The following is a 288,358-nucleotide window of genomic DNA, read 5'->3' as shown; positions in this document are numbered from 1 at the left end:
AATCACGTATACCAAATTTTACTCTTAATTTGTTATCTATTAATTTCACTGCTCAAAACTCAACAGCAGATAAAGGAATAACTCTATGCAGCACATTAATGTAGTTTCCTTTGGTGACTAGGTTTCATAATACTTCCACTCTGTTGTTACTTTTTTTGTCATCCCTAGCAAACCCTGCCAAGGCAGTAGCTCAGCAGAGGGTGGACAGGGGCAGCCCCTTTCCTTGGGCAGGCAGCATCTCCTTGCAGCACCCTTCCTCAGCTCTGCCCCACCAGAGCAGCTGTTGGCAGAAGTTGCAGAGGGGTAGACCCACTTGCCGTCTAAGAGGATGAGAGAGGCAAAAGAAGGCTGCAATGGCTGCATAGCCCCTAGGCTACAGCCTAAAAATACCAATAAAAGCCGGGTGCACCAGCTCCTGGTGCCACTGTTGAGGTTAAAGTCAGGAAGATTTCATGTGATGTTGGCATTTCCTCACTGGTTTATCCAGAGGGTGTGGAAATTAGACATGGGGAGGTTCCCCTTTGCTGAGATGCTGTAATTAAAATATAGTAATAAAGGCCTAACTACTGCGTGACTGATGGCCAGTGGACAGGTTGCTGCCTCGCAGCAAGGACTGGAGCAGCTGCGGGAACAGGGTGAGCTCGTACCCATTGCCCAGTGAACTCACCAGCAGCGGGAGTGAAGGGGCAGCCGAGGTGCTCTGGCAGCACCGTTTGGCTCCTACTCCTGCTGTTTCTGTGGCAGTTATAATAGCTTTTTTTCCATGTTGCTAATAGCCCAGTGATGTTTCTTGTGGTAAAAAGACATCTCTATTTCATGCCAGCCCTCTATGAATTTTTACGGCAGCTATTTTAGAACTCATTTCAATGAGTTTCCTCAGATTTCCTCATTCTGAGATGCTATGTGTTCCTGCAATAAGGATGCCACTCATAGCTGTGAGGCATTTTTCCTAAGTTATTTATTCATTATTCTGTGTGATGAATGTGGGAGGTGTTATGAATCCATGGTAGGAGATCTGGAGGTAGACTCATTTGCTTTTAGTCCTATGTGATTAAAAGGAAACTCTGCTTGCATAGGCAATGAAGGTATTGAATTTCTCTTATCACCTAGACAGTGAAAAACTTCATTTATTTCATTTCCTCCATCCAAGAGGCAAGGACTGCCAGCACAGGCACACAGTGTGATCTTTTCAGAAGATAGACAGTTGCTAGACTAGATCTGTTCTCATCACTTCTCATTGCAAAACGAATGGCCAGGAAGTATGCATTTAAGGGCTAAAATCAAATATTTAGGAGATAAAATCTGCACAGAGTGTAAAAATGAAAGATTTAATCTAAGCCTTACTTTAAAGACCTGCATTTGTTTTCCTGTCTACATCTACTGCCCAAATCCAAATTAAATGTTAGAAGGCATTATGTTTGGGTATAGGCAATGTAGAGTTCAAAATCACCCGGTTTGGGAATGTTCTCACTCAGGGTTTTGTTTCTGCCTGTAACAGTAGTTATATGACCAGGTGAGATGGTCAGAGGTTTAATTCAGCTTTAAAAGGGGACAAGTGTATACCCTTTTGGTTTCTTTATAGTCCTACAGTTTCACCTTTCCCTTAGTACCAAAGACCCCAAATCAAAAAACCACAAACACCAGCCACTTGAAAAAACAGCCAGCCCTTACTGAAGGCCAGCATGCAGGTGGCATTCAGGAACTGCAGGGGGACAGACATATTGTAATAATGGTGCTGATATTCCTCAGCAAGGAGATGTTGGTACCTGCAGCCAGTACCGAGAGTTTTGTCTGGATGTGGAATAGAGAATTAAAAAGACCGTGATGGTCGAGCACCACCAGGACCTGTGCAGTAGCTTAAAGCCATGGAGATGGGAGGAGCAGTTGGATGGACATGACCCAAAGAGCCAAGAGATGGTAGCCCTCTTAGGCAGAAAACAGTCCTTTTCCAGATGGCTGATGCATTCATGGTGATCCAATATCAGTTGCAGTGGCCCCAGAGACACTGGAGGTGTTACACACCAGTGTCCCGGGGCAGAAGACCATGTGGATGTACTGCTGGAAGCATGGCTAGAAAATGCCCAGAGTGCCTCCACTGCTTGCTCACCCCTGCTGTGCCCAGGCTTGAGCTCTCTCTCTGCTCAGCACACCTTTCTGCCCAAACCTCACAGCCCCACCGCCACCTGCCCTGGGCAGAAAAGTTCTCCCAGGGCCAAGGATTCAGCAGTAGTAGGTTTTGCCTAAAGGTTTCCTTTGCTTCACTTGTGTGGTTTCACTTCTGATTGTGTTCATAATGATCTCTTTAATGAATTAGAATCATAGAATAGAATCATAGAATCATTAGGGCTGGAAGGGACCTTTAAAGGTCATCTAGTCCAACCCCCCTGCAAGAAGCAGGGATATCTTCAACTAGAATTGTTGCACTTCATTTCTTAAAATATTACTTGCGCAGCTATTTCACTGAGTATCTTAGTGCTGAGGAAAGGGCTGGTAGGGGGAGATCCAGGAGTATACCATGTCCTTTATTCAGTTGTTCCCTGGAGGCTAGGGAGCCTCCAAGCTGGACATCCCAAGCTGCACAGTAAGATCTACTTTTAATGGCCTGATGCACAAAATGTCAATGTTAGCTGCTGGTGTTAGGGGGTCTCCTCTGCTCCCAAGCTGTGGACAGGCCAAGGAACCATCAGACACAAAGCACTGCAGACCAAAACTGAGGCTCAGGCAAACACTAGTTACACCAACAGTAATGCACCATGTTGTCAGCATTTTGGTTTTGGGCTAGCCTCCTGGCTTTTTCTGAGGGCAAGGAAGCAATCCCATCTCCTACCCTCAGTTTTTGCCCAGAGCCCATCCTGGTGCTTGCAGACACTGTGCAGAGCGCAGCTGTCAAGCAAATTTTTCGAATGAAAGCCTTCAACAAGGTCCCGGTGACATTCCTCAGGAAAGTTCAGCAGTGGTCACAGCTGCGACAGCCACTGTGTGAAGCCTCACAACCCATGGCAGTGAGGAGCAGGAGAGGCTGCTGAAGGTTGGGGAAGGATGATGGCTCCATCAATCTCAGCTCCTTCCACAGTAACTTGTGGAAAGCCACAGCATCACACCCTCGACTGCGGCATCCACAGCCACCAGGTAGGAAACAGCCTCGTGGTCAACAGCAGATTGAAGGTGGGTAGAGAAACAGCTCTTCCCATTATGGCTCTCATTATGGTGGGAAGGGAGGAGGGAGAGCACAGACAGTTGGGATATGTGTGTCTTTAATCACCCCAGAGTAACTGGGAAATGAAACCTGGGGACCAGCCCTATTAAAAGCAGTAAATGTTCACAATATGTGAGAAATAAAAATGTATTGCTATAGCTTTCTGAGCACATATTTACTGGTACAAATTCCTTCCCTGTTCAAATAGTGGGAGTTAGTTTTTCACTTTGGTGGCAGGAATTGGGCTCCAAAGACAAATTTTCAATTGCTGTACTTTAAAAGGATACCAATGAGAAAGCCCAACAAACAATAACAAAAAAAAAGAAACTCCAAAATGCCCATGGTGGGCAAAACCATCTCAGTGAAGTTAAGCAGCTTCTGGTAGAGGTAGAAATGACCATCAGGTATAATTTCCACTCAATCTGAAAATTGTGGTCATGTGTGGAGTTGGTAGGGTGCATTTCATCAGCAAGCACTCAGCAGCCACATAAGTCTCATGAACATTTGAGAATTGAGAACACTTGAGCACAGACCAGGAAAAAACAAAGTCATCAGGCAAATTCATGACAGCAAATGGAAGGGAAAGATTTCTTGCTAAAGCTACTTGGCAAAACGTCCTTTCAGCACAGAGCCTGACCGTGGTCGAGTACCGTCTCTGGTAGCGCAATTGTCAGGAGGTCCCTGTCTGACAACAAGTCCTCTGCTTCATGGAAAACACTTTACTCCTCCTGACAGTAAGTGGGTCTTTAAAGGGCAGGGAAAATGTTGGAAGATGACACAATAAAATAATTACAAATTATTGCAGCAAGTGCTCAGTCACCTTATGCAAATCCAAGGGTGTGTTCTACACTGTGTGCCCTCTTGTCATGAAATAAACCCTCAGCTCTTTTCCTTGTCAGTGGATTTTTGGCAGCCAAGTGGATTTTTGGTCACTAAAAGCTGACCATCGTATTAATGGAATAACTTGAAAGGAGAAGGGTTTGGTATTTGTGTTCATTTTTCAGCAACACAAAAGCAGCCCAGCCAGGCGGTGAAGACACCGCTCAGTGCTGGCTGGGATGGGCTCCCAGTCTGTGATGATGCGTGGGGCAAAGCAGCCGCATCTCCCCAGCGGGAGATGGTGTTTCTGCCCCCATCGCCACCTCTGCGGCTCTGTGAGGAGGTGAGAACCTGGGAGCTCCCCTTCCAGCTCCCACCACGCTCCGCAGGGCACCTACCTCCCTCATCGGCACTGGGCTGGGAGCGGCTGGTGGCTGCCCCGCAACACTGACTGGGGACAGCAGTTAAGGACAGAGGTACAGAGGAAAAGTCTAGAAATGTAGAAAATCAAAATAGAGCTGAAAGAGACCTGCAGAAGTTCATTTTCTTGCCCCAAGGGAAGACCGCTCTAGACAGATATTGGCTAAATTGTTCCCTAAGACGTTGGGTGATTTGGATCTGAGCCTTTCCCAGCAGCCTGTCCCACTGCTCCACCCTTAAAAGTTGCCTAAAGTCTAACTCATCTCTGTCCTGCTGCAGTTTAAGACCAAATGTCAATGCAACATTTACCTTTCAGCAAATATGTTGAATTCATGTACATTTTAAAGGACATATATTGATTAGGGATTTTTTCCTTGCTTTTCTTGAGCAAGATATTTAGGAAGCCTTTGTCTGCAATAACATCAAGCCTGTCCCCTGAATTCCTTGTTGACAGTCACTTGTCAAAGGGTTGACACAAGAGCAAAGGTTGATTGAGGAAACAAAAATATTCACATGTCAAAAAGAGTTATGGTTTTGAGTCTAACATCCCCTTTCTGAAGTGAAATTAATGCTATGGTTTCATATCATACCCACAACTTTACAATAGAAATGAGCAGAAACAGCTGGGCTTGTGCCGAGGGGTGGATGCAATGAGTTGGCCAGCCAGGCTCTCTGCAGGGTGGCTGGCTCTGGGCCCTCAGTCGGGTGGGCAGCAGGATGATTTCTGTGGGTGAGCAGACCCCTTGCTGAAACCAAGGCATGGCTGCTCCTGGGTCCCCCAGCCTGGCACTGCTCGGCGTCCCTCAAGAACCCCTCCTTGTCCCCAGCGCCTCTCCATGCCCTGCCAGGCGTTCCTCCTGCATTGTCGCACTCTGACCTCACAGGTGGGTTTGCATGAAAAGACTGAACCACACCCAATACTTGTTGCTGCCAGGAGGGGAGGTTTCCGATGCTTAAGAGCTGCAGCAGCCTTTGTGCTTGGCACTGGTTCAGCTCTGCTTGTTGCTGGCCACCCGTGCTAGCGAGCATCTGATATTGCACTGTACACGAGGTATAAGAGGGATACAAGCTGCTAGGAGGTACTGGGCGAGGCGGAGAGCAGCTGAGTCTGGGTGAAGCAGTTTTGAGTTGGTCTTGGTGGGAAACTCTTTTTGTACGTGACAAAGAGGGGCAAAACATGTGTTATGTGTGGCAGGGAATGGATGGGTTGATTCAGCTGAGCAGTATCACACATCATCTGCTGCTGGTAGTTTTCTAAATAGCATCACACATCATCTGTCACTGGTAGTTTCCACAAGCAAAGGAAATTACGTAAGGAAAGACTTATTAAAACCAGTAATAAAGAAAATAAAAGGCAGAGAGGTTCATATCTAAGTCAGCGTACATTTGGGAATGCCCAGTGCCCAGCTGCAAGCGCTAGAGCACTCCAGCTAATAGTTGCAAAGAGATGGTGCTATGTGGTATCGCTTTCATTGATTGCTGCTTAGAAATGTCTCACTGAGAAAATCAAGGAAAGTCATAAAATAGCAGCAAGTCATTTATTTGCATGACTGTCCCAGCAGGAGAATGCTGTTTTGCATGAGGTCTGAAATCCCAGAGAAGACAGGGTGTAAACAAGGGAAGATTGCAAAGTATGGTCCAGCAACCCCAGCAGCCCCCAGGGAAGAAAAACTCATCTAAGTGAATGTTTTGATTTCTCAGCATCACAGGGAGGTTTTGACGCACACAGAGTCTTTCTGCATGTTATCAAGATCGTGGCTGAAGTAAAACATTTGTTAAAACTTTTAAAAAGCCATTCTTGGATGGCAGTAAGAGGCAGGACTTCAAATGACTCTGTGGATGTTTCTACTGGTGCTTGCCTCATGAGCAGTTTTTGTGGGAGATGTGGATAGCTGTTCCTCACTAGCATGTGGTACAGTGGAGCTACAGATGTCCTACTGTGTGTATTTTATTTAGCCTCTCGTTCCATGTCTGGCTGAGTATGCAGTGCTAACCTTGCCATAGCCAAGTGTTGTCAGCTCTCTGGAGTGTCAACCTCAAATGTTTCCAAGGTTGATAAATGAAGCCCTCTGATTTTTTTGTGTGCTCTTGTCTGGAACCTTAGCACCTCACATTCCTGTCTGCTCCATGGGATGGTGAGAGGTGCCAAAACTCTTCTCCTAAAGCCATTTTTCTGTAGGTTTCTTGGTTATAGTCTCTGCCTCCATCTACCTCAACACATCTACGCAAGTCCACTTTGTGCATGATACATCATTTTGGTGTGTGAAGTGTTTCATTGACCCAAGATACGCTATGGATTTTTCTAAACAGTCATACTAGAAGGTATGTTTCCTATTAAGTATGTCAATCCCTGAATTTAACATAGGCTGTGAAAATAAGTTTGAGTGTGTGAGTGCAAATGAATCCCTGGGTTATACACTTGAGTCTCACCAGGACGCCAGTGCCACACAATGCTCTGTGCTGCTGCAGGAGCAGTGGGCTGGGAAAGCCCAGATGTCAGAGAAGTCAGAACAGCAGGCAGGTCAGGAAACATGTTTAAAAAATAAATTCTAAAATATGAAATCATCCAAAAGTACACAAAGCTCTTTCCCGTTAAGGAAGAACAGCCCCAGGATCAGCACAAAGATTTGGGGTGTTACATAGAATCATAGAATCACATGGTTGGATGGGACCTATAAGATCATCTAGTCCAACCGTCTTCCCACTACCATTGCTGCCACAGCTACTAAACCATATCCTGTAGCTTCTCATCAAGCCGCCTCTTGAACACTGCCAGGGACGGAGACTCCACCACCTCCCTGGGCAGGCCGTTCCAGTGCCTTAACACTCTTTGAGAGAAAAAGTTTTTCCTCAAGTCCAATCTAAACCTCCTCTGGTACAACTTGTGGCCATTTCCTCGGGTCCTGCTTGTTGCCTGGGAGAAGAGGCCAAACCCCTGTTCATCACAACCTGCCTTCAGGAAGCTATAGAGTGCAATGAGGTCTCCCCTGAGCCTCCTCTTCTTCAGACTAAACAATCCCAACTCTCTCAGCCGCTCCTCATAAGACTTGTGCTCCAGACCCCTCACCAGCTTTGTTGCCCTTCTCTGGACACGTTCCAGGGCTTCAATGTCTTTCTTGTAGTGAGGGGCCCAAAACTGAACACAATACTCAAGGTGCGGCCTCACCAGTGCCGAATACAGGGGGATGATTACCTCCCTGCTCCTGCTGGCCACACGATTTCTAATGCAGGCCAGGATGCCGTTGGCCCTCTTGGCCACCTGGGCACACTGTCGGCTCATGTTCAGCTGAGCATCAACCAACACCCCCAGGTCCCTTTCCTCTTCACAGTCCTCCAGCCACTCAGCTCCGAGCCTATAGCACTGCATGGGGTTATTGTGGCCAAAGTGCAGGACCCGACACTTGGCCTTGTTGAACCTCATGCCATTCAGCTCAGCCCAGTGATCCAGCCTATCTAGATCCCTCTGAAGGGCCTCCCTACCCTCAGGCAGATCAACACCGCCACCCAACTTGGTGTCATCTGCAAACTTACTGAGGGTACACTCAATCCCCTCGTCTAGGTCATCAATAAAGATATTGAACAAGATGGGCCCAAGTACCGACCCCTGGGGGACACCACTTGTAACAGGCTGCCAGCTGGACTTGACTCCATTAACCACCACCCGCTGGGCACGGGCCCCTAGCCAATTCTTTATCCAAAGAAGGGTATACCTACCCAGTCCACAGGCAGCCAGTTTCCCTAGGAGAATACTGTGAGAGACCGTGTCAAAGGCCTTGCTGAAGTCCAGGTAGACCACATCAACAGCCTTTCCTTCATCCACCAGTCTGGTCACCCAGTCGTAAAAGGAAATGAGGTTGGTCAAGCACGACCTGCCTTTCGTGAACCCGTGCTGGCTGGGCCTGATCCCCTGGATGCCACTCATATGCCGAGTGATCTCACCCAAGATGATTTGCTCCATAACTTTCCCAGATACTGAGATCAGGCTGACAGGCCTGTAGTTCCCCGGATCCTCCTTACGGCCCTTCTTGTAGATGGGAGTCACATCGGCAAGCCTCCAGTCCTCCAGGACCTCCCCAGATAACCAGGACCGCTGGTAGATGGCCGAGAGCAGCTCGGCAATCACCCCCACCAACTCCCTTAGCACCCTAGGATGGAGCCCGTCCGGTCCCATGGACTTGTGGCAGTCCAGATGGAGAAGGAGCTCTCTAACTGTCTCCACCTGTACCACAGGGGCTGTACTCGGCCTGGCATCCCAGACTTCCAGATTAGGGCATAAAGTGCCCTGAGGATAACTGATCTGCCTATTAAAGGCAGAAGTAAAGAAGGCATTGAGGACCTCAGCCTTCTCCTTATCCTCAGTGATCACATTCCCCGCTGCATCAAGTAAAGGGTGTAAACGCTCCTTATTTCTTCTCTTACCACTGATATATTTGTAAAAGGATTTCTTGTTCTCTTTTACTGCAGTGGCCAATCTGAGTTCACGCTGAGCTTTTGCCTTCCTAACTTCCTCCCTGCATACCTTAGAAACTTCTTTGTAATCTCCCCAGGTAGCCTGTCCCTTCTTCCAGAGGACATAGACTCTCTTTTTCTTCCGGAGCCTCAACAATAGTTCCCGGTTCATCCACACCGGTCTTCTTCCCCTACGGCTCGCCTTACAGCATTCAGGAACAGCCTGTTCTTGTGCCTTTAAGATCTCCATCTTGAGGAGCGTCCAGGCTTCCTGGCCCCCTTTACCCTTAAGGAGCGACTCCCAAGGGACCCTCGCAACAAGCGTCCTGAACAAGTCAAAGTCCGCCCTCTTGAAGTTCAGGATAGCCGTTCTGCTAGTGATCCTTCTGACATCTCCAAGAATAGAGAATTCTACAATTTCATGGTCGCTCTGCCCAAGACAGTGCCCAACCTTCACATCTCCCACCAGACCTTCTCTGTTAGTAAAGAGTAGGTCAATCAGAGCACCACCCCGGTAGGCTCTCGTACCAGCTGCATAAGGAAACTATCTTCCACACCCTCTAGGAACCTTTTGGACTGTTTCCTGTGCGCTGTATGATATTCCCAGCATATATCAGGGAAGTTGAAGTCTCCCACATGCTGTTCTCCGGCTCTGAATTAACCCGTGCACGAGGAGCAAAGGCAGCGCAGCCTCCCACAAGGCAGAAGGCACCAAGGGGAGCCATCTTTAGCAGTGCAGCTGACGACTGACCAGCAAGTTTGCCAGCAAGTTTGTGTGAAGGGAGCTCAAGCCATCAACGCCCTTACTATGCATGGCAGGCATTTCAACAACTGCCGAAAAGCAGCTGCTGAGGGAATGCCCTCAGGACTTCTACAGAAATAACACCTCTACAGAAAGCTTTTAGGAATCGGGGAGGGACATTTATTACCTATTTGTGTTACTGTATCATCTAGGGAGGCCAGTCACAACTCAAAATTTCTTCATTTTTATACCCCTGCTGTCATGGCTCTATTGGCAGAACTTTGCAGCTTTTAGACTGGAAAATTCTAGCAATCTTTAGTAAGATTTATATTCCAAACTAGCTGAAGTTAGAGGGGTCACCTAGATGCGTAACACATGGTCTGTTAAAGCTAGATGAGACAAATTCCAGCAGTTCAAACTGAAGCTAGAAAGTCTGTACCTCTCCTCATACTGGCACAACCTGGGTAACTCTCTGCTCCCTCTTCATTACATGTGGGACGTCTGAACTGTGTTCACAGAGCCTGAGTGTAATTGTATGTAATTTTTGACTGTGATAAAGAATCTTTAACGATAAGATACACTAAGGAAACGCAACGGAGATTAAGATCAAAATAACTTGAAATTGGAACACTTGAAAACTTGGCAGAGAATTTGCTTGGGAAGTTTACATGGCAGGGAGGAGTGTAATCCCACAAATGCTGCGGATTACTTTTCCAAAATTACAGCAGGGATATGCAATAACAACTCCATAATATTTTGATTAGGAAGGAAGCAAATAACATACTGCAGGATGCTGCTGCCATAGCACACCCCTTGGCAGCACCCTCTTTAAAGTAAAAGAAAAAAAAAAAAAAGAGGAAAAAGAAAAGGAGGGGAAGAAAAGAAATCTCTCCATTGCCTAAAGATACATAGGAGTAGAATTCAATGCTTGGAGAAGGCATTTGCAAGCCGTCCTTCCCTTACCACCATTTTCCTCCCTGAACCCATCAAACAACAATCTGTGTTTACAGAAACCCAGCTGTAGCCAAGTAGAAAAAATTCTCTTTAAGTCCGTCGCAGCCAGTGACAGTTTCTTTGAGATCTAACTAGTCTAGCGGGCTTTCCTGCCTCACTTTTATGTAAATTCTCTACTTTGTTCTTCATTCCTGGTCAATCCCATTAATTTAGCACATACCTTTCACTGGTTCTAGGCTCTCAGACAGTGATATGCAGTGGCCTCTTAAAGTTCAGAGAGGACAACTTTAAGAAGGACATGAACCAGTTGGAGAGGGTCCAGAGGAGGGCCACAAAGATAATCAGAGAACTGGAGCACCTCTCCTATGAGGTCAGGCTGAGAGAGTTGGGGCTGTTCAGCCTGGAGAAGAGAAGGCTCCGGGGAGACCTGATAGCGGTCTTCCAGTACCTGAAAGGGACCTACACGAAAGATGGGGAAAAACCTCTTCAGTAGGGCCTGTTGTGACACGACAAGGGGTAATTGTTTCAAAATTGAGGGAGGTAGATTCAGATTAGTTATAAGGAAAAAGTTTTTTTTTTTTTTATGATGAGGGTGGTAGAACACTGGAACACATTGCCCAGAGATGTGGTGGATGCCCCGTCCCTGGAAACACTCAAGCCAGGTTGGGCAGGGCTGTGAGCAACCTGATCTGGTTGGAGATGTCCCTGCTCCTTGCAGGGGGGTTGGACTAGACGACCTTTGAAGGTTCCTTCCAACCCTAATGACTCTATTATTCTATGATTCTGTGAACTTCATTTTAATGATCCACTTCTGACAGCTTTGGGGTTGAGGACATTTGAGACTGAGGTTTAAGCTGCAGCCGTAGCAGGAACTGTTCTTGCTTTGTGGGCTAGCTTGTTCTTGAAACCATGTTGCTGGGTGTTAAGTAGCACTATTAGTTCCTCTCTCATGAGTGCCTACCACATCACCCAATATAGGGAAGTGTCCCAAAGGCCTTGTGTCTGCCCAGGGCACAGAAGGAAAGTGATGTGCTATTCTTTCCAACACTGCAATATCATGACTTTCTGCATTTGAGTTCTGCTTTCATTCATGCTTTCATGTTGTAACATACCCTAAACCTAAAAAACAAAGGTAGGCCCACAAAATATTTCCGAGACTATAGGGAAGTAAAATTCATAACTATACTAATGTTAAAAAATGATAAGTGCAACAGATTAATTGATTTCATGCCACACAGTAATTCGCCCATGTCTTATCCCAGCTAATACCTTAATGGGATAGCTACCTTTTCTCTTTTATTGTCTGTATGACAGAGGCTAATGACTTCATCACACTTTTTTGGTCTAACATTCCCCATTAATCCACAGTTACAAGCCACTCTCTTCTCTTGAGATATCTAAATGGTTAGCATTGTTAGGATAAACTCTGCAGTTTTGTGAAGCTATTAATTAGCTCCCGGTACACCTGCCTTGGTGTTTAAGTCTGCTACTTCCAACCTGAAGAAGAGCTTCTGTGTCCAAAAGCATGTCTTTGCATTTTCAGTTATATCTGTAGGTTGAAAAAGAGGTCTCCTTTGGTCTTGACTCACTGCAACTATTAATTTGTTACTTTCTCTCACTAATGTCAGAGGTTTTTGGACCTGTTGACTAGCATCATTGCTAGCTCTGAACAGTTTTAATGTGGAAACCAGTGAGCGAATGTGTGTCCTTGCCTCCTGTGAGGAGTCTTATTTCAGACAGAACAACTTCCTCACAGTGAGAGAACAGACTTAAATGATGCTGAAATTCAGATGAACTGGGTTACATTCCTGACCTCTCCATTATACAGTTTATATAATTAGACATAATGACAAAGTTAGTACTTTATATCTGGCATCTGGTCCTCCCACAGACTCCAGTAATGTACTGCAGCTTCATAGCTTTTCCAAGTTCTCCTCCCTAAGTACTCCTATTGCTAAATGTTAAATGTCAGCACCTAGCAAGTAAAACCACTCACCTATAAATTATATTCCAGCAGGATGCCTTCCAATCCAAACCAAACCTTTGATCTTGTTCTTGACATCTTAAAACAGTCTTTTAGCAATAACTAATCTACTTGCAGTAGGTCTCTAGAAAATACATATGTTACCAGTTATACTATCTTTAAAAACCACCCTCCAAAGAGAAAGAAGCTCCAAAGTTAATTTTACCAATCCTGAGTCTCTCCTGACTATTGTTGCAATGCCAATGAAGTTGCAGAGGGAATGAAAAGGAAGGACAATATTTTCCAGAATCACAAAAGTTGTTACAAACATTAGTTTAGACACATAAAAAGACACAGTGAAGCACAGTGGAAACCTATCACAAACATCTCAGAAAGTGCTGTGAAATCAGAATTTCACTTGCTTTCTTGTGTGGTCCTGTGTGCCTGTGCATAATGGACAGGCTAAAAAAAAAAAACAAACCAATCCCAAACACAAACAAAAAAGAACAAAGCCTGTTTGCACCCATAGTGCAACTTTGGTGGAACCTGGCCACCTCAGTCCACAGGCAGCATTGAGACTCAGATTAGCCAAAGCTTCTCAAAGGTCATAGGCATCAAAATTTTCACCAGTAAGCACACACCCCTGAAGTATCTGTACCAACTCCTAGAGAGGCTACTGAATATCTCAACACCTCTCATACCTGAGACCATTTTCAGTGCAGCAGCCCAGTGTCCCCAGGCAGCAGGAAGAGGCTCTGTCACAGGACAAAGCCATTTATGTGGCCATGTGTGGTCCCATCCACCCTGCTGTTGACACCAGCACTCATCTAATCCCACCATGAGCCCTTTAATGGAGCTCAGCTGGGAAAACCTAACCTACAAAATAATTTCCTGGAGCAGCTGGGTCCCCTGGGTGTGTTCGTGGTACTCCTAACACACGCACCAGCATGTGGTTTGGCATCGCACAAGCAGCTGTGTCACTTTATTATTCAACATTTAGGATTGCCAGGGATGCTGGCCACACCTAAATCCTCTTGTAGCTTTTGGCTTTAATTAGTAACATGTTAAAAATACTTTCAGTGCTTCCAGATGATAGCTATAGGTGCCTGCAGACAATGCCTGTAAAGGGAAATGAAGCTGGGTGCTAACAAGCGTCACTGGTACTCAGCATCACTCCAACAAGCTAAAGCATTAATTTCTCTCAATATTTCTATTTATAGCATCTCTGGATGTTTAAGAAAGGCACAACAGTGGTAAGTTAATAACAAAAAAAAGACAGGAAAAGGAGGTATTTGGACCATTTAAAAACTGAGTGAAATTATTGTGACTAATTAGCATGAAACCAGGAACTGAAGGTCATGAGACCAAAGTTAGCTTTCTCCAGATCATGCCAAATCTTGACCGCAGTCATAAAGAGACACAAATCGGACAAAGGTAGAGGACTACTAGTGTGAATAACCCTCCGGCTGCATACCTCGGTGCACTCACTTTCCACCTTTGCAGAAAGCTCTTCCCTGTGCAGGATCCGGCCAGTGCTAACAGGAGACCAGTGGCCCTTCCCCGGTACCCAGTGCTGTTCACTGCTCCAAGCCGTCTGCTTCGCTTCCCTCGCACTTTTTCTCCTTTTCTGCCTTCTGAAAATGGGTATTGCCTGGACATGAGCAGTCCCTGGGCAGCAGGGAGCTGCCTGGCCGCCTGCATGGGTACGGGGCTAGCACAGAGCACCTGCGCTGCGGCTACCGGCAGTAGCCGTGCTTCTGCTTCGGCAGGGAGCTGTTATCTAACAAAAATCAGAGTTCTTGGAAAAACATCTCACAGAAGATGAGAAATGCCTTCCTTACAGGCTGCTGCATTATCTGAATAAAAATGTATTCATTTATCTTATCTTGCATTTTAATATTATGAGCTGCAGCATCTCAGTGTGGCTTTTGGCTTCAGTTGATAATTGTGCTAATTTTTCCATCTAAATTAAGCCACATAACGCTTAGGAGCAAAAACCAGTCACATTATGATGTGTATTACAGAAATGTTGAATAAACACTATAAGGAAATCCTTTTGTGATGATGGTTAGCTGCCTTTCTTGTAGCAAGAAAATATGAAGACATTGGGAATATGGCAGGACTTTTTTCTCTGTAGAATCAAGAAACTTGGGCGGAGGGAGCTGGAGTTGGTCCACCCAGGCAGAGTAGGTCAGAGGCTCATTGTTGGTAAGGCGTCTGAGGACTTGTCCTGTTGTTTTCCCCAAACCTGTTTCTCTAGACCTCATGTAACCGGCTCGAGAAGAGCATCACAGATACAAACTCATCCCTTTGAATTAGCGGGCAGGAGGATGTGCCATCTGTGAGGAGGTCGGCATGTGTTTTGAGCCAAACAGGGATGAGCCTGTCATAAAAGTGCCCTCCGTAGGAGCCAAACTTTGGTGATCTCTCTTAGAGACCTATGGCTGAAAGGAGAGTCTATGTAAGTTTTGAGTGAGGAATTGTTTCCTTTTAATTTCTTATTTTGTGTGGCTGCACAGCAGATACACCCAACGTAGCACAGAGCCCTTGGCAATAACAGACTGTGGACAGGACTAGCAGGGCCTGACTTTGTCTGAGCGAGGATCTGGTTCTCCCGTTGGTGGGCTCCATACACAGGCTCCCTCAAAGGGGATGACTCTGATAGTTACGAAGGAGGTCACAGCAAGCTTAACCTTTGGCAGACAGAGCAGGATGTTTTAGTCCTTAGTCCTTTTATGGTCTCATCTAAACCAGGATGGGGGAATTACACTGCTCTTCCTCAGCTTTACAGGGTGGTTTGTTTGTTTTGGGTTGTTTCATTTTTAAGGACATAAATGACCAACAAATTGTACCTAGTTCTGCATAATTTGGGGGCAACTGACCATCAGATTTATCATGCTGAAAGCCTCTGCCTCCAGAGTACCTCCTTCTTTTCAGGAGATCTAGAAGAAAACTTTCCCTTGGGAGATTTTAGGACTTTGTGCTGCATCTTTGATGAGCTGATTGCAAGTCCATTGGTGGTCCTCACTCCCAGCACCTGTGAGAGGAGGCTTGGGTCCTGTACAGGGGGTTGAAGGGCTGCAGGATAGGCAGGACAGGCTGCAGGCATTTGCCCCGCACCCCTTCCGGGGGAAAACAAACAGTCACAGTTTCTGGTGGGACCCACGGGGTCTGGAAGGAAAAGAAGGCAGGTTTATCTCATGGAGCAGAGGGCATGGACCAACCCAAATCTCTAATTAAGTGTTTAGTGTATCAAAAATGTGCCATCAAAGAGCCGTGACCTCTGGACTTGCTCTATACTGTGTTAGTAATGCAAGTGGATTTAGCAGCACATATAGATTTATCAGGCATGCAATTTATTTGCATTTATTGAGCTTTATCCTGCCTCCAATAGGATTTTTGCAATACCAACCTGAATATTTCTGTTCAGACGTACTTTATGTCTATATAACTGAACAATCCACATGAAGTAATGGAGAAAAAAAAATCGCCCCTTATTTTTGGCACTTTCTTTCTATGGAGAGGTTGATTAGAGGAGACTGGCATAATCAACTCAGCATCTCTACTCCGGACACATTGGAAGCTTACCATACAAATGAAATCAAAAGTTGGACACACATTTTTGCCTTCCAGCAATGAATGCCCCCCAAACACCATCTGCCAGCACCACAAGAGGGTTTTAAGCTTCTCCTTTTCAACAACAGGAAGAAAAAAACCTACAAAAGAAGGAAAACCTGAGCAAAAGCCTTCCATGGATTTGCATGCTGCGGGATGGGCTATTTTACAGAGTAGAGAGCAATTTCAGGAGAGGGGCTCTTTGGGTTTGTGCAGAAGGGCAGCTCTCCCCTTCTTCTCCTGTGGGGGGTAGAGCACCCTGCCAGAGCACCCAGTCCCACGGGCACAGCCCCTGGAGCACCCTGCCTGCCCCGCCGCACACACAGCTCCTGCAGCCGGCACGTCCACCTCACGCACCTTACTGTCCTACATACACACTGAGCCCGTGCTGGAAGAAAACTTAAGCTTAGAAGAAACATGAAATCTGTTGTTGCTACTGTTAGGGGTTTTTTTTTAAAGTAAATTACATTTAATGAACATACCTGAGACATAAAGTACCTTGTTTTCACTTCCATTAGCAATTACGGTTGCTAATTTAAGCAATACCAAAATAATTGTCATAGTACAAAAGTAAAGCACATAGTTCTCTGTGCCAGAAAAATAAGATTATGACCTCCAGTCATAGTTCCAGAAGATACAGTGCATTACTAATACTTTTATAGGGCTTAATTCAACGGGCGTATGAGAGAGAAGGACTGTGTAGCTTGTGATGTATGGTGCAGGACACCATGTCACATAAAGATGCAGAGAGAGATCACAACAGCCCCTTCTCTTAGAATTGCAACACAATTAGCCAAAGAATCGGCTTCAAGTGATCTCACATGCCTCACTCTCTTTTGTTTTCAAATTTTTGTATGTCAAAATACAATCTGTAACTCCCTTGGTATGGATTTGCTTTGCCTAGTACCTTCATACGGACACATCTTTGACCATTTACTCAGGGAAGTGTTCATCGGACGAGACTGATTTCCTGCAACCAACTAAATAGTCTTTTTAAAAAAAATAAATAAAAGAAAGGCACATGCTTCACAAAAGCTAATTCATGCAACACGACTCTGAATATATAGTCTAGCAATTCTCAAGTGCTGGAAGTGGCACAAAAGACCCTTGAAAACACTTCTAATTGATTAATTCAGCAGCGTAGCACTGTGGAAATGATTGATTTTAGTCTACCAGACCTCCCTCTGACCTTTCAGAGACTCTATTGATCGGTACTTGAATGGACAAATTTGAATACAAATGGCAATATGACAATAGCACCCGAATTCTTTAAAGCATGGTTTTCCCATCTTTTTTTCATGTATCAGATTGACTGCAACAGGCTAAAGATGCCCCAAAGACCAAAACATTTTTTTTAAAAATGTATCTTTCAATTAGTGACAACATTAATGCCAGTCGTAATGACTGATCTCAAATGACTGATCTGATTGATAAATAATAGGTGACTGTGTTCTCCTAAGACAATGATGAGGCGTAACAAAAATGGTGATAAGAACTATTAGAAAGGGTAGATAAAACCACAATAGTAGATTTTTTCGAGGTCATCAAGTTAGTTTCCTGTTTTAGCTGGATTTGATACAGCCTTTGCAAACCAAAGCAAGGGCATGTACATTTACTTAAGCTTAAGCTTCCCTTACTTTGCCAATGAACGTAAAAAAATATTAGTGACATGGGCCAATATTTCTGCTGCTCAGCTGGAATTTAGGGGGCAGGTGACTGAAGACACTTCAGCTGGACTGAAAACATACAATTATGAAATACCAAAAGGAGAAATGAGAAGGACTATTTGTAGGTCCTTGATTGGCCAGGCTTGGCTCAGACAAGCTCCCACTGTAGCTCCGAGAAACCTTCAGAAGCCATGCAGATCTGCTGCAAAGAAAGGTGGTTTTACTGCCCTTCCTTCAGCAGTATAATGCTTAAACATGGCTCGTGATTTTAGAAATAACCATTTCATCATGCTTCCAGAGTATTCTTCTGAAATATTGACATGTTGATGGCAGAGGAGGCAGGCAGAGGCTGTGAAGGAGCCCCTCACTCCATAGGATGAGGATCACCACTGTCTCCTGCCCTGAAGAAAACCTCTTCTTGATGAACTTCTGGCTTTTTGGAAGTTCCTTGGCTTCCAAGGGCCCCTGTCCTAAGCCAGGGCTGTGGGGTGACATGGATTTCACACATGGACGTCTGTGTGGGTAGTTGAGCAGTTGAGGGTCAGCAGGGTAACCAGGACACAACCCAACCCCTGGTTTGAGAGAGAGGACAGCCTTTCTCCTTCTTGATATCCCCGATACCACGTCAAATACATGGTTTACTTGCGCTTGGTGGGACCTGCCTAGATTACTGAGTGCTGCAAGAAGGTGAAGCATGCAAACTGGTGCTCATCAAAGGTATTTACGTTCCTTCTGCTGGTATTTGCAAAGGGACTTTGGTACTTCGGCATCTTTTGAGGGTCCAAACCTGCTAATGTGGTTTCTCTTCACAGATTCCAGTGCTGGCTGGCTTTGATCAGCTCAGCTGTATTGTCAGACCCAATATGTGCCATCAGGCCCTGCAACTGTGGAAAATTTCATGGAACAAGTTACAAGTGTTTCTTCAGATATCGTGGCTGGGACTTATTCAGGCTGACTGGGACTCATTTTTATGTGCATTTGCTTGTCTCAAAATTTACCAACTTGTTCTCTGCAATCTCAGCTCTTATTTATATATGTATTCAAAATCTCTTACCCTTGTGACTGTAACGTAAACTGTGAAAATTATTCAGAGTGCAACCAAGCAACATCTGCCCAAGCTATGAGCTGCTTAAGGAGGTGTCAGTAGAGACGTTCCCGGTGAGCACCAAGCGGTCCTCTCTCCCCTGCCCCACAGCCTGCAGAAATGCATAGCGAAGAAGAGGAGAGGATCACCTAGTATGCACCTAAAAACATTTCCTAGCAAATGACCTAGGCAGATGGTATTTCACTTTGGAGGGAGGACTGGCATCTTCTGGAGAAGTCCATCCTTCCCCTCCACCAGCCGGCCCATCAGTCATGAGGGAAGGGCAGCATGTAGGGCTGCTTTGGACTGGAAATGAAGCTTCTCCAGCAGAGACTCTTCCCTGCACATCTGTTCAGGGGGGTTGACACAGCTGGCACAACACCGTGATGCTCTTCTCTTTATCCTCTACCCCTGACAGCTCATATGTGTCATATGTTTTCGGCTATGTGTCAGAGAGAGCTCAGGCTTGCTGGACTGGGCCAATTAGCTCTGCATCTCACATGCACAGAAATGACATTTTTGTGTGATGCCTCTTTAGGTCCTTCCTGCTAGGGCCATGGCAACACACCTCTCATTATTCAGCATCTCTGCCTTCCTGGAGTTGCAATAATTTCTTTTTTTTTTTTTTTTTTTTCTATTGCAAGTGCATAGGAAGCACCATGAAAGTATGCGCCTGAGTCAAGCTCCCAGGTTAGTCCCTGTTAGCAGTCAGACACGTTCATTAAATTGTACACAGGGCAATCGGAAATGGCTGAACCAAGCTTATTACCACAAGCAGAGTGTTAATGAGCAACAATTAGTTCACTCAGGAGCTGTGGGCTTACCTCATGTGCTTAAAAAAGATTAAGTTTCTAATATAATGCCAATTTTCATTCCAGAGATACCATCAGCTAATGCTCATCTCTGCATCAAGATGTTGCAGCTTCTCAATTCCTCCTGAAAAATTTGTTGAAATACTTCAATGTTTGTAAAGAGCATCTGGGTGTATTAAAAAGACCCCATATGTATGTGTAGGTAAAATAACAATTCCTTAAGTTTTAGACCATACTGGATTCACCCAGCATGCTTGCAGTAGGAAAGGAAATAGAAGCAATTACAGTCAAAGTGAATTGCTCTGTGTTCCTTCTCGGAAGTTTTTTTTTCCGCTTCAAGGTGATTTGACATTTTTGGGTTAAACTTTAGGAACTCAGTGTGGGAGCCTGGCTTTGTACTGCCGCTCCAAACAAGAAATGATTCAATTATGAATCAGCCCACCCCTTCCCCAAAACGAAACCCTCTCAGATCCTGAACTCCCTTCAGCACAGGTTTTAAATAGAAAGGATAAGTAGGGTAAAGCTGGTTGTGGGAGCTACTTTATCTTCCATATTTTCCCTCAGATGATTCCTCTGACCTGGCCAGGCTCTCAGGTGCCTGGCTGAGTTTTCCACAGCTGGGAGATGCCAATCTCCCCACGCTCTGTGGACAATCAGGAGTGGGAAATAGAGACACTTCTGCATTGCAGAGCTCTCCTCCATAACTGTGGGTCTCTCCACTACTGTGCCAAGATTTGGTGAATGCAATAGACGTTGTTTTAATATAAGGGTTCAAGTTTTGTCTCAGATTTTATATTAAAGGAACGGGCCTAGTTTCACTGAAGCATGGTTGTGTGAAAGCATTATAAGGCTGTTCATCTCACACAAAAGTATGTAACAGATACTCCTGGTAAGCAGTTTTACAAACTTAGTGACAAACTTTTTGCTATTATTTTACTGCACACTGTTTCCTTAATACTTGGAACTTGTTCATCTTTTTTTTCAGTTTTGTCTTAGTGGCCTAAAATCTGGATGTTAAAAACAAAATTGAAAATTTGAGCTTAATTTCTTTTTTGTTTTCGAATATGCTAGTTTGCATCCAGAGAATTTACCCAGCAATTTCACTTCTGTATCAAAGCAAGTGGTGTAGCATTTTAAAAAGTGGAGAGTTTTGCTTGTCACATATATGAAAGCACTTCTTGGTGGATATGTTAGAGAACAACTGATAAGAAAATTAGAAGCGAAGAGCTCACTTCAAAAAAATTTGGCAATTCTAAGTAAAACAAAAAGTATTTTTCAATTTTAATAGTGCAATGGTAACATTTCACTGGAGGTCTGTATTCCTCCTAGAATTTGCGTGATGCATACTGATATTCCCTACAGCTGTCCATCACTTACTTAGAAAGTAGTTGCTTTCCATTATTGAACACAGACGCTTTACAAATACTTCCGTAATTCGGTTTCTCCTCAAGAGAAACAACTGGCTCTTGCTGAGCTGCTAGAGCTCAGCCATGGGCGACTACAGCCCACGCTGGCTTTTGAAGGTGGCTTGCAAAGAGGACTTCAGGATCTGGTGGCTTTGATGGAAAGCTGCCACCAGCACTCGGAAGCCTTGACAAATGCAACTTTTGCCTATGGCACAGGATCATAATCTGCAAGGGATTAAAAACAATTTAATCATAAACACCGTGCTATAGCATCTACCCCAATGACATATTTATCTCACTTGAGTTTAAGTCTTCATCTGCCAAGACCTAAGTTTGATTCTTTCAAAATATAAGTTACATGCTTTTATCTGGACTTCTCAAACCAGACGCTCTGGGTAGCGACCACTCTGTGCCTGGTGACTGTACTAATGATTTTAAGGCTCTGACGTGTCTTTTGCAGTGATTTAGTCCTGGTGTCCTGCACTCTGAGCAGACACAATCTGTTGTTCCTTTTCATCACTTTCTCTTTGCTTTCCAGCTTAGTTTCCCAACATGTTACTCTTTACTCAGATCAAAAGGATTAACAGAGCTAAAAAGCTTAAGTAAAGCAGCCATTATATTTGGCACAGGTTTGCTAGTGGCTAGGCTCTGGACACTGTAACCACTCTGTTTAAATGACCAGCTTTGGACCAGCTCATTATTTGTTTCAGCTGACTGCTAAACCCTCATCTATTTTGAAAAAAAAAAGTTAGGGTTGAAACCCTCTTTAGAAGATCACTACGAGGGGGGATTATCTTGACTAATTTTATCCATCTAAAAGTTTTGGGACTAGCCTAAGCCCTTACTGTTATCAGGGAGGAGAGCAGAGGAACTGAGGATCATCAGAGGGGTCATTCAGCAGGAGGCAGTGATAAAGCAATACAAAATATATCGATTGCTCCATTCCCTTCATCTTCAGAGCAGGATCTGAGGGTGTTATGCTCAGACCTGGAAGCTGTGCTGTGTGCTCTGCTTGGGAGAAGATGCTATGGGGTAGTTCCTGTCTCCCCCATGTAGCACACCTCCCCAAAGTACGGTCTAGGTGGGATTTAAGTGAGATTGGCCCTAGGCCCACTCTGGGATTTGATTCCTTTGGATTAAATGTAAGCAGTTACCAAAGCTATTTAGCGCAAGGCATTAGGTAATGTAGCGTGCTCTGAAGATGTGGGGCTTGTGTATTTTCCAGCTGCTCAGCAGAACGGTGAAGTCTTCGCTTTATGAACATAGCAGTTTTAATGCAAAAACAAAAAAAAGGGAAACATCTGGCTGTTGGACAGAGTGATTTCCTTACACTGCCACTAGTCCTTGGCAAGTACTGTTTTATGACCAAACAAAACTTGTTTTAAGTCCCACAAGGGGTGGGAAAAGCTTAGTGGCTGAACACTTTACTTTCATTCAGCAGTTGTCTCCTAAGCTCAAGGCATCTTTGACAAGGCTTCACAGGACATCTGTAAGCTTGAGTTGTGTAAAGTGAGGAGAAGTTGTGCCGTCACAAGAGCTATTGCATCAGCATGGTACTTTTTAACTGATGCTGAGAGTGAGACTTGGTCTTCATGAAAGTTATCAGACTTGCTGATAATTCAGCTGAGAGTTGCTAAAGTTTTGCTGTATCCAAAAGGATGAAATGGGGGCCGGTGGGGGGTTAAGTACTAAGTTGATAACTATCATAGAATCATAGAATGGTTAGGATTGGAAGGGACCTTCAAAGGTCATCTAGTCCAGCCCCCCTGCAAGGAGCAGGGACATCTCCGACTAGATGAGGTTGCTCAGAGCCTCATCCAACCTGGCCTTGAATGTTTCCAGGGAGGGGGCATCTACCACCAAGCAGAGTATAACTCTCCAAAGGAAGGAGAAAAATACAACAAACAAAATATCTACTGCTACTGGTTTAAGTTACAAAAGTTTTTGTCTGTCTTGCTCAGGCAATTGCAATTATCACCCACTTCCTAGGAATTCTTAATATTGGCACCTGTGAATTATTGTACGTTACACAAATGTATTTATTACATTTTCATCACCAGCTGCCCTGCCAGGGGTCTGCTGCAGCCTCACCATTAAGCTGTCAGGTTCCCTGGTTGTAATGAGCAACAACAAAGCAGTTCCAGCTTCTCAGAAATGCATGGAAAAATGAATGGTTGGAGGGGGTGATATTAAGAAAAAAAAAAACAAACCATGCAAATGTTCATGAGGTTGTTTTCAAAGACTTATTGATGTGAAATTCTCAGTATTTTAATAGGTATTCAAAATGTACCTAGAAACCCACTATGATTTTCCAGTCACGGAAGGATCAAGTCTAAGCATTGCACGGGTACAGCACTAACAAAGGCTCAGTGGGAAGAGGTTTTGCACAGCAATGGGTGAACATTAGTCATACTTGCATATTCTCCTTTCCACATGTTAAAGGTCTGAGAAGACAAAGAGCTGTGCCTTGGACGGGTTTGAAATCTGTCAATCTCCATCAGTCCTGAAGGACCCCTCCGAGTGGAAAGGCTTTTTGCCCACGCAAATATCACAGCACTGCACAGGGTGTCATGCCTCCAGGTACGTTACGGTATGTTTTCCAGAGAACATTTCTCTGATGTAAGAGGCAAAATATAGCTCCTGTATCCAATATTGCATGAAGTCTACTCCTCTGCAGGAAAGCAATCTCCTCCTCCCTTCCCAAAACAAAACCACAATTTAAAACTACATTATTACGAAGAATGAGTAGGACAAACAGCGCACTCTTTTTTTATCGCTATTTAGGGGTAGTTTAAAGCCAGGCTCATCTATTAGCTTATAGAAGATTAGTTCCATTTACAAATATGAACAATATTTCTGTACTGCTTTCCCTAACATCAGTGACATATATAATTATTTTTTTTTCCCTATGAACCAATTACACGTTCTGTGAAATAAGGTAGGTTTTGATATTTTGTGAGGGTATACAGTTCATGTACAAATTGTGCTTTTGCTATTTTACTTTTCCAGGATGTTTTTGCTCCTGGTTTCTTGCTTTACTCTGATTTTTGGTAGCAACTGATTTTTTTTTTTTTTTCACTTGGAAACAAATCAAAATACATAGCAGACATTTTCCAGTCTAAATTGTACAGCCAGTTTGGAGCAGAAATAATAGAGGGCTGTGCACTACATTATTCTAGTAGGCCTTGCTGGTGAGGAGGAAAAGTACCTAATTATGAATACTTAATGAGATTTGATCAAAGTTCGCCAGTTCGCCATCAATTCCTTGCCCTAAAGGTTACAGGTTGTGAAAGCTACATTATCACCAGAAGGAAACCTTTTTAGGCCCACCCTTGCTGGGCAAATGCTACAGCCAGACCCCTGATACTTGGCAATGCCCCACGTTTGGTTTGTGGTGGTGACAGGCAGTGCTGCAAAGGGCTGGACCCAGACTTGGACTCAGACCCAGACCTAGAACCAGACCCAGCATGCTGCTGCAGGTGGCTGGTGCTCATGGGATGAGTATGTGGATGGGCGCTCCATGTCTTGCCTCCCAGCTCCAGCTGGGATTATAGAATCATAGAATATTTAGGGTTGGAAGGGACCTTTAAAGGTCATCTAGTCCAGCACCCCTACAAGAAGCAGGGGCATCTCCAACTTGATCAGGTTGCTCAGAGCCTCATTCAACCTGGCCTTGAACGTTTTCAGAGACGGGGCATCAGCCACCTCTCTGGGCAACCTGTTCCAGTGTTCCACCACCCTCAGTGTAAAAACTTTTTCTAATCTGAATCTCCCTCCCTCTATTTTAAAACCATTACCCCTTGTCCTATTGCAACAGGCCCTGCTGAAGTGTTTCTCCCCATCTTTCCTGTAGGCCCCCTTTAGGTACTGGAAGAATGTACTAAAGTACCCTTTAGGTACCTTAGGTATGGCTGTAAACAAGTTGCTTAGCGTTTCTGTTTCCTCTCCAAGGAACGCTTCCCCACCTCTTTCCTTTCACCAAATGCTCACAGTGATACATGAAGTGGTACGGATGGGTCCAAGCCAGCAGAACAGCTGCAGAGACCTCCCGACACCAGGGACCTTGCAACCTCTGAGCACCAGGCTGGCATGGCAGGCCGGCAAAAGCCATCCAAAGCACTCCTCAGCCACACAGCCAGCAGAATTTCCCAACTTGCCATCCTGCATGAGAGACGTGCAATCCTTTTTGTCTGCATGAAGTCTTACTTTTTTTTTTGTGTGTGCAAACTCCACCTGTTAAATGTCAGGAAAACCCAGAGAAACCTCCTCTCCACAGATCTCCAGGGCTTTAACATGTGTTGGTGGCTAGAGGCCAAGTACATTTTGGGGAGCAGCAGCAAACAGCTGCTTTTCAGACTCTTCTCAATGCAGTTTTGAGACTTGCTCCATGCAATTATACTACTAGTATGATTCAAACTCAGCTTCCAACGCCAGTGTGAGCAGGACCTTTTAGCCTGCTATGCTAAGGAAACATTGTACATGTTACGATGCTCTGATCAGTCTTTCCATTAGTATTTTTGAACCCACTGGCCAGCTTCAATCAAACATAGCAGCCAGGCAGCAGTCTTGAAGACCTCAAATTCCTACAAGGTTCACGAACCATATGTGTCTGGGCCAAGGGAAATAAAAGAAAAAAGCAGGTCAACCTGCATGATACCCCAGAGAGCTCAGGGGGAGGAATGCCCTACTCCAGGAAAGCTTCGCAGCCATTTTCATCTGTGTGGACATGGGAGCACCCAGCAGGAAAGCAAATTTCATTAGTTCCAGTATCAGGCTGAAGCAGTATTGTGAACTTACACTCTCTGTCCAATGTCTCCCACAGTACTGGAACGAGCCCTTGCTGCAGGGTGGAAACGGAGAGTCAATTTTGCAAATGTCAAAAGCCTCTCAGAGGGCTTCTCTGGCATGAGCTGCAGTTGCTTTCCCTTGGCGGGAGGGACAGCCACATCCAGTGAGATAGCACAGAGGGCATTGCTCTCTGTTTGAAAATGTGCCTTTGTTCAAAGCAGCATTTTTGCCACAAGAACACATGCCTGCAGTAAGCTTCCTTCGGGGACCCGGCTGTAAAATGGGGCCACAAGGGCAGGCACAGAAGGACTGCAAAGTCCCCTGGCTGTTGCTTTGAATGACTGCTTTAACAACAAGGTACAGTGACAGCCTGTGCTCACAGGGACTTCGGAAAACAGCCAGCAGTAGCTTCCTTACTAGATTTTTTTTTTCTTTAATTCTAAACTGCACATTTCCAAACAGAAGAGTAGCACGACTCCTGCAATAGCAGCAGTTTTCCTGTAGCGCCTCAGCAGAAGGCAGCTGAGGAGGACAAGCTGAGTCTGGCCAGGAGGAACTTGCAAAGAGCAGACCCTCAGGACTGGCCTCAGCACCAGCCACACCAGGTCACAGAAACCTGTGCTCTTTCACTGATGCAGGCTAAAGCAATCTAATTAAAGATGCCATAAGTCATTTCTAGTAACAAAGCCAACAAACACTTTTCTAAGTGATTAGTATTTTTCAGACTAATTAACAAAAACATTTAAATCTTTATCCCTCTTTATCTTTCTGTTCAGTGCAGCCATGTTTCCCTAAGCCAGAGGCAAGACAAAAAGAGGGCTCTGAGAGATGTGCAAAGATAGCACCATTGTCAACCAAGCAAATCTCCTTCAATTATTCAGAGTGTCTGCTGTTCTCGAATTTCCCATTCTTACAGCTTGAGCTAAGTGCTGCTGCAGGCATTTGGCAGTAGTTCTTATTAACTCAGAGGATAACCCAAGTAAGGGGGCTGTATTCGTATGATAATTAATGTTTAAAGTGAATGTTGTGGTAAGACGTTTCCATATACATTCCCAGACTATCTGCCAAATACATATTTGTGAAAAGTAGGGAACTTCAAATGGAAAAGGTAAATCTATTCCTAAGCAGATGTGAAACAGAACTGTTTCTTTTTTTCTACTTCACTATCAATGAAAAAATTGATCATTTTGTGAGCTGTAGCATACCAAAATACTCACAAAGCTGCAAGCATTGAAAACCAGTGAGCAACTGAGCACAGCCAACCAACAACTAGGAAAATCAGTCTTTCTGACCTCTGTCAGTAATATTTTCAATCTGAAAGGCAAACTGGAGTTGAATTAATGACAAAATGATATTTAAGAAGGTAACTGTGAGAGCTTCATGTCTATGCTGCAACGTTATGAGTCAGAAAAACTCAGACCTTGGTATCTCCATGGATAAACTAGGATAGTGAAATGATGTGAGCTCAGGGCAGAGGTGCTGACAGATGACATGCTCATTTTATCATATTTATCCTTTTACAGTCTGCTCCAAATGGCATTCTCATTCAGTGATCCCCTTTACAATATATCACTTGCCTGATAGGGGAGAGGGTGCTTCAGTGTGCCAGCCAACCCAGCCCATCCTCCTGAGCCACTGCGCTGCATCTCCTCCGGAGTGATTAGACGCTATAGTTGCCTGAACCAAAGAAATCCCTTCTGTTTCCCCAGTTTGTCATGGATGCATTACCCTTGCAGAACCACTGGCAGCATTCCTCTCCAAGGTGCCAGCTGAAAGGCAGCCTGAATAAATCAGCCAGAAGTGGCTGGATCTCCTTACAGCGGCACCCACTGCAGTATATAAGGTCTGTCATGGAAGCTGAGCAAACTACCTCCAGTAGAGCCCTGGACCCAGGGATGTGGGTGCATACTGGGGGGTCGCAGGGCCCTGTTCCGTGCTGGCCCTATTCGTGTGGCAGGATGGGTGCGAGTTGGCAAGGGCATGGGGACTAGGAAAGGGGGCACGGAGGGATCGGACGCAACACTTACGGCAGAACCGGCGTCGTCTGACCCCACGTCGCCAGAGCCGCGTCCGCAGCCAGTGCAGGCACGGGGACAGGTCCATGGTTTGAGGGGCTGCTGGTCCTCGGGGCCACCCCAGACGCCCCGCTCTCCGCCGGGCAAGCCTGCGGCAGCCCCAGGACAAACCCCAGGCCGCTGGAAGTGCACAGCGGGTGGCTGCTGAGGCCCTGCCGTCCATCGCCATGCCATGTTTTATGCATGAAGGTGACGGCACGTAATTTCATCCTGATTCTCTGTGCGCAGCGTGTACATGAGCTCCTGCGACATGGAGGAGCCGTGGCATCAGTCCCTGGGGAGAGTGATCTCCAGCGGAAGCAAGGAGCGAGCAGTGCTCCTGAGGTGGAAGAACGTGCCTGTTGGAGAAACAGGGCCTTTTTCAGCCTCTGCAGTGTCGGCTGAAGTTCATCCATCTGCAGGTCTACAGGTGTTGCGCTCCGTGTGGACCCCAGAGTGGGAAGAGATCCAAGGATATTAGGATGCCCTACAGAAACCCATGTGGACTCTGATCACAAAACCATGGCCTGTGTTTGAAACCCCAACCCCGCAGCCGCACACCCCTGGCCATGTGAGGAAACAGGGGCCCTGAGAGCGTATGAGCGCAATACAGCTTTAGCATGTCTGCATCAGTACTGCACTGGTAGGGGTGGTCAGCATGTCTTACTTATATTCTGATTTCATTTTTGGTATTACAGTAATCCCCAGAGTGCTACTCATAACCCTGTCACTGCTGTGCGAGGCACTTGTCCTGCAACATGACAAAACGGCCTCTCCACCAGTGAGCTGACAATTTAGGCACCTCTCCTCATATCTATAAGCTTTGCCTCAGCAAATACATTTGTGTTTTTTACCTTAAATGTTCCCTAGATCTCAAGAAAGAGGTTACTATACACACCTCCCCCAGCACACCCTTGACCAATCAAGAACAAAGTTTAGAAGTGGGTCCGGAGTGCATGAGCCATGTTGCACCCCCATAGGCAGTGCCCTCCCTGGCAGGGCCCCTGGAGCCCTTCCCTACCACCGTCCCTGCCGTGAGATCACCGAAGGTTGGGCAGGAGGGTGGCAAGCCCTGCCACACGTAACATGTGTAACGGGAGAGCGGTGGCCTGCGGAGTTTCAGGTTTCGTTGGCATTTGAATCCCATAGTGGGGTCATCCAAAGGGCCGTCATTGTCGATGTTTTTGGTCTGATGTAACAAGGTAAATCTTATGCTTTCATTGTAATGATAGATAAAATCCAGCATATGCATTGAAGCCACATTTTAAAGTTCATTGGATTAATCTTGGTCTGGGCTAAAAGCAGTATTTTGAATCCCTATTGGAAATATGAAAACCTTGGTGATATTTGCCCCTGAAGTTTGTGTTAAAGCCTGTGTGTATCTCATCCATGCTGGGAATTCACATAGGATTCAGTATGACAACGCTAAACAGTCTGGAAATTTAAAACCAAAACCACAAATCACTGTCTAGGGAAGATACAAAATTCCACAGACCCCCATTACATTTTGCCAGACGTCAGTCATGTCAGATTGTTTGTCTGGAGCTGATAAAAAATGAAAGCAATGGGTGGTGCAGAAACACTTCTAAAAAACATGAAGAATTTGCTTTCAGTCTTGAGTCATTATGCAATAATTTCATTTTGAGACCAGTCAGAGTGACTTAGCCACATACTGTGGTGGAAAACACTCCTGGCATAACAGGGAGCAGCTAACCCATGTTATTTTTTTCCACCAACACGCCTCTGGTACGTGAATGGGCACCATTACCTATTTCTATTTCTAACAAGAAGGACTCATCAGATGATGCTTTGGGTCTGCTGAAACCATTGCTATACCAGGGATTCCTGGGTCACTACGTCCAGTCTCCAGCTGCCTTTAATTTCCAGCCTTTAATAAATTACATCTCAGAATTAGGCTTCCTGCCCTCTTGCCCATTCTTGACTTGAAGAATAATACTGGTTGACGGAACTTTATCTGGTGGAGAGTCACTTTTTTATTAGAATTCAGCACAGGTATGATGTCAGTGTCACCAGTTACTTGCAGTGACTCTGATGCACGTAATTTACAGCAATAAATAAGATATAACAGCAGGTATGTGGGGGCTGGAAATAGAAATTAGATCTGAAATGAGAAAGGTATGATGGCTTTGGTGTATTTTATGCTTAAATAGTGCTTATAGTTGTCTTTTTAGAATTGTACAGACAGATAAATAAGAATAATGTAAGAGACTAGCTATGTAGCATTCGATTTTGCTTGTTTAAGGACAGTACATTACTATGACAAGTATATTTGTGCTGATGATAGCTTGTTTTCTTCACTATTTGATGTTTGTCTTCCTCCTTTTTTGTTCTTTTTTTAAACACAAACATATCTAAGCTTAGAATAAGGTATTTGTAGATACATTTTTACCTTTGGGTAGGCAGAAGTCATTATTTTTATACTGGATTTCTTCCAATTAATTATTATTCTCTTCATAACATTCTGGGTGATTTGCATGCAGTCATCTGACACCAAAGCGCAGAGGAGACATTCAGAAAAGCTTAATCATGCACGTCATTTTCTACCCCCCACCTTCAGTTTTCCTCCAGCTCATTTTCTGTAAATGAATGATGACATGTCAGAGTCACACGGCAGGGCACCCAGTACATGTGTCTTTCTGCATTTTACTTTAAAATCTTGGTGGAGAGGAAGAGACATGCAGTCGCACAGTAGAAACAGGAAACACTGAGCCAGTTCACACCCAGTCATATTGCTCCTGTAACTCCAATCAGTAAGAAAAACCTTGGCAACAGCCAACGAAGGCAACAGCCTTTAGTCATCGCAGAGTTTCCAAGGTTAAATATAACTGCTCAATCCGATGCTCATCATTGACCTCCCAGCGCAACATGGTTTTTTAGCAGCTGCTGCTGTTTCTCTAGGAAGACAGAGACCCCCTGCAGATAGCGATGGCCACAAACTGGTGCCTGAAGCCCTGACATGTCGCTCTGCTAATTTTTTCCCTAACACACTGCTGATAAACAAACACAGTTAATGAACCTTTTCCATCAGCAGAGAGGATCTGTTGTGGGGCTATGTTCCCCACGTTTCTTAAAGGCTTCAAGATGCTCTGATAGCAACATAAGCAGTAATTTTTCAAGTTAGCAAACCACAAGCCTGCTAAATGTCAGAGCATTGTACTTTGGCATGTCAGATGCCTATTTTGAGGTAGAGAGGAATTCAGTCTTATTTAATGCTTGACGGCAGTCAATAAGGTGTAGTGATGTTAGTCGATGTCAAGAGTACACAGTGCACTCAGTGAAAGAGTAACTAGCGTTTCAAGGAGAACTTCCACTTAAGCCACTTATTCCGCGTGCTTCGGTGCAATGATTCAGTAAGTTAAATCACTGGGTAACATAGTTTATAAATACTGTAGGGGGGAAAAGAAGTCAGCACTGATGTCTCAGGATGCAACCCCGGTTGCTCAGCTCTCACACTGCAGTGCAGTCCTGTGCTGTTCTTGTGCCACCTACTGACCAGTCCCCCCTAACGCCTAATTCATCGCTTCCCTAAACGGAACATTTTCCAGTTTATTTTTAAATGCAAATATTTGATGTTGGCTTTTGCCCAAGGAATTAATAGCTAGTGAATACAGTCACTCTTCGTGCCTTGATAATAAACTCTAATTTAGAGCTGACCCACCCTATCCTGCACTAGCTGGCTCAGAACAAAATGGGATGGGATGGGATGGGATGGGATGGGATGGGATGGGATGGGATGGGATGGGATGGGATGGGATGGGATGGGATGGGATGGTCTGTGTTATCCAGCATGTCAGATTCAACGGTGCTTTCTGTCTTTAAATACATAATTCCCTGGTGAAATGATTGTGATTGCACAGATGTTCAAAAGCAGAAACTACCTCCAGAGTTTGCTTTCTGTCCATAGGTTCTTTCCATGACATGGCTGAGCTACGGCAAGAGGTTAACGTGGCGTTCCCATACCAGAGAGAGACACATATTGAAACACAGGCTGCAGGTCATCACGCACCAGGTGTGCTAATGGAGAAGTGCTTTTCTTTTGGCTTTCCAGCCCCCTGAAATGAGGAACTACCCTGCACACCTAAGAAAATACTTTTAAATTTGTTATCAAAAGTCAAGGCAATCCCTGAATAGATATGTCTCCCACCTGGGACATTCCTGAAGTGCTTACAAAGTGGAAAACACGTACCCTATTTCAGCTGTAAAGCTATCTGTTCGCACCTACCTTGGGTAGATAAACCCCAGGTCAGCAGGCTGCCAGCTGGTGAAATTATGTCTTTAACAATTGTGAGTAGGCTCAATATTGCTGTTGCTGTGCAAGTGTTTCTGATAGTCATTGTCTTCCTCGCTCCACCTGTGGCAGTTAACCTTCTGAAGGGTTTGGGCTAAGAAGAGTTATTCCAGCCCTCATTGGGAACTGACTGAAACCCCTAAAGAGTAGCACATTGATGGGACAAGCCTGGTATCGGGAGGGGTCTTAAATGACTGTGGCATCAATAAAGGACTTCTCCAGAATAATAGCATCAGTGGGCCATCCAGGCTGCTATCAGAGCAGGTAGTCCTTCCAGAGCTTCTCATAAGGAAAAGGGTGATCAGAATGGCCCCCTTTTCTACATGTGATCTTAAATGATCACTTTGCTCTGGGGTCAAAGCAATCTTGGCCAGGGCAGGGCATGACACTGGAGAAGCTGCTTCCAGCTGCAGCTTCTACCTCCCACTCGTGCTCTCCTCCAGCTGCACATCTCAGCAGGGCCACGACCTCACTATGTATTTTTAAAAATATGTGGAAAATAAGCTTACAACTTCCTTCATTGCTAAATGGGCTGCCTCTTGCAAGTCTTTATTCAGCAGAAAGGTAAAAATGGGAATATGAGATGAAAGACTTCTTCACCTCAATTTAAAGCATGGTGGAAATTTCATATACTCTTTAAAAGGGATGAGAAAGGGATCATGCATAAATTTTGTGTTTGGGGACACAGTATTTTCTTTTTAATTATTTAAAGTTCAGTATGTGATCTTAATTAATTTTTTTCCTTGCATTTTACTTGTTGGCCTGTGGGCAATTTCTTCTAAAATTAATTGGATTAATCATTCCAGAAATCTCAACTGGATAATCACATGTTTACTAAATATTTTTAGAAACAATTTCAGAGATTTGCAAGCATTTGGATTATGCTACCAACAAACTTGGCACACCATTGTACTGGAAGAAAGTTTCTCAAGTAACTATGATACCTTTGTTGTTCTAGGCTCAACTATCCCCCAGGTACCCCCTCTCCAGACAGGGGCTGCCGCAAAGCATCAAATATTTAGGATTTAGAAATAAACCAACATTTCCCACTTGTATACATAGATTTGAGTCAGAAACACTGCAGGAAGCTCACCTCTGACAAAAATGCTTTCAGAGCAGATTGCTGACCCAGAATAACAGCAGGAGAGATAAGAGTCATAGCTGTTGAAATATTTATCTTAGCATTTTCCCATCAAACATTGAAAATACAGCTGTACCACTTATGGGTCAATGAATAAATATTGTACTCAAGGCACAATTCCACTGTTCCCTTAATCTTTTCCTAAACTTCCCTGTTTTCACTTGTAGACAGCTACCTGGTGCAGTAAAGCCTACTACTCATCAAGCCAGGCTTTCAGGCTGTTTCACAGGTGTGAGAGCAAACCAACTACTAAACCCTTTCAGATGGATGAACTCAGGATGGAGGGGATTGTACTCCTGTAAAGCAGGATGCCTAAAATGGGAACTACTGTAACAGTGGAGCTCATATAGAAGCTCCCAGCATGACTGTACAGTTGTCTTCCTCCTTGAAAAGACACACCCAAGGAAAACACCAAAAAGCACACAGCAGATTTGTACCTGGAAGAACATTTTGAACACTTTATTATAACAATATTGTAGCTATGTTTTACCTAGATAAGAGTAGGTTTCACTATAAAAGGCTCTTAATCAAGTATGCTTTTTAAGTTAAATCCATTCCCAAATTCACCGAGCTGCTTTCTGTCTTTCCTTTGAAGCCTGATCCCCTACTTATTTAACATATCAATTCCTTTTAATCATATTTCTATTAACTTCTTCTCATATTTTCTGGTTTTAGCTCTACTCAATATTCTCCTAAATATTTTCTCTCTTCTTATTCTTTTAAAATATGTGTTGATTGTTAATACATTGCTGTTTTCCATAGCCCTGACTGCATTTTTATTATTCTGCATATTTCTCTTTGAAGTCACTTTTTGAAAATTGTGACTCCAGCACCAAACACAGCACCTCAGGAGCTTCACAATGACTATAGGGGCCAGAACTTTATGTCCTTCTTTCGTACAGTCATGCTTTTGCAAGTATCATGGTATATAGTGCCATATCATGAAGGAAGCTCACACCTGGTTTGTTTTTCAGTCTTCACAAATGACTTTCTGTAAGTAAATTTATTTCTTAGGATTCTGATTTCATATTTATATAAAAGTAATTATTACTATGCTTCAATAATTTTTAATAATATCCCACAGAATAAGGAACAGTTAGATATCTCATAACTGTAACATACCTGGTTACCTTAAACCAGCGAAATAGGTAGCCCTTACACTACTAATAAGATTTAAAAAGATGAGTTATTATTTACCTTCCACTACTACTTAAGATAAATTATTTCTTTTAATAATCCTATCAGAAGGTGGCTCACCTCTTGGAATGCACTTAAACAAAGAATCCACAGCTATTGCAGCTAATATTATACAGATTCCCAGTGCACTCATTTGCCTTCATGATTTCTGACTTTGTAAAGCTGATAGAGACCCTACTGGCATGACTCAAAGCCAAAGAAAAGTGTTGGTCTGTATTCTATTGTGTTCTCAAAATGAAGTTGCATAAGAGATCTGGTAGGAGAGAAGTAGGTTCAAATTACTCTATAGTCTGACACAATTTCCCTTCGACTTGCTCATGACTCAGCTGCTTTTACTCACTGACTGCCTTAGAAAAGCATATCTGATGAAACGTTTCTGGGCATTGCTTCTCTGCCCCCCAGAAACCAAATGACTGTAGAAAAAGAACCTTTGAGGCTTATTGCAGGGACTATTGAGAATCAAAGACTTTTAACTCAGTGCACTGCTGTGAATGTGCATCAGTGGTCATTGAGAAAATACAAAAAATCATTAAGTCTGCAAAGTCATGCTTCAAAAATAGTTTGCCTTAGTCCCACAGAGGCATTCATTTTCTCCTGATTCTGAAACTTCCAGGCTTCAAAAGTTGAAACCTGAAAATGACATCCTAAATATTTGTAATAAAACTGCAAAAGGAGGCATCCTGTGTCTCCAGTAGAGCATTTACATCACAATGTAAACAAACAGTGAGTTAGGCCTGAGCTTCTCTTCAAAGTGAGGACCCTGATCACTGCTTTATTGAAAGCTTTCGGGTCTGAGGCTTGGTTTGACATGTCACACAGCTTGCTGGGATAACTAGAACTTGGAGAATGATAGAAAAACAGACCTGCAAACAGAGTTGTTAGTCCTACTGACCTGAAACGTCATGAAGATGATAAGAGGGCTGGAGCACCTTTCCCATGAGGACAAGCTGAGAGAGTTGGGGCTGTTCAGCCTGGAGAAGAGGAGGCTCTGGGGAGACCTGATAGCAGTCTTCCAGTACCTCAAGGGGGCCTACAGGAAAGATGGGGAGAGGCTGTTCAGTGAGGCCTGTTGTGATAGGACGAGGAGTAATGGTTTTAAAACAGAGGGAGGTAAATTTAGATTGGATATTAGGAAAAAGCTTTTTACACTGAGGGTGGTAGAACACTGGAACAGGTTGCCCAGAAAGGTGGTGGAGGCCCCGTCCCTGGAAGCGTTCAAGGCCAGGCTGGATGAGGCTCTGAGCAACCTGATCTAGTCGGGGATGTCCCTGCTTCTTGCAGGGGGGTTGAACAAGATGGCCTTTGAAGGTCCCTTCCAACCCAAACCATTCTGTGATTCTATGATTCTATGAAACATGGTTGGTGTATACTGGGAGGACACATGGTGCCCAGGGATGCTCCTGCACAAGCTAAATGTTCGTGCAAAGCAAATTCTCCCAAACTGGTAAGTTCAGAACAGGCATTGCTCCTCACTCTAAGGGAGAGGTCTGGATGAGTCTGTCAGCTCTCAAGTTCATAAAGGTTCACACACAAGTGATCGTACCACCCATACAGCAGCAGAGCTGGGAATCAGTAATATTCTGACTTCCACACGTTGTACAGATTAAAGCATCTTTGACATTGCCATCATGGGCAAATGGTCATTTGCATCGCTGTAATGGCTGCCCATGAAAAAGTCTGTAAATGTTTTTCCAGCGCATCTTCCAGAGATGACTGTTATAATTTGGGAGAAGTTGTGCACTCTGCATAAGCAAAACAGATTGACCTTGAGTCAGGTAACACTTTCATTGCCAGCCTCCGAATGAGGCCAGTGAACTTTCCAAGAGCAGGAAGATGCTTTGCACTTTCTTTTTCATTATCTTTCGTTCTTAGGAAAAGCTTTCAGTCAAAATCGGAAGCTAGACATACCCTTTCTGACAACTCTGCTCAAAATTCACCTTTCCCATGCTGATGTACAAATCATTATTATCGGACATCATCTAAACTCAGTGGATGAGCAGGAATGTCTGGGATATTTTTGCCCCTTTCACTATATTGCCTTGTCTTCCCAGCTCACGTCCTTGTCTTTAATCTGCTTTGCCTAGCTGACACTTCTTGTCCACTACATAGACAGTGAGCATATGAGGCGATGTCTGTCTACCCTTTGAGTATTTTGTTAGTACAAACTCCAGCACACTGTGTTCCTAGGATTTAGTGTAATTTAAATAATAAAAATAAAACTCCACATAGGAGGAAAAGCTGGGTTGGAGTGAGGGGTGTTTCAAGCCTATTACACTTCCACTTCCTTGAGCTAAAAAGGTTTTCAGAATCCTGATTTTTACTAATAGGACAATTAAGAAACCAGAGATTTTCAGAGAATCTCAAAGTTTATATGTAAGTTTTATGGTGGAAGCAGAAAAACACCCTGAAGTAGCCAAAACTCATCCTGTCACCAGATTATGGTGGACCTCTCACACATTTCTTCTGCTCCCTAGGCTTGGGCCTGTCCTGAAACAGGCTGGTGAGGGGCTGGGGACCCATGGGTAACAGTCAGCAATTTCCACTACTCGTTCTCACCCAGGTGTTGCAAATGCTTCCAGTGAAGAAAAATTATTCCTCAGATTCCAGCAAAGGACTGGGAATGAAGTCTCCCAGTGAGATGATCCTTGAGCCATCCTCTCCCTAAAGGATGATCTGGCCAGAGCAAAAAAGCCCTATCTGGCTGCTAGAGGAGCAGAGCGTCCAAAGGTATTTTCTCTCCTGGGAAGATGGGAAGTTTAATCATTCTTTACCACATAAAAACACTAGGGAAAGAGCACAAATCCATACTTATGCTGATGTTTCTCTGACTCTTTAAAGAGGTGGTTAAAGAAAGAGAGATGGTTAAAGAAAACTTTACCCTATAGGGAATGGTGAGATGAGTCAAAATATAAGGGGATTATTTTTTCTTTAGCACTTTCTGGCCACAAGGTGTCAATCCTTACTCACAAGAAGAACTAATGGCTGCTCTATGATTCTCAAGCAGAGCTGTAGCAAAGTTTACGGCTCTTCCAGAATCAATGGCTGTTAGGGAAATAGAAAATGAAAAGCCAGTAAATGCAAAGGACAAGAGTAAACCTCAACTGCAAAGTCTTCTCCTTTCATCTTGTAAGGAGAGCACACACAAGCTTTGTAGTATTAGATATGCAGCTGCACCTGCACAGCTAATGGATTAAATAAAAACTCAATTCCATTATTATTTTTCTGCAATATTACAGTTTTGAGGAGATTGGTTTAAAAGTTGTACTCTACTCAACATGTTTCTATTTACCAAAGATGTGAAAAAGATCAGCAAAAAAAAAGGGAAAGCTCTAGAGACACATCCAGAAACACTTAACACTTCTGAATAACAAGTGACAGAAGGAAAAAAAAGTGAGAAAAAAGAAAAGGGAAAGCTAGGCTTTCAAAAAGCTTGGCACCACTTAAATAGTCAGATTAATAGTCAGATTAATAGTCAGATTTTTCAACAGTGCTTTAATAATGAAACACCTTTTTTTTTTTTTTTTGCCAACTGATGCTGTAAAAACATAATTTTTCTGTTCAGAGATCCTAACAGAGCACTAATAGTCCAGCTGACATATAGCAAAGACATTTTTCCCTTTTACCACAGCTAATGGACATTGAATTCCCTCTGGGTGCCCCGGGTGAACTCTGTTTGCTCCGAGTGGCAGCTCTGCATTCAGGTACTCACCCCGAGTGCTAGCAGGAGAGAATAGCACTGATTTGCCAAAGAAGAAAAATACAAATTACACAGCACATGTAATTTAGTGGTATTCTGATCTTTCTCTTTCAGTGCTGCTGTATTTTTTTCCCTGTGGGCAAGACTGTGTGTGAATATGCATGAACTTATGTTCCATGGTGTCATATTAAGGGGAGAGGGAGGCATTTAGGTCTCCTGTTAGGGTTTTTTTCCAGGTTTGGAAAAAACTGGAATGGGGAGAAAACTCTTTCTGTCTAGTTCACAGCAAAATAGTCTCCATCACACTCTGAAAATTGACTAAAGACAGTGTGTTTTTACCCTGGTAGGTATCTCCTGACCTTAGTCAGTTAGTCCTCAGCACTTCTCACACCTCTTAGCATTCCTCTGCAGCACACACAGCCACCAGCTCTGCGAGCTTCATTGCAGCAGGTTCCCCCACGTGACTGTACCGGAGCCACCAGATCCATCAAGCTGTCACTGATAGCGTCAGCTATCGGCCACACGGTCACACAGACGCAGTCGGAGTCTGGAGCTTGACAGCAGGACCCTCGATTACTAGCAATGATGCCTAAGATGGAAGAAAGCCAGCTCGACTGCTGGAGACGTGACTGAGTTGGCAGCCCAAGAAAACACTTTCTCTTTCAAACCAAGCCTATTTCATGTGGAAATCATCGTTAGACAGTAAACATTGCAAGCTCTGTGAAGGGTCTCTGGGGAGAGCAGAGACTTAGTAAAAACTAGGTGGGTCTTCCAAGGAAATGAGAAGCAAATGATTATTTAATGCCCTTGGAAAAAAAACAAGGAGGATCCTAAGTCTGGTGAAGCAGGGAGTTGCTTCAGGAAGGATTGCTTTGTGTAGGTGTTATAGGGAACTCAAAAGACTTCAATGAGCAGCTTTTACCCCCTCCCATTTCCTTCTGCTCCTGTCTGACCACAGCATCCATGCTTGGAGGGGTGAGCATCTCCCGCTGCCCTGCAGCTCAGCAGCTTTGGTACATATTGCACTCCATGCTCTGATGCATGCTGCATTAAATATATTGGCATGTATTGCCTCTCCCTGAGCTAACTGGGGCACATTGTGTGCCAGGGCTGGTCCCTTTTCTGCATGTGATGAGGAGGTCTGGCACTTTTTCCCCAACACAGAGGCAAAGGCTGAACATCCTTGTTTTGGAAGTACAGCATCACAGGGGCCTAATTCCTTTGCTGAGAAAGGAAATGACTCAATGGGGTGTGTGCAACTGGGAAGAGTGAGGAGGAGTGAAGTCTTTGTGTTTGCAGCAGTTTCCCTGCACTTTTTGTTGAATCATGGCTAAATAAATAAATCAAACAATCCAGGATAGCTATGGGACAAAACCTGAAAAACACCCTTAGACGCAAGTGAAGCATAAATAAGCTCTGCCAAAGGTCTAATTGTATCTGTGTTCACCCTGAGATGCTGACAACACATATTTTGCTGCTTATTAAAGAACATTAATTTCAGATGCCATCTGATGTAAAATTGAATATAGATACACTTACTCCCAGGGCAGCAGAAATAAACTAAAGGTTCATGGAGCTTGTAGCTTGCTGGGAAACACGCCTACAAGACTGTTCTTGGGAAGGGCTGCACATCAGCCAGCCTGGTTTGTGTCAGGCTGTTCCTGCTCAGCCGACAGATAAGGTGCCCATACCCTTCCCCAGGAGCCCCCCAATTCTCCCTGGGGTGGGATGAAGCCATGATGGCAATTGTGGATGCTCTGTTCATAGTTGGGGTAGAGGCAACCTGGATCTCCTCTACATTTTCAAAATACTGTTAGTTTTTTTTTTCTGATGTCCACCTCTCGCTCAGATGAACAGATTTATCTTCTCCAAACCCTGTCCTTTAGGTGTCCTGCTATCGCTGCTGCAGAGCCCAGGAGTCCTGCTGGTTTCTTCTTCAGGACACTGACTGTGCTGAGGTGAATGCTGAATTAGCTCTTCAAATCCTATTTTCACCCAAAACGACAGTTTACTACCTCTACTTCCTCCCAGCCCTATCTGCAAACATTGCATTGCAGTATGTGTACTGCACTGTATACTTCACTGTTTAGAATATTTTTAATGAGACTGTTTCCAGCTCTCATTCTCCATATTTTGGTTTTGAGTTATTGCAAGTTTTACCCTTTATGTTTAAATGTCGTGCAGTTGAAAGAGAGGTAGGAAAAACCCAGGACCATCTGTCTGCTTGCAGCACAAGGAGCGGTGCTGCCAGCTTCATGCTGCCACGAATTGAGCTGGTCATTCCGGCTCTGCTCCAGTGCCTGGGGACCTCGGTGGGGCCACTGCAGCTCTCTACAGACCCCTCCATCTGCTGCCAGGCATATTTAAGGTCATGTTTGTAATCTGCCTGTACCCCCATCAGAAACATAACTGTGGTCACCAAACAATTTAATGCGAGTTGTCTGACAAAGATTTTATGCTTCTGTTATGCTGAATGTGAATAAGCGTGGGTAACACTGACCGAGGTTTCCTGGCGATAAAGGAACTCACTCATCCTGATTTTGGCTAGGATGGAGCTAATTTTTTTCCTAGTATCTGCTGTGATTTGGATATAGTATGGGATTTGGTATGTGAAGTGCGTTGATAGTACACTGATGTTAGTACTTGTTGCTAAGAGATCAAGGATTTTTCCAGCTTTTCTGGTTTCACTAATGTGCGGATGCAAGAAATTGGGAGAGGTATAGCTAGTACAGTTGGCCCAAACTAGCCAAAGGAAGTATTCCATACCATAAATGTCATGCTCTGTATATAAGGGGGGTTGGTCAGTAGGCAGCTCCCTCGGGAAATTGCTGTTTCGGGATCACTGCTCAGGATCATTCTGAGATTGCTCTTGGTTCCATTCTGTGATCGCTTCTTGGAACGGGCTGTATCAGTCATTGGGTCATTGGGTGGTGAGAAATTGTGCATCGTTCATTTTTAATATACTATTATTATTATTATTAGCATTATTATTATTAATATATATTATCATTGCTATTATCTCTTCCTTTGCTGTGCTAGTAAACTGTCTTTATTTCAGCCCATGAGTTTTCCTTTCTTTCCAGTTCTCTTCCCAATCCCACTGCAGAAGGGGAGGGTGAGTGAGTGGCTGTGTGGTGCTTGGTTGCCAACTGGGGTTAAACCATGACACTTGTCTACCCAGATAAGCTCATCTGTACAGAAAACTGAAAAAAGACATGCCATATATACTGAAACAGTGGAGGTACATATTTTTTCCTATTGAGGTACATAATATGTTATAATTGTTTTCTAGCCATGTGATGGTGAACCAAGTCACTGTGAATATCTTGTGGGAGTTACAGAGGTGACCCTTACTATTTGCATCAAGTTAGGTAGGTCTTATCTCTGTTAGGATTTTACGTAGATTTGGCTGGTAACATGTAAAACCAGATCTTTTTGTACTTCAAAAAAGCCTAGAACAATATTCAACTATCACTTTTTAAAAGCCAGTAAAACAATGCCAGGAGCCTCTGTGTGGACACTGAAACAAAGAGGCTTTCTCAAGAGTAGGGGGAAAAAAAAAAAAAAAAAGGCAAGTAATCAACCAGGCAAGGCCAGTGGTAGACCACAGTCCTCTCTAGGAAAGATGAAAGACTCTTGGCTGACTGTGTCACTTGGTATCTCACAGCAAACCCTCTTTTCCCCCGAATGCCAACTGAGGCAACGGCCCAGGTATTTGACATCAGAGCGATGGAATTTTCCAAAGTACAAAATTTAATGGGTTGTTACAAAACAAAAATTGGTTTTGACCTCTTGCTGAAGAATGGGGAGCTAATGCCTTCTATCAGCAGAGAGCTGTTAACGCACTGAAAAAATGACGCTGATTTCTTGATGGCGGTGCAAATGAATTAGAATGAGGGAAGGAAAATTGTCATCTTGTACTGAGCACCTCATAATTTTGCTGTCAGTTGAAGAGCTAAGATTACTGCCAGCAGCAGATAATACACAGTGAAAGGAACCAAAAGCATCAAGTTGCAGGGAAAAAAAAAAAAAAAAGACTAGCAGTGTGTGCAGTGAGGCAGGGAAGGAAGAAAGGGTAATAAAAACCTGCTCTGAACAGTAAATTAACCACTTAGGGGCAGACTGAAGAATGCTAAATGCTACTGGATCCTATCTGTTGAACTGAAGATGAAAAAATTAAATACGAACTCATCCCTGACACAGCTTTGTTTTACTGCAGATAATCATAACAAACTGATGTATTTGTGCTTTGAGAAATTGTGTTACAGAAAATGACAGCCAAGGCTGATGACTGGGGAAAATGCTTAAAAAAAAAATCTCTAATCAAATTCATGAGTAGATTTTGAGTCCACTGGGGGAGTAACCACTTCATAATTGTTTCCAGAGATCATTTGAACACTTGAACTTGATGAGAACTGGTGCTCATATGCTAAGAGCAAACTTTAGGCTGATTGTGAAATATGCTGTTCTAGTTTATTATGTAAATAATCAAGAGAAGGAACAGAAACAATACCATTTGACCTATACCACTGACTGAAAAGTGCAGCTTGCAAATTGTGAATGTTATGGTCAGTCATAGAGTTCCCTATTTGCTATCTTTATGTCCCTGCCTAAATAATGCGGTCTTGTTTCTGCTCTCCTAGCTGGGAGGTATCTGCCACTGAGATCAAAATGTAGCTGGAGGTTAGAAATTGGAAATAGTTATTAATAAAATCGTGCTTTGCAGATTGAGGATTAGTTTCTGAGTAAGTATGTGGGCAATTCTTTTCTAGTACCAAATACACTCGGCAAGTATGTAGTCTTTTCAACGGTGACTTGAGATTAGAGAAATGGAAGAGTGGTCTAAAGCATTCACAATGAGTTAAAAGATCAGCTGTGATTATTCTGGAGCATCTGCCCTTTATGAGTATGATTTCAACATCATTATATTCTAATTTGTTTTCCACTTGGATCTTCTCACCTAGTTTACAGTACAGCCCTGCAAAAAGTTGTTATGGCCCGGTGTTGTGGGTTAACCCGGGCGGGCAGCTCAGCCTCACACAGCTGCTCCCTCACTCCCCCACTGAGACAGAATAGGAGGGGCAAAAGTGAGAAAATTCATGGGTTGAGATAAATACGGTTTAATAAGTAAAAAAAAGGAAATGAAAAAAAAAAAAACAAAACCAAGAAAAACAAGTGATACAAAAAATTACAATTGCTCTCCACCAGTCGTCCAATGCCCAGGCAGTCCCCAAATAACAGCAGCCCTGGAAAACTCCCCCCCAGCTTTTATTGCTGAGCACAACATCGGATGGGATAGGATGGGATGTCCCTTTCGTGAATTTGGGCCAGCTTTCTTGGCTGTGTCCCCTCCCAGCCTCTTGTCCACCCCCAATCCACTCACTGGCAGGGCAGCGTGAGAAGCAGAGAAGTCCTTGATGCTGTGTAAGCCCTGCTCAGCAATACCTAACGCAGCCCTGCGTTGTTATCAACACTGTTTTCATCAAAACTCCAAAACATAGCACCATACGGGCTGCTACGAAGAAAATTAACTCTCTCTGAGCCCAAACCAGTACATCTGATCAAGTGACTATGAAATGTGGTAATAGGGTGAGCAGAAACACCTTAGGCTGGTTTTGCTGATGGCGTACCATGGAACTGCAAGGCAGGCTTGCCTTCTGTGACCTCGTCATATTTGTCACTTATCTCTGGAATTTGACAAGTGTTTTTCCTTCTACTACTCTCAAAGTGCTCCTTTGGCACTGCTGGCTTGAGGTCAGTGCCTCTGCAGCAAAAGGTCCAGTCATTTCATCGTACTGGAGAAGTCCTCTGAGCACCCTTCATCCTGAAGCCAGAGGCAACCATGGATTTTGCAAGCCTGAGTGCAAAAAAGTGAATCCCCCAAAACAGCACTGAATCAAGCCTGGCAGTACTCCACTCTGTGAAAAAGACCAACGCTTTGTTGGTTCTGAATACAATTCAGACAGAGCTCTGTAAATGGTTTACCAACATAAATAGATGCAGGTTCTCAGACTGTACTATGCAGGCTCCTCCACAGGAAAAAGCTTGTGCAGAGGGAGCGAAAGTACTATACAAAATATTACTGCCACAGCCCAGGGTTCAGATCTCCTGCGTGAAAGGAGGAGACTCCTGCATGTTCTAGCCACATCCCAGTCTTTTCCTAAAGGTGGCTGAAATCCAAAAATTCTGTAGCTCAGTGTAGCTAGAAAGCTTTTTGGCATTTAAAATTCACCTGTAATTGCTGCCAGTCTTCTCTTTAGTCACTGTATATTCAACTTTTTCTGGTCCCAAGGCAGGATAGCACAAGGTAACTTTTCCTTCACACTTCTCACCCCCTTTTCCCTGTGTCTTGGGCAATCATGTTGTGAGCTGGAGGGTTACGTGTCTCACCATTTAGGCTTAGCACGCTCTCTTAAAGGCTCTTGTTGACACACCACATGGTCACTGACCTCTCCAGAATGTGCTGCTTCTGAGAAAGCTTTCTGAGACTTAAAGAATATTTTTTTTTTTTGTAGCAGAGGTTGCCAGGTTGAATGAAAGGCATTGGTGTTTATGGAAGGGCTGTCATAGTTTCTACGGGGGAAGAAGTAAGAATAGTAAAAGCTGAGAGAGAAGCTCAAACTTTCAAAAAGGAGAGAGAGAATAATGTTCAATTGAAATTTAGGTCAGAAGTACTCCAGATTTATTTTTGTATGGGTTCATTTCATCCGCTTCACTGCTACAAAGAAAATCTATCCTCTTCTTCAGTTATCTCAGACAGTACAAATGTCTATGGAGCATGTTTCACCACCTCGATTCCAGGGGATAGTTAATCTCACAGGGCTGACGGAAACCCAGTCAAGGCATGTTGTCTGATTAAGAGTCAACGGTAAGAAAAAGAGGCTTGCTCAGACATCTGACATGAAGAAAATCTCTAGCAGAGGAGAACTGGGATTTCACAGACCTAAAAATGGTGTAGCTTGACTTAGTGGCAGGTGAGTCAAGGAGCTGCAACACTCACATTCCTGTTTTAAATTTACATTTCCATTCAGTATCTTGCCAAGTGTATTCCAAGTGTCACTAGTAATGCCTGGTACAGAACAGAGAAAACCAGGATGCCAGTTTAGGCTGTGTGTTTAGGAATTGTCCGCTTTTGCTCTCTAGCTCCACATCTGAAGTCATAAAAATTATAACAGTTTCTAACTAAATGTGATGGGATATGCAAAGTATTATGCTTTCACGTGAGAGCTAAGTAGCAGAAGCAGATGAGCTCTTAAGCAACAATGCTCCTGGTTTTATGCAAATATGCCTGCTAAAAATGAATAAGGGAAGAGGAATATGGAAATAGATGATAGAATAATACAGTAGAGTAACCAGAACTATTTTGAATAGATTTCTCCTATTAAGATTTGCATGAGGCATCAGCTGCTCTTTGTAATTCTCTTAACACTACCATCAAAGTATACCTTATCAAAATACATATCTTTGCTGCTGCATTTATATTCACCCTACTTAAAACCGAGACAAAATACGGGTTGGTTTTTTTTTGTGTGCAGGGTACTGAAATAATCGTAAGAGCATACAGCAACCCAGAGTAAAGGGTTTGAAAAGACTCAGTCACAGATAACAACAGGAGACTACTTCAAGTGTGCTATTTCCTTTGCCAAACTAGTGACTGATGGAAGACACGCTTCCCTAAAAATCACTGATAGGGATTTTTCCCTATCAGTTTTGTCTCAGCAATATAAGACATATATATTATTGTGCAATTAGCTAGCCACTCGTTTTCTGCTCTTTTTCTAATTGATGTTTCATGTCAAAACATCCCTAAGTCCTGGAACATCTACAGGTTTCTGAACAGATCTGATCAATGTGAGGGGCTCAAATATCGTATTTAATGGTACCACCACACATAGACAAAGAACACAAAGATATATACTGGATGAAAATTATAACAAACAAACAAAAAACTAGGGAGAGCCTAAAATTGTAAGTGCTATAAATTATTTTTAAGCTGAGTGGAAATAAAGCTGTCATGGATGAGTAGACTTCATTAACTTCTAAGCTCAGGCGTAAACTGGAAATATGTGTCTTAATTGTCCTTTGCATCATTGCATAGAGTGGCAGGTTAGCTGCCTCTTGGTCTTTAAAATATCCCTCATAATTGAAAAGTAACACTTCCTTGAACCATCCCGCTCCTGGAAACCTCTGACTGGCTGGTCTTGTGGAATATGAGACAGTATGGCTCCATTCCGTCTGCATTCAACCAGGGCGGTAAATGATCTACGGGGTTGCAAAGGCATAACTGGGGGAGAAGTCACTCTTTTGAATTTGTTCTTAGAAATGCAACTAGTAAGACTGGGTCATTTATATCTAGACCTGCTTTCTGTCCCATCTTTCATGAGATGTTCTGAGCTTCTGCTGCAAGGCAGCTTTGCAAATCATTTGATCATCTGGTTCCTCCCACCACCATGCTGCTCTGCAGCAGGATGACTCCACGGTGTGACTGGAATATCAGTTTGATACCTGCTGTTAGCAACCAAAATAATTCCACTGGCTTCAGCAGGAGTAGAATCGTGCAACTGATCACATCATAACATTGATGATATCATATTACTGTTTCTCAGAAAAAAAAAGACAGATTCTTCAGTGCTAAAGCCATAATCCAAGTGGCAGAGAAGTTGGCAGGGAGGACATGCAGCAGTTGAGACTATGAATACCCAACCTTATGACAGTGTGCATGGCTTGGCACCAACTCATATCGACACCTGCCTTATCTGCAGGAGAAGACAAGATTCAGGCTGAGAAGCAGGACAAGGGCAACAGACAGGCTGGAAAACAGGAATATGTTATACTTATCTATGTCAATACAGCGCGTGAGGTGCTATGATAATATAGAGGTGGAGTCAGAAGTTCCTCAAAAGTTACTTCATGCAATTAATGGTTAATCTGATGCATAAAGGCTGCCATTCTGAGGACATTTCCTCCCCTATCCCTTTCTGTGTCAAATGTCGCCCTGATCAATGTCTTCTGAAGCTCCTAGTTCCCCTCTACTGTGTTCCTGTCGGCTAAATATAAGCTGTGGATTCTGCAACACTGCCTGCAGCCGTCTAACTCACACATGATCCAACCCACTACTCTCATCAGCATTTCTGTCACATCAGAAACTACAACAACTTGAGCAGTCTTTAGAGAAAAAATAGCTCCAACAAAACCACACAGATCCCATTCTCGTGGCAGGCAGATCGGTTAGCCTTTGAATGACTTTTTAAATGACTTCATAGATCTTCTGCTCTGGCAGAAGACAATGTAGCCTCTTTCCATCCTCCACGTGCCTACTGCACGTGCGATACCCAATTCTGCACTACTACTGGAGCGTGATCCTAGCTAGGGCACTCAAATTGTGATCATGCAGGTAATGTGAGGTTAGGAGGGCCTGCTAGCATAGCAAGGACTGCTCAGGAGCAGCTCAGGGCATGGGCTGCACTGGAGAGTTACAGGAATGCCACTGAGATCAGGCAGGAAACCCGGCTGAGTCTGCCCTAGTTGTCCCAGTTTAACCTGAGTGCCTCTGTTCTCCTCAGTTGTGGTGACGTGCCTCTATTGGTGAGCCAAGAGGGATAACAGACTATTAATATTCAATTACTGAAATGACAAAAATCCCCTTTCTGACCCCCTTCACTGATTCAAGTTACAACGTGGTATCACAATTTCTGACACATGGAAAGTGGCAAATAACCGCAAGCGGGTATGGGGTAGGGGGCTGAACTTCTTCAAGTGTCCTTGCTGCTGGGGAAGATGCCTGTGACAGCTGCGTCCCTGCTGAACTGACTAGCAGAGAGAAAGGGTCAACAGGAAAGGACAAAATTCACACCTCCTTGCAAAGCCAGTATGGTGCGGCTTTGCCTGCGAACTGCAGAGAAGAGTCTCCATTCGGGAGAGTCTGGGAGTCGATTGTTTGGGAACGCTGAGAAAGTGGTCCAGTCCTCTCTGTGGGGGAAGGTGGACCCTTGGGATTGGAAACATCCTTCTTTTCACAGGCCAGGCTGATGTTGTGATAGCACCAATACGTAGGCATTACTGTAGCTGGAGGAGCAGGAAGCAGCAGCCTGCCTGGGCAGTCACGTTCTGCCTCCTGTCCAGGGAACAAGGAGTGGGAAACAATAGATTTTGTGGATTGAACCTGGCCTTGGGGCCACAAATCCATGTGAGTTTAGTCTGTACCTTCCCTACCTTGAACCAGGTCCAGCCTTCTAGGTGTCACACCAGGAATCATACAGTGCCCTTGGCAGTGATACTTCATTAGCCTGGAGTGCTGGTGATTAAAAAAACAAAACCAACCAAAAAAAGCCCTGCCTGCTACCATCATTCATTCTTTTTTTTTTTTCCTTTACACATCCTGGGCTCACTGTGCTGGCCAGCCCATGTGGTAGGAAGCTGAGAGGGAGGAGGTGCCAGCAGTATCCCAGCAGAATGCTGCAGGCAGGCAGGCCTGGGAGGAACACATCATTTTTGCAGCTGATGCATGCTGAGAGGCCTGCGGTTGTCTGGCAGCAGCCAAGGATGAAAGGTCCATGCTTCAACTACACTGTCAGAAACCAACGAGGAAGTGGTTTAATGCAGCTTGGGAAACTGTCATGCTTCATATATAAATGGCCATACATCCAAAAATGTACATTTTTTGCAGAGCAGGTGAATAGTGATGGAAGAGCAGATATCTTTCTGGAAGCTGTAGCTGAACACAGGGGATTAGACTCAATAGGGAAGTAACCACATGAAATTACACGGCCTCTCTTATGCAGACGTAATGATCTGATTTTTCCCTTCTGGGTATTAGAAAAGATGTGAACTTCTCAATTTTTTCTTCGTTTCCTGCCAAAAGAGGCCCATGTTCCTCCATGGAAGTAAGCTTGCGTGTATACAGCAAGCAAGAAAATGCAGTTTTCTACTGAGTGAGGAAAGACTGCTAGGAAGGAAAGGAAGAGGTCAGCAGGTATTCTGCATACCTCAGAAAAGGATGCAAATACAGTGAGGAAACGAGAGCAGAGGACCGTCAACGGAAAAGGAATACAGTGCATTTTTTATATATATATATAAAAAATATACACACACATTCATAGCCTGATAAGATTTGATTGACATCGCTATATATTAAAAGCGCACAGCTTCTTTACGATATTCTTTTAGCAATATATTCATTTTTTGTTTATTTTCTTTAAAGGATGTCCTTATTTGTTACATGTAAACAGCAAACTGGAAAGAGAGCAAATTGAAGCCATTTCTGTAGTAATCCTGCCTGTATCAGTAAAATCATATCTGAAATTATTTACAGAGCTGGTTGGTGGCGTGGAGAATCATAATAAAATTGTTTGACAATTCACACCAATTTCAAACTGCTAGTCATGTTTCTTCTGAAGACCAGGCTATGCAGCAGTCACAGAGTGCAGCAGTATGGTATTGCACCAGCAAAATAACTCTTCTTGGATTTACGCCGTTGCTCTCACTGAATGCATTTCAGGTTTCTTAATCAGACATAAATGACTCGTATCTCCCAGATCTGTCACTCACTTGTAGAGTGCCTGAAACATGAGGTTTATGCAGTAATCCACCCCTTCAGCATGGAGGGTGACCAATCACAGTCCTGCTGCAGTGAAAATGATCCTTTCGTTGACACTAGGCATCGCTACCAGAAGCAAGCTGAAGGATTTCCAGAGCTGCTGAGCCTCTTCTTTCGCTCTCATCCAATAAGCAGCTTTTTGTCCTCATTTTTATAGGCGCAGTTAGGCAGCTCACATGCTGCGTTTCCATAACGCGGCTCTTACGCACGACAAAAATTAACAGCAGTAAAGTGCAACAAAGTGAAACGCTGATGTTTTGCGGGTGTTTCTTTGGTTCTGGGGAAGGAGGCATGTTCAGTTGGTTACCTTCAGCGTAGCACAACCTCAGGGACTTGCCTTTCCTCGTGTAGTGAGTTTGCTAGGCGAGGCCGTTATCTCCCAACAGGTGCTGAAGCTGCCGCCGTCCCTATGGAGATAAGGTGGGGGAGTGAGGGAGAGGCAGATGAGTTCTGGATCAAAGGTTGTCCACTTCCACGGCCTGAAGCGACCCAGCCTGGGCGATCCCTTGCTCGGGCGGCAAGGACCGGCTTTGACGACAGCAACCACGCACCCCCCACACCACCCACCTCTTTGAACGACATGGACCCAGAGGAGAATTTCCGCCGTGCAAAGCCCGAAGGTGCCCCCGCGGGAGGCAGAGTGCCCGCGTAGGACGGCCGGTGCCGCGGCCAGGGCCTGCGGCGGCGGCGGAGGCCGGGCCGAACCGGTTGAACCGCGCCACCGGCGGCCGCCGGCAGATGGCCCCCGCCACCGCCGCCCTCCCGGGCCCGCCGCAGCGCCGGGGGCTGCTCGGGCGGAGGAGGGGCCGGCCTCGCCGGGCTGGGTTTCCCAGCCGGCTGCCTTCCTCCTCCTCCTCCTCCTCCCTCGCGATGGCTCGCTGAGGGCGATGCTCCCGGCTGCCGCCGCCACCGCCTCCTCTGCCGCCGGGTGCTCGGTGGGCGCCGGCGGGCGGCTCCCGGCGGCTCTCGCGAGGTGAGGAGGCCGGGCCGGGGCGAGGGCGCCAGCCCTCCCAGGGCGGGGGCAGCGGCTGCCACCGCCTCCTCCGCCTCCGCCCGCGCCTCAGCAGCCGGTGCCGGGCTGGGAGGGGAGCCGGGCAGCGCGGAGCGGAGGGGCCGGCCGTGTGAGCGGGGAAGGAGGGAGCCGGGGGCGTCATGTAGCGCGGAGGGAGCGGGCTCCGCCGGGCGGGAGAAGCCCCTTCTCTCCCTCCCTCTTTCCTTCCCTCCGTCCGCGCTCACCGCACACCCGCACCGCAGGGAGGGACGCCGCGTCGCTGAAGCAGCCCCGCCGTCGGGCACCCCCGGGCGCCGGGCAACGCCGCCGCCGCCGCCGCCATGGCCGAGGAGAGCTCCGAGGTCCCCAAGGAGTTGATCGGTAAGAGACGGGGGGTGGTCTTGCGGGAAGGGGTTGCGGGGGGAGGGAGGAGGGGGGTAAGTTCGGAGGTCGCCGTGCGCGACCCTGCGCTGCCGCCCTGCCGGTAGGGGGGATGTGGGGAGAGCCGGCGGGGCCGCGGGAAAGGGGGGATGTGGAGCCATGGAGAGCTCCGCGGGGTCTGGCTGGGGGAGCTCCCGGTGGCTCTGAGGGGGGCAACGGGGCTCAGAGGAGGCGGCGGAGGTTCCGCCGCCGGCGCTTGGCTCCGCTGCTGCGTGCGGGGAATGGGCAGGCGGGGACCGTGGGCCTGCGGCGGGGAGCGGGGAGGCGGCCGCAGGCAGGGGCCGTTACCGTGTAACCAGCCCCGCGGCGGGCGGTGAGAGGCGGCCCGGTGTGCCCGCCCTCCGGAGGGGTCTGCCGGGGGGGCTGCGGGGGCTGGCAGAGGCGGGGTGAGGCTACCCCGGGCCACCGGTGCCTCCCGGGCCGGGACAGCCTCAGCGCCGGCCGGCCGGGGCCGGTCCTCCCCGAGCCGTGGCTCTGGCTCTGGTCTTTTTTTTTTTTTTTTTTTTTAATTTTTATTTTTCCCCTGGGCTTTCTGTAGTTGAAGACTCATTTTCCTGTGTATGTGCTAGAGAGCGAGGGTATTTGTCATTAAAGTTTTATGGCCACTTGCACAGAAACCCCCGTGTTGCATGGTGCCCGGTTAGGACATCGGGGGTGACGACGAGGTCCCTGAAAATGCTGTCAGCGCTGTTGGGGAGCTTTCAGTAAATGGATGATTAACGCGGTCTTGTCGGTAACCCGTGTCACTTGGAGGTAACAGGTTGGATGCTCTAGGCCTGGTCCTCAGCCACCTTGCTCAGGCCAAACTTCCTGTGGTTTTAGTTGCTGTTCTGCCTGTTGAAGAGAAATCTAAGGCTTTGCCCAACATTAGACTAATTTCAAGTGTTGCCTTAATGACAGACGGAAACAGGCAACAAGGTGCGTATTGTGTTGGATGCAGTCCTCACGAACCTCTCCTAGTTCGCTTACACTGTTGCATTTCCTTCAGTTTCATCAGTCAGCGCTATGAGTGGCAAATGGTTTTAACATTTATAAAATACTGGTAAAAATCTGGATGGAAAGTTGCAGCTGTTGCAGATTTTTTTTCTGTATAGACAAAATAGCTCTATTTTGCAGTCCTTTTAATGTGCAAACCCTGGAGTTTGCTTTAGATGATAGCTTACTGCTGAGAAGTGGTGAGCTGGAAAGTGTGCTAGGAGTAGCTATGGTCAAAACTATGAACTTTTTTTTAAACGGCCAGGCATGTTTGAGGTGCTAATACATGTTACGACTCACTGTGGATCTGCCTTGTACTCCAGGATGTCGTGGGTGGGGGAAGAGCAAAGCTGAGCATCTTCAGACATCCCATCCTCTGGTGGCTTTGCACAGTTTTAAAAATTACCCCCTAGTCCTGGCACCCTGCATCCACTGAACTTACTTTGTCAAGAGCTCCTCCGGGATGTATGGATCTGTTCCCCTAGACCTTTTCGATAGACTTTTTGTAGTAATGCTGTATTTTGAGGACAGGATGAAAGGATGTGCCTTAATACTTAGTGATGGCAGTGTGGCGATAAAACCAGGGGTAGGAGTGTTTAAGCTGCAGTTTTTGTTCTGTTACTCACTTCTTGTGCGACCTTTGTCGGGTCTCGTAGGTCACAGTCTTCAAAAAACTCTCCCATACTGTTGGCTTACCTGGTTCTGCTCCTCTGAGATGTGGGTGTCTGAAGTCTCCAGCATTAGAAATGGACGAGCACTTCAAAATAGGAGCCTTAACGTTATGTTTCCATCTCTGAGTCTGAAAAACTGCTTGGCAAGTCCACTTGCCACCCGATGTGTAAGGAAGTCTCCCTAGTCACATGGTGAATACCTGTGAAATGTGTATCTTAACTCTTTGAAGAAGCATTTCTAGCCCTTTCTGGCAGATAGAGCCTTGGAGGGAGCTGACATCCTGATGCTCTGTGGAGGAGTCTCAGGTGCCAGGTCCTTTCTCTCCCTGTTAAGTAAGAGTGCTGGAGCTGAGGGCTTGCAGTCGCTGCCACCGCTGCTGCTGTGTGGGACCTGTGGGACAGCGAAGAGAAGCAGGTCACCCCGTGCTAGCGCCTCAGGAGGAAGGCCCTTGCTAGACCCAGGCACTTGGAACTGTTTTTTTTGGGAGAGGAGAAACCAAAAGGCAGAGAGGTTAGAGGTGGAGTAAAGTAGCAGAGACAACAGTAATACTGTTCCTTCTGTAAGAAGGCAGGACTTTATGAAAAACACTGGGTAGTCAGTTTGCTTATGAGTTCCCAGGCAGGGACAGAAAGACCAGAATTAGGCATTACCTGTGGGAGAGCAAGCCTAGGGAAAACAGTTCTCGTTGGGAGGACGGGGCTGGACTTTCCCCCGAGCTTTGCTTACCTGGCTGCTCAGGGAGCTTGCAGCCTGGCTCCTGACCAAGTGGTTTCCCCGGGAGCCGGCCGCACTGGCTGCCTGCCACGGGGCTGCTGCGACTTGGGGCAGGCTTCTTGCCGGGCAAGCCGCTGTGACCGAGGAGCTTTTGTTTCCCCACAGGAAAATTAAAATTCCTGGGGAAAACATGCCGATTCTGCAGAAAGAGCTCTTTTCTGGTGGAGAGGCGCTCTGATCAGGCGCGTTTTGGACTTGCATACCCTCCTTCCCTGCAGGCAGAATGCTGTGGTCTGGGCTAAATGTCCAGGCTTAAAAAATGGTGTGTTGTTTGCGCTTACACGTTCTGACTATGGGACGAAAATTGTGCAGGAAAGTGCTATACAGAGCACTGTAATTAAAAGCCTTAGGAAGAGCCCATTATTTTCAATTTTAGCCTTTAAACTTCAGCATGCACGAGGGCAAAGTGTGTGTGTCTGGGCAGGGTGGAGGCTTGCCTTTTACAGATGCCAGTTGTAGTGCTGGAAATAGGTTAATGTGTTTAAAAGATTTCTTTCTCTTTCCTTTTCTGAGGGGGCTGGGGAGTGAAACTTACAGAAGGTGCCAAATTGGCTCTTCTAGATGAACTTCTTCGTTTATCTCCCAATTACATCAGCGTCAGGAGTTGTATGAGATTTCTGACACGGTTCCCTCTATATATGTTCCCTTCAGGCCAGGGTGCAAACGTTTAAGGGAAAGGCTGGTTCATTTGGTACTTTGCAGAGACTGTGTATACATGCGTATGCATCTATATATTAATCATTATGGCAATTAATGTAACTTTGGTGTTGACACCATGAGGTGGCTGCATTGTCGTTGGGACTTGAAGCAAGACCAGTATTGCCTTCCGTAGCATCCGCTGCATAGCTGTCAGGTGGTAGTATCTGTTAGTATCTGCTCGGTTTGCTTTGCAACTTAAATAGGCAAACACTTGCTTTTCTATTATCTGACCCATTTAGCCTCTCTGATATTAACAACAACAGGCTAAAATTTTTGCAATGCAAGAAGCTAATTTGCTTTAGCCAGCTTTTCAGGTGCAAATAAAAGCAAGTTGTTTGTTCTATTTTCCCAGAGCAGAGCTGTGCAGTGCTGGGGCTTGTCTTGGGAATGCTTTTGATCTGTAAGTAGTGCTGGAAAGAAATATCAAATTATGTTTAGAGTCCTGGCATATGAAATCGATAATCCTATCATAGCAGATGTAAATTGTTGTATAGATGACAAACTTAAAAAAGTTATACTTGTGTTAGATTGTGTTTAGTGTTGATGCGAGTGCTTGAGGCTTCTACGCGTGCAAGCTGTTGAACAACGTAGCTCGGAGTCTTCCTGAAAACTTGAGTGGTGGCTGTTTCCGTCTCATGTTAACACCGAAGGTATTTAATGAAGGTATTTTCTTTTATTTCAGAAAGTGTCAGGGATGTTATCGGGAGGAAAATAAAAATTTCGGTCAAGAAGAAAGTAAAGCTGGAAACCAAGGGAGATAAAGTGGATAACAGAATATTGGTAAGTACAATAGAATAACTGTGATTACATATGTGAAGGAAAAGCTATTATCTTTTCAGAAGACATTAGTTCTCCTCTGGAAGGATTCTCTGAGCTTTGTGTGTGCCGTAAGATACACATATCACTTACTTTCCTACTTTCTTGCTAGCCTGCACAGCAACTTGATGTGCAGGTGTGCGCATGTACACACATGTTTATCACTGAGTTATTCTTCAGAGTTCAGGGTATTGTGTTGTGGACTAATGCTAAAGCAAGCTATTATTAGAACCTATTCTAAAATAATTTGCTGGCTTTGCTGGTTAGGTTTCCCATTTACATCTACAGAAATTTTGAGTGGACAAGAAATGCAAAATGAAGCATGTAAAATTACTTACCTTGTGAGAATCTTCTGAAGCTGTTAAGCAGTGAAGAGTAACAGTAAAACTACTGTGCTTTATGAACTGAAATGACTATTTGTACTTTTTAGCATTCTCTGTTAAGTCATACATCTGCATTTTAAAAGAAACGCTTGCTATGTTGGATCCTCCATTGTCATTTCTAAAACTGTAGTGGAGGAAAGTGTCAAATTAATCTCACTTAAGTATGCTTTCCTGTTTTCTCAAGAACAGTTTTGCTGGCCTCTCTTGATAAGAGGAAAGCTGTGGTAATGAGCTGGTATGCTTGCATGCTATCTTGAAAACTTGGATATGCAAAATGCGATGGAACTTTATTTCTTCCTTTGATGCCTCTCTATCATAACTAGAGTAACAAACACAAATAAGTGCAGTGCTGCTATAATATTTTGCAAGATATTTGATATTTGGTGCTTTGTGTCGATAAAAATGCTATTGCATATTTGAAAGTTTCATTGCCAAAAGCTGTTGTTACAGATTTTAGGTACATTCCACATGCAGATACTCTATTTTATCTTTAAAAACTGCAACTTATTAATCAGTTCTGACTTATCTTCATAAAGTACATGTTGCTTATCCTTGGGCAGTAAGACTGTAGGTAATGGTCTATTTTTCAGCAAGAGCGGCCACTTAAGGAATTTGAAATATTTTCTGCATAATATCTACCTATGTTATATGTAGCTCCTGGGTTTACAGTTTTTGTTTACTCAGCTGGAAATAGATTGAGTATGTGAATGTTGATTGATTGTCTCTATTTATTTGAAAGCCATGTTTATAGGGAAGGCTGACAGTTTTCACTGAAGCAGTAACACTTGATTGACTTTTTGACTTATACAGAATCATTACTGTTATAAGTGGTGAAATACATTGTGGAAATACTGAAATACTGTTCCAGTCTGATGGGACCAAAAGAATGTCAAGCTTTGAATTGTCAGTGAAGTTTCTGAGGGATGTACTACTCAGCATAAAATGTCTAAATGTGATGACTCAGATGTTTTTTCTCACTTTAATCTCCTAAACTCTCAAGTGGGGGACTTAAACCTTTTATGACTGAAGAGGTACTGAAAGGGAGGGAACCTGTTTAAGGAGTTCAGAAGTTAGTGAGCTCTTCTTTTGTGCGTGCGTGTCGCCTTCAGTGGACAGGATAGGTCTTTCAGGGGGATGAATTGCTGGAGCGGGTACTGTCTGGTAGGACCATTTGTTCTTTGATGCAAAAATGCAGAGGATTTGTACTGAAAAAAAAAAAAAGAGAATGTTTTCATGGTTAGAGAAATTGACTGTTGACTCCTGGGGTTGGTTTTTGTGTTGTCTTCTGCCATGGAAGAAAACTGCCCTGTGTGAAGCTGTACAAATCACTAACGGCTTTTCTTTTTTTTTTTTTTTCTTTTTTTTTTACAGTGTTTCTTTAAGTGCATGTGTGTATCTTTATGGGGTTTTTTTTTTTTTGCAGAAGTGCTGAGTGTTGTCTGCTGTGGCTGAGGCTAGTGGAGACCGTGGTTCCTTTTGAGGATGCAGAGTTTGCTGAAATGCAGGGTGTTCTGAAGAAAAAAAAAAAGACACCAGCGACACCTTAAGTTGGGTCCCTCAAATTAGTGGGGATCTTTTGACTTTACTTTGTCTACACAGGCTCACTTCTTACCTGTGAAGTAGAGGAAGTATACTCTCCCCTCCTCAAAAGAGCGATGCTGAAAATAAATAACCTTGTTTCAGAAATAGCAGGTGCTTAATACTAAATGCCACAGGAAAGCCACCAACAGAATTAAGAGTTTTTGTACTCCAAGCTGGGACTTAACAGTATTCAGTAAATAATGCAAATCGCTGCATTTTGGCTGGGGTGGGTAAAACTGAACAGTGAATTGCTATGCGTTGAATGCTGACTGAAGTGCTGGCCACAAAAGCAATTTGGTAATTAAAGACTATATCCTTAAGTGCATGCACCAGAGGGCTCAAATGTGATTGCATGAGCAACCTTCATGCCAGCCCTCCTCAACTCCTGAGAGCTTACTTTTGAAATTTTAATCTTCTTTTGAGCACGGTCTCTCGAGTGCACGTGTGGCAATGAAGTGTTTTGAGATTTGGGTTTAAATTTTATTAGTAGTTGAGTGTTTACAAGCAAATTAGGTAGCATGCATGAGTCCAGCACTTAATAAGGAGAAAATACCAGTTCCTCTCAGCCTAGCTGACCCCAGAGTCGTGGTGGAATGTGCCCAAGGTTTTAGAGGAGGTTGATCACAGAGGTTGGCACTGAGCCCTGGCACCCAAATCGGTGCTTTAATTAAATGATCTCTCATCCTTCCTTCCTAGGAAAATCCAGCAAAATCAGTACCCCTTTGAGAAAGGGAGATTATTTAAAAATGGGTGCTCTTTGCAGGTAACTATAAAAACACTTAACCTCTGGCCCTGTTGTTCACAGTGTATTCAAGGTGCAGGGTACTAGGACATGGATATAACCATCTACTTAAGTCACTCTGCTCTAGGAAATTCCTCTGATAATTAAGATGGAAATTGGAATCTGAGACTAAAGAGAAAAGGTGGGGGGGCAGGGAGGAGGGGAAAAAAAAAAGTTTGAAGTAAGGCCCTGATGTTAAAGTGGTGAAATTTGTGGGTAAATCCATGCTTGCCGTGAGCTGCTTTAGGACCTCAGCTCTGGGTGCCAGAGTTTGGAAATTATGACTGCATTTTAATGTGACAGATTTTTTATTTTTTTTTTGTCTGCACAGCTAGCTTGCTGCCTCAGTAATCTCAATTTGCAGTTATTTAGTTTTTCAATTAGTCATAATGGTGCAAACCAGTAAATGTGGTGAGGTGCTCAGCTGCCTCTGGTCTGCTGGTACTAGGTCTCAGGTATGCAGGCAGCAGACTGGTGTCCAACTTTGAAAAACCAATAACCAGCTTGAATGGGCAGAGGATCAGTCCTTGAGCAATTAGGGCTAAACCCCAGCCTTATCCAAGTCTTCTTCCTACTCTAGCACGGCTCAGGCTGGTGCCAAGTGCCGGAGCTCAGGAGCAGTATGGGGAGCACCACTCACGGCTGCTTCCAGCTTTCTGGGTCATACACGTGCAGCATCTCAGACCTGGCCTTGGGTGCAGGCAGCCAAACTCCAGCAGAGCCCTTGGGCAGGCCACCCTGGCTGGCTCCAGGTGGCCCTCAGCCAGAGGCAGAGTGCTTCCGCTGTGTCTGGCTTCAGTGTGGTTCTCACAACAGTAGTCTTACTGGGTTAAAATAGATAAGGATGTCACTGTTGTAATCTGGTCAAGGACTGCTTTGGTTTTGTGGGATTGCTTTGTTTAAACCTGACTTCTTATGAGGACAAGGCTTCAGGAATCATGTTGAGCAGCTGCTGGGTTCCTCCTCACACTAACAACTTCTGACCTTGGCTGGTTTCAGCTTAAGCTGATGGGTGTGTAGAGGTCTCGGTTGTAACGATAATAGTGTCGGATTTGGGGGTGAGGGGGAAGCAGTCAGAGGAAGAAGAGTAACTATACACCCCCTTCCTCCCCTGATGGCCCCACGTTTTGGCACCATAAGGGATCAGACAGAATGCCCTGTCCCTGAGAGGGATTTCAGTGTTTTGTCTTGTTTTTAACCCAAAGGCCATGGTGACTGTCAGATTATCACCTACAGACAAACCCTAGTAGGAAAGTGGGCTCTTAGTTTCAGTGTTTGTGGTACTGCTTTTCTTCCCCCACCCCCCCTCCCCCCAATATCCAGGGTATCTTTATAGTGTTTTGCTGAAAATTTCCAATTGCAGTTTCTTCCCATCAGATGTACTGTAATTAGTAGCAATCATTGAGAAGTTGAAATTGTAGGATAAAGGCAGTATGTTAAATATATCTGACCAATCATTATGAAATACCAGCATTTTCAGGAGTGGTTCATGACAGGCCAGAATTCCGGAATTCCCCTTACTTTTGTTTCTCTACTATGAGAATACTCCTAGTCTAGTTGCCTTTGAGATTAGTTTTCCTTTACAAAATAATACTAGTTTAGACACTAAAGATGAGGAAATACTGGCATCTCATACTTGGTGCAAATGACTATACTCTCTATATGACTGGTCTGGGTTCTTTTTGCTTTGTTGTTGGGGGCTTGGTTTGTATGGTTTGTTGGGTTTTTTTGGGTTTGTTTTTTTTTTTTTGGTTGGTTTTTTTTTTTTTTTTTTCAAATGTTTTTGTAACCTTAAGGTTATAGAGTAGTGTGATGTGATGTAGTGACTACAAGCACTTTATTAGGAAAACCCACTGAGGATTTTCTGTTATGCTGCTACCCCAGGTCGTTTATGTTCTCTTTGTTAAAATATCACAGTCCTACTTCTGGAACTGGGACAGTTGCTTCAGCAGGTGGCTCTCCTTAAAATGTACTGTATGCCCAACATGGATTTACTGGAAGTAATTTGTATATCTGTGTCACTTTCTTTGGGACATATGTTTCCATGGGCTTCTAAAACACAATGTTTAGTTGACTCCTGTCAAATAGGTTTATATTTGTTCTGTGCACATGGTCTGAGATTTCATGTTCTGCTTCTGAAGACTTACTTACAAATTGTACTTAAAAAAAAAATAAATCTGCCTGTGTTTACTTTTAAAGGAGCAATGATGGCCATGTTGTGCGCTGCCCATGTGGCTGCTCAGTAGCGCTTGAACAACCTGGCTGACTGTACCAAAGAAGCTGAGAACAGGATGTATGAGCCTGTTCAGCTATAAGGATGATAGTCTCTGGGCAGAGGCAGTAATATTTTACACTACCAAAACTATTTTGGGATTAAAAGCTCTGGCACTTGTTTTCCATTGCTGATCTTTTGTCTTGATCCATCCATGATATTCTATTCAAATAGAGATGAATTTCCGTATCTATCTAGGTACAAATGTCTTGCCTTAAAAAAATATGCACTTGTATTAAATCACTAAAAGCATGAAGCTCACAGGGTTACCTAAGGTTAGTTCTACATAAAATGTGTGCAATCTTGCACATTGTATCATGACAGCTGGTGTGTGATAATAATGTTAAATATGGACATTCTTTTAAAATAATGGTGTTTCCTCTTCTCTGCCCAGAACATTGAGTGCTATGACATATCTCTTAAGTGTGTGTTTATGAAGATGAGAGGAAGTAGGTGTTGGTACATTCCTCGTGTCAGGAAATCCAAATGAAGTGAGGTAGAGTAATCAAAAATACTTGTATGTGAAAATGTATTTTAATACATTTACAAGGTGCCTCTTAGAAAATAGTTGAACTGTGGCCAATATGATTGCTACAGACAACTGTAATAATAAGAGTACTGCTGGAAAGAGCATTTATTAATCCAGTCATGGAGTTGTCTATAGTCCCAAAATAGGAACTGTTTAAAAAAAATCACTCATTTATATGCGAGATTTACTGAAATCTACATTTATGTTATATACTAATCTATAATGCTACTTTTTAACAGGTGGGAGGATATACAGATTTAACGCTCTGATGCTGTGATGGTGCATGCAAATGTTGAAATCCTCATTGTTGAGATGTTTCCACTTTGTCCTGGTTTCCATGTTAAACCACAACACACTTCTAGGAGGGGGAACTGGCCATCAGTGGAATTAACCAACCTGAGAGGAATACTTCCCTTTTTTCTTGGATTGGTGAGATTGGGAATTGCTTTCCTTTCCTCAGTTTCTAATTCCTACTTCCAATCTTCCTCTTCCCCTTCATTATTTCTACCCTCTCCTGAACTCAAAGCATCCACTGCAGACAGAACCTCATGTTGTGTGTGTCAATATGGATTTAAACACTCTTTAGCAAAATAATAATATGAATAAACTCTGAGGCTCCTTTCCCTCATGTTTGTCTGCATTAAGGGTAAGATCTAATCTACTTGCTTAATTAAATTGGCCATTGACCAAACTGAAACAGTTCTCTCTCCCGCTATGCAGGCAAAATGTAGATTTTTTTCTACAGTCCTGGCACTTTTGAATCATAGAATCATAGAATATTTAGGGTTGGAAGGGACCTTCAAAGGTCATCTAGTCCAACCCCCCTGCAAGGAGCAGGGACATCCCTGACTAGATCAGGTTGCTCAGAGCCTCATCCAGCCTGACCTTGAACGTTTCCAGGGATGGGGCATCCACCACCTCTCTGGGCAACCTGTTCCAGTGTTCTACAACCCTCGTTGTAAAATTTTTTTTCCTAATATCCAATCTAAATGTACCCCCCTCTATTTTAAAACCATTACCCCTTGTCCTATTGCAACAGGCCCTACTGAACAGCCTCTCCCCATCTTTCCTGTAGGCCCCCTTGAGGTACTGGAAGACCGCTATCAGGTCTCCCCGGAGCCTCCTCTTCTCCCGGCTGAACAGCCCCAACTCTCTCAGCCTGTCCTCATAAGAGAGGTGCTCCTCTTGTGTCCTTTTGAGTGCAGCTCTGCTCAGTGTTGCATGTTTTCTTTGACACTTGGTTGAAGCATAGAAGGTTTCTTACACATTGAGAGTATAGGGTATTCTTTGCATGCTTTGGGAGGATGGTATTACCATTACATCAGAGGAGCAACTTCTTGAGTTTTGGGCAACTGGTACTCATAAGGAAAGTTAAGAAAAGGTAACTCATCTTCTGGTGCCCTGAAAATACCTGCCTTTGTTCTGTCTCATGTACTTTGCATGTGCACACCCACCTGCGGGCGTATATATTCTTATCTGTGTTCTGGAAGGAGGAAATGTAAACATTATCTCACAGCTGTTCACAGCTCTAACAGCTATCAGGAACAAAGAAATGGCGAGAAGCAGGAATCCACTATGGCTCTGAATTGTTCATGGGTTCTTTCCTTCAATTTTTCATAATCTAATTTAAAACCAGGGTTTTTTTTTAAGCTGTCACACTCTTTCTGCTTCTGTTGCTGAATATATAATGTACCTAAGTGGTTTGATAATGTATTTTTGTTTCTAGAAGGCCTGACTCCCTGGCACCATTATTTGTGAAATGGAGCCTTTTTAAGCAAGGATTTGCACTGAACTCTGTGCGTAGAAGTGGCAGATGACTGAATATTACATATAATTTCCCAAAAGCTGGAAATAAAAAATAGAAAATGAGCATTAGGGTCAACTTCTTGTCTCAGTCACTCTTCTCCACTGATGGCTTTTGTTTCCAGGAAATAGAAGGCTTGGAAGGGACCAGAATGTGTGTTATTTTTTATATCAATATAAATGCAAAAATCTCGTTCATGTTTGGTTTTTTCTTTTCTTCTCTCTTGGCTTCTTCTGTCTGCCTGAAGATACTAATTCTAAGAAAAGATTTCTCATGCAGGGAATGTGGTTCACTTTACTGTAAGTTGTATGGAGGACGCAGTAAGCTTGAGAAAGGCCGTGAGGGTTGCTCATTGAAAAGTTAGTACGGAGTGCTGTGACAAATGCTTCTTGCTGCTCAGAGCCCCCTCTCTTCAGCCATTGTTGTGGTGGAAAAGCTGGTGAATGTCACTGACTTGCCTGATTATTAACATACTTTGGATCACCTACGATTCTGCTTCACTTTTTTTTTTTCTCATGGCGGTAATTTAATTCTGTGTAACGTAATTACAGGCCCAGAATTTAAAATTATTCTTTAAATATGACTACTGCTGACTGTGCTTCGTGTTGCTACCAGGGTCCCCAAGCTGATTTCTGCCCATGTTCTTTTCTAATCTCTCCCTGTTTCTGGAACACTCACTCTGTGGCAACTCGCAAGTGATATCTTTTTGTTAATGATAGCTTCCCTAATTTGAACATTTAGGATGACAAACTATTATGATGAAAATTTAATTATAAGAGCCAGAGTCTGATAACCCAACACTCCTGAAACAGACCTAACCAAATTAATTGGCCTGCTGGGTGAGGGAAGAGCTACCGCGTCTTGGGGAGTTAGGGTTGCAGAATAAGGTCCAAACAGCTGTGGGATGCGATTTTAACATTAGCAAACAGAAAGAAGTTTCTGCTGGTTGGTACAAAGTTTGCAGAAGTCTCATCGCTGGTGGTGAGCATGGAAGAGGTGATTGCCTGGCCCCATAGCGACCAGGGCAGCAGCTTCTGGGAGAGTGATGGCTAGGTGAGGTTTTATGCTTCCCTCCGCAGCTGAACAGTGTTTGCTCATTGTTATATTACTCTTCAGGGGGCTTTGCAAATGAATCCTGACAGGACTTGCCCCTCTGAACAAATAAATCTTAAAAGGGTCCACGTGTCCTGTGTGGCTAATGCAAAGGTGCCTGCAGGATAGAAACCGTGAGCAAGTGAGGAGTAGCTCAGGCAGGTTATGTTTCTGGATTTTCTTTGCAAAATGACCTTTATAACAAACAAACAAAATAATTGTGGGCTGGGCTCGTGGCTTCTGGATGTTGTGCAGCTTATTCCCTTGGGTGACAAGTGGTGTTTGTATCCCTGCGTATAGTAGAAGGCCTGGGTGACAGCAGGATGGTCTTCAGAAAGTGTGTATGTGAGGGATGGGAAAACAGAAGGGGAAAGACTGCGGCTATTTTCCCCTTAGGATTTCTGTCCTGTATTGCTTTTTCAAGTGGTGTTTGTTTCTGTGCCTTTTAGATAGGTCGATAACTAGATTTAATTTTTTCCTCTTTTTGCAGTTAAAGTGGCGGTGGGCAGCGTGCTGCCTGTGAGGTGGGCAGTGGTGTGCTTGGGATGTCTGGAAGCACTCTAATAGCCAGAATTTAGGAGGCTGAGATTACTCAGAGCAAGCCGTTTCCATTTTGTGCTCCTGAGTGTTTGAAAGACGCTTGCCGGAGGCATGTCTTTATGGAATAAGCACTTCAGGTACATGTCTCTTTCTCTGAGCACATCCTCAATTCTCCGATTGAACAGCAATCCTCTCCTTGTAGGAACTTTATCAAACCACTGCTTTTGTAGAGCTTTCTGAAATTTTTCTGAGGATTTGAGCTAAGTTATAGGTACCTACTGGGAGGAAAACAAAAAGGTGAGGTAGCTGCTGCAGAGCAGTTTCTCCTCAGATCTGATTAGGGGAAGTGAACGGCTGTTGACCCAGCTCTGAATTGGGAGACCAGGGCGCTGCTGTGTTTGTTCAGGGTCGACCTCTGAATGAAAAGGCTTCTCCCTCTCTGCCTTGAAGGCCATTAGCAAGACTGAAACTATTCGAACAAAACTGTTGATAAAGGGGAAGCCTTTCAGAGGCTTATCTCTTAACAAACACTTGAGCTTGGTGCTTAAGAATGATACGGTGGTGCATGTCAGCTTCTACTCCAATGCAGAGCTCAGGGAGCTTTAGGTGAGGAGTGTGAAGGTAGGCCAATACAGATGTTTGGATTTTCTAGTGCAGCCAGCTTTAGCTGACGATCTTCCCTTCCAGTGTTAGAATGTTGCCAGTAAATACTTTAAGAAAAGCTAGCTTTGTTAGGTACTGAGGCATCGATGAGTGATAATTTCTGCCATTTTGGTACGTTTATTTGTATTCCAAATCTAAAATATGTATTTTATATTGTTAAAATGTTAAAGAAGTGTAACATGAAAAATGTATTTTAAATGTAACAAACGGTTTTCTTGACTGTGTCACTGTTTACATCTGCAGTCTGCAAGGGTCGGAAAAGCACAGTGTTTGGCCTTTGGGCTTTCTGTTCTCTTGCCTCAAGAAGGTGCTGAAATGCCTGCGTTTTTTTTGCGAAGCGTATTGGTGTATACTGTGTACACTTAATACAGTAGGAGTATCGTTATGCTTCCTTTCCTGCCTTTCCATTTCCCTCTTGGCTGTCCTTCCATCTTCTCTGCTTCAGCAGGGCTGAAAAAAAGGAAGAAGTAGAAACAAACAAGAACTCTAGCATAACATGGCAATTTAAGTGCAATTAGCTGATGGGGATAGTGCCAGAGCAGTCTAAAAGATTGTAAAGTAACTTTAAAAGGGTTTAGTCTGTGAATACAATGCTGTGTTACTCAATTTTTATAGTTTTCTCTTTCCTTTGAGAAGACATCTAAGATGTATATGTGAGGAGGGTGCTGAGGGGAGCCTCCTGCTACTCAGGAGGAAGCCAGGCATCAGGATTTGCTGTGAGCTATTGTACTCTAATTGTTTTCCATCTCTGTTTTGTTTTCTTCTGTTACTTCTCCTTTTTTATTTTCTTCTTTTTTTTTTTTTTTCCATCTCAAGGCACGAGTTTTGCCTTCTTTTCTTTACCAGCTCTCTTCCCCATCCCACTGGAGGGTGGGGGGAGTGAGCGAGAGGCTGCATAGCTTGGTCCTGAGCGGAGCTAAACTACGACGTACCGTTTACTTGCTTAGGTACGCCATGTAGGCAAACTTCATGAGAAGCTGAATGCTGACTATCTTAGGCTTCTATGTAGGTATGTTAACTAAAGCTTGGGAAAGCTGGTTATCTGGAGAAGAGTGTGTGTTCAGTCTTGAGCAAAATGCCAAGGAAAGTCCTCAGGAGTGGCCTAATACAGCAGGCATCTATGTTTTGTTTCTGTTGTAAACTGTTGCTGATTTTTTTCGTGCACTGAATACTATTAAAAATGGTAAGATGTGCAGGTCTCAACTCTTAAAAGTTGCATATTCAAGTTAGAAAGATTTTAGGTGGTTACAGGATTAATGTTGACACTGGAAACACATTGCCTTTTTGCCTTCTCATTGTTAAACTATGATCTTTGTCAGCTGGCAAATATTTATTAAACATAGTAAATGTTTATTGTAAGCCTTGGAAATATATTTTCTTGTTAAATATTTTGAAAAAAAATAGCAAAAATTAAAAACCTAAAGATCAGTTAGTTTCATGTGATATTTCCAGTGTAATGCTACCCTTGTAAAATATTTCCTGTAACGCTATTAGATGGATCTGCTGTTGTTTATATGTGCGTGAAATTCTGTGAAATTAAAATCCTGCAGGTTTTTGTATGGTATTAATTTATCACAATGTAGCCTTAATGCAATTTTAGTAGGTCTTTGTTCAGCCTGAGTGGTTAAGTCTGCCCAAAGTAGATTATTATTCTATTTTTTCCATTCTTTCTAAGTTTTATTTTTCTATTTTTATCCTCCATTGTTTATTTTAGAATATTCCTTATGTTGTTTTTCTTTTCTTGGTCGGTCTGTTTACTTTCAACATAAAGAAAATATTGTAGATAATTGTTAGAAATCAACACTGCCTTCAGATTGTATATATAATTGAAGGAAACACTGGCAAGTCAGCTTCTCAGCCTCTCCTTTCACCATTGTAACTGTTCCAGTCTTCCAGGGCTCCCTGGGATGTGATTGGTATGGTGCTGATGGTGCCTCTTCCTTTGCCAGGGGCAGCATTAAGCTTGCGTGGAAAGGGGTAGTGAATTTGCTTGGCACAGAGCACTCGGGACCTCCTTTCCTCTGCCTTCCCAGGTGCTGCCTGCTGCTAATGCTCTCTGGCTCTGGGTAGAGGCAGTGCAGTGTCAGGGTAGCTTAGATCGCAATGGGAGGAGGGATGCTGTCATGCCTGTACCTCAAGATGTGCTGCAAAGGAAGCTTTGCTGTGGAGTAACCTGTCCGTGCATTGCAAGTTCACAGTGTGGAGCTGGAAGGGACTGATCTGTGCTGGTGGAGGAGGAGATTCCTGCTGTAATGCTAGACCTCTCTCTTACAGATGCACGAATCTGCGTGGCGCTGCTTGGCTTCAGGACATGATGGGAGGAAGGGATTCACTAGCTGTTCTGCTTCTTTCAGTGCACTGAAGAACGAGAGTAAGGGAGTTGTATCAGAGGGACCGCTTGCTCTTGCCAGCCTTTTCTCCATACAAATTCTAGGGGAGGCCAGCCTCAAAAATGTTTTCCCAAGTCATCTTCACCTGTTAATTTTTTAGTTTTGATAACTTCTTCTTTTGCACAAGCTGATGTGTTTTAGGGGATATACAGCCTGATGGAACTGGCAAAAAGAAGAGGAATAACTTTCTCCACCTGCTGTGTCACCGTTTCTGGAGTGGTAATAGCAGCTTTTCCTGGAACGTAAAGAGGAAGAGCTGGCAGAGATGCGAGACTCTCAGTCAGAAGCCTGGCAGGAATTAAGCAAGCTGCCTTAGTTCTTGTGTTTTTGTGTTCTCTTGGAGTGTATTTTCTGTGGACTGGGCAATAGGACTGGTTATAAATTCTGCCCCAGTCTCACTGGGCTTTAGTTCTCGGTGAAAGATGTTATTTTCCTACATTTATTTATTTACACCGAAAGAAAACTTGCTGTAGTATCACAAATTGCATAGGTTTTGTTTCTGTAGAAATACCTTTGTGGTAAATTTAGCAAATTGAGAGAGGATTGCAGAAATGTTTTAAAATACATGAGGGAGTTGCTGCAGTGCATGGCTATTGCTCTCCTCTCCTTCAAAGCTGTGTTTCAAGCTGTGCGTTAGCCTTGAGGTCTGGTTCTCTGAATTAAAATTTAATATAATATGCTGAGAAAATTCTTAAATGTGTAGGATCCAGATGCATCTTTGGGAAGCTGTCTTAAGTTGTTTGATACAGTGTGGTTCTTACCACCTAGTATCTTGAAGGACACTGAGTAAGTTGGGTAATTGACTTCACGTTCATGGACATAGACGACTCTCCCTTGGGGAGCAGAGAGGTTTTCATAATTGACCTTTGGATAATCTGATGGCGTTGTCTGAGAGAACTAACAAAAAAAATATGTGGTCAGGTGGAATTTGTCTTGCCACGTCATTTAAACTTGGGTGGTGGAAATACATTAAACACCAATCTGTTACATTTTTAGGCTTTCAGAATAACCCATCTGTTCAGTTATGTTGAACTGTATCTACTTAAGATGTGACCAAAACCTGATTTTGGTTTCTTAGCTGTAATCTCTCGTGGTCTAAGAGCACTCCCGGGTGGCTTTTGGAGCCCACGCTTGCAGGGTGAGGGGTGGACTGGATTGCCTTATTCAGAGTTTCTTGCAGAGCCTGAGGATTAGCGGATCTGTTGGTGCGGGGTGGAGACAGGCCAGTTGGACTTGGCATTTGGTTAATGCTTAGGGCATTGTAGATGCATTGACATGAGGAAATTTAGTATCTAGGTTACAGTAGCCTCTGGCAGTAGCGTTAAGCTGCTACTGTAAGAAAAATACTCCCCTGAAATGGAAAAATCTGTCCTGAGCTGATTTTAGCATTACACGGAGGTAGAAATTCCTAGCGGTTTGCAGTTATTGCCGTACCACTCTCTGTGTGGTAAGGTTGCTTTCAAGCATCTGTAATGGGGATATTGATGTTTTTCCTCTCCTGTAGGCAGAGTTCATGCGTGAAATTAACGTTGAGCCTTTAAGTGTGTTTAATAATCACCCCTACCATGCATGTATGCCAATGCATATAAAGTTGCACATCCTGATGCGTTAGATAGGTCTGTGACTTAAAAAGCCGGTTTGTTTCATATTGCCTAATATACTACACATAGATAGTATGCATTTCAAATATTATTATGTTATACTCTTTATTTTAAGGTCAGTATAGTAACTGAAACAAGAGGCAATAAAATCAAATCTTCTGAGCCCAGCAGGCTGCCTCTTGCATCAAGATAATATTCAGTTGCTAAATGTGTTTTCCACAGACAGCGAGTGTGTCTGCAGATTCTGTGATGCCCATTTGTTTCAGCCTGAGCACACTCCTCTGTCGACACTTGCTGTGAAATATCATAGCCTGGTTCACCTTCTGTGCTGCTGAGTTCTCGTAGCTTTATCTGCTTCGTTTATTCATTATTAAACACATGCTTTCTGCTTGACAAGTGCTATAAAATCCCTTTCACTGTGGCTGAACCCAAGAACCTCCAGTGAGAGTCTAGAAGGGTTATTAATTTTTTTTAATGCAAATACTATGCATTTCTACTTTCCACTGAAGTGCTCTTCAGACCAGAGTACTTAACAGGCTGGTAGATTCTCTCTGTCCTGTTCTTTAAGCTGTGGAGTTATGTAAAAATGAAGTGGTAGATTTTTCCAGATTTCTACTGCAAATAGAAACAAAAATATCTCAAATGTTTGGAAATGTTCCTAGAGGTCTGATAATATATTAGGTCTACATACAAGTGAATGTTCATATTATGTAGTATGTGTGTTATTGTATGTACTTGAGTATTAATGCAGCTAGTATGCAGACCCCATTAAGAACACATACACACAGAGCATAAAACTGAAGGGCATGCTTTTCTGACATGAGTTACAGAGATTCAAGATTTCAGAAGTTTTAATTTTAAAGTGACTCAGTTTAGATAACCAGAGTTAAAGACTATTTATTTAAGTTTTCTGATCATTTGAGAACAACAAACAAGTCAAGGCTTTGGGTTTCCTTCCTAAGCTTTATCTTGTGTAAGCATTAGCTTGTCTTTCAATTTTTATTAAGCATGTTCTGACTTGTTCTCATTAGATAATATTTTACTTATACTTTCTTAGGTGAACATTCTGGTATTTGGGAGCTATAAACATACCTCATACTAATCCAGGACACCAGCTTTTTGTCTAAAGGGAGAAGAATAGAGTTAACCACTAGATCTTGATTTGTTAAAAAGGTATCTTTCCAAATACCAGCTTTTTGATTCTGATTCTTCTTAGAAAATATAGTCCTGGTAGATTTTAGCTCAGTTGTCACCTGTGTGTATTTGTTTGTTTGTTCTGAAAAGAACCAATTTGGGACTGTAAGGTTCTTTCTTTTTGTGGTGGTGTGTTTTTGTGTGGTGGTTTGGTGTGGTGGTTTGTTTTTGTGGAGGTTTTTTTCTTTTTTTTTTTTTTTTTTTTTTTCTTTCCCCCCTCCCTTGTAAGATTCACCCTCTGGGTCAAGACAGAGAGCCTCAGGACTTCTCATGCAGTTGGATGTAAAACCAACACTGACCTGGGACAGCAGTTTTGGTTTCAAGATAGCTAATAGTGGAAGAGCTACCTGTTCTCCTAGAAAAGAACAAAGAAGAGGATGGGAGGCTGTCTGAAGAATATTTCAAAGAAAGGCCAGGGAAAGGGAGATCATGGCCAGAGGAATTACTTGGACTACTGAGGGAATCTCCCTCTTGCTCTCCGTACTTGACAGACCACAGCTGTGTACCTTGTCTTCCTGCACACAGCAGAAGGCCTGGAAGGAAAGGTGTAATTTTTTTTCTCAGAGTAGCAATTAACTAGTGTTTCTCTAATTGGGCGAACAGGAGCTGAAAAGAAAGCAATGGAGCTCCAAAGGCTTTGGGAAACTTGATCAGTCTACATGCTGTGTGTTTTTATGGCCATTATTAGTAAAGAAGTCCAAGGAGTTGAGCCTTCTCATGCCTCAAACTTTTTGGTTTTATCCAGTCTCAACTGTGGTAATCTTAGCTGTTCTATAGCTTCCCTCTTACCTAGAAAAGAGGCAGTTGTGTACCTGTCCCAAGCCCTGTAGCTGTTAAAATAGCTGTAGAGTAGGCCATGAGCAAGTGATATGCAAGTCTCAAAATTCTGTAAACCAAGCTGGGCACCAGAAACCAGTTTCTTCTGACTGATAGGCTCTGATTCCCTCACCCAGTGTTGAAATGATGGGATAAGTCCTCTGGGTCGTTATATGTCCTCAGAGGAGAGATGCTGGATTCCAGGATGAGTGTGCAGCTGAGGACCCTGACCCTTGGTCACCATGTAGTCGTACTGGTTTAGCACCAAATGTACCACTGCCTCTTTCTACTAAGGAATGCTGTTTCCGTGCTATAAGTGCGATTATCAGGTGCAGGCTCTTCCTTTTCAGTAACACAGGATCTGCTGAAATGTTTCATTTCCAAGGCATAGTATCAAACTTTCCTTTTTGTTTTAGTGCTGCGAAACACATGGAAGTTGTGGGAGTGCTAATTGGAACCAAGTCTGTCATCTGCAAGTAATAAATAATTGGATAAATTTGTATCCTTACCTCCTCTGTCTGGTTATGTGTTTACAAAAATGCTGTGGTATTTCTTTTATAGGTGGATTTGACACTGCTTGCTTGGAAATCTCAGACAGATGGGCAGAGCCCACTGTTGCTTGAGTCTGGCTTATTGGATATTTGTTTGAATGTTGTTTCTGCACCCAAGCTCGTGGATGCTGGAAGCATTTCTGATGTGAATGTTAATGTTTGTCACCTGTGAAGACTCATGGGGTGAAGCCCCACTATTGTTTCTGTGGGTGCTTTTTCAGTAAACTTTCTCAAACGCTTGTAGAAGGAGTGAGTGCTCATGTGTGAGAACGCAAGCCTACGACTGTTGGTGCTTGCTGAGAACGGTGTGTGGTTGTTGGCTTAGCCTTGCTCTCTAAAACCAGTGCTTTACTGCGGTTTTTACTGCTTTTCTTCTGCTCTTCCTGCCTTTTGTTGGTTTTGGGGAATGATTGTGAGCAAATCTAAACTTGAAAATAAACCTTGTTTTTTTTTTTTTTTAATGTTCTGGTGTCTGACCACATAAGGTTACATCAGAGAACACAGTGATGGTGTTAATTCTGAATTGGGCTGCATTTTAGCTGTTGTGTTTATGGGTGAAGAGTTAGAAAGTTGAGACCTGTCACACGAGCATTTATAATGGCAGTTTCTAGTGACAGAAAGCTAGAAGGAAGCTCTGTTACCTCAGGTCATATTGACAGTCGTGTCTGCTGTCGCTCTTGTTACTTTGGATTTAATGGTAATAAAAATCCCTGAACGTAAGCTCTGAGTAGTATATTGATAAAGGAGTGAATGATAAGTATGATTATTTAACAGCATTAAATACTTAGGTGCAGGTCTGTAAAAATCTCTAGCCAGCAGCATCCAATAATCAAGTGGGGTTGTCAATTTACTGTAGCCATCACATAAATCATCTTACACCCATTTATGCTGAGTGTGTACCTTGGGTCTTCCCCAGATCCCCAAACCAAGACAAACCAAATCAATGAGGTTTTTTTTTCTCCACCAGATTCAAAAGTTCATTATTTGCATGGAGTGAGTGGGCTGGTTTAATGACATACGGATAAGATCTTGAATCTTGGAGTAATAAATGATATTGGGAGCTTTCAACAGCTGTCTATTTTCATAAGAAGGCAGACTCTTTTGAAAAGGCTCCACTTTGCAGCTGGGAAAACACATATCGAGCAAAAATGCGTTTTGAGTTTGGCTTGATAAACCAACTCTTTCTTTCTTTCTTTTTTTTTTTTCTTCTTTAATATTTTTCTTCCAATATCATCTCTGATTGTGTAAGTGGTTGCAATGTAGTTTTGGTGCTTCCCAGTTTGTGCTTTCCCAGTGAATTCCGTGCAATAACTTCTCCTGGGCAAGTGCTGTCTTTACAGGGCAACTTGGTGTCCTTGAACTGCATCATGAGCTGTGATACCCTTGGAAGTTTGAGGCCGGCATATCAACTGACTTGGACAAATAAATAACAATCTATAGTTAAAAAAATTCTCTGCTCCACTGATGTAGGCTATTCCTCTATTTTCAAAGTGCTAATATTTTTTTATGAGATCTGTAAAATTTGTTTGCACATTACAGAAAACTAAGTCTATTGCAATATATTTATTATGAAAGGGAAAACCAACCAGAAGGTAATTATCTCAATGTCCCTGACCCTAGGGAATATCACCTGTAACTGAGATGTAAAGCTCTTTCCTGAAATGAAGCTCCATGCAGGCAGATTTATTGTTAGTAAGTAGGGAAAAAAACATATTGTGAGGCAACACAAGCATTTAATAGATTTTAATAAATACACAGTATGCAAGGACAAGAAGATACATTTATGGTATTACAGGTCTGCTAATTTTTCAAATGACCTTGAAATGATGCAAGTGCAGCCGTTCTTTTCAACTTAATGGGAAAGGATTATGCTTAGGAAAAACGTGGGTCTGGTTGGGGCTGGGTCAGGTCCTTGCAAGTAAAAATCTTGAAGACGGAGACTGGTGACATTAGCATCTGGTTTGATGGAGTTGGAAAGATCTATGGATTTGAGGCAGACTTTAGGAAGGTGTGTTAAGATTTGGGAACCATCCCTGAGTATTTATCTAGTTCTGACTGATTATACTGGGAAAGGGATATCTATGCCAAGAAACTAGCTTAAGAGCAGTACTGCTGCTTTTAAAGAAGAGCTATTGCTCTTTTATAGTTAAGTAGTGGATATGAGCTCCTTAGAATGCTGGTGAAACTGGAAGTTTTCTAACTTCTGAGGCCCAGTTTAGTTTTAGGATTGATTCCTGAAATGCAAGAGGTCTAGGGTAGAGACTACCAACTTGATTTGTGTAATTCATTAGAAAGAAAGGACAATATTTACATGGCTAGGATGGCCTTTGCCATGGGGTGAGAATGGAGAAGGGCCATGTTGAGTGGTCTTCAGGTGTTTAATTTCTTTGCAATTCTCATTTGTCTGTATGTGTACTGAATAAACTGACTGACCTATCTTCATGATCTTGTAAGAAAAGATTGCTTAGTTTAAGACTTGTCGAATGCTGGACAGGATTAAAGTTTGACTCAGTCTGGAAACTCTTCCCTTATGTAGAGAAATATGTAGTATAATCCTTTCGTCAGAAGTTAACTAGTTTCCATTTAAAATGTCATTGGTGTTTAAAAATGTATTTGGAAAGTTGTTTGCTACTAACTTTGAGAAGTCATATGCTGTCAGAATTTTTCTGTTGAGCTTACGTGAGTGATTAAACCAAATTCCCTGGGCTCTGTGACAGTTTTATCTTTTCAGTGAAGAAGCTGCTTCACTCGGTTTGTTTTCCTCTGTAGAGAACTCCATTGATCCCTTGAAAACTTAATGCAACAGTTGTTATATTTCTTTCTATGGAGAACTAGTCCCTTTCTGCTTTTCATTTTCTAAATGCTCTGTCACTTCAAACAAGGTATTGTACTCAGGTTTGTAAGTCACAGGATGCTTTTTCAAAGGAAAGGTGCTTATGGAGTTGGTGACGATGTGGATAGTTGTATGACTGTGAAGGAGTGACCTAATGTTAAAGCCATGCTTAGCTTTTGTGGCTTTTCTCTTACCCATGTTTTGTTTTTTTTTTAAATAAAAATTGCCAATGTCTTTGTAATCCCCCTGCCTCTATTGAGAGAGGGAGAAAGCAGCCTATGGATGTTTTGAAAGACACAAAAACCCACCACAAAAAGCTTCGTGTTTCATTGGAGGCTGGAGAAGAGCAAGCGAAAAGGCTTTCCAGTTAGAAAGCAACTGTCCGTTACTGCGGCCCTCTGTTCTCCTGAGTGGGCTGCTGAGATCAGGAGAGTGACAGTGAGCGAGCCGAGTAGACTCGGGCTGCTGCAGTGTAGGCAGAGTGTAGACACAAGCCAGGTATTGTATCAGAGCATGGTGGAATAGCTCTTGCAAGCTGTAGCTAGCGGGCTTCATGATACTGAGAAGGAAAAAGCAGATGGAAACGTTCAAATGCATTTTCTCCCTCCCCTTCCCTGCTCTTGGATCTTTTATTTCAGTAGGTAATGGAAATCTGTGCTCCGAGTTTTGAATGAATGGCTTACACTGCACTAGTGTTAAGTACTTAATGAGCCTCATTTCTCAAAGATCTTGCAGTCTGCCTCAGTTAACCCAGCTGCTTTTTTTAGGAGTACTTGTTTTGGCAGGGGCTTTTCTATGTGTATGAAGAACTCACAAATAAACTGTTGTGCAATTTGCAATTAAAAATGAGGTTGTAGCGAATGGGAGGTTTTAAAACTAGGAGATCGGAGGCTACAGAGCCAAGTAAAATAGTTGCTCAGCGTCACTTTGTAGACCCCTGTCTCAACAAGACCTGCATGTCTGCATTGCCTACCTGCACGTCTGCGTTGCCTACTGAAGAGAATGGAAAGGTGAGTCCACGTTGAGGGGGTTCTCCTGTGCTTGTCTAGATCAAGTCCTGGCAAAGGGATGCGGAAGTAACCTGGGAGGGCCAGGAATTGAATTATTGATTGGTTTTTTTTGGGGGGTTTGTTTGGTGTTTTTGTTTGTTTGTTTTGTTTTTTTTAAGTTGGTTGTTTTTCTCCTCCCTCTCCAAGGAATAATTGCAGTGTCGCAGAATTCTGCAGAGAATGTACAATGATAGCGGTCAGAATTATTGTGGTTAAAATGAGTGAAGCTAGCAACTCAGGAAGCATGTGTTTGAAAGGATACAAATATACAAATCTAGAGCTCATCCACAGCTGTGGAGTTGTTTCAATTCACAGACATCAGCAGTTAGCTTTAAGAGTAGCTTATAAAATCACAGAATACTTTGGGTTGGAAGGGACCTTTAAAAGGCACCTAGTCCAACCCCCATGAGAGGCCATCTAGTCCAACCCTTATGCTAACCATGGATTTCTGTACTGATTAGGTTAGCTTTGAACAGGAGTAGTTCTGTCTGATGTACATTTTATTTGAGATGGAAAGGGAGGAGGGCTGTTGCCTGGGTAATTGTGTCACATCAGCAGTTCCAGTGACAGCTTGGTGTTGGTTAAAATTCCAATTATAAATGAAGTTTTAAAAATGAACCTGTGTTTTTCTTCTTCCTTTTGTAGAGGGGTCTTGAACAGCTGTCTCCTGGGTATGCTGCTTTAAAAATATTTTACCTTTTAGGAGTATCCGGAATATCAAAGCAGGCATAACTACACCAGCTAAAAATGTCAGCTGTGGGTTACACAAACAATTGCCTGAATTGCTGGAGTTCAGATGTCTGGCATATTTGCTACAGCTGGTGTTTGCCTGTGTTCATGCTCTTCCTCTGTGGGAAGTCCTGGGTAACCTACCTGTTCTTGGGCGGCAGTCAGCTTTCCACAAGTACTGCCATGCTGCTGAAATGTGCTGCTCAGTAAGGAGCGTGTGCTGCATTCAGGTTCTTGTGATTGTAAAACTTGTAAAAATTTTTTACAGTGAGGGTGGTGAAATACTGGAACAGGTTGCCCAGAGAGGTGGTGGATGCCCCATCCCTGGAAACATTCAAGGCTGGCTTGGACGGGGCTCTGAGCAACCTGATCTGGTTGGAGATGTCCCTGCCCCTTGCAAGGGGGTTGTTGGACTAGATGACCTTTAAAGGTCCCTTCCAACCCAAACCATTCTATTATTCTATGATGGTGTTTTAACCTTACATCTCCCTCGTACTTAAGAGACCACAGCTCAGTTCTTTGCTACTCATCTGAGCAAGATAGAACCTGCTGCACGTTTAGCTGGCTAAAAGCAAAGGGTTTGTTATTTGAGCTAGTTAAGTCATCAGAGAACAACTCTGAAATGAGTGGGCTGTATCACCCTCTGTGAGTAGAGGGGGACCAAAAGGGGCACCTAGACCTCAGCTTAGGCTAAATGCCTGTCTTTTAGATGGCTCAAGTTAAACAAAATGATTTTTCACCTTGTCTCTCTGCACTTTTCCATTTCACAAGCATGAAAGCGGAGTGGCTCGGTGCTGCAGTCGTGGAATAACCATCCTTTTGCCTGACTGATGTATCCATACGGGCATACCCGTCTTTACTGTGACGGGTTTCCACAAATGTGTGGTACTGGGTCGTGCTGTTGGTCTCTCCGTTTGTCTTGCTGTGGCATGCCATAATTGTGGCTTCTGGTCTTCTGCTGAAGCCTGTAATGGTATATGGGGAGGCCTTCTGTGGGCTGTGGTGATAAGTGTAGCAGATGTTTTGTGTAGTCTGCTAGACACCCTTTCAACCTCCTTGTGCTCTTTAAAATGTGTCCAGCACTGCTTTCCTCTATCTGTTGCTTAGAGGCAAACAGGACTGGGACATGTTGGTCATACAGAAGTTAAACACATTCAGAAGTGTGGTGTAGTACTAGAGTGCTATTGTACAGATGGTGTCTTGGATAAAACTAATGATGTGTCACATACTGGCTGCGAGGAAAAGATGGTGTTGGGAAGTATGTTCAGAAATGTTATAGAGCAACCCGGAAATGTGGATTTGATAAAGAACAGTTTGCTTGGGTTGCAGCTACGGAGGCTTTCTTTCACCGTCTCATTAGAGACCTTTCACGTGATCCTGCCCTGGTATATGTGGGAAATGCAGTGAGTGCTTTGGCAGTCCCCTTCCTGCAGCCAGGGTTGGTGCCTCTTCTGCAGCCCAGGCTTGGTTGGTGTCCCACCAGGTGCTGGAGGAGGGAGCTGTGCCTTTCCCTTTGAGACAGGCGCCTCTCATTAGGTCTCTCCAAATGTCTTTGCTCTAACCATGGTACCAGAAATTTTCCCTTTGTTTCTGAGAAAAATATTTTTCCGAAGAGCCGAAGATCAGGATTACTTTTAAATAAAACCAAATTATTTAGGAGAGCTGAGGCAAATGCTCTTAAATCAAAGATGAACAGAATAAAGTCTTGTCTAATCTATCACCAAAACCCAGTTTAACTAGGTAGCAACATTCTTGACAGCACAATCTCGCAGGAGCAGTGAAGTAGATTCAGGGAATAACATAAGCTTCTCTTCCTCTCCTCAAGCAGTAGTTTCTTATTAACATGGTTGGTAACAGGCCTCTCAAAATGCAGCCTGTGAGCTGGTGACTTGCTTCACTCTGATTTAATATTATCTTGGCAGTTTTGGAAAGTCCAGCTGTGAGTCTACTTTATTATATTAACTGTGGGATCATATTTTGTATTCAGAGAATATTGCTTAAACACAATATCCTGGGAAGGGTAATAATGCATTGTAAACATGATGTAGCCACGGAATGCCTTATTTTATGGAGCTTCTAGCCTTTCTCCCTTCCCCCAAGCACTCTTAATTATTTTTCTAGGCTCTCCATGCAGTTACTCTCTGTAAACATGTGGATTTATTTCTGTCTTCCCACCCTCCTTTCCTCCTGCTGTTGCAGCGTAAGACCTGGTCTTAAATGTTGAAAGCTTTGAGGGGCGATGTCTCTATTCAAGCAGGACAGTGGACTTCTAAAAGTATTTGTAGGTGCTTCTTCATAATTAAATATGAAGTGATATGTGGTTATATGTTTAGTGCTGTAAAAAAAGAGAGATGTTTAATGACTAACTGTTAAAAAATCCTAACCTCCTCTTGCAGAAACTCAAAATGTCTGGAATCCAGAGATGTTTTTCCTTGTATGCAACACTTCTAGCTAACGTTTAATGAATTAAAAAAAAAAAAAAAAAAAAAAAAAGAGGCCTTGAGCTTTGCTGTTTTCTGAGGTGGCTGGCAGATGTGCCTGTAACAACCAGAATGTCACAGTCTTCTGGTGAACAGGCAACTGTGGTCATTCCTCAGATGATCAGTGAGTCCAGGTGACCTGAGTGACTGTGTGCCTCTGCTAAGCCAAGTGAGCCAGGCTGTTCTGAATATGCATGGCGCCAGGATGCTTAGGGTGATAGGGAGGAAATGGAGAGACTGTGGTGTTTAGGATTCTGCGTGCTGGGTGTGAGAGGCACCTGAACCTACGAGATGCTTCTCTCCATGGATGGATGTGATCTGCAAGGGTGCCACATACCTGGGTGGTTTATATAGGTGTCTGTTCCTATGGAAGTACTAGTAAGCAGCCCGTAAAAGTTTTCTTGTTTCTATGCCCTGGTCACAGAAAAAATTATCACTGTATTGAATGGCTGATAAGACCTTTTTTTTTTTTGTTTGCTTTTTCTTTACACCCCAATGAGAGACATCTTTTTGTCAGCAATTTTACTTGTCTTAAATATGACATCTCAGCAAATGGTGTTCCAATATTTCATCTCTTTTTCCAGAGGATTTGGGTTAGAGTCAGCAGGTGTCAAAAAAAAGCCCTAAATCCTACAAAACCCCCCGAGTCCTCTAACCCTTACAGAAAGAAGAATACGCAGCAGTTTGTGTGAAGGATTCTTTGCTGCTTCTGCCTGGCCTCTGCCCTAGGAGGACTGCAGTCCAACTGAAATGCTGTTGCTTGTTTGCCTTCCTTTCTTTTGGAGAATGACTTCCCGTGAGTGGGTTTGTAATGGCCTGTATACTCTCTCTCTCGAAGCTGCCTATGGTGATTTGGTCTTTAGATGCCATTCTTACTGTAAGGAAAAAAAAAAATTTCTGCTTTCTCAGCATTTCCTATCTGTCTAGCGTTGTTTTGAACAGATACAAGCTGCAAGTGGTGCTTGATGTAGTTTAGTAGAAATTTTAGCCAGTTCCAAGCTGAAATAATGGCAAACTTTTTTTGTCTTCCAAGTATGAAGTGTAAACACAGCTGAGATAACGAACTCTGTAGGAGCGAGCCCTGAGGTATGTCCGTTCAGCGTGACTGCACGTGTACCTGCCTCTCTGTGGGTATGTCAGGTACCGCGATTTCTAATCCAGTGTTTGTGCTCCTGTTACATGTTAACATAGTTCTAACAAGACAGATGTTGAATAAATGTGTGGGCATGGCAGGGTGAGAGGCAGTGGCTTTTATTTTAACCTCTTTGATTCTTTGAATGACGTAGAAGGTAAAAATGAAATTAGCAAGTTTTCTGTCCTTGAGTCCTCCTGCCTTGCTCCTGTCCTCTGCCCCTGCTCTGCAGTGATGCTCTCTGAAGGGGCTCACTGGAGCTTCATGGGGTGCACTGCAGCCCAGGACAGAGTCCCTGGGGGAAGAGCTACCAGGTGGGTCACAACACATAAGCAGAACTGGAGTGAGATTAACTAAGCCTGTCTTGTGCTGTCACACACCAGGACTGCAAATTACTATGGGGACAAGAGGCCACCCTGGCAGGTGTGTGGGAAACAAAAGTGTTGCTCAGTGTAGCAAACTGGGATGACAACAGGGAGGTTGCTAAAAATTCCACCAGAAACATTGAGTGTCCAGCAGCTCTGTTACAGCCAGGTCTGACATCGCCTAAGCAAGCTAGGATTTACTGGTACAGGAGTGGAATTGAAAGCAAGGACTGAGGCTGTTGCACAATGTGAATTTTTAAAAAAAAAAAGAGTATACAGTGCTAGTAGGTCCCATGTCTGTTCTAGTGTGTGATGCTGTATAGCCTCACTAAAATTAGTGGCCACCTCCTATTGGTTTCTGTGATGGAAAATTTCATCTTTCAAAGTTGTACACAAAGGTACTCTTTTTAAACCTGAGTTAGAAACATAGTATGTGTAATCTCCCATTTTGTTTTAAATCTGGAATATCTCAAAGGAAGAAAACTGTCTGGAATAGAGTGTATCTGTGTCCTCACAAAGTGAAGAATAATAGACAAATCGTTTAATGCCCCATCTTCTGTTAATTTGTTGATATTGACCCCACAGGAAGACCTTAAAGTGTTTTCTTTTTGTCACCTTACCTGTCTGAGTGCTGGTTAAATCCTACTTTATTGATGTATTACTTTCAAGAGATAGATATATTAGATTTACTGTATACCATAGTGGAGCAAACAAAGAAGATTGCTTTATTTTCTGGAGAAGTATTTCCTGTAGAAAACAAAGGGCTACTAACTAAGCAGTGATATTAACTAGGTGTGGCAACATGTGTGGATAGGACTTTGGTAGCAATTCCACACACTTCTTACTGCTTTAATTATTTTTGAATATAAGGGTAGAATTCTCAGGCTTGAGAAGTAAAGGACATTCTGGACTTAACTTGTTTAGATCTTTTGAAAATACATCTTGTTTTATGGTTGCATTTATAAGCCTCTGAATACTTTTGAAAACCTGCTCGGAAGCTGGTAACTACTGGAAAATCAGAGAAGGAATTCCATTAACTTGTATTCTTTTTGAGGATCAACAAAGTGAAAGGTTTTGGGGGAAAGAGCCTCTTCTGAATTGTTGTTACTATGGAGTATTGTAGGGAAGTGTCATGAGAGGATGTTTGTAGTGATGATTTTGTAGCCAATACAGTGGAATCAATTCTTGCAAACCAATACTTTTTATTACCTGTTACTTGTTTATTGTTTCTTTGACTTCTGAGATATTTTGGAAATCTTGTACGTATTTCTGAAAATATTAATGTGATTGTGATAATAAAAAGAAAAATGAATGCATTTGTGATAGAAAACTAGAGCAGGAGGGGGAAATAAAGTCACTCAGCTTTGGTCTGGTGAGGCTCCCTCTGTTATCAGTGTATAGATAAAGGGGCTTCTCCAGACAGGGACTGGGAGAAGCCAGATTAAGCTCTTCTTCTAAACCTCTTTGTGGAGACTGCTGTGTGTTACTATTGATTACAATTTACCTCTGAATTCAGATATTTAGTTCCCTGGCTGCACCTAAGCAATATGAATATGCTCTGCTGCCATGAACCTGAAGAACATCATTTGGAAGGGGTAAGGTGGTTTGGGAGGGAATAAAAAAAAAAAAAAAAAAACGCATGCTACTCTGCCACTACACAAGTTCAGAATTTCAGTATACAGTAAGAGTGAGGAACAGGTGTAAAAAAAATTTTCTTATGATGTCAAGTGCAGGGGCTTTAAACTTTCCTTGGAATGTTTTGCCTTGACAGTTCATTAGTTTTATTGCTCCAGTTTTGGCAGGAACCCAGACACGGGAATATTATATCTGCGTGGATAATGAAGACTCTGTTTGTAACTGTTAGAATAAGAAGCTATCAGTATAATTTAAGTGGGCTATATTGGTAAGTGTGGTCCTCCCTCTCTGAAACTGCTAGGTGGATCTGTGTTAACCTGCCTATCAAGTCCTTCTAGAAGTATCTTTTGCATATCACCTTGTGTTGCTTCCAGAAGGTATCTATTCTTCTACATTTGTGCTACAGTATAGAGCCTTCATAGAAAATGTTGTGAGGGGCCATATGGGTGTGAGGATTTGCTTTTGGCACTCATTGCACTTGATTGATGAAATGGTCATTTGTCAGTATATTGCTGGATGACCACATCAGAGAGGAATGCCACCTCAAGTGTTGGGGAAGGATGTTCACTAACCAGCAGTCGCAGAAGTGTGGGAGTTTCAAAATTGAAGAGAAATATGTTAGTCCAATGTCCTCTCTTCATGCTTATCATATTAAGAATTGAGGTACTAGTCCCCAAACACTATTGAGTATATGCAATATCTTCCCAGCATATTAAATATTATTTATTCCTCCTCCTTCTTTCTTCATCTTTTTAATGTTTTAACAATTGAAAAATGGTAAATTGCATTGACTGCCTCAGTGGCTTTATAATGAAAAAATTAATAGCTAGATAGGCCCTTGTTTAGTATCCATAGTATGATGCTTTCTAGGAAATGAGATTAAGCTGTTAAAGCATCCAAAGAGGCACTATTTTATTTTTAAATTTTTTTTCCCTAGAACTTGTGCTTACATTTAATTATATATTTTTGTCCTTACCACTAAGCATGTCATGCATCTCTGGCCTCAAACTATATAATGTGAAAGATTAGTTATTATTTCATGGCTGATGAAATCGGCAGAGACAGATTCTGTCTGCTTGTAGAAAACTGGTGATACTCCCTGCCCTGTGTAAGCCGAGGAGACTGACCTAATGAGGATGCATCAAACAGTATAATGATGAGGTACTATGTATCCCAAAAACCTGAAGTTTGCAGCTGGACTGGGTGACTCATGGAAGGCGCTGTGGGGTTCCTCTCCTTTCCCAGGCTTTGCCCAGGAAGTCATCACACTGAGTTACTACAGTGGACATGGTGGAGAAATGTTACCTTGTTTTACAACTGAGATATTTGTTTTTCTTCAGGCGTGGTAGCTGTCATTTACATCTGATAAAGAATTGAAGGCTTTACAGTTTTTTGAGGGTGATGCTTCTAGTTACTCTTTCTTTCCACGTTTAATTACTTATAGGTAGGTCTTGAAACAGTGCATGCTTCTAGAGTAGAAAGCTTAAAGATGGGGAAAAAAACCATAATAAAAGGGAACTCAACAACAAAAAAAATTTGCTTTTAGAAGGCCGAACAGGTTCTCTGTGATGGCTGGGGGAGAGCAGTGGGTTACTACCTGGTAGGCATGGTTGAAAATAGGAAGAGTGATTGCTGTTATCCAAAAGGACAGGTTGTGTGCAGACGCTCAGGAATCCTCTCATTTGGTGTCAGGGAGGGACAGCAGCGTGCTAGGAAGGGGACCAGGTATGCTATGTATAGAAACAGGCCAGACAATTTTGCAGGAGAGCACCTTGTGCAGTCTCTGCCCACAGCTGTTTTATCTGCACAGGAAGAAGAAACACAGTGCCTGTTTAATTTTTTTTTACCATTGAGATGTATAGTTATCCAATTGGAGAAAGGTTGGATGATGCTCTTTGAAAGGAGTATGATGAGTTGCTACTGGTTCCTAAGGCTTTGCCTTTTCTAATTCATCTGAATATCTATTTAACCAGCTAGCTTCCTGGCAGACCGTCAGTTCTGTATCTCTTGCTTTTAATAGTGCATTTCTCAGTTTACTGCAGCAAAATAATAAAGATTTTTAAGGCTTTGTTTACCACAGGTTTGCAAAAAAAAAAAAAGGTGCTACAAGGGCAATTTCTTATCCTGATGATTAGTTGTAAGACTAAGCTATCGTGTCCGGGAATTGTGTGGGTTTTCACTAGGTTTCAAGGCCAAAGCTGACGCTGAACGCTGGAGGCTTGCGCATGACTACCATCCCACAAAATGGGAGTGTTTCATGTGACTCTTCTCTTACAAGATATTATGCCTTGCATTTTGTAGGGTTACTGCCTTGTACTGGGGAGTGTATGTGCTGTTTTTGCGCTATATCACTGCCTTAAAACTTCTGGATAAAGATGTTAAAAAGTTTGCATGGGCTGTGTTTAGTACCTGGGAGTTTGGGTCCCAGAGACCAGCCAGGGTCAGACATCTTATAGTTACATGTATGCAAACATATAAGAGTAACGGGGGAGGGGGGAAATCTCGCAAATCATATCTGCTCTTGTTTTGTTCCATCTCTCCTGGCAGCTGGATGCAGAAACGCTGCCCACACCGCTGTGGTGGGTGATCGACTAGGAAGTGACGCATGCCAATGATTAACTCTGGGCAGCCAGAACAGGATGTTCGGATCACGATGGAACATGAACTTTCGCACTTTATTTTTGTTTTTTTTTCGTCTGCTATTGTTTTAGAACTGACCTGTTGCTTTCTTAGCTGGTGTCATTTTTCTAGAAGAATGTGAGTTCTGTGATTGTAACTCCACAGCGAAGAAACAAGTAATAATTTAAAAATGATGAGGAATCAAAACTTATTTGTTAAGATGAGGAATTTTGCTCCAGCAAGGGGGCGAAATGTGTTAGTAAGGTGGACAGTAATGATGTATTCACTGTCAGGTAGCTGAATTGAAAACAAGTCTCTGTTTATGCTTTGTTTTCATATTGCTGGATTAGCTCCTATTTTCTGCCTTTCACTCATTAGCATGTTGATGATGTCATAATCTGTCTGGATTTGTGGAAAGCTTTTGACACTAATCCTGCACAACATCCTTGTCTCTGAATTGGAGAGACATGGATTTGACAATTTGACGGATGGACCACTTGGTGGATAAGGAATTGGCTGGATGGTCGCGCTCACAGGGTTGTGGTCATTGACTTGATCTCCAAGTGGAGACTGATGACGAGTGGCGTTCCTCAGTAGTCAGTATTGGGACCAGTGCTGTTCAACATCTTTGGCGATGTGATCAGTGGGATAGAGTGCACCTGCAACAAGTTTGCCAATGATACCAAGCTGTGGTGTGCGGTTGACATGCTGGAGGGGAGGGATGCCATCCAGAGGGACCTTGGCAGCCTGGAGAGGTGGGCCTGTGCCAACCTCATGAAGTTCAACCAGGCCAAGTGCAAGGTCCTGCACATGGGTTGTGGCAATCCTAGGCACACATACAGGCTGGACAGAGAATGGATTGAGAGCAGCCCTGAGAAGTACTTGAGTGTGCTAGTGGACGAGAAGCTCAACATGAGCCAACAGTGCGCACTTGCAGCCCAGAAGGCCAACCGCATCCTGGGCTGCATCAAGAGAAGCGTGGCCAGCAGGTGGAGGGAGGTGATTCTTCCCCTCTACTCTGCCCTGGTGAGACCCCACCTGGAGTACTGTGTCCAGTTCTGGAGCCCCCAGCATAAGAGGGACATAACATTAGCATCCAGAGGAGGACTACGAAGTTGATCAGAGGGCTGGAGCACCTCTTCTGTGAAGACAGACTGAGAGTTGATTTTCACAGAAAAATTAATTTTTACTTCATTTTGTCAATAACAGCACCATTTTTTTAATGTAATATAAATACAGCAAGACTAAAGTGATAACATTGCTCTTGTTCAGAGATGCTGTAGTCAATGGACAATAAATTTGTAAAGTGAAAGTTATGTGTTTACAAACTTCATAGTTTCAAATGTAATTTGTGATTTAATGGCATTTTCTCTTCTTAGCCTTGCATGGTAGGCGAGTTCCCTGCCCTGTTTTGCAGGGGAATTTTGCCCATGCAGTGATACGGCTGCTGCTACTTCATTATTAAATCAGTCAATGCAATGTATTGTTGGGAGGTAAACAAAGATTTGAAGGTTGAATGACTTGCTGAGGAACGTGCTGGCAGGGGAGAACTCGGGCATCAAGGCCTGGTTGGCAGTAGAAGATGAGACTGGAAGACATCAGTTGTGCCTTGGGACAGGATAAACTGTTGTGAGATAAGGAAGGATGACTGTCTGTCCCAGAGGTGGGACTTGTGGCACAGACTTAAGAGACTTATCTGGAGTTACAAAGGGGGAAGTCCGAGACAGTTCTGTATTTTGAACTAATGTCTTAATCCCTGGTATCTGGGACTCCTGACCTGGATCCATAAAATAAGCTGTATTTTACACTACGGTTTGTTTTGTTTGGTAAGATATTTCCCCTCTGTTTCCTCTGGCAGAGTGTTATTTACTGGCAAGTGTTGCAGGTACATAAACCGGTATCATAACTGCTTGTCGTCACTGGCTGTTGTTGCGGGAAGAGTGGTACTGGTCAGAGGAAAGGAGGTCTATATGTAGTAGCAACCAGTGTCTGAAGGCCCTCTTGGTTCTGTGGATCCAACACGGCTTGCAAGAGCAAGGGGCTCTCGGGTGTTGACAGCCAGCGTTACCTCTGTCAGCGTTGCAAGCTGGGTGTTAACGAAGAGAGTCCACTCTACACCACTGTGCCTGTGCTGAGGAGAAGGCTCAGCCAGCGTCTGATGCCAGGGCCTGGGTTGCTGCTCCCTGACTGCCTCAAGTGACAGTGCTGGCTTCGCTGTGCCTGGGCTGGGCTACTGCCTGTGGCCAGCAGCAGCCACCTTCCTGCGGGCCTCCTGCCTCCTCCTGCCCTGCGTTCTCCAGCACTCTGTGCTCAGCCAAGCTCACCTCATAACCTTGCAGAAACTCTTCAGGGAAACGCTTCCTAAGGACAGCACTTTCTCATTATTAACATAATCAGCTTGTAGTTATTCAGCCGAGAGGCTGGATTGTAATAAACACTTAAAGACTTCAGCAGAAATGCTGTCGACTAGCACAAGCAATAGGAAGAGCTGATTGCTTATGGGCAATAACTATCTATGGCATAAATTATTTACAGCGTGCTTAAATTGTCAAAGCTCTTGAAAGAGAACGGGAAGTTAGTTGTGTCCTACAGCAGGGCTGGCTGGCTCAGCCTTGCAGAGAGAGGTAGAGATGAACACAGGAAACACAATTCTTTTGAACAAAGCGGGTGCGGGTACTCACTCCTGATACACATGGAGTTTCTGCTGTCGTGCACGGGCTGTTCGTGGCCATCCTGACTTCACAGGTTGATTGGCAGTTTTTGCTGGAGTGGCAGTGTTCGCTTCCCATCCTTAACTCTGATGGGGAGCTGCTGTGAAAAGTGCTTTGCTTTCAGAGGATTAAAAAGCAGAAACTTTCACGTTTTTGTCCCAAATGTGTGCACACATGACTGCGTGGACTAGTAAAATACATGGAGCTCAGCAGAACTATATGTGCATGTGGTGTTTGTGTGTACATGCTATATGTAAAATAAAGCCTGCACTTAAATGTTGTCTAGGATTTGGTCCCGAAGTAGTTAATCGGTTTGTAAAGCACTGGGTAAATGCACAAAGCATTGTGGTTTTGCAAAACACCCGATGTGACTGCATTGTGAGACAGGGTAATAACGAGGTCATTCATTGAAAGTCAAGGTGTTTAGCATCCTGCCGGGGTGCTTTGTAACTAATTGGGGTAGGGAGGGTTGGAACACTGTGAGATTGTTTGAGAAGTTACAACGTTTGAGAGTTTAAAATTTTTACAGAAGAGAAATTACTTTTATGGATATGCTTCAAATGATTCTGAGGTATTTGGGGAAAATACAGTGGGTTTTGGTTTGGAGTTTTTTTTTTTTTATTCAGCAAGATACAGCTATATAGCAATGTTGTACACAAATGTTTTCAAGTTGTTTTTTAGATGCTGGTATACTGTACTTCAGTGTTTCAAAAGCATAACTAAGCATTTATGTCACATTTTCTGACACAACTAGTACTGTACTGGTAACTGCAACATCCCATTAACTGTTTAGCTAACCTAGAGTATTTCCTCCAGAGGAAAGGATTGCATACGTAAATATTTTCCTTAACTGTGCAAAACACAGAGGCATCTATAAAGAAAACAAATGCCATGAATACATCGCCAGAAATTGGAAGTGCATGCTAGTTACTTTAAGGTTAAGGCAGCCGAGTGCTGTCCAGGAATAGGACTCATGAGAATTTTACAAAGCACCTCGTGTTTAAAGTGCTTCAGCCTTCACAGGGTGCTGCTGCTTCTCTCTGGAGGATCTGGAAATCTGGCACCTTTTCCCTCCTTTTTGAGAACATAACACCTTCTGGATTAAAGAATGAGACGCACTTCTTGGAGGCCCGTTCAGTAAAGGGTTTTAAGGTCTGATGCGTAGCACAGAAGGCTGTATACTGTAGGAGCAGGGGCAGTGAGTGTCAAGGGGTCCAGGGTTTGGTGGATTATGTGACTGGTACTATTGCTCACTGAAACTTTAATCTCCTGTTTTGAAGCTGGAATAAAGCAATGGAGCAAAAAGCTTACACTAATGACTTATTTTTAATTATCTTTTTTGGACATTGAGAGGGTGCTGTGCAAAATTATATGCAGCACTACAGTTGGATGTTTTTGAACAGAAGAATACATACACCAAGGTTAAATAAAGCTTGCTATTGAAACAAGACAGTTGTGATATTACAATCTTGGGGAAGAATTTGTGCTGTGATGACAGAAGAGGTTTTTTTTTTGGTTCTTGCATTAATCTTTGACTTGTGTGACAAAACCAAACAGACTTCTTAAAATAATGTCAGAAGCATTACAGCTTTTGCAGCAGTAATGCCTCAGACAAGGCAAAATGAGGTGAAGTATTGCTACAGAAGGCTAGGAGGTGAGAGAGCATCCGAAAAGTCAGGAAGTGTGGTTATAGGATGCAACAGCTGCATGTGCTTAACATAAACTAAGACATAGGTCGAAGTAGTCTTCCGAGTTCCGTTCTTAAAGTAATGAGCCTGATGCCTCAATCTGGCTTCCTCTTTATCCACTGACAGTCTAAAGATTGGTCTGAAGAAACGAGCACAGCTCAGGCTAGTTCCAGGAGCCTGGGCCAACACGGACAAAAGAGAGAATAATTGAGCCCACGCACTCCAGCTGATGTGGAAAAACTGGCTCAGGAGTTTCTACTGAGCTTACTGTTTGAGCTTGCGACTTGTGTGCATGGTGGTGCTGATTCAGCGAAATCAGGCGGCTGCCTGTGAGGGTTAACTCAACTGCAGGAGTGCGTTGGGGCCGACTGTGAGGGGCAGGGTGCTGCCACTGGCTTTTGCTCTCCCTCTGGATCAGAGGCGACTGGGCAGCAAGGACCGCGCCTCACTGTGGGGAAAGTCTGGCCTCTGAGGTGGCAATTAGGTGTTTTACTGGCTTCAGCAAAGTCTTTGAATACTTCTCTGAACAAACCCAAGATAAGCGTTCTTGTAATAAAATGAGCTCAAATTCACTTAGGTACCTCCTCCGCTCGTGTTTTCTGAAAGTGTAAAATAAACCTTATAAAGATGCACAGTGTGATAAAACCCAAACCCTCATTGCTCAGTATCTCTCCAGCAAATTCTCTGGTGTCCGTAATATTCGATGGTGTATGCTGGAGGCTGGGCACAGCAGATAAATGAGCTTTTGGTGGTTTGCTGTGAATGTTCCTCATCATGAGGTTTTACTAGTCACAGTTAAGGCCATTCACCATCTGCTTTTTATTTTCTTTAACAGTTCATTCACAAATCTGACATTGAATTACTAGTTTTGAGAGCCAGCATACTCTAGATTGTGCATAATACATCCAGTGATACTTAGCATTAAAAAGGCAAGCTTAAATATTTCAGTGAAGTATTTCTAAGCTATGTGGGAAAGACAGTGATGTAACTCATCATTTAAAAATCATTTAAAATAATCTTGTGCTTGGAGTTATGTGCTCTACATACCTTTTCATAGGTATTGCTACATTATTAGCCATTACTAGAAAGTCTTTTAAATATCTCAGTAATATGTTTTTCATAATAGAAAACTTTTCTCAAAGAGTTTCAATGAATAAGTGCCTTACAGAGGGCACAGAATGAGATTAGCAAACTTTACAGAGCATTAGTGTAGAGTAGAAGATTTAAAGTTTTAAATGCAGTGAAGAATTAGTTTCTATAAACCACAAAGAATTTCTTGGAATTCAAATTAAATTTCACATTAATTTAATAAAATTCAAATAAAATAGATGTCAACAATAAAAAAAGGAAGACCATGATCAGATGATTTGTCAGATACAAAACAAAATGTTATTCCAAGTTCATCAGCTATTCAATGACTTTGAAAATTGTCTTTTAAGATGTTGATTGATATATTATTAGGTCAACAAGTAAAGCTGCATTAAATACTGGGGTTTTTTTGATTGTGGGTTTTTTGGGAGGTTTGTTTGGTTTTTGGTTTTGGTTTCTTCCCCTGAAACAAACTGAATATGTACTATTTGCTAAAAAAATAAAGTGATTTTTTTGAGTCTATCCAAGGCTTTTCTTGACAGGGAAGTTTTCTAGGAAGTATCAGGCTTGTGCAGTAATTGAGGTCCATCTGTCTTAGATAATTTCTGTGCTTTGGCTCCAAAATAGCATTCATTCCTGCTCTGTGGCTGCCCTGGAGTACTTTCTTCCTTTTGTAGTTGACTATACTGATATTATTTTCTCCTGCCCTTTGGGACTAAAGTATAAACCTTTCTGTTCATTTCCATTGTATGGGAAGTTCCTGATAACGTTATTGCATCCTTTTTGCTTCACTACAAAGAAAGACTATTTTGCAAATGGGCAAGTCACTTTTCCTCTACAGCAAAGAACAAGGCCCCTCTTACACCAGGCAGGTTAGTCACACTACCATCCAGCCTTCCTTGGCAAACAGCATCTATTGTGATCATTATAATGTTTACTAATTAAATTAATCTAGCTTAAATTAATTATCATCAGTAATTAATAAAAGAAAAAAAATTAGAATTATTCAGGATGGTCTCCCATATTCTCTGTTCTTTTTAAAATATAGCCTTTACGATGTAGCTATGCTGACCGTGTTTAATCCGCAATAGAGGTTTCTACGCGAAGTTGTCGGAGCCGCACAGCTTGTAGGTGTCAGCGTGCGGCAGATCCCAGACTTGCGCTGCCCTCCAGCATTGCTGCCTTCCGCCTGAAGCTGATGTGTCAGCAGTGGTACGCGTGGTTTCTGAATTAATTAAGTGCTCTGCTACTGGGCTTGTGGGGTTAGTTGAATTCATGAATTAATAATTTTGTGATTTCTGCAGAGGTGATATGTCGGTTGTCCAGCATTTTTTTTTTTTAATTTTTATTTCTTACAATATTAAATTACTGAATGGATGGTAATTAAAGCACTGTTGTTGGGTAAGTATTGTATAATCACTTTTTTTTGGTGAATTTTTTTTAATTAAATTTTTCCTTCTGGTTCTTTTCCCTTTCTATGGTAGTATTTATTTTAGAGAGGTTTTCGGTGGCTGTTTTGATGAAGATTTGATTTATGTGGTTTAATTCAGTTGGAAAAACTTCAGTGCTAAGGAAAAGCTCTTTTTTTTTTTTTTTTTTTTTTTCCTCCCATCTCTCTTCCTGTTGTTCCTTTTTATGCTCTTGACACTAGCAGCCAGTGTCTGCTTTTTGAAAGCAGCAAGAACAGTGAAACAAGTAGGACTTAGGGCATTTTCAGCCTGGCAGGAGGAAGATGGGGGGTGGCAGGGAGGGACGGGCTGTTGGGACAGCACATTTCCTGTTGCTGTGGCTTTGAGGATATTGCACTGGGGAGGGTGGACATGGGCATGGACATTCTACTCTAGGACCCCGTTTTCATGTTGTTTTCAGAATGGAGAAATAGATACAGGCATAGGATAACAAAGACTAAGTCACTACTGCACATCTACTAGTGCAGGGTCAGGGAAATCCCAGACACAAATACAGGCTGGGAGGAGAATGGATTCAGAGCAGCCCTGAGGAGAAGAACTTGGGTATGCTAGCAGATGAGAAGCTCAACATGAGCCAACAATGCACGCTTGCAGCCCAGAATGCCAACCACATTCTGGGCTGCATCAAAAGGAGCATGGCCAGCAGGTTGAGGGAGGTGGTTCTTCCGCTCTACTCCACTCTGGTGAGACCCCACCTGGAGTACTGTGTCCATCTCTGGAGCCCCCAACATAAGAAGGAGCTGGACCCGTTGGAAAGGGTCTAAAGGAGGGCCACGAAGATGATAAGAGGGCTGGAGCACCTCTCCTATGAGGACAGGCTGAGAGAGTTGGGGCTGTTCAGCCTGGAAAAGAGAAGGCTCTGGGGACACCTTATAGTGGTTTTCCAGTCCCCTTTAGGGACCTACAGGAAAGACAGGGAGAAGCTCTTTAGCAGGGACTGTTCCAATAGGACGAGGGGTAATGATTTTAGAATAGAAGGAGATAGATTCAGAGTAGATGTTAGGAAAAAAATTTTTTACAATTAGGGTGGTGGAACAGGTTGCCCGGAAAGGTGGTGGATGCCCCATCCATGGAAACATCCAAGGCCAGGTTGGATGGGGCTCTGAGCAACCTGATCTGGTTGAAGATGTCCCTGCTCCTTGCAGGGGGGCTGGACTAGATGGCCTTTGAAGGTCCCTTCCAACCCAAACTATTCTGTGACTTTGTGGTTCCATGATCTGAAGACCTGTTTGGTGTAGGTATGTGCTTGCCTGGAATACATAGTACAAAGCTAAAGAAAGAGGGAGCAACTGCAAAGGGCTGTGATGTACAATTATTACAGTTCATTTTGGAAAGTGTACATCTCTTGCGTATTCCTGTACAACCGTCTTAGACTCTAAAAGTGAGTTTACTGTTACACATGCCATATTGTTTAGATCTTTCATTTTCACAACCAAGTGACAAAAGTGCTGCAAGCAACATACCAAATAGGCTTTCAGTTAAGTTCATATCACTGTAAATTTCTTCCATACTTCCAGTTCCTAGCAGATTGCCTGCTGTAAGAATAAGAAGAAATATCTTGCATTCTAATTGCTCAGAGGAAAATCAGCCCTTTTAAGTGCATCTTGGCAGCAGCTTCATTTGCTGGGGATGGCTGTACCTCCTGTAAGGCTGCATATTGAATCTCAGAGTAAATGATGATTGATCTTTGTTTGTTCAAGTTTCGATAGTGTCTCTTTTTACTGCCACTCAGCTGACCTGGGGTGAACTGCCTGACTTTGTATGGATGTATTTTGCAGAGGGATCGTAGTCTGCACTTCTAGATTGAGCCTTTATAACAGACGTCTTACAGGGAGGAGTAAAAACAGGAGGAAGACCTGGAGGATGCAGTGAAATTGAGGATGATCAAGAAGGAAGTTTCTTCTTAAAGAAGAAGGTGGCAGGTAGCAAGAAATGCATAGTTGTCCTGGCTGGGCAGGACTAGGATGGAAATCACCTTGCTTGTCTTCCTGTATTAGAGTTTTGTACATTGAGTGGCAAGCTGGTGGAACCTACGAAGTAACCATGGTGGCAGGTTAAAAATAATCAGGAAATACATTACTAGATACATTGAAATGGTAGTTTATTTAAACAGAAATCATTAATGACATCAGCAATTCTTAAACTTGTTTTGCTGCTTTTGAAGTGCCTTTTTTGAGGCACGAGTCCTCCTTTTTCAGGCTCTGCGTTCAAAGTGTAAGTCTGAAACATTGCATTTCTGCCAAGGGTTGTGGTCTTTTCTTGGGAATGGTGTCATTGGATTGAAGGGTTTTTTTCCGTTGACTTATGGCACGTTTTTCCATATGGCCTAGGTTATCTTTCCTGTTTTTTAAGCAAGCAATAATGTTGAAGCATGACTTAGGGAAGCTGAAAACCAGATGAACTGGCTGAATAGAAAGTTGGACTGGACCTTTTATACAAGGACCCTTATTTCTTTGGTTTTCATGCCTGGTGCCTGTTATTATCAGCAATGGTTAAATGGCCTTTAGTTGACCTGCTTCATTTCTTTGAAGGTTGTTTTTGACTGTTTTCTGTACTGATACAAGAGGAAGTTCCTGAACAAGTTTACATGATTTACATTGTGCTACGTGTCCCTTTTTGTTTCTTTTCCCTAAAGGTCTGACTAAAAGTATGTGACCTCATGGAGTGCAAATAACTTGCAGACCTTGTAAATCAGTGGCAAGTTAAATGTATGCTAATATTTCTTAAATAGATGTGGATATTTCTTTTAGAACTAGACATAGGAAGCTTGAGTGTCTATTGAAGTACATGACTTTTATGCCAGACAGTTGCTTATATAATACAGGATAAAAATTTTATAAGTTATCTGGGTACCATTTCATCAAAGTAGGTTAGCACATGCCGAAATCCAGCTTTTCAAGTAGTACCCGTACTTCAGCATAGTGTTAGGTAGGTGTTCAAGTGACTTCTCAGTCAAGAGCTAAAGAATTTATTTTTTTTTTTCTTAATTTGAAAAGAATCTCTGTGACTGGAGACTTACTTGTGCTGTGTGAATTGTTTGAGATTTATTCTTGATGTCTTATTACCCCACACAAATATTACTTTTTTTTTTTCTGTGCAGTTATTATCCGAACAATTGCCAGTCTTACGTCTTAGTTAATAATCAGTATTTTGGCATTGGGCAAATTGTTCCTGGGCAGCTGGAGAAAAACCATTTGTTCTCGGAAGTGATTGAAGTCATCAGGACTTGTCTGTTTAATTACTTTCGGATGGAGAGGAAAAGTGTGTTGGGTGATCCTGCTGAATTGCTTGACACTAGGAAACATCAAGTACTGCCTGAAGTCTGCTGAAGCCTGTTTCCATCTCCTCTGGGCTTTTCATGGTGATGAAAACCAGTATATAAACAGAGGTTCTGTTTCTCGTTCTGTATCGGAGGATATCAGTGGTGTGAATTTACACAAAGCTGCTTTGTCTCAGTGAAACTGTTTCTGAGGCACAATGTAAACCCAGAGAAAAGAGAGGGAACTTCTAAAGAGATGAACTCCAGAGGACTTTGTCAGTTAGCACTATAGTCTGTCAGAGGTCAGACAGCTCTGGGTGACTTTTGGCAAGCCTAGAAAAGAAACTCTGAAGAAGGAAAGATCTGTTCCAGCCTGGGGTATACTGATGGATGTTTTGTAGTAAAATGATTTCTTTTGGAGTAGATCCACAGGGGCACTGAAGCTGTTCACAAACTTACAGCACCTACAGCGTTCATCCTTATTGCCTTTGTTGGATGTCTGCAACGTTAGACCTGATAGAGCTGTGTTGCACCCTGATTGCCTGTGTGTCACGTAGCTGCTTTGATAGCATGAAGCTTTTCTTGCTTGCTGCACATGCGTCGCCATTGGCTTTGCACCTTTTTTTCCCTGACGTGTTAATATCCTGTTACATAAACAAGCTGTATGAAGACAGAAAGCTGTTCTTTGCTGTCAAACCTTGATGGGAGTTACTGTCTTATGGAGATGTGCACAGCAGGAATGACAGCTTGCCGGAGAAGTGCTGCAGGGCAGGAAAGGTAAGGGTAGCTCCTAATGGCTTTATCCTAGCTGTGACACATGCTGTGCAGCACTGAATCTTGCATCCTTCAGTAGAGCAATTGTTCATGAGGTATGTGGCCGTGTTCACCCAAATATAGTCAACCAAGGATAAAAGCTGTTAACAGCTGTTTAATTATCCACCTCACCTTCAAAACCAGTTGCCTTTAACTCCCAGCAAATTGGTTAAGATCTCTTGCGTAGACATCTGTCCCGTGTGTGTCTTCTCTGGTGGCCAAGCCTTTTGAAGTGTTAAATTGAATTCTGACAAGAAAAGTCATAGATCTTTCTGTTTGAAAATATGTGAGGTATTGGGTATGATTTTAGTATTGTCCAGTTTCTTCTCTGTGCTGCTAGTTTTTCAGCAAACAGAAGACCTGCAATTGTATTTTGAGTATTTCAGTTTGAAGTATCTGTACATGAAAGTACTCTTCCTATATGACAGGAGGGGATCTTGTCTTATCACCTGCTTGTTCAAACTTCTAATTGAAACAATCAGTGTGATAAAATGTGAAGCAACTGACAGTTACAAAAAGAATGCAAAACAGTAAGGAAACAAGATCTGTATCAAGAACTTTCTGAGATAAAACTTTGGATGTTAATTTTGTCTTTGGGGAAAGTTTCTTTTAAGGACTTTATTAAAAAACCTTTTTTTTTTTTTTTTTTTTTTTTTTTTAAGAAATTTAAATGGTATATGCTTGCAGGAAGCCATGCTGTCACACCTCAAATGTATTGCAAAGTGATCTAATCAGGTGAAGGGTTTAGCGATGTTAAAGTTTGTAGGAGCGTGGAGAAAAACCATCAGAGGATAAAATGAGTAATATTTACCATAAGTAATAATTTTCATTTTGCTTCATCAAACAAAGCACTAATTAGATATAATCTAAAAAAGTCATTATTCTCTTTTTGTCATGGTAGCTTTTTGTTTCTTTTAACACCAACTAAGTACTTGAGTTGATTACAATAAAGGAAGAGCAGCTACGGTAATGCTCATCATATCTTAGGACTTATAAACACAGTAGTACTCATGTGACAGAAATCTTACATTTAATCAGTCTGCTTCCTGAAGATTTATTTCACGTAGCCATTTGTAATATGTTTGCCCACTGAAGTATGACAACTTGGAATATACAGTTCCAAAATAAAATTATCACCCTCCACCCCCAATCTTGTTCTGGTTATTCTGTACCTGTTTACTGATTCACAGTTATAGAATTTAATAGGAAAGAAATTATTTCAAACACCTGTCTTGCGAAATCTCAGTGAATGGAGAGGAGAGAGAAGTGGGCTCACCATAAATTGTGTAAAATTAATGACATCTGTAGCCTGTGGATTTAAAGTTTGTAGGTTCAAGACATTCTGATAATGTGAGAGAGATGGAAAAGATAATGTACAAAACAAAAAGGTGAAAAAGCAATTGTTTTGTATTAAAAAACATGAGTAGCGAATACTCTTAACTTTATTCCTAGTTCTTACTGCAGGAAAACTTTACTGATATGGCCAGAGAAAACCGGTGACTGTGTCATCCTAAATAGAAGCAATTTTTCTCTACTGTCTTGTCTTTCTAGAAAGCAAGCAATATTCTTAAAGTTGTCGAGTCATTGCTTTAGTAGAGAAAAGGGAAGATTCAGTGAGACATCCGGTTTTAAAATACGTTAGAAGATGGATGTTTTGAAAAGGGAGAAAAGGATGGGTTCACAGTTTTGAACTTTCTGTAATCCTTTGATTGGGGGTTACTTTGATGTTTGAAGTTGGCAATAGTGTCTCCAGGATGAGCAGACTGGTTTTAAAGAAATTAACTTATGTGACAAGTGCTAATATTGGAGATTGATTCTGTGTTGGATTTATGCATTTGTTGACGTAGTAATTCTGTAAAGTCTTAAACAGAAACACTAACCAACTAAAAGGCTTTTCATCTTTGTTTAAACTCCCGGAGACTTTGAAGTGGCTTTCTCAGTGAGTGGTTACACAGTATGCAAAGGGAAAAGCAGTGTGCTAAGAAAGGAGATATATTTAACGCTAACAGAAGAGTCAAATTAATAAAAAGCAAACTCAAACTACACAGCATTATTAAATTGTCCAAACATAGTCCTGACAGCCCACAACCACAGCCTGGTTTAAAATTCCTTAAGTTCAAAAGATGTTTATGACGAGTATGTTGATGTACAGCAAGCTCAACAGCTCTTCTGTAGCGAGTGATAGATGCTAAAGCCAAGGCCACAGGACTTTATTTGAGATAGAGCTGAATTAACCAAAAAAATATTCCCTCCCTCTTCTGCAGCATAGGACTGCACAGATCCTGTCCTCTTACGTTTTTCAAACTGTGCTATTTTAATTTCTGCATGCATGCTGATATTCAGCTGGTTACAAGTGTCTAATTATTGTGATTATATGCATGCCGACTTCATCACTTTTTTTTTTTTCTAATGGAGCTGGCAGTGCAAGAAGAGCTTGGCTTTTTATCTACTGTATAATTTGCTTGTTTTTGTGCTTAGTGTAACAGCTTGCTGAATGAGTGCCAGAGTGAGACGTAGATCAACAACAAGGGGAGGGCAAGCACACAGGCATGTGTGTCCTGAGCGGTCATTGCATGTATCCAAGAAGACTTATCAAACAGGCGTTGGAAAGCCAAAAAAATGAGACGAAATTCAGGAGTAACTTCTGCTGCTTGTGCAGCCACACTTATTGACACCTGAGTCTTCGTTTTTTCCCCCTGGGAGGTAATTTCTCTGTGGGTGAGTGACATCTGCTACTTGAAGAGGCCCCTGCAGTGGCCAGGTGGCTCAGCTGTGGGTGTTTGGTCACGGGTACTGTGGTTCCCGCCACGGCTCCTCGCGATGTGCAGGAGCTCGTGGTGGGGACATCCATTACTAGAGCTCACGTCACGCCTCAGCAGCCCTCACTGCTTCCAGGGCCTGCAGTTAGGCAGCAGCCCCCACACCTCCACAGCCTCACTGCCCATCGCTGCCTGTACACCTGATGTGAGTTTTGAATTTACTTCCTTGGGTAGCTGCACGTGGTTTAAGGTTTACATGCAGTAATTTACTGGAGGCCATCGCCATGTTCATTTTAACAGCTTGCTTTTCCCACAGATATCGGATGACAGGTAAGCACCAGATGCCAAAGGCTGTGATTTTGGTTCCTAGCCCCACAGACAACTTGTGACTTGTCGGCGTTGATAGATGAGGCCATAGTAGAAGCAACTCGAGTGTTAATCCCAGCCAGTGCCTCAAGTAGGTGTGAAGGCTCTCCATGGCCATGCTTCCTGCTGCCGCCCGTGCTCCTGCTTCAGGGAGCCTCCATGATGCTTCCCCACTGATGGGACTCTTCATCCATCTTCCCCTGCTTCACATAGGCCAAGGCTGCGGGCTGATGCAGTGAGATCTGGGTTATTTCAAGACTGGGCCAAGCTGTTTCCAGGCTGAATTGTGACGGGGAAGAATCCTGTGTGGATCAACTTGCTCCTTGAGAGGCCAGCTTAGTCACCTGGCCTGGGATGTGTGGCAGGTCAGGAGGCAACTTCTATGACCTGTGCTAAATGCTTTTGTACACTGCTTGGGTGGATCAGTACTGGACCACACTCTAAAACAGCCTGCCAAGGGCTGTTACAGTCAAGTGACAGTAGAGCATGTTACGAAAATGGCACATTTCGCTTGTTCTTTTGGCATGTCCCTTGGCAGAGTAGATGGAGCTGTGCTAGGAGCTTTCTTTCTCTCACCAAGGTAAAATTAAGATTTCAAACCTGTGCAGCAGGACCTCCTGAATTCTGCTTTTCCACTTGACCTTTTTGTGGATTTTGAGTTGAAAAGTTTGTGATGTTTGTGGTTGTTCTTAAAGCAGTGGCTTGGTTTTATTTGCGATCTGATTTTGTAGCTTTTAGAGTGAACTTTAATAGCAGATCCAAGTTATTCTTTGCAGGCCTGAGGTCTGTGCTCAGGTGGTTTTGGAGAATAAAATGAGCTCGATATCACTCTGGTATTAACATCAGGATGTGGAACTTACAAAAAACCATTGGATGTTACGAGACTTAACAGTAAAATGGTGAAAGGTGGGTTAACATCCCTTCGCAATTCTACCTGAAGTGAGGTCATGGAAGTTTTCAGTTAACTCTAACAGGTCACAGAATTGCAGTAGGAACTGCTGGCTTGTGATAATATTGTGGTTTATTCATACTTTGTTCTTTTAGAAATTCTAGCACTGCAACAGGAAATTAATGTTTTCTTATCTGAAATTGGAAAAAAACCCAATACTTTGGGAAGTATTCTTAAAATGAGTATTCTGAAATACTCTTTTGGAGAGGAGGTCATTGAAAAGTTAAATTTCAATAATTTTTTTGCTTAATTAATAGTTTAAGGTATTAGAGCTAAGGCACATATCTACTCTTGTGGATAAAGAGATAGAGGGCAAAACAAATGACATAGAAATGTCATTATGATTTCAGTTTAAAATGCCTATATGCCTCTAAGTGTTTCACATGAAACTCATGACAGTGTTTTTGTGTGGGTTTTTGTTTTGTTTTGTTTGTTTTGTGTTTTTTTTCTTTTTTTTTTTTTTCCTTTCTTGGTAAAGTGTTCATTTGAAGTATTGTTAAACATCAGTATCTTTCTCCCTCTCTCTCTCCCTCTCTCTCCCTCTCTCTCCCTCTCTCTCCCTCTCTCTCCCTCTCTCTCCCTCTCCCCCCCCCCCCCTCTCTCCTGTCCCCCCTCCTTTTTTTTTTGTGTTTTCATCTGCCATATGCTGCATGTCTTCTTGCAAGATCACTGGGGAAGGATTTATACCTAAATATACTTTTTCTCAGTTTTAGCACGATGTGGCTCTGATCGTGGTTGGGACTTGAATGTTTTTCAGGACAAAAATGTTAAGGCATATGATGCCATTGTGAAATGGACCCTTTATGAATATGGGAGGTGCTTTAAGCCTTCAGCAGAATCGACATTTCTCCAAAATGTCCTGATATTTCAGTTGAATAAGATAACAACCAAAACCAGGGAATATTAAGTAATATGGATATAAAACAAGTGTTTCTACTTTGTAATCAGATTTCACACATATTGTATATTCTCATGTTCTGCTATGAGTTGTACATCCCCTGAATAAGGATTTCAAGGTAGACAGATACATGTTTGGACTTCATTTAAAAGTCTAAAATAGGGAAAACAAAATTTTAAGAAATATAATAAACACTTCCAAGCTATATTTAAAACTTTTTTTTTTCTATACCAATAAAAGCAGTTCCTCCCATTATGTATGGTCTCTAAGTCTCTCTCCCATGTGTTAACACTGGCATGTCGAAGGAGCTGTGTCTGCAGGAAGCATCTGGTTTAATGGAGACTGCCCCTGTGTGTTTGTGATGTGCTGTGTTTTGGTTTCGAGTAGGACCTGTGGCCGCTGTGGGGGTCCCTGAAAGCAGGTGAGCAGGAACCATAAACTGAGGCAGCAGTCAAAATTGCTGCATGGAATTGGAGCAGAGCCTGCATGCTGCCTGGTATTTCCTGCGTAAATAAGAGTAAGCAGGACATTTGACTGAACTCTGTTCTGTCCTGGTCTGAAAACCTCACGATTTTTCAATATGATCTGTTCTGCTGTTATTTTTAATTATAATGAGGTCTAGAAATCCCCAAGCAATTATCCACAGTGTTCATTGTAATGGGTAGAAATTCTTGGGCAAACCTAGACCACACTGGCTTGGCTACTAGAAGCTGGATAGTACAGAAAGGAGGAGGTGATAGCAGCAAATAGCGGCTTCATAATACCATGGCTGGGCTGCTTCCTGAGCTAGTTCGGGTTTTGTTTGTATGCTGCGGTTCATGCCATCTAGATGTAACTACGTATTGCCCAAGGCGCTGTCCCTTTCAAAAGCTTTAATAGAGGCAAAGTAATGAAAGATTATGAGGAGGAGATACTCTGAAGTAAGAGGACTTACATGGGTTTACTGGCAAGGTCCTGAACATACTGAGGTATCATATGTCTCCATCAGGGTCCTGACTATAGCTTGTTCCCTAATCATTCGCATTCAGTATATTAAGGATGTGGAGGTAAATAAAGCGATGAGGGATGTGGAACGTAGTTTGGGGAATGACAAGCAAGTTTCCTTTGCCCTCTTGTTTTTTGGGGTGTGCTGCAAATTACAGACTGTGGAAAGGAGAGCTCTCTCTGTGAGATCCCAAATGCAGCCAAAAGTGGTTTAAAGCCTAGACTACAGTTATTACAGCAGGATGGAGGGAATTGCAGTATATACCTAGCCTTACAACTAATTTTGTAATATTTCTGTGCATGCAGAAGCACTTATATCTGGCAGTTGTGTGCTGCCTGAGAATGCACAGTAACCTTTCTTTAGTGGGACTAATAAGAAATAGAAATACACTTGCACTTACTAAATGAGCATGATTTTCCCCTTCTTAATCATTTTTCTTTTTTACTTACTCTATTACTGAATGTGAACTATTTTGGATTTGTAGGTGTTCATTTCATGATGTTTCCTGACTTTTTTTTTCCTGCAGCAGAGGAATCTAGAAGTGTAGTGCCTTTTTGTTTTAAATATTAGTAATGAATGAATAAATAAAAAAAAAAATAGCATTTTTTTTTTAAAGTACACATTATTTCAGTGTAGAATTCTGGGCTTAGTATTTATATAAAGTAAACAATAACTTCCAACTTGGGAATGTTATTGTTCACATTACTGCAACTTACTGGAAGAAATAAAATCATATTTACTCATTTTAAGGATATTTTGATTAATCTTTCTAAGTTGAGCAACTGTTGTGGGGTTTCTTGTTGTTGTTGCTTATCTTCTATTACTGCTCACATCTCAACTTGGCAGCTGATTCTGTGTCCCTTACATACCATGCTGTTCTGGATCCGTTGCTTGTGGGTGGGTGGTTTTTGCTAGCCATTTTTTCACAGCTCGTATTAAATCTTTTTTTTCAATCATTACATCTGTCTTGCTCCATCTTCCCAATGAAATGCATTAGTGGGAACACTCTTGTGTAACTGAGTTAGTATGTAGAAGTTTGCTTTTTGTATGTACCTGACATCAATTCTGTAGATTTAGGAGGTGGTTTGTGAGTACTAAATGCTCTGCTGGACCTACCTGCATCAAGCTGAGGCTAGCTACACCTACAACCCTGCAGAGCCTCAGGTGTATAGAAGGATTGCACAAGAATTTAAAAGCCTTCATTCCACTGGACTTCCTCTGGCTAGTTGTACAGAGGACAGCCAGATAGTAATAGGAAAGGACGGTCTGTAGAGCATAATAACCGTAGGCAAGTAAGTAGAATTTAAGTCTCTGAGTCTGGGTTTTGTCTTGCAAGAAAATTCAGGCCTTATAATGTCATTATTAAAATCAGCTCTTACTAATTCTTATTAAACCTTACCTTTTCTCAGTGAAGTCTGCGGTTGTTGCATTTCAGCTGTGTAACATATTAACTGGACCATTGCTACATACCCTTTTTGCTCCACCACTTTGAGGTGTGCCGGATGTTGCTGTCCTGAACCCATTCCCAGAACTTGTTCCTGCAGATTCTCGGTGCCTTGGAGACTGGCTCAGAGCAAGGAGGCATAATATGGTTTAAAACAAACAAAGCAACTCTCCTTCCCCTCCCAAAAAGTGGAGCTCATCTGGTATTGTCACAGTGTGCAACTGCAATCCTGAAGTCTTCTGGCAAGCTTTACTGTATGACTGCCTGTTTGAATAAGATCTTGTGGAAGAGGAAAGAGGACCCTGTATCAAAATCTGGTAAAATATTAATGAATGTAAGAAACCCTTGCAAGAGAGAACTGGTTCATTGAGTCCAGTTCCTGCTGTTACAGGCACACCGCATCATATAACAGTTCTTATATATTAACCAACCTCTGCCTTTAGCGTTCTTGCTTCTGCTGCACCCATCTGATGTCTTGCTTTCCTGGTGGTGAGGAACCTTGCAATTTCTGACAGAGGCGTTGTCACAAGTTTAGCCATGCTTGGTTTTTGTGCCACTTAAAGTCATTGTAAATTTAAGTAGTTTTTGTCTCTTTCAAGATTTACTGAATCAATAAGAGGGATGCTCACAGTCCTCTTGGAATGAAATACGCTGAGCTCTTTCTGTTATCCTGTCACAGGAGTAGTTGTCTCTCACCTCGACCATTTATTGGCGATGCCTTTAGACTTAATGCTGAGGATTTTTGTCTCAATGTCCTAGGTGAAATGTGGACTTGTAAAGTAGTCTGGTCTTCCTACAACATTGATTTTGTCCCTTGTAGCAAGTTTCCTACCCACCTTAAAGTTCTTAATTCCCACCTCCAGTGTCATAAGCAACACCGGTGCATGCTGTAGGGTACGCAGCTGTGTTAAAGCTAACATAATTCCTTCATCTAGAAAATGAGCTGCTGTGTTGAGAAAGAATGTCTTGTTGTTCTGATGTGTTTTTCTTTTTGGTGCTGGCAAACTGATGTTGTGTTTTATTCTGTTTTCCTTTAGCCTCTATCTTTAATTATGCCTCCTTTTACAGTGTGTTCCAGTGCCATATGTTTCTACTGAGGTGATTTTTATGAGCAGTAGTTGCCTGGATAACTTGGATAACTTGTTTTTGTTTGCCACTTCCTCTGCCTGTTTGGCAGAGTTACTGCCAAGTTACTGTGTTTGTTGAATGTTTTCAGATCATGTACCACCCTATACTTAACAGTTTTATTGAAGTCCTTGCACCTAGCCCTGCAATTTGATTTGCCAGTTCTTTAGGAATCCACAGACGGCTATTATTGAGGTTTTTCTGGTTTCTAGTGGATTAAGCTCTTTGAGTTCCGCTGCTGTTTTCATGCTCTCTGCCTCATAGGCATTTTGAAGTTTCCCAGGTTGTAAGATAAGAAATTAAATTCCATTTGGAGACAGTTGAAAGTCGCCTGTAGGGCATATTGGTGTCGGATGCTCTGCACAAGTGTTGTGGGATGTCTAAGTGAAATTTTCATTTCATTGTTTAAAAGTAAGGATAGTCATGCCATGGAAAAGTCTAAAATCGTGTCTTGATTTCTTTTTTTCGCCCCAATGTAGTGTTTCTCCTGCTCTTCCTCTACACCGCTCTGTGTGCCTGTTCATGCTGAGCGGGAGCGGCAGTAATTCCTCTTCCCAGTGCTTGCCCCATCATTCAGTGATGTACTGTCTGACAGGCAGCCCTTCCAGGCACCTTGTCCTTTTGCCCAGGAGGAGGGCTGTGCTTCTGCTCTTGTTGCGCTGAACTCTGTCAATTAAAAAAGGAAGCAATTTCTCTGCTACCTCTCAGGATTTTACAAGGATAAAAGAGGCAGAAACACATGGATGGTTAGTTAAATGTGGTATTTCCCAACTGAGGATAGACCCCAAAAGATGCTTTCTGAATGTGCGTAGTAAAGCTTGGAGTGTGTTAGATGTGAATGATGGAAAGAGCCAGACTGACTCACTTTGGTAAGTTTAAGTGGTTTGTGCAGTTTCCAGTTCATGGTGTGTTAAAGTCGATTCAGATTCATAAACAGCATTTCCCCAGCTAGTGAAGTGAGTGAACCCAGCTTAACTTTGCTTTCACTAGTGAACTGTAGAGCAGACAAGAACAGGTAGGAAGGTAAAGCCACCACAAAAGTATATTTGAGGAAGGGTTGTGATTTGGTGTGGTGGTTCTTTCATTGCCAACTTCTCTTAAAATAAAAACATTTGAAAAAAATGGAAGCTCAGCAGATGGCCACATAATCTGTTGTTGAGAGTGTAAAGAGGGAGGCTGAGGGGACTTCTGGAAGAACTTTGACACACCCTGACCTGCTCTTGCCTTCGCCTCCATCTGCTGTACCCAGACCCTAGAGAGCAGATAGAAACCCCATTAAATTCAGGTGGCTGTTCACAGAAGGAGGCTGGAGGGCTTTTGAGCAAGTATGCTTTTTGAAGCTCATGAAGCACCAACTCTTTAGTAATGTTTTTTTCCCTCTTCCTTTTCCCTCTTGAATTCCTCTGGGGGCTAGGACTGAATCTAAAAAACTTCACAATTTTAGAACTCGAGATTTTCAAGTGTGGTGTTTTAAAATGAGCAAAAGTGAGGAGGCAAGGGCTGTTGTTCTGAACAGGAGAATTTAGGGAGCGGGGATAATGCTATTGCCTAAACAACTGCCTGCCCAAGACCATTCTGTTTGGATTGCTGTTGAAGAGGCTTTTTTGGCTCTTAATGTTTTTTGTCATTGCCAAGCCAACTTCTTGTAGCCTTTCACAGAGCAGAAAAGGAAAGCCTTGCTCACATTTTGAGGAGTATTTGAAACCCACCGTTGCCTCAAGCTTTAGCTTCCTGTGCTGTGTGGTAGAGTGTCTGATAATGAAAGATGAAAGCCTTCTATTTTTGTCTTGTGAATGTAGCTCATGTTTCATGGGCCAGATTGGTTGATTTTTTTGTGTTCCTTTTCTGTGCTGCCTTTATGTTGGGGAAGGAAGGAATAGCGACTTCACTGAGATGCTAAATTTAGAGTGATTAGAAAAAGTGAGGATGTATCTGGGTGTGTATCCAGCTTTTCAGACTCAAGACACTGGAAGAGGTTGATATGTGACCAAGCATGTCAAGTTGAAAGGACAGTGCCTGGGCACCAGAAACCCCCTTGCCCTTCACCACAGTGAATATCACAAGTGGCAAATCCGTGCACCCTGTAGCACATACAGGCAATCTTTCTCTCTCTGTCATTTGAAGTATATACTACAGAGTTAGCTGTCAGTGGTGTGTTCTGATCCAGCTTAACGTACACATTTAAAAAAACTATGATTGTTTCTGGGTATGATTTTTCATTATCTGTTTGTAGTACAGTAAAGAGCTTGATATAATAATTTTCTGCCTTAGGTATATTGAGGAAACTTGCTTATCTGAACTGTAGTTATCCAGCTGCTTTTACTGTATGAGTATAAAGCACAATACTGTTTGTATTTTCTTTCTCTAACCTAGCTGTAGAATTAAGATTTTTTTTCATTATAGTTGTGCATATTGGGTCGTTTTCCCATCTCACTTCGCTCTCAGATGTTTATACTTCCGTATTCTTTTTTAGGATGATGGATACCTTCATTAAAAACGTGTCTGCACAAGTATTGCAGAATGAAATACCATGTCTATTCACAGTATGTTCCTGCTGTAGGAATTCTTCTGCGGAGACAGAAGCCTGCATACTTGTGCATATGAGGTGCTCCAGAGCACATGCAACCCATGTTCCACAGGAGGCTGTAGTCCAGGATGCAGTTCTATCTGCAAACCCCAGCCAAGAAGTTCTGTAGCTCAGCCTTTCTCTTTCTCCCTCACCGGCTCACTGCTGTCCCTTTCCAACCTGCCAGTGTAACTCCTCAGCAAGTGTGATCCACGGGGAGAAAATAACTGCCTATGCTGTTCTGGCAGAACTCGGGTTAGGTGAATGCTACTGGATTTCACCTCCTTCACTGACACACCTGGATGGCACTGCACATTGAGGACAGCGAAGATCTGCAAAATAATGCCCCGTTCATTGTGAACTGGCTAGCATTGTTAGCATATTTACAAAAGGTCCTACTTTTTGTGATGGCATTATCTAAACTATACAGTCTTGTGGAGTCAGGTGTCAAGTGTTTTTGGGTTTTTTGGCTTTTTTTTTTTTTTTTTTTTTTTTTTTTAAAATCTCCTTTATGGTCCTGATAGGAGGCAGCAGTTTCCAGGTAGATCTGCTGGGTTGCAGGTGTGTGTGAGAGAAGTTCAGCTTGCCTATGCTTTCGCACAGTGTTAGTAGCTCCTTGTTAGGCTCTGCATATGAGGTCCAGAAAGAAGCATTCAGCGGCTTCGGCAGCCTTTTCTGTTGAGAGATGTGTTCTTCTGTGGAAAAAAATGTCTCTCACATGAAAGCACCTGGGGAAGGCTTTATTCAGCTTCCGAGGTGTACCTTATTTTGTAGGAATTAAGAGCTGCACTAGGGCACACACAGTCGTCAGAGGATTCCTCGCTTTGGGTAAGTGAGAAGATCCGAGGTGATTTTTTTTACTTTTTGTATGACCGGCTCTCAGCCTATGAAAATGAGAATAGAGTATGTGTGACGAATAGTGATGCTTTGTGCGAGAGCTATCTTTATGTTTGTCCTGCAGTATGAGCTCAGTGCTCGTTTTTACCTGGTGATGAAAATATAAAGATTTTTACATTTTGCTATTTTATACTTATAAGATAGCATAAAGGGCATCTGACAGAGTATCCTTTTAATCCTGCTTGTTATAATTCAAGGTACTGTATTCAGAAGATGTACAAAAGTACGTTTTAATCTAAATCAAAATGACAGAAAGGAGTGTATGTTGGAGAGTTGCATTTGGAGTGTACTTGAAATGAGTTACTGCTTTGTTCTCTGAGTGCTTTGAGACAGAACAGGCTGATGCTGTTATATGAGACCTTTGTATGCTGGTTCCCTGCCTCTCCCCAGTGCTTTAGGAAGCTCATGTACCCTGATATGATACACGCTTGAGCTGACATCTTGGTAAGCAAAAGAGGTTGCATTGAAGTCATTGATGGGAGCCAGAGAGGGAGCATCAGGAGTGCACCATGGCTTGCATGGAGGACACAAATAAGGAGGCTGTATGTCCTGCTCTGCCATGGCTGCGTTCTTGAGTAACTGTGTGTGCATGAGTGTGCACACATGCATGTTCATGAGTAATTGTCTCCGTGAAAGGAATTGCAGAAAGCTGACTAGATGTCTGACTAAGCAGTTACTGAATCTGGTTAAGCTATTGTAGGTGGATCATTCACAAAAATAATTGTTTTCACAGAGTCGGTTATGACTACCCTGCTTGTTTAGCATGGTAGAGGGACTTGTTTTGCAGTACATTGCAGGCTGATTTTGTTCAGCTTCGTACCTGCAGCAGTTACTTTTGCATATGTGCAATTTTTTTTAGCATTGCTAGAACTAGATATTTTTCCTCTTAAATGAAATATATCCACAATTAAAAAAAAAATCCTCAGTGACCCAGGTTCCTGGTGGCTATGGGATCGCTGGAGGATAGCCAGTGGGGCTTGCTGACTGAAAATAAGAGTTCGAAAGTGGCAGCCTGGAAGTCTAGAAATGGGAAATACTGGTACTTGGCTACATGCAGCCAGAACCACTTTGTGAGCAGAGTCTGAGTAACATGAAACAGCTGGTGACATGTCTCTATTTGAGAGATGGTTTTGTTTTGCATTCCACAGCCACGCTCCATGAGTTACAGAGCAAACTTCAATTAATATTTGCATTTTCTTTGGTAGGTGACTGGGTTTGCATGGCAAGCTTTTGGTAGCGGGGGTCGCTTCTGTGAGAAGCTGCTAGAAGTTTCCCCTGTGTCCGACAGAGCCAATGCCAGCAGGCTCCAAGAGGGACCCACCGCTGGCCAAGGCTGAGCCCGTCAGCAATGGTGGTAGCACCTCTGTGATAACATATTGAAGAAGGAGGAGGGAAAAAAAAAACTCTTCACAATTGCAGCTAAAGAGAAGAGTGGAGTGTATCTGAGAGAGTATATGTGTGGTGTCTGCAGACACCAAGGTGAGTGAAGAAGGAGGGGGAGGAGCTGCTGCAGATGCCAAAGCAGAGATTCCCCTGCAGCCTGTGGTGCAGCCAATGGGGCAGCCCATGGTGAGACAGGCTGTCCCCCTGCAGCCCATGGAGGCCGACAGAGGAGCAGAGATCCACCTGCAACCCGTGGAGGACCCCACGCTGGGGCAGGTGGATACCCAAAGGAGGCTGTGACCCTGTGGGAAGCCCATGCTGGAGCAGGCTCCTGGCAGGACCTGTGGAGAAAGGAGCCTATGCTGGAGGCAGGTTTGTTGGTGGGACTTGTGACCCTGCAGAGGATCCATGCTGGAGCAGTCTGTTCCTGAAGGATTGCACCTCGTGGAGAGGGACCCGCTCCGAAGCAGTTCATGAAGAACGGCAGCCCACAGGAAGGACTCGCACCGGAGCAGTTTCTGGAGGACTGTCCCCTGTGGGAGGGATCCCATGCTGGGGCAGGGGAAGGGTGTGAGGAGGCCTCCACTGAGGAGACTGGAGCGACAGAGACAGCGTGTGATGAACTGACTGCAACCCCCATTTCCCATCCCCCTGCGCTGCTGGTGGGGAAGGAGGTAGAGGAATTTGGGAGTAAAGTTAAGCCTGTGGTGAGCGAAAGGTGTTTTAATATTTAGTTTTTATTTCTCATTATCCTACTCTGATTTGGTTGATAATAAATTAAACTAATTTCCCCAAGTCGAGTCTGTTCTACCTGTGACGATAATCGGTGAGTGATCTCTCCCTGTCTCTCCCTGTCCTTATCTCGACCCACGAACCTTTCGTTGTATTTTCTCTCCCCTGTCCAGCTGAGGAGGGGGAGTGATAGAGAGCGGCTTTGGTGGGCACCTGGCGTCCAGCCAGGGTGACCCCACTAGAGTGGCCTTTTAAAAATGTTGCTCAGGATAATTTGTGCTCTTCCGTTTTTCCTTTCTTCCTTCCCTCTTGCAGTATGGGGTGCAGTTATTTCTCTGCAGTCTTCCTGTTTTCTGTCGGCTTTCTTCCTGTTCTCCTGCTTGCTGCTTGGGGCCGTGGGGAAGGGAATTCAGCCTCTCCGCCTGTATGCTGTGTTGGTAACTTCATCGTCTTTCAGAGCAGAGCAAGGAAGGGAAATACTGGTATCCATAATAGTATGTGTAAACTCAGAAGTCAGCAAGGTCCCATGCTGCATCAGTGCGACATTTCCAGTGTTAAAAGGGATTTCCTGGAGGCGAGAAGAGTCCTGTTGGAGTTGGGTTCAGAAGCAAAAAGGGCTGTGTAAAATCACAGGCAAGTTCTTCGCAGTCAATACCTGTTTGTTAATGGTTCCACCCTTATGCCAAGTTAGATTTGTGGAGAGAGAAATGACTATAGGACTCAACCGGGAATTACTTTAGGTGGAAATACCCACAATCATTAATGAATTTCAGCATAGTATGTCTCTATTAAAGAAAACATCTTCCTTTTTTTTTTTTTTCGTAAGAGGCAATAAAAATGAGCAGCAGTACTTCAAATATTGAATAAAGAGTCTAAACAGAGGCAAACCCCATGTCCAGCAGTAAATTACTACTTGAGGGTTTTTTTTTTGTTTTGTTTCATTTGTTTGTTTTAGTAACGCCCCTGATGGTCTTTGGTATTGCAAATCTCCATTGGTGTTTAAAAGTTTTCCCATAAAACTGAGAGAGAAATTATGACAGTTCAGCAAAAATGAGGGCATGAAAAAAATTGAAATGTGTATTTAATGTAAGACCGTTGGAAGCACATCCAGATGGAGAGATGGTGCTGCCTGGGATACTGGTACTACCTTTGTAGGAAAGATGTTTCGTTCCTGCCCTATTGAGGAGTGACGCTTTCTAAAAGTCTTCAAGCTTTTGAGATAAGTTTTTTTTGCATTCCGTAATGCACAGTGGCAAAAAAACTGAAACATTCTGATGGTAACTTTTTATACTTCATAGAGGCGCTTTATTTAATATCCTTGCTTAGCAAATGTAATTGTTGCTGATGGAAAATGGAAAGTTAATACTTACATGACCCAAGGCAAACAACTTTGAAACAAGCCTGTTCCTGAAGTATTCAGTTTTAGCAGATACCTCATTTCAGACAAAACTTCAAATATCCGTGACTCATGGCCACCAACTACAACAACCTTTTGTTGTTCATAAGGGTACAAAACAATTTCTTTTATGTTTTGAGCACTGAGTCATGGCTAAAAAGCATGTCAGTAGTGCTCTAAAGGTAAATTGGATACGGTGATTCTGTGAGCAACATCTGGAGTTCATGCACCATTAGTTATTTGTGGGGATGGACTTTGGTTTGCCAATGGTTGGAGCCATTGTGGATTTAGTAATAGTAAATGACCAAGTGGTTCATGAAGTTTATTCTGCTGCTGTCTTTTACCTCCTCTGGAGTCACTGGTGACAAAGAACGATGAATATCCAGTGTGGTGCTGGCTAGGAACAGATAAAGGCTGTTGATCGTTATGATTTAATTAAAGATGAGGCATGGGGTTGTGCAATGAGCTGATAAGACCTGGCCTGATTCAGCACGCTCTCCCATTGCGTGTGTACCAGGATTTGCAAAACATGCAGACTGCTGTTGCTTCCCCTTGAGTCCTCAGCCGGGTCAACAACGCTCTCACGTATGGTCTTATGGGGTGTCCAGCCTCTCCATCAGACTGATGCCACCAGTTAGTGTCTCTGGTTTCTCAGTTCTTGTGAGTTAGTGGTTTCTCACTTTTTGTCGCATTTAAAGTAAAACGGAAGTGCCTTCACTGCGAGCTACTCTAAGAACAGCTCAGCTTTATGAAATTTCAGATGTTTTTAAAAATAAAAAGACCGATTTCCCCGGCAGTAAGGAAGAGGATGGTTGTGTTTACTCTAGTGTGGTAGCTGTGGTTGTGAGAGGGGAGCGTTGTTCTCACCTCCTCTCCCAGGCGGAACAATTCTGCCTGTGCGTAGTTGGCAGCAGCAGTCATTGATTTGAGCCACCTTGCCCGTCTGCAGGTCTGAAGTTGTTTCTTCCTGTGTCGGAGTGAGTTTTATGCTCTGGGATAGGTATTCTGGCTGCACACGTGTGGCTGCCTCTCTGTGCTACTCTCCGGAACGGAGGTGAGTGGGGCATTTCACCTTCCCAAGCCTCCACACATGGGATTTCTCTGGTTTTGGTAACATCCAGATGGAAAGGTGTGGGGATTTGCACAGCTTGTTCCAAGTCAGGGGTGAAAGGGTGTAGCTGATAACTGGCATGTTTTTGTATCTTCTCCCTCAGTGACAGCTCTTCTTTGCTCAGGGCAGCAGGCATCAAACAAGCAAAAGGATGGAAATTACCCGGCCTCTGGAGTGCAGGTATTTCACTGTTCATGGGGAAGCTGGGCAAATGACTTAAGCTCCCCCGGTGTCCTCTTCCTCAGAGGCATAGATTTGATATTGTGAAGGGTGTGGGCTGCAGCTGACTTCCCCAGTGACTCTGCTTGTCTGCTGACAGTGTTGTAGATGGAAGATAAATTGCTCATCATTGCAGTGTGACAGCTGCCTAGAGAGCAGACTAGGATTAATTCCTGAAGTTCTTAACTATTTCATTTACCTCTGTGGATGTTCACTGCTGAACTTCTAACTCCTTTACAGCAATGAATAGTAATATAATTATCTGTCTTGTTCATTTCATGTACATTTAGCATCCTGGATAACACAGCTAGTATATTGTTATTTATCTCTCTCAGGAAAAAATCTAGATTGTTAAAATAAGCTGGTAATGCAGTCTTACTGTATTGGGTAGAGGCTATTGCCTTGCAGAATGGCTTATCTCATTAACCAGCCATGAAAACCTTGCCGTTTTCCATCTTTGCTCTTCATCAGGTATATTACCATTCATATTATGTATCTACAGTGTGTTCAGGGCAATAGTGGCAAGGGTATTTGGGTGTTTCTGGTGTATTGACACAAGGCTGCTCTCTGATGATTGCAGACTCAGGAGTTGGGTCTTTTAGTGCATGTGTTGATGAACAGCTGCTTTGTAATTAAGTAAGAAAATGCCCTATTCATTCGGCAGGGAGGTTTGCTTACCTTGTGTTGTGCCATTCAGTTACCTATTGAGGTGTCACCCTGTGACTGTGCTGTAATAACAACAGGGTGTTGGAAAAGCCGATAGCAAAACAATCGCCTGAAATAAGATACTTTCTGGAGGTGTCTCAAGGGTGGTTAATAGACAATTCGCAAGCTTTTGGCTGTTGAAACTCTACTCTGAGCTCCAGCCAGGTTACGAAACATGTTTTGTCTGGCAGTGGTATGTATCAGTGAGCCAAAGGGTTATGAACAGTTAAAAAAATCCTTTCTGACAGAGTTCCAGGCCCTTGTTTCGGAAAAGCTGTTGAGAGAGTAGGAAGGAGGTAGAGTTTCTTCCGAGTCTCCAGCACGGGAGTTTGGTAGTCACTTAGGTAAGTGGGGTTCGTGGTATGTATGTGTTGTTTCAAACCCATATTCCTCTAATGCTTTCTTTTGCTGGTAGGATTCGATATTGGTCTTTGTAATCTAGATGGAGATGTCCCTGCTCCTTCCAGGTGGGTTCGACTAGATGGCCTTTAAAGGTCCCTTCCAACCCAAACTATTCTATGATTCTAAGACTTCTTAGCCACTTGATTCAGTATGCCCACAACCCTGCCAAGGGACGAGACTTGGGTACAGGGCCTGGGGAGCTGCAAGCTCCACAGACTGGGACCAGGTCTGAGCAGGAGCAGGTGTTGCAAATATTATGATAAAAGTTAAAAACTTGATTATGAAATAAAGCGAGCCAGGTCTGATCAACAGTAAATTGTAGAATATAGGAGTGTTAAGAATCAATTGTAGTCATGGGGATCTTAAAGCTGTTACAACATCTGGTTTGTTAGAAGTCAGCCTAGCATGTTTAGGGTAATTAAGAAGAGTGGCAGAATAATGGTGAGTCCCAAACACCGCCCTGTAGAAAATAGGCCCTGAGCCGTCACTTTGGGGCCAGAAAAATCAAGGACAACGCGACCTTGTTCTCAAGACCATATGTGGAGATTTTAAGGAGGGGTACGACCAGCGAATTCAAGGAGGGGGCGCTCTGACGATCCCCAAGACCACCAGAAGACCCTTGACTCAAAAGACCGAGCATGCGCAAGTAGACGGGAGAATATTATAATAACTTCTAGGAAAGTTAATGTTTATGTATAATATTTATCGGAAATCTAGTGAGTATGTATAACAGGTGTGTACTTAACCTGCACTGTTGGATCGAACACGTGCGCACACTATGTGGAGCGATCCCCTGTATGCCCAGCGCTGCAATAAAGGAGTGCCTGCTTCTTAACTTCTCGTTGCTGTTAAGGGGTTTTATTCCAGATTTTGGTAACACAGGCAAGGACCCATCAGTAAGTTTGGGAGCTCGGAGGGGTGTGCTGGCGAGGGCTGAAGTGCAACCCAAATGTGCAGACTCCAAACAGTGACACCCTTGGCCACCTTTGCTATTTTTATTAAAATGGTAAGTGATGCTTTGAATGTATGAAAAAGAGACTCTGGAGAATGTTGTGTATCCAAGTGTCTAGTTTTAGGTTCTAATTTATGAGAGTATTTTTCTGAAGAGAAGAGTCAGTCGTTTTTTTTTTGGTATCTTTGGTTTATTTGGGACCTTGAGAGGGAAAATTATTTTATAAAATGAAATCTTTTAAATTTGTACAGTTCTGGGACAGATACTGTATGTTGCTGTGTTGCTCTCATTGGAAAGCAAACATTAGCACATACACATACAGCAGTGTTAAATGCTATGGTTAACCTAAGACACTCTACTACATATTGTTTAAGATTTTATGCAGCCGAGCATGTTATCTTCCACTGAAAGAACATTTGCTGCAGTTTTATTTTAGTAATGTGCAAGGGGTTGCTAAGTGTATACGACAAATGGGTTGCTACCTACAGTAGTGTGAAGAATATTGCCAGAAAATCTTGATAATGTTTTCTGTTCCTTTAGTACCAAAGTAGTCCTGTGGAAAAATGTCCATGTACCCTTTTTGTGTATTTTCTTCCTCCACTGTATACTTGTATGCATCTCTGGGGGGGGGGAGGAAGTGGGCTGAAAAATATCAGTATTTCATTTTCCTCTACTTAATTGCTGATTACTGTAGAAGTAAGAGGACTATCAAGTCTTATGTTTTCCTGTTTTTTTATTTCTATGTCACTGACTGAATAGCTAATCTATATTTCTCTTTGTGTTAGGTAGATGCTTTTTCCTCTTTTACTCTAACTAGACACAATGCCTTCTTCCTTGGTGCTGTGGAGGTTACGGTGTAGGTGACCTCTGTGTTTTAATTTGCAAGAAAAACAAACTTTGTGTGAGTAGAGTCAAGCATAAGTTTTTCTGGTTATGGTTCTGTTTCTTTGAAAATCAGCATGAGCCTTTTAGAAAACTGCCTTAAGTATGAATGTACTTGTCTTGGCTGATGTGATAGCTAAATGGAAACTGAAAAGGGCTCTTTGGAAACCACTTGTGTATCTGTAGGTAGCAGATGTGCCAGAATTACAGCCAACTTGACCAAAATGATATGCTTTGTGTTAAGGCATACGAATGAAACATGTTGCCAGGTTAATTTGCCCAAACTGGGAGCTGATTTTACAGTCAACGAATTTATTTCCTTCAGTCTTCTTGAGTTTGCTTTTTAATTCTGTGAATTAGCATCAGTACATATGGGAGAATGGATCCACACTAAGTTATTCCGAACTGTGTAGAAGCCCTGACAATGAGAGGAGTTGAATGTCTGTCTCCTCATCTATCCTATTAAGGCTTTTTCACTGTGTATTTTTGCAGCTATTTGAAGCAGTGATATTAGTATCGCAGTTACTGTTCAAGCTCTTTGCTGATGAGGAGTTATGCAACATGTCTGAATTGCTTCCTTCTTCCCAAGAGCAGGCAAGGACTGACAGGACAAGTATTCGCTTCTGCGTACAAGTTAACTCTTGAACTGAAATTCAGAGCTTGAGCTACAGGTACTCTAACAGGTGCCTGTTAAATGAGGATGAGAGGCTGCTAGCTATTAAAGTATGGATGCTGTGTTGCTCACACAGTGTCAGGGGAGCTGGATTTTGATCTGGTGCTTCTGAAATGTTGAGTGGAAATTCATGTAACATTTTCATCTTTCATCCATTGTAGGAAGCAGTGACTTTTTTGTTTACTTAAGGCTAATCATCCCAGATGGCACTGATTGTTCTAGTGTAGTGGTTAAACAACTATATGAACCCTTGTGTGTGGGCTTGTTACTGTGCTGCTTGGTCCCCCAATGATCTGCTGTACTGGCTTCCAGCATGCCTTCCTCCTTCAGGGACCTCCACCATGCCTGTGCTCCTGCCTTTGAATGTGGAGCAGCTTTGCCAGGTTTCTCAGCAGAGGCATCTCCAGAAGAGGCGTCTGTGTCTGGTAGGATGCTTGAGGGTGAACTGCTAGGCAGTAATTACTGCAGCAGAGGGCTGCCAGGGCTCTGTCTATAGACCTAAATCACAGAATGACTCAAAATCATCCGGCTGTGGTGCATCACTGGCTTGTTTAGAAATGAATTGCTCTCCCTTTTCTGCCTCTTTCCTACAATAATAATACCTATCTTATGTCTGGTCCTTTCTAAATAAAAGTTAGGCTAGCATTTTTGTTTGTCCTGTTGACAAAAAGCAAAAGAGTGGCAACTGAAATTGTGGAACTTGCCCAGCAATAGGAGAAGGCCCTCCTTCCAATATGAGATGACCAGCAAGCTGTGCCAATTTTAGGAAGTTTCCTTTTCTGTTTGCCATCTGCCCCTTTGACAGAGGTTACTGCTCCCCGGGTTGGGTTGGCAGCACGGCCATGGGCATGCACACCTGCATTGGGTGCTGGAGAAGTGATTCGGTGTGTGTGTATGTGACCTGACCAGCTGTGTGGCATTGCAAGTGCAATCGGGAGAAGCACGGGCTCAAGCTCTCGGGGATAGCCCTGCGGTTACGCTGGATTAGCCGTGGTACGCAGCTGCATTGTAAGACTGCGTTTTGGCATGTGCACGGAGGCTTTGCATTCTAATTGATATCCCTCACTTGCTTTCCTGCTTCATGTAAGCGTGACCTAGAACATGGGGTGCCGAGGCTGTTTTGGTGCTCCTTGCACTGCAAGCAAGTTTTATGTATTGTTACAAAGTATGAATTTAGTTCAGTTTTTTTAAACTAAGAAATTTTTCATCTTGGGTTGAGTGATTTACATTTCCTGCTGCTTATTGATGATTTAGTGGATGTAGTCAGATCTTGGAAGACACCAATTCAGTCACATAAACAAGGAAGAAAGAGGAGGCGGATCCCGCTTCTAGTGCTGGTGGAACATCTTCAGATGTTTTTGCATGACTGTGTGGTTAGAAACCCCCACAGTGCAAGGGATGGTCTTTTGAACTAATAATCTGGAATAGAACAGCAGCATCTTTCTTAAAGGAAGTGTGGTTCTGTAGCTGTCTATACATTTGCTGCTGAAAAAGGGTATGCTTAGAACGTCAGCATATTTGATTTAGAGAATCAAAACATGTTCCATGGCAAAAGTGACCGGGAAAGAAACATTTTCATACATTGTTATGTTGTCACTGTTTTCCATTCATTACACCCACACATATCCCTGATTGAGATGTTCTTTTGTCTTGTTTGTTGGTTTCAGAAGCTTCCTGGCTTTTCTGTAAGAATTTAGTGTCCCAGATCTGCCAGTAATGAGCTTCTCAAGCTATGGGCACAGGAACAGAGGGGCAAACCTCCAGGCAGAAACCTGGTGCAAATAACACTGAAGCAGCTGCAGACAAAAGGGTAGGCTGTGCATTTGATAACATAAGAATTTCTTGCACTGGGATTGAAATGTAGGCATATGAAAGGTGACAAATTTAGCCCACAGTAAACTTGCCTTCGGGAGAGAGCTCAGTCCCTAGTAAGCTTCATGTGTTCACAGCTTTTAAATCAGGACAGCTGACTTAGCACAGATTAACCCTTTTGTGAATCCCTATCCTCAGTCTCTGCAGCCCATATACATTGGGTTTCTCTGGTCTTGTTAGTCATTTCCAGTTTGATTTTTTTTTTTTTTTTTCTTTTTTTCCTCTCCATGTGAAGTGTTGAAGGTGTGGTTCATTTCTCCTGGATTTTCAGGCCTGTGGTGGTCCAGATGAAACCATGGCTCTGAAGAGGACATGGCTGGACATCTGGAGATCATGGTCACATCTACTCTGGGTATACATGACCTCAGAGTAGCGGGAGTCAGATGTGGCTTGCCTGAGTTGCATGCTTACAGTCAGGAAGCCTAGAGCGTCTCAAGCATGTTGGCTTACCGAGCGTGAGCAGAGCAGCTATCATTTTTAGGGAGTAGAGTAGTCAGGCTTTCCAGAAGCATTCAATTTGCTGCATACAAGTGCAGTCTTTCTTGTTTCTACATAGAACAAATCTGCCAGAGCCACAATTGAAGGAGTAGGTCAGCCTCAGCCTGATTTTTCTTCTTCCTCTAAGTTGTTCTTCAGTATCTCATGTTGCCAACAAGTAGCAAGTTCAAACAGTGCAAATAAAAATCACTGGCTTTACTGATGAAGGTTTGAGTGGGATGTTGTAGTCTTTGGGTGGATAATACAGCCTTCAAGAAGCAAAAAAGTGGCAAAGACTGGAAATTGAGTGCAGAGGAAAAATTCATGTGTTAGTCCTTGAAATTGGGTTACCATGACGTTTGTCTCTTCTCTAGTTTTTTGCTTTGCATTAAAGCCTCCTTCCAGTTTAATTGCAGGGGAGTATCTATTTCATGTTCTTCTTGCCAGGATTAATTTAATTTAATTAATTAAATATTAGTTAATTTAATATTTTAAATTGAATATTAATTTAAACCCCAGATTACAAGAGCCGAGGCTTGGCCCTATCTGGTTGTGTCTTACATCACATCTCCATTTGGTGACCTCACTTTTTCAAGGTTGCTAAGCCTGTTCATTTGCGGTGGCCTCGCCAGGCTGTTGCAGCACTGGCCTTGTGCAGGGTTCCTGGAAGCCTGTGGTCTACAGGCTTTAACCCCTTTGGAGGGAGCATTGTTGAGTACCAGTGTTTCCAGACAGCTGTGATTCATTCAGCTTGTGTTTATAGTGACGCGATCGTTACAACCAGGGTCAGATCATAAATTGTGAACCTTCAGGAGGAGGAGGAAGTTGTGTTTCCCTAGATGATTTACTGGGATTCAGAAATTTCATAGAATTAATTGATTTGTGCCACGACTGGGTCAATGATGTCCTTTGAAAGCTCTTATGGATTTTCATGTGGCTCCAGGAAAACTGAAACTGCGCCCCCCCCCCGTCCCTCCTTGCATATTTTAAAGCAAAATTCTTCAGGCTTTTTACAACAGACTCTCAGCTTCTGAAACTGCTCTGAGGCATCAGACTGAGGAGCTGAAGTTACAGGCTGCGTGCTGATGTTGTTGGATGAAGCGCTGTGGTCTTTGTCATGCAAAGAGTGGGCATAAGGATATATTAATATTTATTTAAAACCCTGCTACTGGGCATCTTTTGTTGAAAGGGTTATACCTACTTGCTTCTGTCATCTGCATTTTTAATTAGGGCCTTAATCCCATGTCTCTGTGTGGTAATAGCTTCTAGAGTGGGAGTGGCCTCATTAGAAATGTACTTTATGATCATGATAATGTGATTGTTTGAGGTGAAAAGCCAGTTTTTATTTTTTCTTTTAAATGCATTGAGTAGTAATACCCTTGCTTTTTTAGCTTGAGCAAAGTAATGTCTCTTGGAGTTTCTTTACTTAGCCTGGAGTACGTGTCAATAGAGTGTCCCCTTGTTTCTGTCTCCCTTGACAGAAGTGGAGACATTCTGTCTCCCTCGACTTTAGAAGAAATCTATGCCTGAGGTCAGAAGATCTCTTAATTCCTCATGTAATTTATGACTAAGAGGGAAATAGCAGCCCTTTCAGAATTGATGTGAGCTCTTAAAAGCAACTGAATTTGAAAATTCCACCACAGAACATTGACGTGGATGCTTTCTCCTCCTTGTCTTCATTTCTTGGTGCACTTGCTGGGTGAAAAATGCTGGGATTTAGGAAAAGGAAAGAGGAGACATCTGTAACCACTCTGCAAGAAAATAAAAAATAGTAGTGTAGACAAATTGAGTCATCACAGGACCTTGACGTAGAAGAAATGGAAGATAAAACAAGGCTAGGGGGTTATTTCAGTGTTGAATTTTGATGGCTGTGCTTTACTGACATTATTAATGCTCTCATCTGAATGATGAAGTTAATAGTCCAATAATACCAGTGTTTGTGTGTGGGCAGAGTTCAGATCTTCAATGTATCTGATGTTCTGTTGGGTGCAATTTTCTGCAAACCTGCTAGCAAGACTATGATCATTCATTCATGGTGTGTTTGGGAGCTTAACTGTGTCATTAAAAAAAAAATTACAGTGATTTTTTTTCTTTTTTTTAATTCTAACTTTACTTGTACAATACTTCTGTGTTGATATGAGTATCAAAGCTCAACAAAAGGAAAACATATTTAGAACTTTAAGCAATGAAAGAGAGATGAGCAATGAGAAGAGATGATAAACAATAAGTGGGTTGGAAAGTCCTAATTACATACATTGATCAGCCATTTAGGTAGCACAATCAAATGATATTTTCCTTTCTGACTTGTGTGAGAAGACTAGCAAAATTGACTGAGTCTAGGTGGGTTTATTTAAGTAGTTGATAGATAATGTATAATGTCAGCAATGGTTAATCAATGTTATTGTGGACTTAATTAGGCTAAGGATGATAGTCACATTGGAAGCAAATTTAGCTAAACTGGTGTGTGTATATTAATCCCATACTTTATAACTGGCATAAACTTGAAATTGCACTTGGCAAGCCTTGCTGTTACAAACTAAACTTAGATGGCCTATCCTTTAACGAAACTAAGACTTCAGTTGTGAGATCTTGCACTACCTAAACTAAGTGTTAAAATCCCACCTGAAGTTAATAAGTGACAAGGAAAGACAACAATAGCAACTAGGTAGAGTCCACTCCAGAAAATGAACATTTGTAGTAGGTTTTTTGAAGGATAAGCACTTGTACATTATTGTGAAATATAGTTACCAACATTTGGTTTCGGTTTTGCAGTTAAAAAACCCCATTCACCAACATTAAGAATCAAAGAAACCACAACTTAAAAATAAAAAGGGACTAACAGCAATACTTCTTTGAGATGGTTCAAGATTATTTTAGCATGGATTTTGTCTCGCTTACATTGGCTTTGAAGCTGTGATGATAACATGTTGGGGTTAAAATTGTGTTTAAGGCTCGCTACAGCAGGTTGAAGACCTTTGGGTTTTTTTTTTTTTTTTTTGGTTATTTTTTTTTTTAAGGAACTACCCAGCTTATGGACATAAGAAAGACACTGTATGTGTGAACACCCTGTGTCAGAGTTGACAAGGTTAGCTGAAAAGATGCAGCATGAAAAATTTTGTCTATGGTGTGTTGAATTTCAGCTGAAGGCTTCTCAGCTTTGTTTAAAGCAGAACATCTCCAGTGGTAGGAGAGCAGGTGGGTTTTCAGCCTATTGCATAGGTAGAGATAATATGCCTGGGGACCCTGTGCTTAAAGGCATCCTAGTTTCTTAAAATTTTGTCTGTATGTATTTTTCTCTCAGTTTTCATCACTAATGGAGCTGTTTTGATGGCAAGAGCATGGTTGTGCTTGGGAGAATGGAAGCCTAGAAAGAGTATGCTATAAACTGCGTCCATACTGCAGCCAGGATACCTTCTGGCTTGTCTTGTCTTATTCAAGGAAGCCTTAGATTTCCTTAAAACCTAGGTAACTTCAGTAATGTGGTGCTCAGTCTAGCCTGAAAGACCTGCCTGTGGGATGGAGAAGTTGTTAGGCAACTAGCTCACGTGGAGCACCATGTTCCTGTGCCTCTGCTGCTGCTGGTAGCTGGGACCTACCAGCTAAGCTGACCTAGGGATGTTGCCATCACACATTTGCCTGCATAAGAGGCTGCCTTTGGCTATGCTGGGCCCATCTGGTGGTTCAGTGCTGATGGTGCGTGGGGCTTTGGCTACTGTGGAAGCTGGTCCCACCACAGTGCAAACTCTGGCTCTGAGCTGCTGAGCCAGGTGGGTGCTCGCCTTCCCTTCTTATTTGTGGCCCTGTACCAGCTTTTCCTCTGTTAGAAATTCCTTTAAAAACAAAACATTGATATCTCAATTACAATTTTTGAATCTGTTCTGTCTACCCAGATTTTATGCGACCTCTTGAAGTTGCAGCCTGGCTCACAGGAAGCTGATCTGACAGGGGAATTTTGCTACCAGCTCCCAGGGGCTGCTCCAGCTGCTCAGCTTGGCCAGTGCTGCTGCTTCTCATGCTGTTCCACGAGCCCCCTGTGCCTTTCATACTCTAGCAAAAAACTCTGGAGAGCGGCTTTGTTTCATCAGTGGAAGAGCTTAAGCAGTTCCAGAAGGGACAGGGTAGAGGCTTGGCTGAGAGGAACCAAAGGCTTGGCTAGCTGGGGAACGGGGCAGAGACTTGCCTGCAAACATGCCATCTAAAAAGAGCAAAGGCTGTTCTCAGGTTTGTGTTCCTTTTTGACAGACTGTACCTCTGCAGCCAAAACTGAAAGAATCTGCAGATTGAAGAGCTTGTAAATCATTATTCTAGATAAAATGATAAAGCTCAGAAGGATCTAGTTAGCTTTACGCTTCTGTAGCTTGCACTGGCAAGCTGAGTCGGTTGTTCACATTCACGGTAATGAAATAAACTTTTAAAAGCTCTCTTCTTTTCTGAGAATCTTGTGCACTGGTTTTGAAACAAACAATGATAAAGCAGCATCAAGCATGCGGCTCAATGCTTACAAAACCAAAATTCACCCACCAAGTTGTTCTGAGAAACAGTTTGATTTAGAATACCTTTCCATCAGAATCACACTAATTTTTTGGGGGGAAGAAGGCTGATTTTTTTAAATGTTTTTTTTTTTTCTGAGGCAAAGGTGGTTTGCAAACTGTTGGAGTCTTCTGCATAGCTAGGAGCTGACTCTTTACTGAGTGTTGGCTAGCAACTGTTAACAGTTGTACTTGACTTCCAAGTTTGAAGAGCGGAATTATTTGTTGCTTTTGCACTCAGTGGATTGTAATTTCTGGGTTTTTAGCATGGTTTTGGCTGTTTTTGGAAGTTTAGTTTCCATTTGGCTGTTAGAAATTTATATTCTTGGCAGATAAATGGGGATATTTTGTAGTTACATGCATTTTTTGGGGGTTAATATACGCTATAAGAATCTGTATGAGTAAAACACAGGCAATACTAATGTGATACACTTAAATAAGAATCCTCACAAAACCAGAGAGTATTAAAATAGCTTTTATATTGGACAGGAGCATATTCATTTTAATAATGAAGAACATTAGATAATTGATGTTTTATGACTTTTAAAAATCAGAAGAAAGAATAATAACCCTCTGTCGCCAGTTACTTAATGGTTTTTACCCAGCGCGTGCAACATGTACTACTCAGGCAGATGAGACAGTATGTGTGTTGGGAGCGAGGTGAAACTGCAAGCGTTTATTTGCAGGATGTTGGAGGCCAAATTGCTTTCCTGGAATGTGGCAATTCCTGAATTTCCATCTAAGGGGAAGCCAGATGCAATCAGCTGTGTCACTGCCCAAAGCCAGCCTCACCTCCGGGTTTCCTGCCTGCAGCTCTCCCTGTGCTAGAGACAGCGTGGGAGAAGGGAGCGGGAGAGCGAGCTGGAATTTATCATCTGGTGCAGGATTTCGTAAGAAATAAATCCATCCAGCTTCGTGCACCTGCATGATGGGGGAGTGGGGATGTTGTTCACACCTCAGTTATGTGGCTGCCCTGGCTGTATGAGTAAAGCGCCTGACAGAGAGCTTTTGTGTGATTTTCCCCAGGAGATGCTGGCTACTAAGCTGGTGGGTGGGTGGTCAGCACTGGTTAAGCCAACAGAGGATGCCTCAGCCATCTTCAGCTTCTGCTGCTTAAACAATGAAGTATGGGAGCTGTGGGAAATGAGTTGCATGTGGGATTGGCAATGGGCAGTGAAGGGGAGGTCCCTTCCCGCCTGACCTTCTTGTGTGGGAGTTTGTTCTCTTCTTCCTGTTTCTGGAAGGTATTTTAAAACTCTGAAATAAAACATTTCTTTATCAGGGAGGAAGTGTGATACTCTAGAAATAAAATAGCTGTAAAAGAGATCATAGTATGAAACATAAAACAGTAGAACAGAAAATCCAAGTTAAGGAGTTGGGAGTGTAGTGGTGGCTTTTAAGGATTCTAAACGACCAAGTGTCTGGTTCCAGCACTTAAGCACCATTCCTCTCTTGAAAGATTGATGGTCTTAAGATATTAAAATATAAAAAGATGAAACTTGCAGCACACCTCAGGTGATTAAGGATGGAGTGACTGTCACAGTTGTGTTAGTTCCAGCATGTACTTTGTATTTTACAGATGATGGAACATTGTATTTTACAGATAATGGAACTTCATATTTTACAGATGGAAAAAGAGTTCTGTGAGGAAGCAAAAGGAGGAAATGGAAATATGAGTGCACCTGATGAAGTGATGTAGAGGAGCAGATCTTGAGTAATCCCCTCTGGGCCTAATGGGGAAGAGGATTTTTGTCTTGCACCTGTAACAGTGGTTTGTTTGGGAAAGAGCTGCCTTGGTTTAGAGATTTTCATAACTCTCCTCCCATTGATTTGGTTTTGTATTTCAATTTGTATATACCATGGAGAGGACAAAAAAGACTTAATTCTACAGATTTATTAAGCTGACATCTTTCTCTGGCTCTTAGCTCTCAGGGCTGTCGAAGGTCAGTGTTACCAAGACTGTGGTTTATAGCAGTGGGTATTGCAGAAAATTGTTTTACTGTGCTTCTTTATTTTATTTTTGTATTCAGTGGAGCTAAGTGCGTTGCACTTCAGTAAATTAATTAATTTAATTGTTTATAACTAAAAGCAAATACAAATGGTTGTAGAAGAGTTTCTTACAAAACACTTGCATTATGGATAAAATTACGTTTCCTTGCTCCCTGAAGTTTTTGTTTTGTTTCCTGGTCTTTAAAATTTTGCATTATGGTTGCATGTGGACATACTTACAAAGAGAGCAATCCCATCACTAAGGAACACTGTGAGATGTTTAATCTGGCATTTCTAAGTGACGAAACTGATAAGAATAAAAGCACTACAATAGCAAAATCTATTTTCAGCTGCTTCTGCTTAGAAACAGCATCATACGCAGCACACCAAAAGACTTCTAGTCTTGCCCGCTGTCTGTAAACTCAGGAAGAAGCTTCGGAAGAGGGAAGGTGTACAGATGTTTCTTACTATTAACACCAGGGACAGGTAGTGCAAGAATTTTTCTAGAGGGTGCCTGCGCACTCTTTTTATGATGGAGAGAAGTAGTGTGAGAGTGTAAAAAATTGTTGCACGGAAGATGCTGGAGCCCAGGGCCTTTGAATTACAAGTCAGCTGAATGTTTTCGACGTGTTATTTAACCAAGTACCTGGGGCTAGAATATTGTAAGAGGCTGGTATGTGGGAAAGGTATCCTGCTGTGATGCTTCATAATCTAAATTGGGGCAGTGAATCTGTGTAATGGCTGTATACAGAGGAGAGGAAAGTGGGGAAAAAAATCTTTAATAAAGGTGTATTAGCACTAATGTGCTAGTGACCTATTTATGTGTAACATAGGTACAGAGAAGGAAAAACCACTTTGGGGTTATATGGCTCATTGATGAGTTACAAATGAATGTATGTGGTTCAGCCTGCACCCCTCCTGCTCCCCTCCTCTACCACAGCTGGGGTCAGCTCAGGCTGAGTCCGGTGGCGTGGAGAGGACTTGGTGAAATGCTGCAGCTCTGTGTTTCCTAATTTTTATGGCTCAGGGCAGGTTTAAATAACACAATAGCTAGGTCTTCTGGTGTTTAGTGCTTTACAGCACTACGGTTTTTTTTGTTGTTGGGAATTGTGCAGTGGTGAGAGGAATGGTGAAGAAGTTTTACAGTCTTCAGGGGGGTGCCTTGGCTTAAGCGCTCTGTGTTGGGCATCTCTCCCAATGCCGTGAGAATCTGTTCCATGACCAACTGGTTGGAAGAGCAAGGGAGCCCTGTGTGCATAGATGGCCCCTCTTCCACAAGCAGCTCTGCAGTTCATGGAAGTGATAGGCCACAATACAAAATTGTTGGGTGTGAGTACTCTCTGAATCAGCAGAGTCCCTGTCTGCACCACTGGTGACCACATCAGAAGCTACTGCAAGTGACAGGGGCTGGTAGTTGGGATGCCCATGACTCATGTTGCTGCCATCAGCAGCCGAAGGTGAACTCATGTCTCAGCATCTTCTGAAATCCCACCTTTACTGGAATAGCTGGCTTGTTGCACATTGCAGCAAGTGTTTATATTTATTTGTGCTCCAGGTGTTAAAGAAGCACAGTTTGCTTCATGTGTCCTTTACAAACAGTTTACAGGGCTAGGACACTGCCCAAAGGTGACAGTAGTAGTGTTGTTACAGCTGTTGGAAGAGCTAATGAACTAATTAGGTTTAGGCAGGAGATTTTGTTTTAGTTTGGTGATAAACCTCCAAGCTATGTTGTTTCCTCTGTTACTACAGAATAGGAGCCATTTACTCCAAGACTCTCTTTCAACCTTTGCAACTTCATTTTGCCCTTTTGTTTTAGGCAAATCCCTTGGAGTGTCCATGCCTCGGTTTTTGTCAGTTTAAACATGATGATACTTTTTCTTGACTGTCTTCCAGGGAGGGCTTGTTCATTGTTGTCTCTGAAATAGAAACTGCTCTGCATATTGGAACAGCTCTCCAGTAGCTAAATAAGTGTTTCTATTAAAATGATCCTCTCTAACTTAGACTGAAAGGGAAGTTTGAATGAAGCACTCCACTGTGCCATCTTGTGGTGTCCCCTGTCATGTTCGGTAAATTCATTTGAAAGGTGTTTTTTTTTCTTTTGAAACACAGCAGATTTATTTCCAGCAATTCTGATACCAGACCCCGCATTTCAACTAAAAGCTATTCTCCATACCATCCTTTGCTGTCCAGAAAGCATGGAAGATGGTGAGCCATACAGATCAGGCTTGAGTTTTTAGTAGGATACAACGGTAGTTAAGGACCAGTGAAAACCTGTGCTCTGCACAGTATGGCAGAGGGTGGGCAAGCAGGCTCTCTGTCCATGCCTCCAAGGGGACGCTGTGGTGGACATAAGGAATAATCATAGAGAAATGTGCAGCAGAGCAGTCCTTTATGGGAATGGCCAAGGTCCTTACTTGTACTGCAGAGCTTGCCCCTGTCTTGGGTGGGAGAGGATCGTACTGATGCAAATAACAGCTTCGCTTGCTGCTGGGAGTCTGCTCTGGAGTGTGTTTTGTGTAGGTCTTTGGCTGGCCGTGCAGGCACTGACAACTTAGGCAAGCCTGGGAATGCGCTCAACTTGGCTAAGGTCAGCTGAGGGAGGGAGAAATTCTGGTTTTTTGTGTGTGAATGCCAAGAACTGAATTGCACTAACCCTTCTCCAAAGGATCTTCTCCAGCTACAAAAGACTGGTGCTGGTGGATAGATAAATAGACGTTTGGAACAAGAGTGAATAAGCTTTGCCAATGGTTTCATCATAGGTGACACTCTTGAAGTAGCTGAGACCAAGAGTCAAATTTGGTCTTGGACAACTGAGGGGGCTGTGAGTGAAGGTGCTGCTGGACCCCATAGGTTGGGGCTGAACCGAGCCACTTTGCTGGTGTCAGCGCTCTGCAGAGAAACCTACTGTATGCCGAGCGATAGCACTATATCAGAAGCAGCGTATGTGTTCTTGTTGTGCCTGAGCTAATTAGCCCTCCAAAAAGACCTCCAGGATGCCAGCTAGCCTCTTTGTGTAGGGAGGCTCAGTGCTTTTAACAGAGACCGCCTCACTCAAAACCAGCTCTAATATCTCTCACGTGGTGCTGAAAGGGGCCTTTTATCTAATCGAACTCCGGTCGCTTCAGGATGGAACATTTACAACACCAGGCATGCAACCCAGGAAATGAATGGTCGATCCTAGAGGGACCAAGTCAGAATGGATGCTCTAACATGTATTGATTTATCCGTATTTTAACAAAACAAAACCTGTATTAGTGCTTCTGCTTTACCTCACGTTAGTATGTGTACATTAGATACTGAATCAGTAGTAGTAATAGGAAACTTATGATATAAATTCTAAGGCTACTAAACAGTACGGAAACTTATAAATAATGACGATATTTGGAATAATAATGGTGATGAATAATGATAAAATAGAGATTGTATAACTAAAAGGTATATAAAGAAAAGTGTCTTCTGGACTTAAAAGAATTCTCAAAATGATGGATATCTAAGTTAGAAAACCTGTCACTGTGCTTCTGTCCTCATGGAAATGGTAACAGAAGAGACTGAAGCAGTTTGAGGCTGACAAAATCGAAAATACTGTGAGGAAAAGAAACTATGGTGGAAGGAAAGGCTCAGAGAGTGTATTTTAAGAGGTAAAATATTTTAAGAGGCTTTTTTTTTAAATATCTATGTCAATCAGTTTTCAGCAAGAGAAAAACATTTGGCTAATCTGTCAAATTTTTTTTTTTTTTTTTTTGGGATTTCAGCAGAGGGAAGTTTCAAAACATCTGTGTTAGTGAGTGGAGCGACTTCCCAGGGCCCATGAAGTGCTGGGATGTTTTAATTTTGTTTTGTATTTCATCACGAAGCCATGCATGCTCACTGTGTTTTCCAGAACTCTTTATTCCTAGGCATTTTAAAAAGGGTAGTAGTGACTTTTAAAAGATTTCTTTCATTTCCTTATGAATTTGGAACTGCTTTAAATATAGCTAAGGTGGCTTGAGTTGCTGTGGTCTGTCTGGCAAAATAGCTGCAACCAGCACAGAGCTGTGTTGCTCTAATGATCTTCCTGTGACTGCCAGGTAGGGTGGCTGGGTTAACCCACTGCAGCCTTTTCATTTAACTTACAGTGCTAAAATTGGTAATAAGGCTAGGATTTGACAATAAATCATGAGATGCATCTCTGTGTTTATGTTTTGTTGATGTACTTGCTGAGGATCTGTGTTAATTAATTTTATTTACTGAAACAAATTATTTATTTTGGTAAAGAGAAGGTGACCTTGTAGGCCATGAGTCTCAGGAGAAATAATTTGCAAGGCATGTTTTTGGTGAACATTTCCGAATTTCAACTTGATTCATATATGTTGTGAGCAGTGTTGAGTGAGTCATGGAATTTAGAGTGATAAAAACGTTAAGAAATCATCAACTCGGGTATCTGTGTGTGAGTAGGAGTCATTTAACATTCAAATGATAATCCCATTTTGTGCTTGAAAAAAGGCAGAGTAGGAAGACAGACTGAAGCTACTGTAAACTAAATATAATTCTCCTTTATTGTTTCTTCCGTGCAGCAGCAGTCAGGTTATATATCTTGTATAAAATTTGCCTAGATGTGCTTGCTGCCTTTGCATCGCTACTTGCAGACCTTTTGGCTTACAGGTGTGTTAAAGTGTGAATCTGCTCTTGAGTCTCTTTACCCTGCATGTGTTTCTCTTTTGATGAGGTCTTTTAACTTTATTAATGAGTGAATACCCCTTATGACCAAACAAAGTGGTTATGAAGGAAGGGAGCTGCGACTCGTTGAGCTGAACACGTGAACATTTTCTTATCAGAAGGTAAGGCAGGTTACTCACCGTGCCCAGCTGCCGTTCTTGATGGGTTGTGAGCATGGAGCGCTTTGTTCAGAGTTGGCCCTGGATAAGGGTCTGCTCCTCTGAGTCTCTGGTTTTCAAAGGGACTTTGACCATGACACTCCTTCCCTTGTACTCAAGGTTCTCCGGGTGCAAAATAAGGATAACGGTGGCAGAATCTTCTCCTTAAGATGCTTTAGAACTGCTAGAGAGTATCTGGTGGCTACTTTTGCTTATTAGCTTCTTTGTATGAAGCAATTAAAAACTCCAGGAAATATAGAATCTGCCTATTCATAAAACCCAGCACTCCTGGATACTTCTGAAAGCCCTAGACAATTGTGCAATTAAGCACATACTCGTTACTTGTGTCAGAGGAATGCAACAAGCACCTGGGGTTTCCTTCACATGCATAGCTCGGTGCTTTAAGGGGGACTTGAAGTGTGGAAACACCTCCGGTGCCTCTGCCTTTGGCATCAGCATCGTATTTTGCAAGGAAAGGAATAGTAATACGTTGTTTTAAGTAGTCTATAATGTATGTTCTGTTGCCCTTGCAAGTACTAACAACCACGCGGAACCCTATTGACAGAGACGTGGGTGAGCCGGTATCTTAATGGCCATTATTTGTTTATGCACTGCAGCCTTATCAGGGAGAAGGAGGTCACTGAAAACTGAGTATCGCTGCTTATCCAGCAAGTCTCAAGTTGCTTTGGGGTAGAGGCTACTGTGTTGCCTAAATGCAAACAAAAATGATGATGTTAAAATGCAGATGTTGCATAAAATTTTGAAAAGATTTAAAAAAAAAAATCAGAAAGCAATAAACTAAAGCTGATCCTGTCGAAGGTCCGTGACTTGTGCTCGTGCATTTTAGCAGATAAAATTGTGATAAATGCCAGGCCTCCTTTTGGCCAGTTCTGCTGTTGTCAAAAAAAAAAAAAAAAAAAAAATCTAGTCCTGCTGTTGTCAAGATGGGGCATTGATTTTGCAGTACTAGTTTATCTTGTTTTTAATTGACTTTATGTAAAAATCACACACTTACTTGTTTATGACAACCTCAACTATGGAAACTGTAGAAACCTCAGTGTTACTGAATTAGAGGGCTCAAGCTTTTTTGTACCATCTTATTGCTCAAGCATAATTTCTTTACTGGCTGAGTGAGAAGAATTGTTTTACAGCAATCCTCTCCTTTGTATGTAAATGCATCTTCTTAAGGTGAGTGAGTACTTAAGTGTGGTCAGTTTTAGGAAGATCCTTGGTACGTCTACGACACGAAGATACATTGACATGTGCTCTGTTGGAACATCCTTTTCCAACATAATTGTGTTACAGCCTTCTGGTTACCTGGTTTGCATTTAGCTTTGTTATTTGAACTGCTCATGTGTAGTGTGGTGTTAAAGGGACCCTGTCTATGCTCCTGAAGTAGCTTGAACCCATGTATGCAGGCAAATGTTTTGTACCAGGACTGTGGCAGGATTTTCCTGTAACCAGCCACCTGCTGTGGCAAATACATAGACCCTGGTCTCTCTAATGTTGTAGGCCAGTACCTAGAAGGTAAATATGGAAAGCTGCTCTTCAGAAGCCATCCATTCCCCTGACTGTCTCACTTCTGCACCCGAGATATGATGACCAGAAGCAGATCAGGAGAAGCTGTTGCAGCTTCTCTACCTACTGCTCTGGAGGCATTTTGCTGGTGGTGCTGGTGCAAGGAAGGGTACCTGATCACCTGCCCCTATTCAGAGCTGGGCAGCTTGCTTGTGGGTGTGATAATGGATAAGAAGGGCACTCCTACTGATAATTAAGCTTTTCTTATGAGCACACAGGGTTGTAACTGAGGGGGTGATCCTCCCCAGAGGTTCCCAGGAGAGTGATGCCCATGTACTATGGATGGCTGTCCTGAGGAGGTGGATGAGCGAGGGGAAGGAATCCAGGTTTTATGAGAGAGATCAGCTGTTGGGCTGGGGAAACGGTGGTTGCGTAGTGGTAAAACTCCACCAGCTGACCCGTCCCCTTTCTTTGCCTGCTGGATTGCGGAAGCCGTGCTTGTGATAGGTGCAGCTGGGAGGAGAGCAGGAGAGACTATTTCTCCCACACGCGTGAGTGGAAGGGGTTGAGGCAGGTCTATCTGACAGGGCCTGGATGCGCAAACCCAGCACTGCAGTGGTGTGCCAGCCAGTGTAACTGGCCTTCAGTGAAGGGGCGAACCTTGGCTCTGTGTCAGTGATAGCCAGAGCACTAGGTCTAATCACATCAATCCTGCAACAGTCTGCTAATACCCAACACCAGTACAGCATTCGTGCTCTTAGATTTTAGCAAGATGTGGTTCAGCTGACATACCAAAGCTGAAATCTAATCTCCAAAGCATTCGAGCAGCGTTTGGAGCTGAGTGCTGGGCTGCCTTCTCAGGCTGGTTCTCTCTGTCTGAGTGAGGAGCACGTTTTGTGTCAACCTGCTCTCCTGGAGATGGACACTTACTGAAAAGACCTGGGTTCTGGAGGTCCCAGCTGTGTGAAAAGCTCTACATGTGCTGTGGGATTTTGATCAAGATGGTCCAATTAAGTAAGTTTCAGGGTTTTTTTTTTTTTTGTCCGGAAGAAGATGTAGCCAACAGTAGCTAATTCTCTAGGCAGGTAAATCGGAAAGCAATACTGTAGTTTTGCAAAATGAGTCATGCCTTTCGCAAAGCGTAAAAGCTGTGAGTGGGATGTGCTACTGGAGATTGGAGTGGTACTTTTATATATCATTATATTTTGATTGGCAGTAACTTCCAAAATATTTGTTTCATTTTGTTTTCTCCCCAGAGTCACTTGTCTTAGTAATCTAATTGTGTTTTTCCATTGTCCTTGCTGGAGAAGAAATGCAAGTGGTGTCAACGAGAAATCTTAGCATTGTTACTCTAGAAATGCACCAAGCGTGTCCAAAAGGAAATGCTTGCTTATTTTCTCTTATATTACTATCATGTTCATCTTGCATATTTTTGTAATATTTAAGTACATCCTATGATCTTGGTAGGACTTCTTATCCTTGCTTCTTTTAAAAATGTCACTACGATTTCTATTAGATGTTCTTGAGAGAGTGACTAAATAAATGTATTCCGTTCCATGCTGTACTGACTAGCTTGTAGCTGATCGGATTGGACTAGTCTCTTCACTATGCTCTGCTGGATCTGAGCCCAGTTTTGGTTTCTTCAGTGTATAACAACCCAGGGAACAGACACTCACTTTGCTAGACTCTTTTTCCCTCTGCTTTCAGGATTTTCCTATAAAAGAATCTTTAGTGATATTCCTGATAAATTTAATATTTCTTACAAATTCTGGTTTGTTTTTTTTTTTTGTCTCCAATAGGTGTTGGCATCATGTCGGGCATTTCTTTTAACATCTCGAATTCCCACCAAGGTAAAGCCACTAAGTTTCTCTAAATATTCAGGTTTTTTAGATACAAATAAATGTAAGTTGCATAAACTGAGTTGCATAAACTTAGCATATTTTAGTTATACATGTGCATCTGTTTATAATAAAGTAATAATTGAAGAATGGAATGTTGCATGGTGTTAAGTTAGAATAATGCTTCTGTTAGTGTCTGTCTTAAATGGATTTGTCAATTTATTTATACTATTTCAGAGGAATTTTAATTTCTAGAAATGCAGATGGGTGAAGAATTATGTTGGAAACACCAAACTGAAGAACTGTGAGATGAGCCTGATGATCTTTGTAGTGGGACAGTTTATGTCCAAATAATCTTTTGGCATTATTCCCTTTAATGGTTGAAGTGTCAAATGGGAATATATTTGATTTGGAGACAGAAATTTTCTTGACTTTTATGAAATTCTGCTGTTTTCTGATGATTTTTGTGGTTCATTTTGAAAAGCATCTTGCCAACCTGCCTTGCCAGTGCCAGTGAATTATCTTTTCCATTCCTGTGACAATTCGTAGTGATTGTTGTAGCAGAGAAAGATAATTTCCACATGAATGAAAATGGCTGATGTGGAAGAACATCTTTTGTCCAGCTTGGAATCAGTGAATGGGAATTTGGCATATGTTGTGTTTTATATATACATATGTGTATGTGTGTGTATGTATATGTGTGTATATATATGGTTTATAGAAGAAACAGGAGCAATAAATGGAATGATTGATATCAAGTTTTCAGTTATGTTTACTGGCAAATGTGACTGTCACTCATCTTTAATTTGAAGATGCTGACTGATGGGTAGGGTGACTAGTTTGAATTTCTGCTGAAATGTATTTTCTTTCGTTGATCATTGCAGATATCTTTGGTTGGTTGTCTTTTGGATTGCTGCAGCTTGCAGCCTGTTTTTAAGACAGGGTTTGGTGACTGGTTGTATGGAAGCATAGAGCCAGTTGGTGAACAGCTCAGACATCAGTGCCATATCAGTACGATGGACAGGTGGTGATGGTGATCTTGTTAAATAATAGCAAAGCCATTGTAATTCATCAAAAAACTCTTGAAGTCTCGGGCTCAGTGTACAAAGAAATAGCTGTACTTCTAGTTTAGCATTACAGACACTTCTAAAAACTCTTTTTATTAAAGGGATTTACTTAATTGAAAAGCTTACTTCTGTTTTCATGGAAATCTAGAATTATATATGCTGTACTAACAAAACTGTTACTTTAGTGATAACGGATGGAAGAAAGGCAATCCGAAGAAACTGTCTGCTCATGGTTAATGTCAAAATTAAACTTTTTCTATCTGAACAATTAGTAGGGTGGTTGAAAATGCATTTCTTTTCTAGCAGGATTAGTAAAACTTACTTAATTTTCTAAAGTCTATAATATTTTCAAAAGCTACTCAGAAGCTTTCTGAGCCTGAGAACTTCCATATAACTGGCACACAGTAACTGCTAGCAAGACAGCTGAGAAAATGCAGCAAAGACACTTTATTCCTCCAGGGACCTCTCCCAAAATTGAGTATGCTGAGAGGTGGCCAATTCTGAGTAACTGTTATTACTACATCTGATTCCAAGCTTCACTTTTCCTTAAACGGTGCTGTTGAGATCTATTGACTAAACAACAATCAAAGTTGAAAGGAGTAAAGGTTGATTAACTATAATATCAACTCGCATAGATATACTTAGAGCAAGAATATTACAATAGCCACCTCATAACTTCACACTCAGGCTCCCATCAGTTCACTTCCACTAATGTAGATGGATTGATAGGAAAGAAGTGCTGGACTTAAAGCCTACTAATTCCTACTGCAGTCTGTATAAAAATTAATTGCAACATGAGTAAATGTTGGATGTGTCATTAAGTCCACAGATAAGGGTATGAAACACTTGTGGGATTGTAATTTGAATTTCTGAATGTATTTTTAGTGCCAGCTCTCAGTAAGTTTTAATTGAAAAAATTTGAAACTGTGAGATTAACTGGCTTGGTAGCTGCAGGGTCCCTTATAGCCTTTTAGGATAATTTATTTAAAAATATAATTTTAGGTAATAACAGAGATTATGCTTCTTAAAACCTTGTAAAAATTATTTAATAGCTTCAAGCAGATGATGACGTTTAGAATGTGTTCTATATTGTTGCTACAAAGCAAGGACCCTAAATCCGTGATTTTAGGTTGAAAAATGAACCATAGATAAGCTGTAGATACCATTTCCTGGTATTTGTTAATTCTAATCAGGAGGATTTTTGCAGAACGAATTCTTGAGTCTGGATCTGTGTAAACTTTTCTCAACAGCAGAAAAGTATTTTTGATTCAGTGTACATATGTGTATGTTTGCATATACAAAGTATGTTAGCAAAAGCAAAACCATCGATCTGGTAGGTAAATTAATTTTCAAACTAGGAAGGATTTTAATCATAGAAACTTTTCCCTAAAATTTCATTGTGATTTGGGTAAACAAATGTTAGATAGTCTCTCATGTTTGTTTAATTTGACTAGCACTGGAGAAGAAGATTCTTTCACTTCTATACGTGTAGTCTGGCTTGCTCCAGTAGCCAACAACAAGAGCTGCTGTGGATTTTTTTTTTTTTCCCTTCTTTCTGGCCTGAATGAGCTGCACAGGGCCATGTCCTGTCATCACAGAAGATTGCCAATCTTAGCTTAGAAATAAGGCACTTAAATGGACCGAAGAGAAGTGAATGTCTTACCGTTGGAAAAATGCAAGGTGCTGGTTCTGCCTCTCCTGCCTTGGTTCCCTGTGCACACTCGCTTCCTAAACGACTGTGACAGCATCCCTTGGTCTGAAACTCCTCATCTGCTGTAGGATGCTGCCACCCCTGCAGCAGGATAAGTGGAACAAAGCACATGAAGACTCCTGAAAAACTTTAAAGTTTAGGTCTTTGGTGGAAGGTGGACTTTGCACAGAAATGGCTGAGGGGTGCTTCTGGTGATGCTGTCAAATCATGAGGGCAACTGAAAGGAACAGGATTTACAAAATAGGCAGTGAAGAACAAACAGACGGTAATAACATCTTCAATCTCTGCAGCTGTGAATGGATAATGTAGCTAAGTGCTTAAAAAAGGTCTTTATTTCATTAAACCCCCCTACGTTTCAGTGCATTCTAAATAATAACTATTTTTACTGGAATTTTTTGGGCAGCTTCATCTGATGATAACACTTTTCATTACTACTTATGGATTTGCCAGTGTAACCTTGCCGTTTAGGAGCGCTCTCTACTATCTTGCTGCTTTCTGGAAAACTTTTAGCTATTTGTTATGGTTGGAAACTGGTACATTTCCAACTTCTGTGATGTTACATCCTTTGGGGAGAGGGAGCCTTGAGAGCTGCATCTGGGTTCTGAGCATCCCAGGGGTTGTTCAGGATCATCTTTTAAAAAGATTGCCACAAATATAGAAATAAAATTATATAGTGTTTGCCAGTTAGCCTGGGAGTTATCCTGTGAACCTAGGATAAGATCAAGTACAGGGAACTCTCTGCAATTCAAACAGTCTGCTCAGTTGCAATGGTTTTAATGATAAATAAAAGGAAATGACCATGGTAATGTCTTACCTTGTAGTTAGATTCAGTTCAAGAGCTTTGTTTCTTTCTGCATATCTCAGCTGTCATGATGTTTGTCTACTGTCTACGTAGTTGTGAATTCTCATCTTAGCACGGTCCCTGTAGCCCTAGATTTGCCCTTGGAGAAGAGGGCTTTCCTGCCACCTTCTAAACTTTGATTTGGATTCAGTATGTTCACCCTTCTCCTCTACCTATCCTACTGCCATCCAGATAACTCACTCAGGCAAAGCTAATGTATTATTTCCTCTCAAACTTTTAGACATGCTAAAGCAGTCTTGGGCGTTTATATATCTAGCTATATATGGTATTTTTATTTATATATGTATATATAAAAAATATATGTACATGTACCTTCAGCTTCTGTGCAGTAAAATTGTTCACGTCTATGATCAGTGTAACTAAAGAAAGAGTAATACATGATGCTGTAAGTACTGTAATTGATGATTATTCAGTCACAAGAGTACACATCAGTAGGATATTGTGTAAATGATGCTTTTTATAGTAAATATTTTTTTAATAGATTTTATTATAAGCTTACGTAATTATAGCTTGCAGTAGAAGGTCCAGAGTGATATTCCTATAAACTCTAATAGCCATTTGAACTGGTAACAATCAAATGGAAGTGTTCTTTTAGTGTAAAATGTGATCAGGTAAGATACTAACAAATACATAGTGTCAATTACAGAAACTGATGTAAAATAACAGCCGCCTCGCTCAGGGTTTTCTTAACCTCATTGAAAGTGTAAGTGCTGTTTAAAATAAAAAAGTGTTTGCAGTAACGTGGCATTTTCTTTTTTAACTACAGCTAGAACTAACTTTCAGCTACTTGGAAATCCAAGGAGTAACTTCCAGTAAACCGGGTCAGGTGAGTGTATTCTAAATAAGACATTTATTTATTCATTGCTATATCTGTTCCAGTCAAGGAGGTAATGCTTTAACATGTAGGTGTCCCCATCTGGTGAGCACACTGTACACTTGCATTTTTACATTCATGATGCTTTAAAGTCTTAACAATAATGATAAGAATTTAAGGAATCAGTTTTAGGAATATGATTTGCAGGTGGGATGACGATAAGAAATACATTTTTTTTTCCTAGTTCAATGTGGCACAAACTTTCATTTGTCTTGTAAGTGAACGTTTTTCTCAGATATGATAAAACAATGGCGACTGGTACATAATCATCACCACGCAAACCTGAATAGCTTCTGTGGTGTATACCGTTATGGTGAAGCCTAGAACCGCTCCTTATACTGCAGGCAGAAATGGGTTGCTTCCAACTATTCTTGGTGCCCTTGCTGTAAAATATACTTTGTGTTGTGTACAGGAAGTTATGTGCCCAAAAAAGTGAATGTCAATGAGAAGAAAAGAACAATGCTGTTAATACATTTTTTTCATTCATAAGATGAAAGTGTTGACAAGATTTGACAGTCCAATTGTATCAAAGTCTTCATGTGTTTCATATGTGTCTGGCTTTTAAAGAGCTTTTTAAAAATAGGAGTGTCTGACACTTCATTTGACTCTGAAAAGCTCGCATTGTGTTTAACATGTCATCTTTTTAACCTGATTTTTGAAGCTTTTCTTAAAGGGGGGGGGGGGAAATCCAGATGTTTACTATTTTAATGGGGAGACGTTTAGTAAATTCTATGTATGTTTTTGTGCCTTTATTTAAGGTACTAAAATGTCATGGTAGCTAATGCTAATTATTCCTGGAGACATAGACAATCACTGTAGCAGGATTTACAAGGGATTTTCAGTAACCTCTCTTAACATACAGTTTTCCTAAAATATTTTTTAAAGTTTTCCATGTTTATATTGAATTGTGTTTTAAATGTGTAAGATTTACAGCTAGATTGTTGTTTGTGGGGCAAATGATGCTGTTGCGGTTTTTCCACAAACGTGTTTTATCTGTAATACCTGAAGGACGTAGTCTTGTGCAAGGCATCTTGCAGGAAGCCATGAAGAGATTCCCCCTGTAAGATAAATGAACAAATGGACTGTGTAATATAGGGAAATGTTGTGTTAATGTTGGTGATCATGAAAAACAGTAGCAACTTGCCCACTCAATCTTCAGGGAGTGACAGCAACAGGTTCAGCGGGGAGTTGAATTGGCGAGAAAATCTGTGAAGATTCTTGGTGTACTTTTGGGATAATATGGCCTCTTCAAGGGTTATCCTGATGATGGCTCTAGACATGAACTGGGAACCAGTTTCAATAAAAAACAATCTTCTGTAGCAGACTACGTAGTGTCCCCTCTTGTACTGTCTATCTACACTTCTTATTTATTCCCAGTATTAGGAGCAAACTTCTTACTGTGTATGCACAGCTCCTCGTCTAAAAGAGTTTGTGACTTGGGTTGTGCGAAATATTCACCTTAGAGAAGACAGAAACATTACATTGCTTCCTGTGATGTGTCAGTCATACATTAATCTGATTTGGTTTTGAACACTCAATATATTTAACAGAGACAGGTTGCAAAAGGCTTTATTTCCCCCCGCTAGTTGAAGCAGGTATCCCCCAGACAGTGGGGACAGTTGTTACCTGAGTTACTGCTTCATCTGAACCGAGACAATATATTACTGTAACATTTTCTTAAGCGGCATAGATCAAAGCATTTGAGATTTTCCAGAGAATCACAGCCATTAAAAACTTTTACTTTTTGCTGGAGGAAGCAGTGCCTGCTTGTTCAATAGTTTCCTGTCAGGCTGTGCTCACATCTCCTGGTGTTCTGGGACGTGTTTCAAAAGAGGACAATGCTGTGAAAAGTTCTTGGTTTTCAAAGTGTCAGCTGAGGTCAAGATCCTTTGAAACTCTCATTCCTGTGGGAAGCAGGGCACTGTTAGGAAAAGCAAAGTTTGAGTACAGGGGTCTTGTACATTCAAGAACAACTTTCAGAAACTTTACCTGGAGCATTATAATGTCATGTTTTAAAGAATAACAGATGCCTACAAGCATGCAAAGCATTCAGCTGTCATTCAAAATGCTCTCTTTTTTAAATGGACATGAATTACATGATACCCAGTGTCTGCACTCATGCCCTCTTATTTACAGTTGATTATGGAAACTGAGAAGTGCAGCATCTCCATGAAGATGGCGTCCTCGGAGGATGTGAATGAGGTGCTGGCGCACATCGGGACCTGCCTCAGGAAGATATTCCCTGGACTCTCACCAGTGTAAGTGTCTTTTAGGGCACCTCTAGTGGCAAAAGATAGTGTGGAAAGGGTGACAAACCACCACTTTTTGTCTAATGTTCTCACCCTGACCTCAGAAATGCACTGAGGGTATGAGGAACACCTCGAGGCAAGCACTAAACTTTTATGCAGGTATATGACAGAACCAGGAGGCAGTGCAGAGCATGGGTAGGCTATGCATGCTCTGCAGAGTCAAAACAGCCTTCATTTTGAAGGGACGATACACATAATTGGACTCTTAAGTTTTCATTTTACCTTACCTCTCCAACCTCAGATATATCTTAGGTTCTGGCTTTTTATTGTAATTTACTCCTTTCCCTATAAACAACTGTGATATTCAGTGGAGTGCTTTGTTTTGTTTTATCCTCAGAAGTAAAACCTGAATTTGGAGAGGTTGGAAAACTTCTGTTTTCTTTAAGTGTTTGTGAAATGATGCACATACTTGGGAGACGTGTTTTTCAAAACTGAGCCCTGGGTAGTCTTGTCACATACTTTCTATGACTTAACTAGCTCCTTGGATCATATGTCTCAATTTCTAGCTTTTTTAGTCTGCTTCTTTCTGTGTTATTGTTGCCTTTGGTTTTCTCTCATATCTGTGCCTCTCAGTTTTACAATCTTGCAGCAATTCTCAGCAGGTGTTTCTTGTTTTTTGGTTTGTTTTTTTTTTTTTTCATTTTATTTTCTTTCTTCTCTCTGCCCTTGCCTCTTTTTCCTCACTCTCTGACAGGTCACACAGCTTTACTGTACTCTCTTCAGCTTCTAGTTTTCAGCACTATTAGAGAAAATGGTCTGTGCAAAAAGAGTTTTCCTGGACATGTTTGTTTTTATAAGTGAGCTTGTGATAGACATTAGATGTGAATGGTCAGGCTAAATGTACATGTTTTGTTTTGGGTGCATATCTTTATTATTCACCTTTCCTGTAGGTGGAGTAGGAAATCAAGTTCATAAGCTGTGGTTGGCAGGGGTTTTGTTTGTTTGTTTGTTTCTTTTTTTTTTTTTTTTTTTTACTTCCAGCTTTTCTCTGTTGCAGTATTATCAACTGCCTGAATGGAGAGCGAGCTTTTCCATCAAAAAGCATGCATACAAGTGAATATTTGTGGGCAGGTTTGCCATAAAACCTCAGTAATGATGCTAGAAATGCAGGCAAAAAGAGTAGAGTGAAGAGGGCTGCAAGGCTGTATGTGTTTGGGTGTCTGTGAAGGCCTTGAATGTCATACGTGTTTTCTCTGGGTTTTCTTGAGAATGTTGCTGGCGCATTTTGGGTAGCTGTGTGAAGTGCTTGCTTCTCAGAAAAGAAGTCCAATTTCTTGCTCTCCTCTCAGACAGCACAGCTTTCCAAAATGAAGACATTGGAGTTGTGCAGATGATATAAGACCAGAACAGGCAAGAAGGGGGAAAGAGGTTTCTCCCTTTAATATCCTTTATTGATTCTTCGCCCTCTGCTTTATGGAATTCTACAGTTTGAGGAAATTCTGTAATTCAGAAGGACAGATAATTTCATTTCTTAAATGGCAGGAAGGGATTGTGTTTCCGTCTAAGGAAGGAAGAACACTATCAAGTTACAAAGATTGGAGCTGGATGTCTAGAGTGTAGCCTAGACATCACATGTAGCTACTCAACATGCTCTGTGGCTCTTTGCATCCTAGTGCTTGTACTGCATAGAAGCACTGTATAAACAGCAGTGGTTTCAGGGTAACCAATAATACCGTGTCTCTCCTGTATTTTGGGCATCTTTGTGTTAGATGAAGGCCGTAAGTCTCCTTAGCTTGAGTGATTCTGTCATGGAAAAGGGCTCAGTTGCTCCAACAGTCACACGGTTAATCATTAGACAGAAAAAAGAGGCAAATAAATGTTACTTCTGCTGGGCTGCATCACTATGCGTGTGACTTTTAGGCAGAGAAGTGACTTGTATTGAATGTTGTAATTCTTCCTATACACTCATTTAAAATTGTACTTGAAATAAAGATCATCTATGAGTTTAAAAATACTTTCAAAATAATGAATGATTTCTTTTTTCCCCCTTTTTACATCTAGGAGGATCCTGAAAAAAGTAACTATGGAGCCTTTAGAAAGACTGGCTAATCTCCAGGCCCTGTGGGACAGTCAGACGGTGGCAGAACTTGGACCTTGCGGTGAGAATGAATTGAAAGGCTCAAATATAAAAAGACTGGAACTGCAGTGTCAGGAAGTTTAATTCTATTTCTAGCAGAACCTTGTAAAGGTGTAATTAGTTTTAAGGTGTAATTAGTATGGAGCAGACTTCTGATTGGTAGGTGAAGACACTATTATAAGCTTGCAACCTGCCGGGCAAAGATAGGATAGTCTCAGTTTCTTTCAGCAGCACAATGGACACCTTTCTAAGAGAAAAAGAGAGTAAGTTTTGGAAGACTGGGTATAGCTTTAAGTATTAAAGTATCCTTTTAGATGTTTCTTTGCTTGCTTTACTGCTATGTGAAATACTCCTTTGGGTTGTTTTTAGGAGGCTTTTCACAGATGTATGCCTGTGTTTGTGATTGGCTTGGATTTCCCTATAGAGAAGAAGTACAGTGGGTAAGTACATGCCTTGTGCTGGAGCTTGTTTCAGCTAACTGTACAAATGATGAACAAGCAGGTAAATTGTAGTACTTGGAAAAAACAGCGGTTCTGTAAAGTTGTATTTGGTTATGTATTTTTTAACAGGATGTCGATACAATTTATCTGACACAAGATACCAGAGAGTTGAATTTGCAGGACTTCAGCCATCTTGACCACAGGTAAACAATATGCAGTAATCAGGCTGATACTTTGCAAACTTTCTTTGTTCCTCCTTGCAATAGGGTTCGCCTGCCCTTGCTAAAGTGGAATGGTCCCATAGCTCTTGCTTGAATGTGTAGACCTCTGAAATGACCATCTGTAGCATTTTTAGTTTTCAGCACAAAGCTGCTGTTTTGGCAAAAAAAGCCCCATGGAGAGCACATTTAATTGAGGAGCTTGTGAAGATACATATATTTTGCTATTGGAAGTGCTCCAAAAGTTAGCAGATAGATACTTTTCCTGTGATGGCGGATATAGGAGCTCAAATTCAGCAAAGAAAACATGCAACTACATCTGGTAGGCAAAGCAAAAAAGGAAATGATGCAGTCTTTACTTATGCAGAGTCTTTTTCTCATGGTGTATGCAGCAAAGGAAATTATTTTTTACAGCAAGTCAGTAGAAGGTTTAAGTTGTTCAACTGAATCCCAGCCAGTATTTTCTCCACTTACAATATAAGCTATCAAAAACATATACTTCCAGAAAGGACCTAATTGAGGGTAATTTTAGTATGAGATGCTGAAACTTAGCTAAGTGTTGTATTTGGTTTACTGAATTTAGCTGGCTGAGAAAACTGGAATCTGAAGATATTTAAGTAGGAGGAAATGGGAGGGAGTTGACTAAAATCCATTGTTATACAAGAAAAATGACAAATTTAAGAAACTGTAAATAAGAGAGAGAAAGCATTTGTATCTTTGGGAACACCCAATGGAAGAATTAAGAATCTGTCAGGTACAATGTTAAAATATTATAATAGGAAGGCTGAACTTGGAGATGGGTAAATAAGAGTATTTTGCACAGCATTCTTTGCAGCTTCAAGCTATTTAGTATGTAAACTTGCAAAAAACCTCACTTGAATATTTACTTAGCTTCTGTGGTGGATTTTCACAATCTACACTGAATTTCATGGCAAAGTTACTAAGCTGTGCCTGTGTTGGCTCATTCAGAGGTAATTCAAACACAACTACAGGGCTGCAACTAGTGCATGATGGATGCAGCCAAAAACTGTTTGGTTGTTTAAGACTTGCTCAGGGAAGATAAGGAAAGGTGTGCTATTCAGCACAAGCAAACGTGGGACAAGAAGATAAGAATGCTTTAAACATACTGCAAAGCAGAAGTGCTGAGAAGACTGTGGGACATTCTTGAGAAAGTGACTTACAGATAGCCAGCTTAAATAGAAATTAAATGTTTGAACAACTTATTGGGAGTGAAAAATATTACTTGTTAGGAAAGAATAGTTAGAAGAACTGTTCTAAGTATTTAGAATATCTCAGCTGATTCAAATGAGTTGGCTTTCAGAAAATGGAATAATGGGTTAGTTGCTTCACAGAAGCTTTTGATTGATGTGTACCTTACAAAATTGACATCTCTGAGGAAATATATCTATGTTGTTAATAAAAGTCTTTATTGTATCTCTCATGATTGTGTAAGTCCAAAGATTCAAAACAACTTTGGAGCCATTTACATGCCATGGAATCCATCTTGTGATGAGAGTTTCTGTGCATAAGGACTGAACTGAGAAAGGTTTTGGATTGTAATGTCAAGAAAACTAAATTTTTTAGGAATCCAAAATCTTATGTTATTCATTAAAAATACAAATTAGGATCTGAGATCCCAGTCAATTCAAGAATGTATGTGAGTGTTTTGTGATATATTTATCACAGTGAGAATGTTTAACAATATGCCATCATATTTTGGATTTTGAGAGACTGCTCTATATCTTGTCCACCTATTTTTTGGGATTGCTGAAACTATATGCTTCATACTGTGGAGTAGCTGTGAAGCGAGGTAGGATGGGTGCACCAGTTCACTAGATACAGAGGCTGTGCGTTGCAAAAATAAACAATTTGTGTTTTTCCTAGTAAAGCAGTTCTGTTAGAGGTCAACATAAGATGGCATGAATTATAGATGAATTTAAGTTCCCAGAGTGTCTGACACTTAGAGTGCATAGTGTGGCTTGCCACATGGGAACATGACTTCTGAGGTTTTATCTGAAGTTATGTTGTGCTGCGAACCATGTAATTGTTTAACAACAACAAAAAAAGGCTCAAAGTGAGCAGGGCTTATTTAACTCAGTAGCATGACTTTCATCCATATAGCATATGTTTTAGCTTAGCATATTCGGACACTCAAAAAATTGTCAGAAAAACGTGATTGGTTAGATTTTTTCCTTTGTGCTATTTAACTTTTTAAATACACTGAGGGACAGAGATGTTGAAAAAATGTGAAAGCGTTAGTGAAGCTTGAATGTTGTTGTAGCTTGGAGAGATTTTTTCTGCATTCCAGAAGAACAAAATCTGTTTTCATTTTAAGATGGCACAGATTTACATTTTGTAAATATTACTTTATTCTGGATGGTAGTTTAGTAAACAAACTAATGAATATAAGCAACTCAGTATTACTCAGAGACAGTTATGAGAAGGCCCTGCTTTTGGAAATGGTCGTTAGCATTCTTTCATACCATATCACAAAGAATTCAGATCATTGTTAGTACAGCATCTAGAATTTAATAGAATAGAGTGAATAAAGCAGTATATAATTCTGAAAAGGAAAACTCAATAACAAGTGCATCAAGGTTAGGCAAGCTCCAGGCAAGACAAGGAATAGAGATAAATTCCTAAAGGATCCTCATTGGTCAGAAGCACCTTCAAAAACGTGAACAGAATGGAAAAAAAGACAAACTATATAGTTTTTCCTTAAACTCAGATGGTAGAATCTGATAAAGCCAAGTTCCTAGACAGTAAGGCAGAGGTTCCGCTGTCTTCAGGCACATGGGGAGGAAGAAGGGTGTGTGCGTGTCTGTGAGTTAGCAATTGATGTTGCTGAAGCATGTCAGTATCTGTGCTGGCCTAGGGTTTGAACAAGCAGGCCTTGAATACTGTGCAAGTCTGAACTATTTAAAGATGAGAACTTGCAAAATTTCTCTGGGTCAATTTGTTTTAACATAGTCCTATCCTGCTGCAGCAATGTTTCTTTAACTTCTTGAAAGTGTGATAGTTTTCTAACTAACTCTGAGCAACCTGTGTCCTTCAGCCGTTTCCCTCCCGGGTCTGGGGAGGAGAGGGGAGAAAGGGACAGCCTCAGGCAAGTTCTACCTGCAGCCGCTCTCCTGCCCTGAAGATACTGAGCTCTTGCCAGCCCTCCAGGCCAGCTTACCAGCTCCCTGGTAGTGTAAATGCATGCAGCCAGTGATGTTTGAAATGCCTCTGCTGGTGGTGCCTTCTGCCTGTTTTGGGAGTGGTGGTCCACAGCATGAACAGCTCTGCTCCACCAGTGTGATGGTGCCATCAGCCTGTCCAACATTTACCCTGCAGCATTCACCACCAGCTGTGGCTGGCTGGTTACTACTGGGAGGATAAAACATTACGCTTCCAAGGCAAAGGCACTGGCAAGAGGGACATCAAAGCTGATAATTCATTACCTTCTTTACCAGTATCTCCAGGGAAAGGCAAAGGAGGAACAAAACCTGTGTGTGGACATTCCTTACTCCGTAGCAAGGTTCCTGTCTGCCTAGCCTAAGGGGAAAATACGTCTGGGTTGGTTTCCCCCTGCCCCCCAACATTTCCGTAGTCAGTTACTGCTTTACGTGGAGATAAAGTGTGTAGGAGCTAAAACAGAAATAAATCTATACACTTCATGAAGCTGATAACTCTGCTATGCTGGTGGAAATGAATTCACTATGAGACGATGTATGCTGTGAACAAGATGGAAAACAGACTTAATCCTTGAAGGGCACCACACACTAGCTCCTCTGCAGGAGTGTGAAAACATTCTATTTGCATGAGCTTCGCAGTTGGTGGGCTACAGTCTTTTGCTGCAAAATGCCACACCTTCTTACTGTTACCTTAGTGATGGGCTTGTACTTCCAAATCTAGCTTCCCAATATAGCCTGCTGAAGGCTCGTCCATATGATGTTGCCTTGTCTCCTGGCTTTCCTACGTGTTTAACAGCCACCCTGAAGTGTCTGAATATTCATGGGAGAAGAGTGAAGGAAAGGAATATGTGAGAAGGGTGCTGCTTGTTTAGTGCAGATCTGTGCCTGCCTTCATATGTCCTGAATGAAAAGCTGCTTGGGTGGGACTAGCTTATGAAAATGAATACTTTTAAATTTCTCCCTGGAAAAACTGAAGCTCAGTTGGCACTGTTTTGCTGGTTGGGTAAGTTCACGTATGTTACAACTCTTCTGTAAAGACAAGGAGTTTCTAAGTATAGTCCCAGAGTAGGTGTATATATGTATTTAATATGTTGTGACAAAATGATCCAAGTGTGCTGGTGCTTGATGGATGATTCTGCTGGAGGGTAGTGCACAGACAGGACATTTATCAATGTCTGTTATTGGAGAAACTTAACAGAGGGAGAGCGGATCATATTAAGAGGCTTAGACTGAAGAAAACAGGAATAATTTAGAACTTAATTTGTGAAATCCGTTTTACAATTAAGGAGGGTTTGTCCTTTTACAGGTCTTCTGCTTCCTGGGGGAGTTGAACTATAGAGATGAGACAAGAAGGTGTTCTCTAGAAGCATTCAGTCATGGAATTATATTAAATCATCAGACTGCCAAAAAGCTTTTTAGTGTCGTGCTCAATTATAATTAGAGGTGATTAAGAAGCTTAAATATGTCACAGGCTGAAGAAAAAGTAATACTAAAAGTAGGAATGACAGCCCAGACAAATTCCTGGTTTAAAAATTCATGCTAGAATAGATGTCAGTTGGCCAGTCAAAAATTGATATTAGAATACAAGGAAGACACACAGCTGCTGGTGGTGCTTGTTTTTTAGAATGTAGAGCTTTCTGTAATGGGTTTGGTAGGCAATTAGCATTGCAAAAGCGGGGACAATTAGAAATGGAAGAACACTTAAGAGATTGTTTCAAATGACCAAAGCCGACAGTTATATAAAATGTGTGTAAAAGTGTTTTTCTTTTTCTAGAGACTTAATACCTATAGTTGCTGCTCTGGAGTATAATCAGTGGTTTACAAAGCTGTCCTCCAAGGATCTGAAATTAGTAAGTAATAAATCAAAACAATATACCTACTCCTACCAGGCTGTGTTTTAGAGGATGCTATTACGTTTTTCAAGGTAAACTTTTTAGGGCAAGTATAACTGAGCAATCTGTTGAATTTTTTTTTTTCCGTTAGTCACATCAGGAAAATATAAACTGTTGAATAGTTAATTCATGCCATAGAAACACTGCTGAGAGTCAGGTCCTGTCAAAATTTCAAGTGAAAGTTTGAAAACTTTGTTGGACAATAATAGTAGCCTATAAAACTACTTTGTTAGGTGTTGCTAGCTCCGTCAAACAATACTGGGAGACTAAATAGGAAACTAACTCTAAAGCAGCCAGAAATCTTGGTTGCTTTTTGGAGGTGGAAAGAAAATACCAGGATTCTGTTTTATTTTCCTCACATATAAAGCAGATTTTTTTCCTCTTAATTTTATGGCAATTTGATGAATTTTTCTCCCAGTTGTCTGAAGCTAACCCTATGTAGTAGTAAGTATGTATGGTGTGTGATGTTGATATTCTTCTACACTGGCTTTCTTTCTGAAAATCAAAAAAGGAGCAAATCTAAACAAGTTGGACTGCTGAAGAAAGGGCCAAGTAATTAGGTGACTTTTAAAATATGTCAAAATATACTATTTCATCTAAACTTTGACATTTATAGTCACAGGTGGAGTTAGTGGCTTGAGAAATTGCTTTGACATTTATATCCAGAAGCTTTTGTCCTTAAAAATGGAGGTTGAGTCTTATTTTGCTTAAATTGATGCAACTATATTGATCTGAAAATGCTCTCATTGCATTCCAAAGCTATCATTTTCCATGAAAATTCAGTAGAAACTAGCTTATGTGATTCTTGGCAGAAGAGTAGGCAAAAAACTTTTCTTTCTTGCTGGGACATCTTAATCAAAATTATGCATGGAATGAAACTGGGGGTATTTTTAATCCTGTTGTAGTTCACTGTTCAAATCACCGTTGTTAAAAGGTACAATCCAATTAATCCCTTTCTGCTTCAATGAAATTAGATAGTTTGCTTAGAAGACTGGCCAGTGTAGTTTACTTTGAACAAGAAGTGACTGAATTATCTGTGATATGTGAACTTTTTTTAATTATTAGCAACTTTTCTGTGGAGAACAAATAAACTTTGTCAACCTTGAAAATGCACCAATTCCTTCAAAAACAAACAAACCAAAAAACTTTCTTCCACACATTCTGTTTTCAGTGAAAACCACCAAGAAAATGTAAATTGTTAGATATTAAATCTTTGCCATAGGAACACTGCTGAGGGTCAGTATGAGGTTAGACATATCCAGAGGCCACTGACCGCTTTGTGCTTCATGAGTATTGCTCTGACATTGTGTTTGATAGATGGTATGTGTAGTGTTTTCATAGTACATGCATGAAACTTTCCACTTGCAATCACATTGTGATAGTATTGTGAATTATTGACATATGGGAGGCAAAGATAGAATTGGGAAAATGGCTGAGTTGACAGTCTTTAGAAAAAATTGTCACCTTTACTCTGTAAAGGATTGATAAGATTTTATGTATCTGGTAGATCACTTTTTTTTTCTTTTTAAGAGATTAAATTAGTTTAAAATTTTAAAAAATTCTACAAAATATCAGATTGTCATTAGAGACACAGATGTCCCAGATATGAATGTCATGTTTTTAAAAGCAGATAACAGAATAGTTTCAACACTTCATGATCATAACTGAAACTCAGCTTTGGACTTCACATGAATGTTGGTTAGTGTGTGCTATGGAAGAAAAGGCAAATCCAGAAGCCAAATAAAAGATTGTAATAAAAGGTGATGAGGTACAGAGTTCACTATATGGCTTTTGAATCATTAAGGTTTTATCTCTCTATTTGAATGAGCACAGCAAACACTCTTTTGTTACCATGTTTTGTTGATGGTACTTGCAAATGTCCATGCAAATTCTAGAGTCCAACAACAGTAAGATCATGAGATGAAATTTACTTCTATGTAGGTTGGGAGAATTCATACTGAAATGCACTGACCCTTAAGCACTAGTCGCTAGCAGTCTTTGGAGGATCTGTACCTATAGTGCTTTTGCTCTTGAGGTTTTTTGGTCTGCCTTATAACATCTTTCTTTGTATTTAGTTGTCATTCCTGGTCAGGTTTTATTCTCCTTTGTACTGGTTGACACTTTCTTCGAAGAATTGGCATGCATATGAACAAAATTTCTTTAAAAATTAACAGAGCATTTTTTTTCTGAATCACAGAGTTTGAGGTTTTTACTATCATTATAAAAATTGTGCCCCCTGTGAATAGGTGGTGTGCTTAATAAATGACTCACTTTTAGTCTGCCTCTCACTTCCCTGAGTCTTTTCCGGAAGTAATCTGTTGCCATCTGACTCTTTCTCTGGGATGTTCTTGATATCCTTACTATTTATGTATGACAAAAAGCTGATCACAGCCTGGATGCTATTATGATGTACAGCTTATAACTCAGTAATTGTCTGTTCCATGTTTGTGTTCTTTAATGCTGTTCTGTCTTTTCTGTGGCAGTCCGCTGATGTCTGTGAGCAGATATTGCGAGTGGTCAGTAGGTCCAATCGATTGGAAGAACTGGTATTAGAGAATGCCGGGCTTCGAACGTAAGTAATTCCTTTGAAGTGTTGCATTAGTTACCGCTTACTCCCAGCAAAAAGGAGATGTGATGCATGTTAGTCAGAATAAACATTAAAAAAATCTCGTGCTCGATGTCTGCCTTGTTCTGAGGAGCCTGTAGTCACGAGCTTATCATCAAGTTTTTTGGAAGTTCCTTATGTCCAAGAAATACCTTTAAACTGGGATTGTTTTTTCAGATTCTGCCTGACGAGTAGGGTTGAATGGAGAAAAATGGGTTGCGTAAGGGCATTAGCCCTAAATCAGCCCACACTGTTCCTCTCCAAATATGGTTGCCAATAGAAGTATGAACACCTCTTTATCATTTAAAAAACAGCGTGTGAGGTTTTGTTAAAAAGTGTATTATTCCAAGTTGCATAACAGATTATTGTTTCATTCCCAAGAGAGCTGTTTTTATCTTGCTGTGAGTTGCAATCTGCTCAAATATAACAGGACTTCTACATTAACAACTTTTTTAAAGAAGCAAGAAAGTAGATAACTAAGTTTAACGCTTTGCCATAGCCTTAAGGGTACATAGAGATAAGCCATACAATTTAATCCTTGCATATATTTTAAATGCAGTTGTAGTTAATAGGTATTTGCTTTTTTTTCCCTTCACAGGAAATAGAAGCAAAGTTCAAGTTACAAGCTAGTCCAGTTGGAAGTATTTGTAGCTTGTCTTAGTATTAGAGTAACGTCCAAGGCAATGTAGACAAGATAAACTCTAGTGCTAATGACTTTTTCTGTTAATAAAAAAAACAGTGGAAAGGTGGGAGAAGCAGAACACTATACTGAATTACAAATAAAGAAGGGAAATGAGCACAGGGAAAATATTTGGTGTGCTTTACATTGTCTCCTCTTGCATTTTTTGGGTCTTTTCCCCCTTTTAAAAATTGGTCTTCCATTGAATTATCTTTAAAAGAAAATTGCCTAAATGACCCAAGAAGCTTGAGGTGGAGTTTGGAATTACTTTCCGCTCACTGGTGCACTGCCTTTAATAGCTGTCATTCAAACATAAGCACCTGATTTTAATCTTGGTTTTCGTGCGGTATGTGCCATGAAATTCAATGATAATCATTAATATTAAAAGATACATTGACTACTTTTGCACATTGCCTACCTTAACTTACCACAGTTGGATTAATTGGTTTCAGTTTTAACAGGACTCGAGAGATAATCAACTTGTGACTTTGGTTTTCATGTCTCAATCTAGACGTATGTTATTTGACACGTTGCCTTGGTGTGTATCTGCTCCAGTCAGCATTGTCTGTCTGATTTTGTCAAGCACGCGTTAGTCAGTTTTGCCATTTATCGTATCTGCTTGCTGGGAAGAAACCATGTTGTTACTGGGTATCTTCCTTCACGTAGCTTACTGACCAGTTGTTTTTAATGAGCTGTGCGAGAATGCCAAACCAGGGTTAAGAACGAGCTACCAAGAGCAATGCTTTGAGAAATAACCTGGGCAGCTGCAAGAGCATATTTCTTCCTGCAAGCCAGCCAGTAATTTCATAGAATCATAGAATGGTTTGAGTTGGAAGGGACCTTTAAGGGCCATATAGTCCAATCCCCCTGCAGTGAGCAGGGACACCTTCAGCTAGAATTTCTGTAATTTGGTTTGGGCCATGGCCCCGTAAACCCTTTTCATCCTCCCAGCTGATGAGACAGCAAACTACTGTGCAGTAGCAGTTGTAAGGACCCAGCACTGGGGAAGTACGGACTTACTGTTGGGGAAAACAGGATGTCAAATGAAACCCTCTGATAAGAATTGCGCTGGTTTAGATGCTCTTGAAAATTTTATCCCTATTGCTGTTTCTTTAACGGATGTAAAGGGTGCAGTCTAGATTGTGTTGGATGGCTTTAATGCATATTGCAAACACTGATGTTTTGGTAAGTGTGTTAACTGAGGTATGCAATAGTGAGATTTTAAGGAAAGGAGAATTGTTCAGGACGGCCTGAAGAAATGAGCTTGAAAAGAGAGTTACGTCCCTGAGGTGTTTCAGAGGAATGGGACAATATGTGGTAATCAGAATATTAATTTCCATGAAACTGCAGGACACGTTGTTCAGTCTGCAAAAGCCTGTTTGCAGGAGCTGGTGAAAATGATCTCTTTGTTGCACTTATGTACTCTCTGAAAGCTGGCAGGCAGAACTTCCCTACTGTCTTCCACACTGTCCTGTGCAGCCCTGTTGCAAAGGTAGTGGCCAGCTGTGACAGAGGGGGAAAACCAGATGTGCCTGCTGCTGGTATCCAGAGAGCCTTTGACAGTCACATTGCATCTCGTCTTCCCTTGTTGGGTGGACTCTAAATGTCCTTAGACCTAAAAGTGTTCGTTCCTCCTGCACATATCCTGTTTTTTTTTTTTTCTGTTACAGGGATGTTAGCTGGACAGATCTTGAGGAATTCTTTTGTTTGTCTGAGATTTCCAGATCTGTGGTAGTTTTACCCTTGGTGCAATATGCTTACTCTGCCATATATGTAGTTCAACTGAATCTTTTTTTGGGCTTTACTTCCAGGTCTGAATGTCCTCAGTTCAGGCAAGCATGGCTGTGCAATGCATACAGAGCGAGTTTGATGCTTTATAGAAAGTGTCAGGTTTACATTGTGTGCTCTGTTCACAAAGTGTGTAGCCAAAAAAAAGTAATAAATTTTAGGACCTGAAATAAGTTGGACAAAGGAGGGGAAGGGATGTTGTCCAGTGAGCAGAGCCCAGGAGCCTCCATTTATGGTAGAGGCTGCACAGGGAGTTGGGAAGTTATATTATTTTTTTTTCCAAAATGAACCTTGGATCCCCCTGTGCCCTACAAACGTAATCCAGTGCTTTCTGGTGGCAGTCACTTTACTGTGTCTTTGCTGAGTAGTTCACACACACCCTAGTTATCCAAAATGTTCTGGTAATCCTGCCTGTATTGGTGGCAAAAGCTGGAGTGGAGGTTGTAAACAAGTTTGGAAGTGTAGGCAGAAGACTGTAATGACAAGAATCTGTTCGGAATAAAGGAAGAGGAGGAAACTCCCTATGAAGAAAGGGGATTTTGTTTGTTTTTTTTTTTTTAACTGAAAAACCTCATTTTTCTTGGCTGGACGTAAGGAGCTTGATTTAGTTGCCTAAGCACAGGCATTTAGTGTTTGAAATGCTGGAGGGTCTCCACAGAGTGTTGGCAAATGTAACCAGGGACCTACGGGAGATATGTAGTCTCTGCAGCAGCAGCTGGTAGCAAAGCAGGATACCCTGAGGCCTGTCAGGTGGCAGAGATTCAAGCCCAGAATTTCTTTTTGTTGAGCATTTGTATTCACATGCTGCTTGTATTTTAGGAAAAAAGTACACTTTTCCTAAAGGCAGCCCATCATCATGCATTTGCAGCGCTGGAACCTGTTCTAGCCCCAGGAGTCTTGTCTAAAGACATGGAGTTTCAAAGGGAAACTAAACTTCCCTGGAACATCTGTACTCCCGTAGACCTCGCAACAACAGATAACCAAAAGCTATTGAGACTACTGCTGTCCAGTCTCCACCCTTTTCCAGAGACTTGAAGAGGATGCGGTCTCCACTGCTGTGCTCAGCACACAGGCTGATCACTGTTATGGTAGGCAGAATCTGTCCCAAGGAACATGGACAGTGTTAATTACTGCTTTTAAAGCAATGTAGCTGGTAGCTCACCGCTGACCTACAGGAGGTAAGATATTGTACTTCAAGGCAGAGAGAGAAAGAAGCTGTGTCATGGAATCTCAAGGGATATTTTTTATTTCTACCTCAGTATCAAACTTAGATGTAAGAATACTGAAATTATAGTCTCAGTTTAACAAAAGCACATGGTAGAGCTAGTCCCTTAATACATGAAAGCTTCCCAGTTGGTACAAGGACAGAGGATTTGTCTTGGAGCTGGTAGCAGCCAGCGGCCTTGTGACTTAATGCGAGGACCGTGTCTCCACCTGAGTCTGACAGTGTGGTCATGTAGGAAGACCCAAGCTAGCTAACTTCATGCTCTAAGTAGTGGTAGTCCACCTGCAGCAAAATGCTCTGAGATGGAGCAGCGTTCCCTTGCCTCTCAAATTGATTTGAAACAGAGGTAGGTCATGCTGCTACAGCTACCTACCATAGTTGGTTAAAGTTAGTTCAAAGCTATTTGCTACCTGGCCTGGCTATTGTGAGCATTATAGAACTGGCGTACCACCATCTCTCTTGGGACATGTTGCTGGGAGTGTGGTCAGCCAGTTACATACTTTGATGCTTCTCCCTGCGAAATGGAGCAAGCAAAGACTTGTTCACCAGTGTGCTGCTGTTCTTTGAGAGCATTATTCTTGCTGTTTTACAAGGTCAGAAATAATCCTGGTTTGTTGACCTTCTGGATATGCTGCAAGGCCCATCTGTTTGCATGACTGTTGATAAAGAACTGTTGCAAGTGAGGGGGTTGGCTTGTGAGTGAAGGAGGTTGTGATATGCAAGTTAATGTATATATCCCACTCACGCATGGCATGGAGGAGACAGAAGATGTGCTCATGTTTAAAGTTATTCTGTGTAACTCCTTTTTTTTTAATCTTCAGATCTTTATCAAAAGCAGTTTGAGCTTTGATTGAGTTCCCTTCAGTCTCTTAGGCCACAGAATATATAAATAATGAAATAACCTGCTTTGAAAGATAGCAAATTAGCCAGATAAGCATTGTTTAAAACTGTGAAGAACCAGTAACTGCTCTGCAGTAGGTTACGCCACTTCTGTCTAGTAATCCCTTGACGTTTTTAAGCCTCTGAATGTGCTGTTGATATAGGAGGTAACAAGGGTCTTTCTTCCTCTCCTTTTCTTGCAGAGATTTTGCACAGAAACTAGCCGGTGCCCTAGCCCATAATCCCAACTCAGGACTCCATACGATCAATCTTGCTAGCAACCCACTTGAAGACAGAGGTACTGTAACGTTTGTATTTTTCTCTTTCTATGAATGTAATAGGAGGATTACTGATGCTCCCTTCAGCTTTGCCTGAATAATAGGGTATTGTTCTGTGTGTAATGCTGTTGTAAATACCTGTTGTTCACAAATGACTGAGCATCACTATTCTTTTTTGATTCATACATATCCATTAGCTTGTTGAGAGATATTTATATGTCTTCAACCAATCACAGACTTAATTAAATTTCATTACATTTTCATAGAGGTTTCTTTTACAGGAAGATAGAACACAGTGACTGTTTAGCACTAGAGAGTAAATAAAGTGGTGTGCATTTTTAAAAGCAATGTAATCAGTTGAAAGATGAAGCATGAGGCAACTTTGCTTGGTTTATATTTTCCTGATGATTTTGTGTTTTTATTTCAGCTGTAATTCCATCCTTATTTTCAGTATTTAAGCTATTCCTTTTTTCAGCTTTGTGCCAGCCTGTTGTGTTGCCAGCACTTGGCGGTGTGCAGTAATGCTGGCATAACTGGCATCCTTATGGAGCAAAGTGCTGTTGACTCCACAAGATGGAAAATCAAGCTGAACAGCTCGGCTTTTCTCAGACTAGGCACTGCTAGGCATGATTTCAATACATATCAAGTCAAATCATTCCTCTCCCTTGTCTACTCTCTATTTACCCGAGAGGCATTTATTTTTAAAATAAGGTTACATTCTTTCAGTCTGGAGTTGACCCTTCAGCACTGCCCATGTGAGATTTCCGTTTGCTTCACTTAATGCATTCCAGGCACACAGCGTTCTGGGATCAGACTGTCCTGTGCTCCTGTTGGGCCAGAAGAAAAATAAGAATTTTATACAGTGGACCTTTTCTTGGTTTATTTGGTTTGTGTTGAGGAAATTTTCCCGTCTCTTTGCTGACATGATTCAAAAGGGAAAAGTTGTTCATTTTGATTACAACCCCTGACTCAGTGTTGTTAACACAGGGTTTTTAGGCGTCTCCTTTCCTGCTGTTTCAGTGAGGAAAAAAAGATGGGAAGGGGTTTCTTTCCCTTCCTCTTTTGTGTTTCTTTTCATTCTGACTAGAAACAAATTTGAAAATATTTTTGTTTTCAATCTATTCAGAGTAGTTTTTTTTATTTAAAATCATTCATATGAATTGCTTTAACTCTTCTGATTACCTCTTGCCTGCTGATTACTGCTTGGTCTCCTTAAGAATCCATATCAGGTGAAAGCCAATTTTTGCTGAAGAACATTATTATTACAATGTGCCGTAGGCCTAATTGCATTGTACAAAAATTTCTATTGTAAGTTGGAAAAAAGGCTATCACAGTGTTGATTCTGTTTTTGAAGAAGTATATTTAGATTGTGATACATGAACTCATTTTTATCTTGAAAGCAAAAGAAATGACCAAAGCATTTGGTAGATACTCTACCATGCAGGGGATTTTTTTTTTTTTTGAAACATATCAGTATGAGTACTTTCTTTGCAGCAAACATATAGATTCAAACCATTCTGCGGTATTCATGTACAAGATACAAATGAAATGCAGAAACTACAACTTGGAGGAATTAATATGGTTTTTTCATTATCTCAGTCTCTCCTGTCACATATGCAATTAAGACTTGACGTTTTCATTAGAGAATGAGATAAGTTATATGAGTACTTAAAGAGAAATTAACCATAATTGCAATGTGCAAATATTGCAGCTTTTCAGTTTAAGAAAGATTTACATGTCCTGTGATCTGATGTTCGCTGAGTGCAAGGTAGTTTTGACTTTATTAAACTGAAGGGGCAGCAGGCATTTCACAAGTAAAAGCTGGCGTAGTGGAGATTTATGTAAGTGTATGGATTTTGGAAAATATCTCTTGAAGAATCACCTGCATGAACTGGAAGTTCAACCAGATTATTTTGCAATTACAAGGGAAATAACACAGATTTGTGTTAATTAAGGGGAAGAACATATTGTTGTGCCTTGTTTGAATAAAAAAGCACCGTAAGCTATTATATATTATTGAGTACCAATAAGTAAAGACATTGTATTATTACATTAATACAATTGTCTGTATTCCAATAACATGGGAAGTGTGTTTAGTTTAACTAAGGCACAGAATCTGGCTTCAGTTCAAATACAAAGCATTATTTGTGTGAAGTGATTTACACTGAGACTAGTCTCTTAATTTGTGATTGGCTTCCCTTTATGGTACTCTCCATATTTGTGAGACTAACACCTGCAAAGTTTATTATCAGTCTTGGCTTTAAAATCTAGCCATACTAAAGTGATGGGAGTTTTGCTTTTGGCTCTACTAGGATCAGAATTTAATCTCATATTTTGTTAAAAATAATGCAAAACAAACATACCGAAGCCTAGAAATACTCTAATTCAAAACTGCGTGCCTGGATGCAGTTATCTACTTCTGCCATTAAAGCTCTCATCTCTGTTTGTAACAGAGTGGATCCTTAACCCCCAGTGCTGGTAAGATGTTGAAATTGTTCAGCTTGGCTAGAGTAAACGTATGTATGTGACACACTAGCAGACTGTTTCATGTCTGCACAGGTGGAGAAAAGTATCAGCTTTTTCATTTACTGTGTTCTGAAACAAGTAAAAGGCATTATTCCCTTTCTCTTTGCCCTTTTCTCTCCAAGTGAGTTGATGTAGAGGACTATATTTCACACCTCAAGTTAAGCGTGGAGTTTCTGTGTTGATTTATTCTTCTAATAAATATTTCATGGATTGATTCCATTGTTATTTAGGATGTGCCCTCTTAATCAAATTTCAATCTTTTGCTTAACTGCGGGGATTAAATTTATGGAGTGTAGAACTTGGATACACTGAGTGCTTTTTATTTTTTTTCCTTTTGTTAGATTTGTGCTGAGGTAGCCCAGTCTGTGTCAGCATCTTAATAGGTTTTTAGTGTTTGGAATTGCAAGCAGTTGTAGTGTTTCCAAGCCTGTGTAGTGGCTGGTAACCTGCAGGCTATTGTAAGGGAGTTCAGTGGCCGTTAAGACTCAGTGGAGGTTTCAGGCTCTTAGGGTTTATTTCAGAAAAGAGAGCAGTGTTAGCTAGTGTGGGTGTGTCTCTCTTGCCTTGACAGCCCTTTCTTTTAAAAGAAAATAAAAATAGTCTGAAGTTTCTCATGAATTCCCATTGTTTGATATTTTTTTCACATGTGTTTGAGTTCTTTTGTTGGTTTTGTTTTTTTTTTTTTTTTTTTTTTGCTGAACCGTAAAGCTTCCAGATTTCCCGAGTGCTGAGTGTTTGACATGTGTAATGTCTTCCCTTTGACTCCTTCTCAGAAGTATGTGTGCATTATGTAGTTTTAAAACTAATTCAGGCAGCTCACTGGTCATTAACAGCAAAGTTCCCTATCTGTTCAGTGGTTAGCAAAGAAGGGACCTTGACTACATCAATCATTTTTAAAGATTTATAGTCATAAAATGACAGGGTCATCTTGGGCCACCTCTCACAGTGAGTGCAGTTCCTCTGGTAGTTCCAGCAGTGCAATTTTCCCCTGGTGTGATTGCTGGGAAAACCTAACATCTCACAGTTAACCTGAAAACATCCGTTTTCTTTTTGCTCCCTCAACAGGTGTGTCATCTCTGAGCATCCAGTTCGCCAAGCTTCCAAAGGGACTGAAACATTTAAATTTATCTAAAACTTCCTTGTCACCTAAAGGTATGTTTTATAAGTATACCTCTTCTTCTAAAGTTCTAAAAGTTTTAGGCTTCCATCCTAATAATACCTTTTGTTACCAGATTATAAGGTAATTAATTCTGTAAATGATTCTCATGTGTATTCCTGCAGCTGCTTTTTTGCCGTCCTGGCTTGCTGACCCACTGGCTGTGTTCTGTGTCCACTTCAGTTCTTTGAAAAACTCTTACTTGCTTTTGTAAGCTTTGGACTTGAACCTGTGTTGTAAAGAAAGATTGAATTTAGAATTGGCATAAATGATACATTTCATATATGTTTCAAAAAGATGTCTGAAGCAAAAATGTGTAGGGAGTTTTCCAAATGTTCTACACGCAATTAGTTTATGAAACTAAGTATTGTGATAATGGCTGTTAAGCGGTTTGCTCTGAGTAAGGACTTCTTTGTTTTATAATGTACAAATTTCTGATTTGATATTGTAATTGAAATGTATATGTATTTTAAAAGCAATGCCAGTACTGAAACACAAGTCAGAAGCTTTCAGGGTTTTTTTTCCATTGCTGTTTCAGAAATAATAGATGCATTGCCCTCTTAGACTGTACAAACCCAGGGTCTCCTGTATAAAGCATGAATGTTAAAAATAGAAAAAATACACTGACATTATTGCAACATTTTCACAAATGTTGATGACCTGGAAAAGATGAGTGAGTTGTAGTCTACGAAGGACATTAGTTGATAACAGCTAGAAGCCATGCTCTTCTGTCCTTTTCATTATTGCTCTGTGAAGTGCAGATTCTGTGTTCTGCTGAGCTTTAAGGGTTGGCCTGGGGGAATATGGATGGGGAGCAAGGTTTGTTGTTGTTTTTTGAGTGTTCTGTAGCTCTTGTTATGCATAAGGAAATAGTAAACCCTAAACTGAATTTATTCAGTCATTATTAATAGGACTTTATTAAACCAGTAACTCCATTTTTGGTGACAAGCAATCAATTAAGAATCTTGACTAACCTTACATGTACTCTCAAGATTAAATGTTCATGAATTTGACAGAAATTCATGCAGTTCTGGTGTGTTCATTCATGCTGTGCTTTTCTTCATGTGATCTGAAGGATCTCAGCAAGTGCTTATGATCGTTGAGTCAAGAGAACACTCTAGCTACGCTTCTGTCTTTGTAAAGAATAAATGCCAACTTGATGAAGTTCATCCACAAAACTCTTGTCAGTAAAAATGAATTCTGAGGTTATGAAAAGAATTTGGAAGGTTTTTAACACTTTTTTTTAAGACAAATCTTTAAACAAAAGCTGAGAATATATTCTGGTATGTCTAATACTTGACTTCATGTGAATCCTAGTTCAGACTGCATTGCAATGACGATCTGTTCTCCAGAGAGTAACATGCCACCCTGTGTACTATCCCATGGCAGCTCCTCAGAATTCCTTAAAAAAGTATCTGCAATATCTTAAAATTGGAATTCTTATAACCCTCTCATCCTGAAGAAACTCATCTTCACCTCTTCGGTTATCTGCAAAGCTATCTATTTATCTTAGCCACTTTAACTTAAGAAGACACTACTGAATTGTTTTTAACTTGAGAGGCTATTTTTGTATTTGTAACAGTGGGGGGGGGGGGGGGGGAATATTATAGTGTTTTATGTGGGGAAAGTCTAAAGGAGACCTTGGATCTTGGATTCAGTAGACTCCAAGGTGCATGGAATTTTTTTTTCCAGCCTTCCTTTTTCCTTGTCTTTTTACTTTTTTTTTTTTTTATTTTGAACTTTTCAGTTTCAGAAATTCTGTAGAATCCCTCACTGGTTTTGACCTTTTGTAAAAAGCACTTTCTGTTAAAGATAAGTTTCTAAGATTGAGAAGTGAAGTTCAGATGGTAACTTCTGAAAAGATACTTCTTCAAATATTGTATCTCAAAGTTTCTGAGAGCTATTAACATTCTGAGCCTCCTAAGAGCAGTAAAAAAGCATGAAAGATTGTCTGCAAATGAAAGTGAGATTACTGTTACAGTATAGCATGAGGTAGGTGAAGTTCAAACCAAAATTTTATTGATTTGAAGATTCTGGTTAAATGGAAAACCCTAGTATACTTATTCAAAGATAGAGCTTGCTTTTCTGAGCGTGAGCCAAAGGCTAATTAAAAAATCCCTCATTTGCATTGTTTGCCTTCAGTGATTGAGCTGATTTTGAGCAGTTGGACCTTTTTAAACATGAAATGGGCAGCAATGTTATGGATTGTTTGATTCTTCTCCCTCAGACACTGCTCCTGTATTCCTAGAATTGGTTCTCAGTAGTATATGCTGAATTGTTAACAGTACATTACGTTTGTTTCTACTTCTTTTTGTTGCTTAAAATGCTGTTGAAGAGGCTCACTAAAGTGAATCCAAAACTATAAGCTCTAGTGCTTAAAAAGAGCTTCTAGATCTTTCAAGAAGTATTCATTTTCAGTTTACCTTTATAGATAGGGTGGAGATTCAACATTGTAAGGTTGAGATAAAAGAAAAATTACACCAAAAGAAAAAGTTTTGACACTTGGCAAAGATGTCCCTGTGCTTTGATTCTTTTCATTATTAAAAGCCTCCTGAAACCAAGAGCCATACCACTAACATGGGAGACTTTATTAATATTTGGAAGACTGGAAAACTAAAGCACTCAAGTGTTTAAAATTTTTCTTTTTTTTTACAGTGAGGGTGGTGGAGCATTGAAACAGGTGGCCCAGAGAGGTGGTGGATGCCCCATCCCTGAAAACTTTCAAGGCCAGGTTGGACGGGGCTCTGAGCAACCTGATCCAGTTGGAGATGTCCCTGCTCCTTGCAGGAGGGTTGGACTAGATGGCCTCTAAAGGCCCCTTCCAACTCAAACCATTCTATGATTCTATGAAGTGAGGTATTTTGGTCCCCAGTGGCTTGCTAGTTGCTTCCTCCACATCCTCACTGATAAATCCATTTCATAATAGTTTTTAATTGAAGAATGGGCATGTTCCATCCATTGAATGCCAGTCCATTTTCACTGACCAGCAGCTTTGAGAAATTGCCCATTATTGTGTAGTAGATCAAAACACCTGCCCACTTTACAGCTCTGGCCAGGCACTTAAAAAACACATGCATATAAGAAACACACACGTGCTGTGTGAAAGGCAGCAATAGCCATCTACAATGAATTAAAAACTTGGTGATAAGCTACGGAACCCTCAGATGAAAATTAAGTTTACTGGAAGTGGCCACATCCTAGTTTGTATTTGGAAAAGATGGAGAATTTTAGAGGAAAAAAGCTCTGACTGGTTTGTTCGCAACGTGAGCTTTTTAATTTTAATGGGAAAACTATGTATTGTTCTGATCAAGAATTGAGAGTCTTTATGCATCTCTTGATATGGTTTTCTGAAATTACAGGCAAATAAGTAATTGAAATATTTTTAATTTCTAGGCCTCATCAGTTGCTTTTGAAGTTCTGGCAATTAGAATTGTTAATGTACTTGGTCTTCCGCAAATACTTTCATCTAATTCCACAGATACTTTTATCAAAATATTATTATTTGCAAGGAGACACTGCCTTAACATTATGGAGTAAACTCTGTTTTAAAAGTCTGTTTCAAAATGTGATTGCACTGTTAAAACTATTTCAGACTTTGCAAAAGAGACTCCTTCCCTGGATCCAGGACCTATAACACACTCTGGCTCCATCAGGGTAGCTGGTGGAGTGTGGTCTGGGCAAAACTGGGTGTGCTGTGGCAGGGAAGGGTCTTGTATCCACCTGGTGATCTGTATTCCTCTGCTGTAGTACAGTGGTGGTAACAGGAGGTCATGAAACGTTTATGTATGCCTGTGTTCACTGAAATTGTGCACTTGCAGGGTTTGGGCTACTTTTGTCTAGAGTAGACTAAGTTGAGTGCTTCCTTCTTTTTATTTTTGCAGGGGTGAATAGCCTTTCCCAGTCACTGAGTGCCAACTCATTGATTGCGAGCACGCTTGTCTATCTTGACCTCTCAGGGAATGCACTCCGTGGTGATGATCTCTCAGTAAGCACTTTCTTCTCATTTGTGAGTTAATGAATGTATGTTTTAATTAATTGCTATGAGAAGGGCAAAGCCATTTTGTGTAGATCTTTTTTTTTGCCTGTACAGTTCTAGTAAGGATAGAAAATAACGTTTTGATCTCTACTCTTCAGTATATAGTCAGAGAATTAAATTGCCCCTCATGCCTAAATGAGTCCACATAATTTTAGTTCATGCTTTTAGTCCTCGGCTTATACTGATAAATGAGAAAACTGCAAGTGTGCCACTTGTTTCAGTGAACTTACCGTGCTCCCCAGGTTCTGTTTGAAAGTGACACAAAATTTAAAAAACTCATCTTCTTTTTAGCACTAAGTGTATTACAAATTTTTCATTGGAAACAATTTATTTTGACTTGGAAAGACTTAATTAGTTTCTGGTTTTCAGTATTTTTGTTTGTATAAATAAATCTGTACACTTCCTTGACACATGCTGTTGAAGCTCATGATTCTTTGAAGAATGTAATTATTTTTGAAATTCCTTTGTTCAGTTTATCGATTGCTATAGAGGTGCAGCTCTATTTTCTCCATAACAAAATCCACTTAGTTCTCAATTTGTATGTGTTCACTTTTTGACTGTTACATCCATATTTCTCTCTCACATCAAAAGTTGTGTGAATGTAAGTGTCAGGGTTTGAAGTACTGAGCATCTAAAACTTATAACACTAGAGTCACCCGATCTTACCATTTAAAGTGCAGTCAGACATGACTTGTGACTTTTTTACAAGTCTTACTAGTTTCAGATTAATCAGCGCATTGAACGAACTGGTCTTTTCAGACATAAGAGGTAAAAGTTTCAGCAGGACAAGAGGATTTAAAGATAGCAAGCAAATAGTTAAATGTAAAGACACTAGTGAATTACTCTTAAAAAGAGAAAAACATAGCAAATAATGTAAAAAGTAAAATAAAATGTACAACTTTGATAGGCAATGCTTAAAGAAATCTTATGTCTACCTACAGATATTTTAAGGGACATAAGTACAAAAAATGGGCCTTTTCTTAGCCTGTCAGAGAGAGAGATATGGTTCAAAGAGAAATATTATTAATAGTGAGATCTCTTAATCTGTGGGACAGTTTTCCAAAGGAGTAAGGAAATCCTGTTATTGAGCAATTAAGATAAACCTTAGTAAAGCATAGGGATTTTTAAAGCGGGGACTTTTCTTTCACTGTAGGTATAGGGGCTAAATGACCTAATTTTTAGAAAGATGGATCTATTTTAGAAGTGTCGAACATGCTCTGTTTGGCTGGATTTCATGTGGAGTTGAGCGTCCCACATTTCTGTGAATTAGGTCAGACTTTATCTTTCTGTATTGTTCTCTGAGACTAAAAAAAGCCCAAAATAAAACAGTGTACAGCAAGAAGTTTTACATACGCTAACATTTACATGACATATCCTATGCAGTACTATCAATATCAAAATCTTGCTACCTGTTCTGTGTTCTCCCTTAAACCTTTAGTGCAGTGCTGCCATTAAGAAATAACCGTGGGCTTCAGAGGCAAATTAGTTGCTTCCCTGTGCTTAAAGGGACTGGCTTAAATTTACAAACCAATTAGCCTTTCTGAAATGTAACAGCAAGCTGAGTGACATTCCAAGGTATTTCTGATTCAATTAATTATCATTTGCTGTGAAAGCGAATTGCAAGGTAACTCAAGACTTGTGCATTAAGAGTAATGTTTGCTAGATGTAGTCTGAGCACTGTTTTCCCCCTGTTTTAAAAAGTAATAGCCTTCAAGACAATCTGTTTTACTTTTGATTAGCTGAAAAGAAGTTTCAGACACATCTTGTAGTGCAATTTTATTAGCATTACTCATTAGTGTAATTAGAAATAGCAATCCAGTAATCGGTGTAATAATATCAAAATTAACGTGGATAATTCTTTTTTTTTTTTTTCTCCATTTTAGAGCTTGTACAATTTTTTGGCGCAGCCAAATGCCCTTGTTCATCTGGATTTATCCAACACGGAGTGTGCGCTAGATATGGTAAAGATGGTTTTTGTGGAGATTCAAATACCAAGGACACATTCCCCGCCTTCTATTCCTAGGTGCTCTTCTGGGTTTATATAAAGTAAAATCAGTCATTTTTATTATAAACCAGGTGTGTGGAGCCCTCCTTCGTGGATGTCTTCAGCATCTAGCTGTCCTTAGCCTCTCTAGGACCCTTTTTTCTCACAGGTACAGTTTAACTGTCATTACTCTCAACTCCTGCAATATTTTGTTTCATAATTTCTTGCTCTCATGTTGCACCTTTCTTTTTAAGAAGGAATCAAAGACTTTATAAAAGTCTTAGAAATCTTCGTTCTCTATGAAATAGGTATTATTTATTCCAAGAAAATTATTTTCTTTCTCTTTCTGCCATTTGCTAGGTGGTTGTAAAATAAGCTACCTTGTCTAATATGTTTTTTGTGATACTGATGCAGCAGAAACTCTCTATGTATCTTTTCTTTCTAAGAGGCATAGCATCAGGCTTTGAAGTCTGACTGACTTGACGCCTCTTCAAATTTGGTTTTTAAAGTGTGTATTTTTCATTATTTGATGATGGTTACAAACTTTTTTTTTTCCTTTTTTTTGTCCTTTTCTGGGAAGAAGTCCCTTTGAAAGTCTTCAACACTGAACATTGACTTTGTAGAATGCTTGCATTGGAGGAAATACGAACATTAGCTTCCCTTTTCTTCAAATCAGTGTCTTGGGTCCATATCAGAGGTGATACCTCATTAGGGATAAGCTACTCCAGCACTGAGTAATTATTTCTAGTGGTGAAAAGGCAATTTCAGGGTTTTTGTAGTGTCCTGTTTGATCTTCTGCTCATAAGTATGTTCACTATTAACCAGACCTAAATAATCATTGTTTGTAGTTCACCAAACAGAAGCTAGATAGTAATGTCTTCTGTGCAGCAGTGCAATGCTGAGGGTTGTTTGTTGAATCAACATTTTGATGATATTACATTTCTAAGCTAATTGAGAGCCACTGATTACAGAGATGTTGAAGGCAGAGCAAATTAAACGTGTAAAAGATCATTACAATTCTGATGGCTTGCATTCACTGTTTATTAGAATGAGGAGTGTCTAGATGCTGATACTTAATGCATTTGTTTACTTACAGAAAAGGAAAAGAAGTCCCTCCCTCCTTCAAACAGTTTTTCAGCAGCTCACTTGCTTTGATGCAGATTAATCTTTCGGGAACTAAACTCCCTCCTGAGCCTCTAAAGTAAGAATTTCATTTCATTTTCTCCTGTTGCCAAAAACATAGTTTGCATTGTTATTACATGAATACCTCATAAAAATTAAGGAAAAAGGATTTTGCCTTTTTTTTTTTTTCCATTTTGCCATTTTTGATATTGCAAGAGTGAGTTTCATAATGATCACTCTTTCAAGGAATCTTGTTTCCATCTCACAGTTGAGACTATTAATCATATTTTCTTCTGTGAGAATGTCACAGCTGTTTAGCTTCCATCAACATTTTTTTTTGTGATACATTTCTTACTCTGTGGCTTACAAACAAGCTTGTTTGCTTCACAGTAAAATGGGATTATATACTTGTGAGAGTGCCGTTCTTTTGAGGCTGCAGTATTGCAACAGCCGTTGTGAAACTGAACCTGTTGCACTGCTTGTGAGGAGAAACCTATTCCACAGACCTATGCCTTCCTTTTGAGGGGAGAGACAATGGCAGCAACTTCTAAGAATGCTAAGGATGCTAGAAATGCATCTCTTTGCTTTATGTCACCCATCCTGTGGCTAGCAGGTTCCGGTGATGTGGATTGGGCACTTCCATTTCCCGCTCAACCCTGGAGAGAAACTCCTCTTATGGCCTGATGCAGGCTGAGGGAAATTGTGTAGCACTGTGTCACCCTTCATGTGGTGTGTGCAGTTTCAACTGTGTTGAACTTTCCAGACAGAACATTTAAAGGTGTGTTTAAAGTCAAGATAGGTATAGACAGATAGATCTAATCTAGATAGGTCGTTCTGTGATTCTGGCAGAATCCTTGTGTTTATTGGACTAAATTAAATAAAGGGCCCTTTCCGGAGTGTCGACTAGCTAGCTAATATGCATTAAAACATACATAACCCTATCTGTAGTAGGCACCTTAGGCACCTAGACATGGTCACTAAGCATTTCGGGGAACACACCTCCAAAATCCCAATCTGGACAAAGATATAGGTATCTGTGTGTGTGTATGTATACTTATGTGATGGGGGGCCTGTCTTCTGAGGGAGAACAGGGAAGGGAAGTGGGCAGTAGCTCAGCAAGGGAGTAGATGGCAAAATCAGAGATGTGGGATATAAAAAGGAGTTAGTGAGTACTTGATGGAAAGCTTTTGATACAAGCTGGGGGGAAACAAAGAGAAAAGTGACAAGTGCCACACAGGAAGAGTAGTGTACATTGTTTTGGGATATTTCTTCTTAATGCAATTTGACATTGGAGGGGACAGTACAATGTGATGCTTAAATAAGATGCACGGGATTGAAATCAATATCCAACTGCAGGAGCCTATAATTATAGCTCTGATCTTGCACTCTCTTCTGTGTGATGCTCTTGGTTGCTGTCTTGTTTGCTTAGGCTTTACTAAGATTAGGAAATATGGTACTGATGTAGCTTCAAACAGAAAGTGATTATTGAGAAACACGTTGGTTGATTCTGGTTAATTTAGGGCTATTCATTCTGTGGTGGAGGGCAGCAGGGAGCTGTGTTTAATGCAGCAAGAACAACAGAGTATGTATGTGACTAATACAAGCAGCAGACAAGATCTTCCTCGTCCTTTCCAGCCAAAGTGATCTGTATTAGCAAAAACCTTCTTTGTTGATAATGTTTAAGCTAACCTGGCTCGGTTTGACTGAATTGGGTAAGAGGGAGTAACTTGCATGACTGGTGTTGGTGGAGGTAAAGAGGCAGTGATAGGTAGCGTAGGGATGAGGTGAGAGCGGTAACCTCTCTCGCCAGCACAGACAGTTCCCAAAAAGAGCGTCTGTCCGAAGTCCAGCTGGACACAGATGGTCTCAGAGTGTCCATGCCACTCTCAGCTGGCTGGCATTTTGGCATGGGCTTAACTTGTTTTGTTCTGCTGATAGTGCTTACCTCTGCCTAGTGGGTAGGACAGAGCTCTTTTTTGGTAGTTTCCTTGATGTGCTTTTTCTCTGACCTGAGTTTTTTCTCTAGCCTGAGCTGAGAGTATCTCTCAACACTACAGTGAACTATGATCTGCAGTACACATGCCTTTTCCTCTCAAACCCTGCATGGTTTGACTAATACACTTGAAAAGCTGTTTAGCCTTTTGGTCTTAACTGTAAAAAATTACAAAACTTCTACAGAACAATCCGAGATCATAGGATTTGTTAAAGACAAGATGGAAACATCTCCCCCCCCCCCCCCCCCGCCGCCCCAGACAGGCTTATTTGTCATTAACAAAATTGCAATAGTGCATGAGGGATGATTTTTAGATGGAAAAGTAAAAATGACATAGTGTACTGTAATAGTATTTCTCTGGTGTCTTTGATCAGTGAGTGTCAAAAAGCTTTTGACAACATGGCCCTTAGAATTGTTCTGTGACAGGAGAAGCTCCTGGTTTGTGTCCATGAACCAGGGATCACAAAGTTAGATGTGTGATTCAAGATCAAGCCCGTGTACAGAAAAAAATACAGATAAAATGCAGATACCTGACACTCTGAATCCCAGGTCTCCCTGATTAATTGTTATTTGATTTCTTTTTTTATCAACTTCCTTTGGATCAACAGTTGTGGTATGTTTAATTGCATATGCTAACTCCATGAGTTTGTAGGTGTTGGTTAATCAGTGCAGTCAGGGAAGGAAATGAACTTGCTTGGGCAGTGATGCACCTGTTAATGTAAGTAAAGCCTTTCAGGGAAGAGGTTTGCTAATAAAGCTGTACAGCAAGGATGCCACGTAGTGGGTGAGAAAAGTGTGCTTTTAGTCCTTCTACATAGTTAATATAGTTAATGTTCCATCACAGCTTGCTCTTTTTTTTTTCTTTTTTTTTAACTAAATGAAGCAGTTTATACTCTTTTGCTTGTTTAAGTGTAAGTCATTTACAGACATTGCCAAAAATTTTATTTTGTCTGTCAGTGCTATAACAACACAACTGTCTAATATGCTTCTCATAGAATGCTAATTACAAGGCCAGTTCTTGCGTTCTGCATCTAGCACAGTTGGCAAGACCTTTCCATGTACTGGCATGTGTGCGATTTAAACATAGTGGCTAAGTATAATTATATGTCTGCCTTTAGTGCTTTTGAATGCTTGTGATTTTTCATGATAAAGAATTGAGAAATCGTGATATTTTCTTAGGATGAGTTTATAGGGAGAGATTAGGAAAAAAAAAACAACCCCTTTTTTTTTTTTTTGCTTCTTGTGAGGAGAGAATGTTTGAGGCAGTGCTGTTTCTCTTTTATTAATCGGCATTTTTTAATGGTTGCACTGTATTTCTTATGTTGCCTCAAATGTTTAGGAAGTTCTTTGCAAAGTTATCATCAGCCAGAGTAACTTTCAGTAAAAGCATGTGTGGAAGGAAATACAGATAAGGATCGCCTCTGCGATAATGTATTTAAGAAGGGGAAAACAGAAAAAAAAAAAGAGAGAAGAGAAGATGTGAAGAACCTGAGCGGGGGCAGAGGCGTTATCACGGGACATTCTGCTACCAATCGGCTCGGCCTTGGCCAGCAGCAGGTCCGCCCTAGGCCCGGCCGAGTCCACTGAACAAAGGGGAGCGACTTCTAGCAGTTTCCTACAGAAGCTACCACCTTAGGCCCCCCCTCACTAACAAAACCACGACAATATCTTAAGAAGTAAATAAGCACAAGATATTTGCCTTTGGTAAGAGCAAAGGTCTGATTAACATTTATACCTGCAGGGCAGATATAAATAGCTTTAAATGAAAAACATTCCCGGGGTGCACACATTTTAAATGCAACTTTTGCACACTGCTTGCATAGCAAGTGTGTGGGCAAATGGCTCAGCCAAATGGATTGTTTTTTATCTCCATGCATCAGTACTTTGGATTCTGTTAGGTTTTTTTTTTTTTGGTGGAAATTAAGTTTGGGAGTGGAGTACCAAGTTTATTTTGGAAGGAAATTTCTCTGTTCAGTTACTACATCAAAGCAGCATCTATTCTAAAGATACTAGAAGGTACACACAGATTGTGTTTGCTCCTTCTCCAAGACACGTACTGTTGTGCTTTCTGATTTGATTGTATTAATACAAATGTGATATTAGCACTAACTTTTATATGTGGAAACAAACTTCTGTAAGGTTTTAAAGGTGGATTTATGAAAATCATTTTCAGTTGTTGCTACACTTCTCTGCCATTTGACCTAAAGACAAAGAATACCATTGTCTGGGAATATAATTTTGAGATCTGTACATATTTATTGGGTTGCAGAAGTGGAGAATTGTGTGATACTTGACCATGATCCAGCATTTCAGTGTTACAGGCACTGTGCCTGGCTGAAATGGCTGGTTCCACTGCATTTGCATGTATTAAAAAATGAATTTTTCCTAGAATTTTTGGAAAATCAGAGAGATAGTGCAGTCGTGCAACAGAACACTCCTTTTGTAATCATTTGATGCTCTTTAAAAGCAGATGTTGAGGAAAATTTGTCTTTGATGAATGTTAGATGTTGGTGTAGCATTAGCTTTACAGTTTCTTTTAGCCTTGCATCCCTGCAGTTGTTGAAGCTACTGGAGTGTTCTAAGTGTGGCAGGTTTGTGCTGCTGTTGTCATTTAAGAAGTAACTGCTCAAGTGGTGTGGTTTTATTTTGAAATGGTTCTTTGCATTATAGGTGTATTAACCCATGATCGCTTGCGTAATGATTATTTAAAACTGCCTTTTATTCTTCTTTTTTTTAATTTTTTTTTTTTTTTTTTTTAATGGTTCTAAAATTGATCTTTTTCAGAGCTCTTTTATTAGGCCTGGCTTGCAATCACAATCTGAAGGAGGTGTCTTTAGATCTCAGTAGCTGTGAGGTAAGAAATATTTATCAGAATGTGTTCAAAAGATGCAATGATATGGAATTAGAGTTCCCATGAAATCCACTGGGCGAGATGTTCTTCCTCTGTAGACAAAAGTTGTGGGAAAGGTAGAACTCAGAAGCAGTTATGGTAAAGATTAGTTGCTGTGTGATACAATATCAGGCTAAATAATGAGCACAGAGGTTCAAAGCACCTGCAGCACCTGATTGGCAAAACTGTCCTTGCAGTGTAACTGTTCTAGATACTGAGGCAGAGTGCTGTTTGCTGCTTGGCAGCTTCTGTTCTCCGGGGCTGTGGTTACCCAGGACCCTGCAGCAGGACTGCCCAAGGTGGCCAAATCTGAATGAGTAGCAGGAACCTGCGTGCCCTGATGGCATGTCTGTGGTTTGATTGTCTTCCTTCAAAACCAAAGACATGATTTCTCTTCTGAAGGTTTGCTTTTAACCTTGGGAGAAATTCTGCTTTCCTATTGAATTAATCAATTCAGGACAAGAGGGAACTTTGGTAAACATTTATAGAAGCATGCCATTAACTTAAGAGGCACTGTGCAAATAGCTTTAAATATCTCAAGATTAAATAAAAACAACTGTGGCAACTTGATTTGCTTTATGTTATTCCCTCTTGCTTCTCTCCACTTTGCTGTGCATTTTGTTTCTCAGGATTGTCCATACACTTGCAGGATTATACCTGTGTGGCTATGGTTTATGACAAAAGATCAGCCAAGACCCTGAGGAGCCAGTGAGGCAAAGTTCATAGAAACCTGTGTGGACTCTTGCCAAAACCAACATGAACCAGCTTAGGCTCGGTTCTTCTCTAGCTGCGCGGCCACTTTTTCCTTTTTAAGCGGCAAAGAAAGCCTCTCACTTGTTAGGCAGATCTTTCCAAGTCCATCACCTGAGTATTAACTGTTCTGGAAGTGCCTTTCAAGTGCAATGCTTTCCCTTTAAGTAGAAAACATGCAATTTGAACATGTTGAGGTGCAGTAATCCTTGCCTTAGGTTTGTAGTTGATTGCTTTTGGAATGTGCATAGATTTCCTTATGAAGAAAAAAAACAAATCATTGTGAATGCGTTTCATAGTTTGTTTTGGTATTTTTTACTTTTAAAAAAATGGTATTACTTTGAAGAGCACTACATGTAAATTCCAAATAGAAAAGCTTTCAAGTCAAGTACACATGCTTCTGACTTCTGAGTACAGAGATCAGACGGATGATAATTTTTCTTTCAGAGGGAGGAAGGAAAAGGGAGGAGTAATTAAAGTAACAAAAATGAAGTCCTGTAATCATAACCTTAAAATAATAAATCAATGAAACACAAACATAAGTAATGAGAGAATAAATTAGCATGTAAATCAACAAGGGCTAGCAGGAGTGAAAATGTTATCATTTCATTAGATAACCCCCAGGATGGGATATGGAGGAGTCCTTTGAGGGGAGGATTAGCTTTATTGGATACCAAAGCACAAGTGGTCATGGCCACCTCTCATGACAGAAAGGAAGGAATCATGCCCAACTTGAGGTGCTGCGTTCCCATAGCTGGTCCCTCCAAAGTAACAGCACTTCCTTAGAGCCTTCTCTTAACATTTTTTCACATCACTGAGCTTTATCCATTCTCATGTGCTTTGGAAAGAAGAAGTTATGCTTCCACTAACGGGGAAGTTGGTGTGCCAGAAGCTGGGAGTACTCTCAGTGGGCACAGCACTGCAGGGTCCTGCTCCACCTCTCTCTGACCCTTTGTGAGCTGGGCAGGGCAATCTGCACCCAGAAACAGAGCTGTGAGAAGCTTGGAACCAGTGACCTGCGCTACTCCCCAGTTCCTGCAGGCACAGGCTATTAGGAGGCTGTTAAGCTGATGCTTCAGCTTTGCCCTCTTTCCTACAGCAGGCAAGCTGTACTCAACTATGGAAGGATAAATCTCTCTGTTCCTTCCGTCTCCCACCACTTTTCATTTGCTTCCATAATTTTCTGGTATATTAACTCCAGGCTTAATAATTTTATATTGCTTGTTTGTTTGTTTTTTATTATTTTTACTACGAAAATTACATTTTTATTCTACCTGCTCAGCACTGATGTATTTCACTCTTTTCCCTTCTGCTTCCCTTAGCTTGGTCACTGTGTAAGTACCCTCCATGCTTTACCTTAATTGTTAAATCATTATGCAACTTTGTTTGCCCTTCCCATATTGGTACCTCATAGGTTTGAACATGCTTGGCATTTTTAATTGTTGAAAGGTTGTTCTTCATTTTCTGAATACGAGTTTGTATTTGTAGTCTCAGAAGTATGTCACAGGGGAGATGCTTTGCAGAGGGTTGTTTTTTCAGTATCACAGTCCACGTTGATCAATAGCCCTTCAATTAATCTCTGCTTATATATATATATATATAATTTTAATACAGTTGCAATGAATTTTGATCCTAAAAGTCAAGTTATCATCACCCTCAGATAAAATAGATATCACCATTTGTGCACATGAAATGTTTGTGTGTTTAAGATTTTCAATGTCGAGTTATCAGTACAAGATTGAAAGCTGCTCCTGAAAAATTGTCCACTTCAATACTCAAAGTATATGTAACGTAAGTGTCTGGACTCTTGTGAGTATAAGTTTAGCGTATAGAACTTTTACTATACCAATAACCGGTCCAAGACCGCGTATAATCTTCTGCAATTATAGATGTGACACTGTATAAAATGGTTGTGATAGGCCGCATTGAGAGAGCAGCACAGCACAAAACTGAATGATTTTGGCGTTCATAGAGCAAATACTACAAATGCTCTTGCAAAAATAAAGTTGAGTAAAAATTGCACCACTTCTGGCACAAATAAGAGACTTTAATTTGACCACTTCTGGAGTGGATGGGCTGAAGGATAGGTAGACTTTGTTTTATGCGAAAGAGCAAAGATGCCTTATGTTATCTATTTCTTACACTTCCAGATGTGACTTAAGATTTAGATGTTGTCTTTGACTTCTTTAAATGGTCAGGCCAAGTTGTTGAGCTGCTTGTTAACAAATCATGTATCTCAAACTTCCTAAAAAGTGCCAAATCAAGTCTTTATTGAAAAATACTGCTGAAGGCATTTGTGATTCCTTAATTATAGCGTGGATAAAAGAGACTATGTACAGAAATATCAGCAAATTGATTCAGGATACTTAGCAAAGTAAGTCGACTAAGTAAAATATTACTCATTTTTTTATGCACAGGAGGTGAAAAGGCCATTTCATGTTTGAAAAAGCTTTCCTTTTTTTTTTTTTTTTTAAGCAAGAAAAGTGAAAATGGAGAATGCAAAACCAGAATTTTTATAGAACTTTTCTGCTCTTTTGCTTAAGTCTTTTTCTGAGGGATGTTCATAAAGTGAAATGCACTTTATATAGTTTGCCTAGCTGTGAGAACTAAGAAAATGGTCTGCTTCTTTGGAAAAAAAAATACGTTGTGTTGTTTAATTCAGTAACATTAGTAAATAAGTATAATTTTTAATAAATTTGATTCTTAATGTTGATGTTTTCCCCTAGGCCACTTCATTCTTTTTCCATTAAATCCTGACAGTTATTTTATATGCATTTAATATTTCAGATTAATAATAACATAATTGATACTTTCTAGATAGGCTTTTTTTTTTTACTGTTGCTGATTTTCTCTTTTATGCCTATTTTAAAATTAAGAATATTGTAAATTGCTGGTTTCTTGTTTATAGTCTTTTGTGGCCATTTTGCAAATGGATTATTTAAATTTTCTTTTCAGTGACAGCGAAACATAAATTTTTAAAATTTTACTTTATTTTTTAAATTTACTGCTTATCTTTGATCTGGACACCCTAGCATTGTGTTTAGAGCTGAAAGAAGATCCTCACTATAAGCATTGACTATAGTGGAATTCAAGGGTGACAGTGTTGCATGCTTATAGGCTGAGCTAAGTTTATTTTTTTTCTCACTGGATACTGGAAATGTCTGGACCCTTTTATATAGAGAACCCACACCAAAGTCCTGCAGTCACTGCCTAGCACAAGTGCTGAAGGATTCGTTGGGTCTGCACCATTTAAATCTTTCTGCAATTTAGCTGCTGAGTAGTAGTTTTAAGAGAAAGGAAAAAGAGTCCATTTTCTGATTTACATGCAAGTAGTGAGATCGAAGGATGAGAGCAGTAGAAATACATGCATAGGCTGTCGTGTTGATGTCTGTAACTTCTTCTGTTGCTGTTGTATTTTTACCACTGACAGTACCTTCACAAAGCTCCTACCACTGTTTTGTGTGTGATCTTGAAACCATAAATAGTTTGCAAAAATGGATGATGTTTTGTCTCTAGTTAAGATCGGGAGGTGCACAAGTCTTGGAAGGATGCATAGCAGAAATACACAATATCACCAGCCTAGATATTTCAGACAATGGTAAGTACACAGAACAAGAATGGAGCGTCGTGCAAGTCCAGAATCTGAGAAAAACTTTCTTTCAGCTCACAGTGTAATCAAGGATGGTCACTCTTGCTTTATGATTATTGGCCATATTGGTTATGGAAATGCCTCAGACCAAGAACTCTTATTGTTATAAAGTGTATAAGAAATGTTTATAGACTTACTGTACCCTCAGAAATTTGTGGTGTTTGAGATAAATGTGGCACCGCAGAACAAATCGATGATAGCAAGCATCATGTTAGATCTAGAGGAAAGTGGGTTTAAATACAGGAGGATAAGAAGCTAAATTGGAAATGAAAGTGTAGTGAAAGAAGAAAGGGAAAGACCAGGTACAGAATGAAGCCGAGGTCATGATACTGAAGAAACAAGAGAAGGGGCATTAGGAGCAAACAGTCAACTGACTTCAGGTCAGAGAAGACCTGTTTGAGTCTTTGGAAAAAGTCTTAGAGTAGCCCTACTTTGGATGCTCTTTGCATCCTGACTGGGAATACCGGCTGACTTATCCTGCAAACTCAAATTGTAGATGTACAGAATGGAAGAATTCACCTGCTGTGTTTGCTCCTCTGACAGCCAAATGCGGAAATATTTTAGAAAGAGACTCCCAGTACAGTTGAATGCCCAAGAAAGCTGGGATGGATTGGCAAGTGGAAAGCTTTGTGAGCTGCTAACTCAGCCCAATTATGTAAACAGATTGCTTGTTATAAATAAATAAAGATAGTTCACATCTAAATTATCCTGTGGATCTGGATCCTAAGTCATTTTAATCTAACCAGTGGACTCTTCAAATACACCACTAGTTTGGGAATACAATAAAACAGCAAGGTGTATTTCTTACCTAGAAGCAGAATAAAATTTGGCTTATTTTTCAGCTCAGTTTATTTGTAGCCTGTTATGTTAGCGTTTTTGCGCTGGAAGGCTTTGAGGCTTTGGTGGTATATAGCTCTACTAAGATTAAATAGCAATTAGCATGGTCTCAGAATTCTCAAAGGAACTTAAAATTCTGCCTGATAATGTGAGGAACTACGCTTGGGTGGTTGGACTACCGATAAGGGCCTATGTTTCTCTTCTGTGCTTCTGAGAGATGCCTTCAGTGGCTGATTAGGATGGAGATTTAAAGGGCTCATTTTAGAGAAAGCTTTTATTCTCATAGAAAAACAGAAGCAAAAAAGAGAAAAATATTTGGAAATAGAACAATGGATTTTTTTCTAGAGCTCTTGGAAATTAGTACACTGATGTAGTTACTGGAATGAATATAGCATTAATAAATGGACCCCATCTGAGTCTTTTGTGAAAATGTGTTTTAATTCTTAATTTAATCTGATTCTTTACAGGCCTAGAATCTGACCTCTCAACCCTTGTAGTCTGGCTTAGTAAAAACCGATCGATAAGACACTTGGCGTTAGGCAAAAACTTTAACAACATGAAATCCAAGTAAGACTTTTCTTTCTTTTAAATAACAAGAGAATGGATGAGGAGAAGCTACTGATTTCATCGTCTTCGTAACTTTTCTTCCCTCAGAAATCTCACTCCAGTACTTGATAATTTAGTTCAGATGATTCAAGACGAGGATTCAGTGAGTATCTTTCTGCCTACTATCACCATGTGTATTTGTACCCTTACAGCCTATTTCTGATAATTTCTTCACTGTGTTAATTTGCTGCATAAGATTTGATCATGATCCTGCACAGACACATCCAACATTTTTTGTTATATTTTTTTTCAAATAGTAATTTGGATTATATGTATCTTGTAGGTAAACGTTTCTTAGGATCTGTGCTTGATGAAAAATATTCATTCTAAATAGCTCGATGTGCTTAACCTAGTTGCTTTAGGTCTATATTATACAGCCCTGTAGGCATAAGTTTTCAAAACTTCTGTGTCCTGATAGGAGATTACAATGGTAGTGTTCTCTGGGTGGTGATACTCCTTGAATAACAGAATTTTAATTTTTCTTTTTTTTTTTTAATTCATAGAATGCACTGTTTCCTGATAACTGTTCTTGGGTATTAGCAATTTTTTTGGTTGACAAAATGCAAAGTCACTGCAGTGATCTGCCAGAATTCCTTTCTCCTTCAAAAGATGCAAATAAACTGTTCACTATGCTGTTCTGTACTTCTCCTAGTACATTAGTCACAGCAGCAATTTCATAAAACCCTTTCAGAGTGCCTTGCTGGGATACTTGCCCTCTTTCTTCATTTCCGCTCTCTCTCGTGATTCTGAAAGACCTCTGTGGTTGGGTTTGTGTTCTTGTCTTAGTTGGCATCCTAGCTTTGGCTATAAGTGAATCTTAAGATGCTACATTACTCTCCTGCTTCTCAATCTTCATTCATTTATTCCTAGTCCTTTCTTTCTCCTTCATTCTCCATTCAAATAACAAGCAAGCTCTGCTTTCCTTATTCTCCAGAAAAAGCTGACTTTAGACTTCAGTTGTCTAATCACCTGTTATTCCTGTTGTCTTTATTGTCTCACCTCCAAGTTCATGGTCTCCACACTAACTGCTTTCTTACTTTCTCCTCCCACCTGTGTCTGCACCCTGCCATTCAGTGGAGCAGTTTTTACCAGGGTTTTTGATGTCTCCTTCCATATAAGGTCACTAAACCTGTATTCTGTATGAATCTTTTCTTACTGCTTAGTTGTATTTGAAGTGATTTGTTAAACTGGCCCCTCTCCTATCTGTGCCCTCTTAGTTGGGATTAGTGGTACTGTTTTTTTTCTTGATTCTTTGCCTACCTCCTCACCTTATTCTTTGAAACACGAGATGTCAGTGTGACACACTGAAATGCTGCATACGGATACCAGAGCTGATTCTAATTGAGTTAGCACCTGTAATGAAAGCAGTGAGTCCTCGTTTGCACAGATCAGATGGAGCATTGTGCTAAGAAATGTATTGGTAGATCTCTGTATTACTTCTTGTACCAAACTAGCCTTTTCATTTTGCAGTGTGTGACCACACTGCCTCTAAAGGGAATAGCGCAGGGCTGTCTTCCCCTTCTTCCCACTCAGGCCATACCCTAAACCCCCTCTTCAATGCATTCTATGCATCCTTTCAGTATCAAAAACATCTTCTCAAACATGCTGTTGTTTTTTGGTTTTTGGGGTTTTTTTTTTTCTATTTATATGACTATCCTGTTCATATTATGTTTGCAAGGATAAAAATTCCAACTTTCACCTTATTGCCTCTATTAAGTGTTACAACCTTCTGTTTATGTTTCCTGACTTCTGCTTTTTGAAGCTTCCAGGACAGAGAAAATGTAACTGGCTAAATTTTGGGTGTGTCATTCTCACAGCTCTCCCTCCCTTGCATGATCAGCTTCTACTTCTTGTGCTCGTTTTCTTTTCAGCCCATAGGTGATGTCAGCCATCATTCCACTTTTTGCCTTTGCCACAGTCCAGTGGTCAGATGTGCTTCTGTAATTCTTACTCACCCTTTCTTTCCGAAGCTAACCCACAGAACATACTCTGTAGTCTCATCCTGTTTTCAAACAGTGTTACAATGAAATAATCCACCAAAAAGTTATTTTATTTAGCTACTTAAAGTAACTGTCTCTCCTTCATGTCATGCGTGAACCTTTGGGATACAGCATGTGATCATGTTAGTGTTAACCTGTCTCTTCTCTCCCCATGTTCTTTTTGCCTCTTAGTCCTCTTCAGTGAAGGAATCTTGTTTGCTTCTGTTTCATCAGGTGCTAAAATCAATCTGAAGCATCTCCTAACAGCTAAAGAGTTGATGCAGACTCTGTAGCACCATGGGAAAAGCATGTGTTGCAGATAGCTGGATGGTCCTCACTTACCTTGAGATAGTACAATGCTTAGAAAACTATTTTAAGTTTTTTGTTATTTTGGTTTGGTTTTGAATCCTAAATAGGATGGTCCTTGTTCTGCCATTACCATGCATTTACTGCCACAGAACGTTAAAAAGTAAGGGTAGAACTGGAGAGACCACTGGGGTATGATGTTGCCCAGAGCGTACTGCTGGATCAGTGTTGCCTGCAGGCTGGTACAGTTTGAGGATGCTGTGCATTATCTGCGTGGAAAGCTGAAGCAGCAGGCTCTAATCTAAAATAGTCATCTGCCAAATGCTGCTTCATGTATTTAAACACACTTTAAATAGATCCGTTGCTGTGTTAATGAGTCATGAGTAAAATGATTTAAACAATCACTGGCTTGGTTTTATGACTGTAAAAATACAGCTAGATGCAAATGTAATTGTACACAATTTAAAAGCAGTAGTAGGAATCTAAACAGCAAAATTTCCCAGGTGTTTAATATAGAGAATAATGTAGTATTTAGATTTGGTTTTTGGCTTTGTTTTTGATTTGGTTTTTTTTTTTTCTCTTTTTAAGTAGATGCTGTACTGCAGAGGCTATAACAATATATTCTTATTAGTATTACAGGAAGTGTCTGAAGCTGTATGCTTACTGTGCCATTTCTTTTCTTCTTGCAAAAATAGATGTTACATTGCAGGTACAGTGTGCTCTTACTTGGAGTCGTAGTCAGTCCTGCACGGGAGCTGAGAATGACTACAGCGCTGCGTATCTTTACTTCTTAGTCCAGTGTCTGATGCAGAATTAGACTTTTTGAGGGGTTTTACAGCATTTTTATTCGTAGGAGAATAATTCTAGCTTGGTTTAGTTCTTAAATGCTTTCCAGCAGGAGTATGACAAAATCAATTAATGCAATCGTACAATTTCTAATTCTGTTCTTTACTTTAAGAATTCCTCTTGCTGAATAAGATTGTCTTAAGATATCTTCACTGTTTTGGCGAAGTATCTGTTTTTTTTTGCAGCAGGGACACTGAAGTGCTTGTCAGAGTTCTCTTATCTCAATATCCAGATAAAACTATTAAATTATTAAAAGAAATAAGTGTTTTTAGGCTATGTAGAGTATTGCCCCTGTTTGTGGGGGATTTTATTTTCATGAGGTTGTTTTTGTTGTAGTTTGGTTGTTTTTTTAAATGCAATGTTCAGATAATTTCGTTAATATTTAGCAGCCTGTATGTTTAATCCTTCCTACAGAGTTACTTTCTCATTGTAGTTTTGCATTCAGGGCACCAAGTGAGTCCAGAGGTTTTTGCTTTCTCATTGAGTAAATGATAAGGGTAGCTGTGCAAGAAAACCAGCTGTTTATCCACTTCAAAGACACTGCTTTTGTAGCAGGTGCTTTACTGTGCTATATACATATTTTGTAATCATGTATAGGTGTCAGAACACAGTGCAGAAGCTTTTCAATCATATACTGTTTTGTTAGAGTATTGGAACGCAAGAGGTGAGAAATCCTTTCCTGGGAGGTTATTTGAGGTTTAGAAAAATGGGTATGCGGGAGGGAGCACTTCCAGCTAAGTGACTTGGATGACTCTTTCTAAAGTGACACAGAAGAAACAGAAGAAACTTCACTTTCACAAGCTTATTGGTGATTTCTGTCCGAGTGCTGCGCGATGCTGCTTTTCTCTGAATCTGTCACAGGAGGTCTTCTCAAACTTGTGCCAAGAGCTCCAAGTGCCATTCTAATGTGATGCTAAAATTATTTAGGGAACATACATAATGTAATAAAATGGGGAAACGTAGGCAGATTAAGGGCATTAACATAGTAATTTAATAACTTCCATTTAAAATAAAAACAGCATGTGGTTTGTGTTGCTGTTAGACTTTTTAATTATGAACATGCTGTGCCTCCAAATTTTTATGCATATCCTCATTTATAAGTGCATTTCTTATTGTTGCAAGCTTTTTTGTTATCACTGTTATTCAGTGGTGTCTGGAGGCTAGAGTCCCATTGTATGGCAGGTACCATGCAAGCATCTTGGACTCTGGAAGGTGTGCACAGTTCAGCTGTTTTATTTATATTCATCTGATCTTTAGGCATCTAATGTAGGTGCCGTGGTTCATCCTTAGATGATGTTGATTTTTCCGTAGTGGCAATTTGGAGATTTTAGGCTCCTAAAAATCATTCTCCAGATGTGCCTAAGTGGGCGTATAGTGGCAATACACTCCTTTCCATCTAAAAAACGCTCCATGTTTTGTGGAGTTCTCGTACATCAGCAAAGACAAACAACAATTTTAGCAGCTGTAATAACCTCTGCAAGCATGGGGATGGATAGACTGTAGTTCTTGAACTCCTGCTGTTGAGTGCTGGGACACTGAGAATGGAGGGAATACAGGCATTTTTAAAAGAAGTTTTCTTAAGGCGTAGAGTGTGACTTGCAGGAGCCCGATAAAGTAGTTTCAGCTTAACATAGTGTATATTAAAAAAAAGTTACATAAAAATATTGCAGTCACAGATGTCAGAACACAAATGTGAATAATATCCGTTGACTTACTTATTTTTATAGATACTCTTCTTACTGTTTTTCATTTCAGACCTCCTACAGTTTTCTGTCTCTTTCCTTCCAAATGTCCATACCTTTCGTTGAAGGAATAGATAGGCAAAATTATTCCTAGAATTGAAGTAACAATAATAAAACAATTCAAAGGAATTCTTTTTCTTTTAACAATGTCTCACATCCTAATTTGCCCTTGGATAAAACTCTCAGTCTGAAGGAGAGGAGGGGAGTACTAGATATTTTTATTTCTCAATGACAGGCAAGCACGCTGATGAAGCAAAACCTACTGAACACTAGAGGCTGTCTTGCAAATCTGGTTGTTGCTATCTTGCCTCTTTTCAGGTTCCTACTGTATTCTGTACTTAATAGGACACAGGAAACTGGAGGAACTGTAACTTAAAAATGTTTTGTTTTGTTTTTTTTTTCAATATGTTGCAACTTATTTTGTGTGTGTGTATGTGTTTAACAACTGTGCTGTAAGTTGCTGACTTCCAATTTGTCGTGTATTGTAGGATCTGCAGCAAGCACAGAAATAACTCTTTGATGCTTACTGCTGTCCCTAGGAGTTTGGGAAACTTGTAACTTCTTTTGGTTGATGTTTGAGGAATGAGTGCATTATCAATTGCTGTTACCAGTGCCTTTTCTATGCTCCACAGCCTCTGCAGTCATTGTCCCTCGCAGATTCCAAGCTGAAGACTGAGGTCACCATCATTATTAATGCCTTGGGTAGCAATACTTCTCTTACAAAAGTGGATATTAGTGGAAATGCCATGGGAGATATGGGAGCAAAAATGCTGGCAAAAGCCCTACAGATAAACACCAAGCTCAGGTGAGGGAAACTTATCTGTGGTAAGAGATAGAATGGTTTAATAATACTGCAGTTGTTAGCTTATTCTCGAGCCGTTTCTCTTCAGAACCCTCTAGGTACAGGCACTTTATAATGTCTCCACTTGGAAAGATTCTTATCCTTTTTTCTTAAAAACAAAAAAAAAAAAAACAAGAGAAGCAAATTGTCCGTGCAAAAACATTTCCATAACGGGAACTGGAGATAATTACATTTGCTAATGTAAGTTTGAACAGGAAGACCTCTTGTCGGAACAAGAGAGCTCTACATTTCCTGAAATCATAGGAAAAAAATTACCTTGTTACAGAGCCCTGGATGTCATCTAATCCAATGTCCTTCTCAAAGTAGGGCCAACTTTAAAGCTATATGAGGTTGATCAGGGCTTTCTCCAGGCAAGTTTTGAAGATCTCCAAGTACAGGGATTCCACAATGTCTCTGAGAACCCTGTTCCAGTGCTTAGTGACTCTCTTTTGTTCTGCTCTGCCTTTTCTACTGAAGGCCTTCCCAGCAGAGAAAATTCTGGTGCTTGGGTAGGAAACTAAAGTAAATTATTCTTTGTCTTCTGGAATATCAGTTTGTAGGAGAACTAAGAGTGTGTGGAATCCAGAAGGGGTAGCAGTGTGGACCGCCCCTCCTTCTCTCCCCTGCCTGTAGTGCTGATGGACCTTGGCATCTCTTCTCTGTGACTTCATCTGCTTGACAATTTCACTGCTTTTTAGCATGTCTGGCACTGATGGCTTGAGAGTATCACTCTTTTTTTTTTCTATCCAGCATGTGATTAGCCAACAGGAAAACCTTCAATCAGCATGAATCTAGATGGGGACTTCTAAATATGTCACCGTCATCAGGAAAGCTAATCCTCAGTCCTCTTGTCAGACTGTGCAAGTGAACCTTTCTTAGTGTATTGTCCATGTGAAGAGACCACTTTGTGCTTGGGCCCCAAGCATTTGTTCCCTGGAGGATAAGAAATTCCCCAGAACAGTCCTGGCTATTTTGTTCAGAGGCAAGGATCCTGGTCTTTGTGTTACTATGCCCAAATTGAATATTGAAAATGTCAAGAAATCACTGGAGAGGTGGCTTAGGTTTATTGAATGTATTAACCTGAAATGACCACAGTACCTGAAGAAATAAAACCTTGACGGCTTTCAGGATGGCAGACTGAAATGTTCCACAGTACACTGAATGTCACAGCTGACATGATGTCACCACGGTCTGCGGTGTGATTACAAACTGAATAATGCAATGGTAACTGGCTCTGCTTAAAATGTTACAAACTCACGTCTGGGTAGAAATACAAATACACTTTCTAATGACAAAAATAACCAAGATTTGACCCTAAGCATATCTGATCTTTGCAGAGAGGATGTAGAATTTCTCTTCCTCTCTTCCTTACCTCCATCTTTCCATCTAAAAAACAAAGGGATAATTCTGCAGCAGCAGGATGTCAATACCTGTCATCTATATATATCTTTTTTTTAACACCAGAAATCTTTGGGTTTGTGCCTTTTTTTTTTAAGAACAACTACATCTAGTGCTCATGCACAAGCAAGATTTATCTGCTTGACTGTCTCTTCTGACTACTAATGAGATCTTTGAACATGTGTTTGCAAGTTGCCAGGCAGTCTGCTTGAGTGGTCTAAATTGGAGGAGGAGGGGGAAGACTTGCTCACTGTTACCACTATTGTGTATTCAAAGTAGCTGCAATTCATGTATCTAACCTAATAACTTACACTGGCAGCTAGTTATGTTGCATGTGGAATCATAGGAACTGTGTGATGAGCTAATACAGGATTGAATATACAACAGCCTGCAAGTTTTGACCACCAAACAGCATGAAATTTTAAAATACATTTTTCTGTAACTGTAGCAATATAGCTATGTAGAACAGAGATTGATCACTTACTGCAATTTTCTTGTTTTTCAGTGTGGGCTTGCAAAGCAGACATTTGAGCTTGATTTTTGATCCTATTTCTGGAAAAAGCTGGAGTTTTGTCTCCAAATCTTTCTATTAAGTGGATTTTAGAAAAGTCACGTTTTTAGTTAATAAAGAAAAATATAGTACCGAGTCTCCTTTAAAGAAAGAGAAACTGAATTTTGTAGTATCTTTGTCCCTAACTGCTTGTCATGTCAAGGTTTTAGCATGTAACTGAAGACAGGTTTTTAAAATGTTGCCTTCCGCTATACAATTTTGAACATACGGCACTGTATTATTTCAATATGCAAAGTTTCAGTATGGATTTATTCAGTGGTTCTTGTTTAATTTTGGTTTTCTTTTTTCTCCCCCTACACCTCTCAGAACTGTAATATGGGACAAGAATAACATCACTGCACAGGGCTTCCAGGACATAGCTGTGGCACTGGAGAAGTAAGTTCTCAAGCAACTGAATGACTGGTGAAGAGGCCAGAGACTTAGATCCTGAATGATCTGAGCAGCTGCAGTTCTCACCCCAGTCAATATGATTTGAAGGTGCTGAGTGGTCTCAATTTTAAGCATCAGGGTGTTTAATCTGAAGGAAAATGTATGAATTCACATCCTTCAAAAGGATGAGAAAAGGCTCTGTGACTCTTTCATCCGTACTCTGCTATCAGCATTAAGGCCATTGAGTTCTGCTGTTAGCATTAAAATTCTGAATTTGAGAATATTTCCCCTTTTCTTCATTCTCTTGTGTTGATAGCATGCAGAAATTCTATTCTAGTCAGTGAATGAAGCTGTATGTAATAACAGAAAATTACTGAAGCATGCCTTTGTAGTCTGGCTTTTTTTTCTTTCCCCCAGCAAGTTGAAACTAATAGTGATGATCTCAGGAACTGCAGTTGTTCATCGTAATCGCTGTGGTCTGGGTCATTTTGCTTCCCTGAGCTCACTCACAGTTGCAGCTGTTACCAATGATAGGTGCTAAATGACTTTAATCTCTCTCCATCTCCATCACATTTATTTGTATGCTGTTATTACTTTTTTTAAGAGCGAAAAATTACAGATTTAAATTAACCAGCAGTTGCAATTGTTTCACATCATTAAATCCCTCCGAGAGGAAAAAATGCTCTCTTTAGAAGGTGAAGGTAATGTACAATTGCTAGTTTCTAGACAAGTTGTCTTACAAAACTATGTAACTACTTAGGGGAGCATCTTAACCCACAGAGGGGTCGTGAGGCTAGAGCTTATAAAGTTACTTGTTTTATGAAACTGTTGTAATTTATGTACATGGTTTCAGAATTAATTCAGTTCCACTGATAGAGGAAATTATATAAATGATGTAAAATTAAGCAAATCGTCTTGGAGTCATTCCATTGATAGTAGTGAATAATAATTTGCAAAGGTTATTTGTCAACTTGAAGAGACTTCTCTTTTAGAGAGTAATAGCATGTACATTTATGAGAAAGTCTAGTAGAAAAGAAAATACGCTTATTTTCTGGTTAGCATCAACTTTTCTGTTCTGAAGTGCTTGGATAAGTAAATAGAAAGTAGGGGGAAATCCTAAGTCAAAAGCAAATCATCTAAGCAGAAAAAAAAAAAAATGCTACAGATAATTGTGTGACATTGCACTTTGTTAAGGCAACAACTCATTTATTTAGCTTGGAAGTTGAGGTCATTTTATGTCTCCTCTAACATTTTGAAATTGTTAAAAGCATTGATAATATCACAAACTAAGGTGCAAGCAGCAAAGATTTAAACTTGCAAGAGGCAGACTGTCAATATTGGCTGAAAAAAATTAGCCTTTAAACAATCCGTCTCAAAGACATAGTGAGAACATCTTGCACCATATGTTTCCCAAAAATACATGAAGCCATCAATATTACGGAGGACAAAAGTGTTGCTTAAAATGGAATGAAATGTACTGAAGATGCTTTGGCTTATGTGTGTTGTTTTAATTTTGTTTTTAAAATACTCATATAGTAAACCACAAAAAAGAAGCAAGCTAGGCTTTCGTAGTATGATGAGGAAGCTAAGGAGAATTGAGAGAGGCTGTAACAGACTTTGAAATAGGCTAAAGTAATCTGAGGATTGGTTTTTCCCTTCCTCCCAGCTTTTTTTCATATGCTTAAAGTTATGTGAAAAATTTGTTCTTACAAGGGAATTCCAGGAGCTTGGCTGTTGGCAGAGTTACCTCAAGGGTGTCCCAGCCAGCCAACATGAGATGCTGAGAGGATCTGTAGAATCTGGTACAGGTATCAGCTGGGGAGAGCATTTGAGAACAGTGGGCATCCTGTTCAGCCTGGCCATTAAACAGGGATTTGTATCTCTCTATTTTTAATATGAAAATAAGCATGTGCTTGTGTGCTTTGCAGCCTAGAGCCCCCTCTGTCATTGAACTGTGCAATATTGCCCCTGTTCATTTCTAAAATATATTTTTTTCTGTATGGCGTGACTGAAGAAATAGCTCATGTTCAAAAATCCACTGAGAAGTGCTGGCTTTTGTTAGAGAGCTAGGAATCCTTCCCTTAGCAGTGACATGAAATTCACATACCCAATCTAGCAAAACAGATGATCTTATTCCTGTTTTGTTTTTTTTTAAAAAAAAAACACAGGCAATAAAATCATCACTTTGCAGCATTGAGTGTGTCATGAATAGAGCCAAAGTAACATGTGATGAGATGTAGGGCTGTTGTCACACATGCTGCATGTAGGGGAAGACACAGGAGGTTTTTGATACATCCTTTCCAATCTCCAAGCGCCTCTCTGAAATTTAACATCGTTTTAATATAGGTATTTTGCTTACAGTATTAACGTGTTAGGAAATTACTGGATTATTGAGCTGGTAGCAAAATGTACTCTGTTTCAAGAGACAAGTGGAGTGTTAATGAAAAGAAGAATGGAGGAATATTTTAGACTTCAAAGGAAACAGAGGAAAACGAAGTGTGAAGATAAATGTTGCTCTGATGATCAAAGTTGAAAAGCAAGCTTTTAAATTCTTGATTTTTTTTTTTTTTTCCCTTAAGAACTGGTTATTTCTTAGATGAAAATAAAGTAGCATTCCGATACAATGCTGTCTGGAAGGAAATCAAGCACAGAGCCTTCTTTAGGGTAGTGGGCTTCTAAAGTTCTGCCTCTGTGACTGTGTTTCCACGAAATCTCCTTTACATTCATTTCCTCCCCCTTCCTCTGTGTGTGAGGGAGGGTGCCTTAAGCCATTGACTAAATTGAATTTAGCCTATAATTAATAGCATGAGAGCTGGCAATTACAGATTTCAATGATTGTGATGTATGAAATGTCAAACAGCTGCAGAGATCCTTGGAAATCTACCTTTGTTTCTTCTTAACTCAATAAATACCCCACCTGCCAGGTAGTAGTCAGGGAATCGGCAAGTTCTGTAGTTGTTATCTATCTTTGAGCGCTGACACTTTGACATTTAAAAATCGTCCCCGTGCTGGTGGACAGCCAATTATTTGGTGTTTAGTATTATATAACAGCACGTAATAGGGTCTGTATAGTTTGTGCAGTTCTTTTGAAGGACAAGACAACTATAAAGAAAAATTAATTTTCTGACTGTGATGCAGTAGGCAGTTGGACACTATGGAAGGACAAGGACCTTGCTGACTCCATGTGAGTAATGGCCTGCCACTGACAGCTGTACCCTACCATGCTTACCTTGGGGAATAAACATAGAATTCTTCCATTATCATTCAAGGTAAAATGTTGGATAGTATCAATGAGGAATCAGTGTGTCTGGCAGCTTCAAAGACTGCTGTCCTTCAGAGAGTGGCGTTTCATTGCGGCTAAGCAACTGGTGGGAGAAGAAATGAAAACCTTGGAGTTTCACAGTAGTTAGTTTGCTGTTGGAGTTAGTGCATTTAGCAAGGGATGGATCTATTGAAGTCAAGGGACGTGACTCAGTTGAAATTGTCAACTTTAAAGTGCTCAAAAATAAGCTGTTTCAACTATATTTACGTAGCTCTGGATGGCATAGGAACAGATGGTTAGTGGGACATTTGCAGACAGCGGAAGGAGGAGGAAGAGATGTTTGCAGGAATTTAAGGCTATTTGAAAATAGGAAGAATTATTTCCTTTCCAGATTTTAAGAACTTCTTACTCTTTTTGTTTTCATTTATTCAAATCTGAAGGTATGTGTACATACCACTGCACATAGCATTTTAGGTTTAACTGTGTCATGCTAGCCAATTTATGTTCTCAGAGTTTAAATCCAATTTTGACTGAAGACGAAAACCCTATCTTTATTCTAATATCGCAACAGATGGACAAAGCTATAGAAATATTTTGCAAACAAATAAGTAAAATACAGGGAACAATTGTTTGCATAATGCAATGTGGAGATGCTACACTTGTTTTGTCAGCTTTTATTAAAAATTCAGCAAGTGTCTTCAAATTGTTGTAAACACAAGAAGCTATTTAAGTAGTAAATTTTCAAAACTCAGTCTCTTAGTCACTAGCTGTTACTGAATATTTCCATTTAGACTTAGACCTGATAAAATTGCCAGCACGCGCTGACACTCACTGTTCTGTTTTGATACAGCACAAAGAAATCCAACCTTGTGTGCAAAGGTGCAGAGGAGAGCTAGAAAAATACATTCTTGGTACCTTCCACAGACAAGCTAGATGTGTCTTGTTTCTCCCTTTTAGTTTATTCTTCATAAAGAGATACAGTAATTAGGTTAAATTTTACTATTAAAATTTTTTTTTTTTTTTTTTTTTTTAGAAATTATACTTTGAGATTCATGCCTATACCGATGAATGATGCTTCCCAAGCACTCAAAACAAACCCTGAGAAAACAGAAGAAGCACTGCAAAAGGTATTGCATATACTACCAACATACAGAAATAAAACTACTAAAAATAAAGTAATAATTTTAAGTGGCTGTGATTTCATGCTTGACTGAGTAAGAATTCTAGACTGGATTCACTGATTGTTTGGTTTGCATGGACACATACGTGGTAATCAAGTGCTGCAAGAGCATGTACAGCTTTTTATTCCAAAGAATGGTTGCAGTGAAGTACAATGGAATGCAATGGTGTAATACCAAAAAGTCATAACTAAATAAGTGCAAGCTAGACTTGAACTGCTGCATGCATAACTATGTAGAGGAGAGTTAGAAACTGGCATGTTTGTTACATGTGTCCTTGTGCGTATTTCCACGTGCGTAGAATTATTGAGATACATTTTTTTATTTTGGCATAAAAAGTGCAGTCAGTGCTGTATAAGACGAAGGATGCTCTTTCGTTTGGGGGAGGATAAAAACATTTACTACCTGTTTTTTATATTGTACATATAAAATTCACCCACTATGTTGCCCTAAATAAACAACTACACTAACAGGTTATTTTGGATGAAGAGGTGCTGACCGTATCTGTAGCTGTTCCACTTGCATGAGTTATAAAACTCCCCGCTGAGTTTTAATATGGTAAATCTTGTGAGCTCCAAATGAGCCTCCTGCTCAGTCAGAAAGCATACACTTCACATCTTTTTAACGAGTAGTTTTCCTTCAGATGGGGTAAGGTCATAAAAACCTTATAAATAGTTCTAACAGATAACTGTGATTAAAGAGCAAATATCTATGATCCTTATTAGTAAAGAAATTTTCAGTAAAGTGATTCTCACAGGGAAAAGTGCTGGTAGTTAGTGCCTTTTTCTTTGATGCATGAAAATAATCTAAATTCTGCCTCAAAAAATATGAATCATGGGGAGTGGACATATTTCTTACATCTTGTTTAATATAATTGTAGATAGATTCATTTCTACAATGATAGATGCATCTCTGAAAAAAATATCATGAAGCTTTTGGCCATGGGGATTTAAATTCTGTGTGTTAATTAGACATTATATACGAAGAACATTTTCTTTTATTCATTTCAAAGTTGCTAAAACTGTTTGACCCTGAGTTTGTTTTAACATGTGTGGTTCAGGCTTTCTTTACACAACGTGAGGAAGTTCTCTCCAAAAAAAAGTAACAGTCCCTGGAGCGGTGCTGTGAACACAGCTAATTCCATGCATGCAGGAAATCCTGCTTGCACAGACTGAGCTGTCATGCCTGGTGCAGGGACACCTAAACTGATAGACTCTCAGGAGGGTCCCTGAGCTTCATCACACCACAGCTTGAGTACAGTGAGAGTGCTTCTGGCCCTGGTCCAGCATCAGATGGACATAGCAGCTAACCTGAGCTCCGCTATCTTTACATCATGCTTTACTTAGAGTGTGGACAAACTAGATAAACTGGTCAAACTTCCAGTTCTTGCTGCTGATGCAGGTTTGGAGGTGACCATCGGTCCCTATTTGTCTCTGCCTCACAATCTGCTGGCTGTTCTACGCATCATTTTCCCCTCTCCTCCTTTCAGACCAGATCCATCACCTTTCATGAACACTAAATAGTTTACTAATAGGGGTTTTTAACTTGATTAAGTTTGATAGAGCCAGCTTAGAAAGTTATTCTATGTGCCATTAAGCTGGCTGATGGTGGGTGTTTACTGCTGGTGACAGTTGTGGGCTGTGACCAGCAGCGATGGATAGGAATCACTTGTCTTTGAAGAGCACTTATGTACTTTTTAGCCTTAAGTAGCTTTTGAACTGAGGCTCATGTATCAGATAGACACTTAGGTATTTTATCATCTCTCCAGACCATACTGCTATTTAATTCTGTGTCTTTGCAGTGGGCTGAATGCATCTAAAATAAAGGAATCTATCTTGTGTCATCATGGTCTCTACAACAACGCTTTATGGATAGACTCCCTTCAAATATTTCTTAAACCTGGATCTGCTCCTTTGTCAGCATAACTTACTAAATTGTTCAAAATAGAAGACTAATTCAGAAAACAATGGCAAATACACAATGTTTAATGATCTTTAACTAGTCTATGAGTGAATAAATATTTGCCAATGTGATTACTAAAATTTGAGACACACGGAATAAGGTTTGCAGATAACAAAGGCAACTTTTCCTTTTAGTCCCCATTTCTGATACGGCAGCAAAATTTAAAGCAAATTACAACATGGAGAGTCAAATCAGTTTCCTAATCTGTCTTTGTTTTTCAGATAGAAAACTACTTGCTTCGTAACCACGAAACCAGAAAGTACCTACAGGAGCAAGCGTACCGGCTGCAGCAAGGCATTGTCACTAGTACCACTCAGCAGGTGAGAACTTCTTCCTTACTGGTAATTTTTGGGGTCTAAAAGCTGCCTGGGGACAGAGTTCTCTCTCATTCTGTCAGAGTAACTTAAAGCAAGATGTGCCTCGTGAGTGATACTTAGTTTCCCAATAAATAATAATTACCAATTTTAGTATTTTTAAAAGGAAGAAAGCTTTTGTGAAATGAATGTGTTATGTACAGTAGTACTGTGTAGAGAAAGAGTAGCACTGTGTAGAGAAAGGTACACAGTACTGTGTACTGTTCACTTATTTCTGAGTGAACTATGGTTAGAACCAGGAACATTTTAGTTCATGCATGCTCAGGAGTCTGACTTTTCAGCAGGCTGTCATCAGTGTGACAAACATAATCATAAGGCAGTGCCTGTTCTGGTCTCTGAGTCAGTTCCAGTCTCTCTGCGTAGCACTGAGCAACCATGTAAACATGCCCTTAGATACCACCAGAGCAAATAGCCTTAGAGGGCAAGTCATCATCTACTTTACACCTTCAGAACTGTGGGTATCATGGGAAGGTTTACTCAGAAGGAGGCAGCGAAGGAAGGTAGAAGTCTGTGCTCTACAGTCAGGTCAGCTGAAAAGGCTTCCTGTCTAACACAGCCCAAAATACTGCTTGACGCTGGGAAGCTTTTCTGTTTTGTCAACCACTACCAGATTTCGTAAATCCCATGGGTGGTTCTGTTATTTTTTTTTTTTTTCCTTGAGAGGACTACAGGTATTTTCTGTTGCAGCTCACCATTCTCTTGGTTCTAGAGCATTTCTTGCCAGTACCCCTTAGGGCTGTTTTCAGCTCCAGTACTCCACTGAAGCAATGTGGTGTAAGCAGAACAAAACTTGTCATAACCTTTGTTTTAAATTTACTTCCATATTTACTTGCACCAGTTGTGTTCCCATGCAAATGGGAGACTCCAGAAAACTGGAGAGTAACATTTGCTTTGCTCTTCAGCTAAGTCAATTAAATTTTTCTGTTCTCTGCATTTCCTCTTGTTGGTGAATCAAAATTCAAAGTGTCCTTTTTCTACGTATGTTATTAAAATTTAGTGGGAGAGAATTTTATTACTAGAATCTGAAATTATACTCTAACCTCTTGACAGAGAAAATTGTACGTGGAGATGTTCTGGCACTAAAAACTGCAAGAGCAGCATTACTTTGTTTTATTTTAGTAATTTATCTATTCCAATGCCACCTTTTTTTCCTAAGTTAATAAACTCCGTATGAATTAAGTTTAGCTCTTTTTATAGCTTGGTGGTTTTAGTTGTGTTTTTCCCCAACAACCACACACTCATCAGGTTTCAGTAAATGTGATTTATTGTTATTTTGAAAGTAGAGTAAAATTACTCATTTCTGTATTAAATTGTGTACAATAAAGATGGATTTTAAAAACAGTTCTAAAAGAGAGCTGGAAAAGATTCTCTAGTTAGTATGGTGAAATTGCATTATTATTCCCAGAGTGGGGTTTGGTTTTTTTTCAGTCCGGATGTCCCAATGAGACTTTCCACTGTCTAGTAATTAATTAGCTTTTTGTACTTATACAACAAAAACACTCAAAACCCTTTGAAGAGGAAGAATCATGTGGAGCAGAAAAGGAGCATGCTGTGAAATTATTTCAGTTCCCATCGCTAGTGACATAAGACACTAGAACTCCAGACTTTGTGATGATGACGTGCACTCAGATGTTGCTTCAGAGTGTCAAACAAGCAATTCTAATGACTGCTGTGTGGGCTGATAAAGATTTTTAACAATTATATCTCCCTGCCCCATATATCTTAATTAAAACTAACTATATGTCAGGCATTCTTATTGGTTTGTCTTGTAAGGATACAGATACACCACCTGCCCTGTGTTTGCAGCACGTTGAATGAATTGTATTGCAGATACAGATTGAGTTCAATTTATCCCACTGTGAAAAGTCTGGTGGAAACTTCTGCTTTAATAGTTGTACTTCCCTTGCACATAGGAATAAATTTTGAAAGAATTCTCCAAAAGCCTGCGCAATTGCATTTTGCTTAGACAGGAGAAATTTCTCTTGGTATTTGAATGGATAAGGACAGAGCTTTCTTTTAGTGTCTGAACTTAACAATTCAGGGACCTTCAGAGCGAAGTGTTGGATATATCCACAACATTTTCAGCATTAAACATAATCCAAAAAGTAGAACAACACTTGAACTGGATAAGTTGTTGGTTATTTGCAGTTATCGTGAAGGTAACCATGGGGAAAATATTCCAAAGCTTTTTTTTTTTTTAATGGTAAAATTTTATTTTATTTACTTTTCTAATGTTTATATGTGTGTTTAGGAGATACAATGCTTTCCTTCAGTAGCGTTGAAATATCTCCATGCTTTGATCATGCATTTCCAGATTGTTGTATTGTCACTACAAATCTCATCATTCTACTATTGATTTGCTACCTGGACTGAATTCAGTTTGCGTTTAACCAACATTCTGATGCTTTATCTTTTCTATTTCTTTTGTTCAAGTAGATGATTGACAGAATATGTGTAAAAGTGCAAGATCATCTCAACTCTTTAAGAAACTGTGGTGTGGATGCTGTACAGGAAGATGTCAAATGTGCAGAACGGCTTATGCGGGATGCGAAGAACTCCAAAACAGTAAGCCTTTTCCAGCATACTGGTGATACTGAGAGCAGTTCAGTGTGTACTTGCAGCTTTTATCTTTTTTTGGGAGTTAAAATAACAGTGTGTCACAAAAGAGTATTTTCTTCAGATGATCAGCTGTAGGTAGTATTTGAACTGGCAAAGTAATTCTAATTTTAAAGACTGTGATTTAGCAGAGAGATTTCTTCCTGTTTGTCTGAATTTGAAGACAGGTAGTGATGCGCCTACTTTCCGAAGATATTCTTTCTGTCTTACAGCTCTTACCAAATCTTTATCACCTCGGTGGAGCTTCTTGGGCAGGAGCAAATGGTTCACTCCCAAATCCAATCCAAGAGACACTTGAGTCCATGGCTGGAGAAGTGACAAGGGTTGTGGATGAGCAACTTAAGGTCTGTGGGTAGATGTGTTACCATCTCTGATAAGCAGAAATAACTAAATCTGAGATTTTCTGTTGCTAAATGCAAATGTGCCAAATTTTTTTTTTTTTTTCAACCACTTCTCAGTATATTTGTCTCTAAGCTAACTTTTCATTATTAGTTTCTTATAACTTTATGCCTTGTTATCTGGATACTTGCCTGGTTGGAATGAAAAAAATTGCTTTAGTGTTTGCAGTAGGCAGGAGCAGCATATACTGTTTATTATCATCTTATTTTATCTTCTAGAAAAGGAAGACATCAGTTGCTCCTTAGGCCCTTAATAAAGGAATCTCTCAAGCACCCTAAAAAGTCTCGTGCCCTGGAGAAAAGTACTCACTAGTTAAGGTGTCCCACTGGAGTGAAAGCTGCTTTTCTCTAGACTTCATTGCAGAATTTTTTTCCCAGTGACCACTTTTGAACCTGCTGCAGAATTTCCACTTTAACTGTTTGGTTTGGATAATTTATATGTGTTGAGAGTCCCCCAAGAATTAGTACAAGCAGCTTTACAGGAAATCTTTTTGCAAGTTGCCTGTCAAATCTCAGTTCTTGAAATAGACATCATTGATCAGTAAATATTCTTGCCTGGGTGTTCAGCCAGCTCTTGCTCAGAAACTTCTTCCTTAAATTGTATTAGATCTGACTATAATAAGCAAGGAAGAGTCATCGATACAGCATGTGCAAAGGTATCAGTCCAGGAGGACATCAAGGTGGGGAGACTTCAGCAAATTTTTTTTTGGATTTGTATGGAAACTGATGAGTTTAAGAATATGGTTCTGAGACAATTGAGATCAACGTAAGTTTATGACTAAGCTACCTTGTCTGTGTTTTGCTATATTTAAACTTTTCAAAGAATCTGAAAGTGAAGGTTCATCTTTCAGTTGAAACAACATGAAAATGCTTCAGTCAGTGGGAATATAATGAAGAACAGTAATAATACCACATTACTAATTACTTTTTCGAAATTAAAAAATTGATGAGGAAAATGGTGTTGAATTCTTAGTGTTTTCCTCCCTTTCTCCATTATGTGAAATAAGGTTAAGGTTTTTCATCATTTTTTTTTAATTTTTGCAGACATGAAAGTGACTTATCCACAAGATTTTTCCCAGTGGAGTTTCTAGGCTGTTATTGGGATGGGAATAGTCAGGTCAGCCCTTCGTGCAGGGCTCGTGCACTTAAATAAGCCCTGTGCCTTTTGGAGACTCTTATAGAAGGAGGGGGGTAAAAAGTGCTTCTTCAGCATTTGGAATGTTATTTATAGTTCCTGGCATGAGATTGCGTTAATGGGTCTTCCATTTATGCTTTTACACAGTTACAGCAAAAGGCACTTTAGCTCAGCCGTTCTAACTTTTAAATTTACTTTTCATTTATGTGGTGTTGAAGTGCCTTACAAGAAATTATGAAGTCATAATGCTCTTTGTAGATTGCAACACTCATTTTTATTAATTTTACACTTAAGACTGAAAGATTTTCCTTAAAGTTCTATGATGATGTACTTTGCATGGAGGAGAAAGTGTTGAACATGGATTAGGATTTTTTTTTTTTCAATTGTTTAGGTCCATTCAAAACATCATATGTAGTTTATTATTTGTGAGGATAGATAAAGAAGCTCACATAAGCACGGTTCTTTTTGTAATTGTTGGGGGAAAAACATCCTGTGTGCTGTAAGTGGAGTTTTGACTTTTAGCTTCCATAGCAACCAGAGCCTGATTCTAGAAATAAATGTTTGGAAATTGGGTAAAGTCAATGAATGCTCTTCAGGTAAATAAGAAGGGTTTTTTTAACCTCAAAGAAGGGGAGGATGGAGAAGGAAGAAGGTAGAATAATGAAAAGCAACATCTTCGAGTGGGTTGAGTTGGCCAAAGAAGAAATCATAGCAAGGCCCTTTCTCCTCTCCTGCTTGATATCACTGTGAACACACAGAACCTGAAGATGCTTTATTCATTCGACAAAGGCCCAAGGGAAAGTAGGCAAGACAAATGGTGTTTAGGCAAGAAATTATTGTTTTATAAGGACAGGAGTGCTTGAAGTATTCCTCCTAAATTCCATCTCTAGAGCAATGGGTTTGTTGGCTCCATCACCTGTTCCATTTTTTCTCCAGTCCTTTTACTCACTGTATCTTTCTCTTGAATATCAAGAGTCATTGATAGTGGGCAGGACTTCTTTCTCTTCTTTCTGCATGCCTGCTGACTGGCACTTGTGGTCTTATGACTGAAATGTTTGCCTCTCCACAGTCAATATTGGTAGCTGTGAGTTTCCATCACTGAAAGGTTTTGGGATGGAAGTAGGGGACAGGGAATGGTTTCTGAAGATATGATAACAATCATGTGAAGTCAACAGTTGAAGAAATTATGTTCAGTTGTGCACTTAAAGAAGAGATCCAAACTCTGTTTTTTAAATCTCACATTCTCTGAGGATTTTGAGTAAAAATTAATTTCGAAATTTTCTGGTAAGGTTTCGGTCTTTCTTCCTACTTCCCTCTGACACCTTCACAAAGCATTTCTTCACATAATCCATTTTGAAAGACCGTGCTTAGACTGCAGTTGCAATTCAACATATCAGCATGTAGATAAAACAGTATGAATTTAAAATGTAGTTTTCCAGATGACCAGCTGATTATTTTATACTGATTGTGGTCCTACATAGCCTTTTTCGGTATGAAAATTGAAAGCAATTAGAGGAAAGATGTTTCAGAGATATAGGGCACTAGTCATGTTTCTCTGTCTCATCCTGATCCCTGTTTGTGTACACTAGAGCTACCTGCACTTTTCGTGACAAGTTCATACATGAATGATTATGTCAGGGACTGTGAGCCCTCACCTGTGGCTGTAATGAGGGCTCTTTAGCCTTCTAGTCAGAGATGGGATTTGGAAAAGAAACCATTGGGTGATAAAATAGGATTTAAACCAGAATTGCCTGTCCTCACAAGCACAGATAGGAGATAAATCTAATGCAATTGAAAGCGGCTTCATAACATAACTTCATAGCACTGAGGTATATATGAAAGATTTTTCTAAGAGAAAGTCTAAGAGACAAGAGATTGACTTTATACCATCAGCCAGGGAGACTTTATTTTAAGAAAAATAAAGCTGAGGGGATTGGGGAGTTACATGGTCCTGTTTCTAGAGTGTGTGTGGTTTGTTTTTTTTTTTTTTTCTGTCCTGGTTTGGGGTTTTGATCAGTCATTAAAAAAAGAATAAAAATTATTGATTTTACTTAAGATTCACTGTGGACTTCCATGTATGTAAATGAGATCCATATATTAAAGGTTTGTATGCCCACTGCAAATCATATTTGTAGCTACTTAATGTTTGGCTAGTATATTCCAGCCCTGCACAGCATGTCTGGTTCTGATGAGTCTCCTTTCTTCAGGTACTAATGCCTCTTACAAATTGGCAGGTCTGGGGTATTGATGAAAATTGTTGATTCAGGGTGCAGCTTGGAGCGAAGGCAGCTGCGGGAGAGCATCCACTGCTTCTGCAGTATGCAGAGGCAGCCGTGGTGGGTGCACAGGGGCATCTAATTTATTATTCTGACAGTTAAACACACAAAGATGTAAATGTTTTATATTTGAAAAGGCAAACAAGTACAGTTGTGGGTTGTTTTCAAAACAAGTATGTTGTTCCTCCTTAGCTTTATTTTGTAAAATGCCTTTTATATTGCAGCTAGATTGCAAAATGGATTGGAAATTAGGAAGAAAAATTGTAAAAATTACAAATCTGAAAGTGTCATAGTGCTATGCACTAGAACAATGTTGTGATCTTCCAGCTAATGAAAATCTCAATACCTGACGTTAGCTTTTGCTTACTATGCTGCAGACACTCCTTGAGTCTATGGTGGATGCAGCGGAAAACCTTTGCCCAAATGTAATGAAGAAAGCTCGCATCCGTGAAGACCTGATTGAGGCTAGCACTGAGAAGATTTCCATCCCACGCACTTTTGTGAAAAATGTCCTCTTGGAGCAATCTGGAATTGATATCCTTAATAAAATTAGGTACTTTAAAAGACTAATCTAACAAAACTGGGTATAGAATTTGGATTTTGTGTTGTGTATATGTGTATTTGTGTAGCAGAAGGTTTTTGGAAGGCTTTTGTGACTCACAAGAAACTATGTTAAGGCATTCAAAGAGCAGGAAATTGTCCTGCATGTCTGGTGAACTTAATTCAGGAGATTCAAATATTTGGAATCTCCAGGGATGTTAACTTGGTAATTAATTCTTCTGCTTCTCTTTTATTTAGTAAAAGTTTTAGTTTATAGTACAGAAATAACATTTGCATAACTGATACATTTTTAGAAACCTATTTATGTTCTCAGTTAACGCTGCATTACTGTAATAGAAGGAAATTGCACTTGCTTTGCATGTTAACAGTGCTTTGTTGCTGTGTTGGTCTTGTGTCCTGTAGCTGTAGCAATCACTTTAAAACTTTTTGTTTGTGTGGGAGTTGTGCACAGGAGACAAACGTACTTAAAAAATGGAAACTTGGATATTCAGACCTCAAGCTTGGAGCAGAAACAGTTACCCTAAACAGCTCTTAGTTTGCTCTTTTAAAAAAAAAAAAAAGGCTTTTACCTTTTACTGTATCTTTTTTTTCGTATTAAATATATACCAGAGAATCTATTTATGCAGTATAATGTGATTGACCTGTACTTAAACCTTTGCAGTTATCATAATTTGGCTAAGGAATCCTTCCTTCCTCTTGATGGAAAAGCGTGTCATTTTGCATTGTGATGCTAATATCTTTGCCAAAAAAGAAAACAGTAAGACTTAGAAATTAGTTTTGCACAGTGCAGCAAAACTGGCAGGAAAAAGGTGTTAAATACTTCAGCTATGCCTTCAGAGTATTTAAAATGGTTCCGGGAATGAGTTTTCTTCACTTTAGTCCTATCAAACAAATCTTGACGCTGAGAACAGTAATAGTGCCCCTTCTTCCTTCCACCTGTAGAAGCTGCAGCTGTTGGTGGAGTGAGGGTGCCACACTGTCACCCTCCCTGCCTTATATTATTTGAAATTAATAAGTAGGTAACTGAAGGAAATCTCTTCACTCTCATTCTCTTCCCACCATGGCTTGGCCACCATTCTACCTCCCTATGAATTGCATTACCTTGCCAAGGAGTTTCTGACCTTTTGCCCAGGATTTCTGCAGCAGAAGTGCTAGCCTCAGAGAGAAATAGCTTCGTTAATCCAATGCAACTCAGTCCACACACAAAAAACCTTAAAACAAAACCATGTTACTTGCTGGGAAGTGTCAGTTGAAGCAGTTGGCCTTGAAACTGTGTGGAGGCAGGAGAGATGGAGCTTTGGGCTGCAGCTCAGGCGTACGTGCTGCAAATCAGTTGCCCCCCACAGCCTGAGCCTTTTGTACTGTGGCCCAAGACAGGACCCCAAGGGAGCAGTTCAAGATACACATTTCCTTGATAGGAAGTTACCAGTGAAACCACAATTCAGTGTGCAGAGAGTGCTGGTGTTCCACTTACGTCTGTGTAACAGGAATGGCTGACATGAAGTTCTTGAGGCAGAAAGTGGTTACCTAGAGCAAAAAGAGGAAGCTAAGTTGTGATGGCAAAGACTGGAGAACAAGTATTGTACAGTTGTCCTTCATCTGGCAGACAAACATAAAAAGGAGTTGAGGAAATAAGTGGATTGTAGTTGTTCAGTGCAGTTGTGTTAAACAGGCAGCGCTGTCCCAGTCCCATTCCTCTGAGATTCCTGTTTCTGACTTCAGCGGTGGAGTGTTCCTTACTGAGTTTCACATGTGGTTTTTATTCAGCACTCTTACCCAGATGTTTTAATTTCAGCTCTTAGAAAAATGTTAGAAGCAGGTTAAATATGGTACAGAGGCTCTTGTGTTTATTGTGTGATTCATAAGTTTATTTCTGAAACCTGCAGTCATGTATCCTGACACCCTCTAATGTTTTACTTCAAATAAAGTGACAGCACTGTGGATAATCGTCACACTGTTGAACGTGTAGTAAAGACAAAGTTCTCCTGCGTGTCTTACAAGTTTCTCTGTCTCGTTTTCAATCCTCACACAGTGAAGTAAAGCTGACAGTGGCTTCTTTCCTGTCTGACCGAGTGGTAGATGAAATCCTGGATGCACTTTCCCATTGCCATCACAAACTGGTGAGTATTAGCATGGTTGATAGCTGAATATGCTGGGTATCTCAACAATGCCATTTACGTTCATAACTTGTTCAGTTTCTCATTAGCACAGCTCTATTTTGAAATTGGTCTTGTTTTCATTGGCATCACTGACATCTTTTGAAATATGATCATGGGACTCTTGTCTCTTTGCTATAAGGAAGGTACAGCCTTGGAAGAGGCTGCATTATGTATTTGTCCTATTATCTTTTGCACTATTGTCAGATCTAAAACTAAAAATTCCATCAAGATACAACTTTGAGTCATTAATTAAGGATAGTGCCAGTACTTGTCGTGGTGAGATGATTGGTTACTTGTGAAATGAGAGGTAAAATTTAATTCTTTAGAGGAGGAACTGCTGAGGCCTTATTATCTGAATTAATACATCTTGAGGCTTCCTCAGAAATGTAGGTATCAAGCTGGAAGAGAAAGAAGTAGAAATGTAGGAAAAGAAACATTGTTTGTTATTTGAAGGTGTTGAGCTGTCAGGAGACACATTTATTATAAATGTACTTGCTTTATCGAGAGTAGAAGAAATAAACAACTGTGTATCCACAGAAAAACATTTTTTATTTCTAATGCAATGGGCCTCTGTAAGGAGAATCCAGTACTCTTTTTTTAAAGAAGCCGGTGGGTAGTCATTCTCCTGATTGAAATTTCTCTGGCATCAGCTTGCAGTCATGAATTTTTTTCAGATGCTTTCCCCCACGAGATAAGGGAACCATATATATTTCTCTTTATTTCCTCTCTGCTATAAAGTCCTCATACATAGAAGACAAATCACTCTTTTTTTTTTTTTTCTTCTTCTTTTTAAAAAAAAATAAATTAAAAGACTGGGTTACTTGAGGGTGTGTCCTCATGATACAGAGCAGCCTTGTGTGAAGGTACAACCTCTGGTCTCAGGAGCTATGCAGCAGCTTCAGCCTGCTGTGTGAGTGGCCACAGTAATGAGCTCCAGTTGGTGCTGGAGCAGGCTCAGCTGGCATGAGCAGTGGGCTGTCTCTGTCCAGTGGCATTGCACAACTTGGACATACCCTGACTCTTGCACAGTAAGGGATTTTCTCCAGCCTTTGAGTCACTTTGGTAACAACCCTCTGCACTTTTTCCAGCTGCTTGAAAAGCCTCTTTTAAAATTACAGTCCCTTGAACCAGACGGGCTATTCCAGTGTTTTAACCAACACTGTATATAGGAGTGAAATTGTTTTTCTCCTGATATTGTTTACTCCTTATATTTGCATAGCCAAGGAGATAAGAATTCCTTCCTTTTGTCAGAGTTTCAGTGGTAGCTCATTTTCAGGACTGAATTTGCTGAACCTCCCTCCCAGTAATGGCTTCTGGATGCTTGACACTTGCTGCTTTTCATAATTGCATTCATAGCTAATTGCTAGTGCTCTCAGTTCCTAAGGAAAATTTGTTCTGTACATTTGATTTGACTTGATTTATTTTGTGATCCATGTCCCTTTCACTGTTTAACTCTCCTGGATTTCTGTTAGCTACAGATTATTTCAGATAGTATAGCACTGATGGAAACATTGAAGAGTACAGGTCTCAAAAATGCTGGTAGAGGAACTTCTGTCTAATTTGTCGGTGTTATTCTTCAACTGACATCTGCAATCTGAGAGCTAGCAGCTAGTTCTTCATACAGCACGGGTTAAATGCACTGATGCAGTTCTGTGTCAGCTCCTTAAACTGGAGTGTCATGTGCTACTAATTCAGCCAGCTACAAATGTCTGTGTATGTTGCATTGACACAGTAGCCTTTGGGACATATTTGGAAAATAAACCTTGTTCGGCAAGACCTGAGTTTGCCTAATGTGATGATGATTAGCAATAATTATTATTCTAGCCATTTTGGTGTGATTAAAGATAAATCCGTAACAGCTCTCCAGTTGTTTTTCCTGAGTAGACACTAGACTGAGCTATAATTGACTCAGGTCATCTGTTTACCCTTTTTTGATGATTAACAGAACTACAATCCACTGGTTGTCTGGAGTCGTGCTGGTGTTAAGCAGTGGACTATAGCTCTCCCTGGCTGCCCCTTTGAAGGCTCCTGTGTTTATCTGATTTAGGCCAGCTGATCTTCAAATACTTGCTTTTAACAGATATTATTTAATATTCTCTTTAGTTATCAACTGAACTAGAAAATATTTCATTGTTTTCCTGACAACAGGAATCCACTCTGTTCCAAGTACAATCCAGGGTGGTTTATGTAAGATTCTCTGTGTTTTTAGTAACAGTTTTTGCTATGCAGGTCTAAAAATGGATTTTATTATCATTTGAGTTTTTTCTTTCTGATACTTTAAAAAAATATATATCTTATCGAATAGATCTATCAATGATGACTTTTTTTTTTTTCTTTTTATGGTAACCCTTACCTCTTTCTTCAGTGAAACAGAACTGAGGTAATTAACAAAGCTGTCCTGTTTTTTGAATAGCAGGTGGTAACATTTTGGCCATCTAATGATTATTAAAATTATATTAGCTGAAATTGTACATGTCTTTGTGCTATTTATTTTTTTAAAAAGAGTCCAGGACAAAGTTTCTCTTCCATCCCTTTATTTTCTTTATATAAAGACAGGACAAATGCTGAGGAAGCCCCATAATACTATTATAAGTCAAAAATAAGATGGCTTTTTATCTGATCTTTTTCTTTTTTTTTTTCTTTTTTTTTTTTTCCATTCCTCTTAGATTGTGTGATGGAAGGAGTTTTCCATCCAAAAAAAGAGGAAAAAAAAACCAAACCCAAACCAACTAAACCAAAGCAAACCCTGTGTGAAGATTAAGACACACTGACAACTGAGTTTTGCTTTTGTAATTTGTCTTCTAGGATCTGTGATCACTTAAGTTCTGTAAGCTTTCTGGTTGGATTTGGTTTGCCTTTTTTAACAGTTTGATTGATATGTCTTTATCCTTGCCTCCAGGCTGACCATTTGACCAGACGTGGCAAACCACTTCCACAGCAGGAATCACTGGAAATTGAGTTAGCTGAAGAAAAACCAACTAAACGCTCTGTCATCACGGTTGAGGAGCTGACAGAGATAGAACGTTTGGAGGATCTGGACACTTGTATGGTAAAACACATTCCTCAGCCCATTTGGTTAAGCACGCAAATAACTGGAAGAAAAATGTTTTTCAAAATGTTATTTGGCAATTTCATAGTATCGGGAAACTGAAGTTAGGAATTGGCTTCTAGAAAAAATAAGCATTAACTTGTGAACATTTTGTCTGAGTTGCATATTGCTGTGTTCAGTAAAGGAAAAGCTTTTTCTTTTTCTTCACTTCTCCTTTTGTGGTACCTACCCAAGGGCCTTTGTCTTGCATACATTGCTACAATCAAGCTAATACAGTAAACGTGTCTTTCACTGGACACAGTTTCATAGAAGTTCAGTTGCAGTAATAAATTGGACCATGCTATCCTTTGACAACATACTGCTTTCTGCCTTTATCTTCTTTCTGCTTGACAGGGGTTCCTCTGGACTATGACAAAAAATACTTTTGCCTGGAACTTATATTCTTGACCATGAAAATAAGTTAATTTTTTTTAAATTAGCTTTTGAATATATGGAAGAAGTCTTAAAACCTTGAGCCTGGGCTGCAAGTGATCCTAGAGGGCGAGCTTTTCAAAAGTAGTTGAGTTAAGAGTGTGAGATTCAGTAAAAATGCTGAACATAAATCACTGAAGGGCCTTATAAAATCCCATGTGGGACTTCTAGTGTAAAGATGGCTCCATGCCATATAATGATTCTTTGCAAGGTGTAAATCCACAGAATTATAAATAAATGGGTTGCTAACTGTTTACAACATCAAATCTCCCTCCACCCAGCTCAGTCTGTTGAGGAACTCTGCTGTGGACAGGTACTTCAGGGAGCACTTTTCTATTGGAACTTAGTCTCATAGGTGGTCACTGCTGCAAGGGATGGGCTTTCTCCTCTGTCCTTCTACCTGGCTCCTTGGCCATGTGCTTTCACAGGAAGCTAAACTGGCAGAAAAACTGCTTGCATCTTTTTGTAGAAGTTTTATTGATTCGACTCTCTGAGTAGATTTGCTGCAGAGTCAGATAAGTACAGCTCGTGAGAAGGAGGAGCAGGGTTGCTCCTTTCTGCAGCAGCTATCTGTTGATCTTGCTTAGCTATAAAACAAAAGCACACCTACATTGGAAATATCAGTTTAAAATATTTTTCTCTTCCTCCCAAATCTCCTTCTTCACCAAGATTTAATTTGATACAATACTTGTATGAACATCACAAATCCCTGTGAGGCATGTATTGTTGATGGCATCATCTGGCTCATTGGTGGTACTGTCACATTCCAGAAGCTTTCCTGTAGCCAACATTCAGTAATCATTTTGAGCCCTACATCCTATGAGAGAGAGACATCCCAGTAAAATATGTGGCATCTGAACCCTGTACCTCTAAGTTAGTTTTTGTATGCTGGCTTAATGTATAGAAAAATAAGCTAAGTGCTCATTTTGACACCCCACTCTCCCCCTTTAAATTTATTCTTGCAGCCTGTTAAGAATAATAATACTGGAAATTTAAAAAATAACTTCTGTCTTTATCTCATATCACCATGGTTATATGAAAAGATCATATCGCTGTACTGTTATCTTTCACTTTGGTCATATTAAAATAATGGAAATGTGATGATGCTTGCACTCTTTAGAAGATGCATTAGATGCTAACTGTACTTATCTTCAGAAGCGTTTATTTCTCTCTTCATTCTCTTCATTTGCCCTCCTCCTGCATAGAAATGCAAATACCTTTGTGACCCAGATTCTCATCAATATCTAATTTTTGAAGAGAATAAAGCATCAAATAAACATGATGCAGTAATCTTAGTGCTAAAGAATCCATTTATTAAAAACTGTAATCCATTTTTAAGAGCTGCTTTTTGCATCCTGGGTGCAAGTGATATTGGTTGCTGTTGTAAAAATATATAGATAAATAGATAGTCCCAAGATGCTGAGTAATACAGAGATTTTTACTGGGCTAGTGTTCTTACTGGATTTTTTTGCAACTAAAAGCATCTTAAGAATGGATTTCTTGCATCTTCTGGGTGAAGTTAGTAACTTCAAAGATGGCACTTTCCAAGTGATGTATTTTAGCTATGGGAAAAATCCTATGTGTTTCAGATATCATCTTGGAAATATTAACCTAATTTTTGGCAGCTTTTAAGTGTTGTACAGATATTTGCATGGGAATGAGGAACCTTGTGAAAGGGACATCAGTGAATGCTTTGTGAGCTGTTAGTGCAGAAAACAGTTGTGTTACTGAAAGGTTTTACCAGAAAATGGTATGGTTTTATGAACTGTAATTGTGAACCTAATTTCCTTTGATTATTTTTACTCTTAAGTGAGAAATAGCTATTTAGATCCCACTTCTAAAATGGCATTAGTCCAGAACACTGCCTTGTATGGCCGCTGGAAATCCCTAAGCACTAATTAGAAAGTGTGATGATAAAACAGGTCTTAGCCTTGTAAGTAGATGATGCACCTGGCTGTGTACTCTGCAAACCTCAAACCTGAAACCTTGAATTGCAGCTTCGTGTTGCGCGTGTTTGGGAGCCTTATCTCCTATTGCCGAAAGACGATGGAATGTGGGATGAGGCTGATCATGTTGCTGGGATGCCAGGAAAAATTCAGCTATTCTAAGCCCTGTCTCTCACTTTGCTCCACCTAGTTCTCAAAATGTCTGGGGAAGAAGAGATTTTGGTCTTACAGGAGAGGCACTGAGCTTGGACCAATGTTGAGGGGGAGCTGTTTTTTTTTTCCATTTGTGAAACTGGATTCATTTTGCAACCTGTTATCTTCAGCAAGCCTGTTATCTTTGTTCTTGTTTTCTTCAACGATGAGTATTCTGGCTGAGGCAATGTAGACAACAGCATGTTGTTATTCACCAGCCTCCCTTGAAGCTGTATTTGAAGACTTTGGGGAAAAACTAGATCCAGGTTCAGTTTTGGCTCTATAATTACAAGTAGATTATATAGCACTAAAGCTAGGTGAATGACTATGAGTGAGGTAGATGTATTTGTAATAAAACGCTTATGAGCTGTTTGTTCTTCTTTGTGAATTGAAAGTGGAAGACAGGAAGATTTCTCTATAAAACTTGGACTGGCAGCGTAGGGATCTGGAAGCTCCAGTGCTGGTGGCAGAGCGAACAAACAGGCCCTGGTGTGTTTCACAGGCTGCCCACCTCTTCTCAAGCAGGGTGCAGAGGGGCTGTGGCTGGGAGAATTTCCCTGCCAGGGTAGAGAGTTGCCATCCATCCACTTGGAAGTTTGATATGTATAAATAACACAGGCAAGACAGAATGAAAGATCTGTTCCAAACAGGCCCATGAAATGCACCAGTGAAAAACAGACTTTTAAATGTTATTTCTAGAAATTTTTGTTGTGGGAATTGGGACTTAATAAATACCAAACTGTGCAGTTAAAGCTTATTAGGATAAATCAAACTTAGGATATGATTCTCATCCAGCCTTTAACAGTAGCCTGAGAGCTCATAATATGAAAGATTTGTCAGTCATACCAGAATTTGCTAGTCTGTTAAATGAGTTCTGAAGAACGCTGGGAGTGATTGAGTGGTCCAGCGTAGGATGTGATAGCTGGAACATTATGGACCTGAGAGTTTCTGATCTCCCTGAGCCGCAATGCAGTAAATTGATGCTTCCCTAATCTACAGCTGTCTTAGTTGTCTGTGTTTAATTAGAGCTGTGCTGATGCTAATAAGTCATTAGATAAAAGTTGTGTGCAAGTAAGATGGAAAGAAAAATCTTTATGCAGAAAATTACTTACTGCTCTCAGATTAAAGGAAAAGCCATGGCCTGCTTTTCAAAGCTCAGACTCAATCATGAATTAACTTCATAAAATAGTGTGATTTCTCCAAATTTTTTCTGTGCGTATTTGACAGGTGATACATTTTAAACTACTGCATGCATTTTAAAACTAACTTTAAATAAAACAGCCTTTTTTACTGAGATTGAATATCATATATCTTGGTATGTGTACTTGTGTAAGTAGATACTAACTGATTTAATTTTGTGTAATGCTTCTAGTTGTACTTTATTCTTTCATAGCCATTAGTTCTTTCCAGAAGTAAGAGATATTAAATAGTGCTTAATTCCCCGCCAAAAGTTAATGGAGCATCTTTGTTAGACATTGTTTAACAGTTATGTTCTAAAGATTTTTTTTTTTAAGCTGTTTGAATGTTAGTTTGGCTTCCAGAATACTAAAAGGAGATCACCAGAGCTGAGCCACTATTTAAAGAATAGTTTTGAGAGAAATAGCTTTTTTTTTTACTAGAAATCTGTGTACTCATCATCTTTAAAATATCAATTTCAGCAATATAATGTTATTACTATATATAGAAATAAACATACAACCAGAATAAGTATTGTTTTTAGAGGAAAGCAGAGGTTATTTGTGTTATGCATAGGTATGGTAGGAAACTGTTTGAAACATGTAAAGGAATTGTTGATTGTAATACACAAGTTTGCTTATAAATCTTCTTTAAAGTATTTCAGTGTAAGATTGAAATGCTTGGGTGGTAAATTATGTGTTTGCAGAAATGCTTGTAGCTAATAGAAAAGAACTGCCTGTGATGAATATTGAATCTTAGCCATTTCTCATCTGTTTCTAATTTTAACGCTAGAGATGGTTCTATGACTTTAATGAAGGAAGGATTAAAAAAAAAATAACCTCATGAGCAATATATTCATGTTTTAATCTTTATTGAACAATAGATCTCACCTGTACAGTAGAGAAGAAAATTTGCAGAGGTAGCAGAATGCTCGTAGATTGATGATGGTTTTTTTTCTGGAAATGTACTAACTAGCCATTGTCAAAGATCTATCAATTAGTCCAGTATCCAGATTAAGACTTATGAACCCATGGGTCCTGAAAGAAGAGGAGTGTATAGACCTCAGTTTTTTCAGAGAAAAGGGAGAAATAGCACTCAACACCCCAGAATTAAATTTATTCTTTTAAAAAAGAAAACTTATAAAGCACCACCTGCAAGCTTTCCTCTCCCCACCCTCTCATACAAAACAAATTAGAATTGAAACAACTGAAACCCCTTCAGTTGCTTTCCCTGGAGGAGGAAGAAGATCATGGTACAGAGTCATGTACATGTGCATTGATATGTAGGAAGAAAAATGAAAGTAGAGATTCTGTGGTATGCCCTGACGTAATACCACATCTGATTCTTGTTGCTCTCTATTCACCTGCAGCAGAATTGTCTCAGGCATAGATGGTCAGCTTTTTGGATGAAAGAATGCTTGCTGCAAAAAAAACCCAGTTCCTGTTGGACTCTGTGTGTTCTCCTGAGCTATAAATAAAGCTCTAGCTCTGTGACTGGCTTAATCCAGCAAAAATCATTGTTCTTGCTGAAAAGAGCATTTCCAGTTTCCCCTGTATCCAGCTCGCTCTTGCCTGCCCACACCCTCACACTCGTACTTGTGTTCACACAGCCTCACTACAAACTGGGTGTGGGAATTGATTCAGCTGAAAAGTAAGCTTTTTACGGAGGATTTCTTTCCCAGCTCAGTTTACAGACTGATTAGTCCTCCGGTTGAGTTCACAAAACAAATCCTGAGCGGCAGAAACAAGCAAGCAGGGATGAGGGCAAAGGCAGCAGGCGGGATGGATGCCGGATTAAATTGATTGTGACACTTGAGTTTCTCTGTTGTATGCATTAGCAGAAATGGGCCTTTGATGTGTAGTAAATACAGCGCTCTGTGGGAAGCTAGGAATTGGCATTATGGAATGCAAGAGTATTCTTGGCTTCTGAAAAGGCTCCGTCACAGGCATGTGAGCAAATCTACTTCAGTGGGAGTCCGGTAATATTTCTGACTCAGCCCAAACTAGGATGGTTTATGAAAACATCACCAGGAGGGGCACAGCACAGTGCCAGCCGGCTCCTTAAGCCCTTCCCTGCGCATGCAGTGCTATGGCTGAGAAAGTAAGAGACAAAGGGAGCTGTTGTGATAATTTCACAGAACCTATGAATATCTTCTTCATTTGCAAGTTGTGTGTTAGCCTCACCATTAGTATTGTGATTACATTAAGCTTAATTGTGAATATTTGTTGCCTTTCTTTTCCTAGGTTCCTTTATATATAATTTTGCAGCATCCTCACTGCCCTTAGAGGTCCTTATCCATGTTTGTTCAATGCCTGTTACGTATATAGAGTACAGACTACAGTCTCTTTCAAGCTCGTGAAGGGTTACGTGTTCCCAGCTGAAACACTTTAAAAGAAACCTGGCTTTCAATGTCTTTTTCTTGGTCTCTTAAGTGGAAGGAGGTGATAGATAATTGATATATAGTATGTTTTTCTTAAACCAGCTGAGATTTCTTAGAGTTCAAAGCTGTTTCTCATAATCTAGGGAGCATTATTGGCACAATATGAAGTAAATGAAGAATGTGATAAACTGCTTCTAATAACAGTACTGAATGCTTGGTTAAGAAAAAAAGGTAGCGTAAAATTGGAGACTGTTTTCTGCTTAGGTTAAAATGAGAATTGTGAAATGCAGCTGCTGGGTATTCTGTTTGCATGGTAGCACTTCTGTATCAGGAGCTTGTCTTCCCATAATACTGATGCTTTGTTCTGCCTTAATAGACCCAGATTTGTATTGAGGGTGAAGGGGAGGATGTGCAGTTACATCCTTTGTGGCAGTAGTTGTCTCACTGATACTGAGTTTCCATCATTTTATTTCATGTGTCATGGAAAAGCCTCACTGAAAGGAGAGCTCAGTAACAAAGCACTCACTGAAACACTGGTCTTGAGAATGTAACTTCCCTGCAGTGGTTTTAAGAGGGAGTTTACTGCTAAGGAGTTAGTCTGTGGCAAACAGAAAGGTCTTGAACGTATAGCTATGCACTCTGTAGGTAGTGCCACCGTTCACCACTCTGCTAGCAAGGATTTGAATGCCTAGGCTGTGAGCAGGGTCATCTCAGCAGGCACCAGATAGCTGTTGCGGGTGGACACCCATCCACCACTTGGTGAGAGAGATGACCATTGCTACCTGGGTTTGCTTGCCCCGCCAGCCAGCACTTGCCCATACGGCCAGCAGTAAGGATCACCCAAGCTCTCGCTTACCTACTTCAGGTAAAGTTAACACATTATGAAGAGAAAGCCCCTTTGCACAGGCTGGATCAGGGCACGTTTGTGCGATCACTTTTGCCAGCAGAGCTGTGGAGTCAGTTGATGTTCAGCACAGAGATACAGAATTCATCTTTCCACAGCCTCTGTTTATAAGAACCTGCTTGTTATTTCCCATGGCAGATTAGCAGAGCTCCTTTGGAGGAGTTCTTGCCAAAATTTAGACTCTGTAACCTTTGGCAGAGGAATAACAGCAAACTGCATGAGAATAATAATAATATAGTGGTTTAATAGTGTGGTTTCTTTAGCACACGTCTGTCTGTAGCCACGATGCTTCTTGATTCAATTAACATCTGGCAAGTTGACCTTCTCAAATAGTTGGGGAGTTTTCTGTATAGGTTGCATGGTCCTTTCTACTGCTTTTTGATTCTTTCAATGTTTCAAATAAATAACTTGGGACAAGATACTTATCTGTGTTGTATGGGGGAGTCTTGTTTACTCTGAAATCTGGAGAGCCTATTGAAAATAGCACAAGCACGAGTCTGTCTCACTACGAGTGCTTCATGGGTCTCGCTTCACCCAGAAGGAGGCTTGCAATTTTTTTGCTCTGCAAAATTGATACCTCATATTGCAGGGATAAAGAATTGCTCAGGGGAAGAGGAGAGAGGAACTGTTGCCCTAACAACTGGCTGTGTTAGGGCAGGCAGTTATAGAGTACTCTTAGATTTTGATGTATTTTGTCAAGGAGAAGGAGGTTAGGTTGAGCTGGGTTACTGGAGTAAGAACTTCTAAATGAATAAATAAAATCATAGAATCATAGAATGGTTTGAGTTGGAAGGGACCTTAAAGATCTAGTTCCAACCCTCCTGCCCTGGGCAGGAACACTTTCCAGTAGACTAGGTTACTCAAAGCCTTCTCCACCCTGGCCTTGAACACTTCCAGGGATGGGGCATCCACAGCTTCTCTGGGCAGCCTGTTCCAGTGCTTCACCACCTTCATAGTGAAGAATTTCTTCCTTATATACCTAGGTTAAATCTACCCTCTTCCAGTTTAAAGCCATTACCCCTTGTCCTATCGCTATCTGCCCTTGTAAAAAGTCCCTCTCCAGCTTTCTTGTAGGCCCCCTTTGCAGGGGGGGAAGGCTGCTGTAAGGTCTCCTCGGAGCCTTCCCTTCTCCACGCTGAACAGCCCCAACTCTCTCAGCCTGTCCTCACAGGAGAGGTGCTCCAGCCCTCTGACCATCTTCGTGGCCCTCCTCTGAGGGCCTCGCTTCAACAGGTCCCTGTCCTTCTTATGTTGGGGGCTCCAGAGCTGGACACAGTAGTTCAGGTGAGGTCTCACGAGAGGAGAGTGGAGGGGGAGAGTAACCTCCCTCAACCTGCTGGCCATGATTCTTTTGATGCAGCCCAGGATGTAGTTGACAAGAATACATAGTGCCAAAAAGCTAGATAACAGCTTCCAAGTCATCAAACCTCATCCCTGCTGTCACTGACAACTGCATCACACAATCCTATTCATAAATTTATCAGACTTCCTCTTAACATCTCTCTCTCAGTGCAGAGAACTTAGAGGTAAATAGATTATTTCTTCTGACGTTATTCAGGTCAGCTGAAGCCTCACTGCACAGTGGTGGGCGCATCTCTGCAGTAATGTCTTACTTCATGTGAGTAAAGATGAAATTACTGTGTATTTTTTAGGTCAGTAGTGACAGGATTGGAATACTGATCTGAAGCACTTAAACTGGTGAAAAAAACCTTCAAGTAAGCACATGGTAAAGAAAACTAAAAGGATGAGCAAGACAGAAAGACAAAGTGATTGAAAAGTCAGGGTAGTTTTGTTCAAAGCTGATCGAACCTCTTTTTACCTTGTACGTTTTAGCTGTGAGTCATTTTCAAAGCCATGGTATTTAGATACTCCAGGGGAAGTTTGTGTCCATAGTCTCTGAGAAATTGCAGAATCCATTGCAGTATTGTCAGCCAGCACTTAATTCCACGCTTGCGGGTGAGCAGTCCTGCTTTGCAAGGTAGACAACTTCCTCTTCTTTCACGGTGTCTCTGTCCTTCCTAAGCTCATGTGCTGCCCTGTGACTGTCTGACCAGGCAGCATTATTTAAATCATGTATCACACTTAGGTGCTGGCACTCCGGAGACCAGCCTTTGAGTTTTGCCATCCTCTCTTGGGTAGTTGTGATTGACCCTTTCTCTCAGGTTGTTTTAGAGAAGAAACTCAAATACTCTACTCAGGTATTTTTGTTTCCCACACGAGGTCTTAGAATATTTACCAGTTGCCTATCAAGTTATCTCCTGTTTTTTTTATAGGGAGATACCTCGATATAGTAGTTCCTGAAAGGGCTTAAAATTCAGAAGGTTATTTTTTGGTTTTTTTTTTTTTTTTAAAGTTTCGGTGCACAAAGTATATCTCAAAGTGTCTGAATGATATAAAGATTTACTCTGCGTGCTGGAAAGATTTCTGAAACAAGCTTCAATGAGAAAAAAAGCAGCTCAAGTATGCCTGAGTTCTCAGAGGTAAAACTTCCCATCATAATTCCGGGCAGGGAGGCTACTAGTCAGTCCACTTCCCCGTCCGGGGTAAACTGTTATCTGATTCACTGTGATGAGTCTCCCTGCAGTGCTTCTCCTTTGAAATGTCACTGCTTCAGCGCAAGCAATGCGTCATCTACTCCAAAGGGTCTAATGATGGTGAGAAGATGACTGGTGATTTTTGTCTGGATTACTACTGCCCTTCTGGTAGCTGTTCACTTCAGTTTGTCAGAAGGAAGGAGAGATGCAGAAGTTGTGTTGATTCTCAGTCCGGGGAACCTGTAGGGCAGGCAGATACAACAGTTCCTATTCATAAAATCATAGAGTGGTTTCGGTTGGAAGGGACCTTTAAAGGTCATCTAGTCCACCTCCCTGCAAGGAGCAGGGACGCCTTTCAGTAGATCAGGTTGCTCAAAGCCCCGTCCCACCTGACTTTGAACACTTCCATTCAGGAGTACCTTGCCTCAACCTTGCTTTAATGATATTATAGCCCAGGGCACCTGATACAAATGGTAGCTGTCTGTAAAGAATTGACTAAGAATACCTTAAACTCCTGTCCACTTCTCCTTATTTGCTGAGTTTGAGCTGCTTCTTCTTACTGTGTGGAAGTTTATGTCATGAACAAATTAATTTTTGCATCAGCGTTTGCCAGCTGGAGGTAACAAACCACAAGCAAGCTTAAAGAGATAGTTTGTGCCACCTGACTTGCAGCAGCTCTCCGTTCTACACTTAGTTTTTAACTAAAATAAATTAGTTGGAACCATCCTCTTTGTTAATCTTAAAGCCCAGTTGCTGTAGAAGACGCTGCTCGGCTCTTCATGAGCAAGTAGAAAACAGAACTGATGATACGGAGAACTGCTTTTTCTCTTGCAGGTGGTAGTTGCAGGCAGAGTTCCTGGCAGGGTACTCATTCAGAACACGAAATAAAAGATTCAGTTTAATAGTTTTAGGAGCTACTCAGTTTAATTCATGCATCTGGTTTTTTTTTTTTACTCTTCATAATAAAAGCTTTGGATATTTACATGCAGGAATATTTATTAGCAGGAATTTTACATGACTTGAAAGATGCAAGTGCAGAAATATTAATTGTAAGAATATGCTGAAATACATGGTGAAATATCACAGAGTACATGAGCCACATTTCAGCAAGTAGAAAAGTAAAGGTTTCTTGGCTAGTAAAATGAAATGAGCTCAAGGGCAAATCTATTGAGCTTATCTGACTGCAGTTCTACTCCTTTCAGAAACTGTTGCTGTACAAAGTAATTCTAAAGGTCAGGCTGGTTTAGATGAGACTAATTGAATTAATTTTGAACAACAGTTCATTCTCTAGAAATTCAGCTCTTTAAGGAAGGGAAGGAAATAAACAAACATACTCCTTAAATTCACTTATGGATTATTTGTATGTCATATTTACAATATCTGTATTTTTATAGATTGCATTTCCATGTAGAGGACAGAACTCTGAAGTGCAAGGTCAAGACGAGATCCTCTGCTGGTGTAAAAATGCGTAGCCACTGCATTCAGGACAGCTGTAGCAACAAACAGCCTCCTATTGCAGCTCGGCCTTGGCTTCTAAACGATGTGTTAGTGGCTTTGCTCTCCTGTCTCCTGTAAAATACTCCATTAGCTGTCATGGATTTTAGCATTGCCTTTAACTTTCCAAGGACAATGGCACTCAAGGGGGAGATTCTAAGGACGGTGATTCAGGGTACCATTGCTGCTCATGGGAAGTACGTAGATGAATTTCTACAAGCCATGCTGAGAGTTTTACCCTGGAAATCATGTTATAAAATCTTCAGTAGCTGAAGTAAGCAATAGCAACTTTCTGGTTTCTAAGGCTTTGGATACAGTTGGTGAGACACCTGTATGTCCAGAGATTCATATGCAAAAAAAAGCAAAGTTCTTCAATTTACTGCTCTGCTTTATAAAGAATACCTGAATTTTTTTAATTTTTTTTTTTATCAAACAACAGATGTGTGACATCTGTCAAAGCTAGTTAGACTAGAAGAAGCATGGGAAATGTTGATTAACTGAGATGGTGTCATGGCAGCTTTGCAGGTTGTGATACCTTACAGCAAAAGAAAACAGCAGGATTTGTGATAAAATGCTTTGGTTTCTTATGTCTCTTTCTTAAAAAGGCATACCCCACAAAATACATACAGCTGAAACAATTTAGCTCTGGTTTGAAATGTTCTAGAAGAATCCTTGAAAATATTTTTTTTTTTGACAGCTCATTCCCAGTTGGCACATTGTTGTGATTCCCGATGCAATTTCTGATTTAGTTTGGGTAGCCTTTGACTGGGATTTTTGGGTGTGAGCTGATGTTTTGTCTTTAGAAATGTCCCGTGCACACTGTGAGGCAGACGACTTTATTTTGTAATTACGCTGAGAGCAAATGAAGGGAAGGGTTGGGTGGCCTGTGGTCTGTAGTACTTCAGGGGTCTGAAGACTTGGCACTGGGTTCCCTGCAGAGCAGCCACATTCCTTGGTGGCTTCAGGCAAGTCCCGTAGTCTTTTCTTTGCTTAATGGTGCTTCCTTGTCTAACCCTTGCCTGCTGTGTGCCTCCCTCTCCTCCTTCTCCCTCTTTACTCCCCACCCGCAAGCTGTTTAGCACCTTTTAAGTTTTAAGCAGTTCAGTAGTCACACTCCTTTAGGTGAGATCACTCAAGTGTGGAAGGTAGGAGTTTCCACAAGCCTGTGCTGGATCAGGACCACAGACTGTAAACTCCTCCAAATCCTGGGATTGCTCCCTGTTATATGTATATTGCTTTGCACTTTGGTCCTAATCACATTTCCAGCTGCTTGTGTAACATCAATAACTTTCCTGCCTATGCATTAAATACACAGAACACACTGGAGTACTGCCACGAATGCTATCTGAAAGAGAAACTGTGTTGCAGATTGATTTTTGAAGTGTGCTGGAGCTCTATTTTTAAGATGGTTTCAGTTTTCAAGATGTTTCTCGATGGATTCTACAGCCTTTCCAGCAATCTCAGGGCACCTCCGATGTGTAGTATGGAAGATGGGCAAGAGAGGAGAGAACATGGATTCTGGCAGGGAAATGGAGTAAGAGCACGTGCGTGTGTGGATAGCATACAAAAAGGAGTAGTGAGGAGCCTTGCCTGAATCACTGTTAGCTGAGAGCTCCTACATAAAGACAGAGTTTCTGAAGGTAAAAGAAAAAAAATAAAAAAAAAGAAACGCCGCAAAACAAACAAACAAAAATCTGAGGACAGTAGGAAAACAAAGGAGTGGAGCTGTGTGGAAGAACACTGTTCTTGCCGTTCAGAGATAGCCCATCGTATCTTTAAAACTTTTAGCTACAGTTAAGCTTAGAAGTATGAACCATGACAAGTGGATCATTAGTGTTGAAAATGTCAAAGCATTGAAAAACTGACCTTTATATCCCTTCAACAATTAAATTATGAACTTCATGTTGTATGCTGACTGTTTCCACTGCTGGTAATTAAACACCAGTGCAGTATCAATTTTAAAATGCCGCAGTTTCTTGCTGTGAAGTTGAATCCAGACCATGACTTCTGCCACAAACACTCTGCTGATACCTGCAGTGTTGTTACAGCAGCAGTTCCCATTCAGCTTGAAGACAAAACTGCACATCTGATAATTGTTTTTTCTTACTCTAAAATAAGGAGAAGCATGATTGGTCGCATGCCACACAAGAGATGGGGTATGACATTGCTTCATTTCGTATGATGGCTGTGCTGCTGCTTTTATTTTTTTGAAGGGGAGAGGAAAGGTCATGTTGTATTAATGGAATAACATTCTTCTAATATGCCTAAAGTGCTTGAAAGCCTATGCATCTAAAGCTCCTTATGGGAAAGAGAAACACTGTTGCTTTGGATTAAGTTTAAACCTCAGGAGAACAGACTTTGAAGACAAGTTTTGTTTTGCTTTCCTTACTCTCCTGCTTTCCACAACAAACTACTGATTTTTAATTCAGGAGCTTCCTTCGGACTAGGAAATAACAGAATTGCAATTTTTTTTTCTCACTACTGGTGCCAGCAATATGGAAAAACACAGTACCTTGGGACAGCAGGTGGCAAGTTGGCACCATTGGCGAGTGCCAGATATTGGAAATGAACATCTGAAAACCTGAATTTGTCCCAACATAGATAAAAGAAGAGAGTTCACATTCTTCTCTGGTTATCCTCTGGAAGCACAAAGTGTACAGCACCTCCAAATGCAAGGGTTTTTAACCTCATTCTTGCATGTCACCTTTCCTGCTAAGACTTCTGAGTGTTTTGGCTTTAGTTTTCTTTATTTTGGTGACTTCTGGTTTTGCCTCCTTTCCTGAGAACTGCTATTGTTTTGTCTTCCCCATTCATATTCTTTTTTTCTTTCTTTTTTGCTGCATGGAGACTCTCTGCTGTACAAGTGTAAGTATTCTTTTAGCTCTGCTGTTTCTGGCCTACTTGTTTATGTTTTTGTGCTCCATTTGCCTCTGTACTGCCTTGTGAATCTCCTGGGAGACTGTAGTGCCATCCATCTGCACCTACAAATGAAATAACGTTTCAGGAATGAGATTGGATTTTACAAAAAGGTTTAGCTAGCATAGCGTCTGAATTTAAAGCATCCCTTGGTTTTAAGACCAAACCAAAGCAGAGTGCTGATGTCTGAGGTATAAGCACAAATGTTACTGCTCAGAAAGAAAATCTATTGATTAGGTTTTATATTCAAGCATCATCCAGCTTAATGAAAGAATGGCTTAAAAATGGGCATAAAAATGGGCTTTCTTGCCACTAGGGTGGAAGAGATGTCAGGTTATCTCAGTTTGGTCAATTGTATTTTATCTGGTTGAATCACCTTGAGCTTTTGACTGCTGTTTTTGTGCTTGTGCATTTTCAAAGCCGAAAACTCATACGTTATTTTGCAGGAAGGAGGGTTGAAGGGAGACTGATTGGGGAGCTGAATTGCAAGAGGGAGGGCGAAGTTGTTTATTAGTTTATTTGAAATATTTTGAGAAGAGAGTGACAGAAGAGTCACAGAGCATCCCTGCATCTAATAGGATTGAATACAAGTTACTTTGGAGGAAGATAAAAACATGGAAATGAGCATATCCCTCAGCACTGACAGTAATTTCTATTATCTCGTATTATAAAGGAATGTGGAGTATCTGAGACCCTGTTACTAAAAGCACGTTGTTTTCTGGCACTCAAAACAAAGTGATTTTAGTTGTTTTTAGTTCCCAAGATACTAGTGTTTCTTCCACAGTTGGTGATACAATTTAAGAAAACTCAAGAGAGCTCAGATAGTTTTGTGAGGAAGGAGGTCAGAAGGGAGGAATATGGAAAAGTGATCATGGGAAGAGATCCTGGGAGTTTAAAGTTAGCTTGGAACCGTGAGAGTGTCTAACTCTAAACAAGCCCTTATTTGGGAGAACGGTAGAGGTTTGTTGACGCCCATCTGCTGCAGAGGGGTACCTTTGTAGAGCCATCTCCAGAGATCTTGGTGGCATAAGTGCACGCAGACTTCCAAGGGGGCCTCTGAAGACCCAGAGGTGCACTTAATCTTTTTATCTATTCTGCCAGGCAGCCTACAGTGTGCTCACAGAAAAGCAGGCAAAACAAGGGAGAAGTTCAGGAGGTGGTCTGCTAGAATGGAAGGTCCCTGGAAGATGTGGAAGGAGTTGATATTAACAGCTATTCCCCTGTAAAGACCCCAAGTGAAACATGATGCAGGAGAGCCGCGTTGTGCTTGTGTGGCCAGAGGTGGTGGGAAGGCAGAAGGTGCGCATCTGCTGAACCTTCAACTGTGGGAAATGGGGCTCAGGCTGGGCTGGGGAGAGGCAGAGATCTTTCCTTAGGAATTCAGATATCTCCTATGGTAATAATATGTGCTCTGCTGCTGTAGCATACTGCACAGCGTCTGAGATATTAAGCTGAGATTAAGTCTAATATTTTGTAAAAAAAGCACACTGGCCTATTTAAATTAATGCTTTGACCTATTTTGCTCTGTATGTGATCTAGAAAGTTCATTTGGCAAGAAGCCTTTCATCTGTGCACTTCCTAAATAAGCTAGAAAACAGAAGGTTTTCAAATAAAAGTGTATGTGTAGCTGTTATTCATGCTGTTAAAGCAAATGGGAGGCATCTCTCTTTCTCTGCCTTTATCCCCAGCAACCAAGCTGCTGATGGATTGTGCCAAGCTGACAGTAGGTTGCAGCAGCGATCCAGAGACTGGCTTACGGTCATCAGCACAAGCTCTGCAGGGTCGTCTGGGGACATTTTCTTGTCTAAGAAGGAAGATGAAATCATTCTGTTCCTGAATGTCAGGGATGTCTTGGAGCGTTTAAGTCCCTGCACAGGACCCTCAGATCTTTCCCTTGTGTTGTTTTGCATTGGTGCCCTGGGCCGATGTAGCTCTCCCCTTGTCTGTGTTCATCCAGGAGCACTCTGAACACTTGGCCGTGGCTGTGAAGTTACTCAGTGATTGTCTCCCCTCGGCCTTGTTTGCTATCCTGCTTTCTGATCTTTCACACATGAGTTGCTGCATTATCCTACTAGATGTAATTTCCAGTTGTGGCACCGAAAAAAAAGGGGCAAGCAGACCAAAATGCATGCAAATACACATTAATAAGAGAAATGGATACAGCTGGAAATAAAACCAGGGGACTACTGGTAGTCACTCCTAATGGTCAGCTGCTTCAGCCCTTCCTTATGTGAGGTGTGGATGCCTTTGGTTGTTTCAGGTTTGGGTGATGGATTGGCAGGTGTCAAGGTGTGCAGTTCAGAGGCTGCCCAGCTACCTACTAGTTGCACAATCCACTGCAATTCTGGCTGAAAAAATTCAGCACCTCTCCGACCACTTGCCATCAACTCCATTGCTTTTAATTTGTTGGCAACTCTGAAAATAATGTCTGACCTTTTGGTGTAGTAATACTTCGCCTGCTTATTAGCTTCAGGGTAAGTCTGCTCAGGTGGCAAGCTATTTCCTGGCTGGTCTTGAAACTATTGTATGATTTACTGATGCTTGTCAAATGTGGAAGTGGAAACCTGCAACAGCTGAAGGTATCTTTTTTCCCAGCGATGTGCATGGCAATAAAAACAGAGCTCTGTTGCCCGGACAGTACAATCACTACTCGCTCTGTTGTCTGCAAGTCCTTTTCTGATCCTGAGGAGATGGGTAATAACTTTCCTGTTAGGAAAATCTGTCATAACCCTGAGCATGTGAATAATGACGTAATAATGCTCCTGACTTAACTTTGGATGGGAATATGAATTCAGTACACGCCAGTCTGTGCACTGAACTTTCCGTTCATTAAAAACTAGCAAATGTTTACCTTAAATAATTCATTATTTATCTGAAATATCAAGGACAACTATGTCTTTTCTGGCTCATATAAAATTGATACTATTAAACTTGATTAGCAAATCTGTTAATGAGTTGTGAGCTGTACAGCTTCTTGACTGACACCCCGAATTTGAAGCCACTAGGCTTCAAGACTAGCACGTAAGTGGAAATATATGGATGTCACTAAAGGCAGCGATATGACTACCACAAAAGGAGCCCATATTTGCAGAAGCTGAGTCATTTTAACTGTTTAGAAAACCTGCAGGTCAGCTTTTTGTTTGAAAGTCTTATAATGCTGAGCTATGTAAAGAGGTTATTGGTGATGCACGCATTTCCTGTAGCAAAACTGTCTTACTTGCCATGCAAAACTTCAGAAGACTTCAGGCAAGAAAATAAGGGCAGCTTTCTTCCAAAAATAACAAAAACTGGGTCTTAAGTCTAGATATTTGTGCTCTTAAGGCACCATACTCCTTTTTCTGCTAATGTGAAGATGAGAAGAATAACTTTCAGTAGCTCTTTGAATGTATGTCAAGGTAACTTTCCACCTATTCTCAGTGTACCTAAAGCCCAGGGAAGTAATGTGTTTTACTGGAGATATTCCTAACACTTACACAGTGTTTTTGCTTTTTGAAGAAGGGTTGTGTGCTCCAAAACTGTGTTTTCCTTGGTGACCTGTGTAGTGGAGTCCAGAGGCATAGATAGCTGAATTTTAATCATTCCCAGTAGGATGTTGCTAACAAATGAACTCAGGAAGTGTATTTCATATCAGAAATAAAAACCAGAACAAGAAGGAGACTATCCCTGGTATTGTCACTAACTGTGCAGTACTGGACACAGTAATTAAGCTTTCTGTGCCTCATGATCTCAAATGCAGAGGTGAAGTTTTAATAGTTCCCTTTTTTTTTGCAGTTGGGGATCAGTGAGTTAATGCTTGGACAATTCAAATAATCGTCCTGTGTACAGCCTACAGTTTTAATAGGAAGAATAAGCTACCTTCCTGGTTCTGTTCAAAGTCAGTTGAACAAAATATCAATTTAGAAAGAAGTCTGAATGTTTCAGAAGAGGAGGAAAAAAAAAACCCCATTCCCTCCCAGTGTTAAACCAAATCAGATCTTGAAATGATACATAGGCTTGAAGAACTGATTTGTTGGAAGGAAAAGGTGTTCTTTGTCATTTCTTCTGTCTGCTAAACAGAAGAAACTGCTAAAGTAATTTCTGTTTTGTTTTATATTGATAGATGACTCCTAAATCAAAAAGGAAAAGCATCCACAGTAGAATGCTCCGGCCGGTGTCCAGAGCATTTGGTAAGTGAGAATTTCTTGAAACCTTTTTGCTTCTTTTGCTTGCCGGAGATTCTTCTAGGTAGTTCTCTTTTGAAAAGCACAGGTGACTCTCCCTCTCTCTGTTTTGCATTTGAGGCCCACGCTGATTGCTTTGTTTTGTGACTCTTCTAGTGTGTTTGGTAGTAAATATTTGTTCACAGTGCTCTGTCTGCTCACAAACATGTTGTGGCTGAGTTCTCTAAATGTGCTTACAATTATTTACCACAAAAGAGAGGAATGGCATTGTCTTTTGTTTTAAATAGCATGTTAAGTCTAATTAGAAAGTTTTGATTTCTCTTAGAAATGGAATTTGATCTAGATAAAGCACTGGAAGAAGTACCTATCCATATAGAAGACCCACCATTTCCTTCCAGCAGGCCAGACAAACGAACTTCTGGATTCATTTCAGAGCTGCCATCAGAAGAAGGGAGAAAACTGGAACACTTTACAAAATTAAGGCCCAAAAGGAATAAAAAGCAGCAGCCCAGCCAAGCAGCAGTGAGTCTACGTTAAAATATCGCTGGTGATGTCGTCTGTCGATTGCTTTTTGCCATAAGTCAGGTCTTGCAATGTAATGATGATAACTGTTAAAGTTTTAAGTAGTTGCTTATGGCTTTTAATTTTTCTTCTGGTGTTCATGTCTTTCAGTGTGCAATCCCTATTACAACCTTTTTGTCTTGTTTAACACAGCCTAAAACCAGGATATGTTTTATCCTTTTTTAATTTGCTTTTGTTTTTTCATGAAAGCAGTTTCTGGAGATACTTGGAGCTTTCACAGGAAACGCACAAAATATCATGAGACTTTTCAATTATATTGCAAGGGTTTGTTAAGTCTTAATCCTTTTTTCTGCCTGCATTAAGACATAGTAACTTGGCATGAATTCTTATTTCTGTCAGCTCTCAGAGGAGCTGCTCTGTGACACCCAGCTTCCCACAGCTCCTTAACTAAAGATGGTGTTTGGGCCAGCAAATCTGCGTAGTCACAGATCTTCTTTTCATGCTGGAGCCTGCCTTAGAAAAGCAAAACAGAAGAGCACTGTCTGTCTACGAAAGGCATTGGTGTGAACCCAAGTATATGCGTGTGGGGTTCCCACAGTTCCATTTCCTTGGCATACCACATGAATAAAGATTTATTTCTGTGATGCTACGTCCTCGGGGTATGTAAGGACAGATCTGAAGGACTTAGAGCTATCTCACAGCAACAGAGCACAGCTGATATGATAAGTAACCCTTATCAAGGGGTGGCCGTTGCTTCTCTGAGTTATGCTGCCTGGTAATGAGTGTCTGTGGCCTCTTCTGCTCCCTGAGGATTGTCGGCAGAGGAGGACCCTTGAAAATTTCCCTAACACTGGGAAAGATCGGATCAGGCAGCAGATAAGTGCTTTTTGCACACTTGGAAAAGGAGAATCCTTCAAGCAGAGGGGATATTCAAGCCAGCTTTCCATTCCCTTGCACTTCAGAGGTGAGGATAGAGGTGTCAGACACCGCTGACAACACAGAGTTGGTCTCTGTGTTGTAGTGAAAACACATCGGTATTTACTACTTCCAATTCCAGTTCTGCAGAATGCGCCTCTTTTCGCAGTTACTAAACTTGCCTCTCTTCCAGACTTACTCGGTGCATCCTGTGTCGTCTGCACAGAGGTGGGGAAGGAGTCAAGGTACAGGACAAGTGCTCTGCTACTACTCGTAGAGCTAGGGCATACAGTGTCTTGCTCAACAAGCTTACTTCTTGTAGAGGAGGAGTGTTACTTCCCCTGGTGGTGGATTGTTGTGGAAATGCTCATCCATATTGAATTAATTAGGAAATTAGGGGTTTATTTAGTTGCAGAAATTGAAAGGAACTTTTTTGCTTCAGCTCATTTGTCCCTGTCTTGTTTTTATGGACCATTTAATTGCTTACTAGTTCTGACCTCATAACAAGTCTAAACAAATTTTTGAAAGACTTAAGATGTTTGCTTTGATGCTTCCAAAAATGAAAAAGCTAAATTTTGAAGGCCAGAGTCATGAGTGGACTGTGACATTGTTTGCAGAATTGATTTGCTGCTGGTTTTGCACTTAGAGAACACAGAAAGTAGTGGTTAGGAAAAGCACTTGGAATGTGAGAGGCAAAATCTTCACCTTTTCTACCACTTAAAGCAGGCCTGTTGAGTTGTTTGCTGTTCCCATTATTTCCGTTAAGTAATGGAAGGGATTTCAGGTGATCATAGCTGTACTTCCCTGGTTTTGCTGGAACACAGGTTTGTTCTTTTTAAGCTAAAAAAAAAAAGTATTAAAAAAGGGAAAAATTGAGAAAAAAGGGAGAAATGTAGACTTTTAACTTGGGACAGGTGGAGCATAAAACATGAAATAAACCAGAGCTCAGTCTTTTACATTAACTTTGATTACTAAAAGGCATTGCAATAAATATCTGTAAGAAAATCGTGTACTTTTTGGACCTTATTAAGCTGTCAACATTTGTGTACATCTTTAGCACATTTTTAGGAACTTGCTACTTTTTCAGAGGCAAACTGGGGTGGTTTTTTTGAGATAGATCTTCTCTTTTGCTGTAGATGATTGGATTCTTGCATTGCTTCCCCTTCAGAAGATGCACTTGCTTTTGATATTTACACGTCTGTTCCTACTATCTGGAGGGCTCCAGTATCAATGTTAAATGGTCTCTCATTTCTGTTGACATGTTTCAGTGGAAATGTCAGTCTCAACTGGTTTTTGATTGAGAAGGTAAATATTTACATTGAGACAACCAGCACTGGTGTAACCAACCCAGATGTCAGTATATGCATTGCTGCCTAGTGTCAGATATTCCAGCTAAACAAGTTCTCTGCAGAAAACTCCAAGGATGACAGAGTTGGAAGTCTGAGAAGTCATTGTGCTGCTTAGAATAAAACTGTTTTTTACAGAAAATATGCGATTTGACTGGCAACAAAGCAGTCATTACCAGATGGGTTCTTTTCACATCAGTATTACATTGCTACAGCGGGTATCAATAAAATTAACTATTATCTTTGATAACAAAGTAAGTACTAGGCTTCTGACAAGGTTCAGCTATGGAAAGTAAGAAGTTTCATGGATGTGTCAAAGCATTAGTTCTTATGCAATCTGTTGTCCTGGCTTAATGAGGCTGAGTTTGATGTTAACAGCAACTTTTAAGAGTATTTGTTTTTCTTTTCAGAGGCATAGAAAAGAGTGTGTTTTCCAGCTGAAAAGAGAAGCTAGGATTACTCTGAGTTATCATGACAACTAGGAGGTTCCTTGATTTAAATTGTTCCAAATTATAAACCCTGCTGTTTTGTGACAGACTGATTCCTCGTCATTAGTACTACCGAGAACACAACTGGGTTGGGTCTTGTGAAGTTCTCTGTCAACACCTAAAAGGTTTCCATATGGCATTTAAATTGGAGGAAATCTCTCTACTGGTAATAGAGCTTTTCCACATCAAAGTCACATATGGGAGCTAGACCACGTGAAAAATCCTCACAGAAGACCGCGTGTTTAATTTTCAGGAGACTGCAGAGCCACCAGCTAATCTTAATAGAGCATTTGTAGTTGGCAGGTAAATCAGCCTAGTTTAGATGCCTCCAGTCACCCACATTCAAAATGTGGACATTGAAACCAAAGAAAGGGACCAGGTTTGCGAAAATCTGTTTGATTCCTGATGTGAAACACCTGATTCTGTATTTAGAGTCTCTGCTTTTAGAAGTGCTGGATTGAACTAATTATAAAAGCCTCTGTTAGCCTGCTGAAGCTCTGTTTCTAAATCCAAAATCCAGAACATATGTTTTTCTCTGAACAGGGGAAACAACTAGATTTTTAAAATACTTTCTCTTCAGGTCCCCACCTGATCAGGTTTTGTGTTTTCCTTAACTACTTTTTTTTTCTTTTCTGACTGAACTGGTACTCTATTCTCAGAAGCCCGAGGCATTTGATTCCTGGCCTGATGTGTTGCATTATAGAATTTATTGCTGGTGTTTTGAGTTACTTTACGTTTGATAGGACATCAACTGTCCTGACTAAAGGGGGAATTCCAGAGAGTTTTTCATTCTGTCAGGTGTCTGCTGGAGTGCCTCCAGAAGGGGATCAGAATGGCCTCATGGGGAGAGTGGATGAAGGCGTGGATGAATTTTTCACCAAGAAAGTGACAAAAATGGATTCAAAGTAAGTTCATTTTTTTTTTTAGTTAAGTTTAAAAAAAAAAAAAAAAACCAAACCTATCCTGATAGTGGGGCAAGTAGCCCTTCTAAGTTGTATTTGATTTCTGTTTCCAATATCCAGGGTTGCTGTTGTCTTAAGTCAGAAAATACCTTAGTCAAGACTTTGGGAATTCAATTACAGTTCCTTAAAAGTGACTACTTTGAAATAAATTGCTTTAATATACTATATGCAGGGGATTAATGACTAGTGCCTATTTTTATAATTCAGTTGACTTCATTTTACCCTTCAGTAGAGCTCATTAGAGCTGGGACAGAGCTGTGTGTTGGTTGAGGTTCTGCTCTCCAGGGCTAGTAGTACACATGAGTGTCTCTGTCTAGGAAGGACTGTTGTTGGGCAGTGTTTTGAGAGATGACAGTAGACTTATGTTGTTTTAGAAATATATTAAAGACATGTTTGACTAATTTGTAGTATTCCAGATATAGGTAATATGTTCATCTTAAAGATGTCTCCTTCAGCTTTGTATAAGAGTTATACAGCTTATGCAATTGCTTTGTACCTGGTTGTACATTTACAGAACTATGCAACTAGATGTTCTTGCATTCATGCATGTTCATACACATACACACACACGAATACTTAAATAAATAAATGAGAAAGCTAGGGCAATTTCCAGACAGCTTGGAATGACCCTTTCTGTGCTGTATGTGACACCCATTAAGGAAAATGTTAGATGTTAACTGGTACATAGCTGTGGCAGGAAAAGCAAATGTTTTAAAGTCACTGTAGGTTATAAATATCTATAGTGACATGTGAAGCCATGTGTGATATACTATGTGTAGTGGTAAAATTACGGTAGCTTTGAAAAATGGATTAGCCACATTGAGTTCAGGGTGCTTGCAGACTACTGCATTCTCCTGTGCTTCCCTTGGGCGCCTGCCAGCTGCTCGTTTCAGATGTCCTTATGAACTTGCACGATCCCTGTGTACCTATCTTTGGCCGTGCCTGTGGGTAAGGATCTTTGCTCCATTTGGTGCACCAGTGGCTTTCTCCAGTTTGACTTCTCGTAAGAAATATGTTATGTGCCCAGCTTTCCCCTCAAGTGTGAATATTCTGCTTGTAAGATGCCTGTAGAAAATCTTAGTAGCAGGTGGGTTGTTTTGGGGTTGGTGGTTTTTTGGGTTTTTTTTTTTTTTGTTGTTGTTGTTGTGGTGGGTTTTTTTTTGGGGGGGCGGGCATTGAGGATAAGTGTCTGCACTATAAAGGTGGCCTCTTCATTTTCCTTATTGGAGAGAAAGTGGCTGTGCCAACTAGTTCCTATTTCAAGCAGGACCCTTAAGGGACAAGGTCCCCCAAAAGCTGTGTGAATCACATGCCTGGATCAGTTGTTCTCCTTTTCCTAATGGGCAGATAAAAACTGGAGGTAGTGCACTCTGGAAACAAAGCAGAGTGAAATTGTCTATGTGTAGACAACTTGCACAGCACTCTACTGAAGCAACACCTCAGTGGTGTTGGAAACAGCTGAGTGCACAGTGCAGATGAAACGGCTGCCTCTCTTCATTATACCATGCATAAGGCAGCACAGGAGTCCACAGGAGCCTATAATCAATGTTAATTGTCCAGTTTTTAATTTAGAGACAGCAGCTAACGATTTGGCCTAGGGGAATGTATGGATCATATAAAAGATTGACTTTGCCCAGGAGAAGTCATATTTAAAAGAGAGGGAGGAGAGGGGTGGAGGAGAGTTTAAAATATGTGTCTTTTATTAGGAGACCATCAACTAAAACTTCAGACAGCAGTGAGCCCAGTGAAGCAGGTGATGAGAAGAAGAAAAGGGACTCAAGGAAGAGTGGTTTCCTTAACTTAATCAAATCAAGAGGCTCCAAATCAGAACGTCCTCAGACTGTCTTGGTGGCAGAGGAGCCCTCCTCACCCAAGGTTGCTACAAAAAGTCCAGCTCTTGACACAGGCAAGAAGGAGGTAAAGCCTGCAGAGCAGAACGGTGGTACAGAACGATCCGAGGAATTAAAGACACCAGACTCGCTGGAGGAGGCACAGGCAGACGATGTGGCAAAAGCAGAGAGGGGTGACAGCAAAGGAAGTCCACAAGGAGGCCGGAGGTATGGCGTGCAAGTGATGGGCAGTGGACTTCTCGCAGAAATGAAAGCCAAGCAGGAGAAGAGAGCAGCCTCTGCTCAGAAGGTGAAGGCAATTTGATTTCTTTTGAGTTGTTGAAAAAATGAGCAAGAGCTAGATGTCTTCAGGGGATGTGGGTTGGGTCTACAAGGGTTGGTGGCTGGGGCTTGACACGGTCCTGCTTTCCACCAGGGATTATGGTGTTCCTGTAAGAGGATTGCTCTCTGCTGCAGTGGTTGAACACGAATACCCTGGCCAAGGACTAGGCTGCATATGAGGAGCAGGAGATGCACTCTTAAGCCTGCACTTTCTCTCCACTTGTGGAGGAGGTGACATTGGCTCTTGTGCTTGATGTCAGGCCATCATAAGCATGGAAGAGGACATGTAATTGTTTGCATGTATTACAGAGTAATTTTGGGCTGATTAGTAAGCACAGTTTGGATGTCTCCACTCTATATGATGCCTGGTTTGTTCACGTGTAATGGAAGCGAAGGTAAAGCTAGGACAGACTCCTTACTGTGTGCCCCCTGCACACTGGTACCTCAAGTGTTTTGGCAGAGTTAACTACAGGGGTAGCTATCTGTACTCTTCTCTTTTGGACGATGATGTAGAAAGGTGGAGAGATGTACTGTATTTTAAATTATATGTTCCATCCAGAGAAGTAAATCTGGCTTCCAGGCACTGTTTTACAGCTAATCAGCTTATGCTTTTTCTGTTGCACTTTTTTATTTCTATGTTCTTTTGTACCACGGCTAATTATTTTTATGCCTTTGATTTCTGTATTTCAAATACTAACACTCAAAGAAAATAAGCATACTTTAAAAAAAAAATAAAAACAACAATCTATTCCCAATTATCTGTCCAGATTCCCTTCACTCTCTAATTTTCTCCTCTGTGAAGTGTTCATGCTGGGCAGGAGCTCCACTTCACTTTGCAAGTGTGCGGAGTGGAATATAGTGTTGAGTTGCTCCAAAGCGCTTTGTGCCAACCTATTTTGCCTGATGCCCGTTTCCCACTGAACTCCCCCATTGTCATCCTCTGCTTCCTCCCAGCTGCAGTTGGCAGGTTCTAAAATTACCAAGGGATCAGCCTTTTTTTCACTGCTTTCTTCCTCTTCAACGTACAGGGCCCTCAGGTGCTATCCGTTCCCCACCGTTATCCCCCATAATTTGGAATGTGTTACCTTACAACAAGCTCATCTGCAGCTTTGCTGTTTTTCCTTCCTTTAACACATTGCAGAATTGTCTTGCTGTGACGAGCAAGGCACCCAAAAGTTCATTTTTACCTTTCTTCATTGTCTTAAAGTGCTTGCCATGATGTCTGAACCATTCCTGCAGACACTGGGATCTTCTAATAAGCAGAGTGAAATTAACACAGTAGTCAATGGCTTATTAAGGGGATCCTTGGTATAAAAATTATTTTTCTCAAGAAATGACTAATTCCCACCTTTCTCAGTGGTAGTGAGTAGTGCCCATAAATAGTCTCATTGATTTCTAAAACACTAAGTTTTCAAGTTAAATGCCATATGATTTTAAATAGCTTGCAAAATACCAACCTACTCCAAATCATATAATTTTTTACAACTGTATAATTTTTTTTTTATACATCTTGTTACAGCAACAAGAACTCTTCAAGTTTTTAACATTTGTCTTCTAGAGTTAGTTAGATCTGGAATGATGTGACTAAGGTAGACTATTAGCATGTCTCTTTTTTTTTTAAGTGGGGAGAATATTTGATTGATGAGCTTTCATAGCATTGATTGAAAACTTGAATTTCATCTGTCAAAGAGAAAAATCGTTGCCTTTTCCCAGTATTTTTTTCCACCTTTTGCTTTTTTGCTGGTTGGAAAGGTTAGCCCTCTTCATTCAGGTTTAATTATCAAGAAAATAGAAAATAGTCTTATTGATCTTATTTTTGTTAGAATTTTTAAGAATTTATATTTATGGAATGCAAAAGTAGATCTTTTTATTTTTTTTTTAAGAGTGACAAGAGAACTGAGTTGAAATAGGAATCTGTACACAGCAGGGCACTGAGTTATCCATTCTTAATGTTGTCCAGATCACACAAAATTGAACTGCTGTTCAAAAGAATTTTTCACATACTTCATCCTAGATCGCAATATTGAATAATTTAGTTTTGCGCTTTTATTCATGATATTCATGAAAGTGAAAAGTCATACGGTATCCTGATGGTTGAGCTGCAGGACAGCATCCCACTGCTGTTACATTGTTTAGGATGTGAATGACCTCGACTTCCCTAACATCTTCAATTTTATCAGAATTCCAGTGTGATAGAAAATTGTATTTTCCTTTAAGGTGCAGATGGCTGCTTATATTCTGAGCTGTTTTATGTGAAAACAAAGCCAGAAGGAATTTACTATTCCATTCATACCCTACCACAGTCTTGTTACAGATACAAGTGATGAGCAGGTGCACAGTAGATGGAAAGATGGTAAACGCTTTTTTGTTTTCTTTTGCTTAGGATACAACATGCGAATTAGCAGTAGAGATGAGTATTTGCAGATTAGTGTTGCCTCTGGGTGTACATAAAAAGATCTTTTAGCTCCATCTAGTGTTTACAGACTGGATTTTTAAATTCCTCAAGGAAGACCTATGAGCAGAGCAAGATCATCTCTAACCTGTTTGTTTACTCCTGATGGCACCCAGCTCTGCAGTATTTCCCAACCTCACATGAATTCCTATTGAAAGACTGGTCATTGTTTATCTGCATGATAAATTCACCTGCATTTATCTGACATGATTGACAGCTCAGCGTAAATTTTTGCAGCAAGTGTTTAGCCTTGTCTCGGGACCATAAGCAGTTTGTAATGTGTGTGTACAGTAGGCAGGCAAACATGCTAACATCCTAATTGCATTTGTAAGTACTACACTAATAGAAGCCAGCACTGGCTTTTGAACACATCTCTGTACGTGGTCATGTTTCCACGTAGTCCCATAACTAGGGAGGGGGGAAGGAGTTACAGTGAAATTAGTTTTCATACTGTCGTACAGCTCTATTAAAAGTCATTTACTGTAGCTAAGTGTTATGCATATATCTTCAATATTTACACAGGAAAATGAGTATTTTGGTGAAAATTTATGAGAATTCACATTCCGTGAAGAAATTGTTGGTAAATTCACTTCTCAAAGTGTTTTTTTCCAAGATATGGAAGAAAAATCCAGTAGAGAGCGGTATTATCTTTGAAATATAGCCAAGACAGTCTTACAAAGAAACGCATGGCTTTAGGACGTGGAGAGGTGAGAATTCAGTCAAAATATCAATGGTAGTCAAGAAACGGAAATAAAAACTGAGTTTTCACCCAGTGGTACAAAGCATGATGTTCCTGCTAGCTTTGGAGGGGACTTTGTTTTGTCCGTGTGAGCACCATAGCTTAACGTTCTGACACGACGAGTCATTGCATTTCTAGAGTGCTTCTGACCAGAAGACTTTGTTGTTTGGCTTACACCTGGTTTTCAACGTACGGACAGTTTTATACTTAAAACCTGTAGAAATATAATCCTTTAGAGTGGACAGTTATGTATTGTGGTAGTTTTACAGTACAGGAATTTTAATGACAACTGTAATAGCATCCTCCTTAATGCTGCGTGCCATTTTAAGTGCACACCTGTACTTAGTGGAGAGGTCAGGAGGTACTGTTACCCTGCAGGGTCTTACGCAGGAATGACAGGCACTCAGCATCTCTATCCTTTTCTTTATTTTATTAAAAAGAGGCTTTGTATATGATATGACAAAAGTCTTTGTACCTTTTCTTTTGTGGCCAGGTTGTTAGGAAAGCTATTTTTGAGAACAGAAGACTTAGTAAAATATCATCACGTAAACAAGAGTCCCCCTTTCTTTAGAGGTACTGAGCATCCAGCAGCCCTTGTGAATGGGCAGCTTTAAACATCTTTCAAGAAGTAAGGTCTATTTGTTTTTAAAGAAATCCTGTAAATATGTAGGTGCTGCAGCTTCTGTAGTTTTAAGTTATCTAAAATCAAAAGTTATTCTGGTATGCAGATGAGCATAGGATCCTTTCAGCAGTCTTATATTCAAAACCTAGATCTTCAGGAAAAAAAAAAAATCTTATTTTAAATCTAAACAAGGAATTTTAAAATACAGAGGTACTTTCGAAGAAAAGACTCTTTGCAACTAGCATCTTTAGTTTCAACTCCTGTACTTTAGCAGACCTGTGGTTTAGGTCGCAGGGTGTCACTGCAGCTTTGCTAGCTGTGTGGCAGCATTAGTTGTCACATCAGTGTCCTTTTCTTCTTACTGAGGTCTCCAAGACCTGGAACAGAAACAAGGAGCAAGAGTCTACCATTTATTACTATCACTGCTTTCTCTGCCTTATGGCTTCCAAATTAGACCTTTTTCCCTAACAGAATCACTGAGTTATATTAATTAGAGATATATTATTAATATGAGAGCTTTTCTCACTCTTTCAGAAACTTGGGAATGACACAACTCCCAGAGAGTCTTTTGACACGGCGATGAGCTCAGAGCGACTGGATGGAAGTGGTACAGGTACCTTTTGGTTTTCTTGATATAAATTCTTTCTAGAAAATTTGAAATGCCTTACCTCAAAATCTCACTTCCCTTTCCAAATTGTGTGCCTACAGTTGCTTAAGCAAAATATGAGCTTATGCAAAGTGGAAAGGATTAGAAACAAGCTTACTTTTTGTATTGTTTTTGACAGCAGTTTTCATGGAGTCAGCTCTAGGGCTGAGTTGATGGCTCAGCATTTACTCTCGTGCTTTACTCTTGTGTTCCGCATTTCACAGGAGGGAAAGTACTCGGTGCACGTGCCTGGAGCGCCTTCACAAGGGTGCTGTAATGAGATCAGCAAAGCTGAAGCTGAACCCAGGAGGCAGCAAAAATGTCTGCACACAAAGAAGTGAAACTTCTGAATGCACTGGATGACCTAAACATGACCGATTTGCAAGGTTTATAGTAGTCAGTGCAGTACTCAGCTTGAGTAGTCCTGGCTTTCAGCTGCTAGAATAGACATCTCATAGGCAATGGCCGCTGGCTCTTCCCAGGATATACCCAGCTTGACTGAAGCCAGGGCTGTCTGCAAAGATGCGGAGGCCTCTGCACGCTGCATGCATGCACAAAATTACTCCCCATTCTGTACAAAGTGGAGTCCAGCCTTGCAGTGCTTACAGTACTGATCCCCTCTGCAGCTAGTCCTGCTGTGCACGAGCCAAGGGGCCCTTGCCAAGCTATAGTCCTGGGCCCTGCTACGATGCAGCCATGCGAGTACAAGATTCTGGTCTCTGCATGTCCGTGCCCGCTTTTGGGACTGGCTGGTGAAGTGTTCAAAAGGGATTCAGCTCTGGTGGTTTGTGTGCACTGCATTCACTGGACCAAAGGAGTGGGCTGAACTAAGAAATCTGTCTGACTTCTCAACAGTGGTGCTAAATGTCCTGCAAGCATGGCATCTGGAGTTGTACAGCATACAGAAGGAAGGCTGAAAACCCAGTCCAAAATCTAAATCGAAATGTGACCATCTTGGTTGAGCAGTTCAGAAATGGATTTTGAAATTTCATACCTTTCTAAAGCTAGTTTTAAAAGACCAGTATATTGAGAGCATGCTGAACTCTAAATCAGTGCTTTTAAAGCCTGCTTATCTTTTGAGGAGGACCTTGTGTACTATATGTGTCTCCTGGTAGCATCAAACTGAAGTCAGAGGAGCAAGAGTAGTCTGCTTGGAGCGTTAGAATAGCTCGCAGTGTCTGACCTCAATTTTTCTCTGGTCCTTGTCTCTGTATATGATACATTTCACCCCCACCTCAGTGCACTGTGCATACCCCTTCCTTTTGGCCTCCAACTGTCAGTTCTTTCTTTACTACTCTTGCTTGAGAGCTCCCTGAGGCTGCTCTTTGCTGTTGTGACTACAGTTTGTCTTTGTTTTGGGTTAATTTATTTTAACTTACTGGATTCTAATAATATTAGCAGGCCTGAGGTTAGGAAGGGAAGAGAGAGAGTTAGTGGAAAATTGCTGGATGTTGCTACAGTAAAAATATGGATAGTGATGCTGAAGGAGAATAAGGTCTTTTTATTCCTTGCTTCATGTCTGGATATTGCCTGCTTTTTTTTGTATGCGCGCACACGCAGATGGAGAAATGTGTCCTGCTGTTTCGCTTGCAGCATGAAGATCTATTGCATGCATACAGACACGAGCTCTCCGTGTCACGCATTCACACAAATATGTATGCACCACACAACTCTCTATGGTTTGCCAGAGTTTAACTCCAGCTGGGCCGAAAAACAGCTGCATAAGCTGGAAAAACGTATTGGAGATTGAGTTGCAACAAACTATATCAACACTCCCTTCCCTCCCACTGCCATTAAAATGTCTGTGCTCAGCACTTTTGCAACAAGTAGGATTTCTGAATGGGAGTAGCAGGTAGGTTGAGTCAGAATCTGTGAGCACATACATGGCTCTACCAGTTACCAAGGCCACCAGTCTGCATTTCAGTTAGTCTGTAATTCTCTTCTGAGAATAAAGATGTGACATTTGTTGAAAGTCCCAAGCTAGCATACAGGTTCCAAAATTATCATGATCTCTGCTTCATAAAAGCCTTCAACCTTCTCAAAGCTGTAAAGAAGGAAAGCAGGGCAGGCATTTTTCTTGTTTGCAATCCAGTGTCCAGCAGGCCTTCTAGCAGCTTGCACACCTACATACGACTGATTTGTTGCTTGGAAGTCATTATGGTTTTATCTGTAAATACCTTGGTCTTTGTTTGGGATAAATAATATGTTGATAATCTTGCCAATGTGTGGAAACCATAATCTATATACAGTGATATTAGATAAATAAATATATTTCATAAAGAATACTTTGATCTCAGCTAAGTTTCAGAATCTCCTCTAGAGCCTACTAAAAGCAACAAATTACAAGACGTAGCCTGCTGTTCACACGTTTAGGATTTATTTTCTGGGACGAGATTTCTCTGTTGATCTTGGATAGCCAACCTTTTGTCTGTAAAGGTACAAAACAGCCAAAGGCTGCCCTTTCCACTGATCCGTCACTGCTTTCTCAGCAGGTAGGCTGTACCATCTGCTCCCAGAAGTATGAAGGGACAATAATGTCCAGCCAGCCATCGCTTCAAATATATTAAAAAGGAGGAGATGCCATTGCCTCCAAGATGCTTGAATTATGAACATGCAAGAACTAGTGGTTTTAGATGCTTTTCTTGTAGTGATTTTGAATGAAATAGAACAGAATATTTCAGTTGGAAGGGACCTATGATCATCTAGTCCAACTGCCTGGCCAATTCAGGGCTGACCAAAAGCTAAAGCATGTTATTAAGGGCACTGTCCAAATGCCTTTTAAACCCTGAGAGGCTTCGACCACCTCTCTAGGAAGCCTGTTCCAGTGTTTGACCACCCTATCATTAAAGTAATGCTTCCCGATGTCCAGTCTAAACCTCCATTGGCACAGCTTTGAGCCATTCCCACACATCCTGTCACTGGATACCAAGGAGAAGAGATCAGCACCTCCCTCTCCACTTCCCCTCCTCAGGAAGCTGTAGAGAGCAATGAGGTCAGCCTCCTTCTCTCCAAACTAGACAAGCCCAAAGCCCTTAGCTGCTCCTCACAGGACATGCCTTCCAGCCCTTTCACCAGCTTTGTTGCCCTCCTCTGGACGCATTCAAGGACTTTAACATTCTTCTTAAATTGTGGGGCCCAGAACTGCACACAGTACTCGTGGTGAGGCCTCATCAACTCTGAACACAGTGGCATAATTGCCTCTTTTGACTAATTATATGAATTATCTTGGCTGCCAGGGCACAATGTTAGGGGGTCCTCTTACACACTCACACAGCAGTGCAGCAGTGATATGTGACCTAATGATGGTGTTTTCCACACAAGCATATGTGTGCGTGGAGCATTCTGTGTTGCAGGAGACTTGATTTTATGTGTCTATTTATTTTAGTGCCTAAACTCCAGCAGACCCTTCCAGAGAGTCGGTTTGCCTCGAATAAGGGTGACTCCATCTCAGCACCGTCAGAAAAAAACTCAAAAGCTGAACCAAAGGCAGAAGCTGGCGCAAAGGCAAGAAGTTCTTCCAATACACCAACTAGCCCAAAACCCCCACTGCAGTCAACAAAGCCCAGCCTGGCAGGACGACCCACGGTGCCACAGAAACCACGCTCTGCCTCTCGTACTGGTGAGGAGCTCTCCTGGGCATTTATTATCCCTGTCTGGCATTTGTGTGGGCTGTGGAGGAGACACCCATGGCCACATCCTGAACAGAAGTTAAATGTAGAGGGACAGCTTTTTCAGTTCTTTGCTTTTGACTTGCATCCTTGTTTTCCACCTCCCTCTGCCCTAATTCAAATAAACTTATTAAAATGGTTTAATATGTGACCTGAGGAGAAGCAATAGCAGCAGCAGAGCTGTTTGGAGTTAGCCTGCTTTCACGGAAGAAGAGAGCATAGAACACTACTTCAATGTCAAAGCCCTGTTGTAGTGGCACTGACAAAAGTAACTGTATTTTCTCTAAACACCTGGTTCTAAGTACTAACGTCCTTGGGGTTTTCTGGCAGGCTGCTCTTGACTCCTTGAGCAAATGCCCGTTATTCTTAATAACCTGCACAAACTGACTGTTTCTCACTCTTTTTCCTTGTTTTGCCTTTGTTTCTTTCCTTACTGCTTTTGACTGGAAATAATTTTAACTGTGCTTTTATAACCCTCCAAAGCTGCCAGTTGAGTGACTGTTAAGTTCTGCTCTGTCCTAACCTCCTGCCCAGATATAATCTCAATATTTCCAATAGTGTGAAATATTTTAGCAGATCTCTGATACGTTTGTCTGTCCGCTATTTAATAGGCCAGTGTCACAACCCCCTCTTCCCAAAGTACAGCTACTGTGATTGAGGGGAATTAAATGCCAGTTACTGATTCCCCTGGTAGCTATGGCAAATACAGCTTATTAATTGCTAATGACTGAAAAATGTGAGCACAGCCATCTGTACGAGCCTGCAGACCTCTAGGCTTTTTCCGTAATCACTGTTGACCTTAGACAGATGCCATTTCTGGTAAGGACGAGGGGGCAGAAGGATATTGTAGCCTCTTCACTGCCCTTGATGTGTACCTGAGCATTACTTAGTCTCTGCACTCCATTGGGTAAAGTGTTTTTCAGGTTTTAGGTGGCTTAAATTTTCTTTTATTGGCCATTTTAGAAATGGTCATAAAAGTGAGGTGTGCCAGGTGAGATGCTCTTGAAGATGAGTACAGTAGGAAAGCATGGCTTATTTGGTGATGCTTAATCTGTAAAATAGGCAGTGTATTATCTCAGAATCTTAGGTATCAGAAAGACCTGAGCTATCTGCTTCTGCCAACTCCTGTTTCCTGTAGAGAGAGCATACTGTGGGTTGAACACAGAGAGTAATTAATATTTACTTGTAATAGGCCAGCTCCTCAGGTGGCAGCAAATGCAGCACCGTCTCTGTTGCAGTCTGACTTCTTCCTAGCGCTTATAGCAACCTGCTGGCTAAGCACACCCAGGCCACGTGAGGAAGAAGCTGAGCAATAATCCTATTTATGCTCTTCCTGCTGCCATTGTTTCCAGTGGTGTGGCCAAATTAAGGGTAGCAAATTTTTGCTAAGTAATCTGAGGGCAAAGGAGCACGGCTCGGATGTCCATGGATTATCAAAGACTGAAAGTGGTTCCTCAATAAAGCGTGTAACAGCTTTAGTTCAGAAATATATAGCTGTGCTTGCCAAGCGCTGTGCTCATCCATATGTTGATACCAAGCTTCTCAAAGCAGCTAGCCTCACAGGCACATCAAAAGCATGGAGAAGGTCCAAGAATCGGTGTATCTGTTCAGATTGAGTTGCATTTGGAAGATCATCACTTTCCTTTGCTGAAAGTAAAAAAATGATGACTTTGTGCTGGCTCCTCAACAGTGAGATAAATTCCTATTAATTTCCAGTATGCAACTGAATCAACTCATTGTACAAATATGGAATACAGGTGATACTCTGGGTTCCTTTTTCCTTCTGTCAGTACTAATGTATCTTCCTAGTTCCTCTGTTGTGTACATATGCCACTGTTTGCTCCTTGGGAAGCAAACATGCAAGCAATTTAAGTAATCCATTGTAGCTGTACTTCCCTGCTGTCCAAAGGTCTTCCTGTAAGGACTGTAAAGATGATAGTCAACTTGCCATACATAACACATATCCAGCCTTTCAAGAGACACAAGATATCCAGATGGTTTAAATGATTAATTTGAGTTGAAATTCCAGATTTCCTCACAATTTAGAGGACGAACTATATTTTTTCTGTCTAGAAAATCTCTGCAGATGCTATCCTGTTATGTACTGGCAATTTGTGCTTGGAAGTACAGAGTTCTATAGGCTGCTTATGGAATTTGTTTCACTGGTTCACTTTTATGCTTTGTAACTGTGAAACAGGACATCTAAATTGATCAGTTCATTATGTTTCAGGACAATAAAAATATAAATAGAACAACTGTTTCAAAAAATCCGTCCAAAGTAATTTTCAATTGTCCTTTACAAAGTGTGTACTTATGTCTTGCAGGAAATTCAGTTGGTCCCATCAGATTTCTATTTGTACTACAATAGCAGCACACATTAAAAATGCTGAAATTGAGGTCTTTGCTTTAGTGTTAAAATTCTTTCACATAGGCTGAGGGCTATCATGTGTTCTCAAGACATAGCTGTTTCTTGTTTGTGTATTGTGTTGAGGTTGGGCCCATCGTAACAGAACCATTTCTGTGAGCTACATTGCAAATATAACTTCTCACCCCTTTGTTCATGGCAATTTACAGAGGATGCTCCAGAGTCTCCCTCCGGCCCCAGTTCTCCAAAAGTTGCTCTGCTTCCACCTGTGCTGAAGAAAGTTCCTTCTGATAAAGAAAAGGATGGTCAGAGCAGCCCCACAGTCAGATCACTTTCTCAAGAAGGTAGGAACATTGGTATGACTTGTTCCAGCGTGCTTGTCTTCTACTAGAATTCAATGTGTCATTGCCCCCTGATTTATTTTTACTTGGAAGGGAAGAGAGTTGTTCATTAGGAGGATAAAAATGCAAGGAAAGTGTATCTGTTTGCCTCTTCCCCATCTCCTCCATCTGTGGGTTGGTGTTTTATATTTTCTTCCTTTGATCAAACCAAGTGAAAGATGAATCCCTTGGTATGAACAAGTGAACAATTAAGGGACTCTTGTGTTGTGTATATTATGTTTTAGTTTGGTCTGAATGGGGATGCTGATCGCTGTTGGTCACACACAATAATGTGAAATGCAGCTCTGTGGTTCAGCACATTTCCAGGGCAGCAGCCATGATTTTGCTCCTTGCAGCCGGCTTGTTGCTCTGCTTGTAATCCTCCTTTCTGTGGGGTCTCTGCATGTGACTGAATTCACCTCCTTCTCGGGCAGTGAGTCTCTGTGTGCCAGGGAAGAGCTTGATGCTTTTTACGCGCAACAGTAGGCTGCAGCCATACCTTTGCAGCTTTTCATGTGTGCACTGGATCTCTACTTTTGCTGATGCATATGCTTGTACCAGTTGGCTCTTAGAAGAGCTAAGGCTTCCTCTGATAGCATAGGATATGTGGAGAAGTACTCACAGAGATACTGCTTCAACGTGGTGTTAGCTGGCACAGATTACAAAGTTTGACTTGTAGGGGTGAGACCTCTTCCTTCCTGGGACTTTCCTCAGGAAAGACTGCGAGTCCTGTTTCCATCCCAAGGTTATTCCCATCACTTAAGCTGTGAGACAAGGGGGTGCCCTTTCACACTCTGCCAGCAGTTTGGAGTGTAGAATGGGGACAGACAAGTCAAGGCAGATAGGTAACACTGGATTGTGAAGACTGAGCAGTTGTGCTGCCCGCAGAGCCCATGGTTACCCTCTAAATGAGAGGAGGGGCAAAGCCATCCCCAAAGCAGGATGGTCCAGAGGTATATTTTGAGAAGCTTCTCCTTTTGTCTCCTAAAACTACCATTACTGTTATGAAATTACTTATTTCACAGTCTGAGTTTTGCTCTGCTTGGAAAATAGTTGCAGTGGTGGCTACCGTTTGGTGACCACATGTAAGCATGTGTGCAGTATCTGACTACAGATCGTGGTTCTCACTTCAGCCACCTGTGTGATGTTGTTGGGCTGCTCTTGTACTGTAGAGGTAGCCCAGCAGAGCTACCACAATCTCGCTGAGTTATATAGAGGTAGCAGGACACGGCACACCCAAGGACCTCTCCTGTGTCTGGAAAGGGCTGAGGGTTCAGATGGTCCATGTTGCCAAAAGCTGCCGCAGTCTGTGGCTCATTGTCCTGAAAAGGCAGCAGGGTGTCTGAAGTGCCTCCTGATGGCTGTGGCATTATGGGGGCTGCAAGGCAGAATAGACCCTACTCCTGCTTTTAGTCCCATGAGAGCCCGTGTTGAGATAGGTGAACTGGGCTACAGCTTAGGGATCAAACTCGCTGCACTGATGCCGTCATGTTGAGAATGGTTGCAGTCAAAGGCTGTTGCCACAACAGACTCTCTCAGGTGCTGTCTGGTAACTGCATATGCTAGAGTCCTTGTTTTCTCACCAGCTTTTCAGTGGACTGCGAGAGAGAACTTGTTACTACCTAACTAGAGAGACACAACCTCATGGAACTTGTTGCGTATATTTTAACATGAGGTTAACCTTGCTGTTTCTACGCTACATGCCGTCTCCATCTCCCCATCATGAGAGGGGACATATTGGAGAGGCAGGGAATATGGGATTGTGTTACAGCAATCTCTAGCACAGCTGAGATTTGACAAGGTTTTGCAGTTTGTGGTTGTCACGTGAGAAAGAGGACAATCGCTTTATTGTTAAAATGTCTTTGCTGTTTACAAATCCTTATAAAGAAGAGATCAGGCACTGTGCTTTCCTCACTCCTTGCTCCCTCAAACCTCCACAGATGACTTTGACAAACACAAGGTTTTCTAGCTGCCACTATGTTGCGCTGTACCATTTTATCAATAATAGTTGGGAATGGCTAAAATTAGGTTTCCAGGTCCTTACGGAGCTGCTATGTTTTGTTCAAGAAAGAGTAAATTCTGTTTCTTTTATTATTTTATTCTTTTTTTTATTTTCCTTTTTCTTTATTACTGTTCTACTTTCTCAGTCATTCCTCTGTCCTTGCTTTCTGCCACCTGTTCATGCTAGCGTGCTTAATTTATTTCTGCAACTGGTAAATCACTGCAAATCTGCCTAAGTTTGTAAGCAACATTATATCTCCTGCAAAAGAAAGCTGCAAATTAGGTGATATTTGATTATAAAATTGCTTTGTGTTAATGAATTTAGCTGTACTTTGTGGGACAATTTCAAAATACACCTCTTTACACAGCGTACCTGTAAGACTGGGCTACAGTTACCAACATATGTAAATATCTGGACTAAATTTAAGCAAGCATCTGGCATGTTGATTACTACTCTTTGGACAATTGATTGAAAGGGCTGCATAAGTGAAATTGTTTATATTACTTTCCATATGTGGGCCTACAGAACAGCTTAGGGATATAAATGAATCCTTTTCCCTGCTAGAACAAACAGGAGATTGTCAAAAAAGAGATACAGCTCATGACTGTGCCAAGCCATCTGGCAGCGTGAGAACCGCTTCGGGGCAGTATTCTACCAGTGCAGAAGAGGAAGCTGCTGTGCCTGGGCAGGGGAAGGCACAGCCAACTTCTGGTTAGAAGTTTTCATTTTCCATCGCGACAGTGCTTGATGACTGGCACTAATAATTGTTAAGAAGTGGTAATAGCAAAGAAGTCACAAAAGGGTGTGGGTTTGTCATTGGATTATGAGAAAGGTAAAAATCTCATGGGATGCTAATTATATTTCTGTTCCCATGGGAACTACCTGGCATGAAAAAATTTTCGGATAAGGAATGTGTGTGCCATTTTTCCTTCGTGGCAACAGCAATGACCGGTGCCATACAGCCCCTCTGCAGAAGAGGGCTCACTACAAATGGTGACTGCTCCATGCAGCGACGGTGGCACGCTGCCCTGTGAGTACGCTGCAGGCAGACTCTGTTGCTTTGTGTGCCTACAGACCTTTCCTTTTTAAGACGCGTACACTGAAGTATTTCAAAATATGTTTCAGCCTGAATATTGTTAGTGCCAGTTTCAGTACATCACTCACAAAACCATTTGAGAACTGGGTAAATCAGATTATTCTGACATAATACTTTGACTTTCAGCTGCATAAACAAACAAAAAAACCCACCAAAAGAACCCAAATCCAGTACTGTGCTGCAGGCTTAAGCTGCGCTTCCTGAAGAGCAGCTTTGCCTTATAGTGAGCTCATTCAGTAGGCTATAAAAATGTTTGGCTGATCTATGCGTTTTTAAAATATAAAAGCTCCTGTTCTCAAATGGTACGTGTTTACATAATTCACTTTGCCTCTTAACTGGTTTGTTTAAACAATCATTCAAAATTACTTTTTTCCTGAAGTATTTTAATGATATATTTGAATATCTTATGCAATTACATTTACTCACAGTTTTTCTATTTATAAGACATCACGTATCTCTTTTGTAACATCCTCAGCCCAAAATGTACAAACTGATTTCCTTTCCATACTGTAGAATCAAGCTTAGCACACCCAAACTTGGAATCTCTCCTCCCTGTCATAATTGAATTACTATATTTTAGTTCATTCTAAGATATCTCTGATTAAGCTTCAAAAGTTGATGTGCTGCTACAGATCTACACAGGTCACCCATGTATGGTTTCATTGGAGCAAGGGTGAGCTCTCGTGGCAGAAGCCTGCTTGCGGTACGCGGACTTAAATGCCTGATGTATTTTGGGGGCAAACTACCTGTCTTGATTTGTCAGGCCGTAAACTACAACAGCTGCTGCAGGATGTTTTCTGGGTTTTGTCTGAAGAGCAAATGGAGGCCAAACAAAGGCCGTGTAATTACTAGGAGGTGCGAGTATCCAGAACAACTAAAAAATGTACAGGCTCCTATTTCTTTGAAAAGCAGTGGTGTTTGGGAAGGTAGAAATGCCCAAATTATTTTTACAGAATTTAGGTATCTTAATCCTCTCCAATTTCGTAAGTAGCTTTAAAAACCTTTCTCAAAATGCTTTTCTCTTCTCTCCCAACTTGCAAAGCTGGGATAAGAATGCAGCGAGCGTATAGCTGCTGCCTCTCACTTCCTTCCGTATTTTGGCTAGCACAAGTAAGGAAACAAGTATTCTGGACTCAGGAGAGCTATTTGGGTAGCAAATGTGCCTTGTGTGCGGAGGCAGGTCTCCATAAGACGCACGCTGGATGCGTCCATTCTGCTTTCATCACAGCAGAGATCCAGGAGTGGACCATGTCTGTGCCAAACAAAAATGGGCCAGAGCTTTCTGTCCCGCGTTTCACAGCCTCTTGGCATGCACCAGTTGTGCTGGTCCCCCGGGATACAGGCAGCATCCCTGCTGAGGCAGCATTGACTCCCTTGGGATTCTGCATTTTCTGCATTCCTGACAAACCCTGACAGCTTGATGCAATTGGAAATGACCCATGGAGGTGCGTCCGTGACAGCCTGCTGCTTGTGTGCCCCTGCTGTGGCTGGAGCTGCACTCCCGTTACAGGGCAGGCTGTCCCTTGCGGCGGTGAAGCTGCAGGTGAGTGATGCACAGGGAAGGAGAGGTGGTGCTTCATGGCCACCGCGGCTGCCGGTGCACAAATGTGAACAGGCAGAAGGATCAGTGTGAACCAAAGCCAGACGTCCTTATCTGAAATGGTGGAGCAAAGAAGGTCTCATAACTGTAGCATTTTAATTTTGTGGGGGTGAAGTAAGGTGATTTGAAACAAAGTCACATTTAAGGGCCACTGTGTCTTTAAAGATTCATTTTAACTGGAAGTATGAGATTTCTAAAGCTATCAGTCCTTGTGTAAGATCACCACCATTGATGTGTGTATAATAACTCTCTTGTTACCATAGCAATTTCAGACCACTGATTAGATCAGAAATCTTAACAAGGTTTTATAACCTTCTTTCCGTTTTATTTCAAAGCTTATAGGTTTTAGGAAAACCCTGGCCTTACTGAGATTTGAGAGTGCTGGGCGAACAAAATGGGTACTGTTTGCTTTTACATGGTGGGAAGTGGATGTCCTCCTGCTTTCTACGCTGCTGAGCACAGCGAGGTGCAGAGCCCATGGTCTCAGCTGGAAGAGATGCAGGTTGCGCTCAGAGCCATGAGTGTCCTCCCTATCAGGGAACAGGGAGGGTGTCAGGATCTGGCAGTCCTGGTGGGGCAGGGAGCAGCAGTCCAGGTAACTTGGATGCCAAGGCGAAGGTCTGTCCTGTTTAAGGCTGCTGAGTCAGAAGGGAGAATACAGATGTGTCCTGCTGGGGAGACAGGCCTGCCTGGGGTGCGTGCCGCTGGTCTGAGGGGTGCCCAGCGAGGATATCCACCTGAGCGGTCAGGAGTGCGTCATCTGAGATGCAGCCCAGCTGGAAGAAAGAATGCTGTTCTGGTTTTGAAGTGGTGCGATGAGAAGAAAGTCTCCAGGCCGTTTCTAACTGTAATGTTTATCCGTGTCACAGTGAAGTACTGAGTTTCATATTTGTTCATAAGTTTGCCTGCTTGCCAACCAACAGTGCAATAAAGTTTGCTCAAACTCTCTCTCTCCTCTCTCACCTTTTTCTGGGTTGAAGAATTAATGGACCTATGCTGCTCCTACTAGTGCAAATTAATTCAGTGGGAGGAGGAGCGGGTCCTGTCTGCATAAATGATTTTTTAAAAATTCTTTTTCTTCCTCTCTCTTTCTACAATCATTGGTAAGACCTGTTTCTGTTTTATACAGCTGCGAAAAGGAGCCCTGGGCAGCAGACCCATGAGTTCCAGGAACTGAAGCAGAGATCCTTAAGTAAAGACGGCCATCAGGGAAGCAAGTCCAGTGACTCTGGAGAAGAAGCAGATAAAGATTTTATTTTTGTTTAGCAATCAGTACAAGTGCTTTGTAGCGCAAGAGCTTTTTATAACAATCAGGGTACAGAAATCAACAGCCCTTCTAGCCAGCTGCTCTTTCACCACAGGTACATTTCCATGCAGAAAACCTGATCTTCCAATCATGATTTACAGTACACTCATTTTGGCATTGATTCAGTCCTTAATTTCTGGTCTGTACAATGCAGACGTTCCTTTCCATGCCTTCACTAAAGCCAGCGATTCTTTCGTGCATTCTACTTGAATTTCTCTGAAGCAGCTACAAAGTGTGCCCTGCATTAGGGCATTTAGAAAGCAAAGCAAATTAACTGGACACTGTCTTACATTAATACACTGTACAGCAGGTAATGTGTTGTACTGCTGAATGTAAATGTGTCAAATCTGCACGTGACTTACCTATAAATATATTCTTGCGGTATGCAATTGCACATTGTAATTATATTAAAAGAGCACACTAATAAAATAATTTGTATAGATTATATATATAAAATGCTTGGGTATGGTTTTTACATTCTCCCATAGGGAGCTTCTTTCTTCCTGTTCTCGTACTGTACATAAAGCTCCGACGCTTACATTTGTGTACTGTCAAAAAGCACAACAGAGAAGGATTTGGATGACGTATAACCATGGTATGCTTCCACAGTCATATATTAATGTATATAGTTGATTGGAATGAGGGCAACTGAAATTTTATTAATATTGGTGTTTTCTAGAGGCCTTCCTCAGTTCTGTCTGCATATTAGCTTCCTTTCAATGTGTAATTCTACGAGAAAAATAGTTTGACATCTGTAAAAACATTTCGGCTTTTGAGGGAGGGGATGCAGATTTCACAGCTACCCACGCGCATTACAGGTTGAAGGGATTTTATTCATATGTATATTTGTAACAATAAAAAAAATGATTTTACAACTGAAATACTAGTCTTTGTTTTTACGGCACTCTTTGGGGTGTGACAGTCTCTGCTCTTTGAGTGATGGTATTGTGGCAGGTAGGCAAAGCGTGCAGTTAAGACAAAACCCATCTAATCTTTTTCTGCTTCTAGTAAAATGTCTGTTCCTGCTGAAAGGGACGCATGCACATCATCTTTGTAAAACTGCTGAAAGAAGATCTCTCTGCTAATCTCCTCCCTTGAGATCTTCAGCAAAGCAGCCTTCATATGAGCCAGAAACACCTGCTATCTAAAGTCTCTGTTTTGGTTCCATAGGACAGAACATACTGGTTTTGGTAGTCTCTCAAGAGCAATTGCCCTGCACTTGCTGTGGCCAAATGACCACACCTGTCGGCCAAATGACCTTCTGTCTGGTCCCTGCGCACGTACCTGCTATTGCCACTTCTCCTATTGCAGTATGAAGGGCTGCTGAGTCAAACCGGTAGCTTTTTATACCAGAACCTTTTATAGAAGCACTTTGTAGAGGTTTAAATCTCAAAAGTAAGGTACGAGGCTGTGGGAGAGAGGTCCTGAAGGCTGGGGGTTCGCACCGAAGTACTACAGGGTATGTGTTGTCTTGAAATTCTGCACTCATCTAAAGTCATTAGGAGACATTCACTCATTTTCACATACATATGTTTGTGCTTTATTAGGCATCAGTGAGGGGAAGAAAAAAAAAAAACAAATGGCAAAGGAAAACTTGAGATGTTTGTGTTCGAAAGGAAAAAAAATCCAGCCATAAATAGCCTACTGCAATTTTCTTTCGCATAGGACACGGAAAAGACAAATCTCTGGGAAGTGTGAGTATACAAGGGTGACCTGATTTGTGGTTGTTGTGATTTTAAGAAAATCAGCAGCGAGGTTTATGGTATTAATAAAAATAAAATAGACTCAAACTGCTGAGAATTTCTCTTATTTGTGCTTGATGTCCTCACCAGTTGTTTGAAATGTCCTACCAGTCCTGCTTTGAGAAATCACGGTAATAGTGTGTGCCCATCACCCTGGTATCAGTAAACCAAAGACAGGGATGTCTGAAATGCCGTAGGGAACGTATGTGTTTAGCTGACAAACAAGAAAAGCTATAATGCTGTAATAGTTATCTGCAGAATTATAAAGATTTCATTAGACAGCAATGCTTTTCCACATTAGTTATGGAAAGCCTTCCCAGTCTTTATTCCAGCCATCAGTGTGTTGTGGGCAGGCTGAGTGGTGGAGAAATGACTTCAGGGGAGTGCTAGTGTGAGCTCTTGGACACCTGGGGCGTGGTTTTGTGTGTGTGTGTGTGGTTTTGGGTGTGGGGAGGAGTGATAATTTCTTTACTATCTTTCTGCCTGGTGAGCCCAGCACTGTATCAGCCTGATTGCAAAGAATTCGCATTGCATCCAGAGCACCCTTGTTGTACCTCTTCTGCATTTAAGAAACAGTTTTATTTTCAGCATCTTGAGCCCATGGAGGCCTTGGGTTAGTGCCAGTGTGTTTTGGGGAAGTAACAACCACTGTGGCCTGGTGCCAAACCAAGCTGATGGGGAGGTTTGGGGGGGTCACAGCTACAGGGGACAGGGGAAGTGCTGCCTTTCCACAAGCTGCAGGCCCTCAGAAGCAGACGCACTGCTGGGGGAACCCTCCCTGTTTCTCTTGTTGCCTTCCTGCTGCCTGAGCTGCCCTGTGGATGCTCTGGGGTCGATCCCCTGTGCTCCTGCCTCTCCGGGGTTGTGTGCTGCCTTGGGAGGGTGAGGGGCAGAGCCCAGAGGCCACGTTCAGGTGCTTTGGTGGGATGCCAATAGTAGAGATCCCTGCATCTCCTGAGGCTGAACGGAGAGATCAGCTAGTGGTACAACTGAAGAAACGTGCTGTTACTTCTTCTTTGAGGGCATCCATAGCATCTTTTGAGTACCACTGATGTTCTCTGTTCCTCCCCATCCTACACTGGGTGCTACCTCAGCACCTCCAGCCATGCTGGTGGCAGTGGGAGCAGAGGTTGGCACGAGACGAGAGGTGACTTGCTCCTGGGCATGCCACCAGCCTTCCTCTTGCAGCTGAGGGCATCTCTGGAATGTCATGCTGCACTGTCGAACCGCTCAGAAAGAGCTCACAGGATCCAGCTGGGTTATGTCTGACGTGATGGTTTGGTCCCTGGACTGTGGCTGGTCTCGGGCAAGAAAGCAGCTGCACGTTGGCATATGTTGTATTTGGACGTGATGGCAAGGTCTTCTGCGTCCTTCCGTGCGTACAAGCACATGTACTACACAACTAAATCGAGAGTGAAGGACCCAGCAACCCTGATCACCCGGTTAGAAATGCTGCCCTGGAAGGGGTCCTAGCACCAGCACCTTGGGTCAGAGCTGCACCTACCTGATCCAGTCTTGGGAAAAAGGGGTGAGAAGCTCTCTTGGAGTGAGCTGCCCTGCCTTTTTCTGCTTCTAAATCTGATTTTCAGGTTTTGCCATTGAAAAATTTCACCTGTGATGTGCGTAACGGGAGAATGTACGTAGCAGGAGCGTCTGCCCAGCTCCAGCATGAAGTTGGACATCTTTACACCCCATCTGCAGGGCTTATTTTCTACTCCCTACTAAAGGAGGTTAAAATCTGGCTGATAGATTTTGAGCGTTTTGAAGTATTCTCTGGTGTGCAGTAACAGCAGCAAATAGCTGCTTCCTAAGATGGGAACAGCAACCGTCTTAAATCCACTCCCTCCACCAGAGCCATCCAGCCGGGCTGAGACTATTTGGGAATGAAGGTGGCCCATTAGTCACAAATCTGTGCGACCCACCACTCTTGCTGCCGCTGCTTATTGATTGTTTAATGCGGAGATGATTTTTCTCTCTTGTTGTATGAAAAAAAGCTCCTGAGAAATATTTTCTAGGAAAATACCAGAAAGCTCTCCTCCCGTTTGAAACGCTGCTTTCTCGTGGCTGTGAGAGCGCCGTGCTGCTTTCCCCACACCCAGGGATGGCAATGCTGGGTGGGCTGTGCCTGAAGCCCACCTCTTGGGATTATCCTCTGCTTGTGCTGAAGCTGGGGGGAGGTCTCAGGTAGTGACACTGTCCTTTGCTTCTGGTGGAGCTGTGGCCCAGGGGATCGCTACCAAATACAGTGCAGGTGAGGACCAGCGGTTATCATTTAATGCCAGGCCTGGGAAGCAGAGCAGTCTTTCCCTGTCCTAAGAAAGTCTGTGAATGAGAAGGATAAAAATTGCTACGTAAACACAGGGCAATGACATTCTCTTTCCTTCAAACGTAGGAGGTGAGAAAACCCAGTTGCCTGGATGATTCCCTCTCAGTGCCGTCAGCCCTTGCCCTCTCCCCTCCCTTTCTTTAGCTCCAGGCAGGCAGCCGGTGAGCCGGTGCGCGGGGCCAGGCTGCCCTGCCCCTGCCCAGCCAAAACCCTCCAGACTCCTTTGGAGGCCCCAGTGGCATTGCTAGCAAGTCTCTCAAAGGTTACAGATGGCTCATGGGATCATTAAAATACCTTCAATCTCTTGCATAAGCGTTAACTTGTGTCCTGCTCAAGAGAGAAAAGAGCTGCCTTGGGTTGGCCTCCACCCTGGATATAAGAGATCCTTGGGAGATCTGCCAGGCACCTTCCCAACTTTCCTCCTCATCCTGTGGTCCCTCAGGCCTCTTCCCAACACGAGCGTCTCGCCAGTGCCACGGCGAGTGACTCTCCACCTGAGCCTCCACCAGAGTTCGACATTTCCAATGCCATCATGACCACAGGCAGCACAGGATCCCGCAGCTGTCGGGGTGACTTCCCTGAGGTTTGGAGTGGGGTTCCACTTCCACAAGCTCGTTTGTGGTTGAGAGAAACCAGCTCTGGCAAACAACTGGAGCTTTCTGAACCTCAGACCATGACTGCATCTCGCTTCAGCCAGCACCGCTGACAGCTGGCAGGCGAATACACTGCACTGGTCATTGCACACATGGAAAACTTTGCCCCTGGTGAAACTGATTTCCCTGGCTCTGAAGGGCAGTTTTCCAGCCTTGAGGATTTGCTGGCAGCATCGAAGCTTCAGTGGATTTGGCTGTGGGGTTCCCACCATCTCGTGCTCCCATCCTGTGCCCCATCCTGATCCCTTGAGACACAGAAATGGGTGGAAAACCATCTGGAGGAACTCGGCCGAAGGCACTGGGCCTGCAGGCTCGTCCTCGTGGGGCTGCCCCTTGTCCCGGCATGTGACCAGGCCGTAACAAGGGTGGAAGGGCCATGCAGAGTCGAAGGCAATGCTTCATCTCAGAGGCAGTGGTTTGTTTTAGTCGTCCACTCTGGCTATTGATTTATTGATTTGTGGCTGTTCTGAGACATGCTGAGAGACTAACGTGCCTGGGCTGTCATGAGCCTCTGAGAAGGGGGGCTAAGAGGTGCCAGCTTCAGCGGAGGCTCCCACGCTGAAACCCAGTGGCACCTGGCTAAGAATGTGGAGCCACGTGTGATGGTGCCATTGGGAGCTCCCCAGCAGGGTTTGGGGGTTCAGGGACCCACAAAGAGGCATCTGAACAAGGTGAGGAACTGCAAAATGAGATCTTGTGGTGAGCTGCAGGGCAGTAAAACAAGTCGAGGGGTGTAAAAGCTGATGGCAAGCCCCTAGAAAGCAGCCTGGGAGGGGCCGTGTCTGAGCGTCCCCAGGGGAGGTGAGATATCCCAGAGGCTCTGGGATCACACATGGTGAGGTGAGAGGAAGCCAGAGCTGGTGGCAAGAGGCACGCCTGGCCCTGGCCGGCTGGTGCAGAGCAAGGGCAGAGCTCCTGCCCCTTGTGTGAGGCCTAGAGGAAGAGAAAAGAGGGAAGGGATCAGCTTCTCTGTCTCTGCCAGCTTAAATGCAAATCACATAAAACCAACTCTTCCTTTGTGTTTGGGACAGAGCTGTCACTTCTCCATCAGCACACAGCGAGGGACAGGCTGGTCCTGGGGACAAGAGGCACTTGCCCGGGCAGGAACAGGGGCCACCATCCTTGCCCTGCCCTGGGCAGCCTGTGGCAACCCCTGTGCCTTGCTGTGCCTGGGGCTGCCAGCTCACCTGCACCTCAGGGCATCTCACCCATGGTTACTCTTGCTGCATCAGCAAGACCCCGTGTGGGCAGGGAGTGCAAATTCCCCCGTGCCAAGCAGTGCAGAGAAATTGCTGCAAGATGAGCATCAGTGCTAAGAAGCCAAACAGTGAGACCCTGTATTTTCAAAAAGTGAAAGAAAACAAAGTGTGAGTCTCTGTGCAGCAGATGAAGGGGAAAATGCATTCTTTAGAGATGGCTTTGCAAGCGCTGTGCGCAAAAAACTTAACTCCTTATGCTATATCCCAAAGCAAACTGAAGAAGAGGCTTCTGCTGCTATGAGAAGAGTCTCTTCCCGACGTGAAAGCCACTCTGCCTTCAACACCCCTACATCAGCTGCCCTGGGGTTTTGTTAGATGCAGGTTTTAAGCGCCCACGTTTGAGAAGCCTGTGTGGGAAAGCAGAGATGCTGCCACAGTCCCTCCCAGCCCCATGGCAAGGTGCTCACTCTGATACCGCTGTGCTGATCCTGCTTCGGAGATTTGCAATGAGCTCTGCCAGCTGACACCAGCCCCAACCCTTCAAAGCCTGGTTTTTCTTCTGCTTTTCCAGTAAGTTGAACTGAGGAGAAGAAAAGCTGCATGGGAGAACGAGCAGTTTAATTAGATTGATACCAACCAGAGAAGGCAGGAGAGGGGCTGCCAGCTTGGCAAATCCAATTTGGTTTAACTGAATGGAGGAGTGGAGTTAACTCTGTAATCTCTGCTCAGCATCACTCTTGGGGTGCCTCCTCCCCTTCCCCTTTGCTTCGGTGGGTAAGACCCAGCAGCGGGCAGAGAAAAGCCCTGTGAAGGCTGTACAGCCCCCACTTTATTGGGACAACAGTAAATTCTAGCAGGAGGATGAAATAATGAAAGTCATTAACTGCAACTGAGCCTGCAGCCCATGGGTAGCATCGAGCAGCCTGTAGCTGGGGGAAATGTCAGCTTTTGCTTTGGGAAACCTCTTCTTAGATCCTAAACCAGGTTTAGGCTGGATATTAGGAAAAATTTCTTTACTGAAAATGGTCAGGCACTGGAACAGGCTGCCCAGGGAAGTGGTGGAGTCACCATCCCTGGAGGTGTTCATGTAGACGTGCCACTTTGGGACATGGTTTAGTAGGCGTGGTGGTGTTAGGTTGATGGCTGGGCTTGATGGTCTTGGAGGTCTCTTCCAACCTTAAGATTCTATGAGTCTATGATCTGGTGATCTGAGTCCTAACCCCTCCTTTCCAGCAGTATCCCGGTGGGAAGACGTTGACTGCTCCCCTGTAACACTGATAGGATCCCCATTGCATGTCCAAAACAGAAGACGACAGAGGACTGATGCCTCTCAGTTTAGGGGGCTGCATGGGGAAGGCTGGAAAAACCTGGCCTTGGTGGGACTCTGTGGATTGGAACATCTGTGAGATGGCTGTCCTCGCGTCACATCACGTCTGTCGGTACCGCGACCTGAAATGGCAATGTATCCCCTTGCACCTCCACGCACACCCAGCACCAGCCGAGCCAGAAAGGATGGAGCCAGCATCCAGCCCAGCACAGGGATACGGGATTTACTGGGAGGGAGGGAGTCGGGGGGAGGGAGGAAGGCAGCTGCCTTGGAAGGTGGGAGTTGGGGTCTGCCGCTAATAAGCAGCTTGCACCCATCTGAGGGTGGGGTTGGAATAAAGAAAAGTCTATTTCTTTTCTGCAGCAGACAGCTTTATCTCTGATTTGATTTCCACGCAAATGGTAGGACTGACTATGTTATTTCGACTTTGTTTCCCTTTCAGTTTGTCTTTCATCTGCTCCTCCAGTTTTTTCCTTTTCTGGGATGCTCACAGACCCCTTGCTGGGCTGTCCCCACCCTCCACAGCCCAGCTGCGCACAGCTGCTCAGCCGGCACCCTCACCTCCTGTCGCGCTGATGCAAATCAGATGCTGGGGGAACGGGTCCTGCCGAGGATCCTGGCTTGGATCTCCAGCAGGACCCATGCAGGACCTAAAGTACCTGCAAAACACACACTCAGTGCCAGAGAAAATGCTGATGGGTGCCAGCAGTGGGTTCCTCAGTGTTGCCAATCAGTGCAAAGCTGAGGGTAGCAGAAGCCATTTGATGAGGAAAATTATTTCAGTTCCTAAATCCGTGTCTGCATCTATTGGGAATTATCGTCTGAAAAGGTGAGGGACAAAGTCATGTCACAAATCCTGATGCCGATTACTTTTTGTTCCCACTTCTGCTCATGGAAACCCAAATGTGTGACATCAATATTTTGAATATGGCCAAAGAACGCGGCACTTTTCGACTGCCCCTCTGTGTCCAAATCAGCAATCTCCACTTTTATGCATGTCTTCCCAGTTACACTTGCTTGATTAATTCTTTCTGCAAAGCCAGCCCAGCCTGGTGTTCCACCACGTGCTCCTTGCTCTGCTCCTTACTTTGGAAAAAAATTGCAATTTCTAAAAATTTATTGGCAGCTTCAGCTAAATAACACAGTGTTGCTGGCATCCCCAAGCTGCAGGGCTCCCCAGCCCACAGCGGGGTTGCGTAGTGGCCGTGCAAATGCTTCCAGCGTGACGGCACCTACTGAAGCACCTTCGTGCAAGACTTAGCCAAATGCTACCGAAGTCAGGGTGAATCCGGGGTATTTTGTCCTTTTTGCAGATGAGAATGTCTCTGTGGGACTCCTCAAGGCAGGATTTTGGGAAGGGCAAGGGGTGCTGTGGAAGAGAAGTGGCGGTCGGGGAAGCTGTAGAAGCCAGGTCGGAGGCTCCCTGAACGGAAGAGCGAGGGCTGGTACCCACCAGCATGCAACTGCCTGAGCCAGAGGGAGGGAAGAGTTACCAGGGATAAGGTTTTAATTTCCACTTCCTAGTGAGTCTTACTTATCTATATTCCAAATTTTTGGTTGCATTTTTCAGGAGCCTTTCCTCTAGACAACAAGTTTTCTAGAAAAAATAGCTATTTATATACTTTTTCAAAGCTATTTTATGCACCCAGATTCACATAAGAAAAAAAAATGAAGAGCGACATTTTTTATTCTTTGATGTGTAATTGCCCTAATCCGAAAATAAACCAATAAAAGAAACATCTGAACTAATGATCTGCCATCACAAACCCTTAATGGAAAAAATCATCCTGTCAAGTATTATTACATTAAAGCCATTTCTGAACTTAAGAAAAAAATAATGAGACAGTGGTGTGGTTTTCAAAATATGTACTGTTAAAGATCTACAATGCTATGAAGCAAAAGAACGCAATTACCATTTTTTTTTTTCATTTTCAGCTTTTCAAAACATGGATTTGAGATCTACCTCCAACCTTACTGCACAGTGCAAAGCTGGAGCCTAAGCAAAAGTCCTTAATCAAAAGCATTCCCTACTTTTTAAAATTAAAAGGATGCCTACCTTTCTCATTTATTCGTTTGAGGAAATAAGCCAAGGCAGAGCGGTTGCTGAGTTTGGTACGTGAGCTGCACACCCAGCAGCTCTCTTCAGTTTGTTGCTTTAATACCAACTGCTGTAGCTCCACAGTTCAACACGCTCCTCAAATTTACGAAACCTGCAGAAAGCCCTGCCAAAGCAGTAAAACCTGCTTTGAGCTGATTTTATTTTAATTCATGCTTTACTGAGTCACCTAAAGCAACTGGAGAAGCTGAACTCCATTTTAGCCACGCGGTGGGGCGGCCAGATCCTCACTGCAGGCTAAGGTTTCTCTCAGCTTACCTGGTTCCTGTCACTTCAAGCGAAATTTCTGCAATTCTACCCATAAGAACCCTAAATCCATCTTGTGTGATACAGGGAGGGGCAGAGCTGTGTGTCTATGGGGTGGCCCCTATATCTATGGAGGGTTTTGGGAAAGAGCTGATGTCACCCCCAACCCCGTGCACAGGTAACGCTGAGTTTGTGTGAGGTGTATTAGCACAGCTGACTAAAGGACTGGAGGGCCCGTTAAGCCTCAGGATCATTTTTTATTTTCAACCTGGACCTGCTTTCTCTGAGGTTGTGGGAGATGCTGAATAAATACTGGCAGTTTAAATAAGGTGATACTTCTTGCCTGTTCTTCCTCCTGTGAGGGCATGGGGTAGAACCAGCTGCAACAGGATCTTCTCAGTGCCCTGAGTTTTACATCAGCTCCCACAAAACTTTGTTGTCATGGCCCCTGTTGAATGGCAGGGTGCTTCCTCTCACAAGCGTTTCAGAACCTGGGAAGTAATTCCTCTTAAGGTAATTATGGTAAGAACACTTTTAGTAAGAAACTAGTTGTCATGATCATAGAATCTTGAAGGTTGGAAAAGACCTCCAAGATAACCAAGTCCAACTGTCAACCCAACACCACCATGACTTAAAAGCCATGTCCTAGAGTGCCATGTCTACACGTTCTTTGAACACGTCCAGGGATGGTGACTCCAACACTTCCCTGGGCAGCCTGTTCCATCATACTACCAAGGACCCTTGTTGGTATCAGCCATGGTGATGCTTTCCAAAGGTAGGTTACACACCTCACTAGGAACTGATGGGCAGCTCTTTGCTAAAAACCTGATTCAGAATGCTCCCTCTCTGGGGCAGATGAACTCCGGGTCCCAGGAAGAAAGACAGGGCCAAAAAGTGGCTTTCCTGCCCCATCACGCCATGGAGCAACATGAGGTGAACTCACCCTGCGCAGGAGCTCAGGCAACTCCCATGGGGTACATGAGGCCACTGCAGAGAAGATGCTGCTGGAGGGGTGCTACAGGGTGAGGGGCATCACCCTGGGGCCAGAAATGTTTTTTGGCTAACTGAGGCAAGGACGGGTCAATGAGAAACCTGTGGAGCGGCTGGTCTGGCCAGCAAGGGCTTTGTGCAGGTACTCCCCAAAAACGTAAACTTTCCCGTGTGTCCTTACCTGTTGGGCATACACTCCTCTCCCATGCTGTGGTCCCCCAGCTCAGCACACTCATTAAACCTGAGCTTGTTTTTAGCCTTGCCATCGCATCAGCATCCTGTCAATCGTTTTTCTGGAGTGTGAAGGTGACACTGGGCTGCCGGCCAGGGAACCCCTGTACGGAGCCGCTTGCATGCTGCTGCCCAAACGTGTCAGCTCAACAGTGTCTCCTTTTCCTTGGCACACTGGAAAAGCTGGACATGGCCGTTGGGATCTCTCTGAAAGAATTTAGTTTGCAGACCTGATATTCTCTGAGTAAAATGCAAATTTTGTTTTCCAGAGTAGTGTTGTTTTTATTTTTTTCTCAGATCAAATGGGAGCTTGCTCAGAGCAAACACTAAATCCTTTTTAGAAATCTTTTCTGCTCTGCCTCTGAGAGCCTCTCTAAAGCAATCAGTATTTGCATAAAATTAAAATATATGTGTTGAATCAAAATCAACCTGGAAAAAAATATCTGTAAGGGATCACAAATGAGATAATAAAGTTGCTAGAAATTCTTCCAGGAGTGCACACCAAGACACAGAGCTCAGTCCAAGGTACCTGAAATCCCTGGAGATGAATACACAGGTGATACCCAGATCACACGTAGCCCCAGGCAGGACCATCATGACTGTGAATGTCAGCCTTTCTCCATCAGCACCCAGACCTCTGACCCCGAAGTCTCTTCATTTGATTCACATTACAGGAGGAAGAGAGTATGGATTTGCATTCATCTTCACTCTGTGGCTCTTCGTTCCCGTGAGGGAAACCCTCCTGATGGCTGGGAGGGATGAGAATCACAGAATCATAGAATTGTTTGGGTTGGAAGGGACCTTCAAAGACCATCTAGTCCAACCCCCTTGCAAGGAGAGGGACATCTCCAACCAGATCAGATTGCTCAGAGCCCTGTCCAGCCTGACCTTGAATGTTTCCAGGGATCAGCCATCCACCACCTCTCTGGGCAACCTGTTCCAGTGTTCCACCACCCTCGTCGTAAAAAACTTTTTCCTTATGTCCAGCCTGAATCTACCTCCTTCTATGTTAAAACCATTACCCCTCATTTTATTACAACAGGCCCTGATGAAGAGTTTTTCCCCATCTTTCTTGTAGGCCCCCTTTAGGTACTGGAAGGCCACTATAAGGTCTCCCCAGAGCCTCCTCTTCTCCAGGCTGAACAGCCCCAACTCTCTCAGCCTGTCCTCATAGGAGAGGTGAGAGATCTCTGCCTGCTGCTCCTTCGCTTCCATGAACCAAGGAGGAGGGTTACAAGTTTTAGCAAACTTTTTTTCTTTTTTTTTCCCCTAAACACCACTTCTTCTCCAAAGCCTCACTTTCCCTCAAACCCTGTTGCCTTCCTTTGGGGAGTTTTGAAACTTTGAAGGTTGGGCTGCAAGTGGCACAGGACTCTTTGGAAGTGGTGGCTGCTGGGGGGGGGGATGGGTGTTTCTCCAGCCCACCTGGGAAGCCCGAGGTCCGACCTGCCAAAACCCGTGCCCAAGCACGCCCTGATTTAGACGCGGGCCCTGCTCCCTGGCCGCCTCCGTAGGTGGGTGGGACGGGCACATGCGTGGCGGGGGGTGGGGATTTGGCTTTACCCCTCCACTCCCCTCGTCCCCCGCGGGGCCGCCCTCGGGGCGGGGCCGCCACACTTAAAGCCGGGGCCGCCGGCGGGGCGCGGGTAGAGCCTGCGTGGGGACTGCGCGGGGGCTGCGCGGGCGTTGCGCGGGGTCTGCGCGGGGAAAAGGGCGAGGGCGGCCGGCAGCACCATGGAGAGCGGCAGCCCGGGGCGCCTGGACGCCGCCGCCTTCCTCGGCGCCTGGCGGCGCTTCGACACCGACGGCAAGTGGGGCCGGACACGCGTGGGGTTGGGTGGGGACTCCCACGAGATGATGGTTTCTGCTGGGCCCACCTGGGGTGGGTGCTGGGGCGGACGGGTGCTGGAGTGGACGGGTGTCCGTCTGGGTGGGTGCCACGTAGGGGTTGCCCACGTGGGTGGGTGCCAGGCGAGGCAGGGGGTGACCGCCTGAGTGGGTGCCCGTCTGGGTGCGCATGAGGGTGGGTGCAAGCGTGGAGTGTTGCATGCATGGACGGGTTCCTGCACGGTGCCTGCCAGCGTGCCCAAGCTTCACCCCCACGGAGTCCTGCCAGTCTCCCAGAGCCCCTCTCTTCCTCCTCATCCCGCCCTAATACCAGGTCTGAAAATTCCCCTTTTCAGACAAAGTTTTTGTCTTTTCACCACCTCCCCATTCCTTCTGCTATTCCCTCTTGTGGTCCCAGTCTGGTTTGGATTCTTTTATTCCTGAAAAGTTTTCTGTAAGGAAAACTCCTGAGGGAACCCCACAGCGCTGTGCCCAGCACCCATGTAGACATGAACCCATCAAATCGAATAGGAAGCCCCTCAAATGGGCAGGCAGGGTCCTCGGCTGAGACCTCCACCACGCAGACTTGGGCCCACTTTATGCCTCACACAAGGTGGTTCCCAGATCTCAGGCAGTGCCACCTGACAATTAATATATTTGACTTTTATTTAGACAACGGTTACATAGAAGGGAAGGAGCTTGACAATTTTTTTCATCATCTCCTGGAGAAACTGGGACCAGAAGTAAGTACCACGCTGCGTTAGTTGGGCACCAAGTCCAAGCAGAAAGGTTGTTATGCTGAGAGATGATTTGTATTTGTTGTTCTCTGGTTGCTGGCTCCCTTAGCAATCCCCGAGGTAAAGAGCTTTTCTCTTGGCAAGGAGGTGGCGTTTAGGCAGGTAAGACAACAAGTGCGATCACCTGAGATGTTTGATCAGTTGTTTCCAGTCCAACAGCTGCTGTCACAGTGGGACTGTGGTTGGCCCCAGCTGAAGGTGGCAGTTGGAAGTGTGGCGAGAAAGTAATTTACTGCCCTTGAATAGAAACAAATGAAAGAGCACCGTCAGGCAGTCTGGCAGGGCGAGGGGGAGGACAATGGTTATGATTTATTCAAGTGAGCGCTGATTAGTTTTGTTAATACAATTGGTTTCTTCCCAAGGTGAATTTTTAACAGGTATGCTGTCATTAATTTTAAATGGTGCTTAGGAAGAAGATGTACATCTGTATTGCCGAAAATGGCTGGAAGCCAAACAGGAGTCAATTCTGTTGCTCGTAAGGTCAAGACCTGGCTCCTGAGTGTTTCTGGGTTTCTCCCCTGGTTTCCTTTCCTATTCTTGGCAGCATTTCCCCTGTCTCACTCTCTGGATCTCCATTCTACCAGAAGTTGTGTGACAATTTCCAGGGACTGGTTTGCTTAGCTACAGGTCCTACGTTACCTTTGACTGTCACCGTCAGTGAAGGAGAAACCCTGACACTCAGGTCAGCTGCTCAGAAGTACATAAAGAATAGATTCTAATAACGGGCTTAATATTTTCCCTACACAGCACGTACCAAGCCAGGAAGAGAAAAGGAGTAAGCATCTTCCAAATGGAAGGAGAGGGTTTGTCAAAACCCAGGGATGGAACAATTCCTTTAAGTGGAAAGTAATTAATGAAAAGGGAAAAGGTAGCTGATAAAAGGCATGAACTCATGAGTATCAAGTGTAAAATCAGAATTATGCTTACAAGGAAATTAGGATCCTTGGATCTTTGGCGATACAATTAAAAAAAAAAAGAAAATACAAGCTGTGAATAATTTTCCAAGCAAGTTTTTCTTTCATTTGCAAGTAAATTTGGATTGAAATATTGGCAGTTTCTGCAGAAATGTCTTTCTAGACCATGGATGATTAGATGAACAGATAGTCACGTAAAAAGTCTTTAAAGCAAATAGAAAAAAGATTCAACAATAAGTGGTAAGAATCATTAGGGACACAGAAAAACTGATTTGAGGAGAAATTGAAAAGCTTGTGGTTGTTTGCCCAGGAAAAATAGATAAGATTGGGAGCTGCTAGTCATGGGGTGTTGAAACACCAGCGCAAAGCGCACTCAAACAAACCCACTGACATCAAACGTGAGATGATGGCTTAAAATAAGGCCGCAGAGCTCAGGGCTGCAGCAGGCCACTGAAGCAAGGGACCTCGAAGCTGGGCTCTCTGGAGTGAGCTGTGGCTGGTGACAGACCCAAAGTTTGGCTGGGAATCTCGCACTGCAGGCAGCTTCCTAATGACGAGAGGTCAAGGGGGAACCTCAAGTCCTGCTGTAGCCCATAGCTGCCCCTTTCTTGCACATCCCTCACCTCAGATTTTGGAGATGGCATCACACCGTCTGGGTTGCAAACCCGGTGTGTTCCAGCAGTTGTTGTGGTCTGGTTGATACCGGTGTGAACTCTGTTGTTCTGTGTTAGGTATCAGCACATAGAACAGGCAAAATGAGGGTGTTCTAGCAATGAACCCTTCTGCTTTGAGAAATCAAGAACAGTTTCACTGATTGCCAAAAGTCACTGCTCAGGTGACTCCGGCATAAAGCAGCACCCTCGTCTAGCTTGTGTCTCCCTTGTGTCTGCTGTCTAGGTTTTGCCTAAAAGAAAAAGCTTAACACAAGTTGAATGAAGAAAGAACCAACTCCCTCTCTCCCCATTAAACAGAAGAAATAGGCTAATTCTGGAAGACAGCAATCGCTAACTGCCAGGGTGTTCAAACAGGCTCACAAGTTTGATTTTCTCCCCCCTCCATCTTTTTTTTTTTTTTGCCTATTTTTAGCAGTATTTCCACTCAAGTAGTACTACCCTAAGTGATAAGATGATCTGTTGCCTTCTTCCCCTTTGCCAACAGCCTGATTTTGGTTCTCACCGGACAAAATGGTCTCCTATCCAGTGGGCAGCAGGCAGAGCAGCCTGCCTCCATGGCAGAAAACAAAAAAAAAGGAGGGCCAAGAAGATGATCAGAGGGCTGGAGCACCTCCCCTATGAGGACAGGCTGAGAGAGTTGGGGCTGTTCAGCCTGGAGAAGAGGAGGCTCCAGGGAGACCCTATAGCGGCCTTCCAGTACCTAAAGGGGGCCTACAGGAAAGACGGGGAGAAACTCTTTGGCAGGGCCTGTTGTGAAAGGACAAGGGGTAATGGCTTTAAAATAGGAGGAAGATTCAGACTGGATATAAAGAAGACATTTTTTACAATGCGGGTGGTGGAGCACTGGAACATGTTGCCTAGAGAGGCAGTAGATGCCCTATCCCTGGAAACATTCAAGGTCAGGTTGGACAGGGCTCTGAGCAACCTGGTCCAGCTGGAGATGTCCCTGCTCCTTGCAGGGGGATTGGACTAGATGGCCTTTAAAGGTCCCTTCCAACCCAAACCATTCTATGATTCTAAAACCCAAGGGGAGCTTTCCCCTGGGAGACTGCGAGCAGTCCCCTGCCCCACTCCCTTAGGTATGGGGATTGTCTGTAGTGCTGGATTAAACAAAGGTCTCTACTACCTTTGTACAATGAATTTGTCCAACAACACTGAGACATTTTTGTCTTTTTCATGTGATTTATGTTGTACAGGCTTGCAGTTATAGTGGGAGGGGTAAAGGATCCGCTTTGCACTGGTTTTCACCATCCTACAGAAAGAAAGTGTCCTTTGTGATACAAGCAGTGACCTGGGACTGAGCATCTCTCTGCTTTCATGCTCATTTTGACCTTTACTTCTTCTTTTGGCTCTTAATGTCTGTCTCCTCACACAGTAAAAGGGGGACATAGTAATAGGTACTGGCATAACTTCCAGATGTGTCACCAGGATTAATTAGTGACTGTATCTGAAGTGCTATACAAGTGATAAATAATGTTATCAGCACTAGAAGTTGTCTCTGCTTGAATAGCAAACAGCTTCATAATTATATTTTTTCAGCCTGTGCTCTCTAAGCTGTTATTTTTCTTAATGACCATTGTAGTCCTTCAGCACTGTTTTTCTTCCCAGCTACTCCGCAGCATCCCCAGCTGACACTAAATGCCAGGGGTTGGGAGCAGCTGGGAAAACAATGCAGAAGGGAGCCCGCTGGGAAGCTGAGAGGCACAGCTCTTCCTGATGGCTCCGAGCGAGGAAGGAAACTTGAAACACCATCCAGTGAGGGAGGCTAATTCATCATATTTTATTGTACCATCAAGGATCTGGCAGGGGGAAGGGAAAACTTTGCAACAAAGGTAGACCTTTGACAATAAACCAGCCCAAATCCGAGATGCTGCTTTCTGTCTCTCCTCCTTCAGCGATGGGCAATTGCTGGAAGCATTTGGACAGTGCCCTTAACAACATGCTTTAGCTTTCGGTCAGCCCTGAAGTGGTCAGGCAGTTGGACTAGATGATCCTTGTAGGTCCCTTCCAACTGAAATTTCTGTTCTATTCTAGTCTAGTCTAGTCTTGTCTCGTCTCATCTAGTCCAGTCCACTCCAGTCCAGTCCATTTCTAAGAAAATGCCTTCAATTTCCAGGTGTGTATTACATACACATAAGGCTTCAGTGAAACACAAGGGATTTATGCCACTGACGGATTGAAGTTTATATAAATTCTCCATAAGCTGTAGGGGCTTCTGTGAAGTGGTTTGGTTTGGTTGGGGGATATAAGGTGGAATCAAGGATTGTTCAGTCAAACACCAGTACAGGTTTGTGAACTGCTGGCATTATCCATCTGCTGCCATGAACCTTTAACCATTCGAGTCTCCAGTTCCAACCTGCCTCTGCACGACTGCTGTGAGCTGCCCACACTCTCCTCTTCTGCTCAGTCATAAACCTCTTTCTTCTATCTTATGGACACCTTTCTGTGCATTTTCTAAAAGTTTTTATATTGAGGTGAAAATTTTAGTGAAAAGGACAGTTTCTTTCAGCCCTAAAGGAGTAACTGAAACTACAACCCCTGCTTTTCTCTCTTGTATTGCTGTACATCTTTCTTTCTGTATAGAGACCCTTTAGGATCTTCCTTGCTTTCTCTTTGCTCTAACTTTTATGAAGCTCTATGTATATTCTCATAATAATTAGACAAGAAGAGCTTTATAGATGAATGGCTGTAAATTTTGAGTTGGTCATTTATTGAAAGTTTCCATACAACCAATGATATCGGGGCAGATACAGAAGGAAATGCATGTCACCGTTATGCTCACAGAAAGGCATTTCACTTTGCTTAAATCACACTAAGATAAGACAGAAGACTTGCAGATAAAAGCTTGTTACTCTCACCTAACTGTAAGTGTGTAAGAGACCATGTGTAAAAATTTTTGAAGTGTAAATTTAATCAGGTGAGACAGGTATTAGCCTTGCTATAATCCTCTCGCCCCTAAACCACCTGGAGGGTTATGACTGGAAGGGACTGAAGTTAATCTTCAGGAACTCACCCTAAACAGCCATAAAGGATTTGTCTTTGCTTTTTGCTTCCAAAGAAGATCAGCAGCCTCCAGCTACTCTTGCACTTCATCCTTGCCTTGCACAATGTGTTGTCTATCTAAATTATGTCTTTAACTTAGTATGGTCAGGAATGCAGTAGACAGTCATTCAAAGTTCAATAGCCAAAATATCAGCCAGTCTTAGAGCCATCTAAAGCAGACCTCTTCTGTGTTTTAGCACCCCAAGAGACGCAGAATCACAGATGAGGTCTGTGGTGACCAGCAGGTCAAGAGCAAGAAGAGCCCTAGCAGAAAGTATTTGCCTTGCATCCTTCTCCAGACTAATTCAGAAATGTAAACGAGTTGATCCCGATTATTTAGATATAAGAAAGCAATTCTTTACTGTGAATGTGGTGAGGCACTGGGACAGGTTACCTAGAGAAGCTGTGGATGCCTCATCCCTGGAAGCGTTCAAGGCCAGGCTGGACGGCTCTTTGAGCGACCTGGACTACTGGAAAGTGTCCCTGCCCATGGCAAGGGGGTTGGAACTGGCTGATCTTTAAGGTCCCTTCCAACTCAAACCATTTCATGATTCTGATTATTGACAAACACGGTTATTTCTTTACATGTGCCTTTTGTCAGCCTTGATTAGTCTGACCAGTTCCTATTCTTGTTCCTGTACATTAAGGTAGGGCACTGCCAGTGCCTGGAAACATCTCTAAATGTAAACTCAACATGCCTATGGGAAAAAACTGACGTGATGTGTTTTCATAGCCCAAAAGCACATCAAAAAACTTTCAGCCTAGCGGAAAGGGCAGAACAAAGAACCTGTCCAAAGCCTAACCACAAACCCACGATGGCACAGGGAATGTTGTAATGGCCTTTGTTGGATGCTGATATCTTCTACATGAAAAAATATTTCCCACATATGTGCTGATGAGAGCTAAAAAAAGAACCAAAACACAACAGGGGATGACAGAATAAGGACTCATCTATTGTAGCATGCAGGATTACAGTAAATCCTAACCAAAACACAGGGCCAAATTCTCAAGTGATAGCACTGCAGTTAAGTAAGCAAGATTTGCCCAAACTAGAAGTTGGCCCAGGAGCTGCGGCGTGAAATCCCACGCTGATGCAGGCAATCCAACATACAAGTGCACAGATGCAATGAAGTCATTCCTGTGATTTATTTTCTTAATGCTACAGGATTAAAAGAATAAATATTGGTGAAAAAAAAACGTTCTTCTCGTAAGGTCAAAGTGTACGTTACTGATGTCTCATCTGGTCTTGGCTGGCCTCCTGTCTATACTGTGGGGCTTTTGGCATGGTAATAGTTGTGAGTTTGTTTTCCAACTAGCATTCTTGGCAGCCATAAATTATTTTCATAGACCTTGTAGGAACTTGATATCTCTTGGACCCTTTGCCCTTCTATCAAATTTGGCAGAAATGTTGTTAGGAGAAACATGTGCTCAAGCCAGCATTTTCAGATAAGCCTCATATTTTTTTCAAGAAACAGGCTATAATAGTCACTTAGATTTAGTTTCTTCTTACTTCTTATACTCATATCAATATAGTGGCTTGCTTCCAAAATTATGTCAAGAAAGAAAAGAAAAAATCAATCTATGACAAGACTGTCTTGATCAGCAGGAATTAAATGAGACCCTCCCTTTCATCAAGTAGGAAAGTCTCCACACTGCTCCACACATTCACCTTTTTTCCCCCAAAACAAATGACTCATAGTTGTGTTTTCATCGAAGCAAGCTGCTGCCAAGCACATGGATCCCTTAAGGAGCAAAAATTTAATTAGAAAGCATGGGGCAAGAGCGTGACAATAAAAAAGGAATGGGTTAGCAAAGAAGACAGATTACAGCCCAGTTTCCAAAGAGTCCTAACCAACCATGACAAAGAAATTAAATGCTGGGCACATTGAAAAAAAAATGTGAGCATGCCCTTTCCATTATCACAAACAGTATTAAAAACCAGATTACCTTTGTGATGCTAAATACTTCTAAAGGGTTTTTGCAAAAGGGAAGATGAAGACTGAACATGGAAAGGAGAAAGTAGAAAATTCATTTGTTGTGGCAACTTGAAGTATAGAAGCTTTTCTCTGCAAAACTGTGGAATAGCATTAATAGTAAGAAATTTACACTTTAACCCTGATAAATATATGAACAAAGCCACAGTAGTATTTTAAACTCTGCTTTTCTGAGTACAAAAGTGATGTGGTCTCCTCCTCGTGGTAGGTAGCAAGGAATTCTTCCTTGACTCGACAGTGGGAACATGCAGCGGCTCTTGGAAACCAAGCAGCATCTGACCTGTGCGGTACCAAGGCACCTGAAGCCTTACAACTCCTATGGAGCAACCTGAAAGGGGTTAAAGCATCCCTCTGCTCCAGGCCAGCTCCCATCATCCTTATAGTCCAATGAAGATCATACTTCATGGAAATTTGGAGGGGGTTGAGGGGTTTTTTTCCCTTACATGAGGAAACTCAGCCTCACTCTTCCTCAGCCCAATCCTGCGTGAAATGGGAGGCAGGGAATCCTCTTCATTGCATTGTTGATTGATGCTAAATGTGAGCATCTCTGCTGCTATTTCTGCCTTAAATAGGCAGCAATTCAGGGGAAATTTTGCTCCTCTGTCAATTAGGGCTATTACCTCTTGATTAAATTCTCCTCCAGAAACTCAGGAAGATGCATGCAGCAGGGAAAATAAAGAATGACAAGAAAGGCCTCTCCATACAGACAGCTACCAGAAAGGCTGCAACAGCATTTGCTTACATGTTCAAGAAAGCGAAATTTTATCTAGCTGCTAACAAATCTGCAAAATTTTAGCCCAAGCAGCGAACACTTGAGAAAGCTCTGCCAGCCTTTGAAACAGGGGAGGGATCTGCTGCTTAAGACAGGCAAGGTAGTCAGGATTTGCTTGCTGCGAAGACATTTCCTCCATCCCAGCTCATAGAGATGAGGCACTAATTTGTATTGGCTGTTTGTAAAGCTGCTTTCCAGAGCAGAAAGGTGGTGTGTTTGTTTTTTTTTTTTTTATTACTCCCACTGTAACACTTGGATAACTGGAGCATAAGCCTGAGGCATTTGAAAGCAGAGCTTTCAGGCTTTCCTGCCTGTTGCCATCTGTAGTTGAACAGCAAGTTAATAATTAAAGGGAAGGAAGGAAAAACAAACTTCCCGGGGAAGCTGGTGGCTAAAGCACTCAGCGTAGCACCTGTACTTCTGTGTAAACGCCGTACGTCCCCGCATGTGCCTGCCAGGAGGTCTTGCCTTCTTGCTCTTCTGCTCCTGATCTTTCTCCCTCTATGACAGGACTTGCCCTGATCTGGGAGGCAAGGAAATATTTGTAGGAGCCCAAAGGCAGAGAATAAAAAATCAGGTCTCCTGGCCAGCGAGCTGCCAAGCTTTCATTTTTGGCCTCCCCTCAGAAACCTCATTGCAGGGTGGCCGAAGCAGCAAGGGGGTCCCTTTCCCCTCTGCCCAGCCTGACCGATGCTCCTGTGCAGCCCCTCACTGCCCCAGCATCCCAGCACGGCCGCGGCCCCAGCGCAGGGTGAGAGATGCCCTCACACACCCCCAGCTGGTTGCTGGATCCCTGCCCAGGCCATGCCTGCAGAAACTGCCTCCACTGTAATTTCCTACCTGTGAATGGTGATTTTGTCCCTTTCAGGGACACCTGAATCTTCTCTGTACAAACCACCAATACTATTGAAAAAAAAATCTGCTTGATATATTTATATGACTATAAATGGTTGCTATATATACAAGACGGTTAAAAATTTTAATTGTCCTCGTATTGTCTTTCTTTATTTACCCACTAACTGGCTTTGCCTGCTCTTTTTCTCTGTCCATCTCTTTTTTTCCAAGCAGAGATTGGAGTCCCAGCTGGGATGGCCCCTCCTAGGGCACTCAGGTCATTGCAGCAGTAGAAATAAAACCAACGACAACACATTTGGCTAGTAAAATCCTACTTCAGCTCCATAAATCCTGGAATATTACATATAAAATACTTTTGTCCCAATACTTTTCTCCCTCTGCTTCTGGAGCACGCTCTTGTCCAGGCATGAGGCTCCTGCTGAACCACTCACAAGCTTCCTGGCCTTGTGGCATTGTTACAGCCCTGATTTGGAGGCAAAACCATACATGAACAAAATCTAAACAAGCCGGAGAACTGACCTTGCTCTCTAAGCCTCCAGAGAGGGATTGGCAGCTCCAGCCATCTGCCCCACCTGGCTATGCTGTGGCTCTGCCCTGCAGCCTGTCCAGACTGCCCCACCACAGGCCACAGACCTCCCAAATCAGGTTACAGAGGCAACGAATACAGCAGGAGTCTGCAGTTCATGGCCTTGCTTGGACAAGGGATACAAATCATGCAGATTTGTTACGTGCGAGATTTTTTTATGGCCTTTTAAATGTTTTTGGAATGGAATGGCAATCAGAGCAAGCTACTGGTCTGCACCACCAGTAGGTCAATCTTGGAGACCAGGTCTCCCAACCTTATTTTCTGCTTGGAAGTGACATGACTTATTTGATTTTTTTTTTTTTAAAATCTTCAGGGATTGGGGTTTTTTTTGGTAAACATAAATGTCATCTTTGAAACCTAATGGTCATAAGCCAAGGTGTATCATTCTCAGTGTAAAAATTTGCAATATACAAACAATTTTGTCTTGATTGCTCATCTTGGGAAAGCCAGCTTCTGTGTTACCCTAGACAGTGGAGAGATGAAAGAGTTTCACTTGCTTTAAGCAGAGCTCCCTCTTGGTTATTTCGACTTGGTATTTATAAATCAAAGCCAATTAATTCTTTCTCCCCTGATTTCAACATAGGATCCTCTGCTCTGACAATGCTATTAAAGATTTCTCTGTAATGACTGGCAGGTAAGTGCTCATAAGCTCTAAGTCTGCTCTGAAGTAAGGTGAAGACAAATTCTATCATATCATAAATGATCAGTTATGCTATCTGCCTATCCATCTACCTATAGGTATCTTTTTTCTCTTATTACAGCAGCAAATTAAGACTGCAAATATTGGTCACGTCTAAACACGTGGGGAAAGGTGGTGACAAAGCAGGTGCAGGGTTTATATTTGCTTTTCCTCTGAATAGCCAGGCAGGCCGCACTGAGATATGCACTGAGTAAATTCAAGAAAGTCACTCGTGGTCTTGTGTAACGGTATTAAGAAAGGGATTATACAACCTGATGGTCCTGCAATAGTAGCTGAAAGGCCAAGAAACTGGATTGGAAGACCCAGGAAGACTCAGCTATAATCCTAATTCCACCTGGACGGAGAGATGATAAAACTTTTGGAGAGCTTTTCTTCAGAGGTAGGGAAGGACTTAATGTATTCTTTTCTCAATATGCTACAAAAGTATGCCAAAAGCCAGTCTGGGTTCTCCTCCTCCATGCCTCCCTCCTTCCCAGACAGGGCCACCTCCCACGGGACTAGGAGAGGAGCCACGACCTGCTTGGTGTGGGTGCGGAGTGTAACGTTGGATTTTGTTATTGCTTGGGCAAGATTAACTAGGGGAGCTTCCCAGCCCAGCCACAAATCTTATCTGACCAGAAGCCTTTCCCCAGGGTGGGGAAATTGTACTTTGTGTAGCCCAGTCAGACCAGATATCCTAAATGTTACTGCTAAGAAAATAAAATCATGCCTGATGAACCAAAACACTATATTTCACCTGTCACAGCAATGCCTGACAAAACATATAACCTGACAAAACATATAACCTATGTTTAAATTGATTATGGAGTTGAGCAGATGCATAAGGAACGTGAATTGGTTGAGACCTCATGCTATTAATCCAGCAACGCTGACAGGGCTTGGTGCCAGGTCTTGAACCAGTTGACAGGCAGTAATAAGCAACAACCTCGCTCTGCTGACACGTTTCAAGGTTGATGGTCTAATGTACTACAGGGATGTAGTTCAAGGATAAGGACATCTTCCTGAATAGCGCAAGATGAAAATGAGCAGCATGGAAACCACTGTAACACACACTCAGACAAAACGAAATCCCAGTGATGTAGCGGGAACAGCTGGCTAAACAAGCAAGCGTCACTAAACTATTTTAAGCACTGGTCTTCCAATTGGAAGCTTAGTTGCTACAAAGCTATGCATAGGATTTATTTCCAAAAATTTCTTTGAGGTGGTGTGTTTGTGGGCTTTTAGAAGCATTAGCCCCTGAGCATAAGGATGCAATGATCATCACCTGATCCTGGTGGTTATCTGTGAGCGAGGAGAGATCTCATGTGTGTGTTGTTTTCTCCATGGCAGAAGACCATTACAGAAGAAAAAGTTCAGAGGATGAAGGAGCAATTCCTGTCTGCCTATGATGTCACTACAGATGGACGCTTGCAAATTCAAGAGGTATCTCCCTCCACCCCCAGCACAGGATTTCCTTTACAGAAGGAGAGAGAATTAGGGACCTAGGGCAGACTTGGGAGATACAGGAGATAGAGCCTGGGTGGGGAGAAGGTGAATCATAGAGTACTACAGTAGCCAGGTCTCTTGATCTGGGATTTATTTCCAAGGCGACAACATGCCCTGCTTACACCTCCCATAGTGGATCACCAGCCACCCAAATTTTTACTTTTCTTTACTTTTCACGGTTTGGGTTTGGTTTTGTTTTTGTTTTTGTTTTCTAATGTGTTTTGTTTTTCAGCTTGCAAATATGATTTTGCCAGATGACGAGAACTTTCTGCTGCTTTTCCGACGGGAAACTCCCTTAGACAACAGCGTGGAATTCATGCGGGTTTGTATCTCTGCATTGTCTCTTCCCCTTGCACACCAACAGCTTCTTCAGTATACACATTTCCACGATGTGTAGAACATAGCATAGAAAATACATGGGTATTGTGGAAGAAAAACACCTTCTGACTTGTTCGGGTAGAGAAGGCTGTACATCATTATTTACACCAGCAAAGCAGAGATGTGGTAGCTAGGACTGGAGCAAGGGCACCCCAAGAGTTCATTGAACTTTGCAAACACTCTCAGCCACCTACAATTTCCTTCACCATGACCAATCCCCACTCCCCTCTCTATCCCTAAGTCTCCCAGCACAGAATTTCAATTTTTCCAAGACTGCTTGCAGTTATTTTTATTTCACATCCAAAGTGGGGCCTTCTGCAGATCAATGGCCAGTTATGTTCAGCCTTGGCTTTTACCCAGGGCAATAAGAGAAACTGCATGTACAAATTAGGTAAGAAATGCGGAGCAGTTTCTTAGTCTTTTCTTCCTCTTGTAGACAATGTGTCTGCATTAAAGATGTGATAGCAGCATGTCAGATGTACAGCGTCCAAATGCGAGTAAAAGCTATTGTGTGAAAAGTTGGGGTTTTTTTTGTCTACAATTAAATATTGGATAACACAACAGCTTGCTTGTTATGGAAGTCCTGATTTGAATCTTTACAATCTGTCACCGGAGCAGATGATTAACTGCAATATTTATGTGGTTGTATCAATCTATCTCCATTCAGATCTGGCGCAGTTACGATGCTGATAGCAGTGGATTTATATCAGCTGGCGAGCTCAAAGTAAGTTATTCTAACAAGTCTCTTTGGGCTTGATCTGCAGCTCACTGATGTCGATGGGAGCCTTTCTGTCAGCTTTGCAACAGGAGCCTTTCCATTGGCTTTACCAATTTGCTGCCTTTCTTGTTGAAAGGGGTTGTTGAATGGCGTTTCTAGGTTGTTTGTGGTGAGCTTAAGGCCTGGACACCCTCCAGCACAGCTGCAGGGAACGTACCAGGAGGGAGGATGCTCTGCTGTTGCCCTTGCTGTCCTGCTTCCCCCTTGCCTCATCCCATGACCCCATTTGTCTCGGTGCCCCCCAAGCCCCCATGGAGCCCCCCGAGCACTGCCTCACCTTGGCTTTGCACATGTGCTTCTCCCAGCTAAGCAGAGCCAAAGCTGTGTGTTATTAACAGGATTCCTTCACAACCTTTTCCCAAGCCTGCAGATTTTCTGAACACTGATTTCTTTTTCAAGCTCGAGCTGTTGAGGGAGAAGCCTGTTCAGAAACCATAACTCAAAGGCTTTGAGACAGCCGGGCACAGAAATCCATCCCTGTGCTGACCTCTTAGCCTGTGGCTCCAGCCCGTGCCCCACCGGTGACATGAGCAGATGCTAAGTGTTTTGCTGAATGGCGACTATTTTGATTTGAGATCAGTTAGCAAATATTGCAGGACTTGTGTTATCTTTTGCTTATTTTGTTAGTTAATTATAACTTATTCCAGTGTGCCTGCTCTGGGGAAATTTGGTTGTTTTCTAATTTACTTGAAAAAAAAAAAAGATGTTTCAACTAGGAAAAAAGTGAACTCTGTGTGAAAGGAAGACACTAGTACTGATCAGGAATGTGAAATTAGTTTCGTGCAACCCTGCTGAATTTGGATTGACTTTCTCACTGTTATTTCTTTTATTTACTCTAAAGAGTAAAATTTGACTCTTTCCTTACTGCAGGATTTCCTGCGAGATCTCTTTTTGCAGCATAACAAGATGGTTGCTGAAGTAAAGCTGGAAGAATATACTGATACCATGGTAAGAAAAGATGGTGTTAATATCCTTTGGATTATAGTACTGCCTAAAAGTCTCCCTCAGGGTCAATGTCTGGGTGTTGGGTACCACAGACACCCTCTCAAAAGGTGTTTCTTCTCCAAGAGATCCCTGTGGAAAGTTAGCATATGCTGCTGCTATTTCTTTGCACTGCACTGGACATCAGCTGTGAACAGCACTTAATATATTTTTGCTTTGAGTTGAACTGTTTATTATGAGAAAATAGCTTGATTTTACACCAGAGCAAACTGAGCCCTAAATCCATTTTAAAAAGTAGTTGATGTGCATCGTTCTTCAGGGTACATTCAGCCCCAGCCAGATCTCCAGCTCCTTCCCTCCCTCCCTCCTAGCACATCCTTTTGCTCCCAGAACACACAGGTATCCGACTCTTCTGCTCTGTAAAGCCCAGCAAGCCTTGCTGGCTTCCTGCTGCTTCCCTGAAAGGGTGGGAGGTGGCAAGCTTCAGCTCTTCCCCTGCCTTATCACAGTATAGCTTTTATCCTGCAATCAGCAACATAATATTTGGTGTAAGTTTAGTATCAGTCACCTGGATTTCAGAGCAACTTATTATATCTAACCATCTGAAAACAAGAAAAGCTTGAAAAAGCTCATTTCTGATGTCATTCTCAAGGGTATAATTTGAGTTCCACTAGCAGACATCTACTATTGCAATTTTCTAAATTATTTTCAGATGAGACTGCCTCAATTCTTGGCATAAAATCTGTGTTTGTACCTAAAAAATAGCTTGGTATGCAAGCAAACAAGGAGCTGCCCACATATTTTGCAATACCATGTTATGTATGCATAGTGCATCTTTGCCTAGAAATGTGACCCTTTAGAGCAGAATGAAAAGCTGTACCATTACAGAAGAGTGTACATTTTTTTAAATTCATATTTATAGGACAGTGAAGGGAGAGGAATGTAAGCTACAGAAATTATTTTCCAACTGGCAGAGCCTGGAAACAATAAAACCCCATAAGCTACAGTGAGAATAAAAGTCTTGCTGGTAGTGTTTGCAGGTAGCAAATAGCTTTTGTGCTGCTCCATTAAGGTTTCCATCCCCAGTGGTTAATATCTGATCAGGTGCTGGGGAGCAGGCAATCTCCAGCTTGTAGACATTGGGTGGTTCATTTCCCTCAACTTTTTTCCCTTTCCAATAGTTTCCCAAGAAAGATCTGTGATTGCTGCTACCCCAGCGCAGCTAGATAGCGATGCAGCCCGGGGCTGACAGCCGGGAGGTCTGTTTTCTGTTCCCATGTTTTTTTATAGGTTGGCTTTCTGTCTTTGGAGAGGCAGATCAGTCTCTACGCTACAGGAGACGATTTGATCTGGGAAAAGGGATGCCTCTTCTATCTGGGGAAATCTGTTATCTGAATTGCAAACCTGGCTCGTGAGGACAAAGGTTTGCAAAGCCACAATGCCAAAAGAATCAAAGATGTTAATGGTTATTAGAGAACTAGGATATGGCAGATATCCTTTTTCTTCCGTCTTGCAATTCTTTCCTATAAGCTGAAGATCAGGGATGTTTACAAACACACCTGATCCCAAGAGCTAAGGCAGGGTGTGAAATTACAACATGAGTAATCTTACCCTGTGATATCCTGCAGTAAAATACAGAATATTAATTCTGTACATCCTGGCAAAGTGGCCACATGGATTGCATCTCTGCAGTAGAGATAGAGAGATATATCTGTATATAGTGACTGCATGGGAACGTGTCTGAAGCAGGAGGGCAAAATCACAAGGAGGAAAGAGATTCAGTCTTAGATTTGCAGTGCTGGATTAAAAGAGAAGTGACTCGAGGAGCCAAGAGCGAAGGTGAGGTCCCAGGGCCATGAAAGTTCCCTGCTTTTCACATGGAGCAGGGAGTTGCTGAAGCGCGAAGTCCCGATGGCACTGTCACCATCCCCACTGTCCAGGAAAACAGGGTGACAGCAGCCCTGACATACTTTGCTGCAGAGCAGGAGCCTAACATTTCAGTCCTGAGGCTTTCACAGACTTTGTGTATTATCTTCAGCAACCAGCAGCACCAGTTCCTTTACTGTAGAATTTCTTTCCCACATCACTTTCCACTCACCCTTTTCTCTGTTCAGAGCACAAGGTCTTTGGGACAAGGACCTGTTTCTGCTGCGCACAGCCACAGGGTCTCGCAGGGTGGCCCGTCTATCTAACTCAGGGTTTTCAAGTGCCACTGTAATAACATTCAGTTGAAATAAGCTGTGTCCCAAGGAGCTGTAGCTGTAAACCCATCTGTCTCCATAGGAATTTACAGATCTCTGCCCTCTTTTCTGTACATCCACAGCCGGCTGCACATATCTTAAGCAGATGCTGATATACTGAGTGGACCCTTGAGCCTTCTGGAGATAGGGATAAAGGGGAAAAGATAGAAACTGTTATTTTAAAGATGCTAGCCCAGGCATGAGCGGAAAAAAAAAAGAAAAGAAAAAAGACAATTTATGATTCTGTGCTGGATATTTGCAGCTTTAGCTTGTGAGAGGTGTAAGCAGATATCATACTGACCAGGGTATGCCAACTACTTGCCACTTACTTATGCTGCTATGAATCATCTTACACCACATAAAAAAAAAAAAAAAAAAAAGCTAGGAAGAGGGAGGAAGTATTTCTTTTGGAAGAGATTGGTTGTCTCCAGAAAGGAACATCACTTTATCAGGTTGCTTAGAAGCCATTTCTTAACAGGCTATTCTATTTCCTTGTGACCTTGACATCCTTTCTTCAAAGAACACTGATACAAATCAGGGACTTGATGAACAAGTGATGAACCCTTAGAAAGAAAACAGGTAGTGAACGCATTGGCGTTGCACAAGCCCCGTGAGTCTGCTAAGTCAAATCTTAAAGAGCACGGAAGTCTGCCTTCCTGAAGTAACACAAGCTGGAGAAATGAAAAAAAAAAACCTGCCCCCTTGCAGTTTTCATGGTGAGGCTGTGGAGGATGACAGCAGTACTAACAACCTTTCCCAATCCCTCCTCCTCATCTCCCCTCAGCCCCCAGAGCAAAGCTGTCATTAGGCTTCTGGGTCCTGGTGAAGTTTCAGCCCGTGAACACCCAGCTCACCCGTGTATTTGACAACATTTTTGCCGTGAGTGACAGCTTCCATACCTGTGCATGCACATGGCTGTGTACTTAAGCGAAATATTGTAAAGGAATATGAATCAGATTTAAGGCATAGTTTCTGATGGAATTAAGTAATTGTCATCCCCATGTCTGCAAGCCACACGCAGGGGAAGCTCATTACTGAGGCAGACTTCAGCGAATTAAGTTGTATATACTGCTGAAACAGTCGCACAGGCAACACTGACATTCACTTTTTGCATTGCCTTATGTTGACAATGTCAGATTGAGCATTTAAAAAGTCTTTTAATTTGAGCATTATCATATTTTAGCAAAATATAAAGGATAACCCAGCCTCAAGCCAGCATATCATCTTTGCCCACCACAAGCTAAAACTCTAGAGAGGCAATAATCTAAGTGCAGTGACAATTAATTCAACAAGCACTGGTCGTGAACTACAGCATTTGAAAGTTTGTTGATGGAGATGGCTGAGGATGGAATCTTAGCCCCAAAGAAGTCATTGCAGAAATCCTCCTGGCTCTAATGATGCCAGGGTTTTGTCGTGACCCCCAAGAGACTACCTCTCCAGTGATTCACTGGCCCTGCAACCATCACATCTCCTAACCCGAGCCACCACTATGGGAGCCCACTCCATCCCCAAAGAGCTTCCTCCTGGCTTGGGGTAGGTGTGGTTCGTCTTGTTGCTTTGTTGTGTGTGATGAAGAGAGGGCTCCTGTACGGCTGATGAACACAAAGGAAGGAAAATTGCCTCCCGTGTCCCTTCTAGACTTAATCCCGACAATGCTATCACCACCAGTTTTGTGCCACACTTGCTGTGGCATGAGCCAGGGAAAGCAGAAAATCCCATTTAAGCTCAAACTTCATTTCTGAAGATCAAAGCCAACAGAACTGAGGAGCCTGAGGGCTTTTGAAAACCCCAGCAGATAACACCTTGCTCTTTTAGGAACCAAACCATTCTTAGAAATCCTGCACTGAATGACTCGTCTCGATTACACTGGCAATCTGGTCAGGCTGAGCATTGAGCTTTTGTCCTGGAAGCAACTTGCTGGCCACAGGGCCCTCCTGTTGCTCTGCAAAAGCCTTTGTGCCCCCATCCTTCCCTAAGGAAAGAAGCCATAGGCAGGCCTGCAGCTCGAGCACGCGCCTGTCCTTATACATCCTCAATAACTTTTGTACTCACTGGCCAATTTTGGGTAAAGATGCCCCTGATGTATATATTTATGAGAGCAGGCTGTCAGGGAAGAGCCAACTCCTCCCATGTTTCACCAGAGGGATGAAACACTTTATTACATGCAGAGAACCAGAGCCAGAGAAGGTTTAAAAGCAGGCTTTAGTGACTCCACTGATCATAGAACTATTTATTTTGGTTGTTTACTTCTCTCCTTATCTCTGTCATGGAAAATAATTTCAATTTATAATCTTATATTGCTCTTCAAAGCACGCCTGTGTTTGTCATATCCTGGTGTTTCAGTGCCCTTCTTTATAGCACCAGACCGGGAAAGCAGAGATGTTTCCTTTCCTGAATTCAAAGCCGATGGCAGTTTTGATTTTGCACTTAAAAAACCAAGACCTAACAACCCTTATTTTGCAAACTCAGCTCTTACTTATGCTCTCTCTGCCTCAGAGCATACATTCAAACAAACAGAAATACAACTTCCCTCATGCACTGCCATTAAAATGTCAGTGAATTAATTTGTGCAAACACTTTAAAATAGGGGGTAGCTTGGCAGTAAAATAAAAGCATCATTTTATAAAGCATACTGCTGGATGCAACAAAGCTTTTAGTAAAACTGAGTGCTATTTAAACATGCCAGACCTTATCCTCAACCACATTGAGATGTTTCATATCAGCCTGGCAGCATAAATATCCCTTTCAAGAGTGTAAACTGAAAAGCCATCAAGTTTAGCATATCAAGATGGTGTGTAAAGGCAAATTTTAAATTAAAAACAATCCTGTGATGATTCCAAATACCTGCTTCTCCCACGATGAACGTTTCCTCTTATGAGGTGGGTACCCTCTGTCGTTCTTTGTGTACTTATGTACACAATTAGCAGGTCAGATCAATGCTTGAAATTTGAAAGTTTAATTAATAAACATTTCTGCGGGCTTTTCCTGAGCAATGCAGCCCAAGATTGCCGTGTAGTGGGTATGCATGAGCTCCAGTTGTCCAGATAATAGGATTAAGTCTATCTTATTAGCCGTGGTACCTGAACTAATTCAGTGAACACTATTCCGTCTTCCCTACATGTTTTCCATCTTTCATGTGAAAGTAACTAGACAAGAATTAGCTCAGCCTAGCTCTTCCAGACAGACTTTTATTTTCTCTCTGTTGAATGCTATGGACAATCAAAATATTGCACATGTTTGCAAACTTGATTCAGGATACTTCTTGCAGAAAAAAAAAAAGGCCAAACAATTTGAAAACACAAAGATTCTTTCTTGGTATTGCAAAAGCAGAGCTGAGTGAGGGAGGTCAGAGAGGGGAGCTGGTTAGCTGTAAGTAGACATGGTCAACCACTGAAATTTAATGTTAGGCTCCAAGATAGGGTGCAAATTAAGCAAATTGACTGGAGATGCTGCTTTGCATTAGGTGTTCCACTGAGGAAAGTATTATCTCTGCAGTTAAATGTGTTTTAATGGGGTCTGTGCTACTGCTGGAATATTGTGAAGGCTTCAGAAATGGGTAGAGTTGAAAACCACCGGGTCAGAAAATTGATAAAGAAGCAGAAAGGCTTTCACATCTAAACCATCACCTCTAATCTAGCCTGTTTCATTAAGGATGCACAAAGCTCTTCAGCCTCCCATGGCTATTTGTGACTTCTGGAACCATGGAAACATGCTGCACCCACAAAGTAGAGCAGATGCAGGGCAGGCAGGACACCCAAAGTCCCAAGACAAGAACAGCTATGCTAGGGTGCTTATCCTGTGGAAAAGGAGATGAGACCTGAGATGTTTCAGTGAAAAAGAAACTCGTGGCTTGTCTCAGACAGGCCAATGGGAAATGAAAAATGGGCCCTAAGTTTGCCTCTTGGATTGGGAACCACCAGATCTGTCCTCGTCCCAGAAGCTGCCACCACGGTCAGATGTTTATCAACAAGCTTGTGTGGAGGGCAGGCCACCTTGTGATGACTTCCTACAGACTGTGTGGGTGACTAATGTTCTTTAGTGGCCTAAACAGAGGGGTTTAGAGTGACATTTTCAAAAGCACTTAAGCTACTGTAAAGCCTAGTGACTATGGTATCCCCACCACCCAAATGTTGGTACTTTCTCTAGCTGGCTAAATAGCGATTGTCTCCACATGATTTCTTTAAGAAGTATTTTTCAGAGTAATAGCTTAAGCTGGATGTTGCAAAGCCACCTGCAGTGGATAGTCTGCAGAAATGAGCTGGTAAGGGTATCTCCCTCTCTCCACACAATGAACAAAACCAGGTTAGGCACTGATGTCCCATCTGGAGAGAGGCTTTTAAAATCTTATCTGGGGTGATTGATTTCTAGAAGGAATATTAACAATTTTTTATTGCCTGCAGAATAACTCCTTTATCAGCCAGGAACTGAAAGCTCAGGTTGGTCTTTCTGATGGCAGCAGGAGGCTGTCACTGCAAGGACATTTCTCACCTTGGTGGCACCAGTGGAGGCAGATCCTGCTCCCATCCCTGCCTCCAGCCTTGCCCTGTTGTCGCCCCAGCAGAGACCAGGAAAAAAATCCCATATTACAGTGGGATAATTGATGGTGGAGAAGGCAGGATGGAAGAAGTTAGATAAGCTGGAGAGGGACAACGTGGAATGACGCAGCATGAGAGAAGTCCTCAGGACGGCTCATCAACTTTATTCATCTCTCCAGCTCTAGGGTGAGGGACGAATCAGAGGTCTTTCTGCTGTCATTTTGTGGCTCTGCACAGAGCACACACTTAGCAGAGGCCAGTGAAATGGGAAAGCAGGTTTCCTGGTGCCACTGAACACCCGCATGGCTCTCAGGATGTGATTCTTCCAAGAATCACAATATGAGCCTTCAGTCATTCACAGGAGTTTTATACTGCCTTTCAGTTGGGAGGAAAAGTGAGCCCATACCAAGTGCTCTTCAAAAATCCTATCCAAACCTCAGTAGTGTAAATCACACAGAATATTTAATGGAATAAATACCATGGAGCAAGGGGCAGGGAGGAGGCATGGCTGACAAAATCAGCATTGTATTTATGCAAAAAGGCTTCCTGTGAAATGGCAGCTCTCCAGATAATACCGCTCCTCATGCAAGTGTCAGGCTCTGCTCCAGTTTCACTGCTGGGAAGTGCTCAGGACCTGCTCTTCCAAAGTTCCTGCATGGTCAGTTTGTGTCTTAGAGGGCGGTCCTCTCCCTCTAAGCCTCCTGAGATGGGGACTGGTATGGGCCTTGTCCAGCAGGTGTACAATTAATTAACCAAAGATCTGGAGTGGCCTCATTACTTATAACCATTAAATAAGCAAATGAGATTCATGAAGGTAAAATTGAAGCATATTCCATTACTGATAAAGAATGGCAACACATCTTAGTAAAATTTTAATCTTTCCCCCATCTCTACAATATGGAATACATTATTTCTAGAACATTGAGCCATGAGTTATTCAGGTTTGCAACCCATTAAACATCTCCCCCTCTTTCCCTGTAATATGCTCTTATTTGTGCCTTGCAGAGAAACACAGTACGGCATGCAATAAATAAATAAATATTATCTGGTGGTGACTCATTGAATAGATCATATTAAGGAAAAGATAACATTAAGGAAAGGCTAACTTTTATGTTCACACAAGATGAACCTCCTGAGGTTGGCAGCCTGAATCTCCCTGCCAGTCTTAGTGCTTTCTTCTGGCAGGCTTTGATCCAAGCAAAGCCCACCGGCTTTAGCAGCATGAAACCCCAACTTGAGTGTCTATCAGAAGGTATCAGAAGGTGACATTTGCATCTCAGCTGCTTGGTAGCCAAAGCAACAGTCAAAGACAAGGATGGATTTGGACTGGAAGTGTTTAGAAGCTCCCTTATTTTTCTGGCATTTTTTTCAGGGGCCATGGCAAGGCCAGTATTTAGTTTCTTAAGGCATTTGCTCGTGAGAAGGGAGTGGTGCTGGTATTTGATTGCTTGGATTGTCACTGTCACAAAGCAGGAGGGTTTTGCTGTGCTCTTGTGCCACCCTTGCACTTGGTGCTAGCAGAGGATGCTGTGCTGCCTGGGGCTTGGGCAAGCACTTTGCACAAGCAGCGGTGAGGGCACAGGGAAGAGCAAAATGTATGTTGTTTTTTTTGTACGTGTGTTCTCCTCATGGCCTATCTATTTTATCTCTGTCTCCTTGATTTTTAGATGAAAATCTTTGACAAAAACAAAGATGGACGGCTGGACCTGAATGACCTGGCAAGGTAGGCTTTAATAATGTTGATGGGGTTTTTCAGCTTGCAATGGCAGATCCAGGCAAGATGATGATCTCCCTCTGGGGACGTGCATTTGAATCCTACCTCCTTTCAAATTAAATCAGGTAATCTGGTGTAGGTATCCCAGGTCTGTAATTCATGATCCCCGTCACAATAGTCTAAGAACCAAGAGCCGGTGACACTGAGCACTGCCAGGACCTGTTTGTGCATCACCAGCACGCTCCATGGTCCATGCTACCTCTGCAATGCTCCTCAGGAGGTGAGGAAGCAGCCAGTGTTACCATTTCTCCAAAAGAAGAATGGCAATCCCCTTCAGCGAGATCACAGATGTGCATTTATTTCACATCCTATATGCAACAGGGATCACAAAGAATTTTTGCTGCTAGTTTGAGGAATGAAGGTGCTACCACAAAGGAGCTTGTGAATGGCAGTAAGAAAGGATTTGGAGAGACAAGGTGAAGACACTCATGCATGAAGCCTGAGGACTCAGTGACAGGCCTCTCTCTGTTTTCTGTCCTTGATACTTCAAAGGCTTTCATATGATTTTCACTGCATACAGATAGAGAGTGTCCCTCTGTCTGTAATGTACGTGCAGTGACTGTATGGGACTTTAAACCTGCAGGTACAGTCTTAAAACACCGGTTTGGGGGATGAGAGGAAAGAGGTGCTGGTTTGCCACTCTTACTTTCTGCTTGGGATCACAACAAATGCCAGCACAAATAACTGCGGTGCATGTGACAGTTTACTTTGACCACTAAATGTATGAAGAGCAACAGAGGCAGGATGGAGAATATCTAAAGGGGGTCACTGGTGCATTTTCCTCTTAAATACAGTTCCCCAAACCCCTCAGTGTGCAGACACAGCTCAGCGCATCCAGTGCCATGGACTCTAAAAACCTCTGCATTATCCGGGCAGCTGGAGAGAGAAAAGCTTTTATTGGTGCTATGAGGGGCTTTGGGAGGGAGGAGGGGAAAGGAGAGGAATTTGCCCAGTCTCAGTGCTCAGGCCAGTACGACTCCATCCTTTACTTTTACAACTACCAATTCTCCCTCCAACGGAGAGTGATAAATTACTCTTTCCTCTAATGCCGCACAGCAATCCAGTTACCAGAAATGATTGTTTGGTAGCTTTCACTTCGGAGGCTGACCAATTCCGTTCTGCTGGACCACCAGAAATACTCTGAGAGAAGCAATAGTGCTAAAAAACACATCTACCGTGAGCCAAAGGGTGCCCACCATCCGCCGTCAGACAGGGAGGGAGGCATGTGTTCCTGTAACAGCCCTCCATAAATAATCCTGCAGGCGATTTTCTTTTTTATAGGCCTATAATCTAAAATCTCTTTGCTTTACGAACCAGAAGAGTTCTAGTTTGTGTGCAGATGATAAAGCAGAAAGATCATAATTTAAATCTCTCTATTCAGGATTCTGGCCCTCCAGGAAAATTTCCTTCTTCAATTTAAAATGGATGTAAGTAGCACTGTTTTTTGATGCATTGACCCCATCTCTCTCAGCTAAGATAACCTGGTCCCAAACTTGAATCTTTTTATTCTTTCTTTTTCATTTGCTTGCCCTCTCCACATATAGGCCTGCAGCACAGAAGAAAGAAGGAGAGATTTTGAGAAGATCTTTGCACACTATGATGTTGTGAGTCCCAGAGGCCATACCCTTGCAGTCTTTAAATGGCACAGATTTAGCGTATGCTGGCAAGACTTCTTCCTCCCGTTGGGTGCTGTGGGGGTCACTCAGGAGCTGCTGCTGTGCCCGAGCTCATGGGCCAGAGGAGACCAGGAGCCAGGCTGGGGGGGTGAGGTGGGGATGGAGGGGAGTGATGCTTAGAGACCTTGTGGTAAAGGACCTATTTTAACTTTCCCCATCGCTATGGCTGGCAGTGTTACATTAGCAGTATCTCCCTGGAGGAGATGCAAGGGATGTAGAGGAGATGGTGGCTTTAGCTCTCACAGTCTGTGGCAGTTTGGGACCTGCATCACCACCACCTTGAAAAATAAAACCCCTTCCAATACTGAACCAAGGGTTATTTAGGGAGCCTGGCCCAGGACAGACATGGCCACCTAACTGCCTGTTAGAAATCAGCAATTCAGTGCCACTCCTGACAGCCACACAATTCCCTCAGGATAGTGGCCAGCAAGTCTCACAAAATGGTGGGAGATGTTGCTTCTGTTTGAGGGGAAGAGATGGTTTTGGGAAAAGGAAGGGATCTTAGATATTGGATATTAGGGAGAAATTATTCACTGTGAGGGTGGTGGAACACTGGAACAGGTTGCCCAGAGAGGTGGTGGATGCCCCATCCCTGGAAACATTCAAGGCCAGGTTGGACAGGGCTCTGAGTGACCTGGTCTAGTGAAAGATGTCGCTGGCCATGGCAGGGAGGTTGGAACTAGATGATCTCTAAGGTCCCTTCCAACCCGAATCATTCTATGTTTCTATGATCTTTATGCTATAAAGCTCAGTGACCAGTTTTTTACTTTCTGGAGCATTTTGATGTTTCTTCTACCTTTCAGAGTAAAACAGGAGCACTTGAAGGCCCAGAAGTGGATGGGTTTGTGAAAGACATGATGGAACTGGTCAAGGTAGTTTCATGGTTCTTTCTATTTACTAATACCCTATATTTCCAAGATGAAGGTGCTTGTTTTGGAAAGTTTTGTAAATAGAGAGGCTAGTGAGAAATATCACTCTGATCAGCAATAGAAATGAATGTCATGGTCTCAGCACAAACACTGTAGAGTATTTTGCCAGATAACAGAAACTCTGCCTGACACCTTCACTCAGCAACTCTATTTAAGAAAGGTCCATTCTAACTCGTACTCTGAATTAAGCAGTTGTTACAGCATCATAAACTGTGTCGATGTGGATCAGTCATCAGAAGTTCTTCTTTCTTTTGTTTTCACTGTGGATATGGTCCTCACCAGTATAAGCCCATGGTTCATTAGCTCATCACAGGGCTACACTTGAAAATGACTTGAGCTCTACCCCTCATCAAGAATACCGTGCCCAGTGTGTCACCAGTTTCTTACAGACAGCAGAGTCCATCTGCATTGGGTTACCCTGAGTTTCCAAATGCAGTTCAAGATACAGTTTTTGATCCAAATATAGTCATGTCTTTGGTGCCCTCTGAGCCTGAGTTGTTGCATTTCCACATGATGTGGATCAGATACTGATGGCCTTGACCAAGCACAAAAATCATGTTGCATTTATTGACAGTTACTCACAGTCCCATACCTCTTCTGTTTTTGCAGGGCATCCTTTCCCCATTCTCTGTTCACTTCCCCACCTCGTATAAGCTGATGTGGGATCAGGCCGTTTGGTCCCTCCTCCTTGGGTGGATTTCCCTGCCGCGGCATGGCCTGTTGCTTTACAGGGCTGGGGAAATCCAGAGCCATTTTTCTCTCTCAGCACTGTTTTTCTCTTTTGCTTGCAGCCCAGCATTAGCGGGGTGGACCTGGACAAGTTCCGCCAGATCCTACTCAACCACTGCGACGTGAACAAGGACGGGAAAATTCAGAAATCTGAACTGGCTTTGTGTCTCGGGCTTAAAATGAACCCATAGCCAGGAGAGTGCTTGTGGTTGTGTTTCCCTTGTGAGATTTGCCTGCTGCTCCTCGTAGAATTGTGTCCGTGCTGCCGGGTGAGCAGTGGGGAGCAGGGGCACCACACCGTGGGGCTGGAGAGTGGCTGCACAAAGATGTAGCAGAATGGGATGTGCATGGAGGGCCTCCCTGCTCCATCACTCCCTTTGTGGTGTTCACTCGCTGCCGCCGCTTGTGGGTCCCCTTAGCAATGTCTCTGCCCACCAGTACACCAACTTCTCAGAAAAGAGATTGCTGTTCTTCTCCTGCCCCCCAGGAAATGCTGTCCTGCCCATCCCCTAAGATAGGGACAAGTATCTCCTTAAAAACACCCTGTCAATGCTCTCAGAGTGCAGCTACTAGGTGTTTCTGATGGTCGCCTTGTGTGTGAAGCCATTACTTTGGTGAGTGTCACGCTTTGTTTGTGCATTTAAAATATTGGATAGATGACAGTGTAATTTGTGCAGAAATAAAAAAAATGGCAGTAGGATTGGAGTTTATGCGTTATGTATGGAAAGCCATCTGCCGCAGACTGGCAGACCATACATTGTAGTCATTTTATGTAAAACACATTAAATGGCAAGAGGTTTTGTGATGCTTGTCAGCCTTTCTTCCAACCCAAACTGAAATAATACACAAGGTTTCCATAAACTGAAAAACTGGAAGGGCAGAAGCCTAATTAGAGAAAAGCTCTTAAGCACATGCTTATTTTTTAAATCCATAAAAGTTAGTAAATACTTGTAACCTTTACTGAACTTACAGCTTCCCATCACTCCCAGGCTATTAAGTATGAGCCTAATGGCAGCAGCATTATTTGTGCCACATATTTCCCTGTTCCAAAGGCTTTGACTGCATGTTCAGAAAGTGCCACACCTACACTATCATGCCCAAATAACCCTTTCTTCATTTCCGAAGAGAAAACTGCGGAGGAAATGTTGTTGGAAAAACTCCCACACATTTCAGCATGTATGTCTCCTACAGATGAGAGACCCAGATTTGACACTATAAGTGTCTTTCTGGTTATATTCTTTGCACAAGGCGGTACAATGAAACACACTCTTTATACTTGATTTTATAAAAATTAATCAGAAATTACTTTCAGTTAGCATTAATAGAGGTGCAGATGCTGGGTTAGTAAAGTGCTTAAGAACATACAAAACTTCAGAGATGTGCTCATTTTCTATTTACGTTGATGGTAAGATCACCGACCGAACAAGTGCTAAGTGCATCACCAACCATCTTTTCATTGTACCTCCAACAGCATGTGACTTATCAGCCAAAATAATTATGCCTCTAAGTATATTTTTCTGTTTCTCTCTTCTTTCTGTCTTTGTACAATTCTCATCGTTATGATTATTTTCTTAAACTACAGTTTCTATATACTTTGGACATGGGAGCAATTTCTATACCATCTCCTACAATAGATTTCCACTCATAGATGTCTCATCTTTATACTAATTGTATTTTTCAGTTATAACAGGTCCATTCTGTTTTACCCCTCTTTAAAGCTATTAATATCAGTAAACCTTTTTCTCATGTATTAAAGTATAAATTTAAGACTATCCTGCCTTGCCTGACCAAAAATACAGCAACTTTTAACCTAAAATTAAAATAATCTTTTAAAGACTGGATAAAACCACAGATCTCACTTGAAAAAATTATACAACAATTCATCTTTATTGAAACCTTAAGCTTGTTACACAGAATCATAGAATGGTTTGGGTTGGAAGGGACCTTCAAAGGCCATCTAGTCCAAGCCCCCTGCAGGGAGCAGGGACATCCCCGACTAGATCACGTTGCTCAGAGCCCTGCCCAACCTGACCTTGAATGTTTCCAAGGACAGGGGATCCACCACCTCTCTGAGCAACCTGTTCCAGTGTTCTACCACCCTCATTGTAAAAAATTTCTTCCTAATATCTAATGTAAATCTACCTCCCTCTATTTTGAAACTGTTATCCCTAGTCCTGTCACAACAGGCCCTACTAAACAGTCTCTCCCCGTCTTTCCTCTATGCCCCCTTGAGGTACTGGAAGACCGCTATCAGGTCTCCCCGGAGCCTTCTCTTCTCCAGGCTGAACAGCCCCAACTGTCTCAGCCTGTTTGTTCAATTGACACTGAGCACTAATGAATTTGATATGTCGGTGTCACAATATATTTTGCTTCTTTTGTAGAAATCTGGGATTTTTTAAATACTGACTTTGGTGAAGCCTTCCTTTCTGCAAGTTCACACAAATAGTTTTATTAGCTTTAAAAAAGTGAGTGCACAGCCTTCAGTAAGTGAGTTTACAAGAGCATTTTATAAAACATTAGCAAAAAGCAATTGGGTATCGTAGATTAAAAGTTTACATACAGAACTCAGAAGAGGGAGTTTTTTATAGTTTTTTTTTTTTTCATTTAGTCCTATATTTCCATGAGGATATTTTTTGTCTCCTAGAGAGCAGAAAAACAGGCATGCACGCTGCCTTGTTTGCAGGGACCATGAGAAGTGCCGTACCCCAGTGGGACTCCGGTCCACATGAGCTACAGGTCCTCTATAAGCAAAACAAAATGTCAGGAGATGCAGTGGGATTTCAGCCCACATTGCAAAGGTCAGCAAGGCAAATATTAACAAGTCATGGTCTTATAACCCTCTAGCCTCTAAAAGTCAATGTTATTGCAGGAGGCAGGCATTTTGAGACTTCCCGTGGTGAAGACATGTTCCTTGCTTGCAGAGATTTTTTTTTATTATAATTATTGTCTCTTTGATAATGAATGATCTGTAAGGTCCTTTGCTCTCATGCTCTGGTGATTTCATCGCTTTAAGCTGCTGTAGGTATATAGACAGGTGATACATTTTAATGAAACATAGCTGTTGGCTGTTTTGCAAATTCAAAGCGTACTTTAATGTGCAGTGTGGAGTCTCTTATGTACCAAAATATGAGATACTATTTCACATTTGAATGGTTACATGAAAATACCTGTTTCGCATTAGTTATATGAAAACATCTTGCCCACAAAACCAAAACCACTTATACACCGTGATACCTTCTGTGCAGTAAATATATTGAAGGTCTGCAAAGAAGGTTGGGGGCTGTTCAGTCAGTGCATCTTCTACTAACAAAATTCTGTGGATATCACATTATTTAGGAGCCTGCATCTTGGTAACTAGAATTTGAATAGAGAAAGTGAATGAAAATATTTTCCAATATATTTTCTCTTGGTATTTTCACATTTTTCTCTAGAAAACAGAGATTAAGGGATTCCATGTTTTCTATCTCTTCCTAGTATGCAAATTTACTGAAATCAACTTTAGCTGACTTATATTGTCATATTTAACAGATGTATTTCCAAAAGACATTTAGCTACCTCAAGCGTAGTGGTCAATATGCACAGTGCTCCCAAATGCGTAATTTTATGGTTGCTTTTCTTCCTTTGCTTATTTAATTGGCAAACTGTTGGATCTGGAAATCGATGTGTGGATTTCCTCAAAGCAAAGCTGTTGCTTTGCCTCCCCTTTTGATGTAAGTTATATGAGATCGTGTCCTGCACTCTTGTCACGCTCCCTGCTCATCTTGGCCCTTCTCATTTTTGGCATTTGCCATAGTTTTTTTCTGGATGACTTGCCAGGATAACTTTGTTCAGGAGAAGCTGCCTCTGACAGCTTCAGTTGACTGTGTAGAACTGATACCCATGATAAATCAACATTTATAGGGTTTTTAACTCAAATCCATCCCTCGTTTAAGTTCATTGGTTTCACTGGAAATGATAGTACAGAGACACAATCTTTTCTCCTGTCATTTTGAACCTCAACAAGCTGCTTGCTCATCCTGAGCCATCACCATGGAGATTTGCCACTGCAGATCCTCAATTTCCTGAGCCAGCCTCACAATCCCAAATTGCTCACATGTCAGTTTGTCCCTTGGTCTGTGCAATTTCCCCCCAGCCTCCAAACGAATCCAAATACACACATTCACCTCATTCCTCAATCTGAACACACTCCAGCAATTTTACATAACTGACACCCAAACTGGAACCAGATGAGACATTTACAAAGCATAACATTTAAGTTTCATCGGTGCTTTATTTTCAGATTTTTAGTAAAAGACTTCTCTCCATTTATTCTCCCAAAACTGCTTTAAACAACACAGGTGAACCTGCCTGCGTGGCTTATAAAAACTGCTTTTTTATTCCTTCTGAAAGCTGAGAATTGAGCATCAACCCCAAAGAAGGGCTCAGAGCACAGGAAACCAGCACGATATTTTGATTAATCTGCTTTTCTGTTTGTGTGGCAAGAGAATAGTATCAATATTAACAAAAACTATTGTGACTAAAGCAGCCAATAAGACTATCAGAGAATCATCTGCCACATTATAATAGGAACCCATCATGAGAAACACCTTAATTACAGCTATTATCTCTTAAAATGGCTGGGTAACTCTTAGATTAATCTGATTTGAAAGAGAAAGTTGCCGTGAGATGTTAAATGGGGCTTTGCTGTGTAATTACATGGGGTAAAGTAACTATGAAAGTCATTTTTGTATGAGAGTTACACTGACTGCTAATGAAAAGCTCTCATTTTCTGGCACCTGTATTTTCAGTAATTCCACAGAGAATTGTGTCTTATTTTAAGGAATATTTGCACATGGGAAAAGGGGGAGAAAAGAGTGCCAGTTACAACCATTGTGAGAGAAAATAAGGGAACCATTTGCCTGATGCCAGGAGACATCTACAGGGAGCTCCCGC

At 41.9% G+C, this 288,358-nt stretch overlaps 2 protein-coding genes and 1 long non-coding RNA gene across 7 annotated transcripts; 2 read left to right on the top strand and 1 right to left on the bottom strand.

Moving 5' to 3' along the window:
- Nucleotides 1-49,340: 49,340 nt before the first annotated feature.
- LOC147601736 (uncharacterized) lies at nt 49,341-50,793 on the bottom strand. Its single transcript, XR_015257826.1, has 2 exons — nt 50,477-50,793; nt 49,341-50,316 (listed from the first exon to the last, which is right to left on the bottom strand). It is a non-coding gene; the product is annotated as an uncharacterized LOC147601736 (long non-coding RNA).
- Nucleotides 50,794-50,998: 205 nt separating this feature from the next.
- On the top strand, nt 50,999-245,850 carry CARMIL1 (capping protein regulator and myosin 1 linker 1). Of its 5 annotated transcripts, none has more exons than XM_086740524.1 (39): nt 50,999-51,281; nt 55,144-55,241; nt 132,827-132,877; nt 137,272-137,331; nt 139,516-139,637; nt 141,690-141,787; nt 142,135-142,205; nt 142,335-142,408; nt 147,374-147,449; nt 149,975-150,063; nt 154,871-154,965; nt 158,537-158,623; nt 162,509-162,612; nt 164,547-164,624; nt 164,740-164,816; nt 165,744-165,848; nt 170,547-170,616; nt 174,919-175,000; nt 176,356-176,455; nt 176,543-176,597; nt 182,000-182,172; nt 184,484-184,552; nt 188,842-188,935; nt 191,170-191,268; nt 193,759-193,887; nt 194,151-194,282; nt 198,125-198,300; nt 200,341-200,428; nt 203,367-203,516; nt 217,461-217,478; nt 221,629-221,695; nt 222,015-222,211; nt 225,759-225,865; nt 227,629-228,061; nt 232,441-232,513; nt 235,938-236,171; nt 238,795-238,929; nt 241,532-241,678; nt 244,793-245,850. In XM_086740524.1, the coding sequence occupies exons 1-39, from the start codon at nt 51,242-51,244 to the stop codon at nt 244,927-244,929; spliced, it is 4,290 nt and encodes a 1,429-aa protein (XP_086596650.1). In that variant the 5' UTR covers nt 50,999-51,241; the 3' UTR covers nt 244,930-245,850. The 5 variants fall into 5 exon arrangements, with proteins under 5 accessions (XP_086596650.1, XP_086596653.1, XP_086596654.1 ...); XM_086740523.1 differs by having other exon boundaries at nt 51,002-51,281; nt 232,441-232,519; XM_086740527.1 differs by lacking the exon at nt 241,532-241,678 and having other exon boundaries at nt 232,441-232,519.
- Nucleotides 245,851-257,524: 11,674 nt separating this feature from the next.
- Nucleotides 257,525-284,231, top strand: SCGN (secretagogin, EF-hand calcium binding protein). The gene is made up of 11 exons (XM_086742121.1): nt 257,525-257,606; nt 258,299-258,369; nt 269,290-269,382; nt 269,678-269,767; nt 270,491-270,547; nt 271,472-271,549; nt 279,986-280,041; nt 281,474-281,519; nt 281,637-281,696; nt 282,572-282,640; nt 283,489-284,231. Exons 1-11 carry the CDS (start codon nt 257,534-257,536, stop codon nt 283,615-283,617), a joined length of 822 nt encoding a protein of 273 aa, XP_086598247.1. The 5' UTR covers nt 257,525-257,533; the 3' UTR covers nt 283,618-284,231.
- Nucleotides 284,232-288,358: the final 4,127 nt, after the last annotated feature.

This window comes from Chlamydotis macqueenii, chromosome 2 (genome assembly GCF_036417535.1).
Source record: "Chlamydotis macqueenii isolate bChlMac1 chromosome 2, bChlMac1.mat, whole genome shotgun sequence".
In the NCBI taxonomy this organism is placed as follows: domain Eukaryota; kingdom Metazoa; phylum Chordata; class Aves; order Otidiformes; family Otididae; genus Chlamydotis; species Chlamydotis macqueenii.
This window is presented reverse-complemented; position numbering and strand designations above follow the sequence as displayed.

Coding starts and splice junctions, on each gene's coding strand:
- CARMIL1 (XM_086740523.1), top strand. CDS start 51,242: ATGGCCGAGGAGAGCTCCGAGGTCCCCAAGGAGTTGATCG. Junction 176,598..181,999: donor TGATTCAAGACGAGGATTCA/GTGAGTATCTTT, acceptor TATGCTCCACAG/CCTCTGCAGTCATTGTCCCT. Junction 198,301..200,340: donor GATATCCTTAATAAAATTAG/GTACTTTAAAAG, acceptor ATCCTCACACAG/TGAAGTAAAGCTGACAGTGG.
- SCGN (XM_086742121.1), top strand. CDS start 257,534: ATGGAGAGCGGCAGCCCGGGGCGCCTGGACGCCGCCGCCTTCCTCGGC. Junction 269,383..269,677: donor GACGCTTGCAAATTCAAGAG/GTATCTCCCTCC, acceptor TTTGTTTTTCAG/CTTGCAAATATGATTTTGCC. Junction 271,550..279,985: donor AAGAATATACTGATACCATG/GTAAGAAAAGAT, acceptor CTTGATTTTTAG/ATGAAAATCTTTGACAAAAA.